At 41.1% G+C, this 276012-nt stretch overlaps 4 protein-coding genes and 1 long non-coding RNA gene across 11 annotated transcripts; 2 read left to right on the top strand and 3 right to left on the bottom strand.

The window, feature by feature from the left end:
• Window positions 1-9536: 9536 nt before the first annotated feature.
• INAVA (innate immunity activator) lies at window positions 9537-30655 on the bottom strand. Its single transcript, XM_034667658.1, has 11 exons — window positions 30495-30655; window positions 24037-24185; window positions 23147-23271; window positions 22494-22610; window positions 21552-21774; window positions 16541-16594; window positions 15481-15691; window positions 15086-15259; window positions 13361-13452; window positions 12741-13090; window positions 9537-11432 (listed from the first exon to the last, which is right to left on the bottom strand). The coding sequence occupies exons 1-11, from the start codon at window positions 30653-30655 to the stop codon at window positions 11337-11339; spliced, it is 1752 nt and encodes a 583-aa protein (XP_034523549.1). The 3' UTR covers window positions 9537-11336.
• Window positions 30656-48166: 17511 nt separating this feature from the next.
• Window positions 48167-49443, bottom strand: GPR25 (G protein-coupled receptor 25). The gene has a single exon (XM_034667001.1). The coding sequence runs from the start codon at window positions 49320-49322 to the stop codon at window positions 48216-48218; it is 1107 nt and encodes a 368-aa protein (XP_034522892.1). The 5' UTR covers window positions 49323-49443; the 3' UTR covers window positions 48167-48215.
• A 10906-nt stretch (window positions 49444-60349) lies between these two features.
• LOC105235520 lies at window positions 60350-65155 on the top strand. The gene is made up of 3 exons (XR_004627335.1): window positions 60350-60489; window positions 60582-60691; window positions 65124-65155. It is a non-coding gene; the product is annotated as an uncharacterized LOC105235520 (long non-coding RNA).
• CAMSAP2 (calmodulin regulated spectrin associated protein family member 2) lies at window positions 61169-172291 on the bottom strand. Of its 6 annotated transcripts, XM_034667000.1 has the most exons (19): window positions 171786-172291; window positions 151423-151682; window positions 112014-112175; window positions 100319-100402; window positions 90160-90192; window positions 86979-87120; window positions 86545-86684; window positions 79310-79403; window positions 77605-77698; window positions 74438-74517; window positions 74084-74153; window positions 71689-73673; window positions 71480-71589; window positions 69015-69151; window positions 68399-68619; window positions 67319-67418; window positions 66467-66582; window positions 64649-64767; window positions 61169-64080 (listed from the first exon to the last, which is right to left on the bottom strand). In XM_034667000.1, exons 1-19 carry the CDS (start codon window positions 171922-171924, stop codon window positions 63775-63777), a joined length of 4392 nt encoding a protein of 1463 aa, XP_034522891.1. In that variant the 5' UTR covers window positions 171925-172291; the 3' UTR covers window positions 61169-63774. The 6 variants fall into 6 exon arrangements, with proteins under 6 accessions (XP_034522891.1, XP_019650079.1, XP_019650081.1 ...); XM_019794520.2 differs by having other exon boundaries at window positions 71480-73673; XM_019794521.2 differs by having other exon boundaries at window positions 63775-64080; window positions 67319-67391; window positions 71480-73673; window positions 171786-171924.
• A 59265-nt stretch (window positions 172292-231556) lies between these two features.
• Window positions 231557-254840, top strand: DDX59 (DEAD-box helicase 59). 2 transcript variants are annotated; one of them, XM_034666998.1, is made up of 8 exons: window positions 231557-231736; window positions 232633-233559; window positions 234708-234875; window positions 238213-238302; window positions 244016-244267; window positions 245372-245524; window positions 246004-246132; window positions 251659-254840. In XM_034666998.1, the coding sequence occupies exons 2-8, from the start codon at window positions 232753-232755 to the stop codon at window positions 251920-251922; spliced, it is 1863 nt and encodes a 620-aa protein (XP_034522889.1). In that variant the 5' UTR covers window positions 231557-231736; window positions 232633-232752; the 3' UTR covers window positions 251923-254840. The 2 variants fall into 2 exon arrangements, with proteins under 2 accessions (XP_034522889.1, XP_002914657.1); XM_002914611.4 differs by lacking the exon at window positions 231557-231736 and adding an exon at window positions 231766-231954 and having other exon boundaries at window positions 232637-233559.
• Window positions 254841-276012: the final 21172 nt, after the last annotated feature.

Raw genomic sequence — 276012 nt, 5'->3', positions numbered from 1 at the left:
GGGCCTCACTGGCTATGTGAAATCTGGCCTTTAGGATAAGAACAATGGAGAGTCAGTGCAAAGTCTGAAAAGGAATAATATGATGGTATGTGCATTTAAGAAATAATTCTCTGACAACAGTGCAGAAAATGGTGTGATGAGAGCATGGTCAGGAACAGGGCGATCAGCAGGTGGCTGTTGCAATAACGCGGGCAAGGGATTGATGGTGGACCTAGCAGCATAGCTACGGTGGGGCCGGGGCAGAGTGGATGGACTCTCATCCCATTCAGGATGAGAATGGACAGACCTGGGACTGAACTGGATGTGGAAAGCGAGGGGGAGGAAAGATGGAAGAATAATTCTTGGATATCTGGCTGGAATGGCTGAAGTAGACTAAGCTTGGGGACACCATTGCTGAGGTCAGCAATACGCATTGCTGAATGAACAGAATTAAAGCTAGGCCACAAGTAAAGGTACAGGAGCACAATCTGTGGGTGGGGGTAGGGTTGACTGGGTCCCTATTTTACAAACGCTCTCAATGACCTCCAACTTCAGTCAACTCAAGTGAAACTAGGGGAGTGGGCCTTATGCCTCCGGCACGCTATCCATGAGACCTTGAACTTTGAGGGCAGTTCCCTGGGTGGGGGAGTATTCCTCTGTGGCCCCAGCCAGGCCCTCTGTAATCGATACTCAGCCGTCCTCCTCCCCTGAGGACACTCCCCGTCTGGGCACCCCACACACGGTGGAGGGCAAGGGTTACCATTGTGAGGCTCTGTATGTTGGCAAACCATCCTCCCCGGAAATGCTTCTGCAAGTCCTTCAGGATGACCTCTGTCTTCTGTTTCATACCTCCAATCCAAAAACAACAATTAAGGGGCAGGGCCTTACCAGGGAGAAAGGAACACACCCTCCCTCACTTCCCCTCCAAACCTCAGAGATCAACAGGGTTCAACAGGTGGAGTAATGTTTGCCCAGCCGAATGGGGGAGGGTTCCCTAGTGCCAGGCTGATGGGTGGAGGGGGACTGTAGTTGGGGAGGTGGTCTGGTCCACTGGTCCTGCTGTTCCTGTACCCAAGCCACTGTGTGGACTGTCCTCACCCCTCACCCCTACAGCTGAGCAAAACAGGAAGTACATTTTATTGGATCATAAAAAGCCAAGGCTTCTGAAACTCCCATGAGGGCATACTTGCAAATTCCTCCAGCACCTCTCTGTAAGTGTGCATGGCTGTCTGTATCTCTGTTTTTTCTGGGGTGGAGAAGGTCTAGACCAAAGATTCCCAAGTCTGTTCCCTGAGAAAGGACGCTCATTTTCTCAGTCACATACCCAGGAGTAGTGATGGGATCTCACAGGTGGCTGCAAACCCCGCACCCCCGTTTTTCCAAGGATCTTCTAGAATCTTTTACAACAGGGCATTGCATCAGCAATGGGTTTGAAGTTCATTTAGATGAAGCCCGTTTACTCCAGTGCCCCCGCAGGAGAGAACTGCCCTCCGGTGTGCCCGACACAAGGTAGGCACTCAGGGACCGGAGCTGGTTTGCACCTGCCACTCAGTGGGTCCCCACAGCTACAGCCACACGACAGCCCAGGCTCGTGTCACTTACTTCTATGAAGCACAAGGATTTTGAACAAGTAATGCAATGCCTCCGAGGCCCCTGTGCTGATCTCATTGTTGGCGTTCATGCAGAACAGGCCCAAGATGCCAATGAGCTTCCCACTCAGCGAGAACTCCATCATGTGCTGCGGGGAGGGGAAACTGTTACCTCTCCACCATCCCGAAAGAAGCTTCTCCCTGCCGTGACCATCGTCCCCCTCCAGCCTCCCCTTTCTTCCCACATCACTAAGTTATGTGCTGGTGTGCGGCCCCTCACCCCACCAACTCCACACTCTGTCCTGGAGTGGGGGAACCTTCCCAATCGACACCGAGGAAAATGGGGCAGCCAGACACGTCTGATATGTTAGCCAGTGGAAAGCTACGGGCCCAACCCAGCTCTCCAGGCCAAGGTCTCCCGCCAAGACTGAGAGGTGTCCGGACAATTAGAGTTTACTAGCTAAGGGCAATATCCCATAGAAGCAGAAAAGGTACTCATGCTAAACAAACAAGTAAATAAGGAGCTCTGGTTGAGCCTCAGGCTCAGTCAGGTGCCCGGTGTTCGGTGTTCGGAGAGGCAGGGCCCATGGGTCAGCCTTCCCTCCCACCCCAGGCACTCACCGACAGCTCAGGGAAATTGCAAATAAACCTCAGCATCCGGGCAGTGGTGCCCAAGGCCCGGGTCTGTTCGTGCACTTTCTCCGACAGTGTTAACCAAGGCAAGATGATCTGGAAAGGCAGCATAGGGACACCACCCATGCCTTCTGTGGGAACACTGCCCTCATCCCTCCTTGCTTTGAATCTACCTCCCTAGCTGCCAAAAAGACGAACAGGTGCTCGCTTCGGCAGCTCATGTGCCAAAAAGAAAAAAAGATAATCATTGTCAGGGGGTTGGGTGGGCAGAGGGGTCGACTACAGAGTCATGCAGGGACTTGAGGGGCTGGTAGAACTGCTCTGTAGCTTGACTGTAATCGTGTAGATAGGACTGCGTTTGTCAAAAACCACAGAACTAGGCACTAGGAAGGGTGTATTATAATGTATGTAAATCATGCCTTAATAAAAATATGAAAAAAACAAAGGCAAGAAAAAGAGAGAGAGGAGCCCTTGGCAAAACTAAATCGACCTTAAATATTTTTTCAAAATTAACCCTCCTTCTGATCCCACTGTGCAAAGTCAAATATGAAATAAATGATGTATTATGCGATCATATAATTTTTGTAGGAAAAATTATGTCTAAAATAGCCACACGTGATTTTTTTTGTTTCAGAATTACCTCAAAGTAGCAAATATAATCTAAATGCTGTTGCATATAAAAATCTTATTTTTATCATTTTAGTTTCATTTATTAAGATAAATCGATAGATTAAATTTTGGAAACAATATCAAGTGTGCCCTTGGGGAGCATCATTTATTTTTGGATAATGAGGACCCCAGTAGTGGATTTCCTGGGGACCCCACCCTGATGGAGAACCAAAGCTCTGAGTCTTTGTTCCCCATAAACTCAAATTATAATAGTGTGCTTACTAATCCATTTACAGGGAAGGTGCCTGTAAGGCACAGAAATGCTTCTCAACAAACATACCAGAAATGATGCAGTCCATAAAAACCATGTCACTAATCCCAATATGGATATGTTTCCTCTCTAGATATGGCCCTCATCAAAAATTTTTTAAGATATCCAATTGATCCTGTCACCATACTGGTAATCACACATAATGTTTTATCCAAAAATGTCTTATCCTGATTAATTACCAACTTGTTGGTGAAAGTTGTTTTCGAGTGACTTGGCTTAAACAAATTCAATTCAAATTCATCCCAAAGAGAAGACAGTGTATCATAACTAAGAATATTTGAAAGGCTCTAAAGACAGAGAGAGGGCGATGCAGGAAGTGGTCTCCAAGTCATTGTGACGCTCACAGAGGTTTGAGAACCGATGGCCTCTGGGCTAGAAACACCCCCAGACCATCTTAATATTTCCTGTCTTTCCTCCCAGAAGACCAGATTTAATAGAGGGCTCCAGTTTGACTGATTTCCACAGCCACTTACCTCCAGGAACTTCTGCAGGATGGGCATGTTGGGGTCCATGTCCTCCATTACAAGAGCTTGTAACATGTCATCTAAGGCTTGCATCGTCTGACAAGTGAGTAAGCGTGGAGTGTAGGAGGACCGACAGCCACCGTGCCAGCTTGGCTCCCTGGGGCACTCCCCCACGTGCCCCATGTTCCTCAGGAGGAAGTAACATGGGGGCCAGTTCAGCTCTGCCGCCACACTCCGATCTTCCCAAGTGCTGACCTTTCTTGATATCACTGAAGACTGGACCAGGGCCACCCCAAATTGTAGGCCAAATAGTAAAATGTAGGCATCAGGCAGTTCTCCCCAACAAATACAGTCCCCATGAGATTCTCAGCATTAGGGATTCATTCTGTTAGATTAAGGAAAGTTCTATTTTTTAAAATTGAAAATTCTTGAGATTTGGCAGCCCACTGGTCAGTTATTCCATAAAATCTATGGGTTTTATCATCATATTGTCTCATCTTAAGACTGAGTCTGCCACGGAACTGGAGAAACGAGAGCCTTTGTGAGAGAGGACCTAGTGTGGGAGACAGGTGAGGATGGGCAGAGAGGTTACTCCTGGGCAGCATGACGACCCTGGGGCTCTGAGCTCCTGAAGGAGGGGTCAGAGAGGTGGGGAGGGGGGCCCAGGAGCTAAGAGGACAGAGGAAGCCTCTGAAGACAAATCCTCTCCCGTGGAGACCTCCACCAGGAGGCGATGGGGGGGGGATTACCTGGAGGTAGAGACTAGCACTCTCCTTCCAGTCTGGACTGGGCATGATGAGTGGCAGAGAGAATGTGCTAGAGATGCAGGCATTTACCAGGTCCAGTTTCTGGGATATGTGGAAGGGTGGATTCACCTGGCTGGGGTGAGAAGGGAGGAATGACAAGAGAGCTCTGGAGGGTATTAGTGACAAGCTGGGTTAGGCTTCTAGGACCCTATGGTAAAACCTCGGCTGTCTTTTCTGAGTGCGGACCTGAGCCCCCAAACACTCTTCAATGGCCTCCTTGCCAGGGAAGGAGGTCCCTGGCTTCTTGGGAAGCCTTCCCTACCCCGGATGTCCTAATAGGCTTCTAATAATGAAACTGGGGGTACCTCCACCACCCCTGGATGCTGGTAGATGAGGTGGCAATCATGGGGCCCTGCCTCCCACAGCCCAAAACTCTAGTCCCCAAACCTTGCCCTTCCTCCCAACCCAAATGTTCTCTGCATCAGAGACCCAGGGGCTCAGAGGAGGTAACAGCAAGGAAGGAACCTCAGGGCCACGATGCAGAGCATGGCTTGCTGCCACACATTGCTGACCAAGACCTCGGTGGATTCTTCAAGGATTAATATCTAGAAGGGCCAGGAAGAAACAAGAATTTCCCTCAGAGAGAGGTGCCAGCTCTTGGCTCTGGGACTTGGTCGTCCTCATCCCTGGATGACCAACTCCCAGAAGAGCTGGGAGATCTTTCTCACCTCAATTTTCTTGGCCAGAATGGTTTTGGGAAAGTAATCATTCATATTGCCATTTGCCTGGGCGTGAACAGCACTGCACAAGGTGTCCACAGCCCTCAGGAACTTCAGCTTGTCCGACTGAGACTAGGAAAGAACACAGAAACTCCCCGCCTGTGAGCCAGGCCTCAGCCCTTAACTCCTCCTACAGGCGGGACCGGCACCTGTACCCCCCAGACCCCACCCACCACAGTCAGCCCAGACCTCAGAGCAGCTGGGATGGGTTAGGGTTAGGGTTAGCCAGGATAGATATAGCTTGCTTGATTTCCTTAACACAGTTCCCCATCTCCTGTTCTGGCCCCCTCAGAACCCTCTGGGGACAGGGGAGCTAAGGGTTCATAAGGAAGATTCTTTTGCACAGAGCCTGTCTGCTGACTCAACCTAAGATTGTCCAGGTCAGAAGGCAAAAATGGGCTGAATTTGGGGCACCGAGGTGGCTCAGTCATCTAAGCGTCTGACTCTTGATTTCGGCTTAGATCTCAGGGTTCTGAGATAAAGCCCTGTGTGGGGCTCCGTGCTGGGCATGGAGCCTGCTTAAGATTCTCTCTCTTCCTCTTCCTCTGCCCTTCCACACCTTCTTTTTCTCTCTCTCTCCCTCTCAAAAAGAAAAAAAAAAAAGACTGAATTTCAGGTAATGTGTGAAGCCAGGCCTAGTATTCAAATCCCAAGGAAGTGCGAGTCCTCATTTATTTCTACTTTCCTCCTCAGCTCTCAAAACGGTTCAGAAGATTTCCTTACCTCTTGTCCTTGTTCTAGAAATTCCAAAATGAACTCGCAGGCATCTCTTTCTGACTGGCGCAATCCTGCAAAGGGATGTAGTTGGGAGGAGTTGGGCTGATTCTGTCAGATGGAATAGGAAAGCAGGGCCATTCTATCCCTACGCTCTGCCAAGTAGGCTCAGAAACCATCAGAGCCTGGGTGGGTGTCCCAGCTCCAAGAACCAAATTCTCCAGGCCAATGACCTAGTGTGGATCTCTGAAGCTTAAGACTGAGAGAGGCAATCATGGGGAGTGGAGAGGTTCTCAGGTAAGAGTTCTTTTGCATCATGCATAGCCAGGGATGGAAAGGCAATTGTAAAGAGAGAGATCTTTAAGTCACCACCAGTGGCCACACATTATTGGAGCTGTCCTAGACAGGCTTTGAAATCCTGAATGTGAATGAACTTGAAACCTCAAATCAGCCTTGGAAGCTTCCTTGTCAGTGGGGCTGGTAGAGGCCTCTGGGAAAGCCTCCCGAGTCGGGACCCAGGTGCAGACGCAGAGGCTGGGGAGTAATGCTAAGAACAGAGCCTGTCCACCCCAAGGAGTGTCAAGAGGGGATGAATCAAGAGGTTGGAGACGGTAGCAATGCAGGGGCCAGAAGCAACCAGACCTGCATTCAGGCCACTCTGGGGGTGGGGCACAGCAGTGAAACACCCATCTGCCTGAGTTCAAAGCTCGGCTCTTCCAGTTTATTGGCCTTGTGAGCTTTAGCCAAGTAAACTCTCTCAACTTTTGCTTCCTCATCTATACAATGGTGAAGGTGATCGTATTTATTATTGTTGTGATAATTCAATGAAGGAAGGTATGTCAGGAGCAATCTTGAGCAGATTAAATGTCCCCCAGCTTCAGTTCTGTCATCTTAACATGGGGATGATAATCACGGTATGTATGATTGTAATGAGGCTTGAATTCATTCATTCATGTAAAAAATTAGGATAATCCCTGGCACAGAGCAGGAGATCAGTAAATTCATTCTTAGGCATACATTTAATTGAGCACCTTTTACGTAAAAGGCTCTCTGCTAAGCCGAGCTTACAGACGTAGAGCTTCCGTACCAAGCGGTTCCTTCACAGAAACTACTGTTCCTGTGGTTCTCAAGGTATTCTTTTTGCATTTGTTCATATAGGTTTGTATATACACAGGAGATCAGAGAAAATCTCGTTCATTAAATTTGAGTAGTCTTCAAGGGCCACTCCTTCGAGGACCAAACCACACAGATATGGAGGGAAAGAGCATTCTAGGCCAAAGGAACAGCAAATGCAAAGGCCCAGAGGCAGGATCATGCTGGCACGGTCACAGAATAGCAAGGAGTGTGTGCCTGGAGCGGGAGGAGCAGAGAGAATGGCAGGAGACAAAGTAGAGCAGTAATGGGATGGGTCATGAGGGCCTCGCAAGGCCCACGGCAAGGACTACTGTAAGGACTCCGGCTTTTGCTCTGAATGGGGGCAGCGAGTAGGCTTCGAGTAAAAGAGTGGCATAGTCTGACTTTTGTTTAACAAGATCACTCTGGCTGTTCAGCTGAGAATAGATAGGTGTGGAAATGGAACATGGCAGGGGGTAGGGGAGTCGGCTTCCCTGAACCACTGTGAGCTGGGTGAGGTTTAATTCAAAGCCCCAGTGTCCTCTCCCTGCCCAGCTCCAGGCCGCTCATGGAGGCAGGTCTGCCAATGGGCAAGTATGCAGAGCCTAGAGCCGCGAAGGGGGCAACCAGAAGGGGGCTGACTCGTGTCCACGAGGTGCCATCTCAAGCCAGGGCTGGGCAATCACCACCCCCTCTGAGACTGCAGTGAGTTGAAACACAGCCCGGGCCAGGGCCAGCTGCTCACCCATTAAGTTAGGATTCCAAGAGACTTGGCCAGTCGATTGCGAGAAAGTTACTCTGTTGGATTTTTGCTTGTTAGGAGATGGATTCATCTGCAGACGTGGGGCAGCCGCCTGCCACTGGAGATGCGGACAGGAGGCAGGGCGCGTGTCACGTGCTCCTTCCCGGGGAAGCAGCTTCTCCACCGAGAGGTGCAGCTGCAGGAGGCAGGCCATTTATGAGAAAAGGAATTGGCTGAGCGATGCCAGTGCCTGGCCCCACCATCGGCTTCCCTTTCCCTCCCCCTGGGAAGAAAGGGGACCCTTGGAAGGGCCCTGATTCATCCTGACTTGCCTACGACTCTTCCATTCAGGCCTCTCCCTGTATGGGCAAATTTCATATCTGGGGGTGGTCTCCCAGAGGCCTCATGACTACTGTCTAAAACACAGAATCAGGCACCAGCCGTGTCCCTCCCTCTGTCTCTGGGCCAAATTGCCTCTGGGAGTCTTGCTGCTAAAATCCTAAAGCTCCCTTGTACCAGAGGCTTCTGTCCCCGTTCTCCAATTCCTAATCCCATTCTGCCCTGTGGTAGGGGAGCTAAGAGCCCCTAAATGTCTGCCCCTCCCAGACACTGCCCGGGGACACCTGCTTGTGGACCAGGAGACCATTGCCTGGCACCTTGCCTATGGGTCCCCAAACTCGCGTATCCCATTGCTGGCTGTTCTGAGACGAGCCTCATTGGAAGGCCCTGCCCCCTGCTTTCTTTTGTCTCCCCATGTGTTAGCTGGTCCCCGCCAGTCCTGTTGCCGGGAGTTTCTTCCTCTGATAGGCGGTCCCCTCGGCACTCCCAGCACCCAGTCAGCTTCCCTGGGCCTAAGGCATCCAGCTGTTTACGATACAGGATCAAGCACCCCATTATCAGCAGTTCAGTGCAGTTGAAGACGCTCACATCCACCATCAGGGTGCTCTGTCCTCCAGAGACCCCTGGAGTCACCTTCCCTTCCCCCACCCACCTCCACCTGGAATGGAGCACCCCCCATCAGGCCTAAGAAAGCCAAGCCCCTAAAGCCCACAGATTCCCACTGATCCCAGGGCTCAGCACCCAGGGCCAGCCTGGAGTCGCCCCTACCCGCAGCCACCTGCCTTTTGTCTGCTGTGGAGAGGGACAGGCAGGCAGGGACTATTTTACCTGACACACCAGGCACCACAGATCCGGGGCTCACGCTGCTCCTGGGCTTTGTGGCTCCAGGGGGCGCTACGCTCCCAGGTCCTGTAGCGGCCCCTGCAGGGCAGGGGTGGAGGTGGTCCAAGTGGAGCTTTCCTCCACCCCTCTCCACCCTGTGGTCCTCAGGTAGAAGGAGGGGCCATTGGCAATCCTGCCCAGATATGGGGGGCGAGAGCTTGTAGGGAACGCCAGGAAACTCCCCAGTTGTCCAGCTTTGAAGGGGTTGCTTCTCGTGGGAACCTCCACTCTGGGCAGTCCAGAGCTCCTAGAACAGCTTCAAGGAGACTCTTCGTCCCCCACATCACTGACCACGGCCCAGGCTGGCTCGCAGGAGGCCTTCAGACCTCCTGTGGGCTGCCACAAAGTCCCCTGCCATTGAGAAGGTGATTCCCAGAGCCTGTGCCCTCAAGCCCTGGAGACCCAGGGAGCTTTGCCAGGGATTGGTCCTCATTCCATCCTGTCAGGGAGGCAAAGAACGCGAGAGCCTCCCTCTACCACCCCAGCCCTCCCACCGCTCCCTGGAAACCTGGATGGACCAGCTGGGGACCAGGAAACTCTGCCACTCCAGGCAGGAATCCGGGGCAAAACCTCTGCTCAGAAACTTGCCACAAAAGAACCTTCGTCGTCAGCTGGACCAATCACAAAGAACGGACTTTATTGACATATTTGGCACTAAAACCCACACACTTCCAGCCCCGCCGCCAAGTACCAGGCATCATACAGGACCAATAAGTTAACATAAAGGACGCTCATGTGTGGGGGTGCTTAGATGTCTCCGGGCTCAGCTAGGAAGCTCTGGGCTCCTGGGAGGACACGGGGAGGGGAGATGGCTGTATACCAGTGAAAGGGGCTTCGAGACAAAATGATAGAGAACAGAATCCAAAGTAGGACATTCGAACGTAAGGGGACCAGCGTCCACCCAAGAAGTGGGGGAGCTGCAGGATGGGGTCAGAGCACAGTGACAGAAATCCAGGTGCTTGCCCTCAGGCTCTCCTCTCCTCCCCCAGATTCCTCTGACGGGCCACCTAAATTCCTCCCTCAGCAACCTTGTGCAGTCGGCCACACTGCCTTCTGTCCAGTGGGGAGAACTGTGTTCCTTTGGGGTCAGACATCAAAGTTCTTGGAGGTGTAAGCTATATTTGTAGTTTCTGTCCAATCCAGGGCACTCAGAGGGGAAAGGGCTCTGCATGGGCAGAATCAGAACTCTGCTCTCCCTAACCCCATCTCGCCTCCGTTCTGTGTTTTCTCCTCAGAGCAGGAGCTCTGAGGGCAAAGAAGCCCAAGGACGAGAACCCAGGGACTATGGGATGGTCTTCGCACAGGCCGTTTCCAGGCCTACTCGAGTCTTAGCATATGGGACAATTAACGAACACCCTTAAGAGTGAGTATTCCCATATTTGTAAAAATAAGGACGTGCCCTCTTTCAAGGAAATCCAGTGTCAGGGCAGAAGAACAGCTGGGTGGGCGCGGCGGGGCAATGACCCCCACCCCCTCCTGTGAGAACATGCCACACACATGGTACCCTTCCAAAAATATCTGGAAGGCATTGCTTTTTAGGACTGTAATGAAAAAGGGATAGAAGGAAGGGTGGGGTTGCAAGTCATTATGATGCCCAGAGAAGGTGGTCAAAGTATGAGCTGTCCTCCCCCAAACACCACCACAGGCCAGCCGCCAGCCCGGTCCTCCTAATGCTACAAGCTGGCAAAGCCTCCAGTTCAAGGCTCAGAGGTCTGAGGAGATGTGGGAGCCCACAGGGGCACAGAGAGCATATGGTGAGTGACTAGGGCCCCTCGGGGGGGGAGGTTATGGGGTGAGGAAAAGAGCGGGGTCCATCTAGGAAGACGATACTCCATCAGGACATATGATCTTTACCACCTCATGTGTGCATCACAGAGCACGTTATGAAGGGGAAGAAGGTTCTCCCCCTGCCCAGACACCCTACAGTACCCAGAGAGCTGGGAAACTGCGGGGCGGGAGAGGCACACTAGTATGCCTCCAGCTGCAGTGAGACAGGCGCTGTTCTCTGCGGACATTCTCGGAGCCAGAGGGTAGAGTCTGGGAGGAATCCCAGCGCGGCCCCCTCCGCCTCACGCGTCCCATCGCTTGCAGGAGGAGACAAATCCTGCCAGTCAGACAGGCAAGGCCTCAAGTCCAGTAGACCGAGCTCTGGGGAATAAAGCATCATCATATTATAGGGATCTTGAGGACAAATCACAAATATAAATCCTAAGGCCAGGGTTTCTGAAAAAAAAAAAAAAAATTAAAAAAAAAGGCTCAGCCCCGGCTCATCGACCTGCGATGGGGGTAAAGGAGCTGAAGAAGGCACTCAAGGGTGGGAGGGCTCGGCTCCAGCCCTGCTGTCCAACAGTCTTTTCTGGCATTTTCTGGCAGCCGGGCCGAGGCATTTGAGCCACGCGGTGACAGCTGGCCTTGGTTACACCTGGCTGAGGATCTCGCCATTCTCAGGCACAAAGACTTGCACGGGGGCCCCTTCGGGTGATCTCCGGGGCACATACACTGTGGCCACCTGCTAGGGTCAGGAAGAAAGGAGAGATCTGTGAGCAAACCAGGTAGAAATGTCCGGACAGCAAATGCAGGCACACCATTCCTGTCCCTTAAGGACGCTGACTGGCAGCAACATGGGCCCAGCCACTCCACCCCTGCCCCAGTCCCAGGACGTTCTATGTCCCCCAGTGATCACCCTTATCTATTTTCCACTCCAGCTTTCTTTGGGGTGTGACAAGCACCCTGACCTCCTCCTCCCCGCCTTTCCTGGGCTCCCTTCTTGTCACCCTCCCTGTCGGGCAGGTTGGGATGGGCTGGGCCTGGGCTGAGGACAGGTCCAAGCTGGCAGGAAGGGAAAAGCAAAAGCACGTCAGCTGGAGGGTGCGGCCTGGGACCAGGGCCAGGCTGCTGCCCAGCCAGGATGCCAGCTGCAGCCCAGAGACCTGGTGGGTGGGGGAGGGACGTGCAGCTGGGCCTACTAGGAATCGTGGGTCTCAGAGAAGCACCCTGTTGGTAACTTCTGCAACACACCCCCTGCAGAGCCCTCCGTACCAGGGAGAAAGACAGGACTCCTGTGTTACCGCCACTTCCGGAATGAAAAAACTTGGGCCATTGAATCCAGAGTGGACACCCTTACCTCACGTCAGAGTGCTCTATCTTACCAATCTGGTCCCTGACCAATAGTAATACGACTTACTAGCACTTACTATACACGATTCTGATCATTTCACACGTAATAACTCACTTAAAGGTCATGGCCCGCTGAGAGAGACAGCTGGCCAATCATTATCAATTCCGAGTAGCAGGGCTGAGATTTGAACCCCCTAGCCTAACTTCGGAGTCTGTGCCCTTAACCATCAGCCACCCTGCTTCTCAGCCCAGAGGCGTGGACGGCTGTCCAGAGGAAGTTGACCCACAGGCACTCACAGGTCCTGGCTTTCGCAAACACGTTTTCAGACTCCCTTTGTCCTGAGCCTTCAGGTCAGGAAATCGGGGGGGGGGGTTAATTCGGATTGGATTTCCGATTATGAATAGAGGTTTATCTGCTTTGCGGATCATCTATGGAGCCCTTAAGGAAAAAAGTCTCCGCTCTCTGCCAGGATCACCTCCACCCGCGTATGTGGGTATGTGCTCTTGAGCCAGAGGCAACATTAGGAGGGGCCCCAGGGGAGTCCCGAGGGCCTTCCAAAGGCCCCAGGGGAGTGGCTCTGCGGCGGTCCCGAGCTGGGGATGGCGGCGGCCACCACCCTGTCGGCATACCGCGGCTCTGCTCCGGGGCCCGCTAGAATTGCAGCCCGTCCCCTATTAAGGGCCCGGGACCCCGGAGCCGTACCTGTGTCCGGGCCCCCGGGGCTCGCCCAAAGCCCTCTCTCCCCGGAGGCAGGCTGCGGACGCGGAAGGCCCCCTGGCGGTCCAGCGAGTGCGGGCGGCCGCTCCGGAGGCGCGCGCGCTCGTGCCACGACTTGAGCTCCTCGGACACGGCCGCCTTGCTGAGCGCGCGGCCCGCGGGGCTGTCTTTCAGCGACGGCGTGCGCACCACGCGGCCGCGGGCCGCCACCGGGCGCTGCCAGCGCAGCAGCGCCGCGTCGTCCTCGTAGGCGCGGCCCAGGGCGGCGCGGCACAGCTCCCACTCGGCCGGCGGTGGCANTTCGGCCTTCGGGACCCGCCCGGAAGGAATCCGTCCTGAGGGAGGAAGGGGAGGCGCACTGAGTGTGGGGGGGCCTCCCTGAGGCTGGGAGTCTGGGAGGCCAAGGCTCTTCCCTTGGGCCTGGGGTGGGGGTGGAGGTTGGGGGGGTGAAGATAAACCGGTGAGGCCGCCGCTCGCTCTGTCTCCGCAGAGGAGGCATGGCTCACAGGCCTGGGTCTTGGGTCAGACCTCCCCCCAAATAAACACCCAGACACCCTCCCGGCCCTCATGAGCCATGCACCATATCCCTCCTGCTGCATTCACACTTCTGCGGTTTGCGGCAAGGATGCCCCTGCGATGTTCCCTATCTTCAGCTACGTGAGGGACCCTGTGTCCCGCGGCATGACAGCCGCAGAATCTGTTCGGGTAGCCATTGTCGGATATCTAAGCTGCACCTGTAAAGCTGTGTGTGGCGCAGACCTTGTCAAGGAAGTAGATGGCGGGTCATCCACAAGCCAAGGAGAGAAGCCTTAGAAGAAACCAACCCTACCCTGATCTTGGACTTCCAGCCTCCGGAACTGTGGGACAGTGAAATTCTGTCATTTAAGCGACCCACTCTGGGGTATTTTGCACCACCAAACTAATACAGGGGAGCCGCCTGTAGGTTGGCCCTTCAGAAGGGCAGCCGCCCAGGACTCACAGGGGCTGAAATTCCGCCTTCGAGGGTTAATATGCCCTGTGGTGGGGCTGTGTCTGCCCAGAGGGGGGCGCCTTTTACTGATCTGCACAAAGGCACTGTTTGTCACCTAGCCCTGGAAGTACATTAAATATAAGATTCATTGCTTGACTGGAGAGCAGTTGTCCCGAGCTGCGCCCCCCACCCCGGCCCGTCCAGCGCTGCCTGACAAGCACATGTAAAGGCACAGAAGAACCCAGCAATCGTGCCCAGGGCTTTCGTGTGGTGCAGCCAACACTGCGGGGCCTAGCTCTGTCACTGAGACTATCACCAAGAAAATTGGGAAAACGCTTGGAAAACAACATGCAATTGATTCTCATTATTTGCGGATTCTGTCTTTGCAAAATCTCCCACAGGGAAAATGTATTTGTAACCTCAAATTAACACTCACGACACTTGTGGTCATTTGCGGACGTGCACAGAATGGTGAAAACTGTGAGATGCCCACTAGGCACGTTCTCAGCTGAGACAGAACAAGGCAGTGCTCTGACTTCTCGTTTCGGCTTTCATACAATAAATGAGTATCCTCTCCACGGTCGATTTAGTGTCCCGTGTTTTGTATTTTTGTGCTTTCTCTTGGTGACATCCCTGTTTAAAACGGCCCCAAAGCATAGCGCTGCAGTCTGGTGTTCTTAACTGCAGAAAGGCTATGGGTGTATCTTCTGCAGAATATACATATGAGATGAGCTTTATTCCAGCATGACCTAGAGTGCTATCGGCCAGGAATTCAGTGTTAATGAGTCAATAATGTATATTAAGGTGTCTTTAAACAGAAACACACATTAAACAAGGATATGTATTGATCAGTTGACAAAAGTGTTGTGCCCCGAAGCTCTCAGGAGCCTAACCCGATATTTTCCCTGGGAGCAATGGTTCAGTATTGCTAATTTAGCGTTTGCAGTGACTTTATGGGACATAAAACTACCGCAAATAATGAGAATCGACTGCACATCAGTTGAGAAAGTGAACCACCCATTGCCAGTGACCGATAATAAAACAATCGTAGGCAATTGCCGAAGTATCTACCAAGTTCCATATTCTCTTGCCATCAGAGAATATGGCTAAGGGGAGAAAACATGAATTGTGTTGTGCAGAAAACAGCTTGCTTCACGAATGACGTGCCTCTGGTTTTGCTGACTGTGTGTGGCACGGCCTCTACTGAGAGGTGCCCCAAGAAGGGATCCCATGGAGAAGCCACAGCGCCAGCCATGTGTCACCCACAGTCCCACCTATATCCTAGAAGCCACCACCCTCCAAATGCAAGCTGTCCCTAGTGGGTGCCCCCTCCCCCTGCATCTACAGGGTGACCTCTTACCTCAGAGATTGCGACGGGCCCCTCCTCCCCTGTATCTCTGGGGTGGCGGGGGCGCTGGTGCGGCCGTGCCACTGGCCAGCAATACTGCGGACGGGAGCCACGTGGTAGGAGGCAGGCTCCAGCAGCCACAGGTTGGACGTACTGGGCCCATCCTGTGGCGTGGTGGCTGGGCTGCTGCAAAAGGATTAGAGACAGGTCAGGGGCAAGAATGCCTCCATTGAGGGGCTCGAGTTGTGCAGAGGAAGGGGCATACTGGAAGGGGACCCCAAAACTCACACCTCCCACCATCACAGTTAAGGAGAGGGGCAGTCTCCCGTGCCTTACCCTGTTGTACTCCTGCCCTACCCAAGCACAACTCCCACCTACTCCCCACCCGCCTTTCTCCCCATCCTGACCTGGACTCGCTATTGGGTTCAGAAGACTTTCTGGGCTTCTCGTAGGGGTGGTCCAGGCTGGTCTCCTTCCAGGGGCTGTTCTGGATTGGGGCCCGCTCCAGGCCCGCAGTCTCAGGTCCTGCTGGCTGCAAGCCCTCGAGGCTCTGGGGTGGGAGAGGCCGGGAAGGTGGAGCTGGGGACTCCGGGGGAGGTTTTAACACTTGGGATTCCTCTGCAGGGGCAAAAGAACCTGGTGAAGGTGGGGGCTGGAAAACTGGCCCAGGAACCTCCGTGGCCCGTGCCTTGCTCTCCCTCCTGTGGCTGCTTGTCTGGCTGCTCCAGGCTGTGACTCCAGGCCCAGACACTCGAAGATGTTTTCTTCTCCTTTGGGACTTCTCTCTCACAGCTGTTTCACACCTGCCTCCTTCAAGAAGCCTCTCCAGATTGACTCTCCTTAGCTCACATTATTCCACCTTCTAACCTTTGCTCCTACTACCGTGTCTGCAGCTAACTTCCTGCTTACTGATTTTTCTTGTTCATGCCGTGCCCATGTGTGCTATTCCCTTATTGACCTGGGCACTCCCCTAGGCAGGACTGCGTGATCCTCTGGGTCCACCTTGATCCCCAGCATCCTTAGGGTTTATAAACAGGGTTTTTTAATCTGTTGACTGTGTTTCCTTCCCTAGTGCTACCCTCTAGTCAAAAAGGGCAATGATTGTGGCCAGATGGCTCTTAGGGTCTGACAGATGCATGTTGAAATAATGTCCCAGGGCAAAGGCATGGACATCCCAGATCTTATAGGCTCTGCTAGAATTCACTTTTTCCTTCCCTGTCAAAATGATTGAACTTCTAGAATGGGAAAGGGTCAGCGCATCCCCATCCTCAGAAGAACATGCGCAGGGGCACATAGAAATTAGCATCAAGCAGGAGTGGAGACCCTGAGCCCAGCCTGGCACCCCTGCCTTCACTAGTTCACTAAGTCTCCACTCTCCACTTGAAGTCCTCACTAGTGAACTCTGCCAAAGCCCCCCGTCTTCCAGAAGCCCAGCCCTGACAAAAGTCCCTAAACTACCCCTCTCACCTTCCTCCAGGAGCAGCCCATCTGATAGAGAGCTGTCATCTGAGGCACTGAGCTCTGGGAAAGTCAAAGGGGAGAGAAGGAGGTGAGGAAATTAACCTACAGATCTGGGTTAACCAGCAGTATTGACCCCACCCCTTCCTGATAACATCCCTTATCAGGAAATACCAACTGTATACTAAATACTATATTGGATATGAATTTATGACTTGGAAGCAGAAAAAAAAAATCGGGAGTTAGGAGTGAGAAGACAGGAAACCTGATTTTAATCCTGGCTCTGCCATTATCTATGCAACCTTGAATAAGCAATTTCAATGCTCTGGGCCTCAGTTTCCCCATCTGTCAAAAAAGCCAGGGCTTCCACTGGCAGGGTTTCCTGGCGGTGGAAGGGAAAGGCAAAGTGTCATTTTGGAAGGCCCTTGGGATGAAAATTATTTTCCTAACTTTTCCAGTCTTCTGAGATCATAAGTACAATTCAAGGACCCCAAATCTGAGAAATCCTGCATTACCAGCCCCAAGAGCAGTGCACAGTGGGAATCTGAGCTGTGGGATCAATTCACATTGGTCTGGCTGGATATAGAAGGTTCTTCAATTGGTGATATGGCAGGTCACTTGAAGGAAATGAGAGTATGACATTTCTGCATGGCCTAGCAGCAGCTGCGACCCAAGAAATCCAAGGGAACTTCTATTTCCCACTGCCCTTGAACAAACTGAAACTTCAGACCTTGAGAATACTCTTAAAGTGACCTGGATGGAATTCACAAAGTGTTTTCAACTATGTTTGATAATGATCATGAGGGGACATTAGCAATAGCTAGAATTTCTATTGTGCCAATACTTTTCTGAGTACTTCATATATATTAATTCAGGTGATGGTCACAACCACCATGTAAGGTAAATACTATTATCATCATGTAACAGCTAAAAAAAAAAACCGAGGCTAGAAGGAATTGAGGAACATGGTTTAGGTCAATCCACCAAAACATGACTGAGTCAGAATTCATACCCAGACAGTCTGACCAAGTCTGGCTCATCACCACTACCATTTATCGGCCCTCCTATTAGTGGCATCTAATGCATAAGTCATTATCCAGAAAGTTCTAAGAAAAGTAAACAATTCCAGCCATCTTGAAATCCTTTATAACCGGGATTAGCAAACTGGGGGTCCTTGGGCCAAATCCAGTGAACTGTTTTTATAAATAAAGTTTTACTGAAACACAGATACAGATTTGTTCAGTGATATCTGGCTGCTTTCGAGCCACAAGGGCAGAGTTGAGAGGCTGTGACAGAGCCCATGAAGCCCATACAATATTTACTCTCTGAGCCCTTACAGAAGTTTGTCAGCCTTTGCTCCACAACTTAAATGAAATAAAAACTCTACCCAGAGTAGTTCTTATACCCTGTAGGGCATACTGCCCAAGGAGCTGGGCCCACTCCAAGTGGCGAGCTATTTCATGCTGTGCTTGGCTCCTACTAGCCTTCGCTTTGGGGTTCAAATGAGGAGACACCCTTTCATTGAGTTCTGGTTCTCTGCCTCTGATCTTTTACAAAACCCTAGAGAATAGAGAGTTTTGTTTTTCACAGATGTCAAGTTGAAGAAATTGTGGGACTGGTACTATCATGGCCCAGCAACGCAGCTGGGGTTAGAGTCATGCACTTCGGTTTGACTATATGGTCTGGGAAGAAAGACGTCACGTCCGATCATCCCTAATCTTCACAAAAACAAGCAGATCATTGGCCACAAAAAGTGCACTGCGAAGAGGGTAATCTGGAGACCCACTGCCTTTGGAGAGGTAAGGCATGGGTGGGGCACATCTGTCTGCCACCAAACACGAGCCGCTCCTGAGGGCTGCTCCCTGTCGCAGCCACACTACTCCGACCCAGCCCTGGATCAACCCTGCCCTGCCCTCAGTCTAGCAGTGGCCACGGGACTCCCCAGGTGGGGAGGTAACTATAGAGATCATACCCACAAACTGAGCATTCTCAAAGGCTGCACTGTTTAACAGGTCGCCACTAGCTACCTGGGGTTATGTTAATTAAAATGAAATAAAATTAAAAATTCAGGTCCTCGATCACACCAGGCACATTTCAAATGCTCAGGAGCCCTTCTAGCAGCTACCATATTGGACAGATATAGAACATGAAATTCTAGTAGACAGCATTGCTTAAGGCACGTGTGGTCAGTCAACAAACGCACTCTGAGCACCTACTACAATCAGAGGTGTGTGTTGCGGGGAATTTCTCCTCAAGTTCACTATGGTAAATTAGTTTAACACCTGACTGCTCCTTGCCACCTGCAGGGTATAGCTAATTACTCCCACCTGGCATAATTAGTAATTATCCTAAATCAAATAAGCCTTGTGTGGAGACCCAGGGGGCGGGGGCTTTTTCTTTTTTTCTTTTCTTTTCTTTTCTTTTCTTTTCTTTTCTTTTCTTTTCTTTTCTTTTCTTTTCTTTTCTTTTCTTTTCTTTTTTCTTTTCTTTTCTTTTCTTTTTTCTTTTCTTTTCTTTTCTTTCTTTTTTCTTTTCTTTCTTTTCTTTTCTTTTCTTTTTTTCTTTTCCTTTCTTTCTTTCTTCCTTCCTTCCTTTCCTTTCCTTTTNCTTTTCTTTTCTTTTCTTTTCTTTTCTTTTCTTTTCTTTTCTTTTTTTTCTTTTCTTTTCTTTTTTTCTTTTCTTTCTTTTCTTTTTTTCTTTTCCTTTCTTTCTTTCTTCCTTCCTTCCTTTCCTTTCCTTTCCTTTCCTTTTCTTTTCTTTTCTTTCTTCCTCTTTCTCCTTTCCTTCCCTTTCCCTTTCCTTTTTTGTCTTTTCTTTCTTTCTCTTTTTGTTGTTGTTTATTCGTTTGCTTTTTCTTTTTAATTCAAAACACCTTTCAGCTACTAGTTATTAATCCCTTTCTACTTCCTCCTTCCGGAGAGAGCACGGCTGGGCGGGGAGCCACAGAGCAGGAATTACGGGCTAGAGCCACTGCCTCCTGTGCGCCCAAGGGAGGACATCAGAGCCCAGAACCTCAGGCCCACAGTCAAGGTCGGGTTTGAAGGGGGAGAGCGTGGGGACTATCTCTGGTCTGGAGGGTGAAAGGCAGCTGCTCTGCCCCGTTTCTTCTCTACAGCTCTGTCTTCACCTGAGCTGAGGGCCCCGAGAAGGTTTCAGAACCTCCTGTCTCCCATGGAGGGTTAACCNACCTGAGCTGAGGGCCCCGAGAAGGTTTCAGAACCTCCTGTCTCCCACGGAGGGTTAACCAAAGCCCCAGGCAGGTCCTGACCTACTCACAGCCCCCCACAAGAAGCGTCACTGGTAGCAATGGCAGCAGCAGAGTGACACTGCCCCCCCACCCCAACATCTGCAGGCTGGTGAGCAGAGAGCCTGCTGAGCAGTACCAGCTGGAGGGGGCACGGGGTGGGGGGGCGAGACAAACCGGGTCAGGGGCACTTCTCCCTCTCCTGCCGGCTCTCCACCAGCGCAAGCAAGTGAGCCCTCAGAGACTTTCATGCCCAAGCCCATAGCTTCCTTCCAAGGGGGCAGTGGAGGGGGGGAACTGTCAAGTCGTGGGGAGCCTGTCAGAGTGGAGGGAGGATGGAGAACATCTATTCCATCTCAGTCTTGCAGACCAGGAGTACTGTCTTGCTCCCAAGCCAGGCCAGAGCCAGGCAACCCAAAGAAGTCTGGCCATCTGAGCCTGGGTCAGGTGCACTGTGTCCTGTGTTTACTGGGTCAGCTGTCACATGGAGGCCTCTCCTCCCTCATTCTCTGCTTCTGCTGGAGGTGACCAGGGACCTGTCTGGTTATGCCCTTTCTCCCCTACATTAGAGACGGCGTGTGGCAGTGGGGACTCCCACGATCTGTGTTGAGAGCAACCCCTTGTCCAAGGCATGGGCCACTGGCCATGGGAGACTCTAAATACAAGCGTCCCCAACCAGGGGAGGAGAGCAGCCTCAGGGAAAACCAACCCACGGTGCAGGGGTAGGAGCCTGACGGTGGGAGGAGTAAATAATTCTCCCAAGCCCAGATCAAGGCCTTGGCATCCAGTTCTGCCCCAGGCCACCGCTCCCCACCCCACCCCAGTTCTCTCCCCTGCAGCAGGGGGGGTCTGGGCCCCATGAGAGGCCTGGGGTCGGGGCAAGCCGTGGGCATGATGCCCTGAGAACTGGCAGGGAGGGCTGCAAGTCGACCTAACAAGCTGGGTTTGGGTCCGGGGAGAACAGGAGCCACATCGAAGGGCTCGGAACCACTTGTTGGAAGGTAACTGGAACTAGATACACGGATGTCCAATAATGGGGACACCTTCCCAGGTACCCCACAGCCCCAAGTCTCTGGGCCATGGGGCTCAGGGACTAGACCAGAGGCCCAATAAGAGTGGAGAACAGAAGTGGAGGACTCCTGGTGACCAGGGTGGCTCTAGATACTGAAGCGATGGTGGCATGTGGCATTCGTGGTGCTGGATTTCACCCTAAACACCCCACAAGCAGCTATGCGCCTCTGAAGTGATTCGGAGAGCAGCCATAGTAGCAGCAGCAGGCCTCTGAGCTGCCTGACACAGGCCCGGGGCAGCACATCAGCTCAGAGCCCAAGGCTCACAGAAGCCTCACGCTTCCTGACCACACCCGCCAGCCCCTGGGGCCTGGAGGGCAGGAGGGCAGCCCTGGCTACTGCCGCTGAGCAGACCCTAGGAATAAGCTCGGAGTCAGCCTGGGGAGCACCCTTCTGCCCAGGAGGCCTTCTTGAGGGCAGTGGATTTTGAGGAGGATGAGGAAGGAATTGGATGCTTTCTAAGGAGACGGGGGAGAGGGTCTCAGGGGATGGAGGAGCCCTTTGCCAGGGCGTGTTGGGGCTGCAGAGGGCCAGGATGGGGTAGAGGTGGACCGAAGAGGCAGGTGTCCTAGCTAAAGCTTAATTTGGAACATTAAACACAGTGCTGGGCACAAAGGCAAATGCAGCGGCCCCAAGCCACGTCACCTGCCATCCCACGTAAGCTCGCGCATGGCCCAGGGCAGGACTCTATGTGCGGCTGGCTCACCTCGGCCCAGAGGCAGGGCAGCGGCGGAAGGGGGCCCACTGGTGCGCCGCTGCTCACCCAGGCAGCGCTCCAGCTCCCTCAGCTTCTTCTCCTCCTGCAGCATGGCATGCTTGCGCTGCCGCCGGGCCTGTCTGCTGAGGTTCTCCTCCCGGCACAGGCGTCGGGCTGCCTCCGCGATCTGCAGCTGCAGGGCCAGCTCCCGCTCCAGGCTGCTCAGGGGGTCCTAGGGAGGGGGGAGAGGCAGGGGGCTCACTAGGGGACACAGAGAGGGGCCCTGAACCCACGCCCTGGATCCTGACCCTAAGCCCAGGAAGCAGACAGCTGTGACCCTGGCCATGGGCCAGAGGGTGAGGTGGTGGGAGGTGCCCAAGAGCAATCTTGTCGGCCTGAGAAGCAGGCAGGGGGATCCACCCACCAGCCTGCCCCCTGAGCCAGGCCGAGTGGGAACCAAAGGGGGACACTTTCCCTCCTGACCCCAGGGGTTGGTCAGGCAAGCCCAGGGGAAACTTGCCACCTTTCACACCATGGGGAAGGCATTCTAGGGCCCAAGCCACCCCCACTGCCTGCCTGCCTGCCATGATGAGAAGAAGGACAACCCTAGGAGCCTGAATCAGCTATTGAAACAGGCCATTGCCTCTCTGGGCTGGTGGCTGAGCTCTTAACTGATCTGCCTACTGGCGACCAAACCTAGTGTCCTCTCGAGTTCCCAGCTCTCCTGGTTCCTGGGGTGGCACCTTCCCCACGGCCATTTGGGCTACAGGTTAGTGGGAGCCCCTCATCACCATGGAGCCAAGCACGCTGACTGGGTGTGACGGGGTGGAGTGGAGACGGCCACAGCCCGGGTGAGGGCACGGTGCTCAGGAGCTGCCCCACCAGCTGGTGAGGCCCTGGCTCGGTGATCAACACTTGAAGGGGGAGACACGGCCTGTTCGAGTCCCTCACCTCTCTGTGCAAGGCCCGCTCGTCCAGTTTGTAAGCTGCTCCAATCCTGCGGCGGACCTTAGGGGCCTTTTCCCCTGGTTTGAGGGGATACTCAGCTGGCAAGATACCCGTCAGCTCCTGCGGTGGAAACAAAGTCAGCCAGGCCCCTCTCTACCTGCCCAGCCCTCGGCCAAGCAGAAATGGCCAAGCCCCCGGGCTCTGCACTGCCTGTGTCTGCCCTTCCCCCGAGGCCCCTGCCCACTCCCCACCCCACCCCATCCCCCGGGGTGCTCTCCCCGGCCTCTTCAGGGCACCCCCTACCTTCCCTCCTCTTTTCCTTCAAACTTCAGATCTCACCTGCTTCAGAGATCTACTCTGGCCCTGGTTACAGTCCCACACACACCTCTGTCTACTCCCTCTCCAGCCCCTCTGTCCTTCGCTCCCTGTGCCTGGGGCCCCACTGGGCTGACGCCTTCTCTCCCTGAGGCGTCCCGTGTCCAGGTCAAATGCTGCACACACAGGGACTCCAGGCACCACACCCCCATCTGGTTTCCAGAATTCTCTCACAAACGGGGTTCCCTTCCCTCAGCTCCAACATCCCAACATTGGCTCTAGGGCTCCTCAGATTAACCCCAAGTTGGCCGGGGGGCCGGGGGGCCGGCCGAGGTTCTCACCGCCTCCCTGAGGCAGAGTCTCTTCAGCTCCTCCAGGCGCGCCTCGAGCCGCTCCTCCAAGGCCCTCTGCTGTTTGCGCACCGCGTGGGTCAGCTCCTTCACGGGGGACACGGGGCTGTCGGGGCCTAGGGGGCGGCAGGGCATGGCTCAGGGAAGCTGAGGTGGGAAGACCCTCTCAGACACTTGTTAACTATCCCCGGGGTTGGGGGGGGGAATGTGCTCACATGTGCGCGAACACACACACACACACGCGTGTGCACACATAGCCTCATCCCTGCCCACACATTACAGGTCAGCTGCTGCGGCCTGCGTCATAACCACAAACACCACATCTCCTGGCTGTCCGAGGTGGCAACAAGGCAGCTCCCGGGGAAGGGCCGCACCCCGCACCCCTGCCCTGGGCGATGCGCGGTGACGGGAGGGCTGCTGGTCAGAGTCGCTCTTTCCCTCCCCACGCTCCGCCCCTACAATTCCCTTCTGCCTCTGCTTCCTCCTCCTCCTCCTCCTCTCTCCCTCTCTCTCCTTCTGTCTCTTATTCACATTCGTGCTGCTTCTTTCTTCTCGGCTGTCAGATGAGACCAGACTAGGCCCACAGACTCAGGCCAACCAAGATAGGACCTTTCTAGTAGCCAGATAAAATTTTTCCACTTCTTAGTGATCACGGGGGCCAGAGTTGCAGAGACCTGATCCAGATAGGATCAGACCTCCAGGCCAGACCATCCAGGAAAACTGCAGCCCCTCGGGTATCTAGCCCCCAGCAGAGGCCTCTCCCACCCCTCCCACCTTCCCCGACTCATCTTCCAGCCACTCAGCCTGGCCAGTCCTGGGGCCTGGGGCCTCGGAGAGTCAGGGCTAGGGGCCCACAGGGCGGGATTCCCCAAACCACTCACCAGACTGCAGGATGATGCCGCTGTCGGTGTCGCTGACCTCATCCTTACTCTCCATGGTGGATTTCTGGGAGGAGGGGGAACAGCGTAGGAAGGGGTAACACCGTTCCCAACCTGAGCCGGGATGTGGCGGTGGCCTGCAGGTTCCCCAGCTTTTGAGAGAATAATAAAACCAGCTGTAGGTGAAACCCCTTGGTTCCACACAGAGCTTAAGGAAGGATCTGATGTTTCAGGGCAGGGGGAGAAGTGAGGGCCAGGTTTCTGGGACAGTCTGGGGTGGGGGAGGTTCTCAGTGCTGGGGGTGCTGCAGAGAAGGCTCAGTGGGCCTCACCAGCAAACCTGTTCTCGGGGGGGGGGTGGTCTCTGGGCCCACCCTAGCCTCCTGCTGCCTCCTTCTGAGTGGCCACAGGGACCACTGAGAATGGGGAGAAGGGTGAGGAAAAGAGCAAGAAAGACGAGGAAAAGAAAAAAAAATGGTAAGAAAAATGGGTGGGAGGACAAACCAAGGAGGAAAGGAAAGCAGAAGGGGGAGATGTCTTCTTGGGGCACAGCTGTCCCTATGGGGCTATCCTCAGCTCGAGAACCCAGGAGGCATGAAGCCTGTCCCGCTGTCCCAGTGGGTGACAGACAGCACTTCAAGAAGTGGGTGGAGGGGCGCCTGGGTGGCACAGCGGTTAAGCGTCTGCCTTCGGCTCAGGGCGTGATCCTGGCGTCATGGGATGGAGCCCCACATCAGGCTCCTCCGCTATGAGCCTGCTTCTTCTTCTCCCACTCCCCCTGCTTGTGTTCCCTCTCTTCACTGGCTGTCTCTATCTCTGTTGAATAAATAAATAAAATCTTTAAAAAAAAAGAAGTGGGTGGGGACTGGGTATTCAGCCAAGCCCCTGCTCCAGGGTCCTCAAAGCCCGTGCTGCCCTGCCTTCTGGACCAGGGTATTCATCCAAAGGCAGGTGCCAGAGAGCTGTCCCAGAGCCTTGAAATATTTCCCAAGCCACTATGTCTAGGAGGCCCAGTGTGTGTGTGTGTGTGTGTGTGTGTGTGTGTGTCAGGGTCACGGGCAGGGTGGGACTTGTGACTAGAGCGGCAGCTGCCTGAGGACAAGGAGGAGCTGAGACCACCCACTCCTCTGGCTCCCTGGGGCTTGAGAGCACTCGGGTGGTACAGGTTGAATCACAGTGTGTGTCCACCCGGCTGGGCACCAGTGGCCAAAACAACACCTGATGCTCGTCCCCTCGCTCCTCGCCGAGCTCACACCTCTGCTCAGGGTCCCAGCTGACCAGGGCCTGGCAACTGTGGGCTGGAGCAGGGGTGGGGAGGGGCGGGCGGAGCCCAGGCAGGCGGTCTGGAAGGAGAGCCCAGCCACCTCCTCACTGAGTCAGCCCATTGAGCAACAGTCCAAAAGTCCTTCTGAGTTTCTGTCTGGAGCTTATCCTGCCTCCCCACGGCACAGGGCCACAGGGTGGAGGCGGTGGGCTCCGCCCCTCCACCCTCAGCCAACGGCTAGGAAGGCAGGCCTTGGGAAAGCTGAGCACAGAGCAAGGCAAGGAGAGGGAGAGAGGACTGCTGACGGCCCGGTCCCCAGGAGGACGTCTGCCTCTTGAGACTGGAAGAGCCGGAATGATGGAGCACGTTTATAGACCTCCATAAACCACACAGCCCATCGAAGTACCATGAGCAACAATAAAAACATAGCCCTGGAAACAATATGTACCTGCACTTTGGAATTTCAAATCTCCAGGAAAGTCTAGAGAATGGACAATAGGATTTAAAAAAAGAAAGAAAGAAGAAAAGTTTATGTGGGGCCTTTGCAAACATTCCAAAGAGAGAGACTGGCCCATGTTCTGGAAACCCAGAACAGGGCACTTAGTGGGAGAGCTACCCGTGCATGGCCCATCTCTCCCGAACCCTCATCCCTCTGGAGATGAGAGCTGGCCCGAGGGGCAGGCAGCTCACCCAACCCCCACCCGCCACAGGTACCCTCTAGCCCTCCCCAGCAGCCAGGGGCAGGTCCCTGCTAGAGCTAGGAAGCAAGGCCCTATCAGCCAGCACCGTGAACGCATTTTGCTTTGGATAAGGAAGCAGGTAATGTGCGAGTGAAGCCATTAATTAGTCACACTTGCTAATTAATTATTAACCACGAAGGCGTTGCCTTGGGAAGTTGTGATAACTCAGCCCCGCTTCCCTCCTTGACTGTTGCCGGGCATGGGGTCACTGGAACAGAGGGGTGGGTGTGAGAGGAGAGCCCCCGACACACCCCCTCTCCTCCAACGTTCACTGCCAGGGTCAAGGGGTTGGCCCTGGCATTCACAGTGGCCCCAATCTCATACTGGGCACACTCCGGGCTAACTCAAGGTTCCAAGTAGAGCAAAGAGCACAGGACCTAAAGTTGGGAGGGTCAAGTCTTAGTTCAGCCACTGCCCATGCTGTCCTGAGAGAGTTACCTGGCCTGGCTGGGCCTTCTTCCCTCATAGGCACAGACAAGACAGTGTCTAGGGAAAGCCCTTTCCGGCTCCCTGCTCTGGACCCCTGTGGACAATGTCGGGGTGGGCAGGAACTCCTCCACAGGGCCGTGTAGCCGTCGCCCTCCTCACCGTGGGGACCCTGCCCAGCTCCCACCTTCACCAGCAGGATAGAAGTGTCTGGAGCCTGAAGTGTCAGGCATTGCTTTCAGATAAAGGCGGTTCCGGGGCCCATGCCCAACCCCTTCCCAACGCAGGAATCCCTCCCTGCCCTCTAGCCCCCTGCGGCAAGCCCCAGTCCTGGTCCTAGGAAGCAGTCCACCTGACTGAACAAGGCCCCTGGGAAAAGGCAGAGGAGGAAAGAAGGAGCGAAGAGGGAGGAAGGGGAACACCAGCGCAGTGTCCCTCAGGCTGAGCCACTGAGGACCCTCCCCCATCACAAATGTGCCCCCAAAGCCACTCCTGGGCCTCTCCCTTTCTCCGGTAGAGACTAAGGCCTGGGAACTACAGCAAAACTATGGCACGGGGCTCCTCATCTGGGCCCACCAGTACCCCCCGATCATCCCGTGCCCGAGACACAAGGAGGAAGGGGGTGTTGGTGACGGCTACTGCAGCCCCCCCCCCCCCCCACCGCCAGCCTGCCCCTCAGCCCCAAAGAACTGCTCCACCCTGCCCTGCCCTCACCTGCTTCTGGGGTTTAGTCCAGGATTCCAGAAACACCCCCGGTTCCCAGGTCAGGGGGCTGAGGGGTGTCGCATGCCACCTCAGGGTGTCCCAGGCCACTGGCCAGCCCCCCTGTGCTCTCTCTCTGACCTAGCTCCAGCTCTCCACTCACTGCCTGCTGCCGACAGCCGCCCCTCCCTCTGGTCCCGCCTGCTGGCCTGCCTGCCTTTCCTCCTAGGCTGCCTGGCGGGCCAGGGGAACCAGGTTACTTGTTATGACTTGAGTCAGAGGGGAGGAGCAGGTGAGCAAGTCCTTCCCTGAACTAATCCTGCTGTGGCTGTTGCCAGCAGGCAGCTCCTGGGCCTCTGTACTTCCGGGGGGGGGGGCGCATGTGTGTGCGGTGAGTAGGGAGAAAGGGGCTCCTCATGGAGGAACCCCGGAGGAAGGCAACAGGGGTCACGTCTTCGTGGCCTCGAGGGACAATAATGCAACGTGGCGAGCTGTTAGGTGCACAATTGCCCTCCTGACCCTCGGTTTCCCATTCCAGAAATCAAGGCTTGCAAGACCCCAGAAGTAGGGTGAAAGTCCGCTGTCCATGGGGATACCAGCAGGAAATTGACAAAGTGACAAGAATAGGTCATTGCTCTTTCCATACACTGAAATGCAAACCAAGGCCTGAGTTTTGTCTCTCCCAAATCAGGCTTAAGAAAGCTTCAGGCAAGGCAGTAATTAGGGAACTCCCTATGGGAAGGCTCTAGGGTCCTAAAGAAAGCAAGGGTGGTGTTCTCTTTCCATCCTAGACATTTCGCCCCAGGGTCACCAAGGCCTACCTATTACTTACATCCATCCCTCAATAGGGTCCCTGGAGGACTATGCTGAACCCCAGTCCTGGACCCTGCTCCACAGGAGAGCCACTGTGACCCCAGCATCTAAGCCCGCTCCCCAAACATGAGGGGCAAGCCTCCAGGTCTCCCACCACATTGATCCTCAAGCAAACCAAAAACGGTTCAGAACTCAGCACATTTCATTGGGAGAGGCAAGGGCTAAGGCCACCTGTTGTTATGCCACAGACAACACAGAGACATACTGAAGATTAAGGACTACACCCCTCAACATTTCAGCCCACCACCCCCTTTCTCCCACTCTCCGATACTCCCACTGTGCCCCTCAACCCTGGGGTTTCGGCACCTCAACATCTCTCTGGATTGCTTCCCTCCTCCAGCCCCATACCTCCATCCCCACCTCCAAACCCCATCCCCTTCCCCATTCCTCAGGGCTGGGATGGTGGAAGAAGTCTGCTCCACCAAAAATCTCCTGTGGGGCTGAGCTGTGTCGCTGAAGTCCCATCCCAGTCCCTACACAGACCCCGCTCACCTTCACATTCCTGTACACACCCTCTTTCCAAACAGTGCTAGCCCCAGAGTCCTCCGGGCTGACCACCTCCTTCTCTCCCCAAGCTGAGACTGAGGGGCCCCAACAGGGGGCGACCCCTCCTGTGATGTGGAGCCAGCTTTCAGTCTGGTCTCCCAAAGAGCCTGCAGCCCTTCCCTCCCCCTAGTCCTCCCCATCCCCCAATAGGCTTGTCACATTCTTTCAATGACAAGCACAGAGAGATTGACTCAGTGTAACTGGTCCCCTTCCTCCACCTTGCCCATCCCCCAGCTCCAGGTGGGGGTTGATGGAAGTTTCTAGAACCAGCTGACAGCATGTATTTTAATGCACAAAATGAAATTAAGAGAATCATTAAGAGAACCAATTATATTGAAATACAGTTCTAAAAACAGAAAAGCATGGTAATATATATGCCTCTTTATTAACATTAAACAGGATCCAGCAGTGGGCAATTTCATAGAAGTGATGAATGTGAACAATACTTCAACACAGTTATGACGACCGCAATGTGATGTAAAACTGAATTTTATTAAGGGCAAAGTCACAGGTACTGCCTATGGTTTCTTGCCTTTGTAACTGAAGGCAATGCTAAATTTTTGTTAAAGGTTGGTGTGAAATAGAAATATTTTTTTTTCCCATCTAAGTTCACAAATCCTCTGAATTCTATCCATAGATGCTTTGGTGCTCAGGACCCAGTTAAGAACCCCACCATCAGGTAACCCCCCCCCCATCTCTGAGCACAGAGGAGAGAAACACAGATAATCCATTCACTGCATTGAGTCCCTGGAATTCTCAAAAACCCCTCATTCCCTCAAATTCACATGCAGCATTTCCTGACCAGCAGAAGATGAGGTTTGGGATGGGGATAGCAAACCAACTCTCCCAAGAACCGCAGATCCAATGGGACAGATCTCACTGTCTGCCATGCCTGTCAATTCAAAATACCAAAAGGGAGGTGGGTACCCCAGAAACTGGCTGGGAACTTTGGGGTTCAGTGCCTCCCTCCCAGCCAGCCTAGGGGGCTGGGGGACTGATGAATGCCCTGCCCCAAACCCCAGAAGCATCAACACCAAGACCACGACTTGGTGGTGGAGGAAGTGGTTTCCTTGAACAGAGTTAGAGTACTTGGAATCTGACTGTTGAAAGGAGAAAAACTGTATCTGTTTCGGGTTTTCACTTCCCAAGGACAAACCCCGAATCAGGAAACTTCCACACTCTGTAGCCATCTACTTCAACATTTTTTAAAAGTCCATTCCTTAAGTTTCTTCTAATACATGAGATTGGAAGTTGTTTAAAGCAAGGGCCCCATCCTACCATCCTGACATTGCCACCAGCACCCAGCCGAGTCCGGTCTCAGGCACTCCTAAAATCCCACTTAATGAATTAACAAAGGAATGGTCAGCCGCCGGAGTCAACAGAGCAGAAAGAAGCCAAGTAGCCCGGGACCCTCTAGGCGAAGGCGGGTGGGAGAAGGCTCCTGAACTGTTTCCTTTCTTCGCTCTTCTCTCTTCCCACTGGGAAAGGTGTTCGCCTCCAGCAGGCGCTGGTGGAGTGGGCTAGACAGAAGAACTCCACTCCAGCCTGGAATGCGCCCTGAAATCAGACCTCTAGGCTCTCCTTTAAAAAGCCCCTTTGTCCGGTCCACCCTGCTCCCCTCCCCCACCGCGCCCTCCGCATCCAGGCGGCCCCAGACTTTGCTCCTTTTGTTTGGCTGCTTTCTGGCTTCCCGGAACCTGGCCAGGGGATCCACAGGCATGGGGAAGGTCGAAGGAGAGGGGTTGAGGAGTCGGAAATGTGCACTTTGGGTAGGAACTTGAAATTCCCACCCCTTTTGTAAATTACTCCATTCCTTGTAGGGCCAGCTCCGCTAAGGCCGAAGACCATGGGTTCAGGAGCTTGAACCCCCCAGTTCACCCGCGCTGCGTCCCCCTAAGTTTTCCCCCTTACCTGTCCCATGGAGCTCTGGCGCCGCCCGCCTGTCCCCGCGCCCCCCGTTCCTGCCTCGCAGCTTCAGGACCTGTTTGTCCAGGCCATCTCCTCTCTCCCCGCGTCTCCCCCCGGCCTTCCCTCCCGGGAGGTATTTCATTTAACTTCGGCATTTGCAGCATCCCAAATGTTAAAGATCCCAAGACATCTGTCCCCTGGGGCATACCAAGGTCCAAAGGAAAGAGGGGAAAGACGCAAGAAGGGATTCGAGATTCCGAGCCAGGAGTCGGGGCGGGGCCCCGTGTCGGGGTGGTAGGATGCCAGCAGGAATGAGTATCCTTGGGAGACCCCCGTCCGAGGGGGCGAGCTGCCCCCTTCTCCCGCTTTGGGACGCGGGCGTGGCGGGACACCCCCGGCGCTGCCAGTTTCCGCCGCCCGGGCGGGAGGAGGCTCCGCTCTCCGGCCGAGGGCCGCTTTTCATCCGCGCGCTCCCGCCTGGCCGGGGGCCGTTTCCATTCCTGGAGACCCTGGGGTGAAAGAATGAGCGAAGCCGGAAAGAGGGCGCCGCGCCCCTCCCTCGCAGGCCCCTTCCCCTCCTTCTCCCTCGCTGTGCACCGCAGCCGCGCGCTGGCGCACCCGGCATTGCCTCCCCCTCCTCCGGCCCCAGCCTAGTCCTCCTCCTGGGCTCCGGCTGGTGGAACTCGGGCCGGGCAAGGAGAGGAGCCCACTCCTGGTGAGCGCCTCCTACTGTTAGCGCTAGCCTCGTGCGCCTCCAGCCCTCCATTCATTCACTCACTCTTCCCGCTTTCGGCTGCGCACGGAACTTAATGACAACCTACTAGTGCTCAGCACGGCGGATCACAGTTCCCATTCTTCCCCGGATGATTCCCCAGTTGAGGCGAGTAGCAATAGTATCGATGAAGTAAGGGCTAGAACCCAGGGCCGAGAGACAGAGAGAGAGAAGAGGAGAGGAGTCTGGGCCAGACGGAGGGTGGCAAAGCGGGAGAAGGCAGTGCCAAGGGCATTTGGGAGATGTAAGGAGCATCTTGAGGCAGCAATGACGCGATATCCAAAAGCATAATGGCAAAGAAGCGCAGTAGGTTCTGGGAGCTGCAGGGAACTTAGGGTGTAGGATGAGGAAGAGGGAAAAGAAAAAGTGGCAGGCAGAGGCTCATCAGGAAACAGGGTAGCTTTGTACGGTTGTCCAGGTTGTGTACCATACTAAGAGGGAAGATTCACCCGTGTTCTGCCCACCAAACTGTGTGCCTTGGTCATGCCTAGAGGTGGTGACTTTCTCTCATTTATACAAAGGCACTGTCTGAGCTAAGTTGACTGAAGAGCTGTGTGGGCTAGCTAAGATTTAAGATTTTTATCCTGAAACTGAAGAGAGGCTACTTGTATTAGTCAAGGTTCTCCAGAGAAGCAGAATCAACAGGATATACGTGTGTGTGTGTGTGTGTGTGTGTGTGTGTAAGAGAGAGAGAGAGATGGAAAAAGAAAGATTTATTTTAAGGACTTGTTTCACGCTATTGGAAATGCTGACAAGTCCAAAATCTGCAGGGTGGCCTGACATGCTGAAGACCCAGAGAAGATTATGGTTCGAGTCCAAAGGCACTCTGCTTACAGAATTCCTTCATCAGAGGAGGTCAGTCTTTTTTTCTCTTAAGACCTTCAACTGTTTGGGTGAGGCCCACCCATTTTACTCTGCGTCTCCTGTTCGTTTAAATGTTAATCTCATTTAAAAATACGTTCACAGAGGGGTGCCAGGCTGGCTCCTTTGGTAGAGTGTGTGACTTTTGATCTCAGGCTTATGGGTTTGAGCTCCATGTTGAGTGGAGAGACCGCTTAAAAATAAAATCTTTAAAATAAAAATAAAAATACCTTCGTAGAAACATCTAGAATAATGTTTGTCCAAATATATGGGTACCACAGGCCTAGCCAAGTTGACAGATAAAATTATCCATCACACTACTGAAAATTGTCAATCCAGAACCTAGGCAGACTCACTTTTAGTTCACTTTGAGGAATGAGCAAATGGAGTGGGGAGAGTTTAGAAACAGAGCTGTTTGGAGGTGGACCTTGCTTGACTTCACAGTTGACTGACTAAAGACATGGCAGATAGGAAGGGGGACGAGTCAAGGGGTTCCCAGCTTCAGCATAGATGTGTTCACCTGAGGACATTGAAGTGATGTCCAGTGAGCAGCCTGGTGGGGGATGGGGAAGGGCTCTAAAGCACAAGGAAGGTTGGAGAAAGGGGCTTGGGAGCCACTACAGAGCTGCAGCTCTGGGAGTGGGTGAAATCACCCAGGAAGGGTGTGTAAAATGAGAAAAAGGACAGGGAGTGGGGGGGAGGTGGTGGAATTCTGGGAACATTTAAGGGGTAGACAGAAGGTAAAGTGCCTTTGCAGGTAAGCATTATTATATTACTCATGCAATGGGACAGTTTGTTGAAACATTGATTTGCATTCTTTCTCCCTTCCCATTCACCCCTCCCTCTTCTCTGGAAGGAAAGCAGAAGCTTCCTGAAGGCCTTAGCCCTAAGCCTCCTGAGACAATGTCGGGGTCCTGAGGTTCAAGGGCAGAGGTGTGGCTTTTGGAGGCCAGGAAAAAGAGATGTGATGACCTGGGAATGTGAAGGAAAGTGGTGCGTGTCCTGAGCAGCCAGGACCCTGAACACTATTCATGCAGTGCTCTGGGGAGGTAGTGAGACCTCAGCATGGCTGCGAGAGGGGATGCCCAAACCCAAGTTTCTAGCCTCGACATATCCGCATACCACCCATGTCCAGGAAGCAGGAGCCCAGGCTACAAGAGACCCCTGCAGGCTAGAGCAGCTAGATGCCAGCTCTTACCCTGCTCTCTGGAGCTCCCCTAAACCTTCAGGATTCTGCTTGAGAAAATAGCAGTTTTGGACATTCCAGCAGGCCCAGAACAGAATCAAATTGATTTTGTGGACCTGGCCTTGGCGTGTGTGTGGTGGGGGGGTGGACAAAAGGGCATGGTGGAGACTATGGCAAATTCCAACACTGAGGCTCTATCTCGGGGCAGCCATCACTGCAAATGTCACAAGAAAAGGGCTTCTATTTTAAAAACAAAAGCTAGAAATCCAAATATTTATATGAAATCTTCTGCTTTGTACACACTTGATTCTTTTATTAAAAAATTCAAAAGGAGTCGAGCAAAATGTGTCTGCGCTCCTTAGGCTGTAGCTTGAGTTGCTGCCACATGGCTCTGAGCACAGAGCCTGGGACTGGTTTGAGCAGGGTCTAAAGAAGCCAGGGCTGGGGAAGTAGGTGTTCTGGAAGCAGAAACCAGAGCCCTCACGGGGAACCAACTAGCTCATACTATGGAAGGAGGGGGAGGGGTGCTCACTGGGAGAAGCCACCAAGCACCCAACAGGTTTCTGTCCTTCTCACTTCGGCGGGAGAGGGCCACAGTTCTTCTCCATCAGATGGTTAGTCCTGGGAAGTGGTGGAGGGGTCTTGGGAAAAACTTTCTGAGTTCTTGCTGGAGAGGAGAAGGGGGAACAAGCTGCGAACCCCATAGCTTAGCTTCTGAAAGCCTCGTGGTGGCTAGGCAGCTGCAGATCTATGCTGGGAACAGCCCTCCCCCACATACTGCAGGGGGGGTGCCCCAGAACTCTCCCTGCCCATGGGAGCTGCCCTGGTCCTGCTGACTCAGGTGTCCTCAGGCCCTTGGGCCTAACAGAGATGAGGCTCGCTCACCTTGTCCTCCCTCCCCTCTCCCCTTCCTCTATGGGCTGGGTGAAGAGAAAGAGTGGATTCTCAGTGGCCCAGACAGTGCCCTGTCGATGCCCTCAGCAAGAAGCTTTTTGGAAACCCCAGAATGACTCGGAGCCCGAGGCTCTGTTTCCTCTCCTGACCGCATCCTGCAGCTCGCAGCTGGGGGCAGGGACAGGAGGGGCACTGCCTGTTGGCATCTGCCTGTGTGGGCCAGAACCCTCTGGACGGGGCGCAGGCTGGCTGCAGGCAGGTGAGTAGCTATGGGAAACGCATACGACCACCTTAGGGGGTCAGGCCAGGGGGTTTTACTCAGCTGCCTCAAGGGAAGAACATGTGGGGCCAAGACACTGAGTTTCGAGAGCTGCTTGGAATGCAGGGTGGACCCATCATCGGGGGGAGAGGCCTCCTGAGTTGCAGGAGATGGAAAAGGACCCCACTGCCCCAGGACACACCAGCATCCTGCAGGCCAGCAATTCTCAGCTGGTTTCTGAATGCCACCAGATCCTCCCCACCTTGTTTAGAGTCCTGCCCCTTACCCTCCCCACCTTCTCTGTCTTCCCTTTCATTTTTCCTTTGCCTTCTCTCGTTCTTCCTGCCCCTTCCTCTCCACCTCTTCCATCCTAGCCACCAGGGTTCCCATAGGATTCCAGGGGCCACAGGACTGTGTCTGAGCACCTCCAGTACAGAGCATTGGCCTCTGAGACGCCATCCTCCCCTCTTCCCCTACTGCTCAAGCCTTAGTTGTAGCTTGCTCTCCCTAGTGGGACCACCAGGGGGCGAGAGTTGATCGCTTGGATCTGATGTTCTGGTCCTTCATCCCTGTGCCCTGGAGGAAAAAAAGTCCTGAGAGTGAAAGTGACGGAGGGTGGAGTGGAGTTGTCCTAGGGTCTAATCTAGCCCGAGACTTCCTTGCTTCCTATAGCCCAGCTGGTGGAAGACGTGGACCTCTCCTCCCCCGAGGGCTGAACTGCCCCCTCCTTCCCTGCAAGCCCCAAGCCGCCAGTCTACCTTCCCTGGCTCTGGGATCACTGCCCAGCATACCCTCAGGCTCTGGTCTCCAGCCATTCTCTCTTCTGTTTCTAGAGACCCAGAGAATTTGAAACTTTAAAAAAAAATTTTTTTAAGTGTATTTATTTATTTACTTATTTGAGAGAGAGAACGAGAGAGCAAGCCGGAGGGGGGGTTAGGGACAGAGGGAGAGGGAGAAGCAGACGCCCTGCCAGGGAGAGAGTCCAACACTGGGCTTGATCCCAGGACCCTGGGATCGTGGCCTGAGCTGAAGGCAGATGCTTAACTGACTGAACCACCCAGGTGCCCTGAGAATTTGAAAATTTAAGAAAAGAGTGAATTATGTTAAAATCAATACAACTGCAAAGATAAAAAGCTAAATACCAGAGCAGAGAAAGCAGTGATTTTGGGGGGGCTTTCAAATATGGCAGAGACCAGCACTCCGACAGATAGGACAGATAGGACCTCTGCTCCCAGCTCTCTTCACCCCCCCTTCCAGTGCCCACAAAACCCATATCTGCTTGAAGTCAGATGGCATGTCTTAAGACTTTGTCAGCCTGGTCTCCGTTGCATTTCTTCCCTGGCAGGGTTATGTGTGGTGGAGAAGTCCCAGGCCCCTGGGAGCAGACCCCTGGCCCCCAGGTTCCTGTCTGAGAAACACCTCAGGTCACGAGTTTGAGCAGCTGGCAGGGGAGGTAGAGGGAAAGGTGGAGGGTGAGGGTGGGGGTGTCTGCTGCTCTGATCAGGGTTGGATTCTTAGAAATTCCATAACTGGTTGCTTTTCTCAAAGGCCTGGAGATAGAGGTGCCCCCCAAAGTAGCATCTGACCTCCTTGGGGCCTTTTCCTCATTTTACCTGATAGGTGGTTATTGACCAGCTCAGGGACATAATTTAGGAGAGACGTAAAAAGTATGTGTTTTGGACTCAAATTAGCCTCGGTTTCTTCATCTGTAAAATGGGGATGGCCGACCCACTGGTTGGCTGTGGGGAGGATCATGAAATCATGTAGGTAAGAGTTTTTAGCATTATGTAATTGTCGAGGAATCTGTCCACCCAAAGCGGGGCTGCCGCTCACGGCCCCGAGATCAAGAGCCACACGCGCCATGGGCTAAGCCAGCCAGGCACTTGGGAAAGGTAGTGATTTTTAAATTTTTTTAATTTTATTTATTTATTTTTAAAGATTTTATTTATTTATTTGCCAGAAAGAGAGAGAGAGAGAGAGCACAAGCAGGGGGAGCAGCAGGCAGAGAGAGAAGTAGGCTTTCCTCCGAGCAGGGAACCCGATGCGGGGCTCGATCCTAGGACCCTGGATTCATGACCTGAGCCGGAGGCAGATGCTTAACTGACTGAGCCACACAGGCATCCTGGTAGTGACTTTTTTTTTAAAAGATGTTTTTTTCCATATTCCTAATCTTAAAAGAAAAATAAGTTCTTCTTCCTCACACCCAACTCGAAAGAAAGAAAGAAAGAAAGAAAGAAAGAAAGAAAGAAAGAAAGAAAGAAAGAAACTTCTGCAAGATAATTACGTCTTCAGTGGCCCAAACCTGTTTACTGGTGACCAAGTTTCACTTCCTGTGGTTTAGCAGCTCGAGGCTTCAAAATGCCACCCTCCTCCTGTGACCAGCCCCGGGTCTGGGGCCTTGGCATGGATTAACTAGAAACAAATTCATACCTCACACTTCTGTCTCCTCTTAAAATACTCAATGTGATGAGAAAGGAAGAGAAAGGAGAATGGTTTACCTTGAGGTATGATGCTCTTTGAAATCAATTGAAATGGTCCATAAACCCAGCTCTGTGTGACCTCTTCACACCTCCCACCCCAAAGCTCTTGTCCCAACCCCTCTGTGACTGGTCAGTGCTTTTCCATCCATTTGTTCATAAATTCATGCACTAAAGTGTTCTAGGTGCTTTGATAGCTCTGTGGGGGGTGAGAGAGGGGACTTAGTGGCTGGAGTCAGTTCTGTGGAATGGCTGAAAGGCACCATGCAAGGTCTGATGGGGGATCTTGAGACAAAGTTTAGCTGAGTGTTCGTGATGGGCAAAAGCCCCCTAAGAAACCAGGAAGGAGAAGCCACTCAGATTGCCCAAGAAACTTCAAATATGTCTTGGATGCTGGAAAGTGGGTGATGTCTACTTTCTATCCTTGCCCACTGCTAAGAGCTGGGATTCCAGCAGGCACAGCTAAGAAATTGAAAAGCAATCTCTATACACCCAAATACCAACTGTGATTACTTCTGGGGAGGGGGCTGGCCTAGGGACTGGGGGACGAAGAGGAGTTGAACTTTATCATTTCTGTGTGGACTTTTTGCTGTGAAAATATATTCTTTATTGCTATGTAATTTCTGCAATTTAAAATTAACAGTTTAATAGTTTAAAACTTTGTATTATGAATGCTTTCCAACATAAATAAAAGGAGAGAGTCCAGTATAATGAACTCTCATTTATCCATCACCTAGACTTAGTAATTTATCAACATTTCCCTATATTTCCTTAGTTTATCTTTTCTTTAGCAAAATATTTTAAAGGAAGTCCCAGACATGGCGGCACACAACTTCTAAATGTTTCAGAGAGCATCTCTGAAAAAAACACTGGACACTTTTTTACAGAATCATATGATCATTATCACAATAGCCCCTTAATATCACCTAATACCAAGTCACGGTCAAAGTTCCCCAATTGTCCCGACACTGTCTTTTAAAGTTGGTCTGTGTTTATCTGGATTCAAGTAAGGTCTACACATGGAATTTGGCTCTTTTTTCTTGTGTGGGTCCCCTCCCCTCATCCCGATTTTTTTTTTAATCATGTCAGTGACTTGTTGCAATCAGGTCAGTTGTCTCATGAAATGACCTACATTCTGTTTTATCTGCTTGCCTCCTTGCGTTGTCACTGAACTTGCTCCTGACCGCCATGTTTGTCACCTTGTGTTTCCTCCCCTCTCACTGGGAACCAGTCCCTGGGGTCCTACGTGAGCATCTTTAATGGCCCAGCTCTCGCCTCGTGGCTTCGGCATCCACCAGTGATCGTTGCCTGAATCAGTTATTGTCTTCAAGGTTGCAAAAAGTGATTTTCTGTTTCTGTTTAAAATAATTTCTTCTTAAAAAGCAGTAAACTTCATACGGTGTGGGCATTCGCCTTCTTATTGACCTACCTTCCAAATCCAGGTTATCATATAGGAAAACCCCCCAAAGATGTCCCTGTTGATTTATTATATTTTAAAATAACTTCCCTGTTCATGCAGCCTGCCGGGGGCGGGGGCAGGCTCTGCTCAGGAGTCGTTCAAGACTTCAACCGCTGAGAGTTCCCAGACCCTGTACGTGTGGGTCTCTCTTGGTGCCGGACCACAGAGAAGCAGGTTCTTAAGTGTCAAAAAGCATTTATTAAGTGGGCTGAGAAATGAGTTTTACTTTCTGACTTGATGTTACATGTTTGTCTGGCTTTGTTTGTGGTAATGGAGGCATGGTTGAGCTGTTGCCTTGGTGTGTGTGCGGCTTGTTTTGCCATGATTGTTTGATTTTTAATTGATGGATATATGCTTCCAGCCTTTTGGTGGGTGCCTTTTATTAAATATTTAAGATATTATTTATGTATGTATGTATTTATTTATTAAGATTTTATTTATTTATTTAACACAGAGAGAGAGAGACAGCGAGAGAGGGAACACAAGCAGGGGGAGTGGGAGAGGAAGAAGCAGGCTTCCAGCAGAGGAGCCTGATGTGGGGCTCGATCCCAGAATGCCGGGATCACGCCCTGAGCCGAAGGCAGACGCTTAACGACTGAGCCACCCAGGCGCCCCTTAAAATATTTTTTAAAGCAATACATGTGATCAGTCTCTGGAGAACAGGCTGGGCATGTACTCATGGGACTGTGGACCAGAGCGGTCCCCTCATTGCACCCCCACCCAGGGCTGGGCCCTTGTCTGCAGCAGCCTGACCATCCCCTGCTGGACACGGCATGTCAGCAGAGCTGCTGCTGTGTGGAAGGCTGCCGGTCCCACTCATGTCAGGGAATGCTCCGGGCTCTGCAGGCCAGTCCCTGCCCTGAAAGACCGAACGACCAGGGTCTACTCGCAGGCTTTCACACAAGGGACACTGTGATCAACCAAGTCTCTGGAAATCAATGATATACAAAAGTGACGTATTCACGTAGTACAGAGTTCTTTGTATAATTTTGAGTTTTAAGAAAGAGGAAAAGAAAAATCATACTTTACCCAAAATTAAAGGTCTGCACGACTTTTATTTCTTTTATGCCCGTAAGCCCACACTTTCCTTCTTTTGTGTGTGTGGGATGGAGACTTAAGTCGTCAGCAGTGGTTCTTCAGGGGAACTGGGAATCTTTTTAATTTCTGTAGCTCCACAGCCTTGTTGACTAACCGACACATAGCAAACGCAAAATAGAAATGTGTTGAATCAATGAATTTGAGAAGAGAAATCCAAAGCCGTGGTATAATTCAATCCCACCTAACAAATAACCCCCAATGATTATAGCGAACATCGAATGCTATCTGTTTCACATAGTTCTAAGCACTTCATATAGTAGCACATTTAATGTTTTCACAGGCCCACTGAGATAAGAAGCATTCTTCCCATTTTACAAATAAGGATTTTGAAGCAGAAAGGGCTGAATACCTTACCTGGGTAACAAAGAAGTGAGATGCAGAGCTGGCACTTGAACCCAGGCTGTGGCCCCAGCTTAGGCATTAAGGTCCTGTGTTAGGTTGTTTCTCACAGTTGGTCCATTAGGGTCTAAAATAATAATAAATAATTACTGATGTGCACGTCATTACATTTGTGTGCTGTGCTGCTTTTCAAAGGGCTTCCAGAACGCATGGCTTAGGTGTCCACAGCTCCGGTGCTTGAGGTGAGAGGGGGGACAGGCCATCGGAGGTGATAGAATCACACAGGGCAATGGAGAAGAAGAGCCTACGGGAGGGGGAGCAGGTGGCAGGGAGTTTTGTTCAGTGTGGAACATTCAAAACCAGTCCTGAGCGAGATGGGAAGGATGCTCGCTGCAAAAGCTCCCGAACAACGTGAATGTCTAATAGGGAGGATCGGTCAGCTACACCGCGGTTTATCCACAGGGAGAGGGAAACGTTCAAAAGTGACCATTATGACTTCTATATAGTGGCACAGAAAAATGTTATAGTATATTCTGAGGGAAAAAAGAACAGAGCATCCCATGACCAGCCATGTAAAATATGGCCACGGTAGAGAAGGGTTGGAGAGAGAATGTGCCAACGTGAAAATTACTGCAATTAGGATGGAGGGGCTGGAGTTATTTAACTCTTAATATGACATTTTTCTCTCTTTATGGAATTAAAATTTAAAAATGAAACCCGAGAAGATTTGGAACAATAGGTTATTTAAAAAAAAAAAAAGATAACACCCAAGACTTTGCTTAAAAAGACAGAAAGAATTCAGCGAGCCTTGTGTCCTCTACTGTGCTGTGACTGGATCCAGTGTGGGGACAACACAAGGCTTGTTTTAGGGTGGTTGGGAGCTGAGGCAAAGAGACATATTGGATTGGAGAGGAGATGAAAGCATGCACATGTGAAGACAGTCATTTTCAGAGCAGGGTGTGCGAGATTAATCACCCTGTGTCTAGCACATCTCCCTGGGGCAAACCACAGCCTCCCCCCAGACACCAGCAGCCGTTGTCTCAGATCTGTACTTCAGGCTTTGCTGCCCACCGAAGCCAAGCCCCTCTGCTTTCACTGCCTAACTTGCCAGTTAGGACTACCCAGCAATGGGGGGGGGGTGCGTGTGTGTACTGTTTCTCCCCATTTTGATCCCCTACCTCAACACACCTGCAAAGAGCCCCATTCATCCTCTCATTCTGATGCCCAAGCTCTCCTTAGTGAGGGGACCCTGATTATATTAGTCTGGGTTCTCCAAAGAAACAGAACCAATAGAAGAAAGAAATATATCTATTATATAGATGGAGAGATAGAGAGATAGATTATATAGATTATTTTATGGATTATAATATGTGTGTGGGTATACACATATCTAAATCCATCCATCTCTCTATCTGAAGATATTTGTTATAAGAAATTAGCCCACACCATTACAGAGGCTGAAAAGTCCCAAGATCGGCAGTTGGCAAGCTGGAGACCCAGGAGAGAGTCGATGATGTAAATTCCAATCCCAGTCTGAGTCCAAAGGAAGAAGACTGATGTCACAGCTCAGACACTCAGGCAGAGAGTGGATTCCCTCCTACACAGCCTTTTTGTTGTGTTCAGGCCTTTGATGGATTGGATGAGCCCCCTGCCTCCCACCTCCCCCTCCCCCCACCAGCCACATTTGGGAGTGCAATCTTCTTTACTCAGTCTATTGGTTCACATATTAATCTCAGGCATGCCTATCGACATACTCAGAATAACATTTGACCAAATGTCTGGGCACTTTGTGACCCCCAGTCAAGTTGACACATAAAATTAGCCATCATTTAACCATTGATTTTTGAAAACAGGAGCAGGGTAATTCTATGCAGTAATGGTGGTCTTGACCTCAGTGTGCCATTTGGTTTAGTCCTGATGAGTAATAAACGGGGTAAGGCAGGTGCTAGTAAAGTAGTGGAAGATGGAAGATGACTTGAGCTGTGGGCCAGGGTGCATGGGATTTAAATTCTGCCATGTGTGTGTGAGCCTGGCAAGGCAACAGAGCTCTTGGTATTTCAGCTCCTTCATCTGTAAAATGGGGATAATAATACAAGTTCTTTAGGGAAGATATTTGCACAAGTTACATAAACTCTCCAAGACTCAACTCTTAAATCTCTAGAACAGGGACAATAAATTCTATACCCCATAAAATTGTTGTTGAGGATTAATAAGATAATACATATAAAACCTTTAGCTCAGTGCCTTTCATATAGTATGTGCTCAATAAATATTAGCTATCATTTTAACATCTACTTCAGAGGGATGTTGTAATCACCTATTATATCTAAAAAGTCTTTGAAATAATATAATAAGATGGAAATCTTGTGTTCTTTTAAAGTTGGGCAGATACCAAATTGACAAATATTTTTAAAAATAATAATTCCTGGTGGTGTTTGTTAAGGGTGTTCTCCAACAATTTGGCACAATGTACCCAAAGTCTTAAACTGTTTATAATCTTTGATGAATACTTTTCACTTCTAGGAATTTGCCCTAAAAAATGAATTAGAATTGGTTACAAAAATCTTTGTACAAGGATGTTCATCATACAATTATTTGTAAGGGTGAAAAATTGAAACAAGATTAGGGACTTGGGGGTGCCTGGCTGGCTCAGTTGGAAGAGCGTGCAATTCTTGATCTCAGGGTCATGAGTTCACATCCCATGTTGGGTGTAGAGATTACTTTAAAAAATAAATAAGCTTAAAAAAAAGATTAAGGGCTTGGTTACATAAATGAAATTATATTTCATATAATGATATAATGTAACCTTAAAAACATGTTTTAGAAAAATATCTAATGATGTGATAAAATATGGCATATTGCTAAGTGAAGAAAGCAGGCTACAAAATAACGTATATGGGCCGCCTGGCGGCTCAATTGATAGAGCACGTGACTCCTGATCTTGGGTCATGAGTTCAAGCCCCATGTTGAGTGTAGAGCCTACTTAATTAAAAAAGAAAAAAAAAAAAGCGAGTGCCAAAATAATGTATACCGTATACATTCAACATACAGTTACTGAGGACCAATTTTGTGCCAGGCACTGGTTATACACTTGAGAACACAACAAACTCAGTCTATGGTCTCATGTAGATTATCCCCAACTTAGTTGAAAGAGAAATGTACTCGTGTGTATTATTACATACATAGAAAAATATTCTAAGGTATCTTTTCATGGTGGAATGATAGGTGTGTTTCTTCGTTCCCTTTGTATTTTCCTGTAATTTCCACTTTATATTAATAAAGAACTGATGTTACTTTAATAACAAGAAGAAAACTCTTAAAAATGTTTTTAATTTTTTTTTTGAGTAGAGTTGACACACTAATGGGACATTCGTTTCAGGTGTACAACATAGTGATTTAACAACCACGTTACACTGTGCCCACCACAAGCGTAGCTGCCATCTGTCACCACACAACACAAGTACAATATCATCGACTAGCTTCCCGGTGCTGTACGTTTTATTCACGTGACTTATTCGCTTATTCGTTCCTAATCGGAAGCCTGGATCGCCCACTCCCCTTCACCCGTTTTGCCCATCCCCCTTTCCCTCAGGCAACCACCAGTTTGTTCTCTGTATTTTGAGTCTGAGTCTGCTTTTTGTCTGTTTATGCATTTATCTTATTTTTTTAGATTCCACATATAAGTGAGATTTTACGGTAGGTGTCTTGGAAATTCTTAAAATTTTTAAGAGCAAGCCTGGGTCAGGGAGTCGCCGAGCGTGAGCTGGGCTCAGAATGGAGAGAGCGCCTGTTTAGCCTGTGGTGCCCATGAGACACCATATTTGGGTGTCACACGGGAAGGGGTAGGAGGCGAAGAGAGGGCAGGAGGCTTCCACAAAGGTTTGCGCTGCAACGTTTGCTTCTCTGTGACCTTGATACTTGTCAGTTTCGGCGACAGTAAAAAGAAGCTTATCATTCCGCTTGCTGCAGGGTCATGAGAATTGATGAAATCATGGTGTGTGCTTTTCAAACATTTGTGGCGTGTGACACAGACTTAAGTGGTGTTATTATGACCTTAAACAAGTGACTTCCTATCTCTGACCCTCAGTGTCCTCTTCTTAGAATGGACACATGGTTTCGAGCTCTAAAGCACTGTGATGTAATGTGAGTCTCAGACAGTGTCTACTTTCACGGAAGTTGTCATTCCACACCCAGCGCCCACTGCTTGAATTTGGTGAGAATGAAGAGGAAGGGCGACTGCACATCTTTGCTTCCTCTTTTCCTCTCACTTTCCAAGCATTCCCCGGTAGGCTGGCTATGGGTCTTCCTATAATTTGCCGCATTCGCCTGAGGCTGGGGGGCTCGGTGCAGGGCAGGGGGTGGTAAGAAGCTTCCTGCGGGTCGCTCAGCCCCGGTAAGGGAGGGATTTAGACTTGAGAAGGTCGACCACATGAGAAGCCCTCACAAGTGTCCAGAGTCCTCACTTTACCCCCGGAGTGACACGGGGGCTGAGTCATATCACCAAGTGTAGCTTTGCCAGCTCTGCCATTCTTCTGAACTCCTCAGATCACTCATCACCCTGGGGGGGGCCCTGGGTTCCCACACTGTGCCCTGAGAAAGAACCCTGGGGGTCAAGGGAGGTGAGGGAAAAAAGCCCAGAATTAGTCACAAGAATAAAGTCAGAATCACACATGGCAAATGTGCCCAGCCTTTGACCAGGTGCTGATCTTTTTTTTTTTTAATCTGTTTTTTTAATTTGAGTATAGCTGATGCTGACCTTTTAAAAACCCAGAGGAGCCCCACCCTTCTCGCCTCCACAGCGAGGGCGAGGGTGAGGGCAGGAGAGGGGGTGGTGAGGGGGATGGGTACAGGCAGCCTGGCCTGGACGGAGATAATCCCAAGGCGGGGCTCCTGTGGTTTGTTTGTCTAAAACACCACGGCTTACAAAGTGCTTTCAAGAACATGATTTCCTTTGATCTACCAGGCAGCCCAAGCAGACCTAATCATCTCATCCTTCAGATGAAGAAAGCGAGGCTCACGCAACAGAGAGACACCCCAGGACAGGCAGCTAGTTGTGGCTGCAGGAGGCAGGACCCAGGCCCATTAGCCCCAGCGCTTTGGCAGTTTCACAGCCCTTTGGTAACTGCCCTTAAAAAAAAAAAAGTTACACAAATTCCGAGAATAAAGAGATGGAGGGGGGATGGGATCTATAATTCCCTTACTCTAACACAGTCACTGCTCACATTTATTGAATTTCCTCTAGACTGTCTTCTGTGCCCTTTTATCAAACATACACAAAATGTCATATCCTTCCTACTGCTCTTCACAATATATCATATTATGATGATCTTTCCTTTGACAGGTAGTTCATGAGTGCCTACTGCATGCCAGGCAGTGTCCTAGGCACTGAATTAAGCAAACAAACCCTTCACCTATGGAGCCCATATCTGATGGGAGAGACGAACAATGAACAAAGAAGTAAGACAGATGGCATTTCCCTCATTAGCATCAAGAGAAAAGAACCATACCTGTGATGCTTAACACTTGTGCTAGAGAAAGAAAAGAGCGCGAGATGGTTTTTATCCATAGGACGCCGCGGCATGGAATGTTTTGCTTTACCAAAACCCATCTAACAATTATTGAGCTTGAAGTGAGTGGGTGTTTAACACGTGCAATTTTGTTACCTTCTTTTCTTTTATCATCGACATTTTCCAATCTCTCCTTTAAGCATTGTCTTAAAATTTGCATAACAACAGCCCATTATATTAATGAGGACATTACACCACCAGACATTCAAGTTGTTCCCTTTCAGGCTAAGTCTTTAAGAATGTTTTAGAACTTTGGGCATCAAATTTTTCTTATTTAGTATTATTGTCTTAGAAGAGAGTGGCACACATGGGGGTCACGGGGAATGAACATGTTGGAGGGATGGGATATGAATATTTTTTAAAGCTCTAGCTATGGATTGACGAATTGCTTTCTAAAAGATTCTGCCCTTTAACACTCCTGCCAGCAAGATATGCGGGAGTGCTCTTTAACCAGAGATTTCCTGAACCTGTGCCTCGTCTTCCTCAGTTGAACACACCTGGAAGTTTACTGGTCCTCTTTCACTCTTGGGTGAGTATAAAAGAAACTTTCCAAGGGACACAAGGAAGACTAATTGAGTGACCTACTCAAACAAAGGTAGGGAAGTTTCCATCACGTCATCACATCAGCCGGAGTTCTGCAGCGGGCGGGAAATGCTGAGTTTCAGTAAGTACTCCAGGAGGGCTATGAAAGCCCGCCCGGGCACAGAGAAGCATTCTTCCGCTCTGTCTTCAGGGAGCTCCGTTAGTCAGTAAGTCAGGAGAAGTAAATGGGTGGGAGTAGAGGGGAAGCCTCAGTCAGAAGTGCCCAGTCTGTAAGCTGAGGTTTCGCCACATCCCAACCCACGTGAGAGCTAGCTCCCCAATCTTGCATGCCCGCCATACGACACAGAATAATTTTTCTTTTTTTTTTTTAAAGATTTATTTATTAAGTCATCTCTACACCCAACATGGGGCTCGAACCCACGACCCCGAGAACAAGAGTCACATGCTCCTTGACTGAGCCAGCCAGGCACCCCAATGAAGAATAATTTCTTGCCTCCGAGAGCAATGGTGAGGGTAGAAGAGCCATAATAGACTTGAGCTCTTAAATCGTAAGCATGTCTGAAATTTGTCCTACTGGCACCAGGGACCCCACAGGCTGCAAGTCTTGCCTCTCTCTGGGTGGGTGGGAGGAATGTGCTTAACCTTTCTTAACAGCCTCACCTACCAGGGCAGCTGACAGGTGGGGTCACGGTGGGCTGTGACATTCAGTCCACTCTAATCCAGCAGCCCCAAATGCTAAAGACAAATGCAGTGGTGTTAGGTAGGGGGTTACACAGCTTCAGAATGAATGCCCAGGATTCAGACCCAACATAGCACTGAAGTGCAGATCTCAGGGGTTGCTGCCGCCAAAGCCTGCAACTTTATGATGGGCCTGGTGGAGATCTGGCTGGGAGGTGGTTCTCAAGGAGAATTACATTCCTTTCCCTGCAAGGACTGACATTCCTTTAAGCCAAATCCTCTTAAATCAAAAGTATAAACACCGAATTCCCAAACCCTCCAGAAACCTCAAAGGGTAAGTCACAGAGTCAGAAAATGGATAGATGGTCTCAAAAAGGATAGGAAAAAATGCCCAGTACATATTCAAAAAATCACAGTGACTCATTTCCTCTTTGAAGTGACACCTGACTGGCAGATGCCCTTACATCTTTTTTCTCTGTAATCTTCAAAATGTGAAACGTTCTTAAAAATAATAAAAGCAAAGGATTTGCTGCCTTTCTGTAGGATCACTGCACCTGCAATGGTGTAGCTGTCTAGGTCCCTGACATCACACTAAATCCTGATCATTGAGGTTAACCTCAACTACTGGGTTGAATTTTGTCTGACCCAGTATTGGATTTTCCTCCTGACACTCATTTCACTCCCACTGCTCAAGTAAAGAAAGACATGATTGTCAAGCTCAGGCTAGCAGCAGTTTTTATTGAGAAAGGTGAACTGACAGATGATTCTGGTGTCCCTGAGTGATAAAGAATCCGAACGCCTAGTGAAAGGTTTCAGAATCTTCTGTCCAGAGGAAAGGGCCAATATAATTTCCAGGGTGAGTCGGTCCACTTCATGGGAATGGGGAGAAGATACAAAGTAGGGTAGGCCTAGCACTTTCCGGGAAATTATCAGAGGGAATAAACAGGGCAGCGCACCCTGGGGCTGGTTCCTATGGCTTTGGTGAGCTTTGAAAATGCAACTCTGAGCTGATAGTGACTAATGATACAGCATAGACAGCTACAAAGATGACTAAATATAAAAGGGCTGTCAGTTCCCATATTCTATAGAATTTTTTGGAGAGTGAGGGGGCAGAGGGTCTGACTTCGAGAAGGTATTTCTCAGAAGACAGTGGCTACTGTAGGGGTTCAGAGAAAGCACAGCCGGAGACAACAGTAGCTTTTGGGGGGCCTGAGTTTGGTATTCGGGCCAGAGCTATTCCCAATGGGGCAGAGAAGGAAATCACTTCCCTTTCTTCTACTTGGCGAAACTGTGGGTGTCCAGACTGCTGTCTGCTCCATCTCATACGACCTTTATTGCACTGGAGAAAATTAGCCCCCCTGCCCACTGGGCTGAGTGAACAGCTGTTCTCAGCAGGCTGGTTTGGGGGCGGGAGTTCCAAAAGCGCTGAGGTTCCGAGAAAGCTAATGAAGGAGGGAGTCCAGACAGCGCCGGCCGAGCAGGCTGCGGGCAGCAGAGAAGGCATATGTGGGGAGTCTCCCCCACGCCGCCCCCCCGGGCCTCCCTCCCCCGCCGGCTCGCGGGCCGCCACCTCCGCGGGGCCCGGGGACAGCTACAGCAGGGCCGGGCCAGCGTTCGCCGTTCGGGCTCTCTCCGAGCTGCCCGGCGGGCTCCGGAACACGGAGCTGTCGTCCCTGGAGAGCGAGGACGCCGAGCTGCCCCTGCGCCCGGGGCGATCAGAGCGCCCGCAGACCTCGCGCCAGGCGCGGGCGCGGAACGAGCGGTCCAGCAGCAGGTAGATGAGCGGGTTGGCGCAGCTGTTGACGAAGGCCAGGCAGGTGGCGATGCTGAGGCCCCAGCGCAGCGCCAGCAGCAGGCCGCAGGGCAGCGGCAGCGCCCCCAGACGCGCCAGGTGGAAGACGGCCCGCAGGACGCCGAAGGGCAGCCAGGAGCCCACGAACGCGCCCTCGACGGCGAAGATGATGCGCAGCGAGTTCCTGCGGGCCCGGCCCGGCCGCGGCGGCCGGCGCAGGCGGCGCGAGATGAGGCAGTAGCAGACCAGGCTGACGCCCAGAGGCAGCACGCAGGTGAGCAGCAGCAGCAGCAGGCTCAGTACCTGGAAGGCGTCGGAGGGCTCCTCGCCGCACTGGCTGCCCCGGCCGCCGGGGAGGGGCTGCAGCCGCCGGTAGGCCAGGGACGGCAGGCCGGCCAGGAGCGCCGCCGCCCACACGCCGCAGCAGGCGGCCAACGCGCAGCGCGGGGTGCGCAGCAGCCGCGCCTCGAGCAGCTTCACCACGGCCAGGTAGCGGTCCACGCTCAGGCCCGCCAGCAGCAGCGCGCCTGCGCAGCGCGTGCCGGCCAGCGCGAAGCCGCTGAGCTTGCAGAGGCCCTCGCCGAAGGGCCAGCGGCCGCCGCGCGCCGCCGCCACCGCCCACAGCGGCAGCGTGAGCACGAGGCCCAGGTCGGCGGCGGCCAGGTGCAGCACGAAGGTGTCCACGAGCCGCCGCGGGCCGCGCCGCCCCGCCAGCAGCCACACCACGAAGGAGTTGCCCAGCAGGCCCACCACGAAGGCCGCCAGGTACAGCACGGGCACGTAGGCGTAGCCGTAGGGCAGGTTCCGGACCGGGCATGGCTCCAGCTCCTCCAGGTCGCCGGACCCCGAGTAGTCCCAGGACGCCGTCCGCGGGCTGGGGATCCAGGGCTCGGTGGGGGGACGCATGGCCGGGGCCGTGAGGCCTGTGCGGGACGCTGCCTGGGTGCGGGCAGCGGGAGCTCTGAGCGAGGGGTGGGGGGGTTGCTCTTCACGGCCGGTGCCCAGCACCTCCCTTCCTGCCACCCAGACCGAGGGAAATGGGTGGGCAGGAAGGTGAGGGAGGAGGGGGTGGTGTGGGAGGGGCAGGCTCCTGGGGTAGAGGCCTATGTTTTGGGGCTGGTCCCAGGGAAGGGCTGGGACCCGGCCGGCCGAGGAGGCTTCGAGGGTTCTTTGAGGAAAGGTCCTTACGGCTGGGAGACCTGCCCTGCCTCCCACTGGGAGCCGTCTGACGTCAGGTTGCAAGAGGTGGCGGGTGCCCGAGAGCCCCCGTCTGTTTGCATCCCTCACTTGGCTCCTGCCCAGGCTCCGCGCTGTTGTTTTCTCTAGTTTTATTAGAGGTGAGGGGCTAGAACCCCGGCTGAGGGTTTTATTGGGGGGGGGGCGGGGAGGGTTGTCTCAGCCTGCAGCGGGTTCACCTGTTCTCTAGAAAAAAGGGTTTCTGTTGTGGGGTGCACAACGGGGTCGGGGTGAATAGGGGAGCCCGCACTTGGGGGCCTACCTCCTAATCAGGAATTGGCCACCAGAGCTCTCCAGCTGTCAGCTTCCGGAAGCACCAGGCTAAATGTCCTAACTCAAAGAGTGGCTTTTCTGACCGAATCAGGTCCTCTTGGAGCCACATGGGAAGGTTTTAAGCTAAAGAGGAAGACGTATCCAGACAGAAAAGGAGAAGCGCCTGGGATTTAATCCCAGCTCTTCTCATCTGGTCCAATATACCTATTAAGTCAAACACAGATGTAAACTCAGGGCAGAAGATGACTCAAGATGGTACCTAATTTAGCAGCAGTTTAGTTGTTTTTAATGAGGAGTCAGAAGTTTAGTGGAGGGTGAGATCCCTTACTGACTGAGTCAGGGGAGGATTCATGAAAGGATGGGAACGAGGCCTGACCTTGCAGGGGGTCGTGGCCCCTGAGAGGATGGGTGAAAGAAAGCTTGCCCTTCCTCCAGTGGTACCCTTTCTTCTGGTATTTGGTAGGTTGCCTTTTCATTTTGTTGATGGTTTCCTTTGCTGTGCAAAAGCCTTTTATTTTGGTGCTCCGTTTCTACAGCAAGGATTCTGGGCGACTCCAGTTAGGTCCAGATCCTTTTTTTTTTTTTAATTTTATATATTGAAGTATTGACATACAATATTAGTTTCAGGTGTATAACATAGGGATTTGATAATTCTATATATTACATAGTGCTTACCACCGTAAGTATAGTTAACGTCTGCATGGTACCATGCACCATGGTTACAGTATTATTGACTATATTCCCTAGGCTGTACTTTTCATTCCTGAATTTGTTTTATAACTGGAAGTTTGTACTTCTTAATCCCCTACACCTGTTTTTCCCGCCCTCCAACTCTCCTCCTCTCTGGCAACCACCAGTTCTCTGTCTATTTTTGTTGCTTATTCATTTTGGTGTTTTTAGATTATATATATGAGTGAAATCAAATGACATTTGCTTTTCTCTGAAAATTTCGCTTGGCAGGATCTTGGTCCTTTTTTATGGCTGATTAATATTCCATTATGTATATTATATGGATATAATATATATAATTAGGGCATATATAGAATCGAGAGAGAGCACATATATGCACATTTCCTTTGTCTATCAGTGAGCACAGGTTGCTTCCATATCTTGGCTATTGTAAACAATTCTGTAATGAACATAGGGGTGCAGATTTTTTTTTAATTAATGTTTTCATTTTCTTTGGGTAGATACCCCAAATGTATGGTATTTCTGTTTTTATTGAGGAACCTCCATGCTGTTTTCCACAATGGTTGCACCTATTTCTCTTCCCGCTAACGATGCACAGAGGTTCCCTTCCCACCACATCCTCGCCAACACTTGTTATTTCTTGTCTTTTTGATACTAGCCGTTCTCACTGGTGTGAGGTGATCCCTCCTGGTGGTTTTGATTTTGCAATTCCTTGATGATGAGTGATGCTGAGCATCTTTTCATGTGTCTGTTGGCCATCTGTATGTCTTCTTTGGAAAAATGTCTACTCAGGTCCTCTGCCCATTCTCTAAATTGGATTATTTGTGGTTTTTTGGTGTTGAGCTAAGTTCTTTGTGTATTTTGGATATTAACTCCTTATGGGATGTGTCATTTGCAAATATCTTCCGCCGTTCAGTAGGTCGCCTTTTCACTTTGTTGATGGTTTCCTTTGCTGTGCAAAGCTCTTTATTTGGGTGTGGTCCTGATGGTTAATTTTTGCTTTTGTTCTGGGTCCGAATTCTTAGCAGACATCCCTCCCAGGAGATACTGTGTTGGGACCAATGTTTCTGTGTGTGTGCCCGCCCAGAGCCCACCACGCTGTCACCAGGAATGAGTGACTGACCCGTTGGGCACTCTGGTGTTGAGAACTTGAGGCGGATTATCAGTTTTGATTGAGTTCCCTTAACAATGAGCTCCTTCATGGGGCAGGCAGTGTTTCCGGCATTGTGAGAGAGAGGCCATTCTTGACCCTAGAGGCTCGCTGTTGGGGCAGGGGGACAGACACAGATGCAGCATACACGACGGCCAGCGTGCCAGAAGTCAAACTGATGAAGGCGAAAGTCCTCTGGAGGTTAGAGGAAAGAGCAGTTACTTCTTATGGGAAGAGTACATCAGAGAAGACCTTCCAGGAGATGACCATTGAGTGCATGTCCAGGGAGGAGCTGGAGGCTGAATTAGAGCAGCAGGACGTGGGCCCAGTGTGACCAGAGCCCAGGGTGGGAAGCAGGTGGCAGGAGAGGAAGCAGGAAAGGTAGCAGGGAGCAGATCCCAGCACGATCTTGATTTCATTCTGTAGCTGGTGGAGAGCACTGAACATTTGTCAGAGGGCGTGACCTCTATCAGTTTTGAAAAGGTCACTGGCAGAACTGTGGCTTTGGCAGGGTAGAGGCTCAGGCCAAGGAGACCCAGAGTAGGCTGTTGTAATTATTTGTGGGGGGATTGGGGGCATCTGAAATAGATTCCTGGCAGTGGGGACAGAAGGGTGAGGATCAAGAGATCATTGTAACATTGTGGGTCTCAGCAGAGAGGAGTCGATGATGGGCCTAGGGTGGCTGTGTTTGGGAACTCTATGAATGCCGTCCCAGTCACTGGGCTCAGCGAGCACAGACAGGCCTGTGCATGTAGGTGTTCTGTTTCCTGTTGGTTCGAGGTCGAGTGATGAAATAATGTATGATCCAAACTGGGGTACTTCTGAGAGCGAGAGGATCTATGGTAATTAGCTTGGGCCATAAACGAGGACTGTTCTGGGCAAACTGCGTCATAAGGTCACTCTAGCTTGAGGTCCCTGTGGTCCATGGGCATCCCCAGGGAGTGGGAAAGCTTAAGGAGAGTTGGGCATGCCCATGTCCTGGCCATTCTTGTCAAGATTGTTTCCCCCCGGCCAATTACAAGAGGCGGACAGGCACGCCGGAGGAGAGGCCGGGTAATGAATGGTTTCTGGCCCGTCTGTCCATGGGCATCCCAGCCCTCAGGCTTGAGTTTCCTCTGAAGACCCACCCAGACGGTGGGAACCTGTGGGGGCTACTGGAGATTCAGAGCAGTTTTTCTCATGTCTGATGAGTGACACACAATCCTGGGGTGGGGGGTAGGGGGTTGCAGCCTCCTTCCCTAGAAGGCTAGCAGGGGCAGTGCTTGCTTGCCAGAGCCCGGGGGGCGATCGGGGACAGGCCCGATGCCTCTGGACTTCACTTCCCCTCGGGCACACGTCAGTCTGGGGCACGGAGCACATGAGTGATTGTGAAAGCTAGAGGTGAACAGCCAGGAAACCGCCAGGTGAAAAAGAAGAATGGGGCAAGGGACCGAGAGGGAAGCCTAGGGAGGGCGTTGAGGGAGAAAGAGAAGTAGGTTGTTTACTAAAAACACAGAGATTCTTGCTTCCTGGGGCTGTGGTCTCATACCAAGGGAAGCGTGTGGCCCAGAGCACATGGCGGATTCTCTGTGCCACAGCCGAGCCCCGTGGGCCTTTGTGAACCTGTCTGGATGGGAGGAAGCCTCAGAGGCCAGAGCTGTATAGATTCTATCCAACCTTCCGTGACCAAGGAAGGCCCACTCTACGATTCTGCTCCCTCTCCTCCTCGGGGGGGGGATTCACCCCAGGATTAGAACCACGTCAACTACTAGAACACTCATCCTGCTTCCCGAGAATCTTGGCACCCTCTGACAGGTGCCAACAGAGCAGAGCAGAGGTGGTCTTCCCGCTTTCCCCATCTCGCCCCCAAGAGCCTTCTCTGACCCCGATATCCTCTCTCTGGACCAACTTTGTTATTTGGGTCAGCCTTGCCCTGCCCATAGAGCTTCTCTCTGTCCCTCACCATGACTGGCACAAGCCTGAGAACAGAGGAGACACTTAATAAATAAATATCTAATGTTTAGGAATGGGTTTATTTTATTCCTGTCCCTTTATGAGCTATATATGTAAGCTCTTACAGCTTCTTCCCCCAGTTTTAAGTTTCCTGTACACATGATCTTAACATTTTAGGAAAAATTTTGAACATTATATTTGGTTTTTTCATCATAAAGGCCATATAAGCAGATCGTAGACTATAGAATAAGGTATGTCCACCCAGTCCCGGCGCTGCGGCACGGCCATATGTAGCATTTCGGTGAATTTCTTTCCAACCGGAGGACAGAATCTATTTGTAATCCCATTATTCTTGGATTTTCTGTTTTTTTCACATTCCATTTCAGAGGTTCTCTACGTATTTTTTTTTAACACAACAGTTTCAGAGTCTTTAGTAATTAAAATGTACAGTTTCATAGTCTGTCTCAATGCCATTAAATCCACATTTTTCTGTGTTGCCTAATACTTACATTTCTAATGTTTCTAATAATTTGATTTTGAACATTTCAGATTTCTCCAGTATTTTTTTGCCGTTATAGAAATTTGTAACAAATAACTGCACTTATGAACTTTTTCTTTCACGCTCTTCTTATAAATGCCCTTGTGAAGGTCAAGGGCTATGAAAGTGGCTCGATACAGATGCTTATAATGACTAGTGTCTGGCATCATGAGAGTTTTTGGGTTCAATGCAATCTTGTCAGAAATATTCATCAGTAAGATATATTTTTTCCACTTTAATAGGTAATGAGGTCAAAATGGTTCCTCATTTTAATGTACATTTTTTTGAATATAAGATTGAAAGTCTTCGTACTTAATTCTTCTTACGTGAATGTCTAATCATGTCCTTCATACATTTATCTACTGTATTTTTTTATATGTCCCATACAATTCAAGTATTCTTCCAGACTTTCTTCTTGGTTCTTTCCCTTTATTTTTAGTTTCATATTTTCATATAGTCAAGTTTATCGGTCTTAGCAATTCCAGAGTTTAGAGTGTTACTTTTTCTTTAATGATCTAAAAACATTTAACTGTATTATTGTTAAAAAATAATTTTCTAGCGTCTTTTTTAATCCACCCAAAGTGTAATTTTTTTTTTTTTTAGATTTCTATCCAACTTTCCCAACACTATTAGGTTAAAAATATATTTTTTTAAAAACCCCGTTCTCCCTGTACAGATGTCGAGTTTATTAAATACGTATCTTGTATGTGATTGTGCCTGCTTGTGGTCAGTGAACGAACAGAATTTTAGTCAGATTATTAATGGCAGGAGTCTGGCTTCTGATTCAGCTTTATAGCTTGACAGCGGTGTGATCTTGGGCTCCAGTGTCCACATCTTAAAATGGGTGTGATTGTATCTACCTGATTGGGTGTTGTGAAGATCGTATTAGCCTCAGTGCAGTGAAGGCCCTGTCCCCGAGTGGGGGGTGAGCAGGCATCCAGTAGACACCCTCCCTTCTCTACGGGCTCTGCGCCTGCACCCCCAGCGCTCCTGGCCAGGGCTGCATCGTGGAGGACTGCTCCTTTCCACCTGTCTTGCCGCCGGACTCCCCTGCTTGCGCCGCCCCTCCTCCCCTCCAGGATATGAGGCTTTCTCTGCACATATTGAGTGATCGGTAAATGGTTTTGGAATTGCAGTGGGAATCCAGAAAGAGATTATCCCCATCTGGGGGGTTTTCAAGTCTTGGACAACCTGAGTTCACTGGACCTGGTGTCACAGATAGTGAATTTCACAGGGTGACAAGGCTGCAGACAAACTGCTGACAAGCACACAGGTGGCATTCCACCAGTTCAGTTGCAGTCGACAGGGAGGTTAGCAGTAATGGAGACCTGAGTGGGAGGAAAACCTCACAGAACCATGTGTCCTTGTGTGTCCACACCCCTTCTGGATAAGTACTGAATTGGGAATGGGGAGTCTTCTGTTTTATTCACTATTACTGACTGGTTGCCAAGATGAGGTTTCCTGTAGACCACAACCCCTGAGCCCCAGAGGGGACCCTCTGTGTGGGTGGGTGGGTCGGTAGGCAGGGAGCCGTAGATTAAGGAAGGTAACGACAGTTCTTGCCCCCTGCCCTGCAGCCTCACCACCTAGGGGATGGCACACACAAGGGAAGGGGCCCCACCCTGGATGCCAGAGGCCTCGCAGAATGTTTCAGATGTTCGATCATTTCCGAAACTTTCGGGTGCTAAATGTGGGGTGGCTGGGAAAGGACAGCACCTGAGTTAGCCACGAGCCTTTGGGCTTCAGCCCACACTGCTGAGGGCTGAGTCAGTGCGAAAGCCCATGGCCCGCAGCTGTGTGATTGTCTTGGGATGTACCCCAGACTTGGTTGTTGGCCTGTAGGAGGCCTGGGGGAGGAGTTAGGATGGAAGTGGAGGGTGAGGGCAAGAGTGTGGCTTTCAAGGAAAGTAAGGCTCCCATCTGTCCTCCATTGCAGGTTTCCACTGCTCAGAGGTTCTTTTCGAGGCCAGAACCAACCCATCAGAAACTTAAAAGGCAGTAGGGAAGTCCCTCGATATAAAAATGGCCCCAGAATTTGTTTGGAAAGGAAGTAACATTTTTCTCTTTGTAATTATTCTGCCCACAGAAGCTTCTAAACTAGGACTTGCAATTACTTTTCAGTGATCTTACAGAAAGTTGGTTATGGGAAAGTTAGTGCGAATTTTCAGTAATTTGCAGCAGGAATTCGGCAGTGTTCCCTGTGGGTTGATGGGGACCCCCCCCACACGCGCTGCCGCGATTCTGGCACAGATCAGTGAAACCAGTTTCGAAGGTCACCTTCAATTCAGACTGACTGTATAAACAGCCCCTTGCTACCACGGGGCAAGCCTTTGCTGAGGCAACATTACGGACACAGCGCTTCCTCTCAAGCAGCTCACACATTATTGGAGAGAATGAGCCGTGATGTACAAATATCTGGCGTGAGGCCGATTGTGATATCCTGCGTTCTAGCAAGGTCAAAGCAGGTCAGCCTCTCTGAAGAAGAGGTCTGTGTTACAGGAAGGAGGCACGTGAAGGACAGGAGTAAGCGGTCCCAGGCACCAGAAGGTTACAGATCACCACAACACCACAGCCCTATCCTCTCTGCAACCGAAAACAAAAACAATGAACTGTAAAATAAATTTAAGAAAGTCCTTATAGTTTGATTTTTTTCATGATTACTGTGATGAGTTATTTTGAAACGTCAAATTTTCCTGAGCTTTGGTATGCCTGCTGGATATTCGGCTATCAGATGGTCCGATGTTGCTGAAAAACCAAGTTGCGGCAACCCTGTGAGGGCTTTAAATGCTGAGCTCAGGAGTCTGAGTTTTCCACGGCCATGATAAGGCCCCGGGGAGTTTTTGACCAGTGGGGGGGACACGGCGAATGCAGTGCTTAAGGAAAATCAAGTACCAACGGGCAGTGCTGTTTGTGGGGGAGAAGTGGAATTAGGGAAGCACGAGTTGGAAGCTCTGGCAGTTTGAGCAGGGGCTGGTGGCGCCTGGGCACGAGGCTGGCGGCAGTAAGGATGAGGGACAGCTGGAAAGCGTGAACACGGACAGGATCTGGTGGTCGTGCAGGTAGAAGGAGGTGCCCTCCATGTTGGAAAGAGGAAGGATAAGAGAAGACCGTGAAGGTTCCAGCCGTGGTAGCTAGGTTTATACCAGGAAGGAGTTGCTTTTACTAGGAGGTTGACACTTGGTTTTTAAACTGGTTGAGTTGGGAAAAATCTTAAAAAAAAGAAAAAGAAAAAGAAAGAAAAGAAAGAGGGATGCCTGGGTGGCTCAGTCAGTTAAGTGTCTGCTTTCAGCTCAGGTCATGATTCCAGGGTCCTGGGATGGAGTCGGGCTCCTTGCTCAGCGGGGAGTCTGCTTCTCCCTCTCCCTCTGCCTGCTGCTCCCCCTGCTCATGCTCTCTGTCAAATAAATAAAAATTTTAAGAAAAAAGAAAAAAACAGGTTGCATTGGGAACAGTGGACCTTCCAGGTGAGAGGCCGAGACGGCAGTCAGGCGCGGGAGTGGGGGACGCAGGGGGCTTTTGGGCTGGAGATGGAGGCTCTGTGCAGAGGGCCCACTCAGAGCTGGTATTGAAGGCTGCCTTAGAAGGGAGGCAGAGGTTGAGCAGGGCATGAAGAACTGAGCCTTGGGACTGGCCCAGGATTTGGGGGTGGGGGGCCCACGAGGAGCTAGAAGAGAAGGTGGGGGAATCGGACCACCACTGCACCACCGTCACTGATGGTCTGAATTTTCAAGCTGCACCTGGGCCCCAGGGGGATGGTCTGTGTAAAGCACAGGGAGTCAGACCAGGTAACTCAATGTGGGGCTTATATTCTTAGCGCAAAAATATCTACAGTAGGAATCAGTGGTGGCCTAGCAGAACATGAAGTTTTGGGTGTGACTTCGAATCTGGACTAAGCAGTCCTCCTTACACTTATTCATTTGACAGATCATTTTTGAATACCTACTGTATTTAGGTACCGAATGTCAGGAGAAAGAATCCAAGCATGACCTGCCTAATAAGCACAGATGTATCCGTGGTCCTCCCACGTGTTCCACGGCAGCCCTCTGATGAGACTGCAAACTTGGCTTTTCTCTACGTGGTACGAAAGGGAAGAGGACAGTGTACAGTCAGCTAGCTTTGTCAGATGTCGACGATCCTGTAAAGTAGACCTTTGACGCTCTCTCACCAGAACGATGTCTCTGCAATTCCAAACTCAAGTCTGAAGAAAACTAGGATGGGCCCCTTATTGGCTGACGATGTAACACAGTCTTACGTTCTTTATAAAGTCAGTTTGGGTAAGCGTGAGCACGCTTAACAACCTCTTAGCTGTTCATCAGGGGTCATGTGCCCCGTGCTTCGGGCCCACATCTCTGTTAGAGAGTAGAGTTTATCAGATGCTTGTAAAGGTCTAACCGCATCCGCCTCAAGACGGGGGGGCTCCTTGATAAAAGAGCCCCCGAGTCTTTGTGACCTAGTCTCTTGCACCTAATTACTGTTTCCTGGGTAAATGTGATCAACCCGTTAGCAGAATTCATTTCTTTCTACCACATCTGTACTTTCTCCATTCCTCTTCTCTTAGGACTCTAGATGTTTACAAGTATGGGGACCCACGAGTCTGATCTTAGCCATTGTTGTGTTGATGCTGGTTACAATTATCAGGCAAGAGAACAAAATCCACTTCAACGACAAGTTCTCAGTTGTCCATCGATGGTGAGTGTGTTACCAACTAGTACAATGACCAGACCTCAGGCAGTTTTATTCCACAACAGCCACAGCAGTGGAAGACGTGCACTGTGAGGCACAGCGAAGGGGACGTGGAGTCAGGTTTTGACTCTGGCCGCGATGCTGCCGCGTACTAGCTTCGTGCCTTGGCCGCGGCTGACCCGTGAGGCTTAATCATCCCCATCTGTGAAACGGAGGTCTCCGTATCTCTTCGCAGACAGAAAGAAAAGAAGTACTTTGATAGCATAAAGCAGTTTATTAAAGTGAAGGGTTTCTACTACTTGAGGGTTGACAGCCACAGTTCCTTTCGCACATAAACGTGCAAACCGTGAAGTATGAATGACTGGGTGGGGCCGGGAATCACGGCAGCTGAATTGCGAACTAGCGGCGCTGCCCACACGCGCGCTGTCCTGCATGTCTTCTTGCCCTGGCGTGCTGCTAACGCCGACAGGTGCTACTGAAGGAACAAGTCGGCCACCTAGAACAACAGACAGAGGTCGAGCAGAAGGAGACATCCGTATTTTAAGTACCACGGTGGCTGTGCCTACCATGTTAAAAGAACAAAAGCCTGAGCGGGTCTTAAAACTTTTTTTTTTTTTTTTTTAACTTGTTTGCTTTTATCTTCTCCAATGGGAAGTGAAAGAACTCGTTTTTTTTCTTTTTCTGACCTAACTAGAAGCCACTGTGGATAGAGGTAACTTGAGTTAGACACCACAGTGACATTAAACACATGCACAGACTACTTCTCGCTGTCTGCGCATCTGGACTTGGAATACCGAGGTGCTAGAAGGCCTGTACCCCCAGATGCCAAAAGGAGATGCCCGAAACTAGATTCTAGATAGCCTTATGTGAAGAGCGGCTGGGAAGTACCAACCCAGACAAATGATACAGAATTGTTTCTTTTAAAAGCAAAACTGCCATTTAAGGAGATACAGATCTCTATATATTTCTTAAAGATTTTATTTAGAGTGAGCTCATGAGCAGGGGGAGTGGCAGAGGGACAAGCAGACTCCACGCTGAGCGCAGAGCCTGACACCAGGCTCGGTCTCATGACCCTGAGATCAGAACCTGACTCGAAACCAAGAGTCGGATGTTTAACCGATTGAGCCACCCAGGTGCCCTAGATAAGATCTATATTTTAAGCATCGATAACACTTCTGAGGGATAAGCAAACTTCACACTCATTTTCTAGATGTGTTTTTCCAATGCCTGATTCCTAGGTCAGAGTATTACATTTCTTTCGCTGGATGTTATTCTTTATTATTTCTCCGTGTGCAAGCTTACAAAATAAAAATGTTCCTATTCACTACAGAACATTTTCCTCTGCCTAGTTTTGTTTTTTTTTTTATTTAAGATTTTATTTGTCAGACAGCAACACAGCATAAGCGGGGAAAAGCAGGCTCCCTGATAAGCAAGGAGTTGATGCAGGACCCTGGGACCATGACCCGAGCCAAAGGCAGACACTTAGCTGACTGAGCCACCCAGAAAGCATCCCTCCCCCTGCCTACTTGAGAACTACCAAGTAGCCAGATCAGGGAACACACTCTCAAATGGTGAGTGGGCTCTAGGGTACCATGGTTTGTGTAGACTTCTCTAATGCTGCATGAGTCTTACGGTGAAATATTTTTATCTCTGAAAATTACAGCACTATAAAATACCATGAAGTACAGCTCTGCTCGAAGCTGGGGTACCCCATCAGAGGATTTAAAGGTAGAGAACCACCCTTATATTTAGCAACAGCAGGTACTTCTTCAGGTATGTAATTGTGTATGAAGATTTTGCTGTTTTGTTATTAGATCTTAACTGCTCTGGACTGAATGAATATAATCTGCAAAATCAAAGTGAAACAGTAAATCAAGAACTGTTTTGGCTACTGTAGATCAGTACGTTCATTCGCCAATTTCAAAGGTATAAAGTGTTAATTCTGGCACCTTTTAATCATTCACCAAAAGAAAGGGATTTAACATGGACAGAATGAATGTATCATGAGCACAAACACTTATACACCACTATGTAGACAGTCTGAGCTAAGCATAGAAAGTTAAGGCAATGTTAAGAAGTCTAAGTCAGTATTCAGATGATGTCTACTACTATCAAAAGTTGCCTCTTGTGAATATTCAAACTGTTATATTTAAACACAGGTTAAGAGGCAGGAAAACTGTATGATGAGTTCACCCAAGTTCAAGTATTAGGGAAAAAACACACTTAATTCAAGAAACAGAAAAGGAGTCATTTGGTGCCATGCTTTTATTCAAATGAAAGGGGAAAAACTACACTGTACCAGGAAATAGCAAATATGACAGTATTTTACAGCACAGCATCTTTAAAAAACCTGTAAGCAATGCTCTAGAGTGGACAGTAAGCACATCATACACTGGACATTGCCCAACAGTGTCCATGAAACCATAATTAAAAAGCTGAATTTGGCTTTAAACAGCCAAATAAAAACTGTAACAGTCATTCTAAAACAAAACTGAAAAGTCAAGAGGAATTAAAAGCTTTCCAAAGCTGCGTCAAATAGAATTTGACAGGCTGCACTGGAAACCACGACAAGTGATCGGCAAACTTAACTGAATCATCATCATAATTTGACCTCTAACGATGAAAGCACCAGTGTGTTTCAATAAGGTTGATGGAGATCTCCAGACTTTATGAAATGCCATAATTTTCATTTGTAGAATTTTTAAAACATAATTTTTTTAAAAAGCTGCACCATAATAAAAAAAATCTGCAGACTTAATGAAATATATCCATATTCCTTCTATATTGATAAAATATACTGAGGAATGAACTTTCGTGGCAATGTTCACATTCTACCTTTAGACATTATGGACATTCATTGTTGGACACACACAAATTTAAGAAAGGGTGGTCTTAGCTTTAAATAGTTCCTCCACTGACTGGCATCCAATTTAAAAAAAATTAATGGCCAAGTAATATCACAAAGAAGGCTGATTCGATAAGGGAAATTTGATTGAAAAGAACAAATTTAGTAATGTAAAGTGCTTATTCTCCTTTTGACTATTTACCATATTTTGATTAGATTTACTATTTTTTTAAAGGCTTAATCTAAACATGTATCTGACAGTCATTTCCTTCTGTGATAGAAACTGTTGTCTGAAAGGTAAAATGTGCAAGTCCCCATTCTTAATATTCATATATTATATACACAATATGTATACACTTAAAATATAAGAGTCACATATCCTGGTCTCTTACATGCAAACAGCAGATCACAAATAGTTTTGAGCTACACATATATCTTGCACAGGTATTGGAAAAAAAATCTGTGAAATTTTTTTTTACAGTTTTAACAAATATACATAAATATAAGAACATAAATTACAGTAAAATATTGACAGCATTTGAGAAAATGTTGATAACCCAGATGCACTGATGCCTAAAGGCCTTATAATAATAGAAAAGTACAGTTCAGGGACATCTCATTCCTATTCTCTTTTAAAATAAGTAAATACATCATATGAGATATTAGTTATTTCTCTAAACAACTCAGTTAGAGAAATGTATATATTTTAGTCTCTACTTCCCACAAAAGAAAACCAACCCCGCATCTCATTTATGAAACAATACTGTCTCTCCCCTCTACGTTTACACAGTTGTCACAACACTGAAACATAACAGGGTCACATAATCATTCAAGTCTTTTCCTGAGAATGAAGTTTTTCCCCAACTAACCCTCTGGTATACACTGTTAAAGGAACAAAGATCATGTAGAGAAGATTTCAAGTGTGTACTTTAATCTAAGCTGTTCCACTTGAAAAGGATAAAAAAAGAAAAACTCAATATAAGTAAAATAATGTGAAGCTATTTTAAAATTAAAATGTAGCCCTTTGTACATGTTTAAAAATTCTAAATATAACTTTTATATCAGTTATAAATATAATGTAAAGACCTCTTGAGACCATGTGGCAGGAAGTCTTACATCTTCAGACTGAAAGACCACTCTCAAAGTGTCCTTCACTCCTGCCAGCTTATAAAGTGACTTACTTTAAAAGAGATAGAAAGCCTTTTTTGTTAAAAGAACAATCTAAATTACTCTGAGTTGGCCAGAAGTGGTGTAAAAACAGCACTGATTTAATCAGCAACTTCTTATATTCTTGGTTAAGCTCATGTGGTTTAAAGCGAACCTACTAGCAGCTCTTTACAATACCTCCTCTTATTTAATAGAGAAATGTTAATACTTGAGTGAATAATAAATACAGAATTGTAAATACTTAGAATAATTCTTGCAAATGCTCTAATACCATTAAAACATGAGGGTTATTGTAAAACTAAACACTAGTGTTTCTCTTAGCATCATAAGAAAGGTGCAAGTTACCTCTGAAGGCGCATTTCCTACACTCGTGGTCTTCACATGAAACAAAATACAAAGGTATCTCAGAATAAACCCCCAGGAGAGAAAAACAGCAAAATAAACCATCTGAAGACAACCATGTACATTAAAAAGTTAAAAAAAAAAAAAAGAACAAATAAAACACCTAATTTGTAATCTTAGCTGTATTTCAACCATAAGTCCAACTAGTGTCCATGAGAATTCAGTGCTTCAATGTGTCTAAGATCAAGCAGGTGAACCCGACGACAAAAATCTCCATTTGCAAATCAGAATGTTTCCTTCATCACTTGGACTTACCACCTAGGTGAGAATCTTCTGCACTCCAAAATACTGTGGCTTACATTCCAGTTGTTCATGACAACAGAGCTTAATGTTCAGTTTCAATTAATAAAAGTCTTGTTGGCAATTAGAAAGATTTTCTATAGGCAGGAAAGATGAAGTGCAAATTTACCACGAATGTTCTGAAGCAAGTATTTCCCAACTCCTATGCTTTAGTGGGTAGAAGTTTTTTGGGTGTTACTGGTCTCTTGGTCTGCCATAAATGACTATGAATGGTAATCGCATCAACACTGGCAGATAAAGTTTTAGCAGGTATGTGGCTAAACTGTTTCCTGTCAGAATTATATTTGTAAAGTCCCTCAATCATTTTTTTAGTGATAGATTTAGGGCCTATCCCAGTCAATTTATTAATTTCTTCAGTTTCTGGGCAGTAAGTATACAAAGACCTGAATTGGCAGCCTGAATCCCGGAACAAGATTAAAAAGTTGTTGGCATCTGACTTCTCCATTTCCTTCAGAATAAAAAACAAAAAACAAAAAACAATAAAAACTCTTAAACATTTCACTGTATAAAATTTACATAATAGGTGTAAACCAATCTTGGTCAAATATTATGACATGATTTCAAATATAAATTCTGAAGAACCAAAATAAAATGTGTATTGTGAAAGTATGCTTTAATTAACAATGTATGCGACACTTCACTTCTGAGGTTTTGTTGGCTCTGTGTGGATATTATCATCGTGCAGGATGAAATATCTGCTAAATCTGGATGTTAGTCAACCAACCATTAACAAACCAGGCACTGATTTTCAACTTTGCAATACAGCCTCATTTTAAAAAAGGAAAATTACGTTATAAACAAGTAGCTCTGGGCAAGAAAAGAACCTATAATTTTATATTATTATCTAAGTCTATCTTAGTCTTAAGTCCGTAGTCTTCTAAAACCCTATTTGAAAGTTTATATATTGTTGAATTCCTAGGAGGAGATGCAGGGTATTTTCTCTTGAATTGGTAGCAGAGAAGACCCCTACAATTTTAGAATGTTGTCAAATTTAATTTTCATGCAAACATGCTTACCTCCAGTATTTTTTTCTTCTGACCTTCATTTACTTTTCCAGCCAAACAGCAATGAGCTAAAGCATTTTGTATTATGTGCTTATTGGATTTTGCACTGGGTTCTTTGTAGAGCTTTGGTCCTGTGGTAAGAATTTAGCAGCAAAATAAAAATACCATTCCTAAGTCAGAAATACTACTATGTTTAAATGATATAATTGTTCCTATATTGAGGAAAAAGTCAAAATCTGCACAGGGATACATCTTAAGGGTGTTCCCACGGATGCTCAGAGACAGTAGTGCTGGAAATCAGACGGTGTCATAATTGCCACACTGTCTGCTTCACCTTCTTTCTCAAGTCTGCTAAGGTTACTGGTGAACTTAAAGCAGAATGGGCCCATGAGTAATTATAGCTTTTAAAAAGACAAGAAAAAGCTTCATCTATTTCTTCATCCACATATCTGAGTTTTTTTAACCATTTGTTTTCTCCTTTAACCAGTTCTACTCCTCGGTCTGCAAAGCACCGGAAGCACCTTCCGCCATTTTGCTGGAACACTCCTACTGTGAAGGTAGACAGTACAGACTCTACTTTGTACTAACCGAACGCCGTCCTGGAAGGACTGCAAGGACTGTCCTTACCCTCCATAGTGAGCTGAGAAACCAGTTTTCTGGGGGGAAAACTGGCCCTGATTGGCAGCATTTACCTCTTTCTGTGATCTAAATCACTCCCACTGTGGCTAGTAGTGAGCTACCAATGGCTCTGCAATTTGCATAATTCCTGGAAGTTTAACAGTTTCAAGAGCCCTAGGGTCGGAGCTGGTCTAGCACACCGCTGCGACTCTGGAGCTCTAGGTTTGAGACAGTGCCTGGCACAGATGCTTGTTAAGTGAACTTATATGGAGAAGCAGAGGGAAAAACAAGGAAATACCATCCAGTCCCCAGCATTAAAGGCTATCCAACTGGCTACAGGCGGAGTAAAGTACACATGGGAAGTTAGCAAGTTCTAAACTCCTCAGGCCTCCGTAGGTCACATGAGGTCGGAGGCAGTCTCCACTGCCCCCTGCTCCCACCTACATGCTCTCCTGTGCCCCCCCCCACTTTAGATCCCAGTGGCTGCTCACATCCCTTCTCATTTTCTCTCCTGCTTCATTTCTTTACAAGTGTCTTACATTCTATTCTGCAATTTGCTTTTATTTCAGTAATGCCCACCCAGACAAAGGCTGGAAGAGGATCTGATGTGAGGCTGGATGCCTTCCCAGATCCAATGCAGTCCTCTTATCTTTGTTGTTGTTTTTTTTAGTAGGCTCTGTGCCCAACGTGGGGGTCAAACCACCCCTAGATTGAGTTGCACGCTCCACTAATAGAGCCTGCCAGGTGTCCCCCCCCCCCGCCCAGCTTAATACATTTTAAAGAAGCACAACTCTAGATACCTGAAATCCCAATGTTAGAGGGGCCTTTGTGGATTCTAGCCTTTTCTCAGTACTCAGGACCTATGTATTCCTGACAGAACCTCTCTAAAACTTCTTCAGACCCAAACCACAACACAGGTATGGTCAGCATCTTAAAGAAAGTAGCAGAGGGATGGGGTGTTAAGTGGTACTGCTACTTTTGTTTAGAAATTGATCTCAATTCATCTGGGACAAGTCAACTACCTCCCTAAGTGCAACCGTATCACTGAAACTGCCCTCCCTGAAAGGGACCATCTGCACTCCGTGTTCTTGATCAGACCTCCCCCGTGTCTAGACTGAGAGAAGAGCCCATGAAACTTTCGTTAGGATAGCCTGTATTTGTTCTCATGACTGTGTTAAATTAAAATGTCTCTCTAAAAATACAGACCCTGACCTGTGTATTCTGTTCCAGAAGCCACCGAAGAAGTTGTTGATGCATTTTCCCAGTCCTTCTCCCCGTTTCGACTGCCACAACGACTTGGAGACAAGAAGCCTTCTACAGACTCGGATCTAAATGGTAAATAAAACATTTTTTATGTCTCAAACAGAAGAATATTTGGGGGTCAGAAGGGGTACATGTGAAAGTACCAACCAAAACAGAGCTAGAAGCTTAAAAATCAGAAGATGGTGTAACTGCCTTATTCAAGTTAAACATCCAAGTGCCTCGACGCAACAGGCACTCCATACGTCCTTGCTCACTGAGAGGATGAATGTTTTTCCACATGAAAACTGGCAATTACTGCAACAGGATGGTGATACAAAGATCAGAACTCAAAACTCATGCCTGTCACTACAAACATTCTCTTTCTATATGGGTGTTATAGTGTGATGTAATGAAATAGGACTTTCAGTTTCTAATCTACACAGAGACAGTACAAAAGGGATCTTTCCCAAGTTAGCCTACTTGGGAATTATTCTAGGGGGGGAAAAGTAGAGAGGCTGACACTTATATAACCAATGTGCTATTTGTGCACACTATGATTTTACCACAACTGTATCAGCAATTACTGTTAATGTTTTATAGTTTATGAAAAGTATCTTATCAATGTCAGGAACCCTAAAATCCTAAAAGATAAAAAACTAAATATGAATAGCCTCTTTATACGTAAATTTCTTTTAACAGAAACACAAACAGTCCCAGTTAGCAAAACTATAAAAATTTGTGTTATGATTCATTCATTATAAAATACAACATAATTGTTGGAAACATTCTTTTCTGTGAAAAATGTTCACATTATGGATTTACCTTGGTGTCCTCTTGCCTGAATGCACACTCTCGTTATCACCTGTGTTCAGTGATGCCAAAGAAAGGCTAGAGACTGAAAAAACACGATAAATTCGTGATCCTGAATAAAAACAAAATTAGAAATTTAAAAGGAGCAACTAGAAAAGAGTCTGTTCATTAGATAACACCAGCATATGAAAACTGAGCTTCCGTGTTTTTTTTTTTTTACTTTTAATCTAAACACATAATATGCTTGCATGCATATATGCACAATTTATTTAAAATTAGCAGTGTAACTACTTTTAAGAAATAATAAAACTAACTGCTGTTAGGATTTATTCCAAAAGGAAAGTGATAATATGAGACATTGATATTGTAACTGTAAGAAAAAAGTTAACAAAAAGAATAAAATATACTTAGGAATATCTGATTCCTACATGGGAAATTAATTTACTAATTAATTTAGCCAGTACTAGGTATCAAAAAATTTTGTTGGCTAGAAAAGGCAGAGTTCTCTTTAAACAGTCAATGTTATGTTGTTATTTTTCCTCAATTTTGGAGTAACTATAGGAATTTTCTAAAATCTTCCATGGGGTTTAGTTTTAATAAAATTTATATTTTTTAAAAAAGTGAGTATGTGTGAATTTTAGGATACATTCTCTCAACTCCAAAAATTATAGATCTGGACGTTTGGCCATTTCTTGTCTTAAAGGAAGGACTCATGAACTCTTGCTTTTATATTCCTTATTTGACCAATATGTTTATGTATTTCCATGCACACAATGTTTACCCTTAAATGGATAAGTATGGAAAGGGTATGAACAATTCAGAGCGATTACATCTGAGGGCAGAGCTCCCTGCTAGGTTAGTATATATACTGGCTGTGTTAGCCCTCACACGGCTCTACTAATATATGCATGCACACATAACACACTTAAAAAAAAAAAAACGACATTTGCTCATTTTGGTTTTCCAAATTAGGAGCATGCATCATCTCAAATCGTGTACCCAATTTAGCATACCAAAGCACAGTCCAGTTAGTACGACAAACCAGGCTGGTGTTTTTTTTATGAACAGACTCTTCATAATAAGCTGTGTTACCTGGAGGACCTTTTATTGGTGTTTTGGGAGACTCGATATGATCTCTGTGAATAGATTTTGGGCGCTGTTTTTTTTGTTTTGCTATTTGAGGACGGGGTTTAATTACTGTATCCATGTCTTCCATTAGTTTCAGTTGTTTTCGCCTCATATACTCCTGTCTGATAAATTCTCTGCGTGCTCTCTCATCTTCCTTCTTCTGACGCTCTTCCTCAGTTTTACGCCTAAGAAACCAAATGGTTGCATTTCTTATTCTGCACACTAAAGAAACCAGACACTGGGGAGTATGGCTTTGATCAAAGAGAGAGAATTATTACATTTCAGTACCTTGGGAAAAAATGGTTTGACTGCTTTTAAAAAATACGTGTGTAAAAACCAGTGAAGTTATTTAAAATTAATGTTTCTGAAGAACGTTACTTTAAAATGCCTTTAAAATGTACAAGCGACCAATACTTTGGGAAAGTTAACTTGTAGAATGCACCAGAAATCAGCATTAATTCAGTTGTCTCCATACACGTTGCAAACGTCTGAACAAGCTGTTAAGCACCCCTGAGAAAGCACAGCCCGGCCGCGCACCCCCGGCGCTCAGATCCGGGGCCGGCCCAGCTGTAGCCTTTACCTCGTTTCCTCTTTCTTATGTTCCATCTCTGCTTCCAGCTGCTGTTTCCGAAGCTGAGTCTCTTTCTCCCTCCGCAGTCGCTTCTCCAGCAAAGCTGCCCGTTTCATTGCCATATCATTTTCTGCTTTTTGATCATCCTAAGCATGGATTTCATTGAAAAACGTGAAATGTTGTGGGCACCAATACTCTCATTTTCAATTGTGGTCACATTTATAACTGAAAATATGAACTATCTAGTCATCCTTATTCCAACCCCACCATATGTGGACACGTGTCATTCCAGAAATTATGAAGGAAGAAATGAATCAGGGACGCCTAGGCCTGGGTGGCTCCGTTGGTTAAGCGTCTGTCTGCCTTTGGCTCAGGTCACTCAGCAGGGAGTCTGCTGTTCCCTCTGACCCTCCCCCCTCTTGTGCTCTCTCTCTCAAATCTTTTTTTTAAAAAAGTGAATTAAAGTGGTAACAGTTCTATCAACTGCCAAAGGGCACTTAAACTTAATATGTTTTCAAAACCTAGGAAAGAACAACCATAAAAAGGAAAAAAAGAAGGGCAGAGGTTTTTTGGACCTTAATAAATAGCTTAAAAGTAAGGAGTTTTCCCTCAATTTTAAAATTGCATTCACACTAGGGCATCTGGCTGACTCAGTCAGAAGAGCGTGCAACTCTTGATCTTGGTGTCGTGAGTCTGAGCCCCACATTGGGTGTGGAGATTACTTAAGTATTTTTTAAAATTGCATTAAAATTGTATTTAAAATACATGCTCAATAAAGAAAACTCAAGTAAAAGTACCCCAAAATTAGCTACATGGTTATATCCCATAAACGAAACCACTGCTGCATGACAGAGTGGACACGAGGGCGTAGATGTGCCACCTGTTTCGCCCTGAAGGCTTCTCTCCCTTCCATTCTCCTTTCTTTGCAAGAAACCGAGGTAGTCGGGGTCTCTAAAATTAGTAAACTGTATCTATTCATGTCTACAGTAGCATTCTATTAAAAATTAGTCATTTTACATGGTTAAGAGACAAAACATGACTCACATTCAAATTTCTAAACTTTAAAAGGGGCTAAAGGACAATCACCCTGAGATCAACTTTAAAAAAAATTACAAATTTCCAGTATTGTGACCAAAAGTAAAACTATCGACTGTAATCACTTCAATATTCCTGGGTTCTTATTCCAGTAGGACTGTGGTCTCAATTTAAAATCTTCAATTATAAACTGATGCTGTTGAGTATTGTCTTTTTCCTCTGTGTTCCAAATTGTGGAGCTAGACAGGATTAGAGATGATCTTACTTTAGTTCCTTAATTTAAAAAAGAAACATGAGTAACACACCCACATGTTTCTGATTATTAGAAAAATATTCTTTCCTAAAGGTAATTTGGAAAATACAGGAAAACATAAAGATGAATAAAATGGATAATTAGAAAAACTTTTAATTAAGCTTTTCTTGTTTTTCTAATATCTATGATAAATTTTAAGATCTTGACCATCAAGGGGCGCCTGGGTGGCACAGCGGTTAAGTGTCTGCCTTTGGCTCAGGGCGTGATCCCGGTGTTGTGGGATCGAGCCCCACATCAGGCTCCTCCGCTGTGGGCCTGCTTCTTCCTCTCCCACTCCCCCTGCTTTTGTTCCCTCTCTCACTGGCTGTCTCTATCTCTGTCAAATAAATAAATAAAATCTTTAAAAAAAAAAAAAGATCTTGACCATCAAGAGGTGATATTGCTCAATATTTATGTTGGCTGGCTATAGTACATTGTATCTAATACCAAGACTGAGATTAGGAATCATATGTTAGACCTTTATCCAGTGCTTTTAAAGGAGCTATTTGTATGTTATTTTTAAATGTTTCACCTTGCAAGATTATGTCTGGTCTATTTTTTTGAAAGTTTTTTTAAAGACTTTATTTGTCAGAGAGAGCACAAGCAGGGGGAGTGGCAGGCAGAGGGAGAAGGAGGCTCCATGCCGAGCAGGGAGCCCGATGCGGGACTCAATCCCAGGACCCCGAAATCATGACCTGAGCCGAAGGCAGACACTTAACCAACTGAGCCACCCAGGCATCCCTTAAAAAAATTTTTAACAAAACATTAAGGAAAAATGTTGAAAATTTAAAAAAATCTAAAATATACTTACACACGATGTCAAATTATGTGCTTTTTACAAACTGACAGTCAACTCTTTGAAGAGATCCAAACAGCTCAACGTTTTTTAAAAGGCTTTTATGAAAGCAAGCAAGAGAGGCAGAGGAGCAAAACAGCGCATCTAAACATGTACCGTGACCTTGGTGAAGGAAAGATTTGTTCAGTGTGCTTGGACGTTACTACAGTCCACCAAGGGGAGCCCCGAAATGTATTTCAGGGTTAGCGGCAGGCTCATAACAAAAGGGACTACTACTGAAAGAGGCGTGCACATTAACTAAAACCAAACCCATCTAATGATGATGCCCAAAATGACGAAGACTGGTATTACCTTAAAAAAGAATCCACAGCACACTTTCTGGTCATCATCAAATTGTTCCTTATCACTTTCTCCGTCGTATTTTTCAACAGCTACATCAGCCTTTTCAGGTGGTTTCAGATCTGAGAGCGAAACTTCAATCAGATTAACATTTTTAGGAGCAGCGGGTGGGAAAACAGGTTTAGGAGGAGGCTCTGCGGGCGGGTTCAGCTGGTCCTCACTTGGTGTCAGTCGGACGGTCTCTGTGATGGGCTGGGACAGGACCTCAGAAACTGTTGACTCAAGAGGCTTGATCTCCTTTTCTTCTGGGTTCTGTACATGCTGCCCTTGGGATTCCAGTTCCTCCTTTTTAATTTCTTCCTTAGGTTTGGATTCCTTTAACTGAGGCTCTCCATCATCCCCAAAACACACAAATGACCTAGTCTGAATAGGAACTTGACTTGGTGAAAACCTCCGTAACCGAGGAAGACTATCCACAGACCGAGGCGGCGTCAGCGTTCGAGTCAGAGGCGTTATTTTTAATTCATTTGGCCTAGGAGTCCTTTGATTTTTAACAGAAAAAGATGTGCTCTTCCTGTTGGAAGACTGCGGGGACGGATGGGTAGGACGGGGGGCATCTGACGAGAAGGGTGCAATGGCTGACGACAGGCCTGCCTGCCTGGAAGGTTTAAAGTCGCGGATCTGTTTTTGTGGAGAGGGCTGCGGAGGTGAGATCACCCAGGACTGTTGCTCCCTCATCTGCATTAACATCTCCTGCTGAAGTGACAAGCGCTGCATTTCTTGTTGTAGAAAATGGAGAGAGGAATTTAACTTTTCAATGGACTTTGTATATTCTAAGATCTCTCCCTCATTTAAAGTCTCCTCTGAGGGGCTCGCCAGGTTCCACTGCTTCTCTGGGTCAACGGGTGTGGTTGGAGACTTCAGCCATTTGGCCTGAGGATTCTCCATGCTTTCCTTCAGATCCGCCAGAGACTTACTCCTCTGTCCATTAGCCTTTTGTGAATCCTTTTCTTTTGCTCGATCAGTATACACTTTCTCGTCTTCTGCACCGGCTGCTTCCTCTCGAAGAGGGGAAATGCCATCCCCTCTCTTTTTCACCACAGTAAGAAATGCTGTCCTTCCCATCTTCTGCCTCTGCTTAGTGAAAGCGGCCTCCATCTTCTTCTTCTGGGCTTCTATAGCGCGCCTCTTTTCTTCCAGTTTCATCCTAAGATGCACCATTTCAGAGGCCAACAGCTGGGTAGTGTCCCGGCCTTGTGGAAGGCCTGCTTCTTCTGGGATTTGTCCCCAGGCAACCACGTGCGGAATATTAAGTTCAGAGCCCTCTGGGGTAGTTTTCTGAGAACTGCTCCCGCTACTTTTCCCATCAGTATGATTCAGTTTCCTGAATTTCTGTTCAGCAAAGCTGGTCATTTTCACCCCAGAACTAGAAGACGCACTGCTGCCTGGTTGAGACTTGGTACTTACAGTACTCGGACAAGGGCTCAAAGCTTCTCTGGGGTTGCTGGTTCGAATATCATAATCCTGAAGAAATTTCGATGCATCGTCCATGTCAGAGTCTAGGCTTACAGTATAATCTCTCAAAGAAGAATCTTCATCCATAGTTTCAGGGATATCTTCTGAAGGAACATGAATTCCAGTGTCTACTTCAGTATTGTCAGTTATGGGACTCAAGGCACCTTTTGTATCAGTTATGTTATCAGGACTAGACTGATTCAGCTTGATGTTTGAATTTAGGATACTCATTTCCTGGTTATGAAGAAAGAAGCCGTTAGCAATGTGGTCTGGCTGAGATGTATGGGGAGATTTTTCAGTGTCATGAATTATTTGTAATGCTTCCTCAATGCTTGGTGTCTCGATCTGATTGCCAAACTCATCTAGAAGTACTCTATTTTGTAAAGCTCCATTTGGAAGCTTATAATGAATATTCTCGTTGGAATTTAGTTCATTTGTATTAAGGGGCATGTAAGATTTGAGGCCACTGTGAGAGTCTATATTAAGTTCTTCTTCAATGCTTTCTGCTTCCTCTTCTCCATTTACTGGCTTAAAGGACAAATTTTTCCTAATATTTTTAGATACACGATTATTGTTCAGAGTAAGTCCTTCATTACTAATAGAACGAGTGATTCCTCGGTTTGGAGTGGATCTGTGTACAGTATTTTCTTTATCAAAAGAAATATCAAACGAAACTCCATGCACTGATGATCTAAAAAAAAAACATTTAAAGAGAAAATCAAAAACCTTAAATGCGCCCAGAAAAGAAATGATTTGATACCCTTTAACAATTATTTAAAATTATACTTCCTTTCTTTTCCCATTTCTCATAATCCTGTTGTGCTCAAGTTAAGCGTAGGGCTACTAGACTACCTTTAACTTTAGCCCCTTTGAACTCTCAGCCATCTGCCTACATTGCCCTTTTCAAAGTGAGGTACTAACTGCAATTTGGCTATCAACAAAATAGAGAATCAGCATTTCTTTCTCTCTTTTTTTTTTAATTACTAAAGTATAGTTGATCATGTTATATTAGTTGCAGCTGTACAATATAGCGATTCAATAAATAGCATTTATTCTCACATTTATAATGTGAATATACTAAAAATAATTCCCTTTGTTTACCTTTTCTCTTTGGGCCATGTCCCTATGAAACCATCAACATAGGACATAGATGAAGACCTTCTAATTCCTCCTTCAAATGTGAAAAAGAAAAAGTCATTGAAAGTATGTAAAAAATTTTAACTTACAGCTTAGCAGATTTCACATATTTCAGGGTTAAGAGCACTAAAAAGTAAGTAGGTATATATGGAGAAATAAAGATCATTTTATTAAGAAAAGCAAGCACAGAGAAACAGATCAACATTTTAGTGTATATATAACACTTTTCCAAAAAAAAAAAAAAAAAGACTGGCCATTTTTATATACATTTATTCTCAATCATTTCCCAGTTAACCTAGGTTTTTTCAAAAATATTACCTGAAGCTGAAGAATGAGCTTGGGGGCGTGAATGTCTAGAAGGCAAATGATGAGTGTGTGTAAATGCAGCTCCTTCCCCACTGCAACGTAAAATAAATGTAAAATGTTTTAATATGTTTTAGTTCTTTAATATAAACTTTACACAGAATGGCTGAAATTAGAAACATTATCACCTCTGACTCTCCACCCTAAATTAAAAAAAAAAAAAAAGGAAACACAATATATTGTTTAAACCAAAAATGGCTGTTAAGTATATATATGTCTATGTATTTTATGTCTTTTAGTCAAAGAGAAATATTTTCATACACACCTCAAAATCCTTGTGAGATAAGATATGGAATATTTTCATTTTACAAATAGAAATACTGAGAAATAGGTAAGTTAAAGTCATCAGCTGGAAATACTTAATCTCTAGAAACTACAGGTATAATAAACCCTTGTAAAAGATCCTGGCAGCCTCCCTGCTCACAGACCTGTGTCTATACATCTCTAACAGTTACATCAAAATTAATATTAATATATTGAGCTGCACCTTGAAGACCTCAATGCCTATAAAGATATGAAGCTTTCCTATTTCTTAATTCCACCTCATTCGAATTAATGCAGGGGATTAGGTAGTCTATTTCTCAAATTATCATGCCATTTGGGCCGAATTTAATTTTACTTCAAGTTTCAAGTCTGTTGTAGCCTACCTTATAGTCAAGTGCAGACGTTACACGTCCCCACCCCCAATCTGCTGAGAATAAACTGGGGAACAGGATGTATGTAATGACTTCTGTAGTCCCCCTTCAAATCACATTATCTTTTGGCTATTATAAACTGAGAACATGAACAAGTCGATCAAAAAATTCAAATGAGGGGCGCCTGGGTGGCACAGCGGTTAAGCGTCTGCCTTCGGCTCAGGGCGTGATCCCGGCGTTATGGGATCGAGCCCCACATCAGGCTCCTCTGCTATGAGCCTGCTTCTTCCTCTCCCACTCCGCTGCTCGTGTACCCTCTCTCGCTGGCTGTCTCTATCTCTGTCAAATAAATAAATAAAATCTTTAAAAAAAAAAAATTCAAATGAAACAATATTGTATTCTTACTATTTAATGAAAGCTTCATCAGTGAGCTCTTCTGAAGGCAACAATACTTGAAGAACTTGTATGACCTTGTTGTCTCCAAAGCAAATGCTTATCTGCTTCCGTGTGCCTTTCCGCCTAAACTGCCCATCATATTCTCTCTCAGAGGACTATCAGGGAATACTCACCTGCCCCGTCATGTTTGTTTCTGTTATCCCCCCTCTAAAATCACTGCCCCTGTTTGTATGCTCCCTTACATCTATGATAGGAGGCTAATCCTGAAGATACAAAGGTAGCAATTAAAATATATTCACTCTCTTCTTCTCCAGATAATGGCTAAAGTATTTTAAATTCCTATTAATTGCTCACTTTCACATTTGCATAGAAAATTCCGATCTAACTGCTGAGCCGGTTAGTAGTCCAGTGTGTGGATTAGCTGCTACAGATGTTTTTTGCTCCGCCTGTCTTCTTCCTTTGTTTTCCCCTCATAACTTCATTATTTAGGGGCACTCACATTTGTACATGTGACTGCATTTTTCTCAGGAAGAGTGGAAACTTTTTACTCCTTCCTGAAAAGTTCTACAATGGGAGAATTCCAGTGGACCACCTGGAGACTTACAGAAATGAGAGGATTAGTCGGATCCTAGAATGACAGCTATACAGTGTCTCTTCAAGGAAAATAATTTAGACATCCATCTGCTAGGAAAAATGAGTAAGGGCAGCCACTGAGATATCTGAGAAACATAGAGGAGTCTTCCAGAGGGCCTTAAGACATTTTCCAGGGTCAGAAATGTGAAGAGTCTCCAAATAAGGTTCCTAGAAATAATAGCTATGGGCTAATCTAGCATTGAAGCAGAAAGTTTCAGAGATTTTAAAGATTTAATAGTACAAGAGTCATAACCTAGAATACTGAATGTTTTCTGAATTTTCAAGGAACGAAATGTCACTATGTAATCAACCCAGGAAAGCACCAAGAAAATTAATACGTAGAAAAAAGTGTCCCATGGGAAAAAATATAGAGAAGCTCCTAGATCAGCCATATCCTAACTGAGCCTCTTTTTGTAAAATCTCAGGCATATTACAGAATAGAAAACTTAATGGGTGTAGTAAGATAATCCATAACAGTAAACCAGAGGGTAAGGGAAGGAAAATGCTTTCTTAATCTGTAGGAAGTATTTTACAGACATCAGCCAGTTCAGAGGTAAGAAGCCCTATGAAGGCAGTAAGAGTGCCATAAGGGCTCTGTCAAGGTTCCAGTTTCACACCCATTAGCACCCACTTGAGAGAGAAAACTTCTTAAATGTGTGAAGTGGGTGACAGCTCAGTACAAGTTCATAGTTTTATATTCAGCCAAGAATTCATAAAGTACTCTCAATTGCTTGTTCATCATTTTTAAAATGTATTTTTAATGGATCTGCTTGGATTTCTAAACCACTGCAAAATACAATTTTAAACTTAAAAAAAAAATTAGGGAGTCCAAAGTCAATATAAATTTTAGGTTCTAATAAATACACCTAAAAAAATATAGGATCTACTGAAAACATTTTTAAACAAACTAATGTGTCTATCATATGTTTGGGCAGAAGTCAGGATTATCCCGATATTAAATTTTTCTTTGCTTTCAATTCAGTTCCTGATATTAAGAACTAAAGCATCAGACATAAAGATTCAGTATTACAAGAAACATTCTATTGTGATCTTTGCTTAGTTACACTAACCAACAAACAAACAGCAGGGGAAACTACCTCAAAGATTAAAGAAAAAAAAAAGATTAAAAACCCAAACAGAAACTTAAAATTCCCCCCACCTCGAGGCCTATCACTTAGAAGTTCTCAATGATAAACAAGTTCTACAGCACAAGTTTGGTTTTAAGCTCAGAATGTATTCTCCCACTTTTGAGTGTGATTCATTAAAGCCTGTTTATGAAACATTCCTTTCTGTGTAAATTCAATTACAGTTAAGTTAAAACAAGCTGTGTAACACATACCGTAAGCTAGTTAAAACTTTAGTTCAAAGTCCAACTGAAATTTAAAAAACTAATGGAATTTTATTTTGATTTCATTAGCAAATGGTTTACAGTGAAAATGGGGTCATTCTGGACTCTACCTTGAAGTGAAGTCAGAACTACACGAACTGTCCAAGATGTTTGTTTTGGCCGCATTCAACACAGAAATTGAAGGCATATCGTTCACAGGTTCAGCTACAATAAAAGATAAAAGCCTCAAAATTATGTATTTAGCATATTTCCACCACTATTTCAAGAATTTCCATTTTCCTTTATTGTAGCATAATGAAAATTTTCTTCTTAATTTTCAAGGGTAAAATTTAAAACTCTTCTTGAAGTTCTGGCTTAAAAAATTCACTTGATTAAGGCTAACTGGGGGGAAGGAAGGGAGAAGGCCTAACATAAAATAAATCCAGATATTTAAAAAGAAATCCAAGTGTCTAATTTTACTAAAGCTTTCACAGAACTTCAGTTACATACGGTAATTTTTGTTTATGAAATAGTTGGTATTTTGGTAATCAATTAAGACAGAATTTCACTGGTCAATAATTAACCCCCCACCCCAGAATTTATATTTTTGTAAATGACTCTGGGGAAGACTCTATTTACGTTTTGCCTTTGAGATCTAATGTAATAGCTGTTGAATATTTTGAATAGCGGGCAAAAAAAATCACAGAACACAATGTAAGTGAAAATTCTATATTAATTGTAAAAAACTGTACAAATATTGGTTATGATAATTACTGAAGACACCTGACTTTATTACAGGGCCTTATGGAAGGATCTTAACTTCTTTGTAGGTATTCTTTGATACATAATGTTCAGTAATCAGAATCTGCCCTAAGCAGCTTCGAGATGGAACAGATGAAATACTCTTTACTGCACAATTCCCAGAACTTTGCCTCAGATGCAGTGGGCACACTGGAAGCAGGCTCATTCTACTCACTACAGTGACATGCCTTTCCCTTGACTACACATTTTTTCCTCCTTCCTGATCTTTTTAATTTTTCTGAGAGGGAGGAGATAGAGAAGAAATAAGGGTAATGGTGAGAAAAATACCAAAATGTGGAGGCAAGGAAAGCAGCTAAGTAGCTGGGATGCACAATAATTGTGTTTTGTGTTTAGCAAGACAGCCACTGGCAGCAGAAGGAACTGGTCCCGTAGTTATGCTGGAAGAGAAGCTCTTTAGTGGAGCTAAACTTACAATTTAGAATCCTTTTTCCCCAATAGAAATAAATCTCTGGTTTCATAATGGGAGCCAAAGGAAAATCTGTTTTAGAGAAAATGCAGGAAGATTTTTTGTTCTTTATTTCTAGGGGTCTTTACAGTAACCCCTTTATTTTGTATTAGTTTTCTTATTATGTGCAATCAATAGAACATGATATGTAATAATCATTAAAACATATGGGGCTTAAAAATATGTATATAAACCTTCTTATGGTTGGTTTAGAGGTAAATTCAAGTTGTAGATTAAAGCCAAGCCATCATTTAAGTGGATTCTGGGTAACAATAAAAAAAACTCAGCATCTAACGGGGAATAAAAGCTAGAGATGGGGGGTAAAAGATGCAAAGAGAAGAAAGTAGGCTAAGAGTTGAAGCTAGAAATTCCACAACATAAGGCTTCAAATTCAGAGCTGTTCTCTCCTACATCATCTGTCTCACAGAGAATTTAGCAGCTTTAAATACTAAAATATTCAGAATTTATCAAGGCTAATAGCTGTTTTATAACAATAATAGGATTCCCTTGAACATAATAACCAGGGGAGGTTCGATAAACTCTCCATTTTGTTTCCAGGAACCTACTACCTCCTTGTGGACGAACGACACGAGGCTGCACGAACGAGGGCTTCACAACTTCGAACCACCAGAAGAGCTCTGCCATGAACACCAAATAATTACTCTGTGTAAGAGAGTTAAGGAAAGGAGAAAAATCAGGTAAGACTTGACCAGAAAGTAATGATAGATACAATTTTACTCTGTTTTACCTATTAAAATAGAGGTTTAAGTCGTATTCCTTCATCACTGGACTGTATCTACTCTAGGCTATTAAATCTGGGATAGAATATTAATGCTTCTAGGTAACATTTATAACAGCTATTCAAAACCTCTTTGCTGCTTTTCTCTGTATTTCCAGAACAGTAGTCCAATTTATGTGACAGATGTGGGTACCTCTGGCTGTAGAAGTCTGAGATAATATATAAGGCACTCTTTGTCCAAAGTCAATACAAACAACTTAAACAGCCTTTGACACTCTGAAGAGTGGCTTAAAAAAAAAAAAAAAAAAAAAAAGTCTTTCCAGATCCCTAGAAATTTCTCCAAAACTTAATCAGGTATCTCTGTGCTTGATGATGCTACACTCAACAGTAATCCAGGCACTAAATAACAAAAAGACTCTACGCTGTTATGGCTAATTACTAATAATTTTGAAATGTGCACACAGAAACATTATATAATTTATTGTATCAACCTAACTTTGAAAAGTTATTAGTAAGTTAACAATGTCATTTGCCTTTTATGATTTATATTTGAAAATGTGAATAATTTTTAAAACAGCTTAAAATTATAAGGAAAGACTGAGGGTCCTCAAAAGCACATTTCTACTATAAGCTTATATTTTAGGATGCATACATCATAAAAGCTATAAACATGAAGAATTACTTTAATTGCAGGCATCTGGTAAGTTTAAAAATTAGCACTATACAAAATCTATTTTATAATTACTTAAAATAATATATGCCTTTGAATTTGGCATTAATAAAATTATCAAATTAATATTCAATGAGTGAGGTCTTATTTCATATTAAATTTTAGGTTTCAAAATTATCATTGGAAATATGGGTGTTTTCCAATGCCACGCCTTCCTCCTATCTGTTTTGTTTTGTTTTGTTTTTAAGATTTATTTATTTTAGAGCAAGCCATAAGTGGGGGAAGGGCAGAGGGAAAGAACCTCAAGCAGACTCCCTGCTGAGGGAGGAGCCTGTCCAGTGGCTCCATCTCACAACCCTGAGATCATGACCTGAGACAAAATCAAGAGCTGGATGCTAAAACGATGGAGCCACCCAGGCGCCCCACTCCTACCTGTTAATTATGAATAATCCTCAAAGCTTTATATACTCCCATTTAGAGTTCATCTACTCTGTTTTCTCATATTTAAGCTGGTGACTTTCAAATATTCATCTTTTACCGGATAGGTCCAGAAGGCTATTGTGTATGTAGAAAGTGAGAGAAAGAGAAAAGTCAAGAGTAACTCAGGGTTTTGTCTTTAGCAACTGACAGTACCATTTAATGAAATGGAAAAGATTGGGATAAATAGGCAGTGGAAGGAATCCTGAGTTAAGCTTTGAGATATTCATTAGACATTTAAGTGGACTTGTCAGGTAGGTTTGAATGTAGGAGTCTGGAATGTTATAGAAGATAAGGCATAATGGTGAACAGAATTTGGTAGGTTTCCTACTTTCAGCATTTGCTTTTAACTGTAAACTCCCAGAATATTCCAGCATTTATAGACAATACATATATTTTAAGCAGTCGTTATAATTTGTGATTTTTTTTTTTAGAAAGGAAATGAGCATGCTCACAATCCCAAAGGCTGTGTGTTGGATCCTATCCCCGCTTACCCTCAGAAACTTTACATTCTTAATTGTGTTTCTTTCTCTTATATACTCTTCCCTTCAACTGAATCCTTCCTACTTAGCTTTTATTTATTTGCTTACTTATTTATTAAAGATTTCATTTATTTATTTGACAGAGAGAGACAGCAAGCAAGAGAGGGAACACAGGCAGGGGGAGTGGGAGAGGAAGAAGCAGGCGGCTCAATCCCAGGACTCTGGGATCACATCCTGAGCCGAAGGCAGACGCTTAACAACTGAGCCTCCCAGGCGCCCCCTACTTAGCTTTTAAACGGCTCAAATCTCCCATATGAAAAACAGAACGAAACCTTCACTCAGTAATTCACCATTCTCCAGTTTCTTCCCACTCCCATCTTCTTACCTCTGCATAAACTTCTCTAAGGTAGGCCTATGCTAACAATCTCCTCTCAGCCTTCTGGCTTCCTGATCCACTCCAGTCTGGCATCCAGGCACATCATTCCTCCAAAACAGCACTTGCTCAAGTCACCAAGGACTTACATTTATTGCTAAATCAAACAGATTTTTCAGTCTTCATCTTACTTGAGCTCTCAGCAGCATTTGATACTCCTGATGTTTCCCCTCATTGAAAACTGCCGTCCATGCCCATCAGCTACCAAGTGACTCCCAAATGTATTGACTGTACTTACATATGCAGTGGCCTAGAGAGCGTTTTCTCTTGGATATTTCAAAGGCACCTCAAATGTCCAAAATTGAACTAGTGATCTTCCCCACAAATCCGACCTTATTCCAGTTTTACATCACTGAATGGCAGGCATCACTATCCCAGTGTGCACACCAGAAACCTAAGAAGTATCCTTGATGCCTCTTACTTTCTCCCTCCCCCTATCCAGTTCATCACCAAAGCCTGCAAATTTTGCATCCTAAGTATTTCTGGAATCCACCCACTTCTTTCCATCTTTATTATAATTACTCTGATTCAAACTGTTTCCATTTCTTGTTTAGAACACAATAGCTTTTTATTTGACTATTATAGGCCAAACAAACTTTTCAAAATGCAACACCCCTCCCCCCACTTCCACTGCATTTGGGAAACTGATTGTGTCCCTTTTTAATTTCTCCAGTTCATTCAATACCACATTCTCCAGAGTTCCTCATTTTACCCATCAGACTAGTAAGTCTAGAAGGACAAAGCTGGTGCTCATCATTATATCTTCAGGTTTTTTTTAAATTATTAAGATTTTATTTATTAGAGAGAGAGAGAGAGAGAGAGCACACAAGCAGGGGCAGCAATAGGCAGAGGGAGAAGCAAGCTGCCCACTGAGCAAGGAGCCCAATGCAGGACTCAATCCCAGGACCCTGGGATCGTGACCTGAGCCAAAGGCAGACACTTAACAGACTGAGCCACCCAGGCATCCCATATGTCTTCAGTTTTTAAAACAGTGCCTGGTACATAATAGATGGCCAATACATACTTATTGAATGAATGTATAAATGAATGAAAAAATGTGTAACAAAAAAGATCAGTAGGCAAAATACCAAACTGCTGACAGGGCAGGGAATGTTTCTGGTAATATGATCATCATGATTTATGATTTTTCTTTATACTTCTCTCCATAGGATATTTTCGAAAGTCAAAGTATAAAATTTTATTTAAAGTATTGGTCCTAGGTTCCACTCTACTAGGATAGTTAACTGAAAGCTGTCTATATCTTTTGGAAAAACAGTAACACTCAACTAAAGGGCTCAACTAAATTATCAATTGATACCTTAATATTTTAAGGACCCTGTTGTTTGATATCAGTAAACATCAGAGAAATGCAAATCACAACCACAATGAGATATCACCTCACACCTGTTAGAATGGCTATCATCAAAAATATAAGAGAAACAAGTGTTGCCGAGGATGTGGAGAAAAGAGGACCCTTGTACGTTGTTGGTGGGACCCTTGTACGTTGTTGGTACAGCCACTATGGAAAACAGTATTTTTAATTTAAATTCCTCAAAAAATTAAAAACAGAACTACCACATGGATCTAGCAATTCCACTTTTGAGTATTTATATGAAGAAACTGAAAACAGGATTGAGACAAATCTGCATTCCTGTGTCTACTGCAGCATTATTCACAATAGCCAAGATACACATGGAAACAGCCCAAATATCTGTCAATAGATGAATGGACAGACAAGATGTGGTGCACATATACAGTGGAATATTATTCAGCCAGGAGAAAGAAGGAAATCCTGCCATCTGCAACAACACTAATGGACCCTGAGGGCATTATGCTAAGTAAAATAAGTCAGAGAAAGACAAATTCTGTATGATTTCACTTATGTGTGGAATCTAAAAAAGCTGAACTCATAGAAACAGAGGATAGAGTGGTATTTACCAGGGACTGAGAGGCTGAGGAAATGGGGAGATTTTGGTCAAGGGGTAAAAACTTCCAGTTATAAGTAAATAACTGGGAATCTAATGATTATAGTTAACAAGATACTGTATTGTATACTCAAAAGTTGCTGAAAGAGTAGATCACCACAAAAAAGAAATGGTAAATATGTGATATGACAGAGATCTCAGCTAATCCCTGGTGGTAATCATTTTGCACACTTTAAACTTATACAACGTTGTATGTCAATTATATCCAATAAAGCTGGAAAAAAATAATTTGGTAAGATACTATGTTTGGCCACAAGATGTCAGCATAGTAAGAGAGAGTTTTCCCAAGTAACCAAAGCTTACAAAGATCATTTCTTTCTGAATTTATGATGATGAAACAGCAATAAATCTGTTACTAGATTCCAGGCATTATACCAAATAAATTTCATTTAAAAGCTTTCTTTCCTTTTAGTTAAGACAGTCATGCAACTATATATTAACATTCTTGAACAATATAAATACAGAAGAATACAGATATACAGAACATGGAATATAAAGTATGCTTTAACTACTCTCCCCCAAATCCTAATACCTAACACTCAGAAGAAACCACTGTTAACAAGTTTTGTGTTTATCCTTCTAATCAACCTTTTTCTATGCACAGATGTACATACAAATAGAAAAAAATTGTTTTTAATATATAAATTACATCATGCTATAATGTTTGCTACCTACTTTCTTCACTTAATAACATCTTGGAGAGCTTTCCGGATCAGTAAAAAATACCTACACCTTCTTCTTCTAAACAGCTCTACTATATTACAAAACATTTCTACTGTGTCCCTCCTGAGATGAATTGTTTCCAACTATTAGTCTTAAAATATTCAGTGGAAGTCAAAGTCGTGGTTCTAGTAATTTAGTAAATAATATAGAAAGTGACCAATGCCTTTTCTGTAGACACCTGGTTTCTTTTCTTAATTCCCTTTACTTCACCTATCTTTCTACCCACCTCCCCTCTGGCAACCTACTAGTTTGTTCTCTGTATTTAAGAGCCTGGGTTTTTTTTGTGTGTTTTTTTGGTCTCTTTGTTCATTCCATTTGTTTTGTTTCTTAAATTCCACATATGAGTTAAATCATATGGTATTTGTCTTTCTCTGACTGATTTCACTTGGCACTATACCCTCTAGGTCTATCCATGTTGTTACAAATGGCAAGATCTCATTCTTTTTTATGGCTGAGTAATATTTGTGTGTGTGTATATATACACACACACACACACACACACACACACAAAATCTTATCCATTCATCTGTGGATGGACACTTGGCTTGCTTCCATATCTCGGCTATTGTAAATAATACTACAATAAACGTAGGGGTGCATTTATCTTTTCGAATTAGTGTTTTCATTTTCTTTGGGTAAATACCCAGTAGTGGAATTACTGAATTCTATCTTTAATTTTTTTGAGGACCCTCTATACTGTTTTCCACAGTGGATGCTGCACCAGTTTGCATTTCCACCAACAGTGCAAGAGGGTTCCTTTTTTTCGCCACATCCTCACCGACATTTGTTACTTCTTTTCTTTTTGATTCTAGCCATTTTGACAGATGTGTCTGTCAGTTATCTATTTTAAATATGCCTGATTTAAGAAAATGTCTTTATATCTAGATCATGCCCAGACTAAGTAGATTCAAACATCGGGGCTATATATTATTTATTGCAATTCCAAGGTAAGCAACTTAAATAAATGTACTCAATCTTATGTCTCAACGCATTTAATGAAATGAATTCCTTGAGATGACAGAGGTAGTATTTAAATTTTTTAACAGGCAAGTGCCAAAAAAGGCATGAACAAGATATATATGGAAATAGTTATTTCCTATCTTCCATTTTGATAAAAATGGCAAGGTAGAAGCCTTCAAAATACATCAGTGTTTTTCTTCTGATGTGTCACATAGTGGGGAGTGGGCCCATTTTGGGTCAATAGGAATAGCGGCTTATTTTGGAAAGGCCTTTACCTTTGGCTCTGTCTTCTACCTGTGGTGATCCAGAAATGGGTGAAGGAAAAAGAGATCAGAGAGTAAAAATGTCGAGAACCACAAGACACTAGTGTCATGGTAAGAAGGGTCCATTAGCAGTTTCTATTAAAGTTGACACTGGAACTGTGAGTAGAAGGATACAAAGTTGTTTCTCTCAGCCAGACTTAAAAAAAAAAATCTATTATAAGATTACCTATTCTTAAAACCCTAAAGCAGAACTGGTAAACTTTAAGCAGGTCTGTAAGAGATATAAAGGAACTTTGTAGCTATGAGCTGCTGGGAATACTGAGGTATGAGGTCACATCACAAAATTCGGGAACAAGCGGCTGCTTTTTAACTTGCAGCTCAGAAGCAGTTACTCGTGACATGTCTCTCTTCACCACTACAAGGTAAGATCCACCAAAGCAGGAGCTTGGTTTTGTTCACTTAGTTATCCCAACCACCCCGAACAAGACTAGATGCTCAGTAACTACTTCTTGAAAGAATGCAGTAAGCAGTGGCCGACAGCTCACAGGCAGTGTGTGATACTCTGAAGCAAGGGGACAAATTCCTGAAATTGAATTCCTTTTTTAAAGGTTCATTTCCAGACTATTTTAACATTTTCCTTCCCCCTTTCTTTCCCTAGGTTTTGTCTCAAGTCCTGGGACCTTAGGATTCCTTCTTCCCACATTCCATGGTCCTGCTGAATGCTGGAAGTGACCAGATCTTCCTTTATTTTCCCAGCATATTATAATAACATCTAAGATTCAGAAACATGTAGTGGCTTATTCTCTATTTTGCTAATTTTAGGATAACAGGTCAGTTTTGTACCACAACTTTTAAATTTAGCTTTGTATTATAAAAGAAACCTGTACCTAACAGTGTATTAAAACCTAAAATATGCAGAAAAATAAAACTTTTTTCTAATGCTCTTTTGACTGACATTACAGGTAATTTGTAAGCTTACAGTGACTATGCCATTTATATACCTAGCTTTATTTTTTTTTTCAAAAAACTGAAAGCAAAACAAAACGAAAACACCAAGAATTATTTAATTTACCTTTATGGATGAAGCAGCATACAGCATATCTTCCAGGGTGAAGTGGCAACACTGGTTCAAATATTCTTGGCAAAATTCTTGAATCAGCTGCAGATTATACAGGCTATCAGCCAAAGACATGGTTTCTTTCAAACAAATATCTTCAAATAGGAAAAGAGCAAGGTGATAACTAGGTTAATTTGATAATATACATTTCATATGCATTTTATAATTAGTGGCTTAGTACAAATACACAATTACATGGACTCTGTTTTACACACAAATACAAATATAGGAGCTGCTACACAGAAAGACTTAGCACTACTTTACTCAACTATCTTCCTCAGGATTATACGTAAAAAAAAAAAAAAATTTTTTTTTTAAGCCTTCGTTACTTATTAAGTACTGTCGTCTCAATACTTGTCACCAAGTATACCTGTCGCTGGAACACTTACCCTCTAATCTGACAACACCAGGGCAGTAAAAATGAATAAGAGCAGCTAACGCACAGCCATCTGTGCCATCTTTCAACAAATTTTCTACCAATGGAATGCAAGGCAGTTGCTTGAGCAATGTTTGCTCCTTCCTATAACGAGCCTACAAAAAAAAAAAAAAAAGAGAGAGAGAGATGAAAATAAATAAATACTAAACAACATACAGGGATAAACCAGCACTGTCGATTCTAATGTACCAGTAATATATGCCAAGAGAAATGAGAACTATTCAGCAACATCCTTCTTTTCTAAATAACACCAGACATTACTTTACACCAAAGTAAAATACACAGCAACAGCATTATCGTTTCAAAGTACTTAACATAAAATTATATTGCCAATTTACATGAAATGACATTTAGGCTAAATATTTAAATATAAAAGCATCACAAATGGATTCTGAACACTTTGTATCCAAGTCATCAGTTCTGTTCTTTTGCAGATAATAAAATTCATTTATTTTTTTATTTTTTTTATTTATTTTTTTTTAAGATTTTATTTTTATTTATTTGACAGAGATAGAGACAGCCAGAGAGAGAGGGAACACAAGCAGAGGGAGTGGGAGAGGAAGAAGCAGGCTCACAGCAGAGGAGCCCGATGTGGGGCTCGATCCCATAACGCCGGGATCACGCCCTGAGCCGAAGGCAGACGCTTAACCGCTGTGCCACCCAGGCGCCCCTAAAATTCATTTATTTTAATGTTGGACTTAATTTAGACCACAAGTTCTCATGTGTGAAGAGTAAGAGTACTACTTGATCAAAAAGAATTATAAGAGTTCTCAAAATTGGGGAGCAGGTTTATAAGAATACAATACTATTCTTACAGGAAATTTGGCAGTAAGAAACATCTCTTTGAGGAACTAGAATATCACCAAACCATTTGCATGTTAAAATAACGTAAATAAAATGTAACAACTTTGAAACTAAAAAAACCAACCCAACTGAGGTTTCATCCACTAATAACAGAGCAAATATAAGGATTTCTGCTCCCCCTCAGAAAAACAAAAGAAATCTTCGTTTTTTAAAGTCTGCTTGGTGTGACCCGATACAAATTTATAAGACAGTTCTCTAAAAATAAGACATGCTCTTAAGTCAGATTACCTGGGCTCAAATCCTGGTTCTGCCACTTACTAGCTCTATGATCTTGGACAAATAACTTAAACTCTCATTTCTCAGTTTCCCCATCTGTAAAATGGGGATAATAATAGTACCTACTTGATAGGACCACAAGGATTAAGTAAGGCGACGCCCATAAAGTGCTAAGCACGCTGCTGGGCACACAGCAAGCAATAACTAAAGGTTGGTCTGTTATTAGCTGTTAGCTCTCCTAAAGCCAAGAAAATAATGCTGAAGACATAATGAAAATGCGTACTGAAGTATTTTATTAAAAATTTTGTGATTATATTGGTTACTGATATTTAAAGTTTTTTTAAAGTAATCAAAACTAATTTTTCTTCTAACTCCATCTGAACTGGTTATCTATATTTTATAATTAAAATGTAATTATGAAATAAAATACTTCTGTGGGAATAAAAACAGAAAATAATTTAATGAAAGAGAACATTTACTATGTGGTGGTGAAATTCAACTTCCTTTAAATGATATCCCTCAGAAAAGTATATGCATTAATGAAGAAAGAAATATTTATTCCTATTTCTCTCTGGCTACCCAGGAACAAGATTCATGCAACATTTTTTCCTCTTGAAGATACTCAGCTTGTTCTTTTTAATCAGTGCACATTAGACATCTGTATTTAATGATACGTTCCAAACTCGAGTACCTATATTCAGAAAAAATTACGTTCATGCACTATATAAATTCTTTGATTACTGATTTTAATATCCTTAGAAGCCCTCCTCACTTTGCTGCTAGTAGAGTTTAAAATTCAACCATGAAAAAAGAGCAGAGAAGAGGTAAAGGGAAGGGTGAGAAAGAAGAAATCAACCAGTAGCATCTTCTAGCCTTAAGTTACCCTTCTCCCATTTGGTAAGCTACAGTTCTAGATCCTTACACTCCTTTCTCTGGCCAGCTAGAAACAAAATAATCTCCCTCTTAGAAATCCTCTACATTGGCTGGCTGGGCTCATTCCCGAACTTCCCAGATCTCTAGGAATAGCCTGTTCTGAGCCTATAATCTGAACTGCACTGAGCTGAGCGCCCAGGGTCATGGCACAAAGAACTGAACTGTGATTTGTCCTACTGCTCTCTGCCCAGTAGCACTTCTATACAAGGCGCACGCGCACATGCGCGCGCACACACACACGCACACACACAGACCCTTATGAGGCTTTAGCAATAAATATAGATGGTTTAGAATAGACTATCGGGGATTAATGAGCGGCATGCTAAAACATTTTCCTGAAGATTATATCCTAAAAGATGTATCAGGTAAATCAACTTTTAATCCTGAAGTCATGTACAACTCCCATTTGCAGTTCATGAAAGTTGTCACCTTTTATACTTGATCTTATTATATGGTTTTATAAACTTGCTGTATGGAAACATTCCCTGTTCTTTCTACAAACTGAGAAATCTGGTATTTAAAAGGGGCATCATATTTTCTATCTTCCAAAACTATGGTGTATTTCTAAATTATATATTTATTTCTGAGGGTATAAAATACTTAAGTGGTCTAACCACCCAGATTTAATCCTTAAAGAACAACCCTTCAGGTCAAATCAGAACCAAATATAGGTTAGGTCCAATACCGGGATGGCCACTAAGAAAATGTCATTTTTTTATCACACAAAAAGTATACTCTACAACTCAGGAAATGATTCCTTAAAAAAGATTTAAAAATACAAGTAATTTACATATGCAAATCATATGTACTTTTCCTAAAGTTATTAGAACTAATAAGAATCTCTATCCATACCTGTTTTTAACCTAGTTACTGACAGTCTGTAAATATCAACAGGACCAACAAAAGAATGCTTATGCTTTAAACTATTTTTAAAGCTTCTAATCCAAATTTTGGCTAGATTATTTTTATCTTTTTATTTTATATTATGATCAAATACCTTAAAACCCAATCTCAGTGCAGCAACTAACAGAATTATATGAAATGACTATACCAGCAAAACATAAATACCAATCTACAATTACAGTTCTGGAGAGCAAATTGAAGTAGCTGGGCAAACTTACTGGAACCAGTTTCCAAAACCATTTGGAAGGAGACTTCAGAGGAAGCAGCGGGGAAAAAAGGGAAAGCAAAAGGTAAAGGGAAAATTCATCAGAATGATTTGCAATTAACAAGTGACAGTAAAGCTCCTGATAGTGGACTTCCAAGTTTATAGTTCTCATATTTTTTAATGTTAATTAATATTTTCAAATAAATAGGTTCCTAATGATAAAGACCTCCACCTTCTCCTCCCCTCATCTCCTCTCCCAACACAATTCATTTTTCAGATGCTCAGGATATTCTGTATACTTTGGCAGTGAAGAATTTTATTTCCAAGTTCTAGAATCACACATCATATTAAAAAATAAATCTGTATCACAAAAGGGAAGTAGAAAAATTCCAGGGCTGGATCTGCAGTCATTATAATGCTTAGACATTAATAAACCAAGTCTGATATGGCAGTGTTTCTTTCCAAAGAGAAAAGAAAGACTGTATCAATAAGTGTACGAATAAAGCAAACAGCATTGTAGATTTGAACAACATAATCATTTCCTTCAACTATATGAAGAATTTCTTTCACTTAATGAGGTATTTGGTAATTCTTACTAAGATTCTTACAGAGTCTCTAAAGCATGTAGCTTCTTACATAAAGAGAATATAAGTGTTATTAATTCTACTATCTAGAGGTATCCCAAAGACAATAACTTTACTTCTTTAAAATGATGAATAAACTAATAATTTCAGTTAATACGAATTAATAATTTGTGATTATCTTTGTATTTCCTAGCACTATTTCTAACAGCCCGGAATGAACGAACCAAACTAAATGGCATCTGAGTTAAAATTCATACTCAACTTTTATGTAGAAAGTTGATTCTACAGGGGTGCCTGACTGGCTCAGTAGGTAGAGTGTGTAACTCTTGTTCTTGTGGTTGTGAGTTCAAGCCCCAGGTTGGGTGTAGAGATTACTTAAAAATAAAATCTTTCTTAAAAAAGTTTTTCTTACACAAAATTAACTAAAAATAAGATTATTTGGAAAATAATATAAATAAGGTATTTCCAAGAACTTCAAGAATCAGAAAAATACCAACTTTCCATAAAGAGATAACATGTCCAATAAGTTTTCCTTACTGCATCAGGAAGAATAACCTTCATAATTTTGTTGCATGTATTTTGATCTCTCATTTAACCAGAAGTTTTGGGCAGCTGCAGTTATGATAACCATAGAAAGTACAAGAACAGGAGCAAGGGAAGCCACTGAGAATGTGTCAGGATCCCAATGTATAACAGAAATTTCAAAAACAGGGGTTTTCTTGTTTTTGAGACTAGAAAAATTCATTATACACAAACTGATAACAAGAAATTTATTGTGAACTATTTAAACAGGAGATATGCAAAGGAGTCTCTAATGGTTCTCTATATCTATACCTCTACATATCTTGTAAAATATTCAATAGGACTTTTTACTAATTCAGATGCTCTGGCCTTCCTCCCACCTCTCCACTGACCTATTTTAGTGATAGCAATCCTATTTGACGAAAAAGGAAAACGATATAGATTGCCTAGCTGAAGGAAATAGGACTAAAAGAAGTAAATATACTAAAAGAACAAATACATTTCTATGCTATTCATGCTGACAAACTCATGCTTCCATAAGCTCAAATATATAGCAAAAGCTCCGTGCTGAAGGATACCTGTATTCCTGAAGAGAACAGCAACTGCCCTCTCCTTTAAAGTTTCAGAGAACAACTAGGCAAACTGCAACCTCAAATCCTGTTTTAAGATGTAATTATGAGACCAAAATGTTTTTACAAGGCCACGATAACTGGTGGAAATTTTTTTATTAAGTCTTTACTGATGACAAAGACCAACCTGGGCAGTTCAGATTTTCTGGAATAATTCTAATTTCTAGTATTGCTTTCTACTGTCTTCATCATACATGTCTGACTCATCCTAAATTTTGGTTAGTTGTTTTAGGTCTTGCCATTAATACTCCCCAAACAGTTCTATGTCTTCCTCTGGGTATCCACAATCACTCTGGGATTTGGGATAATTCCTGAACTTCTTCTAGGTGCTCTCAAGACACTCTGGGAGGATGCTGGTTTGACCTGGCGTTTACTGAAGACCTCATGAAGTTAGAATTCTTTAAGGAGTTAATCATAGTGTGACCTGTCACTTCATAACCCGTTAGACTTAAGAATCTCTTAACTGCTGTAGGTCCTGAATTGCTGATAGGAATGTAAAATGGTATGAACTCCTTTGAAGAAGATTTTGGCACTAGCTACTGAAACTGCATAGGCATTTACCCTCCAATCTAGCAATCCAATTTCTATGGAATTTACCCTGAAAATTCAAGAATACAAAAGGATATTATTCTTTGTAGCATTATTTGTAATTGCAAGATAGTGGAAATTACTTAAATGCCCATAGGAAAGTGGTCGAAGAAACTATGGTATATACACAACAGAGTACTATGCTGCTACGAAAAAGAACGAGGAAGATACCTAGGGACTATGTGGAGTTATTTCCAGTATATACAAAAACAAAAACTGTGAAAGATTAACTATATTTTGTTAAAGGAGAAAAAACAAACATAAGTGTGTGTGTGTGTGTATATATATATGCTTACTTCTGTAAAAACAAAAACAAGAAGGATAAACCAACTAGTTACCTACAAGGGTTGGTGGGGAGTGAAGGACAGGAAAGAGGTACAAGAGATAAGGGGAGGGACTCATTCCTCTCTGAGTATAACTTTTGCGTAGTTTTGACTTTTGGAATTATATTAATGTTTTACATATTCAAAAAATGAAATTAAATCAATAAGGATGGAGCAAAAAAGCACACAAAAACTAAATGAAAACAGAAACCAATAAAATCAAATTCATTTCAAAGGAATAAGAGAACTACAGTGAAATGGTGGTGGGGGACCCAAGTAATTTTAGAACACAGCACTTTGACCACATATTATCAACCTGAAGAAAAAGGAATTATATTGTATCTATAGGAGATGATGGACGTTAACTAAACTTACTGTGGTAATCATTTCATGGTATGTGTTAAGTCAAATAATTATGCTGTACAACTTAAACTTATTCGGTTCTGTATGTCAACTATATCTCAATAAAACTAGAAAACATAAAAGCATTAAAAGGGTAGAACAAAAAAAATTAAAAAGAAAAAGGAACTGCAAACAAATCTTAAACTCCTTAGGTTTCTTTTTCATATTGGTATACACATAGCAACTCTGAAACTATTTTATAGTATTGTAGGATTGGGCAAATAAGTACAGTTACAACCCCTGAACAATACAGGCTTCAACTGCGCAGGTCATTTACATGTAGGTTGTTTTTTTTTTTTAAATATAAATACAGATAAATATAGGGTTTTTTTTGATAAATACTCTTGGAAACATATTTTCTCTTCCTTATGATTTTCTTAATACCATTTTCTCTAGCTTTACTGTAAGAATACAGTATAAAATACATATAACATACAAAATATGTGTTAATTTACTATTTATGTTATTGGTAAGGCTTCCAGTCAACAGTAAGTTATTAGTAGTTAAGTTTCTGGGGAGTCGAAAGTTATAACCAGATTTCCAGCTGCATGGGTGGTTAGCACCCAAATCACCACATTGTTCAAGGGTCAACTGTAAATATCAGTGTCCTCTCAAATTACTTATTTTTTTTAAAGATTTTATTTATTTATTCGACAGAGATAGAGACAGCCAGCGAGAGAGGGAACACAAGTAGGGGGAGTGGGAGAGGAAGAAGCAGGCTCACAGCGGAAGAGCCTGACGTGGGGCTCGATCCCATAACGCCGGGATCACGCCCTGAGCCGAAGGCAGACGCTTAACCGCTGTGCCACCCAGGCGCCCCTCAAATTACTTATTATAAAAGTAAAAATAATAACCATAAAGTTAAGAAACCAGACAATATCTTAACCAACTGATCAAAATTAACATCACCTAGTTGGGGCAAATGGATATCATGTGCCTCTGGATATAATACTGTGAGAAGGACACAATTCTAGTCTTAAAAGCACAACCTTAATTTAATTGTAAGGAAATAGCAGAAAAAAACAAATTAAGGGATGAAAATGACCTGTATTCTTTAAAAATGTCAAGGTCATGAGCAAAAAAGAAAAGCTAAGGAACTATTCCAGTTTAAAGAAGACTAGAGATACAAAACTAAATATATCACATGATCTTGGATTGGATCTTGTACTGAAAAAAAATATTACAATGTACAATTGAGTACAACTGGGACAAGTGACAAAGCTGAAATACAGGCTATAAGACTGATCAAAGTATTATGCTGACATTAAGTCACCTGTACTTTGGTTATATAAACAAACAGCTGTGTTCTTAGGAAACACATATTTAAGTATTAAGGGGTAAAGGGATATGATGTATGCAACCCTCTTTCAAATGTTTCAGAAACATTTACATACATATGTGTGTGTGTGATATATATATATCACACACACACATATATACATATCTGTGTATATACATACATACACACACAAACAGAAAGTAAATGTGGCAAAATGTTAAATTGATGAATCTGGGTAAGGAGCATATAGGGCTCTCTTTCTATCTTGAAATTTTTTTTATAAGTCTAAAATATTTCAAAATAAATATTCTTAAAAAGCCTTATTAAGTCTATACCAATCCAAATCCTTGTAGAGTCTGTGTCCAAATGCATAAGATCTATAGAGCTGTTACAGAAATCTAATTTTTACAGCCCTCTTAAGCAAAGATGAAAATCATAGTACTAGGACATCTAATATTTAAGTCTCTCCAGGGCAAGTCATCTTTATAAAATATTGCTTGGAGAAAAAAAAATCATGGCACCATCTCTGAACTTTAAAAATGTTTAAAATGCCAAGTTCCTCATACTAAATGAGTTGATAATACAAAAGAGGCATATTCCGGATTGGGAAGTTACTTTACCAGTAAGGGTGAGTAAATGACTACGGAAGAGAAAAGGTATATTGGCAATAGGTATAAAGAAAGAAATGAATCAGCACTGACCACAAAAGTCCACAGAAGAATAAACTGTAATTACAGAACAGAATCTTAGGGGTAGAATTCCTTTAAAATGATCTAATTTAGGCAGGTCAAGTCTTCACACTTATTTGAAATAATGGTATGAAAAAAGAAATCAGGTAAATCTAAGAGTCAATGCAAATGATGTATCTGAAAATGATGTCCTGTATTAGAACATTAAATGTTTCTCACATATATATGAAACCGACAATCAATGACAAAATTATAAGTTACAAATCAATGTTTCTCAAAGCATGTTACAAATAACACTAATTCTACAGGATGTTAGTAGATGTCATTCACAAAAGAGGTCAAAGATTAAATATGTTTGAGGAACAGCTAGACAGGTTTCTTAACTGGGCCTTCAGTGTGCTAAAATGCGCTGTAACATTTTTAAAGGGGCACAAACAAGGCAGCATTTCCCGAATGTAATTTGACTTCAGAATCTTTCTTTTGGGACACCTGGTTGGCTCAGTTGGTAGAGCGTGCAACTCTTGATCTCGGGGTCATGAGTTCAAGTCCCACACTGGGCACAGAACTTACTTAAAAATAAACAAAACTGGATTCAATAAATACTTTTAAAAAATTGACGTTATTAAAAAAAAGAATCTTTCAAATAACATCTCAGGTACTGTTTGAAGAAACAGAATTTAAAACACAAAGTTGGTCATAGTTTTTAATTGCTAAGGAACTTTGGCAAAAATGGAAATTCGCTGAGGTAATCAAGCTAAGATGTATAAGCATTCACCTACTGTCTTCACTGGGAAAAGTGTAGTCTGTTTTGAAACTATACCTTTAAATGAAAAGCAATTAGAGCTCAGTTAATATCCTTTATCCAAAGGTAATTCCTTCATCCAATTCCCAACCCTCTGTAAAATATCTCACCAGTATTTCTATTTTAAAAGTGGCAAATATTACACTGGATAGACATTTATCTTTAATATTGTAAGAAACAAACTTTACTCTATATAGTTACTACTGTAAATTTAAGAATACCAACACATGAATTTGCAGTTATTTCAAAAACTATCCACTTACTAATGCCCAAATATGTCTTTTACTTGTAACTTCATGTCTCCACTCATGCAATCCCCTATGACCTAGTGCCCTACTTTGCAAATACCATAAAACCTACTAAGGCCCTGCTCAAGTTCCACATCGTCTAGAAAACCTTCTTAGATATTTCACTCCCACAGTTATCATAAATCTTCAAGATATATATATACACATTATGTATAATATATATATTATATATACACATTATGTATAAAATATATATATACACACGAAAGTTTATAATAACCAACTACTTACTATTTTCGCTAACTTTTTGCTTTGAATCCCTTACTTTTATCAATATATTAAGAAAGGAAAATTTGAGAATCATTTTAGTCATAGAATTTAGAAGCCATTTAATTCAACTTTTAAATTTTTACATATAAAGAAAATGAGGCCCAGAGAGGTCAAGTGCCTTGGTAAAGGTCATGAAGCTAGTTAATGGCAGAACTATTTTGACTTTAAGTCCACATTCATTTTACCATAGCACTTTCTACAAATTCCTTAAAAGAATGAATGTTGGACTCAATGTCATTGGCTATAAACTTTAGAGATCTTTTAAGTAGGGTTGCCAGATTTAGCAAATAAAAATATGCAACTTACACCAAAAATTTTTTGGTGTTTCTCTGAAATTCACATTTAACTGGACATCCTACTTTACAATAAAAAGGAATATTAGAAGGAAAAAGAGCAACTTGAAAAAAATCCTGAGAAAATAACATTAGTAAACTGCTTAATCAAAACATTTTCCTAGGACATGGTACTACTTAAAATGTCTTCCTTTTAGGACACCAATCAATTCAACAAACAGAAATACATCATCAGATCTAATAAATCTGAAGAAATACCTTTGGAATTCTAATTTTGGTCCAGCACTAACAATATACAGTGCAAGTAATGACCTATCAGATAAAGGGCTAGTATCCAAAACCTATAAAGAACTTGTAAAACTCAACATCCAAAAAACAAATAATCCAATCAAGAAATGGGCAGAAGACATGAACAGACATTTCTCCAAAGAAGACATACAAATGGCCAAAAGACACATGAAAAAGTGCTCAACATCACTCAGCAGCCGGGAAATAGAACTCAAAACCACAATGAGATACCACCTCACACCAGTCAGAATGGCTAAAATTAACAAGTCAGGAAACAACAGATGTTGGTGAGGATGTGGAGAAAGGGAAACCCTCCCACACTGTCAGTGGGAATGCAAGCTGGTATAGCCACTCTGGAAAACAGTATGGAGGTTCCTCAAAAAGTTGAAAATAGAGCTACCCTATGACCCAGAAATTGCACTGCTGGGTATTTACCCCAAAGATAGAAATGTAGTGATCTGAAGGGGCACCTGCACCCCAATGTTTATAGCAATGTCCACAACAGCCATACTGTGGAAAGAGCCCAGATGTCCATTGACAGATGAATGGATAAAGATGTGGTGTATATATATACAATGGAATATTATGCAGCCATCAAAAATCGAAATCTCGTCATTTGCAATGATGTGGATGGAACTAGAGGGTATCATGCTAAGTGAAATAGTCAATCAGAGAAAGACAATTATCATATGATCTTACTGATATGCGGAATTTAAGAAATAAGACAGAGGATCATAGGGGAAGAGAGGAAAAATTGAAACAAGATGAAACCAGAGAGGGAGAAAAACCATAAGAGACTCTCAATCATAGGAAACAAACTGAGGATTGCTTGGAGAAGAGGGGGTGGGGGATGGGGTGACTGGGTGATGGACACTGGGGAGAGCATGTGTTGTGGTGAGCGCTGGGCATTGTGTAAGACTGATGAATCACAGCCCTGTACCCCTGAAACAAATAATATGTTATATGTTTTTAAAAAAATGAACAGGAATAAACCTGCAGACCAAAAAAAAAAAAAAAAGAAGAAGAAGAAGAAATTACATGGACAATTACGCAGTATTTTTGGTAATGAGGAAATGTTATTAGCTCACTAAATTAAAGTCTGAAGAGGTTAAAAAAAAAAAAAAAGAAATACAGTCAAGTATCCCTCAACATATGCATATATTTTATACCAAGAAGATGGCTGTAAAAAGAAGTTTCATTAAATAGATTTTATTGGACATCTAAGTTGAGAATAGGTGGGCCAGTACAAAAGGTATCATCCAAACCATGGGTTCCGTCTATAGCTGGATAAATCACAGACAACAAGGCTGGCATCTGGGTCACCAGGCCAGCAAGCTTGAGCAGGTGGGAGGCATGGCAACTTCTTGCCATTTACATAGTAATAAGAAAGAACAAGTCATTCTACCTCTCATCCCTAAAAGGAAAAAAGGATCAAGAATTTTGCTTTTATGGGAATAAAAATCAAGAATGAAGTGATTAAATTTCCAGCCAAACCAATCAGTTCGAATGCCAAAAATCTCATTGTTAGGTAATAGATTTCTTTCCCTAGTTTATGCTGTCACAGAGTGGTTCTTCATAATGATGACACCTGCACTTTGCAGCAAGACTATGTAAAATTAACATAGTCTATGAAATTTTCACAAAGATTCTAACAATTGGAAAAAATTCATTTGAAAATAAAAATATGTATTGTGCTAAAATAAAAATATTAATCCAAATATTTAAAAATGAGTCACATTCATTTCTTCCTTTAGTCAATGATTCACTCAACAAATACTGGTTGTGAGTTAATATGTGCAACTGCATGAGACTAAGTGCTACTGAAACACTGAAGTGGTATATAATACAAATAGTGCCCAGATTCTATATATATAGCTTTTCTTAAAGGTCACTTACTCTGTTTGGAATATAAATGGCATTTTTTATTCCATAAAATTATGTTTATTGTCAGCAAATAAAATTCACATTTAGTTCATGATATGTATGCAATACTACAGAATTTAATCATTATATTAAATAAACAAGATTTCTATGGAAAAAGGCCATCAGTGTTATAACTTAGGATGATACCGTTTTAGCTTATTCCTGATTAGAGCCAGGAGCAAAAGTGGGAGCAAAGGTTTCAACTCCTACAGGATGAGAAAGAGAAAAGAAGGGAAATTAATAGGAAAGGACTGGGGGAAGGAGGGAAGAGACAGGGACAGAAGCTGGTGGAAGTCAGGGAAATGGAACGTGATCTGGGGTGACGGGAAAAAAAAAGATTTCCACTCTGATGTACCTAATTTAGGGGAAAGATGTCAACAAAGTTAGGATAAAAAATCAAGTATGGACAGTATTTTCAGCAGCTAGTCAGTAAGCTAATGAGGGAAATCACTGTGATCCCAAAATAACAAATTAAGACAAAATTTCAGGTGGTCTCCCACAAGTTTTCTACTGAAGTTGATAATATACAAAACACCTTTCCCTTTCCTTCCTTTTTTCCTCTTTCTCTTCTTACAGAGGTATCAGTGCCCAGGTGACCAAAATGAACAGAAAAACTGTATAATAATAAAGAAACTTTAACCCAACTGGAAACTAAGATCTCTGAATACTTATCATTTCTTTCACCTCAATTCAAATGCTATAGAACATGTTTAAAGAGCTTGCACTATGATACATTTTTAAAAACGTGATATACTATAGTGCAGGAAATACACTTCTGGTCTTAGTATATAACAAAAACACAAATTTTCAAAGAAGAAAATCTAAAAGCCCCAAGAATTTTTAAAGAATGAATCTATATTAATGTTTCTTCCTTCTTCATAGAATAACCATATGTACAACTTACAATTCCTGGAATATATTTTAAAGGCTGGTCATACTACAAGTCATTGTAAGGCTGATACACTGAAAATGTTTGTTTGTTGTTTCATACATTTTACCAAAGGCAAAGCCATTATTTTCGCCAAAAGTATTCTAGAAATTGAGTTCTAATCATCAACAGTTTTTCCTAAACACCTTCATCCAATTAACCTTCATTTTGTACTTCTACTTACTTGGCATCTATGACATGCTTTCTAGGACACAGTTAACACCACCAAAAAATAATTTAATGAACATATCTATTAATTAATGTATGTACTTCCCAAACAATACATACATATGAACCTACATAGTCTATTCATAAAGGCACTTTTTTTTCTTTGAAATATATACCTTTTGACCTCCTGGAGCTTCAACTGTGTGATGTTCTTTCAATTTCTGTTCTTGTTCCATAATGTCTTTCAAATGTTCGTTTACCTTAAAATATAAAAACATTAATTTGAATTTATATTCAAATATGACAATAAAATAACATGCACCATAAAATGCCTGTGGTCAGATCTTTGATGTCAAATATCAGTACCACTCAAATAAGAAAATTTCACTTTCCCAACCAGAAAAAATGTATTTTACAGGTGTTTTATTTGATATTCTAAAATTAATTAAAAAATTTGTTGAATACTTACTATAGTATGTCAGGAGCTGGTTAGAGTTCTAGAGAAAAAAGGTACTCAATTTCCAATTTTAATACTTAGGAAACAAACTATTTTAATTTTTTTAAATTTTATTTATTTATTTGAGAGAGAGAGAGAATGTGAGAGAGCACAAGCAAGGTGAGCAACAGAAGGAGAGGGAGAAGCAGGATCCCCGCTGAGCAGGGAGGCCGATGTAGGGCTTGATCCCAGGACCCTCAGATCATGACCTAATCCGAAGGCAGATGATTAACCAACTGAGCCACCCAGGCACCCCAACAAACTTTTAATAAAAATTTTATTATCTATTTTAGGACTCGTAAATAGAAATTATTTTCCTTAAAATTAATGCTTTCATTATCAATAGAAAACACTTTAGTTTTTTTTTTTTTTTTTAAAGATTTTATTTATTTGACACAGGGAGTGACAGCCAGTGAGAGAGGGAACACAAGCAGGAGGTGTGGGAAAGGAAGAAGCAGGCTCCCAGCGGAGCAGGGAGATTGATGCGGGGGCTCGATTCCAGGATTCTGGGATCATGCCCTGAGCCAAAGGCAGATGCTTAACGACTGAGCCACCCAGGTGCCCCCACTTTAGGTGTTTTTTTTTTAATGGCATGAAGCATTTTTTATTTTATTATTTCAATTCCAGTATAGCTAACATACAATGCTGTGTTAGTTTCAGGTGTCCAATATAGTGAATTAACAATTCTGTGTAAGACTCAGTGCTCATCAAGATACTCGCTTCATCCCCTTCACCTATTTCAACTATCCCCCCAAACCTTCTCCCCTTTGATAATCATCTGTTTGTTCTCTATAGTTAAGAGTCTGTTTCTTGGTTTGTGTCCTTTTTTCCTTTGTTTATTCTGTTTCTTAAATTCCACATAAGTGAAATCATACGGTATTTGCCTTTCTCTGACTTATTTCACCTAGCATTATCCTCTTTAGATCCATTCACGCTGTTGCAAAGGGCAAGATTTCCTTCTTTTTTAATGGCTAAATAATATTCCAGAGTGTGTGTGTGTGTGTGTGTGTGTGTGTGTGTGTGTGTACACCATATAACAGAGAACACTTTAAATCAAGTTCTTTTTTTTTTTTTAAGATTTTATTTATTTATTTGACAGAGATAGAGACAGCCAGCGAGAGAGGGAACACAAGCAGGGGGAGTGGGAGAGGAAGAAGCAGGCTCATAACGGAGGAGCCTGATGTGGGGCTCGATCCCACAACGCTGGGATCACGCCCTGAGCGGAAGGCAGATGCTTAACCGCTATGCCACCCAGGTGCCCCTAAATCAAGTTCTTAATCATAGACATGTCCCTGAATCATGAGTGGGTTTTATCGTGGTGATAAGGCCACAGCTAAAATAGATGAAAAAATTCTCCCCATGAGAACTTTCTTAGAAGGTCTAATTTATCTATTAGATTATTCAAACACGCATAATCCAAAAAGGTTAATAAACAGTCTACGTAGTACATAAAATATTTCTTAAGAATAGTTTAAAAAATTCTGGATTTTGAGCTAATTATTTTAAGGTCACTAGTAATGAAAAATAAATGCTCAGATTGTTTAATTATGGCACTCTGGAAAACATTAAGCCATTATCAACCACCATAACCCTAAATTAAACCCATAATTTTCTGATCTCTTCTATTGCCTAAAATTCAGTTCAGTGGCTAAAAACAAATGGAGACTTTTAATTTATGATAAATTTTTTTTAAAGATTTTATTCATTTATTCATGAGAGACAGAGAGAGAGGCAGAGGGAGCAGGCTCCCTGATCAATCCCAGGACCCTGGGATCATGACCTGAGCTGACGGCAGACGCTTAACTGACTGAGCCACCCAGGCACCCAATTTATGATAAATGTAATTAACAATAATCACTAAGAGTCTTCTCTATTCATGATATTTCTAACGGGTTATAAGGGATTTAAACAACAGATTTATTTTGGTATGTGAATCTGAAGCACACTAAGATTTCCTAGTTAATCTCTTAGATCATCAATTTGGTTGTACAATATACTCTAAGAGACAGTAGAATTAGAAAAGACCTGGGTCTGAATCAAAACCTGCACTTACAAGCTATGACCTTAATAATTTTTTGATGCCTCTCAGCCTCAGGTGCGAGTTTGAATAAAAGCTACTTCATAAAGAGGTTTGGGGTATTATGGCTCTAAAATGGTCTCCACTGATCCTCTTGAGTGTGGGCAGGACCTAATTTGCTTCTAACCAACAGAATACAACTAAGGTGATGGGATATCACATCAATGATCATGTTACATAACGTTCTAATTTCCCTCTTGCTTGATGAAGCAAGCTGCCATGCTGTGAGCTGCCCTACTGAGAGGCCCACACGGCAGGGAACTGCCAGCCTTGTCTCCATCCCAGATACAGTAAGAAAAACTGAGGCCCTCAGTCCAACTGCCTGCACTGAACCCTGCCAACAACCACATGAACTTGGAAGGGGATCCTCCTGCAGTTACACTTCCAGATAACACTGCAGGCCTGGCCCACACCTTGTCTGCAGCCTTGTCACGGACTCCGAGATAGAGGATGTAGCTAAGCAGTGCCTGGTTTTATAACCCACAGAAACTGGTTAATGCTGAAATAACAATAGATAAGTAATTAAATAAGTAGCTGAGGTAATATAGAGAATAAAAGAGATAATGTATAAAAGGTACCAAGTAAAGTACATGATACACAGCACATACACCATAGATAGGACTACAGTCTTTGCTTATAAACAATATATCCCCAAAGCAATACCAGATAACTGAATGTCTGTAAGGGCTTTAACAAACCCTAATAAAATACTGTAAGTTGACGTAATGGTATCAACCATCCTAAATACCAAAATCGTGATTATAAGAAAATTTTACATGTTGATAATTCATAAACTATCCTAATAAGGAGAATAAGAGAAAACTTCGTGACATGTTGGAGATGTGACAAGACATGCCATGCTATTAACCTACTTGGGTACCCAACACAGAGAAATGAAGTAATTAGCTTAGTGACTCTCAAACCAGTTCCCAAATGCTGTCTACTAAGTTCTACCACTGAAGCTGAATCATGATATTTTTTGTGCAACTCAAAGATAAAAGTTAAAGGAAGGTACACAGAGCTCATGATGACTTTGAGGTAGATCACCACCTGAACCAGTGTTGAGGACTAGTGAGCTAGAGAATATAACAAATAGTTAGCTTTAGCAATATGAATTAGGTAAAAATAAATTTGCTAAAATGATGTATTTAAAATACTAATTTAAAAATATACACTAGCTTTTAAATTTTTTTTCATTTTAAAATATAAAATAGTAGGGCTCCTAGTGGGCTCAGTCAGTAGAGCACATGACTCTTGATCTCAGGGTTGTGAGTTCCAGCCCCAGGGCGGGTGTACAATATTACTTAAAAAAAAAATTAATTAATTAAAATAAAAAATTAAAATACAAAATAGTAATGTGTGTCCTTGCTTTAATGTAAGTCTAAAGTTAGTCAATATTTTACTTTCCTCCCGAACAATACAAAAACCTTACAAACGCTTTAAATCAAATAGCTTTCTTCCATCTCCATGTTATTTCACCTAGAATTATAGTTCTTTCTTCTTATGGGTCTCAAAATTAGACACTATGATCTTTTGTAATACTTGTTTACATTTACTCATATGTCTGATTTTGCTTTTTATCATTCCTTCCTACAACCCACCTCTTTCTTTAAGGTTCAATTTCCTTCTTACTGCAGTACCACCTTTTTAGTAGTTCTTTCTGCAACGGAAGTGATGTACTGCCTTTCTTTGAACAAATCTTGATTTCACCTTTAATCTTGAATAAAAGGTCTAGAACCCTAGGTTCATTGTTATTTTTCTTCAACACTTTGTAGATTTTGCTGCACTGTCTTCTGGTTGCGAACATTACTGTTAAAAAGTCTACTGTAGTCTAACTGCCATTCTTTTAAGAGACTTTTATTTTTGGAGTTCTGCAGAATTATTACTATACATATGTCAGTGTGGATTTATTTTAATTTATCCTGGTTGGAACTCACTGTGCTTCCTGAATTTGAAAGTTTTTATCTTTGCTGTAGAAAATTTTTTATCTTGGGGCACCTGGGTGGCTCAGTTAGTTAAGCATCTGCCTTTGGCTCGGGTCATGATCTCAGGGTCCTGAGATAGAGCCCCGCATCTGCTTCTCCCTCTCTCTCTGCCCCTCCCCTCCCCCTGCTCTTGCTCTCTCTCTTTCTCTAACAAATAAATAAAATCTTAAAAAAAAAGAAAAAGAGGGGCGCCTGGGTAGCGCAGTCGTTACGCGTCTGCCTTCGGCTCAGGGCGTGATCCCGGCTTCCGGGATCGAGTCCCACATCAGGCTCCTCTGCTATGAGCCTGCTTCTTCCTCTCCCACTCCCCTGCTGTGTTTCCTCTCTCGCTGGCTGTCTATCTCTGTCACATAAATAAATAAAATCTTTAAAAAAAAAAAAAAAAAAGAAAAAGAAAAAATGTTGTATCTCTTCAAACATATTCTCTCTCCCCCACTTCTCTCTGAAAATCTCTTTTTGGAATTCCAATTAGGCCTGCAGACCTATCTATGAACCTTGATTTCATATATTCCATCTCACCTCTCAGGGCTTCATTCTGGGTAATTTTCTCTGTTAACTAATTCCCTCTTTAGGTCAAATCTTCCATTTTAGACTTTTGTGATTTTCAATGACTAAAATTTTGCATTTCTAAAGTTACATTTGGTTCTTTTTCCATTATGCCCTCCATGGTGTTTTTTTTTTTTTTTTTTTAATTTTAGTTAACATACAGTGCAATATTGGTTTCAGGAGTAGAATTCAGTGATTCAGCACATACAGCACCCAGTGCTCATCACAACAGGTGCCCTCTTTAATACTCATCACCTATCTAGTCCATCCCCCACCTCCCTCCCTCCCACAGTGCCTTATTCTTTCCTACAGCTGTTATTCCATGTTATATTTTCGGTCATTTAAACATATATTTTTGTAGTCTTTCTCAGACCGTTCTACTTTCTCAAGCTCTCATTTGTTAGTTTACTAACTCTTCTACGTGCTAGCCCACATCTTCGCATGTTTCATAATTTTTGATTGTCAGCACTTCCCGCATCTGCAGCCAAGGTTCTCCCTCCCCCACCGCCTGAAAGACTCATGGCTTTGGATATGGAAGTGAACTTTCAGAGTATTTTTAAATTTGCTTCTCTGACAGGTGTCAGAAAGATATCACTGGCCTGGTACTAGTATTCTGTTAATGTGTTGCTTTCTCCCTTTTTTCCTTGCTCATCAGTGGGTGCTCATGTTCCTACAAGGTCAGTCAAGGAGGCCTCTTTCCCAGACCTAGACAGAGACTCACAATCAGCCTAACAATCACAAGAGCCTCATTCTTCCTGCTAGAAGGTGGTTTAGGTACAGGCATGAGAACCAATCTTCGTCAATGGGACCTCCTGGTGGGAGGACCAGCTGAAGGAAAGTTTTCCTTGTGAACAGAAGAGTCCAGAAGACCCTCTCATCTTTGCTAGACATTATTATAATTACATATGATCCCTGGAATCATTATACACTGCTGCCATTATACAACCATGAATAGAAATATCATATACAGTTAAGAATAACAGAAAAGATGGAAAGCTCCTGCATCCTTGTTGACACTGTTGAGCCCCTAAATTAACTAACCTTGGATATGCCCTACCTCCAGACATGCTGCTATGTGAGATAATAAATCCTTTAAGCTACTTATAGTTGGGTCTTCTGGCACTTAAAAGCACAGCTGACGCCTCCCTTTTACTGAGGGTACAGCTTTTAATGTGTCTTAGCTTGGTTGGTCTAAACAGGTTCCAGTTCCAACTCCCCACAGCAGGCAAAACTAAGGTGTTATCTTGTGTCCAAGTGACTTTAAAACTCCAGTCTAGGCTTGGTAGCCCACTGAGAAGACCAGCAAAACTTTCAGTCCCCACTTTGTTTCTGCACCTGAGAACATCCTTTTCTTTAAGACACAGTTGTGTAATATAAACTTTTCTAATTACATTTTATCAAACATGTCTAGGTGTTTATAACCAGGAGAGCTTAGTCTTAATCCGACATGTTGCCAAAATCACAAATATTTTCTGTCTTGGTGATATATATGTTATAAGGCAGTTTTATAACTTATGTGCATCTTGAAGCATTTTGGTCAATTTACCAGTTGTGTGGGGGGAGGGTTAGGCAGAGAGGGGGGACAGGACTAAAACCAGTTTTCTAACTGGAAAAATTTATCTTATTCTGTTGCTTTGGGGGGTTTGTGTGTGTGTGTGTGTGTGTGTGTGTGTGTGTGTGTGTGTTTTCTTTCTTTTCTTTCTCTTCTTTCTTTCTTTCCTTCCTTCCTTCCTTTTTTTTTTTTTTTTAAGTTAAAAAAAATACTTTCAGGGACGCCTGGGTTGCTTAGTCAGTTAAGCATCTGCCTTCAGCTGAGGTCATGATTCCAGGGTCCTGGGATTGAGTCCCGCATTGGGCTCCTTGCTCAGTGTGGAGTCTGCTTCTCCCTCTGCCTGCTGCTCCCCCTGCCTGTTCTCTCTCTGACAAATAAATAAATAAAATCTTAAAAAAAAAATTTTAATTAAAAAAAATTAATTAAAAAGAAATACTCTCTAATCATTATCATGTAGTTGTAATTAATCTATCAGTTTGGAAATATCTTCATGATGTTTTAAAAAGTTTTTATCTAACTCTGTTCAAAAAGCAGACTGGTCACATATTAACATTTTAAACCACTATTCATTCATTTATTTATTCACACATTCAAACAGCTACTTACTGAATGCTAGTTATATGTATCAGGAGACTAGAGATACAATGATATATAAATCCAGAATGGTCCCTATACTCACAGAACCAAAAACAGGGGCAAAAGACAAAAAGCAAAAAAAAAAAAAAGCAATTCATTAAAACAGCTGTAAATAAAGATGTGAGAAGAAAAGAACAGGGACAGGGGGACCTATTTTAGGAAGGCTGGATGTATCAGAGACGTAACTTAAGCTGTGACCTAAGGATAAAAAGCTGGCCATGATAAAAATAGAAAAAACAGCATTCCAGACAAGAATAAACAATATAAGCAAAGGCCCTGTGGTCAGGGAAAATTCAGTATGTTTGAGGAAATGAAAAAACAGTATGGCTGAAACATGTTGAAAGGAGGGGTTACAAGATGAAACTGGAAAGAGAGGTAGGGCCAAATAATGTAGGGTTCATATGTTCATAACGTCTGTGTACCCCTGCATGATTTAGTCATTTAGTACAATCTTGTCTTCTGTGGTTTTACTTGTTTTTAAGTTCAAATTCATTTTTAGCCAATAATACTGAAGTTAGCCATGTTATTCCCATTTTTCTATGATAGGTTTTTTATACCTATGGGTGTATTATCCAGAAAAAATGGCAACTTAGGTTAGGTGAACCAAAATAAGAGCCAAAAGAAGCAAATACATACTAAATCTGAGAGGCAAGAGTGAAGTGAAGTCATGATGAGAGAATAAATAATGAAGCTGGAATTGGTAGACTGGAGCAAGAAAAAAATACACTGGGAGGTTCAGGTTGAATCAAATGGTTTCAACCTTTATCTAAAAACTGAATAGGGTGGATATGGCTGCATAAAGGTGCTAAGCATTCCCATTTAAGTGATTTCTTCATCCTTCTAGAGAATCCAAAAGTTCTAACAGGCCTAGCTTAATTCTGTAACTTTACCTACCTCTTTGATTTATTAAACATCCTCTCTCTGCCAAGCACTGCACTAGTCTAGGCACCAAGACTAAAAAAAGATGGGCACTGACCTGTCCTCACATAGATTATTATAGTTTGTTTAAGCGATTAAGCAAAGTAATTACAAACTCTCAAAAGTGCTATGATGTAAAGAAATGAAATGTTATAGCAGAAAATAAGACATGACAGGTGCCTACTTCAAATACGGTTGTGAGGAAAAAGTACGAAGTAAACTGAGAAATGATGGAATGGAAGCCACACAAAACCTTGAGAGATGAGCTGCCCAGGGAACAGGGGACATCAAGAGCAGAGGCCCGGGGTGAGGCATACAGCTGGAATGAAGTGAGAGCAGTGAGAAAGGAGAGCAGGGGCCACGGGCCGAGGATGGAGAAGTACACAGGGCCAGATTAGATGGTACTCTGTAGGCCATGGCACATTCTGCATTTTCAGTGTAAACTGAAGCCCCTATGAGTTTTTAACAAAGGAATGACACGATGCAAGTTACAATATAAGAAGATACTCTTTACAGAGTTCTGGTTCTGGTAATAGTGGAATAGCATATATTACAGTAAGCTTGCCAGAACCGCAATTATAAATCGGACAAAATATAAAAAGCAACTGTTGAAGGTACTGGAGAACAACCAAAAGCAGGCAGAAATGGGAAAGGACATGACCTTTGAAAGAAAGGAACATGTGAGGGCAATCTATGTCTCTACGGCTTTCTCCTCAATCCACACAATGCGAAGTGGCCTGAACTCAAGCAGAAAACGAGTCTTGTTGGAATGAGGAACTGAGGGAGAAATCTGAGACTGAGAATGGCTAGACTTTGAGGAAGAGTACCCTGGGAAAGAAGGAATCACTACGAGGGAGACCCCAGCTCCATGTATAAACTGCACTCAAACCCTTGGCTGAGCCCTGAGCTATGCAGCGCGGAAAAGACTCCAAGGAGCACAGAGGGGAACAAGCGCCAGCGCGCTGAAGAAGCCGCCTGCTGCAGAGGACACGGTGTGGCGCTTGAGCCCTACCAACACGGCCGGTTCTCCGCTGAAACTTCAGAAGGGTCACACATGATTTACAAGTAAAGACTGAATTTAAGATGAGTATAGAGAAGTATTACTGGACTTGTCAAAATGGAAGCCAGAGGTTCTGTGTATGGAGGAGCGGGATTGTACCTGGATGGGGAAGTGTTGTTTATCAGGATGGGAAATACTACAGTAAGTCTATATTCTTATGAGAATGAGCCAGTAGGGAGGGAGAACTGGATGATGCAGGAGAGTGAGGGAAAAACACCGCGGTCCACACACCAGAAGCACTAGCACCACCTGAGCTTCTTAGAAATGCAGGCTCTCCACCAACACCCCAGACCCATCAAGTCAGATCCTGCATTTTAACACGTTCCCAGGTGACTCATTCACACGTGAAAGCCTGATAAGAACTGAAACAGAGGATCAATGACCACGACAAAGGAAGAAAGAGTTCCAGCGCAGTAAGTAAAGAGAAACTGCCCTTTGATAGGATGTGGGAGGGGGGGACTTTCTCCACCTTACCAGCAGGAAAGAAAGCAAGCTAAGGAGCACTGAAAGGTTTACAGATTTGGTGGCAAGAAGAGAAAATTCCCACCTGATGGCTCCCCATCTCTGGTCTCAAAAAAGGATGAGACAATGTCCTCAACTGACAGTAACAAGGGATGGGTTATGGAAAGTCTGAGGACTAGAGAAGAAAGGATGAAATCGTCTTGAAACGTGGGAAAGTGAACTTCTTAGGGACACACTTCTTGGCCTGGCAGTAAGCACTGAAGGTCCACTTGAAGTTTGTACTTATAAATTTAAAATGAAACAGGCTTCCTTGTGTAAATTTCTCTAGCGATATTTATCTCTATAGGTGCACCCTAGAGAGAAGGTGGGTAACTGTGCTCAACCAGGGTTTTATCAGATAAATCACAGGGAGGGATAGGAGGCAGAATAACTGACAGTACTTGCAAGAATCTAGTTCAAAAAAGAAAAACATCAACTGAGCCTATAAGAATTAACAGGCTCAATGGTTTGGAACTCATGATGAAGCTGAACACTGTTAATAGTAGGGGGTATTAGAGTAAGTGAAGGAATTATTTAAGAATGAGATACTTGCAATAGGATACGAAGGTTATATCCTGATGATGAATAGGTCTAGGATGTGACCATAATTCTCCATAGCTAAGGAGGAGTGCAGAAAAAGATGGCTAAAGATGAAGAAAAAAAAAAGGAACTCCAGGGGCAGAGTATTAAATGGGCCTTCTACGTTGATATTGATAATGATGATAAATGAAGTTTTTACATTTATAGCTTCTTGTTAGGCAAGCATTCAAGAAAGGATACCTGAAGATATAACTTTGTTAGATCTGCTCAGGTCTTGCTCATGGATAATGTTTCACTTTCTCTGGAGTAACAGTTGCAAATGAATGCAAATCAAGAAGAATTAACTACTCAGTCTGGCAAAGCGAGTGATAAATTGCAATTTAAGCATCTTCAGAGCACAAATAACTAATCACAGTTCCATAAAAATTTCCAAGAGGAATCTACAATTGATACAATCTTATGCAACTTAGTCAAGCAAATCTAAGACTCATATAATGGGAAACAGGACAAAATTACTTCGTTCTTGGATTCAAAAAAAATTTACTCAACACTCACAGTGTGTAATATCCTACTCCGAATGCTGGGAATTTTATAATTATCTGTTATGAACTAAATCATTATTAAATGTCATTACAGATATTGCAGAATATATAGAAATCTATTTTAATCATTTTAACAGAATTTTTTTCTTAGCCAAAAGGTAATGGGAAATTTTAAGTAACTTAAACAACTTTAGCTTTCATTTTGATTTAAAACAAAAACAGTAATGGAGTGTGCCTTAGTCTGTTCAGGCTCCTGTAACAGCAATAACCACAGAATAGGTGGCTTATAAACAACTGAAATTTTTTTTTATTTTTTATTTAAATTCAATTTAGTTAATATATAGTGCATTATTAGTTTCAGGGATAGAATTCAGTGATTCATCCATTGCATATAACACCCAGTGCTCATTACATCAAATGAGCACCTTAATGTCCCTCACCCAGTTACCCCATCCCCCCACCCAACTCCCCTATGGCAACCCTCAGTTGGTTTCCCATAGTCAAGAGTCTCTTATGGTTTGTCTCCTTCTGTTTTTATCTTATTTTTCCTTCCCTTTCCCTATGTTCATCTATTTTGTTTCTTAAATTCCACATATGAATGAAATCATATGATAATTCTCTTTCTCTGACTTATTTTGTTTAGCATAATATCCTCTAGTTCCATCCAGAAATTTATTTCTCATAGCTCTGGATGCAGGACATTCCAAGATCAAGGGACCAGCAGATCTGGTGTCTGGTGAGGGCCTGCTTCCTGGCCATCTCCTTGCTGTGACATCACATGGCAGAAGGAGCAAGGGAGCTCTCTGGGGCCTCTTTTATAAGGGAATTAATCCCATTATAACCTAATCACCTCCCAGAGGCCTCACTTCCTAATATTATCACTTGGGGGTTAAGATTTCGACATAAGGATTATGGGCAGAAAAAACCTGCAATCTGTAGCAGAGTAGCCATGCATAATAGAGGATTTCACTTTTTCTGGTTATAAGACTCATTTTTACTCAAGTGAGTATATTCCTACCTTATTAATCCAGTACATGACAGCATCCTCAATATCATAGGGCAGATCCGTGGCTTGAAAAAAAGCTGAATACTGTTGAGCACACGCAATTACTTTCTCTATACTGACCATTTCTACGGTGTAAGCCATCATTAGGGTATCTATCATGGCCAAATGAGCACTCTGCAAATAGAAAACAAGAACACAGAGTTTAAAAATTACACTTAAAAACTGTTTATATATTTTAAAATATTAATAACTCCTAACAAACAGTAACAGAACTAAAGAGTACAGAAGACAAGCCTTAATAAGAAAGCAGAAATGAGAGAGGAGCTAACTGAACCAAACTAATTTATTGTTGAAATAATTATTGAGGATCTTTAAGATACTCATTATTTTCTACTCAGTGAATGTTCCTTTTCCTGTTTTTCCTATTTTTAATAATGTTGAAATCATTTACTCAGCAATACAATTTACAAACTTCAAAATGCTATGTCTGGTGTGCTGATTATTAATGGTACTAGTCAATTTCTGATCTTTGACTATGCTCTTGCCTAAGGCTTCACATCCACGTAGAAGTTTATGGATTCTACTTCTAAAATACCTCTCAAATCTACTGATTGCCACAGTTCCAGCGCAGACCGCCCACATTTCTCACACTTGAAGGAGACAAGAACTCTATAACTGATTCTCCTGGCTTCAGCTTCCTCATCCCGTTCACCCAGCAGCCCAAGACTTCCAATCTTTCCTTTGCCTTTTTTGTTGATGTTTCACATGTTTGCTTGTTTTTAAACACAAAAGTGTTGTTCTATAGTGATTCTTAAAAGTTCCAAACATTACAAAGTACATAAAGTAGAAACTACCTCTCTCCTAGTCCTCCTCCCCTAGCAATGGGTACAGTCTGATATGTATTCTTACAAAAAAATTTAATGCACACCAAACAGTAAACATTCACATTGTTTACTATTCTCTGGCATTACAAATAATGCTACAACATTATATTTCTCCAGAGATAATTCTTTACTGTGGGCGTACTGGGCCCAAGAACAACCACATTTTAAGTTTCCATAAATAACCATTAATCTGCTTCCCAGAAAGTTTGTGGCAACCTTTATCTCCTGCCGAGAATGTTATCACTGTGTCTGTCTCCCCACATTTTTTGCCAGCATTTGATATCTTTCACTTTTTATCATATGTATCTGTCTGAAAGGTTACAAAAAAACCCCACTCTTGTTTGACTTTGCATTTTTCTGAATGAGAATGACCATCTTTTTACATGTTAAACAAGGAATTTGTATTTTTTTCCTTGGAAAACTGCTGCTGATATCTTTTGCCTACTTTTCTCTTTGGGATGTTCATCTTTCTTTATTTCTTGATTTGTTAGAGCTTTTGCTATATTAGGAACATTAGCTCTGTGTTATTCTGATAGCAAAACACTTTCCTAGTTTGCCTTTGGATTTTAAACTTTGTTTAGAGTACGGTAAGCTATAGGGACATTCTAAACATATTCTTGGTAATATCTGTCAATCTCAGCGTTCTCCTTTATAGCTTCAGAATTTGCCCCATGTTTACAAAAGGCTCTCCCATCCCAAGAACATGGAAATATTGTCGTCTATTTTTTTCTATTACTTTAAATCTATCTAGAATTTGTTTTTGAAGACATTATAAACTAGAGACTAGTCATTTTTCCAAATCAGAGATTTCACCATATCATTCTCTCATGAAGTCTACCTCATTTACTTTATAAAAGTCTAAACTCCTTAAGAGAGGTGAAGTTCTTTAACAGTTGGTCCCTATCAGTCTAGCCTAATAACTTACCATTTCTTTCCCCCAATCACACTTCTTTCAAAACAGCCACAGAAGACTGCTGTTCCTCAAATCTGTCACCAATTTTCAGGTTTCCATGCCCTTCCTGTTGTCATCTTCCTTACAATATAGACTAAGTCCTGACATTGGCCTGATTGTCACCTTCACTGTAAAGGTTCTTTTCCAAGTTTTAAGGAGGAAAGCTCTTAGAAATCAGTATTTAAGAGAATTAAACAATTTTAGCCTAACTCTTGAACAAAAATGTGGGAAAACATTTCAAGAGCTATAAAACCATTCATGCACTCTTTATCAAGATTCTTTCTCTCGGCAATTTATTCTACAGATATAATTTGAAAGGAAATAATAACTATGTGAATGAAAGTGACCATTATAATATTACACATAACAAAAAGGAAGGAAACAATGTTACAAACATAATGAGTAATTTATGGTACCTTAAACTACTTAACAGTAGGAGAAAATATGCACAATACAATATTGAGTGGAAAAAACAACACTGCACACAATGTTCAAGACACATACCCATATATATGCACACATATATGTATACACATACATGTATGGATATACACATAGAACATATATAAAACAGGAAAAGCTGCAAAAAAAAAACCTTAGAAACTACCTTGTTATAGTATGCAAAAAAATGCATATAAAATCTATCATTTACTTCAAAAATTAAGATAGTAAACACTAAGTATAACTAATTAGTAATATATTTTCAAAACAAAAACATTCTCAATTCACTGATCACTTCTACAAATTCAAAAACAAATTTTAAAAAATTCCACTTCTGTCCTTACAGTTATTTCTATATGATATTCAGCCACTTTTAAACTAAAAACTTTCAAAATACGTAAGTAAATAAAGACTTTCAAATTTTAGTGTTTTTTTTTTTTACCCTTTAACTTTACAATATGAGATAGAGGTAAATTAAAAATTATGCGAAACAGGGGCGCCTGGGTGGGTCAGTCGTTAAGCGTCTGCCTTTAGCTCAGGGCATGATCCTGGCATTCTGGGATCGAGCCCCACATCAGGCTCCTACGCTGGGAGCCTGCTTCTTCCTCTCCCACTCCCCCTGCTTGTGTTCCCTCTCTCGCTGGCTGTCTCTCTGTCAAATAAATTAAAAAAATCTAAAAAAAAAAAAATTATGTGAAACAAAGAAAGGGAAAAGCTACAAATAAAAAACTTAATACATAATGTAAATAAAGCTGCAGTTAAAGCTACAAATAGAAAAGTATATACACAATGAATCTAGAAAAGATCAATAGTAAAAAAAAACCTCTAAGCTACAATCAGTATAATTTATCTCTCTAAATAAAATATACATATGTAATTTCTTACCTAAAACATTGAGATCAGAATAACGATGACAGCTAACACAGAGTACTATGTGCCATATAATGTTTTCAGCATTTGTATTACCCTCATTTAATACAACCCTGTGAGAGGGTCTATTATTATACTTCTTTTACAGATGAGAAAGCTGTGTAACCTGTTCGAGGTTACTCAGCAAGGAGGTAGTGATGTTGGGATTCAAACCTAGAAGTTTGGCTCTAGAGCCCATACCACCTAACACCAATACTGCAGACTCATCCCGATACCCCACTCTTTTTTTTTTCTTTTTAAATTTTTCATTTTTTAATAATAATTTTTTATTATGTTATGTTAGTCACCATACATTATATCCTTAGTTTTTGATGTAAAGTTCCATGATTCATTATTTGCATATAACACCCAGTGCACCACGCAATACACGCCCTCCTTAATACCCATCACTGGCCTATCCCAATCCCCCACCCCCCTCCCCTCTGACGCCCTCAGTTTGTTTCCCAGAGTCCACAGTCTCTCATGGTTCATTCCCCCTTCTGTTTACCTCCCCTTCATTCTTCCCTTCCTTCTCCTACTGATCTTCCTGCTATTTCTTATGTTCCATAAATGAGTGAAACCATATGATAATTGACTTTCTCTGGCTTGACTTATTTCACTTAGCATAATCTCCTCCAGTCCCATCCATGTTGCTGCAAATACCCCACTCTTTTGAGTCTGCATATGGTAGGAAGAGGCAAGGCAGCACTGGCAGAAGCAGCAGTTGTACATCGAGACCGCCAGGGGGCACAGCAGAATGGGCCATCTAAGAGCAGCAGTATAAAGACTGCTTACAGAATAAAAAGCAGTTCCAATTAAAAAGGAAAGGATACAGAATCCTAATGAACTTACTTAACAGAGCTTAAAGTATCATACAAAGGCCAATAAATAGTAGGTTCTATATCTGTGTTACAAAAGTTATCTTTTTGTTACTTCCAATCAGTGGAGTCTAGATAAAATAAGTTACATTTATGTATTAGAAATAAAGTTAAAGCTATGACATAAAGAAGTGTTTAATTAAGTCTCATAAATCAGTAAGACAGAAGTTCTAGTATTGCATGCCTCTTATTACTCTCCTATCAGATTTAGACACAGAACTTAAAAAAATATTCCTAAAAAGAACCCAGGTCCTTCCTGGCCTACTGTGGTATAGCGGCTCTAGCACCTACCACATCCAAGCAGTCCTAGAGGGATACAGGAGGGATCCAAGACTTAACAAATCAATCATGAGCATGAAGTATTTTAATTATTCTGCTAAAATGATATGCACAGCATGTACATATCAGACTGTGGTTTGTCAAATTCCAATTCAGGAAATTATACCTTGCATATTATTTATTTTCAAAACAGATTTACTGTATGTTTCATTTATCTTTAGTTTACATGGAGATAAAAGTAAAATAGCACTAAACCCACTGAAATACCACTACACACCCATTAGGAAGGCTATAATTAAAAAGTCACATAATAACAACTGTTGGCAAGAATGTGGAGAAATCAGAACCCTTATACCCTGCTAGTGAAAATGTAAAATGATGCAGCTGCTGCGCAGAACAGTTTGGCAGTTCTGCAAAAAATGAAACAAAGAGTTACCATTTGGTCCTACAATTCTACTTTTAGGTATATATATATATATATATATATATCCAAGAGAAATAAAACCATATATCCACACAAAATCTGTTCACAAATATTCATAATAGCCAAAAAGGTAGAAACAACCCAAATGTCCATCAACTGATGAATGGATAAACAAAATATAGATAATCCATACAATGGAATACAATTCAGCAATAAAATAAAGAGTGTTATATACAACACAGAAGAACCTTGAAAACAATATGCTAAGTAAGGATGCCAATCCCACACAGACACAAAAACACATATTATTCCATTTATATGAAATGTCCAAAATGGGCAATATAAATAGATTGAAAGTAGAAAAGCAGTTGCTTAGGGTTGGGGGTGGGAGATAGGGAGATAGGATGGTAATGGTAAAGGTGTAGGGTCTCTTTTCAGTGTGATAAAATTGGTAGTGGAGATGCCTGTACAATTCTGAATATACTAAAAACCATTACATTGTACACTTCAAATGCGTGGATTATATGGTATGCCAACTATATCGCAAGCTGTTACTCAAAGAAATCAGATTAATTTGTGATGCTCTCCTCCTACTTTTCCAGTATAAATACCTCATATATCACCATTTCTGGTTCTAAATAAGCCATTATCCATACGTTTGTGAAGTATCTTTATAAATACTTCAAGGTGAAGGGTGATTTCTTTTTCTAGATAGTGGGGTATTTTAAGTAATATCTAAGAAAGATCATAAATGATGATCTTTAAAAATAGTTTAAAAATAAACTATTTTTTATCCAGATTAGTTGGAAGCCATAAGAAATTGGAAATAAAAATCCGTGAAAGGAAAACAAAATTTAGCATACTTATTTTTCTTTCTACCATCAATATATAGATATCTCCTGCTTAAAGGTATGCAGAATGCAAACTTACGGAAATAAGTGTTATTTTCAACAATATCTAAAATACCCACTGTCTAGAAAAGTAAATCACCCTTCTCCCTGAAGTAGCTAGAATCTTAGAGATTTCTATAGTTGGTATGAAAACGAAATTTTCCAGAAAAAAATAGACACTTCTAATCATCTCTGTCTTCTGGTGTAAGGAAATCTCAGCACATCAAAAATCCAGCCTATTAAAAGTGGGTTGACCCAAGGAGCAGAGCATTGGCCTTAGAAACAAAGTCAGGAGTACACATTGACCAACAAAGATTTTAGTTGTAACCTACAGGAGAATTAGGGCACTGCAGTTCATGACCTACTGATGTTGTACCCAACCTGTATTAAACAGAGGACCAAAGAGCATACTGTTGCTCTGCTATCACCAGATAATGTGAAAATGGCAATACTGACAAGGGAGGTGATGGCCATGGGATTCAAAACATCCCTCTCCTGAGATTCAATATTAATTCTGCCTAAATTTAACAAATAAAACACACCACAAAACAGTTGAGAGTTCTCTTTAATCTGTTTCTATAAGGGTTGCATGGGCATCTGGTTTATATCCTGTCATTTACATCTGGTAAATCTGACAATCATACTACCCAATGGAGAACTATTTTCAAGATAATGTTGAATCAAACTGATACTAAGCTTTATTGCAAAAGGAATATATACAAAAAATAGTACAGCTCAAATGTCTATTAAGAGCTCCTGACCAATGAAAGATACTATGTCTCCTGAGCAATTCCACCAACTTTATCTGAAATATGTCTAACCTCTAATGACAAGTGTATTGAAACGAGGATCTACTGGGTAGACACATATAGGAACAGCATAACAGTAACCAAATACATATGGTAAACAAAGAAAATAGTCTATCACAGTGGTTCTAAATCTAGCTGATCATAAAAATAACAAAATCCCTAGCCCCAAACCTTAGAGATGGTGATTCTTTAGATCCCCAGAGACAGGCCCAAGAATAGCATCCTAACAGGAATCTTGCCTCCAATAGTCTCCACAGCCACAAGAAATTAACCTTCTACAGCACATCTCTAATCACAACATTCTACATAGAGCAAAAACCTTCCGTGACTTCCCAGGGCCTACCAAACAAGCCCAAAATAATTTAATGAAGTTCTTCATGATCTTAAAATAATCACTCTTTCAGGTCACATCTTCCACTACTTCTTATTTAAACCCTATGGTCTAGTAGTGTAGATTAAGAGCAAGGACTATTTAAGTGGAGAGCCTAGGTTCAACCTTGACTATGCCATCTACTATGTGGTTTTGAGCAAAGTCCTCAATTTCTCTGTGCTTCAATATCCTCATCTGTAAAATGGGATGACAATAATAGTACAAAGCATTTTGTGCTCTAAAAATAACATGGTTTATGTCCAGAATAGGGTTGGTGTGAACCCCTCAAAAACTATGCCACTTTGTAACCAGGAGGTAATCTGGACTGTCCAAGCAGACAGCTCAACCTGGCTGGAAGCTGCCACAGCAAGCACTGGAAAATGAACAAAAACCACTGTGAAAATGCTGCCGGCACTCTAACTAGAGCATGGCTGGTGGATGCTGAGATACTGCTGATGGAGGTGGATCTCAGCCAGCAGAGCCATATTAAGATGGGCACAGGAGGCAGTGCAACTGTCCCTAGCCAAGAGCTGCGTGAGGATGGGGACGCACCTCTCTGGGAAGGAGTCCTGGGGGCAGACACTTATTTTAAGATTCAAATATGGAAAAACTCTATGATTCCAGTTTTGAATTATAGGTAATCAGTAAGAACTCATGATTATATACATGTATTTTTCCTAGCCCTAACTTGACCAAAGGGCTTAGAAGCAATAACTACTAAAGTAGCAATAAATACATCTGTGCCCAGATCTTGGTATCTAAATAACATTTCCTCCATTAAAATAAAACCAAGGCTCCTTAGAAAATGCCTGAATCCAAGCCAGAGACAGAAAAAGTATAAAGTGAGCCTGGAATATACAGTTGTGTCAGAAAGAAAACAGTATTCAAAGACTGATGGAGCGGGACACCTGGGTGGCTCAGTCGTTAAGGGTCTGCCTTTGGCTCAGGGCGTGATCCCAGGGTCCTGGGATTGAGCCCCGCATCTGGCTCCCTGCTCTGCTGGGAGCCTGCTTCTTCTTCCCCTACTCCCCCTGCTTGTGTTCCCTCTCTCGCTGGCTGTCTCTCTGTCAAATAAATTTAAAAAAAATTAAAAAAAAAAAAAAGACTGATGGAGAGATGTCAAAAAGTTATAGAAGCCAGTTTGCATGGGGCTCCCTCTGGCCAAATATGGGCCCAACTGAATATAAAAAAGATTAATGACAATAACGAGTTATATTACAAGGAATTAAAAACAAAAAGAATCCATAAGTCCATGGTGATAGTCATTATGGGGGAAAGAAAGAGAAAGCTTTTCTTTATAGAACAATGCCAAATAAGAAATGTAAAAGGAATGAGAGCATTTTAAAAATCACCATATTCCAACCACCAATGCTGTAATTAATTCAGCACAGATCATCAACAGATGCTGAAACCACTAGGTGGAGCATTAATGGGAAACAATATGCAATCAATGTCAAAGTATCACTCCATACAATGCTTCCTAATTACAAAGGAAAATATGGTCAAACTTAGTATATCACCAATAATGGGACCAACTGCCATGATACGCCTCCTGATGAAATTCAATGGAAAGTATACAACATCACCTATGCAGCATTTGTGCCAAAAATTTTTAATCTGAATCTAATTAGGAGGAATCAACCAGACAAGAGGGGGTTAGGGTAGAGTCTACAAGCTAAGTTGTTTGCATTCTTCAGAAATGTCAATGTCATGAAATAATAATGAACTAAGGTAGGGGGAGGCAACTGTTCTAGACTTAAAGACAACAAAAACACATTGGTTAACAAAAAGTAGTAAATGACCTTTGATTGTTTCCTGGTTTGAGAAAGGAAAAGAAAAAAACTATAGAACATTTTAGGTACAATAATTGCAGAAATATAAATATGGACTACATGTTAGATAATATTATTGTAACAACATTTAATTTCTTGGTGTGATCATGGTACTGTAGTTATGCAGAAAAATGTTCATGTTTTCATAAGATTCTGAAGTGATTGTGTGTGTGTGCACGTGTGTGCGCCAGCAAAGAGACTGGGGCCGGGGGGGGGGCAGGGAAAGGGAGGAGAGAAAAGCAAATATGGCAGAATGTTAGTGTCAAATATTTTTTAACTTTTTAGGAGAAAAAGTCAGAATAATAATTTAGAAACAAACAAAGCTCATATTTATTTTCCACAGAAATCGGTAAGTACATTTTATACAACATTCTTATATATGCTATACCTAAGTCAGCTAAGGTCTAGAAATGAATTTACAGATCTTGTATTGATATTCCTATCCCAAAAATTATGTTACAGAGCAAACTCTGAGGGATGGCTGGCTAAAACTGGAGCTGCTAATACATCCATAGAATAAGTTGTTTCTGTTTACCTTTTTGATTCCTATGTTGTTGGTGGCTTTCTTCCCAAGCCCTACCTCATAAGGAACGTACTTCGAATGTTTATTTGTTCAGTAAAGAAGTGATTAGATGGCTACTGAAAAATACACAGCCTTAATGTAGTTCTAATTAAGCAACACTTGCCAGTCCTGTTGCTACAATCAGATACAGCACCTGAGAAAGTTTCAATAAACCAAAAAGGGAAAAAAAGATAAGAAAAAAACCTTTAAGAATGAAATGCCTTCAATTAGGGTTTCAAAGCAAATATAAGCCACTTTACTGATACCATAAACACGGAAAGCAAGATACAAGTGTTTTTAAGTCAGAATACTGTCCTGGCATCAGTAACATTCAAATGAAGCAACCTTCCAAGTATTTCTTAAGAAATTTTAGGATGGGGACGCCTGGGTGGCTCAGTCTGTTAAGTGTCTGCCTTCAGCTAGGTCAGGATCCCAGGGTCCTGGGATCAGAGTCCCACAGAGGCTCCTTGCTCAGCAGGGAGCCTGCTTCTCAATCTGCCTGCCACTCCCCCTGCTTATGCATGCTCTCTCTCCCTCTGATAGACAGACAGACAGATAGGAAGAAGAAATTTTAGGATCAAGTGAAATCATATTCCTTTGTTATCATTTTGCTTTATCATATACAAGTAATTTTTTTGTGAGAACTTCTAAGATTTTCTCTCTCAACAACCTTCAAATACATAATACAATTTTTTAAAATATTTTATTTATTTATTCGACAGAGATAGAGACAGCCAGCGAGAGAGGGAACACAAGCAGGAGGAGTGGGAGAGGAAGAAGCAGGCTCATAGCAGAGGAGCCTGATGTGGGGCTCGATCCCATAACGCCGGGATCACGCCCTGAGCCGAAGGCAGACGCTTAACCTCTGTGCCACCCAGGCGCCCCTATAATACAATTTTTTTTAACTATAGTTGACCTATAATATCAAATTAGTATGTTAGCTACAAGTCATATATGGCCTTTATTATGTTGAGGTATGTTCCTTCTATGCCCACTTTGTCCAGAGTTTTAAACATGAATGGATGTTTAATTTTCTCAAATGCTTTTTCTGTATCTATTGAAATAATCATGATTTTTATCCTTCATTTTGTTAATGTGATGTATCACATTGGTTGATTTGCATTTACTGAGCCATCCGTGCTTCCCTGGAATAAATCCCACTTGGTCAAGGTGAATGATCCTTTTAATGTATTTTTAAATTCATTTTGCCAACATTTGGTTGAGAATTTTAACATCTATGTTTAACCAGGGATACTGGTCTGTAATTCTCCTTTTTAGCAGGGTGTTCGTCTGATTTTGGTGCTAGAGTAATGCTGGCCTCATAAAATGAATTTGGAAACATTTCTTTCACTTCCATTTTTTTGGAATAGTTTGAGAAGAATAGGCATTCACTCTTCTTTAAATGTTTGATAGAATTCACCTGTAAAGCCATCTCATCCTGGACTTTTGTTTGTTATAAGTAACCATTTTTTATACAACAATACATAGTTAAATATATTATTTTTAAAATTTATATACTAATAACTCTTAAAAACCTCTAGGAATAAAAGTTGGGCAATAAAAACCCATCGTAATTACTAAAGTTTACTGATCTCTTATTATAGGTCAAATACTACATTAGATGCTTCACAAGCACTATTCTATTTAATCCTCACAATCATAGAAGGTGGACAATATTTTCATTCCTTACTACCAATAAGAAACTGCAGCTTAGAGTTTCAGAACTAGTCCAACGTCAAACAGCTAATTGTTGCAAACCCCCATCTGTCCTACTCTACAAAGTAACTCAATCACTGCAATTCTGCTCATTGGCAATGAAGCATTCACCAAAAGACACTGAAATCATTTCTGCTCCAAACTGTAGCATTCCCTTTTAATCTCGAACATCGACTCTTCATAAACACGTCTGTAATTAAACTTTTTATTTTGAGATAACCATAGGTTCACATGCAATTATAAGAAACACAGAGATTCCATGTATCCTTTACCAAAGTTTCTCCCAATGGTAACATCTTGCAAGCCCATAGCACAATATCAGAGTCAGGATACTGACACTGATAAAATGAAACTATAGAACTTTCCATCACTAGAATCTCTCTCCACTACCCTTTGCTAGCCACATATATTTCCCTCCTGCCCTTCCCTCACCTTAAACCCTAGCAACCACCAATCTGCTCTACATTTCTATAATTTTGTCATTTAAAGAATGTTACACAAATGGAATCATACAGTATGAAACTTTTTGGGTGACTTTTTAAACTCGGCATAAATCTATGGAGATTCAGGTAAACTGTTGTATGTAGCAATAGTTTTGTTACTTTTTTACTGCTGAGTAGTATTTCAATAAACCTCTTAAAACACTGATTATGATAATGTAAATACATTATAAATGTAAATACATCAGCTTGAACTATATGTTAAACATGTAACACAAACTATCTCACTTATACTTGTAGAAGACTGCAAAAATATATTAAACTGAAGTACTAAATTATTTAATATAATGGGTGGCTGAATTTTCCCAATTTAATTTACCTTTCTTATGAATATTTGAAGTTCTAACTAAAGTTCTCACTCTTAAAAAGAAGCCGGGTTATATGGCACTGTTAAAATAAAAAAAAAAAAGTGGGGTGCCTGGCTGGCTCAGTCACTAGAATGTTCAACTTCCCTGATCTCAGGTTCATGAGTTCAAGTCCCACGTTAGGCATGGAGCCTACTTAAAAATTAAAATAAATAGGGGCGCCTGGGTGGCTCAGTTGTTAAAACATCTGCCTTTGGCCCAGGGCGCGATCCCAGAGCCCTGGGATCGAGTCCCACATCAGGCTCCTCTGCTGGGAGCCTGCTTCTTCCTCTCCCACTCCCTCTGCTTGTGTTCCTTCCCTTACTGGCTGCCTCTCTCTGTCAAATAAATAAATAAAATCTTTAATAAAAAAAAAAGAAAAAGAAAAATTAAAATAAATAAGTAATACTGTAGTAATCACCACATCCTCTTCAGAGCAGTGTGAGTGATCTTTTTAAAACACAAATCAGATCACATCACCTCTATATTTTAAAGAACCTTCCGGAGCACCTAGGTGGCTCATTTGGTTAAGTGTCTACCTTCGGCTTGGGTCACGGTTCCAGGGTCCAGGGATGGAGTCCCCGAGTTGGGCTCCCCGCTCAGTGGGGAGTCTGCTTCTCTCTCTCCCTCTTGCCCCTCCCCCATTTGTGCTCTCTCTTTCTCTCAAATAAATAAAATCTTGTAAAAAAAAAATAAAAAATAAACTTTCAATGATTTCCCATAGCACGTGGAATAAAAATCTAATCACAATTCATTAGATCCAACACAATTGCTTCCTGACTACCTCTCAGATCTCATTTGAGCCATGATTTTTTTTCTGACAAGCCTATTCTGGCCTAGGAATTCTGCACTTGCTGGCTCTTCTGGACTACATAGCTCTGCCATCCAATCTTTTCATGCCTAATTCATTTGTTTCTTTTTTCTTCTGATTCCAGTCAAAATATCATCTCCTCAAAGAGATCTTCCCTAAAGATTCTGCCTGCCTCCCAATTAAATTATTCTTTATCAAATCATCCTGCTTTATTTTCTTCATGGCAGTTAGCACTACCTGACGTTATCTAATTCACTCATATTTCTGCTTCTCCTACTCTCCCTCCTACCCTCTGCTTCTCCTACCTCTGCTACTCCAGAATGAATACTTGATGTAAACAGGGGCCTTGTCTAGTTTACAAAGGGCCTAACACACAGCAGTGTTGAATGAAGGACTACATTTTCATCCCCAAAGAAACCTGTATCTTGTTCTAAACCATTCTGTCTCATCCTGCTTGTACCTGGCATTGATCCTTGATCTTGCTTTGTCTCCCACTAATAGCTTTATCTTTATCTTCTCAAGCCTTGTATTTAATATTACTCTAACATTTGGTTCCCTTCCTCAATGATAACTCATATTCACCTCCTGGATCATGTCTCTTCTGACCAGTTTCCTTTAGACAACCCACCTAATTCAGTCAGCTCCCAGCACTCTATTCCAAGATGGATCCTCCAGGTCTAGAGCTCCAGAGCATGGAGGGAACACAAAGCACCGATTAAGTGTGTAGGCTCTGGAGTCAAGCTGCCTGGGGAAAATCTTCACTCCACCAACTCTGTAACTCAGAATAGTGCACTTAACACCTCTGAGCTCCATTTTCTTCATTTACAAAATAGGAGATAATAGCACTACCAACCTCAAAAGAATTGTTAGAGTTGAAATGGGTTAATATAAAGGGCACAGAGCAGTATCCATACCTAATAATGTATAAATATTATCTCTCGTTCTCTAAAATACAATTACTTCTGACTATGAAGGAGTAAATGGTACCAGACTTGCCCCCCTGCCACAAACAACTCAAAAACTGGACAATATATATATAAAACAACTATTCTCAGACACTGGACTACAGACAACAAAGGGCTGTGATCCCTGAGTGAAAGGAAATAATGAGAGCTCTACAATCATTTCACCTTTATGCCTAAAAGCACTTTCTGAAACACTGAACAGAAAAAGGAAATCCACCCTCCCCATGGTGGTCTCACTGAGTTGAAGAGACAAAACTGCAGTTTGGGAGACAGAGGGGTCAAGCTGCTAAAACTTATGGGGAAGAATACCAGAGAGGAGGAAGCTACACAGAGAAATCTGTATGGGGGTCCCATTTGCTTGAATACTGACCTGCACATGAGCAAGGTAAGATTCTACAAGGCTAGACAAAAATCATCTACCAGGGAAAAAACAACTACAAAGGAGATATAAATAGAATAATTCCCACAGTTCACTTGGGCTTGGAATCATCCAAATTGCAACCAGCAAGAATAGAGAGACCACACTGAATATCCAGGGTTTCATAAGGGACCCTGGATGGTAACATTTGAGTAGTAGGTTTAAAACAGCCCTAGAATGAGGCTACTCTACACCCGTACTAACAAAGCTCCAAAACAAGTCCCAAAAGAATCCATGCTGATTTGCAAGTAACTGCCTAGAAAAACAAAGTTAAAAATTTTTTTTATCTTAAAATAATTATAGGTTCACAAGAAGCTTACCAAAATTCAAAACTATAAAGGAGAGGGAAAATCAGACACTCATAAATGTGATAATTACAATATCTACCACTAAATAAGAAAAACTACTAGACATACCAGTAGTAATCATCTCATAATTCAGAGTCAGACAGACATGACAAAGATAATAGAATTACCAAAGACTTTAGAATATCATAAAACATGAACATATAGAGGAAAGAAAGTTATAAAAAACAAATGGAATCTTTATAGCTTAAAATGTATGAGAAATTAGAGATTCATTGGATGAACTTAACAGCAACAGAAGCACTGAAGTAAACTTGAAGACAGCCAAGAGAAACTATCCAAACTAAAGCACCAAAAGAAAATAAAGCATAAAACAACGACAAAAAAGAACAGAGCCTTAGCGACCTATGGGACAAGAGCAAGCAGTTAGGTGGTCAGGGGACAGATAGATATATTCAAAGAAATAAGGGCTGAAATTCTTCCAATTTTGGTAAAAGCTACAAACTCACAAATTCAAGTAGTTCAAAAAAATCCCAAACAGAAAAGCTCACTAAGGCACATCATAACCAGACTGTACAACAATGAAGAAAGAAATCTTAAAAGTAACTAATGATAATGACACAGTACATACAGAGGAACACTAGTAAGAATAACATCTGACTTTTCGAGAAACAAGGTGAACCAGGAGACAGAATGCTATCTTTACTGTTCCGAAAGAAAAAGTTGTCAACCCAAAATTCTATAACTAGCTAACATATCCTTCAAAAATGGAGGAAGAATAAAGACATCTTTAGATAAGTAAGGAAACACTGAGAAAAGCTGACATCAGCAGATAGATACTACAAAAAAATGTTAAAGGAAGCTCTTCAAGGTGAAGGAAGAGAATAAGAAACAGAAACTAAAATCTCATCAAAGAAATGAAGAGCACCAAAAAAGTTTATATATGTACAAATATGAAAGACTTTGCTTCTCTCGTTTTTTAAAACTCTTTCAAAAAAAAAAAAGATTCTGGGGTATATAAAACATGTTCAAGTACAAAGGACAAAAGGGAGAAATAATGGTGATGTTTACAAGACCCATGAACTGGTAAGTATAAAATACACACTGGGTTTTGAAGACTTAATACAAAAATAAGAATAAAAATACTCGGGGCGCCTGGGTGGCACAGCGGTTAAGCGTCTGCCTTCGGCTCAGGGCATGATCCCGGAGTTATGGGATCGAGTCCCACATCAGGCTCCTCGGCTGGGAGCCTGCTTCTTCCTCTCCCACTCCCCCTGCTTGTGTTCCCTCTCTCGCTGGCTGTCTCTATCTCTGTCAAATAAATAAATAAAATCTTTAAAAAAAAAAAAAAAAAAGAATAAAAATACTCATTAATAATTTTTAAATAGAATAACTGTTGAAATAACATTTTCATATGTTGGGTTAAACAAAATATATTCTTAAAATCAATTTCCCTTGTTTTTATTATTTATTTTTTTTTACTGCAGCTACTAGGCAGCTTAAAATTACATGTGTGGCTCACATTATATTTCTACTGTACACTACTGGTCTAAGTCTAAACTAACACAAGTACCAGAAAGAGAAGAAACAGAAAAGTACAGGAGAAATATTTTAAAAGACAGTAGCCAAAAAAAGATTTTTCTAAAATTAATGAAAGATACCAATCCACAAAACCAAACTTTTCAGTGAACCCTTGGCAGAATATATATAAAGAAAACCACACATAGGCATCTCATAGTCAGATCTCTGAAAAGAGAGAGAGAAAATCTTAAGGTAAAAAAATGCAAAAAGAAAAATGGACTGAATTAAAGAGAGAAATAGAGAAGTCCACAATTATTTGGAGCTTTCAATACTCCTTTTTCAAGAATTATGAGAGCAAGAGAACAAAAAGTCAGAAGGGATACAGAAGACCTGAAAAGCATTATTATTAAGCAAAATGACCTGATATTGATTTATAGGACACTACAGCCAAGAAGAGCACAATACACATACCTTTCAAGTGCACATGAATGCTCATCCGGATAGATCAAATTGCTGGACCAAAAACAGTCTCAGGAAATTTGAAAGGGCTGAAATCATACAAAGTATGCTCTCTAACCACAAGAAACATAAATTAGAAATCAATAACAAAAAAAGATATCTACAAATTAAAGAAGATGCTTCTAAATAATCAATGAGTAAAGAAGAAATCACAAGAGAATTAAGAAAGTATTTTGAACTGAACAGTAATGAAACACCATTCACTTGTGTTCAGCACGATGTCAAAATCTGCAGAACTGAGAGGGCAATTCATGACTTTTAGTGTTTATATTAGAAAAGTAGGATAGTTTAAAATCAATTACATAAGAGTCCATTCTTAAGTTAGAAAAAGGAGCAAATTAAATCAAAATAAGAAGGTAAGAAAAAAAAATAAGGAAGGAAGGAAATAAAGGTAAGAGCAAAAATCAGCAATATAGAAAACAACCAAAACAATACTAAAAAATAATAAAATGAGAAGCTGGTACTTGGAAAAGAGTAACAGAATTGATAAACCTCCACCCAAATTAATAATGTCAGGAAAGAACAAGGGGACATCACTACAGGTTCTATAGATATTAAAAGGATAAATAGGGAACATTATGAACAACCTAGTGCCGATAAATCTGACTTATTTATTTATTTTTAAGGATTTTATTTATTTATTTGACACAGAAAGAGCACAAGCAGGGGGAGCGGGAGAGGGAGAAACAGGCTCCCCAGTGAGCAGGAAGCCCAATGTGGGGCTCTATCCCAGGACCCTGGGATCATGACCTGAGCCAAAGGCAGAAGCTTAATTGACTGAGCCACCCAAGTGCCTCAAACTTGACAAATTCAGATGAAATAAACAAATTCCTTGAAAGACTACAAAACAACCTAAATTAAGACAAGAAACAAAACATCTTTATAGCTGTAAATCAATTTTTAAAAACAAATCTGTAATTTAAAAACAAAGAAAGCATGTAACCCTGATGGCTTCACTGGTGAGTTCTATATCCAACATTTAAGGAAGAAATGATACCAAACTTAGACAAAGTTTTCAGAAAATAGAAAAGGAAGGAACACTTTGTAACTCATTATATAAAGTCAGTATTACCTTCATACTGAAATCAAAGAAATTAGAAGGAAAGGAAAAACATCTTTCATGAATGTGGCTGCAAATATCCTTGAGAAAATATTAGCAAGATAAATCCATCAACACATAAAATAATACATCATGGCCAAATGAGTTTAATTCCAGTAATTTAAGATGAGTTTAATATTTGAAAATCAATGTAATTCATATATGAACAAGTAAGGAAAGCCATATGATCATCTCAAAAGACCCACCCCCCAAAAAGCATGTGACAATATACAACACCTACTCATGATTTGAAACATATACATTCATACAATTCTTAGCAAACTAGGAATAAAAGGGAACTTTTAAACTTAATAAAGGGAATATTCAAAATCCTACAGATAACATCATACTCAATGAGAACCAAATCTGTTCCCCATAAGATCAGAAACAGGCGAGGATGTTTGATCTCACCATGTTTGTTTAACATTTTTGGAAGTCTTAGTGCAATAACGGAAGGGGAGAAAAGACACACTAGAAAGGAAAAAGTAAAACTGTTTATTCACAAGCAACATGATTGTGTATGTAGAGATCTGGACATATCCACAAAAAACCTACTAAGGAATATGCATTTAGCAAGGTTACAAGATACAAAATCAATGTTCAAAATTCAATTGCATTTCTCCATATGAGCAATGAACTGGAAATTTAAAACCAATTCCATTTAAAATCAAAATAAAAAATCTGAAACAGAGTAAAATTTAATAAAATATGTATGAGACTCATATACTAAAAACTAAAACACTATTGAAATAAATTAAAGAAAAGCTAAGTAAATGGGAACAGACACCATGTTTACACTGGAAAACCCAATATCACTAAAATATCAATTCTTCCCAAAATGATCTAGATTCAACACAATTCCAATCTCAATCCCAGCAAGCTTTTTTTGTAGAAATTGGCAAGTGGTTCTAAAATGTATACGTAAACACGAAGAACCTAAAATGCCTAAAACAATTTTGATAAAGAACAAATCTGAATGACTTACACTACCAAATTTTAAGACTTACTATGAAACTACAATAATGAAGTAGTACTTTGTGGTACTGGTCTAATAAACATATAAATCACAGAGAAAGACAATTATCATATGATTTCTCTCATCTATGGAACATAAGAACTAGGAAGATCGGTAGGGGAAGAAAGGGATAAAGAAAGGGGGGTAATCAGAAGGGGGAATGAAGCATGAGAGACTATGGACTCTGAGAAACAAACTGAGGGCTTCAGAGGAGAGAGGGGTGGGGGAATGGGATAGACTGGTGATGGGTAGTAAGGAGGGCACGTATTGCAGGGTGCACTGGGTGTTACACGCAACTAATGAATCATCGAACTTTACATCAGAAACCAGGATGTACTGTATGGTGACTAACATAATATAATAAAAAAAATTTTTTTTAAAACATAAATCAAGGGCACAGACACACATATCAAAATAAGTCGGTACAGAAAGAATAGACTTCACCCACTAGATATCCTTGTTTAAAATAATAATAATAAAATAAGCCTTGACTCTTTCCTCTCATTATACAAAAATAAATAAAAGTAAATACAAAATGAATCATAGACCTAAATGTAAAAGCTAAAACTGTGAACATTTAGGAGGAAAAAAAGAGAACAAATTCTTCACAACCACAATGTAGGTAAAGATTTTTTAGGGCCTAAGAAGTGCCAACTATCAAAGAAAAAAATTAATTGGCCTCCATCAAAATTTAAAATTGCTTGAAAGACACCATTAAGAAAATGAAAAGGGAGGGGCGCCTGGGTGGCACAGCGGTTAAGCGTCTGTCTTGGGCTCAGGGCGTGATCCCGGCGTTATGGGATCGAGCCCCACATCGGGCTCCTCCACTATGAGCCTGCTTCTTCCTCTCATTCCCCCTGCTTGCGTTCCCTCTCTCGCTGGCTGTCTCTATCTCTGTCAAATAAATAAATAAAAAATCTTTAAAAAAAAAAAAAAGAAAATGAAAAGGGAAACCACAGACTAGGAGAAAATATTTGCAATATATATATTTGACAAAGGCCTTGTAGTCAGAATATACACAGAACTCTTACAGTAATAAAATAAAAAACCCAATAAGGACATGAGAAAAAGACTTAAACAGACACTTCACCAAAGATGTATGAATGACATACATCAGTGATCACTGATAATGACATCAATAAGTATAGGAGAAAAACACTAAGTTACATTATCAGGGAAATACAAATTAAAATCACAAGGAGATATTAATTCACACTAGAATGGCTAAAATTAAAAAGATTGATGATACCAAAACTGTTGGCAAGGATATGGAGCAATCAGAACTTTCATACATTGCTAGTGGCAAAATAAAAAGTACAACCATCACTTTGGGAAGCTGCTTGACAGCTACTTAAAAGTTAAATACACTTACACAAATACGGCCCTCCAATTCAACTTCCAGGTATTTACCCAAGAGAAATGAAAATGTCCTCACAAAAATGTACACAAATGTTCATTCATAGTTGCTTTATTTATAATAGACCAAAACCTGGAAACATCAATGTCCAACAAGAACAGGTGAATGAATAAACACATTGTGGTATTCATACAATGGAATAATACAAAACAATAAAAAGGGAAAAACTACACATAACAATATGTATGAATCTCAAAAATATGAGCAAAGGAATCCAATTCAAAAAGAGTTCATGTAGGGCACCTGGGTGGCTTAGTTGCTTAAGCATCCAACTCTTGGTTTCGGCTCAGGTCACGATCTCAAGGTCCTGGGATCAAGCCCCTTATCAGGCTCCACGCTGGGTGTAGAACATGCTTAAGATTCTCTCTTCCCCTCTGCCTCTGCCCCTCCCCCCTCCACTTGGAGCACATGTGCTCTCCCTCTCTCTCTCAAAAAAATAATAAATAAATACAGTTCATGCATTATGCTTTCATCTACATGAAATTCTAGCACAGGCAAAACTAATCTATAGTGACAGAAAGGAGATTAATGGATGCCTAGAGTGGGATGAGGGGCTGACAGTAAAGAGATACAAGGGAATTTTGGGGGGTGATAAAAGCATTTTATATCTTAACTGGACTAGTACTTACATGAATACATACATTTGTCAAAACTCAAAACTATTTACTTCAAATAGATATATTTTATTATCTTTAAATTAGCCTCAACAAAGTTGATTTTTAAAAAGAAAGATCTGGCCTTAGGAAGTCATTCAGACTTCACTGAGTTTCATCCTCCTCTGTTAAATGTGGATAATACCTTACCTATTTCTCACCTCACAAGGCATCCATCACATAAGGTGTACATCAGAGTATTCTAAAACGTTCTACTGATATAAAGGTTACAGTGTTTTTATACTTAAGGTATTATACAGTGTATGACAATGGGATTAACCTACAGAATTGTCTATTTGTTAAAGATAATCTTCAAACTTCATTGTCATCATTTATTTTTATGCTTTCCCAAACAAATGTTATATCGATTAATATTTTAAGGAACAATAATTAGGAGATTTCTATAGTATCACCTTCATGTGCCTGGTCCATTAAGAAAGGAGTTGCCAATGAGCCATCAAAGACATGTATGCAGGAAAAAAACAATAACCACCAAGAAAATAAAACCAGGTTTTTATGAAAAAAAAAATAGACTATTACATCCAACAAATCAAGATTTAAGTACAGACATATATATTTTCCAAATGTCCTAACCATAGTGACCTGGGCAAGATTTATTTTTATGATAGTTTATATATGGCAGCTCAGGCTTGTCCACCACCACTCAACATAATTGCTGCTACTTTATGCCAACAATGTAAAATGACAGCTATGTTCTTTCATTTGCTAACCAGTATGACATCCCTAGTATATTTTAACCAGTCACATATGGGGTACTTCAAAGTATGTTTGTACTTTACAGCTTTCCAGATTTGAAAGTTTCCCAAGCATATGTGATGCTGAGTCAAAAATTGCTTCAAATCTCAAAATCTAAAACAAGCTACGTAAAATACACTGAAATATGCTTTATCATATAAAAATAAGCATCAGTAAAGGCTCCCCTTAACAATGAAAAAATCGCCTGAAAAGAAGTTTGTCAGCAGATTTCTTTCAGCTGGGTGTGTATGAAAAATGCTCCTGACAGTACTCACTTTACCAGAAAAAAAAAAGAAACATAAGGTTGCGACACAATCATAGCTGTTCTCTAACTTGGCTCTACCACCCAGTCGGGCTTCATTTCCCAACACTATCAATGAGAAAGAAAAAGGAAGGTCATGATGCCTCCCTTAAAAGTAGCTACTCATCCTAGGTTTGTAGAATATACGAGACAATTTAAAACTGAATAACAACAGGGAAAGTTTCACAACATTTGAACACAGCTATGGCAGAAACTCAAACAGCACAGTAAGAAGTACGAATACCTTTTCTCCAACCTACCAAGTATCTGGAGGGACCCACTTCCTTCTAGACGAATGCCTGTTGGCAAGCAGTGCCCAGATTAACACACCACAGTGTGGAACTAAAAGATCACACTTTCCCTAAGACGGCCACATGGCCTCTACACATAGACACTGACCAGAGCCCACAAAGCTGCAGCTATCAGAAAAAATAAAGAGCTGAAGATCTAGGAGGTACCTCACCAGCTAACTGGCAGGGAAATGTATGCACACTTGAAAAAAGTTCAAATTTATGAACCAGTGTGCTTTAAATGGACGCTCATCAGCAATGAAGCAATTATTTTCCTTGCCCCCCAAAATAACCTGTTGACATAACTCTCAAGAAATGCTCCTACCTACAATAAACTGTCAAAGATTCACTCTGTGAACTCTAAGGTGAAAAAAAAATGTAAAGACATCAGGACTGTCAAATTTTTTTATCCCCTCGGCTGGCAACACCTTACTAGCACTGACTTTTCAAACAGACAAGTACTGCCACATAAAATGCCACCTCTATAATTTTGGTAGACCATGATATATATAAATCCATTAAAACATTTATTTACTAATGAATCATTAACTATTGGCATTATTAAACCTAAATTCTAATTTAGATCACTAAAAATTCATTAAATGCTATTAATTAAAATGCTATTTAACAAAAGAAAGACTGAAAAAATTAGTATTCCTTGCATTTTCAGGCCTTTTCCAGTAATATTATAATTACATGGAAGCTACTGCTATGGCATAAACTCTATTAAAGACGGAAAGAAAAAGCTTATTTTACTTATTTATTTTTTGAAGTTTTTGAGAGAGAGAGAGAGAGTGTGTGTGTGTATGCGCATGAGCCGGGGTTGGGGGGACAGAGGGAGAGAGACGAAGTTAAGCAGGCTCCACTCTCAGTGCAGAGCCCAATGCAGGGCTCGATTTCACAACCCTGAGATCATACCTGAGCAGAAATCAAGAGTTGGACACTTAACCTGCTGAGCCACCCAGGCGCCCAAGGAAAAGCTTATTTTAGACAAGTGGTACCAAGGCACGGTATTACAATTAATTAAAATGTCACAATATCCAAAGAATTTCTAAACCTGTATACCTCAAAATTTTATATTAAAAGAAAAGATACTTTTAGTTTTTATTTTAAAACTACTTTAGAAAAATCTATGGGAGCCCCCTAAATATATCATGATGTTCTGTATTTATTAAACAGACTCTTAAGATATTTTCCGTATCTGAGATACAAGACCAAAAAAATTATTAACTAGCAAACTGGCAGAAAAATTAAGAAAACAGATATCATATAGATCAAAAAGACTCTGGTACTACTCAGAGTTGTTCAATTCTTTATCCTACACTTCTGACTGTTCTCCACAGTCAGAAGCATTACTAAAATATTTGTGCTTCTATTCATGGCCTCCTCTTTTTATTCTAAAACATCCCCCCCATGGCATCTCAATCCCATGGCTTCGACTAACTATTACTACTCAGGTGATTCCCAAATCTCTATCTTCAGCCCACACTTCATTGGGCATCTCTTCTTAGTGGATGGTGGGAAGGCATCTGAAACTTAAAGCTGTCCCCAACTAAATTACGTACTCACTCTACCATGGCCATTTGCCGCACTTCAATTCCCTCCTCTCCTCTCTTCCCTATCTCATAAAGGTCACTACAATATATACTCAGCTTGCTTAGTCTAGGTAACATAGCCTCATTATTTCTATATTTTTACAATGTAACTCTGATCATGTCATTGTTTTGCTTAAAAACCCTTTGGTACAAAAAGGTCCAAAACATCCATCAACAAAGGATTAGGCAAATAAATTTTGTGGTATTTTCATGCCTCAGGGTATTGCGAAGCCTTCAGAAATGATTGTATGTATCTATATTCATTAATATGGAAAGATGGTTATGAAGCCTTAAAAACTAGCAACATAGTTTGCCATGGCTCCTCCAGCCCTAGCTCTACGTCAGGATTCTGCTTTATTTCCAAATTTGCTAACAAGTAAATTCCTCCCATGATTTGTTCAGATTTCTGAGGTAAAGAAGCTGACTGGCATCATTCATCATTTTGTGCAGGGCAACTGAGCAGAAGCCATAGATCATTTGCTACTCTCTAAATTTTATCTACTCTTACAAAAAATGGCACTGGCCAAATGCAATAAAACTCTGAATCAACTTTTATAACTGAAATATTTCTAGGTCAATCCAATGCAATTACATAATGAAAGAATATGAGCAAAAATCTAAAATCTATTGGATTTAGTTTCTAAAATACATCCTTAGTATTAATAGGCATGTTTCACTTCAAGAAAACAAACTGGTAAAAATTCAGGTGTAAATATGAAACAAATTGTTAATTTTTTTTTTAAATTTCAGCTTTACTGAAGTATAATTGACATATAAAAGTATAAGAAGTTTAAGAGTACATCAAGGTGATTAGATATACCTATATTAATTGTTATATTTTAACACCACAGCTGAACATAAAAAGCAAAGGGGAGTCAGCAAGTGAGCTAACAGAAACCAAAAGTCTATATACTCTATTCCCCATGATTATTTGAAAGCAGAGACACTTATTATGTTAAAATGAAAAAGTAGAAAGCTAACAACTTAATCACTTAATCAGATTCTATTATAAATTCCATGAGTTCAGGAGCCTCCTCCAGAACAGCTAATACTGGAAGCTTAGTAAGTATGTACTTTAGGAATAATGACAGCTCACTCTACTCAAATCTGTAGGAAAACAAAATCAAAACCAAATATTCGCTACTCTCTTGTAATCATAAATTACTTCCCTTTCAAAATACACTTAATTCTCAATTTAAATATTCACTAACATCTCTTAATCCTTCACCAATTCAGAATCTTCTCTGGGCCAGATGCTGGAAATATGACAAACATGATCATCATGGCCCCGTCTTTGTGAAACTGATTCTGTAATAAAGAGCACACTTTCCGTTAGCCTTGCTTAGGAGGAACAACTATAAAGTAGTTGACATTTTTTTCCCTATTAAGAATTTGATTTGAGGACATTTACCTTGACACACACACACACACACACACCCACACACACACTAAAATGTATAATCCACCTTTTCCAAAAAATGACTTCTAAAAGTTTCCAAAAACAGGCTCTAACAGGTAAAGCTGTTTGGTACTTGTAGTATATCAGCACCATCTTTCTTCACTTATCAGAGAAACAAAAGTCTCAATAATGGAGATAAAACTGAACATGGTAATCACTTCAAAATATATACATATATCAAATCATTATGATGTACACCTAAAATATGTGTGTGTGTATCAGTTATATCTCAATAAAAACAAAACACTAAAAGAAAAAGTGGAGACTGGGATGCCTGGGTGGCTCAGTCGGTTAAGCGTTTGCCTTCGGCTCAGGTCATGATCTCAAAGTCCTGGGATCAAGCCCCAAGTTGGGCTCCCTGTTCAGAGGGGAGTCTGCTTCTCCGCCTGCTCATGCTCTCTCCTTTTCTGTCTCTCTCTCAAAATATAAAAATAAAATTTTTTTTTAAAAGTGGAGATATTATAGGGGCGCCTGGGTGGCACAGCGGTTAAGCGTCTGCCTTCACGCTCAGGGCATGATCCCAGCGTTCTGGGATCGAGCCCCACATCAGGCTCCTCTGCTGTGAGCCTGCTTCTTCCTCTCCCACTACCCCTGCTTGTGTTCCCTCTCTCGCTGGCTGTCTCTATCTCTATCGAATAAATAAAAAAAAAAAAAGGTGGAGATATTATATTATTAGATAAGATGTCTCACCATGTGTCTTCCAACTAACTTTAAGTGTGTTTTTGAAGAGGCTTCATCATATAGACAAAATTGAAAATCTGAATCCTTTTAATCACAAAGTTTTGGCTTAAGGAAAAGGAAATACTCTCTTCTGAGCAAACCCATCCTTCCCCTTACGCTATACCCGAGAAAGAAATAGTGGTAAGAAACAGACTCCAAAACACTGACTGGGCCCCCACGTTTTGCAGGGATGGTGTATTTAAATATTAAGGTCAGCACCAAGTCATGCGTGGCCTCTTGTCTGTCATCTGTCCATGTGGCTGCAGTGTTCATGAGCCCAGGACCTGCTCCCTCAAGAGAAAAGGCCACTCATCCTTCTCTTATTCTCTCTTTCCTATGACCAGTAAGACACTAAGAGGATCTATGAGAAATGCAAGTTCTTTCTCTCTCCTTTAAAGGTTTTCCAAGTAACGGGGCTATAAAGCAGCACCTACCTGGACCTGGTCTTCTCCTCACTCCAGCTCCTCCTTTCCCCACCTTTAGTTCTCACTGTCCGTCCCTCCTTCTGCTTCTAACCCAACTTCTCCCATTCTTCCCACCACTGACCAGTTCTCTATTTTCTCCTCCCCTCCCTGCATGCTCACCCAGGATTCTCCCTTCTACTCTCAACTGAAACAGGCAGGATAGCCATTGACCCTACTAGAATAGTTAAGTCCCACGTCTGGCTGTTACAGGAACATAAAGGACATCTTATTACTACTTGGTTCTAGGCCAATGTAATGGAGGACAAAAAGAGCCCTTTTACTTGGTTCAGCGTAGCTTACCAAAATTCTGCACTGGGGGCTAAGAACCAAACCTGAGCTGACGCTAAAATGATTTGTCTTGCTTTCCTTTTTTCTGCTTTTTCTTTCAAGTATTTCTCATAAACCAACCTGAGGTCTTAGTCAAAGAACAAGACAATCATTTCTGAGCTCCCTGAGCAAATACTGTGATAAGAGCACCCAACTTCTTGCATTTTTAACACCCAAAACAACTAATTTTTTCAAAAAAGTTTGGCAGAACTTTTTGATATTAGGAAGAAGCTTTTGAATGTCCTTACCTAATAATTTACTGTTTCATCATGCAAGGAATACTGATCTTATATTAATATATAGCACTTTGTACTTACTGAAGTTATCACACATATGTTGTCCAGTCTTTTCTCAAATTATTTTGTCTTACTATGACGTTACTATTACTAAAACACTGACGCCCTAAGAAGGGAAGCTTCTCTGCTACACTATAATTACTATAATGGCTTTTAATGATTATCTACCCACCTTCTTTTCCTAAGTGCTTTCCTTCAGGCCATGAACTTCAAACGCTGATGACGCTCAAATTTAAATCTCTACATAGGACTTCTGAACTTCAGACTCATATATTCAACTACCTGACAGCCAGAAGGCATTGATAACCCAACAGGTCTGAAATATAATTCCTGATTCTTCAGCTGCCTCACCCCGCCCCACTTCCCCCCACCTCACCTTCTACATCCACTATCTACAAAGCAACCTGAAAGCATTTACTTTTTAAGAAGTAAACCAAATCAAACTCCTTGCCCTACTTAAAATCCTCCAATGATTTCCATGCACAGAATAAAATTCAAACTTCTTATCATGGTCTACAGGGCTCTACCTGCTTTGGCTACAATCTTTATCTCTATCTACTCTATCAATCTTGTTCATGGCTAACCTCAGTGGCCTTCAGTTCCTGAAACGTACCAAACTCACTCCTACATCAAGGCCGCTAACCTTACTGTTCCTTTTGCCTGGAATGTTCTTTTCCCAGATTTCACATGCTTGTCCTTCTAGTGTTTGGGTCTCAGTTCAAATGTCAGCTCTCTAGACAGGACTTCCCTAACCACCTCCTATGAAAATAGCACGTTCCACTTCCTCTAGCCCCTTCTTTCTGATTTATCTTCTTCACAGCATTTGCCACTGTCTGAAATTGTTATGATCTGTTTAGCTTTTTACTGTTTGTCTTTGCTACTAAAATATTACTTCTATGAAAGCAAAGACTTGGTCTATCTTCTCATTACTGCATCCCATTGCCCAGGCCCAAAAAAATTTTCAACAAATATTTACTGAAAGAAATCAGTATTTCATATTGTACAAATTATATAACTTTATGGTAAATAAATGTAACCCTAAAACTTTAATTCCTGAAAATGTTCCCTCCAGGAAATTGTTAGGAATCTTATCATCCAGACATGAAGTTTATTTATTTTGTGGATGACCCACCAATTCAGGGCCTTTGAGTTTGTTCTGTCAGCTATGCTCTTTCCCCCTTATTTTTGCCTAACTGGCTCCTCCTCATGTACATCTCTGCTCAAATACGCTCTGTGTAAGGATGCCCCTAACCATTCTAACTAAAGAGAATAGCACACAATCGCCTCAGATCACTCGATCCCATTATCCTGCTTTTACTTTCTTCATAGTCCTTACCATTCTCTAAAGTTACCTTTTTTAAATTTGTTTACTTATCAACAAAGTAAAATGTATAAATTCAGGAAAACAATAATCGGCATTCTTACATGCCAGCAAGTTTATTAAAAGAACTTCCTGAAAAGAAAGATGGACCCCTGGGACAGCTTTGTAACATATCTCACTTTGTAACAGCTCACCGTAACCCCCTTTTCAACCACAGAACACTACAGGTTCACAAGGAATCCGAATGACAAAGATTTTTTTCTTTTTGTTATAGAAGCTCATTTATCCAGGTGTATGAACATAAGCAAGTATCCAAATGGAGCACTTTTTAAAATCTTTGTTTTAATGACCATCTGTTTTCTTTCTTTAAATCATATCACTGACGTGAGCTAAAAACAATTTATTAAACTGCTATAATCTACCAAGCTGCAAAAATGGGTTGGTATCATAGGGTTGAGGTGGGAGATCAATCTGTTCAACACAGACTGGGGGTATAGATGGCTACAGACAACTGCTATGACCACCCACTGCTCCACAGCAATGGACTGCAATTGTGCAAATTAGAAAAATTTACATTTCTGCATCAAACCTACCAAAACATCTCAATCTTTGTGCTCTAATTATATATGTGCGTATATATAATTATATAGCAATAATTATGTATCCTATATAAATACAAACCACCTTTACTGTACCACCTACTGAAGAAGTTTAGTAATCTATAATGAATAGTTATCTTTTTTGCTGTTTTAAAAAAGATGAAAAGCCCTAGTTAATAGATGTTTAATTCATCTTCAGTAAACAACAAAAATTACTGCTGGCAGGTCTATAATATCAGACAACTTCTTAAGTATCTTAGTTTTTGCTACTTTGAATGAGCTATGAAGATTACAAACAAAAAGAATATAAAACTTTCATTATTCCAAAGTGAGTTATCAAAACATTAACTGGAAAAGATATATGCCCTCCCATGTTCACTACAGCATCAATATTGTAAATATTACAATAACCAAAATAGGTAAACAACCCAAGTGTCCATCAATGGATAAAAAAAGTGTGAAATGTGAAAACACACAGACACACATGCAGAATATTATTCAACCATAAAAGAAGAATGAAATCTTGCCAACTCTGACAACGTGGATGAACTCTGAGGGCATATGCTAAGTGAAATCAGTCAGAGAAGGACCAATATCATACAATCTCACTCATATGTGACACCTAAAAAGTAACAATAACAAAAAAACAAGCTCGGAGATACAGATAACAAATAGGTAGTTGCCAGAGGTGGAGGGTGGGGAGTAGGTGAAATGGGTGAAGGGGTTCAAAAGGTATAAACTTACATGACTTAAATAAGTCATGGGGATGTAATACGCAGCATGGTGACTAGAGTTAATAGTACTGCACTGTAAATTTAAAAGTTCTAAGAGTAAATCTCAAAAGCCCTCATCACAAGAAAAAGTATGTAAATACGTATGGTGACACATGTTAACTAGACTTACTGTGGTTATTTCACAATACATACAAATACAAACCATTATGTAATATGTCAATTATACCTCACTAACAAAAAAACATTTGAAAAAGTTATATATTTTATAGACAAAGTTTGAAGCAATTTTTTTCCATCATCATTAGATGCTAACTCTGAAAAGCCAAACCAAAAAAAAAAAAAAAAAAGAGGAATTGCACGTGAAACTGTAGTGTATTCCAGTCAAATAAAATGATTAAAATTTTTTGAATTGGGAAATAAGACAGCTATCAAAGTGTCATTTCAGGAAAATTCATCTGACAGCAGTACACCACAGAAATTAGATAAAATAAATCTTAAGGAGGCAAGTCCACATACAAACTCTATTCCTACAGTTCTTTTCATTAAAACAGATAGAAGCTATTGGTAATTGCATATTAAAATACAATTTTAAGAAAAACATGGGTGTGTACTTAGTTTTCAATACCAACACCATCATTTACTGCTCTTCTCTAGAAAATAAAGCAATTTAACTAAATTGGTTTTTAATGTGGGCTTATAACCCACTTCATGGGTCATATATGAAGTCAATTCAGTTAGTCATAACTAATATTTTTCTAACTAGAATAGAACAAAAATCAAGTTAAAATGATAAATACTTTCGTTTCTATAATATATGTGTACTAAGTAAACCAGGTGTGGTAAATACATTTGCAGTATGTACTTCCGTGAGTCACAGTCAAAAGAATTTCAGAACTCCAGACCAAACGATTGCCAGGGTCTTTCAGCTGTTAAACTTTACAGCTAAAATGTGTGGGGGGGGGGGGGGGGGGGGCAGAATCAATGGATGGCTTTTTCTTTATTTAATGTTTAGCTACAGTTCTTTTAATAGCAAGCAAAAGAATATAAATGCCGAATTAACTATGCTAACTTAAACAAATATTGGGGCTTATTGGGAGGGCACTAGAGTGGTTTACAGCATCTATGGAAGAGCTGAACCACTAAGCTCAGGAAGGACAGAAACTGAGCAGCGCCAGCTCCCTCGGCCTCGGAGTTCACAGACTTCCACCTAGGGTACCACCTTGGTAAGATGGGGTGGCTCCAACCACCTGCTATCACTGTGCTGTGATTCTCTCTCCATTGGGTTTTCAGATTCTCAGTAAACAGTCCAATTAGCCCACCATGCATCAGGTATCTCAACCCTTGGATAAATCAGCAATGGCCAGCAGCACGGTAAGATGCATACACATGGTCTCTGGGTAAATAAGAAACTGTCCACCATCTCAATTTGTCTAAAATATCTCATCTTTCTGGCCAGAAAGTAACACTTCATTTACTGAGCCCTTACTGTACGAGACACAATACTTGGTTCGATATGATAAATATATACGATGAATATGTACACTAAAACATTACGTTGTACACCATAAATATATGCAATTTTTGGCAATAAAGCTAGAAAAAAGATACAGGAGAACCTAGATTTTATATAAGAACAAAACTTAAACATACACTGAACATTATAATAAACATTTTTCATTTCACATGTATTCTTAGTTATTATAAGTCCTATTTTTTTTAAACCAAGATTTATCTTAAACCAGGGAAATTGTGAAAATGAAACCTAAAATATTTTTTAAATTAAAACACTATTTTGCAAAGTGAATCACTCTATTTCTTTAAATCTGTAACTTTATATGTTAGTGGTCACTAAATGAGCTGCATCCCTTACCTGAGAAAAGAGCACCTGCGATGGTTTGGATGTTTGTGCTCCCCCAGAATTCGTATGTTAGAATTCTAATGCCCAAGGCGATGGTATCAGGAGACAGGGCCTCTGGCAGATGATTAGGTCGTGAGGGCTATACCCTCATGAATGGGATTAATGCCCTTATAAAAGAGGCTCCAGAGAAATCCCTGCCCTTTCCACCATGTGAGGACACAATGAGAAACTGGTAGTCTACAACCCAGAAGGAGGCCTTCACCAGAACCCAACCATCCTGATCCTTGATCTTGGACTTTCTAGCTTCCAAAACTGTAAAAAATAAATTTATTTTTAAATTACTCAATCTGCGGTATTTTGTTACCTGAACAGTCTAAGACAGGACCCTCAGTCGGTGACCAAAACAATTCCCTCTTCTCCCTACTATTCTTATTCTTGGGATTCCCCTTCATTGCTGCACACTCTCCGTGTGACATCCTACTTCATGCTGACATTCTCTGTGGGTCTCCCCAGAATCAATGCAGATCATAATCCACAAGGACAGGAAAAAGGATGGCAGCGCAATGTATTTGTAGAATAAACACTGGGTTAGGAGTCAGGAAGACCTGGGAACCACCTCTGCTCTGTCACTAACTAGCAATTTGATCATGATCTATTCACTGCCTCTTTCTATACCTGTCAGAAGAAACTAAATAAGTATCTTATTAAATAAATCTATCCAGGGACGCCTGGGTGGCACAGCGGTTAAGCATCTGCCTTCAGCTCAGGGCGTGATCCCAGTGTTGTGGGATCGAGCCCCACATCAGGCTCCTCTGCTATGAGCCTGCTTCTTCCTCTCCCTCTCCCCCTGCTTGTGTTCCCTCTCTCGCTGGCTGTCTCTATCTCCGTCAAATAAATAAATAAAATCTTAAAAAATCAATCAATCTATCCATAAGGTTTCCTCACTTGTCAAAAGGAAATGATAACAACTACCCTATTTATCTTTTCTGGGTGTTTAAAAAAAAAAGTGTAAATGCATCGTAAACGATTAAGCACCATAGAAACAGTATTTTCTTAACTGAGGTATAATTGACATATTAGTTTCAGGTGCATAACATAATGACAATATTGTGAAATGGTCACAGTAAGTTTAGTTAACACTTGTTACAATACACAGTTACAGAATTTTTTTCTTGTGAGGAGAACTTTTAAGATTTACTATCTTAGGAAGTTTCAAATATGGATTGTAGTATTATTAACTGTAGTTACCACGTTTTACATTACATCCCCATGACTTACTTATAACTCTAAGTTCGTGCCTTTTGACCCTCTTCAACCCTTTGGCCCATACCTACCTGCTGCGTCCGGCAACCACCAATCTGTCCTCTGTATCTTTATATGCTTGGTTTTTTTGTTGTTGTTGGGTTTTTTTGTTTGTTTTTAGATTCCACATACAATCTCACTTTTTTCCTATTTGTTTGCTTAGCTAGATTTTTTGAAAAGCCATCTGGCGTAAATGGGCTAAGCATGGCTTTGGAGGCAGCAGATACAAGTTTAAATCCTAGCATCGTGTTTCATCACCTGTTTGGCCTTGGGCAAATTGATGCACCTTTTGGGGATGTCAGTTTCCTCACCTATATACAACAGGAACACTACGACCTCTCTCATACATTGCATTAAAAACTAACATTTGTCAAGTATGCTCAATTCTGCTCATACCTCATTTCATCCCCACAAGTCTAGACAAGTCTCCACACTGCAACTCTTTGATCCCATATAACCCCTAACGTCCTCCAAGAGCATCTTCAGGGCAAAGATCATCTACTTCATCACGAATGCCTCACCTAGTGTACAAAGTAGAACTAAGTTTATTATATCAAGGAATTCCCATCCATCTTTGTGATAAATATATAAGAATAACATAAACTAAAAAACAGGATATTCTAACAAAATGAGTATTTCATTTCTCTGTACACAGAGAGACCCACTTTCACTTATATACAACCCTTTTTTTCCAAAAGGAACTAAGAAGAAAAGAGAAACTTAGGATAAGACAGAGTCACCTTTATCTTTCTCATCAAAAATAAGAGATTTAAGAATATCAGTTCAAGATTTTTAAACTATAATGCTGACCCTTTACTTATTTTGGGTTTTAGTTTAAGATTTTACTTATTTATTTGACAGAGAGAGACAGCCAGTGAGAGAGGGAACACAAGCAGGAGGAGTGGGAGAGGAAGAAGCAGGCTCCTAGCAGAGAAGCCTGATGTGGGGCTTGATCCCAGAACGCCGGGATCACGCCCTGAGCCAAAAGCACACGCTTAATGAATGCGCCACCCAGGTGCCCCTGGGTTTTAGTTTTTTATCATTATTAAATAAGAATATCAGGGTTCACAAGCACCAGGAGCAACAGAGAATGGGGAAGCTAACATCTAGACCCTGAGCCTCCCAGAAGAACAGAGTGAAACCAAGAAGCTATTTTTTTCCCCAGCTTCTAGTAGTTAACCACCTATTAATCAGAGTTGGCATAAGGGATAAAATCTTTTTGCCAGTCCTATTCTAGCTTCATTTCCCAGCTCTGATGAGTCAAAAATCACCTCAATTCTATCTCAAAAATGCTTCTCCCAAACGAACTCTCTTCTGCATGTCAACGGCCTCTGCTTCAGGTCCCTGGCTATTTTAACAGCCTCCTAAGTGCCATCTCTTTCACAATACCACCCAACTGACTTTCTGTAACACAAGCCTGATGGTATCCTCTCTAGTTTAAAACCCTATGCTAGATGGCTATCTATCATTTCAGGATAAAGTACACACTTGGCATGACATAAAAGGTCATTCATGCCCTGTTCCCATCTAACTCTCTGGTCTCATTTCTCATTGCTCCCTAACACATACTTAATTCTAAAGCTACAACCAAACTCCTTGTTTTTCCCTAAGCATATCACGATGCTCTCACACTCCCTTTTAACATCCTGTTATACTTTCATATACACTACCTTATAACATGTCCGTCTTTGCCTCCCTGGTATATTCCTTCAAAACTCAGCATAAGAGTAGGACTAAGTTTGGTGCCTCTGTACACCTAAAAGACATGTATTATAATTTGGTTTTTCTTCTATAATCCCCAGTAGAAAGCAAGACCCTGAAGGGCAGAAACTCTTTAATCACAGCAGAAAATACACAATACAAAGCAGAAGTTCTATAAACTAAATAAGTTAAAAAAAAAAAAAGCCTGACTGAGTTCAGTTTTATTATAAATATAAAAAGGCTTCTGTGAGATCATCTGGCAAAATAAACACCAGTCATCAAGTTATATTCCTATGAGAAAGTAAACCTGGAGTTCTAAATAAATTATTACAAATATAATAAACATGGTTGTAAAATATCAAAAGATAACATGAATTGATAACTAAGGTGTATATGTTACCTAGAAATAATGGAATCCAAATTAGGTACATGATTAATAGGATAGAGAAAATTGAGATCGAGCACCATGGGTAAAAACCCTCTACAGACAAGTGCTGCTTGTAACTCTGCAAGGCATTATTATACAAGGGTGACCAGAAATTAATATCTCAACTACTATTGCAATGCTTACATTTATATAATTCTCTTCCTCTAACACGCAATTTTTAATCTTCTTAAATAGGGGGAAAATTTTTTAAGTAAGATGATGGCACCGTGGAAATCCCTAAGAATAGCTGCCAAACAAGACCAATATATTGGAGAAGGTCAGCAAGGAAGACAAAGAAAAAAGGAACAGCACAATGTTCTTGAGATCAGCTTCTCTGTTGTCAACACCTTTCATATATCCAGCAAAAATAATGGTAACAAGGGAATTACCTTGTACATTATTAAAATCAAGAAACTCACATCCACCCAGACAGACTCTGTCATAACTCTGCTCATCATCTATTAACAAACAAGTCAAAGGCTACAGTTACTCGTAGCACACGGAATTAACGTGACCTTCAAGACAGGAACTATGGGTAAATTGCTCTGAAAAGAAGTGCGGACAAATTACCAAGATTTCAAACCACCAGGCAGATTTTCTGGTAGCATGCCATTTCTCTTCCTTCTACCTCTCCACTTCCCATTTTCCTATTACCTATTCTTGGTATCCTATTCCAATTACCTTCCTATTACTCAAAGACAAAAAAAAAAAAATGTGGTGGTTAAGAACATGGGATTTTTTTTTTTAAAGATTTTATTTTTAAGTAATCTCTACACCCAACCTGGGGCTCTCAAACTTACAACCCTGAGATCAAATGTGATAAAATGAAGTAACACTTCTTTACATATAGGGAACATCCTTCTTGAGAGTAAAAAAACATTTTCATCATCTATGTTTTAACCACAGCTTTACTGGCCCTCCATTATAACAAAGCAGTTTACTGGCCAGTAGCACAAATGTACAACTTTTTAGCTTATATTTTCTGAATATCCGAAAACATCCATAAGCAATACTGACACTTCATGAGAGAACATTTTATGCCTTAGTTATCAAATGACCTAACAGCCCACTTTAATTTCCATTAAACAAACAGGATATTCAATCTTTTTTTGGTAGTCATTAAAAGAAAGCACATCAAAATAAATTTTTTGTTTATATAATAATGATTGTCCCAAAACAAGATTTGATTTAAAAATGTTATTTTGCAATCATATGAAAATCAATCTATTTCAAACCACACATACTATACACACACACACACTTAAATAACTGACTTTTACAAATATCAACTCTTATTTCCCATATATGCAAACATGGATGGAAAGCTGATTCACAACCAAGAGTTTAATTCGTAACTAGACTACAGTTTAGACAGCTGAGTAAACATGACTTTGAATATTTAAGTGCATAAATTTGCTTCAGATAATAGCACTGTAAATTAGAAAGTAACAATTCTAGCACATTCAGATTCTAATTTTAGTTTTGCTAATTTGTAACACTTCTACCTTAGGCAAATCACTTAACCTCTCTAAATAATTATCACATACATAAAATGACTCTGGATCAGATCAAATTTCCCATACATTCTTGATCATAAAAATCACCCAGAACACCTGTTGAAAAATACATATCTAAACTCCTCTTCTAAAGGTACTAATGTCACAGTTCTGACAAGAGGACTGGAGAATCTATTCAAAGTTTCCAGGTACTCATGTTCCCCAAGTTCCTCAACACTGGAAAGTTTTATACATACTGGTTTCTGATTTCTAAAGTTCTTTCTGGATATAAAATTCTATGAATTTAAGATTTTATGACACTGATCAAATCTCCCAGCCTATCCTGGTGATACTGAATGTAATACACATGCAAATTCATTTCGCTATGCAAGAAAGTTCGAAATCTTCTCTGTACACTTAAGCTATTTTTTTCAGTATCTGACTCCATTTGCTACAAGTCCCTTAATTTTCACATCATCCTAGACACCAGTATTGTTGTCACAAATAATTTGATAGATAACGTGATTTGGGCTACAGCATACTTTCAGTTGAAAGATGTTCCCCTGTGATTTTAATGTATACAACTCTTCCTCTGGTAACTACTCAGTCATACACTTAATGCTGACTGAAGCACACATTAAGTTTAGTTCTTGGAACAGTATGCATTTCAGCACCATAACTGTGTATTATCTGCATTTATCTTTTACTCACATATTTGTAATATTAAATAGGCAGACCATAACTACAATCCCTTCTCACAATCCTACAGATAATGTACTTAATGAAGCTTAATACATTATAATTACTAATTGTCTTTAAAGCACAGTGTCTAAAATATTTTCCCATTGATATAAATACAGAAGAAAATATTTTAAAGGCTATACTCTCAAAACATGCCTGTAAAAGCACTGTGATAAAAAAAAAAGCATATGTTCTCCAACATGTGTTCTCAATTAAAAAAAACAAACAAAAAACAGGCATTCCTCCCAATCCCCACCCACCCCAAAATTAATAAAATCTGCTTAGTCAAACTTGCCTTATACTTATGTTGATACTTTTGTTATCACCATGTGACTTTCCCAAAAGGAATAAAGATCCCAAAAGTACTAAGACAATTTAGAGATAAAAGCAGGGGGTAGGACTGGAAATCAATATATTCAGTGCAACTAAACACACTATTTTTCATTTTACTTCCCAAAAAGCAAGACGATAAAGAAAAGTGAAGCTTACTACTCTTATTAACTCTAAAACCAAACAAAACAGTTTAAGGAACAAAGTTTTTAAGGACTCTGATAAATATTCTCACATAGGTTTAGAAAAATTGTAATATAATATTACAATGTCACCAATCAAAATTTCACAGCAATTGAGCAGCTTTAAATCAAATTGTGACAAAAGCTGAAAGTATACACTTAAAACACAGGTCAATAAATGTGACACTGCAAAGGGTCAAGATGACGTAGTCAAACATGAAGTGTTCTAAACACCCAAAGAAAGAAGTCAGAACCAGACAAAGAGCAATTCTGTATCACCTAAATCACAGTCTTTAAATACCATTTCCTACAATCGAATTTAAACGTGTTCACCGCTATCACCAAGATCAAATACAGTGTGAAAGAAACTCGACAGTAATGTAACTAGCAGTCTTCCAAACTCCTCATTTTTAAATTAATTCTACAAGTATCTTCATGTTTTATCTTTACATGCACCAAACTGCACTAGGAAAATAATCCAGAAAATGTTGTTGTTTTCTTATTAAAGAGGACCTAAAATAGGTAAAAATAGGTTACCCAACAGATCTAACTGTATCTGAAAGAGCAGCTACTCAGCAAACATAGATTCACAGAGTCATTGATGTGCTTTATAAGGATCTACTTGGCCTTGAAATAATGGAAGTGGAAATAATCATAGCAGGAGCATCCAATCAAGTGCAGCGATTGGAGAGAGGTTGAACGTGAGATACTGCTAGGACACCTAAGTAGAATTCTGCTCACCCCTGGTGCTGGCAAAGTATTCACAATATATGATACGTTTCCAACACAGACATACAAAAATCAGAGGGTAATCATAAGGTGAATCTAAAGCCATCAATGAAAGCTGAAAATCTCATATCTGATAATAAACATTCTCAGTTATCCTTAATAATTCTATTATAAATCTATAAATTCATTAACTAAATTTTTCTTGAGACATTATTCTCTATTTCTCATAACAAAATAGTTGTGTTTTTTTTTTTGAAGAAGGAAAACAGGCAGAAAGTAGGTCATCACATCATTCAGTACTAGATTTGGTAAACTAATTTTTGTTCTTCCTTCTTCAACTTCATAATTTCATATATTTCTAAATATATTCTTCTACATATATCTCTCCCCTTCTACAACTGGTCTGATGTAAGAGCACGATTTAATCAAATGTACAAATCTGTTTTTCCTTCTAATACCATTCTTGATGATGCTCAGCATTTTGTGAACTCCAGCTAAAGTAGTACAGCAGACTGAAGCAGCATACAATGAACCTAAACTTTGGATCTGTCTCCAGAGACTAGCATGACAAAGCTCCCGCATGCTTGTCACAGGCCAGCTCAGAGCCCTTCATTCACAAGAATAATTTATAGTTATTAAATAAACTAAAATATATGATATGCAGAAATTTACCAAGAGGTCAGTCAAGCATGTAAACGAACACTTAAAAATCTCATCTCTTGGGGCGCCTGGGTGGCACAGCGGTTAAGCGTCTGCCTTCAGCTCAGGGTGTGATCCTGGCGTTATGGGATCGAGCCCCACATCAGGCTCCTCTGCTGTGAGCCTGCTTCTTCCTCTCCCACTCCCCCTGCTTGTGTTCCCTCTCTCGCTGGCTGTCTCTATCTCTGTCGAATAAATAAATAAAAAAAAAAAATCTTTAAAAAAAAAAAATCTCACCTCTTTCCTAATGAGAATAAAATCAAGGGTATACTTTCTATCTCCTCTAGATAGTCTCTATGATAGAAAAAATAAGTTTTTAAATTAAATAAAAATCACTTGAAAGTAGCTAGAAACAATGTAAAGGTTTCTCCTGGGTATTAGAATGGCATCAAACATTCCAAAATAGTTTATTAAAATCTTCCTTCATGTGGAAATGAAGTTTATAAGAAAATGATAGTCTTTAAACTCTAGGCAGAGATGACAATCCAATTTCAAAACATATTTCACTCCATTTTATAATACAATTCACACTCAAAGGTATGCACTTCAAACAAAGTAATCTTGGATAAATAAAGACTCACCATCTGTATGGGTTTCTTGTGGAGATCTCGTTCAGTTACCAGTTTTTCTTGGTCGGTAACATAAAGACCTTTCTGTGCTAAAGCCTGGATTACAGCATCATGGCCCAAAAGGGGTTTCGCAGCATCACTCTTGAGAATGAGACTCCCAGCACGACAGTATAGTTCAGCCGATAGAAGCAAATTAACAACAGGTGGTTTGATGTGTTCCTGATCATACTGATCAGTGTAAAATGGTTCTCGAAGTTCCTCCGGCACATTTTCTAAAAAGATTAAGGGGAAAAAAATTCTTAGGATATGTTTATAAAAGAAGCACAATTTATTTAATAATTATTATGTCACAGAAGAGTCCTTTTAAAAATAATAACCCTTTGGTATTAGAGCTTGGCAGATAATGTGGAATAAAGGAGATAGAAATTTCCTTTATAGAAGATACTGTCCCAAGTATATTCTAAGAAGGGACTACAAAGCAAACACAGAAAAGTTTTCTAAGTCCAGTGACTCTCAGGAAAGTATTCCCACATACATACTCAAATCCACAGAATGTGCTAAAAGACTCCTAAAAACTAATTTCAGTGAATCCCCTCACATTCAAACAGCCAACCAGGAAATGCACTGTAACAGCTACTGCAGGGGAATGCGAGCCACTGCCAACTGACGGCATAAAATCATTTGCCCAAAGTTGTACAGCAAAGCACTTGCAAAACAGAAACTGCTTAACTCTTCTGTCCTCTGTCTCAGGGTCTCCGGTCTCTCGCCCCTCTTGCTTAGCCTGCTGAAGCTATTTAGGGGCAGTTACAGCTACAGTTTAGGGGAGGACTACTGTTAAAAATCCCTTAACCTCATAAATCACTGTTACCTCCGCCTTATCACTCACCATCCTACATCAAGAAGCCCTCCTGGACACCCACCTGACACACTGCATGGAGACACAGAAAGGAGGGTTTACAAATGGGACATGAGAAAGAAACCAAATTCTTCTCAGTTTCTTTTCTGCTAGCCATTTCCCTTGAAGAACGCAAGCTTCCTTCTCCCAATGACCACTTCTAAATCAACCTTAGGAGCTGCTTTTGTATCAGATGGCAGCCAGATTACCCAAAAAGCACAACAAACAAAAAACTTCTGTTTTACAAGTTTTCTTGTCTTTTCTACCTTGTATCTATTCCTCTTCCTCCCTTCTCTTTACCTGGGGTCTGTGCTCTTAATCAAAGCCAAGATAAGAAAGAGGTTTTTCTTCCAAAAGGAAAGGCAGGCATCTACATTAGAAGTAACATGGAGCTATAATCATAGAACCTGATAGCTCGGGTCTGACACCTAGCCAGGCCCTTGCCTTTCTTCTCTTTGAAAAGTGAGGTTTCACAGCCAGACATCCCCAGTCACTGATTTTAGGAGGCTTCTGAATAGGCAGCTGTAATATCAGCGCAAAATAAGCCACAGTACTAATCAAAATGAGCATTTTTAAAATGTATTCACAAAATATTAATATACTCCTTAGCAATTTCCACCCTAAAGTTTTTGAAGAGCTTTTATTATTTAGAAAAATATTTTCATCGGGGTGCCTGGTTGGCTCAGTGGGTTATAAGTATCTGACTCTTGGTTTCGGCTCAGGTAATGATCTCATGGGTCATGAGATTGAGCCCCACACTCAGTGGGGAGTCTGCTGGAAGAGTCTCTCCCTCTGCCCCTCCTCCCACACATGTGCATACACGCGCCCTCTCTTTCTCTCTCTCTCTAAAATAAATAAATCTTTAAAAAATATTTTTTAATCAAACAATATTATAGTAATGATTGCATGTTCATTTTATATACCATCATAGTTCTGGAGAAATTCAAGGAATTAGAAATAATCCCTATCTTCAAGGAGCCAATAATCTACAAAAAGACTAGACAGAGAAATAAAATTAAGCAATTCAGAAACAACAAATGATTGGGCACGAAACAAAAGAAATTAAGTGCGAAATGAATAATTACGTGCTTAAAGGTCAAAGCAAGAAGCATCATAGTGGGCTGAGATGACTTCCTCTTTAATAGGCAGAATTCATTTAGCTAAAAAAAAAAAAAAAAAAAAAAAAAAAAAATATAGAGTATCTAAAGAGAAGTGGAGAGCCAGGGAGAGAAAGAGAGGAAGAGAAGATGTGAAGAAACACGAAACTGAACAATTTGGGTGGAGAAAAGGGTTCATGTAGGATAAGAGTGAGCAGTAAAGCTGAAATGGGAGGTTGGGGATAAAACAAAAGTAGTATCTCTTTTAAATATGAAGGCGTTATACAATAACTAGCAAGGAATTGCTTACTGTTTAAAAGAAGAAGAGTGACACATTAAGAATGATGTTGGGGGGGGGACAACTGGGTGGCTCAATTGGTTAAGCACCTGACTTCTGCTCAGGTCATGACCTCAGGGTCCTGGGATGGAGCCCCCACGTCAGGCTCCCTGCTCAGTGGGGAGTCTGCTTGTCCCTATGCTCCTCCCCCTGCTCATACACTCACTTTCTCTAATAAATAAAATCTTAAAAAAAAAATGATGTTTGGGGACAATTAATATGGTCTTCAGTACTGACAGTGGTAAAAATCAGACACAGATTATAAAGATAAGGAAATGAAATTGGAAAACAGTAGTGAAAACCAAGTCGATACAAACACAAAAGGACCAGGAGGGAGGGGGTGAAGATGGCAAAGACCATTAGGCCTGGGTTACCTGGGAAACACTGGTAACATTAATAGAAAAAAGAAAATCAGAGGAAACACTAATTCTGGAAGCAAGATCATAAACTCAGTTTTAGATATGCTGATTTGAAATGACAGCAAAAATATCCAAAAAGCAGGTGGGGATATAGGACTCTGGAAAGAAGGTCAAGAGTAGATATATCAATTTGGGATTCTGGTGACATCTAAAAATATCATTCTCATTTAATAATTGAAAACACTTTTCTTCCTTCATAGCTACCTTAACCAGTAGTGAGCCAGGCTTAAACTTAACAGCTGCCTCAGCATGATATATAAGCACAGGTATAAACTACAGAATATGGTATTGGTAAATCAAATTTAGTATCATAGGAACTTATATAGAAGTTATTTAGTACAACAACTCTAAAAGAGAAATTATTTGATTTTAAGATTATTGTAAAATGAAGGCCTAATGGATTTTTATTTCCTGTAATAATAAAAAAATGACTAATATAGGTGACTTGGTATCTGAACATTAGCTATGCAAGGAAAAGTGACTGCTAATTATCAGGATTACAAACTTCTCTACCATACCTGTACATCCACCTAACATTTGTTTACTGCTTTTATATCCATTCTCACACTGATCTTTGTAACAACTAGGTCAAAGTGGCAAATCAGATAAAACGCAAATATATATTAGGAATATACTAATACATACTAAGGACCTTTATGTGCCAAGACACTGTCCTAAACATGCCTTCTGTCATTCAATATTAACAATTCTCTTGTCCCCATCTTAAAGAAAGGAACCCAAGAAAGATTATCTTGCCAAGGGCACATAGCTGATAAATGCAGAGGCCTAGCTCCAAAACACCTAGCTAAATAGCTTAAAAAGTAACAATGGTTTGCCAAGATCACTAGGCTAGAAGGTGGAAGACCTGCAGCTGTGGGACTATTTCCATTTTCTTACGGCATACCCACAAACCTAAGTTAGGAAAGTGCAAGTTTTAAAAAGATCCTAAAGCAAGGAAAAGGGAAAGAATCCATAACAAGCCAAAGAATGTTTCACAAATATGACCAAAAAAAAAAAAAAGGCCTAAAACAGATTTTCCCACCCCCTAAAAGAATGCAAAACTGCATATTGAGTACTATAAAGTAGGGCACTTTCAAAAACAAGTCTTAAGCACTAACCATGCTTCATTTTGCCAACTATCCAAAACTACTTTAAGTTTGAAATCATATCACGCTGTGAAACAAATGAACTGAAACAGCATTTTAGAAAACAGACAAAATCAAAGATAAGAGGTTTCACCCTCTCCCTCACCTCCAGAACACAAAAGTTAAGAAATTAATGCGTAAGGAATGGATGAGTGGAACACCACTCCTAGAATTGTAAAGGATAAGAGACAAGTTTTTCTTGTGTACCAGGACTTAAGCAGAACCTACCTTAGTCACGTTATTATAAATCCTGACTAGATCTAAGTTTTGAAATTAACAATCACCTGAAATGCTTGAAGTACAAGTAAAGGGAGTAGACAGTGAATTGCTCAAGGCAATTTTCTATAAAGATGGGTTAGTTACTAGTTGCATACATATACCAGCAAATGATACAGATTTCTTTAAAACAATAAAGGGTAGAGAGGTAAGAGGGGAATGCATTTCAGAAATATCACCACGCTCAGTCATGGGAACATTACCTTATTTTCCAAACCTAAAAAAATTTTCTCCAAAACAATTACTGAGAGAGCACTAGTGAGTTTCAAAAACTCCAACTGAAAATAAGACACAGAACTTGAAATTAACAAAGACCTGAAAATAGTCAATAACACACACAAAAAAACCAACAGTACCAGTATCAGAAAAAGTTATAATGAGACATTTTTTTCCTACAAAAATGGAAAAATTTTTAAAAGCCCACTGTTGACAAAGATGTACCCTTACACATGACCAAAGGGCAAGGCCCATGCCTGTCTTATTCAAGAGGATACAAATCCCCAGCTCCTAACTTAATGCCTAGTACATGGTAAGCACTCAATACGTATCTGATAAATGAATGAAAATGTTATTAAAAAAAAATATGCTAGTCATTAGCCTTGTCCTGAAAGGACACTAGTAAACCTTCCCTCAACTCCCAGATTCTGTGCTAGTCATAATTTACTCCTTGTACCTGTCTTTAAAAACTTTAGAGTTATCTCCCCAGGCCACTCTTTACTTCTGCAAAGAAATAAAACCTTCAAAACCAAACCTCTTTTCAGTTAACCTACAATCACTACCATTAGAAGGCAGCATGATATAGTTGGAAAAATTAGGGCTTTTTGAAAGTACGGGCTTTGGATTTAAAAAGAGTTCTGTCTGAATTTTACCAGTTACTTGCTACAGGATTTTGTGTGCAGTAATTAATTTCTCCGAGTTCAAGCTTCTCCATAGCCTGCAGATGTGCCTCAGCCTCCTCTTCCTCCTCCTTCTCCTCTCCCTCCCCCCTCCTCCAGTGGCCCACTATGTTCCAAACATCCAAGTCTTTCTGCTGCTACAGCATGCCTAGTTTGTGCCTTTTGGTCTGTGCACTAACTCTTCCTTCTGCTTCTAAAGTTCCCCCCTCTAACCTTCACATGGATAGCTCATTCCATTCAGATCTCAGCTAAATGTCACCTCCTCAGATATACCTTCCCTATTAAAATAGTCGTCCTATTTTAGTCCTCTATATAACAGTTACTACTATCCTATAATATGTATGTTTATTTCTGCCTCTTCCCACTACAATGTAACCTCAAAGAGAGCAGGATACTTCTCTGTCCTGTGTCACTAGCACCTAAAACGGTGCCTGGAACACAGCAGGCACTCAAAATGTTTACTAAAACAACGTAAAGTACCTAAACATAGAGCTTTGCCTTCAAATGAGATGCCAATTAAAAGTGAACTCCCTGGGGTGCCTGGGTGGTTCAGTTGGTTGGGCATCTGCCTTTGGCTCAGGTCATGATCCCAGGGTCCTGCGATCCAGCCCCTGCTTCTCCCTCTCCCTCTGCCTGCCGCTCCCCCTGCCTGTGCTCTTTCTCTCTCTCACTCTCTGTCATATAAATAAATAAAATCTTAAAAAAAAAAAAAAGTGAACTCCCTCTACCCTTTCACTTACCAAATGATGTGTTAAGTGCTGTTCGGCATTCCTGAGCTTAAATTACCTCCTCCACTGCTCCCACTACCCTGTGAGACTAAAGCACCTCTTCTGAGTCCCAGATCCTTATAAGCCAGCTAGCCTACTCAACTCTTCACTTGGATGTCACAAAGAAACCCCAAATTCAAAATGGGTGCCAAGTTTCTCACTGACAAGGGGAGTTACAAATATAGGAAGGAACTAGAAATGAACTAGAAAGACTAGAATGAACTCTGTGGTGTTGGACTAAAATGCAAATTGTCAGTACGAACACATTGTGTTTTATATCTGTCTATATACAGAGAAAGAAATAGATGTACTTTATGTTATGTATGCACGTGTTTCCTAGCTCTGTCTGCGAACCCCCAGCAGCAATAAGCCTGACATCTATATCTTGGTTTCTCACTAAAAGGAAAGAAACGGCGGTTTCCAGAGCTGGAAAAGACAAAGTACAATATGAGCGAAGAGTGTATTTGTATGTATTTGGCGGGGGTGTGTGTGTGTGTGTGTGTGTGTGTGTGCATGTGTGCCAAAAAGAAAGAAAATGCCAACAAATAATGGGGCCACGTTAGAAAGATACAGGATCTAGATGAAAGGAGATACCACTGGCCAATTCTGGGACAATATGAACATCAAAATACATAATGATAATAAAGGATTATAAACCACTGAATAAAACAAGAATCAATGAGTCCATCCTGATATAAATAAAAAAATAAGCAAAAGAGAAGAAAAACCTCTTTCTTGTTATAGAACACCAATTAATAAATGGGAAAAAGTAATAGTAATAATCAATAGTAATAACTGACTTAGGCAAGAATCATTATTGTATGTTAAAATGGTGGATAGAAGTTTGATAAACAGTATATTTCAATTTATCTCCCCATAAATTATTAATTAAAAATGGAATAATAATTTTATGGTGCAGAAACGTGGCAGATACCGCTTTAACCAAGGGATCAAAGTTAATATCACCAATACCAAAACAAACATTATGTGTCTCCTGATATGATTTACTGAGGATACAGCATCTCTTCTGTGGTAGTTCTGCCAGATTTGCATAACTTTAATCATGATGATACTTTAGACAAATCCAAATTGACATTCTATAAAATAACTGGTCTACTGTATTTATAAGACAAAAAATTTAATAAAAGAAAAAATCAACACTGCAGGCTCATACCTTATGGGGTATTGAGAAGAGGAATTTCTACTTTTTTCCTCTCCCTCTGCCCCAGCCACCTCCCTAGCATCATTATATATTAGGGAGGATGTCAAGTTGTTCAATATTAGGAAGAACAGAGGGTAAGGAAATTCCCTCTGGCTAAACAGCTCTCCTCTGGGGCTGCCTAGATGTTACTGGTTCGTCTCTAGGTGCCTCCCAGGCACTCTTGCCCACCTCCCCTGTGCAATGCAGGGATGGAGCTGTATAAGGGGGCAACAGGGTGTATCTGTTGATGGAAAGACAGGTGGCGATGGTAGCAGTGACGTGAAGGGGTGCAAGGTGGGTCAGCCAAGGAAGGGAAGTGAGAGAAGGAAAAAGGACAAGAAAAAAGAAAGCCAAAGAAAAGAGCAAGAGGAGGAGTGGGTTGGGAAATGGTCTCCAGTGTCTAGATCTCCATCAGTCCTTGTCTAGGAGCAGGTAGGTCTCTGTGCACTTTGTTTCACTTCATAGTGTCTGGGTGTTCTTGTTGGGACACTGCCGTGCTAGCACCCATGCCAGGATCTCCTCATCATCCCAGTCATTCAGACCAAAAGCAGAGGGGGCAGCTGCTATGTAAGGGCCCACACTCCAGAGCTGGGTATTAACACAAGAGGGGAAGCAGCCCAGTCAGCTCCTGCAGAAAACTGGCTGCTTGTACCACAAGGTAAAGGAAGTTTGGCAAGGGCTAAAGCAATGCCCAGGGAAGGAGCCAGAGGCCCAGCTCAGCTCGCAGCTCAGGGTGCTCAATCTTTAAAAGTGTCAATATCATGAAAGACAAAGACAGACCAAAGAACTACTCCAGGTTAAAGGAGAGTAAAGAGATAAGTCAACTAGCTGCAATGCGTTGATCCCGGACTGGATCTTGGAATGGGGGGAAGAAAAAAAAAAATCAATAATGACATTAAGACAATCAGCAAATTTGAATTTGGACTGTGGATTAGATAATATCGTATCAAAGTTAAGTTTCCTGATTTTTATAATTTTACTGAGATTATATATAAGAAACTAATCCTTCATTTTAGGGGACAGACTGAACTATTTAGGCGTAGAGAACACAAGGTCTCTCATGCATTCTCAAATAGTTCAGAAAATATGTATATATGTATGAATACATATGCGTTTATGTGGGAGGGTGGGAAAGAGGGAAAATGATAAATGGGACAAAATGTTAAAAACTGGTAAATCTGGCTAAAGGGTACTGGGGAGTTCTTTGTACCATTCTTACATGTTTGAAATTAAATTGAAAAAGTTATGAAACCTAAAAATGCCCCAAATCAGTCTTTTCCCCCAAACCTGATCATCTTCCAGTATTCCCCACATCAATGAATGACACCACCATCCATCTAGTTGCACAAGCCAAAAACCTAGGAGTCATCCTTAATGCCTCCCTCTCCCTCAACACCCAGATAAAATCCATCCCCTTCTCACAGTCTCAACTCACATCTCCCAGGTCCAGCCTATCGGTGCTTCTCATGGGAATTACTTCATTTACTCCCAATCATCTTCACACAACCACTCCTTTCCCTGTTTCAAACCATTCTCTACTATAGCCAGAATTTGCTTATTTCCCATAATCAGATTTGATCATGTCACACATCACCATGAAACCCTAGGGTTTTCAATGACTTTCAGCACCATTAAGGATTAAAATCCTCGGGGCGCCTAGGTGGCTCAGTTGGTTAAGCATCTGCCTTGTCTCAGGTCATGATCCCGGGGTCCAGGGATCAAGCTCCATATTGGGCTCCCTGCTCAACAGGGAGTCTGCTTCTCCCTCTCTCTCCTCCCCTCCCTCTGCTTGTGCTCTCTAATAAATAAATAATATGTTAAAAAAAAAAAAGGAATTAAAATCCTCCCTCTGACCTTGGAAGAAACGATCCTGTCCCTACCCACCACCTTGTATTAGACATCCCTGCTAGTCACATTCAGTTCCTAACAATCACACACCCCTCCAATACAGAACCTTTGCCTTTGTATATTCTGGTCACTATTCAGAATGTTCTTTCTCACCATTCTTTACCCTTTCAGTTTCTTGGGGGCCAGTGATCCACTCAGTTTGGTACAATTCCCCTCCCCAATGAAGGGAACAACACAGCATTTGGCCTTCTTTCCCTGTACCTCAGTGCAATATTTTTTTACTTTCTAGTCTATTCAATTATAAAAGAATAAGTTTGTGGTTTGTAAAACATAGGTGAAAGTACAGATAAGTACTAGTAAACAAGAAGTTTGTTAAATACAGAATTCAAAGAATGTGTTAAATAAAGGTAAGGGGTTAGTAATGTGTACGCTAAATTTAAAGGGATGAAAAACACCCCAAAAGATACCTAATATTCATGAGGTATCTAGGCACTTAATAATATTCATGATATAATCATGAAATATATAAGACACTAAATATTCATTATATATTGTATATGCATGAGACTAAACAAAAAAAGAGGCAATGAACAGTAAATATACATGAATACTTAATATCCCTGAGTTCTTAATTTGGCCACCCACTGGTGATACCCATTCCAGCCTATTTGTCCTCTGACCAAGTAACACAAAACCCATGGCTATTCATCAGGCTTATTGGTAAGCTACAGCCGTGGCAGGCATTCTTGTTCCCTGTGTCTCTCTGATACAGCAAGTGTGTATCACTGGCCTATGTGTCACTATGGGCCTCCTTGTTCAAACTTCAACTCTTCCTTGTGACCACACCATCATCATTAGGGAAGGCTGATGCAGCAAAAAGAGATGGACATACAACTCTGTCCACTGCAGGATTCAGGGAGCATGGTTCTTTCCCCCTACTTGCGCTCTAGCTTCAGTGTTTTAACTTACCTCATCTCTTTCTCTTTGCTTCTCACTGTAAATTGATTTAACAAACCATACTATTTAAGCACTTTAATTTGGTCTGTGAGCCCTTCTTTTCTGTCACCTCTGAAGTAGTTTGCCTGGTAGTATACTTGGAGGCTACCATTCATTAAGGTAATTTCCCACATAAGGTAACCATATACTTAACAAAGAGAAGTTTCTTTTTAAAGGAGCTTTCCAGCTAATAAATGAAATCATGACAGAGAGCTAACTAGACATTAAGGGCCTCCTGGTAGAAATATGCACCACCTGTGAAGTATGCCAATAAATAAATAAACAAACAAATGTTAACCTACATAATACTCTAGATCTCACTGCCAATTTATAAGAAGCCTGTTAAACGATACCACAGAGATCCAGACTGCAGGAAATTTTAAAGGATTTTAAAGGACAAATACTCTGGTTCCTCCAGTAAATAAATGAAAGCAAGACAAAATGACATGGAGGAGGAGCCTATAGACTTAAAAAAAAAAAAAAACTTAGACATATCAATTACAAAATATGACCCTTATTTGGATACTGACTGGAACAAATGAACTGTAAAACAAAAAAATAAAAGCAAAGATTTATGAGACAATCAGAGAAATCCTTATACTGATAATACAGAGTGCTGTGACAGTGTCGTGATGATGGCAGTACCATGGTTATGTTTTAAAAGAGAATTCCTGACTTTTCGAGATATATACTAATATATTTATAAATGAAATGATACAATGTCTGGGATTTGCTTCATATGATCAGTGTGGCCAGAAAAAAAAAAAAAACGGTGTAATTGATAAATCAAGATTGGCTATGAGTTGATGGTCATGGAGGTTGGGTGAAGAGTACATGAAAGTTTATTGTCACTGCATGTATTTGGTATTTTCTAAAATCAAATGGCTTTGTTTGTTTAAAGAGAAAGAAAAAAGAGAAGAGTACAGAACTCCATTCAGTGATTAGGAAAGAGCTCCAAATACTGTGATACGTGGATATGAGGCCTGGAACTACTACAGCCATTTGCTTCCATGACAGAAGACAGTGGAAGAATGAAACTCACACATGAAGAAGGGCATAGCTAAGAGAATCACAAAGAAATGGAACTGAATCCTTGATCAAATCAGATCAAAAGCTCATCCTACCTCAGAACTTTTTCAGTTATGTAAGCCAATAAATTCTCTGTAAGCCAATTTGAGATGAATTTTCTGCTACTACAAGTGAAGACACTCTGACATGATCTCCCATTAACAGCCAAGTCATAAATAATTTCATCATTGCTAAATCCGATAGAATGAGACTTCCTGCTTAATCTGTCTTAGCTGTACCTTATTCTCCTCCATCTCATGTTCTCTTCCCTATGCTTGAGATTCCACACTCGTCTGCCCTCTTTCGTCCTGTCTACTCTCTGTCCAGCTCCTTTGCTAGCTCTCCTGTCTTGGGTCCCTTTCTCTCTTCCATACTTTCCCTCAAAGTGACTGGCAGTTACTCACTTTTTTTTTATAGCCATCTGTGTCGCATCCCAGAGGTCTTCTAAATTCCACATATGAATTTTCAAGGGCCTGATGCACACACCACCATTTTAGATATTCCTCAAATCCAACGCTGTTCTCTCACACATATACACACAACCTCTCTTCCATTGTTCCCTTTCTCAGCAAACAGAGGCAATCAACACTCCCCCACAATCTCATCTTTGCTTCTACTTGTCCAATCAATCACCAAGTCTTATCTTTTACATTGATCCACTTCCTTTCATATCCACTGCTACCATCCAAATTCAAGGTGTCATCATCTCTCACCCGGACTATGGCATCCTAATTATTTCCCTCTTTGTAACCCTTGGTCTCCCTCCAATACATTTTCTACTTCCAAGAGATCCTTTTTCTTTAACGTGGTAAAATACACATAACGTAAATTAATCTTTTTAATTTTTTTTTTTTAAGAGTGAGAGAGAGAGAGTGGGGTGGGAAGGCAGAGGAAGAGGGAGAGAGAGAATCTTAGGCTTAATCTCATGACCCTGAGCCGAAACCAAGAGTAGGAAGCTTAACCAACTGAGCCACCCAGCCTCCCCCGCTTCTTGTAACCATTTTTAATGTACTCCAAGAGATCTTTTAAAAAAACAGACCTCCAATGATGTCACCTAGCTTAAAACAAACTGAGTAGCTCTAGGTCCAGATGGGAAGGAGACTTTTCATTAGATTTATCTTTTGAGTTTTCAATCTGTGCCTGTCCCACCTATTCAAAAAATATTTTTGTGTCAAAAAGTAAATTTTCAAGATCTTATAATCATAATTTCTAGCACCTATGTAAAAAAAAATGGAGGTGGCTAAAAAAAAAGAATATTTCTGCTCTTTTAAAATGTTACATTACATAAAGTTCTACAAAACTATGAATTAGAGAAAAATTAACAAGGTCAGCAACCCCTTTATTTGAATGTCATCAAAAAAGAGAAGGGAAGACAAGAAGACGGCTAAAAAAGAGAATCTTGAGAGTAGCAGAAAGTGCCAGCGGAAAAAAATGAAACCATCTACTGTTGACTGTCAAATAAACCAGGTGGTTAGGAGTGCCAACTCCAGCCCCCATGCAGTCAAAAAATCTGCGTATAGGGGCGCCTGGGTGGCACAGCGGTTAAGCATCTGCCTTTGGCTCAGGGCGTGATCCCAGCGTTGTGGGATCGAGCCCCACATCAGGCTCCTCCGCTATGAGCCTGCTTCTTCCTCTCCCACTCCCCCTGCTTGTGTTCCCTCTCTCCCTGGCTGTCTCTATCTGTGTCAAATAAATAAATAAAATCTTTAAAAAAAAAAAATCTGCATATAACTTCTGACTCCCCAAAAACTGACTACTAATAGCCTGTCAACCAGGAGCCTTACTAATAACACAGTTGATAACACATTTTGCATGTTATATTTATTGTATACTGTATTCTCACAATATCTAACTTTTCTTTTTTTTTTTAGTATTTCCAGGTTACACAGTTCATCTACAAGTTTTTTCAAATGATCAAAAACCTCAAAAAAATTTTCCAATGTAATTCTTGAAAAACAAAATACATGTATACATGGATCCATGCAGTTCAAATCCATGTTGTTCAAGGTTCAACTGTACTTTGAAACTTACATTTGCTGAGGACAAATGTCTTTTAAAATATTTCAAAAGTTTCATCAAATGTCTTTTATCCCAAAGGCCTAAAGTACTTAGAATCTGCATGCAATTCCTATTTTAGAGACAGAAAATGGTGTGAAGGAGAGAGTACATTCAAAATGACTTTTTAAGATCACACACATACATTCCCAGGAGCCTATGTTTGTGAAATATGGAGCAGGGAGATGAATGCATATTTCCATTTACTGAAATTCCATCTCTTTATCTTAAGAAAATAGGACAGAGATACTTCATAAACCTTACTAGCATAACACAGCAGAGTACAGCTGTAAGGATTACAGAAAGAGCTCAGTGGCCTCTCTATTGCTATATGCTTAGTCTCTGTTTTGTCTAGTTTGTAGTGAAAAATATTTTTAATAAAAAGAAGTCTTTGAAATTATTATAAGAAATATAATCCCATTCTACAATGGGAAACAGAATATCTAAAGGTAGCCTAAGTGTGAGACTGATAAACTCTAACACTTTGCAATTTATTTTTCTTCTAAAGAACTCAAAGAAGTGCACGAATGTTTATTTTCATGACTATTCAGCAAGTAGGGGAACAAAGAGTACTTCAGGAAAATGCCCCAGAAAAAAAACAAAAGGAGCAAGTAGTAGAAGAACTGGAAAGATACTACCGGACAGGCCTTTAAAATATTACGTTGATGAAGAGTCAATGTTTAAGAAGAAAAGGAAAAACTATGCAAGGCCTAGGATGCAAAGTGCTAAATGTCATAAATGAAAACAACTGTTATCTCAGCTAAAGCACTAAGCTTGTCACTATTAATAAATGTGTAATATTTAAGTATTATTATTTGTAACTTACCTATAGAAAAGGTCCATAACCTAGTCTACATGGAAAACTAGATTCACTGGGGGTGGGAGGAGACTCTGAAATGACACACCAGTGCTAAATATATTTTCTAACCCTGTACTAATTTATCAAATATAAGAAAAATAAAGCATACTTTTAAATTCTGCAAAAATAAATTTAAGACTTATATCTGAAAGGTTTTCATGCGTTCTTTATGTCTTCACTTCCAGTACTATACCATAAAATTGCAACGAACTACAGAAAGCATATAATATAAAGGTTAAATTTTAGTATCATAAAGGAGTAGACTCCAGTTGGAGTTCTACCACTTAGAAGCTGGATGACAAAGGAAAGTTATTTAACCCCTCTGTTTCCTCATTAACAAAAAGGGCAAACCACCTAATTTCCTAAATTCTTATCCTCTATTTGAATACTTCTGAAATCAGGATGTCTCACAATTAACTTGGACTTTAATGTACAAAACCCCTTTTTAAATTGCAGGTGTATCTTATAATCTTTATAGCAATGGTTCTCATTTTGCTCCCCAGGAGACACAGGCAAGGTCTGGAGACATTTTTGGTTGTCACAGCTGGAGTGGAAGTGAGGGTGGAGAATACTACCATCAACTAGTGAGTGGAGGCCAGGGATGCTGCTAAAAATCCGAAATGCACAGGATGACCCTCCACAAGAAAGAATTAGCCAGCCAATAGTTCTGTGGCTGGGAAACCTTGATTTAGAGTTATAATGGAAGAAATAAAATGGATTGTTCTTGGAATTAAAAAAATAATATAAAATATTCAAAACTGTACTTAGCAAAAGTATGTGTTCAATAAATTTGTCATAGCGGTTTTTTTTTTTTAATCCAATGTGCTTAGAATAATTTATCTACAAAATAAATGCCAAACGCCTTAACCGGCTCTTTGAACAATTTACCTTTCAAGCTGGATCTCCCCCTATTTCATTACATAAACCTCCTCTAACCTTACTGGTCTATGTTGTTCCACTAACACTACCTTGGTTTCAAAACTCCATGCCTGCACACAAACTATCTCCCCCGCCTACAATGCCTACTTTCCATTCAGCCTGACTCCCTTCAGGGTCATCGACCACCTCCACTTCAGAGGTCTTCCTTCACAGTTCACTGAGGCTGAGACTGTCCTCTCTCCGCCCCCCTGCTACTGCTCCCTCCCTCTGCATGTCACTGTTCCAGTTACATGGCCCTTATAGATTTCCTGAACTTTACTATAGTCATACATGTATCACATCTCCCTTACTAGAGCATGAACTCCTTTAAAAGAATGGCATCGTTTAAAAACCTGTAGGGGTGCCTGGCTGGCTCAGCCTGTAGAGCATGTAACTCTTGATCCTGGGATTGAGAGTCTGACCCCCATGTTGGTTGGAGAGATTCCTTTAAAAAAATAAAATCTTTGGGGGCGCCTGGGTGGCACAGCGGTTAAGCGTCTGCCTTCGGCTCAGGGCGTGATCCCGGCGTTCTGGGATCGAGCCCTACGTCAGGCTCCTCTGCTATGAGCCTGCTTCTTCCTCTCCCACTCCCCCTGCTTGTGTTCCCTCTCTCGCTGGCTGTCTCTATCTCTGTCGAATAAACAAATAAAAATCTTTAAAAAAATAAATAAATAAAATAAAATAAAATCTTTGAAAAAATTAAAATAAAATAAAAACCCATAGCATTTGACACTGTGAATAAGAACACCCTCTTGAAATTTTTCCTTCCAGGGCCTCAGTATTATTACACTTTCTTAATTCCCTTCCTAAGTCTCTAACTGCTTTAATTGTCTCCTTCCCCCAGTGCTTCCCCCAAAACACTGTAAGTGTTCACTACCCTAAATTCTGTCACCCTCAAATCTATTCCAATTTCAGTTGCATTTTATGTACAGAAGACCCTGAAATTATTATTTCTAGCCTCGACTTCCCAATCATATTCCACACCTACATTTTTAGCTATCAACTTCACTGAACTTCTCAGATTAGATATTTGGCCAATACATCATGTCCAAGGCTTCCAAAACAAAGCTGACTTCCCATTACAACGTGCTGCTTTCTCTATCTCTGCCAATAGCATAGCAGTTCATCCTCTCAGTAACTAAATCTCAAAAGCTCAGGTAACCTCATCCTCCTTAAAACCTCAGATGACCTCATCCTTTTATATATTACCTTTTTATTTCAACCATTTCCCATGTACCCCAAATGCAGTCATTTAGAAATACTAGGGATTATAACTCTGCAACATTTTTTCTGTCTGTTGCCTCTTTTCCATTAATTTCACTTCTACCCATATAGTACAGTGGTTAAGAGAACAGACTGAAGTCAGATTTCACAAGTTCAGATCCCAGCTCCATAAACTGAGTGGCTTTGGATGAGTTCCTAAACCTCTGAGCTTCATTTTCCTCTCAGTAAAATTGGAATAATAGTTTCCACCTCTTAAGGCTGCCATGAGAATTAAAATGATATGACATGCAAAGTGCTTGATACACAGCAAGTACTTAATAAATAATAGCAGCTTTATTATCATTTCCACTCTACGATAAGCTTTCTTGATATCTTTCTTGCCTGAACTCCTGCAATAACTTCCCAAACTCGCCTCTCTATTAGTCTTTCTTACCCACAATGCTACCCATTGTCATCACAACCTTCTCACATGCCTAAGTCAGGGCTAACGTAGGATTTTGACACAAAATGTGTTCAGACAAAGAAATGTAACAAGGTGTATTTATAATAGTAAATGATTTTATATTACTTAACTAAATGGTATGAAGAGGAGAATGATTTTTTAAAAAGAGAATAGTCGATAAAGTTGAAATGATATACTAACACTAGGAAGTGGGCCTTAAATTCCATGTTAAGAACTCCAAATTCAAGAATTTCATAAAGAGGTTTTGTACCCACCATTTTCCCTAAAAGATTTAAAGGAGAACACTGAAAGCAAACTCAGCAATATCATTGCTTAAATGGGTTAAGCTGTTCAAATACAGTAGAGACAGCATAGCTTAACTTCCTCTTTTGCAATTTGCTTAAAGTAGTGAGCATCTGTTTATTAAAATTCATCTAAACAAACTTATTCTTCATTTGATCAAAACTGTATCTGCATTCTTCTACAAAATAAACCGTTAAGATTTGGGCTATTTGGAATATTTTTAGTGTAATGAGAAGAACAAGACTCAAAGCTTCCGATGTAAGACTTTGAATAAAGTAAATACTCCATCTGCTTTCTAGGTATTGCAATACTAGTGATTTATTTTGTATGGTTCAGTAACTTCATTCTACACCCATCATTGATTTCTAGCTGTCATTTTATTTACTTATTTTAAGATTTATTTATTTAAGAGAAAGAGAAAGAGCAAACGCACTGCACGCAGAGGGAGGAACAGAGGGCAAGGGAGACAAGCAGACTGCCTGCTGAGCAGGGAGCTCGAGGTGCAGGGCTTGATCTCAGAACCCTGAGATCATGACCTGAGCTGAAATCAGGAATCAAAAGCCCAACCGAATGAGCCACCCAGGTGCCCCCACTAAAATCACTCCTTTAACGATGATATATAGGGTCTTCAGGTATTGATTTAGTTTTTCTCTATGAGAAACTTTCTAACTCCTGATATATTAAAAAGTAGTAAATTTTACAATTGTATGTGTTGAAAAAGTCATTTAAAGTGACAGAGAGATGGGGCACCTGGTGGCTCAGTCGATTGGGCTTCCAGCTCCAGATTTCAGGGTCCTGGGATCCAGCCTTTCATGAAACCCTGCACTCAGCAGGGAGTCTGCTTGGGATTCTCTCTCCTCTCCCTCTGCCCCTCCCCCCATTGCAGGCGCTCTGACTCTCTCAAATACATAAATAAATCTTTATTTTTTTATAAAGTGATTTTAGTAAATCACAACTTAAAGTTGGGTTAATTTTTTGAATGATTAACTCAATTAGGTAATACCTTTGAAATACGTTTTCTATTAACATTTGCTGAAGTGTCCGCAGCAAATTAAGAACATTTACATCAAAAGAAATGAAACTTTACTTTTTCTCTATTCACTCCATATAAATGTGGAGTGAAAAGAACCTTTGAAAGGTTGTTGATTAAATAATAAAATGTACAAACATAACATTCTCGATAACGTATTAAGTTCTATTACTAAGTTACCCTCTTAAGGTCTTCTAAGTTTGGTTCTCATTGCATTTGATCTTTTTATTCATTCCAACTGTTGCCAAGGCGAATGTAATCAAGTACCAACAATATTCATCTAAACCATCCGAGAGGGTGTCAAGATCTGCCCACTCTTCAAAGAAAATAAATAAATAAGACTTCTAACATGTACTATGTGCACATTTTTCACACTATGCAGACTGGTGCAAAGAGCATAGTCTTCAGAGTCATAAAGACCTCAGCTGGCATGCAGAATCCATCACTTGTCAGATGTTTCATCTTAAACAAATTAAAAGCTCTGAACCTGTTCCCTCGCCTGCAAAATGAGAACAGTATCCACCTCGAGGGTTGCTGTAGGAATAAATGAAGCAACGTATTTAAAGTACTGAGTTTATAACAGGTATGCCTTGCCTCCACCGATGCCATACCCTTAGGAGTCAGTCAAGTGAAAACACTTACCTCTGCCCTTACTAAAAGTGTGATAGTAGTTAGTTAACCTCTCTGTGCACTGGGGAAAATGGGGAACAAACTACATCACAAAGTTGCTGTGAATTCCTAATCTACAATATAATGCAATGCATCTAGCACAGTGCCCGGCACACAACAGATTCCACTGATCTTAGATTCCTTTCACTTTCTTTCTTCAAGTGTGTTCAATATGTGTTCCTCAAGTGGTCCAGAATCTAGCAAACTTGCCTCACACATATCCAGAAAGTAGGCCATTTTCTGGTTAGTAGCCTTTGTGAATCAAGGGCAACATTGTGACATCTTGTACTATTAAGCATCCTCTCAGGTTCAGAAGAAAATATTTTTGTTGTTCCCTCTTCCTTCCATTTTGTAAGCATTGCTTTTCCACATAGGTCATTACGTAAATTTCCCTCTATCTTTTCAAAATACTTAAATAGCTTTCATTTCTCCTCCAAATGGAGATTAGCTTCAGTATGCTGCTTATGTTAAAACCAAAATACATCTATTACTCTCACTGCTGATATCAGTGGTGCCAGAAAATAAAAATACACTGACACTTTGTTTCCTCCTGTTACTCCACACGTTTCGTTCCAAATAAATCTTTAAAATGTAAATTATTTCAAAATGACTTTTAATTATCCTTACTCCTGATGCTAGTTTTAAAACCTTAACATCTTTCTACTTCAGTATCAAAATATGAGAATTTAAATAAAACAAAAGTTGTCATAAACACAAAATCATGTTAAGATTTTCCTCAAACTAACTCAATTTTCCAAACCTGAGATTCATTTGCTAGTTAACTAACATGCGCAGCTCTGACAACATTCAGCTACTGGATAATGTTTAAGAAGAATGAATTAAACCATTAACTCCCACATTTTCAGTCTTTAAAGTGGAAATAAGCCATTCTCCTCCCACAAAAACAAACAAACAAAACCCTTACATTTAACATGTGGAGAAAAGTCTGCAAATACTAAGAAACTTTTATAAAAATATTTTACACACTTAAAACTTATTAACTAGGGCACAAAAATCTTACAAAATGATTCTTAGAGTTATCAAACAAAATCTCCTTACCCCAGCATCTTCCTATGAAAAGCTCTCTAATTTTTTTCCGAGCTCTACAACATGGGCTCCTAAAGCAACAGCTAAGGAATTACAACAGGAGGCCCTTTTCCTGTTATTTTGCAAAGACTGGGTAACAGAGAGAATGTTTAATTGCTACTGCACTGTACAATCTGTGTCAACAGCACAAGCCCTCAAAAAAAAAAAAACTATTTAAAAAAAATCTCATAGTAGGCACTATTTCTCTTAATTTATGAAGCCAAAATACGTTTCGCAAAAGGAATACGTCTCACTGATAATAGGAAATGAAAATGGCATCCCACAATCAGCAAGCTAAATATTGGTTTTAAATAACTGCTTTAATAGAGCCTGGAATGTGTACGGAAGGATGATACAGGCTTTAAGAATGACAACAAAAATTAACACAGGCCACCTTACATTCTAGGGAGCCTGAACAGCAGCCATCATTACAAATGTCAAAATCAATACACTACTATGTGCCATCCACCTTCTGCCAATAATAAAGAAACCAACTCAAATTTCTTGGTGGTGTAGTCACAATTATGACTGAGGGGGAAATGTATGCAACACAACGAGGAAAATACCACAAAATAAAACCACCCTATGTAAAAACATGATAAAATAGCTTACTGAAAACACGTTTGCTATCCAATAAAAGAAATCTGGGTAAATCCCACCTGACCAAGGGCACCTGATTTAAGACCAAAGCTGCTTTATTTCTCCTTTCTTGTCTTCCCAGTCCCCCATCCTCTCCCTGAACCTGTGCGAGAAGACACTCACCGAGGGGGATCCGATGATCTCAAACAAAAAACCGGCATGTGTACATCCTAAGGAGGAAGAGGGAAGGGAAGACACCACTTACCTGTTCCAAAGGCTTTGGCCACCAGCCAGGCCAGATTGCAGGCGATTTTGGCCCTGGAGAAATCATAGTGGTCAAAGGGCTTGATGGCTGGAACAATGAATGTCTTTCTCATCTCCCTGGGGTCTGCAGCATCCCCCATCTTTCACGGCGGCTCCTCGGGATGTCCGGACTCTAACCTTCACATGGTGTGGCCTCGCCGCCGCGGGGGTCGGGAGGGGAGGAGGGAAGAGCTCAAACCATCCGGGCCGGGGCGAGGCCCGCCCGGGCGGCGACGAGGGAGGAGAAGCTCAGCTGTCCGCGCCGCGAGCCTGCCGCCTCCCGCGGGAGCCGCCGCCGCTCCTCCCGGGCATAGGAATGTGACGGCGCAGCGTCCGTCCGTCCGTCCGTCAGCCCGCCCGACCCGCGCCGGCGCCCCGCCGAGCCACCCGCCCCGCGAGCGCGCGTGTGAGCGAGGCCGCCTCCCCTTTGTCTCCGTTTAGTCACACGGGCTTGGGGGGAGGGGGGAGGCTAGAAGGGCCCGGAATTTTAAGGGGGGGGGAGGCTTTAACAATCACGTTGTGGAAAATGTCCCCGCCATCGCGGTGCCCGCTCGCCCCCGCCTCCCGCTTCCCTTCCCTCGGAGCGGGGAGACCCCCACAGGCCCCGACGGGTGAAGGGACGAGCCGGGCGCGCGGGACGGGGACGCCCCCCGCCCCCCAGCGCAGCCCGGTCGGGGGCCCGCCGGAGACGGAGCGGAGGAAAACGTCAAAATCACTGCGGCTCCCAGGCCGCCGGCGGCCCGGCCCCTCCTCTGCGCTCCCCTCCCGTCGCCGTCTCCTCCTTCTCCGGCCGCCGTCGCTGCCGCCGCCTCTCCGGCCTTCCTCCCTGCGGACGGCGAAGGCGGCGGCCCGCGAGAGGCCGTAAATCCCACGCTCTCAGTCCTGCCCTTATCAGGTCTGCCCTTGTATTTTTCCCCCCTTCTGCCGCGCGGCTCGGTCTCTCCCCGTCAGCCGCCGCCGCCGCTGCGGTTTTCCGGCTGCCGCACTGGATGGAGTGAGCAGATGCGGGTACTGAGCATGCGCCCCGGCGCCGCTCCGGCCTGCGCCCCCGCCCCGCTTCCCTCCGGCCGCCGAAATCGCGGCCGCCCGCCGGGCCCTCTGAGCATGCCCAGCCTCGCTCCCCGCCCGCGCCCGGGCTCCGGTGCGGCTGTTTTTTAATCATCACTTGGGAGTGCACGCCTAAGTGGACATCCTCCTCGTTCCTGGCGTTTGGCTGCTGCTGCTTACACTGCTGAAAGAGGAAAGGGAAGGGAGGGAGGGGAAGAGAAGGGCCTAGCAATAGCTCTCGTATTTCAGCTACACAGCGGTTAAGCAGAGAGAACTGATATTTATTAAAATGCTTGCTGTGGGACACACACTTCGCTGCGAGGCTGATGTGCATAAAGCCTATTTAGAACTCGAAGTAGCTGACGGGTTAGGTGTTACCGCTGATTGACCACGAAAGTAGATGAATTTAGTTGATGGAGTTGATTGAGTCACACACACATGGGGGCTTAACCAGGACTGAGAACCTGTTATTAATGTCATTACATCAAGAAACTTTTCTTGACTCAATGCTCTCCATTTAAGCGTTCTCACTAAGTGAGGGAGCGCATCCACCAATGCCTCCCCGTTTCCTCCAAATAAAACATAAATTCTTTCACACAGCAAACTGCCAATTACCATGATCTGGTATCTACAAACCTGTATGGCTTTATTTTATCACAGTCGCTCTCCATTTTCCCTAAAGGGCATGTTTTCTACAAGATCTCTAAGTTCTTCCTAAGTATGGTACCTATGTCCACCTGGCTTACTCCTACTTTATAGTAATCACTTCCTCCAAGAAGCCTTCCCAGACAGCTCCTGACACACCGTCAGTGCTGTAGCATAGGTTCCTCTACTGTTCCCAGAGCACCCTATTCTTACTTCTGTCATAGCATTTGCCACACTGTATCATCTGTCTTTCCTACTGGTGACAAGGTCTATCTCCAGCACCTGTTTACTGCTCAGCCTATAGTAGATGCTCAATTAACTTTTAAGGACCAAGAATGGATGTCATTGTAGTTAACACTTAAGGTGATGTAACTCACTAATTCCTCACAATTTCTTATTTAAAGCATCTAATTTTAATTATTGAAAGATCATGTGTTATCTTCATTTTTCAGATGAGAAAACAAAAGCTCAGAAAAATTTTTAAATTACCTTATATCACACAACTAATAAACTGGCAGATCCAAGATTTGAACCTAGGATGGTCTCACTTCAAAGCCCATGTTTGAACTACATGGGCCTCCCAGATATTACCTGCCCTTAAGATAGAAGCAAGACATATGAAGTGTGAGGGGAAGGGCATTGGACCCTAGCTCCACCAGCAAGCAGGCCCTTTTGATCCTGTTGAATCCCAGCAATTACCCCACCCTGAACTTACCAGGGCACTACAGATGTAAGTCTTGCTAACGGTGTGGCCTAGGAAAAGAATGTGAGTGAGAAGAATACACCACAAGGTGGTTAATGTCATTTTTCAATAATTTAATGAATATTAAGAAAGTATTCCTCAGAGGCAAGGCCCTTTGCTAGGTCATAGGGAATAATAAAATTAACATATGAATAATAGTTTACAAAGCACATTCATATGACTACCTAATTTTCATATCCATTCTGTGAAATAGGCATTATTATCTAGCAATTCTCGATGCAGGACTGAGGGTCATAGAAATTAAGATGCATGGCCAAGATTTCATGGTGGGTTAATATCGAGGTCTGCCTTCACAAACAAGGACAAGTCTTCTGGCTCCACTCCTCAGGCAGCTTTCCCTGTGCCCATTCCTTCCCTAGATTATGGAGGCTGTCATGTTCATAAATAAATACAATACAACGTAAAAGAGGTAAGTGCTATAAGAGTTAAAAGGTGCAGAGAGAACATCTAGGTGGAGGGATCAGGAAGATTTCTTCAGGACTTCTGTTAAACCCAGTGTACTCAAATTCACCTTCAACTGAGTTCTAGAGCAACAAGTCAAATGAAGAGAAACCTATAGCCTGGAAGGTTGAAGAGAGAGACTGAAACATTTCGCCCATCGTTAAGATAGTCTGCAAGCCAATACAAGATTCTCAAAGCCAGAAACCATGCCTAACTGACTTTATGTTGCATGTGTGTCCTAGCACAGTGCTTTGACCACAATGGATGCTGGGTAAATGCTTGTTGAATTTTATTGAAAACCATTTCAACCTAAATAAACATGATGAGGAAGAGAAGAAAACAAAGACAGTTGCTCTGACTTGTCCTTTGATTCAGTAGTGATGCATTTAGTAGCAATGGCATTACTATGACCCCAGTTGGGGAGGCGTGTGTTTAGGAATGGGGAAAAAAATGCCTGCACAAAGAGCAGCTTTTACTTTCAGGGAGGCTGTGAAACTTGGGGTCATAGTAGGAGGCTATTATTAACAGAGAAACACCCTGAGTACAAAGAAGAAGTATTCATTTTCAGGGAGACAGACACTCTAATAGGGTGTTCTTTGTGACACCTTCAGAATGATCTCTTTTTAAAATGATTCTCTGTAGAATACCACTGTCAAAAAGAAACGCTCTCCACTACCTTCTTAAGATATCTGACTTCACTAAAAACAAAAACAAAATCCAGTGATTCTCTGGGCCAGCTTATCCAACTACACAGCTATTTCTCTATTTTTTTTTATCTCCAGGCAGAGACTCACTATCCATCAGGCAACAGTTACACAATTCCTACATATATAATTCTCCTTCTCTGTATTTCCTTTCTCCTGGAAAATCTACAATGTAAGCCAGACTTCCTTCTTTGTGGGTGTCCTCCGTTTCTCTGTCTTTGGATAGATTCATAAATATATTCATTCATTCATTAGCTAATATTGATTGAGCACCTGGGTGCCCAGGATGCAACGTTGAACAAGACAGCTGAGGAAGCAAATTTTTAATGAGAGAACTTAGGGATCCGAGGGCCTGAGCAGCCTAGTTCTTCATTGTCATGTCTCTCTCTCCGTAGGCTAGAAGCCTTGTTATTTCACCTATAGAAATCTTCAGTGTGTCCCCTCAAAAACAGAGAAACAAAGAAACCATTGAGCCCTGCAGAGTTATTTTTTTAATTGAATGCATGTTTACATATACTATCATCCACTTTCAAAGGTTACACTAATAGTAGCGAACTCTTACTGAGCACTTTGTATGTATCAGGCCCTGTTTTACATGTATTCAATCCTTACCACAACCCCTCAACCCCATATCTTCATTTGGCAAATGGAGAAACTGAGGCACAGAGGATTTAAGTAAATGGTGAAGACCTTGTGTTATTTTGAAACTCAAGGAACTAGAATAAGTAAACTTTGAATCAACCAGGTTAAGGATGACCAAGGGGCGGGGGGAGGCTTAGCTGGTGACAATAAGATGTTTGGTTGGCTGAAGCTTCGCAGCATCTGATTAATCAATACGACATAGAAGAGTCTGGGCTACATATCCAACAAAATATCAGCTCTAGACACAGTTGCGGCTTTCATCTGAATAGCTAACAGAATTTTATAAGGATTACCTCATCAACCTTCACAATAATTCTGCAAGGCCTGTGTGGTAGGAGGCCAAAAATGTAGCTGGAGCAATTAAAACACAGGGAGGACACATGATTTCCCAAATCATACTGTGAATCAGTCTAAACTGAAAAGTGAAACCTGGCTCTCATGTTCCCAGGTACAGCATTATGTTTTCCCAGATCCCAAAGACATTTCCTTTATTTATTCCCTATTCAATCCAAGGTCTGGTTTGAGGTCAAACCCTGGTTTGGGAGTAAAGACCCTGGGTTCCATTACTGTTTTGCCACACGATTTGAGGGAACATATGTCACTGCTCTCTGGTTTCCACTGCTATAAAACAAAGGGGTGGAATTGGGCAACTTCTAAGATACTTCCAACACCAACAGTCCTCAACGGGAGGCTGACATCTCTATACTTTTTATGAGATTGTAACTAAAGGCTAAATCAGTCAGATGCTTAGTGTTCAGGATTTAAATCTTTTGAGCAGGAGTTACTTTTTTATTTCCAGAAAACCTTATGATGGGATTGTGCGGAAAGGCTAGGGGAGGTTACAGCTCAGGAAATGGAATCCTCCCGTGAAGGCAGGAATCAAATCAAAACTGGGATGAAAGAAGGGGATGGATGTAGTTTTTTGTTGGTAAGTATAGGAGTCCTGCCACTTAAGTCATCCAGATGTAGAGTTTTAGAGTGTCACCTAATCACCAGGAAAACTTCGTTCTTTTTATCAACTTCCTGAGGGAAAAAACCTGATGTCTATCAGCAGAGGAAAGGACCAATCCAACAAATTACGCTTCACAGAAGGATCACATAGGCATCAACTGGAGGATCTCAAAGACATCATGTGGCCGAGGGAAAAGGAGAAGGATGCAGAGCGTATGTTTCAGTATGGTGTTCAAAAGTCATTATATTCATGGCATATCCCTAGGTATTCCTCGAAAGATGCACAAGAAATTGGAGGAGCAGTCAAGAGACCTAATTTTCTCCTTTTACGCATTTGGTAGCTTTTGATTCATAAGCATCTTTACTTATTCAACATATAAATTAATATATACACTTTAACTAACTTCTTCACTCCTTTCGGCAGTGTGATTTCTGCACCTGCCGCACTCCTGAAACTCTTCTCACAAAAGTCCTGGGGGGCACCTGGGTGGCTCAGTCGTTAAGCATCTGCCTTTGTCTCAGGGCGTGATCCCGGAGTTCTGGGATCTAGCCCCACATCAGGCTCCTCCGCTATGAGCCTGCTTCTTCCTCTCCCACTCCCCCTGCTTGTGTTCCCTCTCTCGCTGGCTCTCTCTCTCTCTCTGTCAAATAAATAAATAAATAAAATCTTTAAAAAAAAAAAAGTCCTTAATGAGCTCCTTGTTTTGACTCTTCTGCTCTTGCGTCTTTGGCCTCTGGAGCATGTGGCACTTATGAGTGCCCCTTTGTTCTAAAACTACCTTTTCTCTTTTGGCTTCCATGGCCCTCCTGGAAACACCTGGTCTTTCTCACTTTTTGAATCCCTTCTTTGCTGCCCTTCAACCTCCTTTGTTTGCTCACCCACCCAGTAGAGCAGCTACTCAAAACTCAGTCCCTGGTCCCCTCCTACCTCGATACTCCAGCTCCCGGCATTACAACAGTGTCTTTATGGTTTCAATTCTCACCCCTATCCAGGTGATTCCCTCATCTATATCTCAGCTTCTGACTCCTGACTCTGACTCCTCTCCTGTTGGCCATTTCCACCCAGATACAGCTCTAGGACCTCACATTCAGTAATCAAAACCAAACTCCTCACACTGTCCTCTCACTGGGCTTCTAGTCACAGTCTCCCAAATTCTACAAATGACACAATTCCATGCTTAAATGTGTCATCCTGGAGCGCTCATATCTCTCACTTCCGTTTACTCGTCTCCATTCCCATGAATTTCTCGTTTCCTCTCTTTCCCTCCCACTCGGTTTCTGTTTCTCTCTTTAGTTTTTTGGTTTTTTTTTTTTAATTGAAGCATAGTTGACACACAATGTTACATTAGTTTCAGGTATATCACATAGTGATTCAATAAGTCTATTAGTTATGCTATGCTTACTACCGTATAGCTACCGTCTGTCACTATAGGTCGCTATTACAATAGCGATGACTTGATTCCCTATACTGTACCTTTCATCCTTGTGACTTATTCATTCCATGACTGGAAGCCTGTACCTCCCACTCCCCTTCTCCCATTTTGTCCATCCCCCCACCCCACTCTCCCCTGGCAACCATTAGTTTGTTCTCTAGCTTCTCTTTTTGAACCCACAGACTAACACAATAATCTTCCTAAACCTGAATTTTGGTGATTCAACAATAGTCACAGTCATAACTTTAATGATTTCAGACTGTATGTCCAAGACTGTACTAGACTTTTTACATACTGGATCTTATTTAATTATAAAGTAGCATGTAACATAGGAATTAATCTCATTTTATGGATGGAAAAAGGAAGCTCAGAGGGATTAAGAGAATTTCTCAAGCTTTCATGGGAAGAATAGAGTTGACACTCAAACTCATGGCTCCTCATTTCAAGTTCAAGAGTTTTTCCATCCCCACTCACCTGCTTAGTGATGATGCCTTGCTTCCTAGATATAGTCTAAACATTTGCCTTGACTTTGAAGATCTTCTGCAAAATGGCCTATTCATATTCCCCCAGTACTCTCCTATTCACATCAAGCCAAATTACTCTCAAGATTGTCAACATATTTAATCCTTCACAAGATTTATTGGTTTGGGTAATTTTATTAACTGTCCTCCATAATGCCCTCCACCAGACCAGCATAAGCCATTGAAATGTCATCTTACAATAAACCTCAGATGCCACCTGTGCCTCCCCACTGCCCCCTTCCTCCAGGTTTCCCTGATCTATTTGTGCCCTTGTATGGTATGTTTTGTCTTGAATTATAGTTTTTTCTGTGCACCATAAGAGAAGAGGCAATCTTATTTTGCTTTATAATCTCCTTCAGTGCCTAATATATAATAGACCACATAAAGTATTTGTTGAACAGTTGAAAGAATCAGTGAATTAACTGGCAACAATAACCAAAAAAAAAAAACAAACCATATTAAAACACATTCTAGGGCCTTGAAACAGATCAATATAATTTAGCTTATATGGGAATTAAAAATGAAGTGTTGGTCTCCTTAATACTATAGTGATTCCCAGTGGTTCCTGAATACTACTAGTCTATTATGGTTTATTAGAAATTATACATAGAAAATGTAGTGATTTTTTCATAAAACCAATTTTTTTTCTCTTAAGGATTATTTTTTTATTATAAGGTTATTGCCTTCTTGCTTTTTTTTCTGTTAAAATGTCCTTTCTCTTATGAAATAATAGTTATCATTGATGATGGTTGAGCTGTTATGTATCCTCACTGGTAAAATAAAAAGCTGATAACCCTATGTTCTTTACTCTCCAGTTTATTTATTTATGCATTCATTTGGGAAACTTGGTTGCTTTGTGAAATCCCAAAGTCTGGAGGCCACTGCTCTAATCAACTGAACGAAGTAAGTTAGTCTAGATTAGCTTCTTAAACAAAACTGGCTCCAAATAGCATTCAAAAAAGCCAAAATCTGTTGTTTTTGTGTATCACATTTGCTATGGAAACAGTTATTATTGTAATTTCAAATATGTTGGTATTTGAAAAGTCATGGCATATGGGCTAAGTTGTTGGGGTTTGTTTGGTTGGTTTTTTGGGTTTTTTTTTTTTTTTGGTCACTAAATGTATAAATCAAATCTTCCTTTAAAGCTCTAGTTAGGAGCTATGCTTAAACTTTTGTGAGCCTCTTTCTAAATAGACTTGGAATCGTCAGTGTACATAGGAAATGATCATTCCTTTCATTATGACCTACAAACAGCTGGAAAAAATACACTACTCGTTTCTGATGTTTGATCTTTTCAGTCAGGATACTAGGAGAATTTTGAATATATAATTTTGATTAATCGAAACAAAATATGGTGGCTTTCTTCTCCTGATTAGTTTCCTCATCTGTTCCCCATCTTCCTCCTAACTTTCTAGATCAGAGAAATGTAACTTCCTGTTTAGTTTCTTATGTTGTTAATTTAAAGGTTCTGGATAAAACTCGAAGAGGAAAGATTACAGCTTGACGTTGGAAATTAGAAAAGGCAAAATCTTGTGGCATCCAAAATGATATTCTTTATGGAACTTAGATAAATCAGAACATTATTTTTGCCATAAGAAACACTTTACTTTTAGGTGACTCAAAATGAAAGCTGGAATTGGAAAGGAAAGAAAAGCAACAAATGGCCTAGTGAGTGAAAAATGTGCTGAGATAGTCCTCCACAATTCCAAAATAAAAGAGGTTTCTTTAAAAATAGAAACAATACTCTGGCTCTTTTACTAATCCACTTAAAATCTGCTTAAACCTATTTCTTACTGTCTTTTAAAACATTTTTTGTTATATTACATTAGTAGACACAACTCAGAATTCAAATAAAACAGGATATTTTATTTTTTGTAACCAAAACTGGAAATGCTAGGAACCACCTGGATGTGTGCAAATAGAAACGATTATCTCCCCATCAAGTCTCGTTAGGTTTATGTTAGTAATCACATAGAAGGGTTCAAGCAAGTACATCATTTAAGTTTTTATTTCACTGGATATAAATTTTATTATTTATCTTCCATGGGCCACTTAGCTAGTTCGGTTAACTTTTTAGAGTGGGAGTGGGAAATGGGAGCAAAGATGTGGTGGCGGGGATCGGAAGGATGTGTTAGTAACCACAGCCTGTTCCCAAATCCTGGCCCGCACTTTTTTTTTAAGTATGTTATTTTCTTTTTCATTAAAAAGCAGGAAAATACTATAGATAACTTAAGGAAACCTACATCAAAACAAAAAAACGGGGCGCCTGGGTGGCTCAGTTGGTTAAGCATTTGCCTTCTGCTCAGGTCGTGATCCCAGGGTCCTGCCATGGATGGGGCGCCCTGATCAATGGAGAGTCTGTTACTCCTTCTCCCTCTGCCCCTTCCCCCTGCTCATGCCCCCTCTCCCTCTCAAATAAAACCTTTTTTAAAAAAAATTAGAAAACATTCTTTTAATTGCAATTGAGTTCGTTTGTTATACTTAAAACTCAATTTTTTTCATGTGATAAAACTAATCCACATTCATTTATTTTAAAAATACAAAAAAGCAAATGAAAAAATAGACACCGGGGCACCTGAGTGGCTCAGTTGGTTAAGGGTCTACTTTCGGGTCAGGTCATGATCCCAGGGTGCTGCTCAGCGGGGAGCCTGCTTCTCCCTCTCCCTCCATCCCCTCCCCCCACCTCACCCCCGTCCGTGCTTTCTCTCTCTTGCTCTGCTCTCCTCCTCTCTCAAATAAATAAAATCTTAAAAAAAAAAATAAACACCTATAATTTCACCACCCAGAGATATGCTTTATATATCCTTTCATTCATTTTGTACCAAAAGGAGCTTATATTGTACACCCCATTTATGACTTGTTTTACATAATACTATTATTAATATCCCTTGATATTAATAAATATTCATCTAAAACATCAACTTAATGCATAATAGAATTTCATCGTATGGATGTGTTTTTTTAATTTTAACCAAGCCCCCCTATTATAGAATATTTTTGCTATTTCTATATTTTTTATTTTTATTAATACTGCTGTCAAAACATATATCTTTGCCTACTTTACTGATTATGCTTAGATATGGATAAATTCTTTTCTTTATTTTTTCTTTGTGTTTTTTTTTTGTTTTGTTGTTTTTTTTTTAGTGAGGGCGAGAAAGAGAGAGCACAAGTGGAGTGAGGGGCAGAGGGAGAAAGAATCTTTTTTTTTTTTAAGATTTTATTTATTTATTTGACAGAGAGAGACAGCGAGAGAGGGAACACAAGCAAGGGGAGTGGGAGAGGGAGAAGCAGGCTTCCCACTGAGCAGGGAGCCTGATGTGGGGCTGGATCCCAGGACGCTGGGATCATGACCTGAGCCAAAGGCAGACGCTTAACGGCTGAGCCACGCAGGCGCCCGAGAGAGAGAATCCTAACAGGTTCCTCACTCAGCACAGAGCCCGACTCAGGGCTCCATCTTACGATCCTGAGATCATGACCTAAGCTGATACCAAGAGTCCGATGCTTAACCTGCACCACCCAGGTGCCCCAGAGCTGGGTAAATACTTACCTGTGAATTGCCAAGTCATTTTTGTCAGTCTTTTTGTATATATGTGACACTGCCCTTCAGAAAAGTTGTACCCATTTTTATTCATACTAGCAACGTTGAAAGTATACATTGTTGTTTACTTTTTATTTCTTTAATGACTAATGATGTTAAACTTTCTGTCATAATTTTATGTGCTTGTTTTTCTCTTATGAGACGAATTTCCCATTTATTTTTGGGCTATTCATCTTCTCATTGATTTGTGAGTGATACACACTAAATATATGAATTCTTTATGTATCCAACACAGTCATTTTTCCAAGCTATCATTTTTCTTTTAATGTTAATTATAGCATTTTTTGAATGTACTTGTTTTTTCCCTACTGAATTCTGTCAATCTTTTCATTTCTAGGTTCTGCCTTAGATGTTAAACTTTAAAAAGCTATTCCTCCAAGACCACTCGACCAACAGGTTATTTAATGTATACATGAAGTAACACATAAATTGTCACAGGCATAATGTTGTTGTTGTTTTAAATCAGCTCTACACCCAACATAGGGCTCAAACCCATGACCCTGAGATCAAAAGTCACATGCTCCACGGACTGAGCCAGCCAGGCGCCCATGTCACAGGCATTTTGTCTGCAGAGATACTGACCTTCCACTGTTTTGATCTCAAGAACATTTTTACTGTATGTACTAACACAAGCATTTTAATCAGAATTATACCAACAATGTTGATTGTGAAGACAGTGTTTCCAGAGAGAATGTCATTACGCTAATTTCATTCTTTGATCAACTTTCTCTACTCTGTAGTTAAATTATTCCTGGTTTTGCTTTGTTTTGTTTTTTCATTTTCTTTCGCTGTTCTACTGAGATTATTTTCACTGGAATTGGTTCTCTTCCATGTAAATTTAGAACCAAGATTTTATTTTTTTATGACTCTTTTGTTCATATCAAGTTCTAACAGCAACCTGCTACTGTAAGTTTTCTTTTGTGGCCATTATTTTTAACAGGTTCAATTCCCTGAGTCACATTTTTATACTTCCAGTTTTGTTAAAAAGATGTGATTCTCCAAGCAGCTTTTTGTTTATTACAACTTTGACTGTATACAGTCCAGCCCATTGTCTGTGTGTGTGTGTGTTATTTCTACTAGTAATTTTCACTATGAATCAAATGAAAGAATGATAGAGTCACAAGTGCTGTAAATACAGTGGCTACCATACCACACCATACCACACAAGAGAGCAGAGAGTAGGACCCCTTTGCAGCCCAGAAAGAGTAGGTGATACGGTCATTTAAACTATGTTTACAAATTCTTTGAGTTTCCATCCAAAAGATAGACCTTGATTCCCCTTCCCTTGGGAAAAGGGACTCAATTCTAAAGAATAAGAAAAAAAGCGCAAAGGACAGGTCCATAACCTAGTCACTGGAGACAAGTTCATAAAAGGCATTGTGACTTTCTGCTTATTCTCTCTTAGATCTCTACTTCTGGGGAAATCCTGCCTCCATGTTGTAAGGACACTCAAGCAGCTTATGAGAAGGTCCACTTGGTGAACAGCGGAAGCTGCCTGCTAGCAGTCATGTGAGTGAGCCATGTTGGAAGCTGATCCTCCAGTCCCTGGCTGGCCATCAGAAGAAGCCAATAGCTTCCTGGGAGGCTGATTCATAGTGACTCCTAGACCTCTCCTAGACTCCTGACCCTTAGAAGCCGTGTGAGTTAGTTTTGGGTTAATCCATTACGCAGCAGTAGTAAAGAGGATATGACAATGCATTGAGGGAATGGTCACAAAAGACTTCCTGGAGAGGGTAACTGGGCAGTGATTTGCTCTCCCCAATGACATTATAGCAAATGTTCCTTTCTGCATTGCTTCTCCAACCCCCTCAACACACTCTCTCCTTTCAACCTCACATCTCTACCCTCCTGTCCTTATCCTCTTCCCCTCTCTATCCTCTCACTCTCTCTCCTTCTCTCTCTCTCTCTCTACTTCTCTCTTCCCAATCAGAGAGTAATGGGAAGGGTTGTATAAACCACTCTGGATCTTTGGTGAGAAAAAAACAGCTTTGATGGTTACATATTACCCCCTCTAAGAAATATTCATTTCCATGATGCAGACTTATATGTGATAAACAGATACTCCCATCCTCCTAAAACGTATACTCATTTCGTGCCCATTGTGGAGGGGAACCACGGGATTTCAAGTGAACTGTTTAGGAAGTAGCTATTTTATTTATAGCTTAGGGAATATTTAAAATCAACTACAATATAAAAACAGTGATTCTAAGTAGTCTAATAGATACTTGTTTTTTTTATTAGTAAACAGAACCAAGAGAATGGATCCACAGTTCTAAATGTCTTTTGCCAAGAAGCAAATTTGCTGACAAAGACAGGTTGAACAGCTGAAAACACAGGAGTAAAGCCTATTTGCCTCACTTTTCAGAAAGTTTGCATTTTGAGATTTTGGTAAAATTGCTTACAGAATTGTCCATTCTACTTAGAACTCTTTTGGCCTCAGTTCTTCACTAAGTGGGCCTCTCCATGGGTTGCTTGAGTGCCCTCACAAAGTGGCAGCGGAATTCACCTGGAGGATTCTCTCTCCAAGAAAGAGCAATAATTATAAAAGACAGGATGTAGTTTATAGTTTAAGTAATAATCAGATTTTCAATTTGTTTATTTACTCCTGTCACTCACACAAACAAAGCATTTTAATTGCCTCTTACTTTTTGTGGGGGGAGTGGAGGTAGGGGTGGAGGTTTGTTTCTTTTAGTAACTGGAATCATGATGTATGCATTGTTCTTTGATATGCTTGTTGGAGACATCCCCAGCTCAACACACTCCTTTTATCCACTACATAATATTCCACAGAATTAGTGTCACCATCTTGATAGACATTTGGGTTACTTCATTTGCTGTTATAATTATGCCCACTTTTTTACACAAATTTGAGAGCAGGGGCTGAAATCTGAGGGGGAGGGTCTCAGTTTGAGTCCCTGCCTAAAAAAAGGCACCTCTTTTTTTAAGTAACTCTCTTGGCAAATACTCTCTGGGATCCATCAGCTATAACATGTTTTGTGTCTTGATTTCTTTCTTTTGATAAACTGGTTTCTACCAGACACTTCCAACTGAACATCTAAATGGATAGTATATTATTTTGTGGAATAATTGTATGTGATAAAGCAATAAATACTCAAAATATAATGACCTCATGATAACATGACTCTACACAGAACTATCTCCTCTAAAACATAATAAACTAATCACAGTAAATGTTTGAACTAATGCTTAGTCTATAAATTGCATAGCAGGTTAACACCCATCCCCAAACAAAATTCCAATACTATAAAAGAGTGCCACTGCCTTAAATTTAAATCTAAAGAAGATTAGAAGCAGCATTCAGTTTAGAAAAACCATTTCTACTCAGTGTTGCTCCGGTTGAAGAAATGTTAAAATAACAATTGTAATTCAAAGGACTGTACTGTGCCGCTTTAGACATTCCGAAGGGACTAGAGAAAGTGCTGAGTAAAACAATGAAAGGGACAGTACTGCCTGGAAGAAAGATGGGCCAAGTGATCTCTGAGGCTTTGTTCAATCTTTGAGTTCTGTGACACTTCTGTGGTTAGGCACAGTTTCGTAGAACACACAAAAAATTATTTTGCTGTCACCTTTTTAAAAAAATACGTTAATTTTAGAAAACATTATGCGGTTTTCACTACAAGGTGTTTTTTAACTGATTCAGTAGGATTCCAGATCCTTTTTCTTAGAGAACCTTCTCTAAAAGAAAACACATTACCACACTTTTTTCAAGCGAATGCCTTAGCTCTTTCTAGAGTCCAAATTCTAGAACTAAAACTACACCATGTAACAAATACTTGCCAAAGAGTATGACTGGTTTTTGATCAAAGATCTTACTGAAACACCCATTCATCTCATTGCATGCATCCCAAACATCTTAAAATAAAAGGTGAGAACATAATTCATGAAGGAAGAAAATCGGTTTCTCCATAACATGTGTGGTTTGTTTTACTTGGCGTGTGTTGTTTTCAGAATTTGTAAAAAACAAACAAAACCAACCGACCAAACACCCTAATCCCTGGACACAAAGTTGTATGATGAATAAAGCGCTTCAGCCGAGTTATAAAGGGAGGTTTAAATGATAAGTGCCAGGCGGGACAGCGCCCTCACTGCAGCACGACTCTGTGAACAAAGAAGCATTTATGAGTCTTGTCAGTCACTTAATGCTCCAGTCTGTCACCAGCTAAACATAAGGTTCCTAGAGCTGTTACTGAAGTCTCTCCGGCTCATATATCTCATTAGGTAATAATGTGCATTGACAGTTCAACAAAACTAAGACACTTCAAACTCAGCGTATCACACAACCAATTTGATTTTTGCTTGTTGGTCTTCTTTAACTATCTCCTGCCTAGAAAAGTCAAACAAGCATTAAAAACCACAGTTTATGGGGCACTTGGGTGGCTCAGTCGGTTAACCGTCTGCCTTTCGGCTCAGGTCATGATCTCCGGGTCCTGGGATCGAGCCCTGCATCCTGGAGATGCTTAAGAGGGAGTCTGCTTCTCTCTCTCCACAACCCCACACCTGCCCTTCACCACTGCTCATTCTCTCTCTCTCTCAAATAAATAAATAAATAAATAAAATCTACCCCCCCAAAACCCTCACAGTTTACTATTTAAATTTGATATAATTCACTTTAAATTAAAAAAAAAAAAAGAGAAAAGAAAGGAAATCACAGTAATTGCAGCAGAGCTGTGTGTAGGCCGGTTCTTCCTTTGTGGGCTGCAATCTTATTTTAGGGCCTAATTAGAGAAGATTCTTCTTCGATACTTTCTCTACGTGATTTTAAGGAATGTGTGACAGAGAACGTTCTGCTGGAAAAGCAGACATAAAAATAGTGTAAGAATGGATTCATACAACAGTTCCCCGCTCCCCGTTTTTATATGCCTCATATCACCTGTCTATTAAAATACCAGAAGCAGAAGCCGCATGCCCCATTTTAAAAGGTTTTAAACCCAAGAGGAAGATCTCAGAGGCATAACAAGTTAACTGATTATGTCACTTGGTCGCCATCATTTTTTGTGTTCCTTCCCCGGGTAACATCCCTGTGGGGCTCTCTCACACCCCGCACTGCCACCCACCCCCTGGGTTCCAGCCACCTGCGGCCCCAGGTGATATGAGGCCCTGAAGTGAAGTGGCGGAGCATCCCCAGGAGGCAGGGCTCCATCCCAGGACCCGGAGATGATGACCTGACAACCCACAAAGGGTATGGGACACCACATCAAGGTGTCCTCAGGGGAAGGGCTCTGCTTCCAGCTCTGCACTGAACCACAGGCCAACTTACTTAACTGGGACTCAGTTTCCCCGTTTTGAAATAAGGGTGTAGAAGATGACATTAGTAACTGTATAATTCCACGGCCTGAGGGAAATTAAATCACATCTGGCATCTTAATCTGCCTTTCCAAGTAGTTTCTAGAATTACAGAAAGAATTATCCACTCTATTACTTTTCAACTTACTCTCTTTATTGCTGGTCCTGGGCATAATTCTTTTAAATTCTTTTCCTTTTGCCTCTGATTCCTACCTCCTCCTGTTCCCTCAGCAGAGTCCTCTCTCTCTATCCCCATTATCCATCCCAGCCTGTTTGAATTTCCTCCATCATTATTCCCTCGTTTTCATTAAATACTGCTCTGTCTTCACTTTTACCCTAGTGAAGCAACTTCGGAAAGCACTGCTTGATTTTATGTTATTTCATTTTTTTAATGATGTATTTACCTGAGAGAGAGCGTGAGAGAGCACGTGCACAGGAGTAGGAGGGACAGAGGGAAAGGGAAAAAGAGAATCTCAAGCAGATCCCATGCTGAGCGGGGAGCCCCACGTGGGGCACCATCTCATGACCCTGAGTTCGAGACCTGAGCTCATACCAAGTCGGGTGCGTAACCACCTGCACCACCCAGGTGCCCCGACGATGTTGCTGGTTTTTGGGTTTTTTTTTTTTTTTTGGAGATTATATTTATACTCAACTAACGAATCACTGAACACTACATCAAAAACGAATGATCTGCTGTATGTTGGCTAATTGAACATAATCAAAAAATAAATAAAGATTTTATATATTTATTTGAGAGAGAGAGCGCGCGCATGAGCCTGGGGGATGGGTAGAGGGAAAGAGAAAAGCAGACTCTGTACTGAGCAGGGAGCCTGACCCAGGGCTTATCCCAGGACCCTGCGATCAAGATCCGAGCTGAAGGCGGACGCTTAACCGCCGAAACTACCCAGGTGTCCTCTGACAGTGGTTTTATAAGAAGAACTTTAACCTTTGAATCAATGTAGTTAAAAGTTAAAATCTATTCAGGCTCTCTATTTCTCTTGAGACAGTTTTGATGAGTAAAATTTTTCTGGGAAAATTTTCCATTTCATGTATGTTTTCAAACTTGTACATACTCCCTCAGAGCGTTTTCTCCATTTCAGTCTCTGCTTTATCTGCGGTTTTGTCTCCTTTCTTGTTCCCAATGCACTTCTTTGTGCTTTTTCTCTTATTTACCTGATCAGTTTTGCCAGAAGAATGACTATCTGGGGGCACCTGGGTGGCACAGCGGTTAAGCATCTGCCTTCGGCTCAGGGCGTGATCCCGGCGTTATGGGATCGAGCCCCACATCAGGCTCCTCCGCTATGAGCCTGCTTCTTCGTCTCCCACTCCCCCTGCTTGTGTTCCCTCTCTCTCTGGCTGTCTCTCTCTGTCGAATAAATAAATAATATCTTTAAAAAAAAAAAGAAGAATGACTATTTGGTTAATCCTTTTTAAAAACCAACTTCTGTTTTTATTAATCTATTCTCTGTCTTTTATGTTGTTAATCCTCGCTCTTTATTTCCTTCTTTCTACTTTCTTTGGGTTTACACTGTTGTTCTCTTCATTTATTGATTCCAGCTCACTAACTTGCACTTTTTTCTTTTTTTAATTTTTATTTCTTTTAGTAATTTTTAAGAAGATTTTATTTATTTATTTGAGAGAGAGAGAGAGAGAAAGAGGGAGCAGGGGGGGAGGGTCAGAGGGGAAGGGAGAAGCCGACTCCCTGCTGGGCAGGGAGCCTGATGCGACCCTGGGATCATGACCTGGGCCAAAGGCAGAAGCCTAATGGACTGAGCCACCCAGGCACCCTTCTTTCTTCTTTTTTAATGTGACATTTAAGACTATAAACTTTCTTCTAAAAACCCCTCAGTCGTTGGCCCACCAATTTTTATGTGTAAAAATTCATTGCTTTCCAGTTATAAGAATTGTCTGTCAATTGACATTGGAATTATTTAAGAGTGTGTTTTTATTAAGAAACATTTTAAACATGCAACGAACAATGACACCCAAAATCTATCAAAATTCTGCCCAATTTGTAGGTGTGTGTTTTTAAATTTCCAAATGTCTGAGACTTCTACTGTCCTTTTTTGTTAGTTTTGTTAATGATATGTACTTAACTGCATTATTTTAAGAGAGTATGTCCTATGTATGATGTTGATTATTTGATATTTGTTCAGATTTTTATTGTGGCCTCCTATGCGATGTATTTTACATACACTCCATGTATACTTGCCAAGAATGAAATTTATCTAGTTATTGTAGAGACCAACTTTAGGCAACAGGCTCAAGCAATGGAAACTTGATCAGGCAGGAGGGCCCACAGGGATCACCAAGCTGAATGCAAACAGGCTCCGTAAGCAGCTCACCTCGGAATAACCATAGGCCCTAACTGACCAGTTACAACCAGGCACAGTTCCTAAGATTACCGAAAAAGAGAAAATTCCGTACGTCCCAATACTCCCTCACTCCGCCCTATAGCTGGGATCCCTCACCACCCCCTCGTCCAGACACTCTCTCCTTTGCTGTGCTGCCTATAGCGATCTATTCAATGAACTTCTATCTCTTTTGTTCTGCCTTGGGTGAATTCTTTCACCATCTACATTACAGCCTCCACCTGATTGCGATGCCCCACAATTCTTTGTTGCAAGGTTATTTATACATCCATTTGATTAATCATTAAGTTTGTTACGTGTGTTTTTCAAATATCTGTATTTTCTCTAAATTTTCTGTTTAAATACCAATTAGGGAGAGAGGAATATTAAAATTTCCCCCCGTTTGTTGATTTCTCAGTTTCTCCTTGTAGTTTGGATAATTGTGCTTTGTATAATCTGAGATGATGATATTAGGTGCACACAAGCATAGAGTTATTATAGCTTTCTGGAAAATTGTTACTTTTTATCGTTGGATAATTATCCTCCTTGTCCTTAATAATGCTTTTTGGCTTGATTGTGGAACTTTCTCTTTGCTAGCTTTACCTGGCATATCTTTTCCCATCTTACCTTTTCAAACTTTTGGTGTCCTTATATTTTAAGTTTCTTGCTTATTGATAAGAAACAAATAGGTTATCCTTGAGGTTCATTCCCTCCCCATATTTGGTAGCTCAATGTGAAGATAGCTCAGTGAAATAGCTCAGTGGAAGGACAGGCTGATACCAGCATCTCAGGAATACCAGCTTCCCTTCCTAATACACCCATTTCTTCCAGAAGCTCTCAGGGGGCGCCTGGGTGGCTCAATAGGTTGGGTGTCTGCCTCTGGCTCAGGTCGTGATCTTGGAGTCCTGGGATAGAGCCGATGTCAAGCTCCCTGTTCAGCGGGGACTCTGCTTCTCCCTCTCTCTGCCCTTCCCTGCCCCATTCTCTCTCTCTCTCTCAAATGAATAAAATCTTTTTAAAACTTTCCCAGGACGCCTGGCTGGCTCAGTCAGTAGAGCATGCGACTCTTGATCTGGGGATTGAGTTTGAGCCCCACGTTGGATACAGAGATTACTTTAAAAAAAATTTTTTTTAATGAAAAAGAAGTTCCCATTGTTATATAGTCCACCAGCTGTTCCTTGTCTCTCCTTCCAGCTTCCCTGGAAACATGTAGAATGATAAAGAGGGAGTCCCTCCCTTTGGATTTTTTTAAGGGACACTTTTACAATGTCCCCACTTACGCACAACTCCCTGTGGGATAATGAAGGATAGGAAGATCATGCACCATCCACCACTCTCCGCCTCTGAGTCTCCGCAAGGAACAGTGCTTTAATTTTTCATCACGTGAAGCTGCTAGTGGTATAATTAGTCTGCTCTGGCTGCCATAATAAAACACTATTGACCGGTCTAAACAACAAAACTATATTTTTTCACAGATTTGGAGGCTAGAATTCCATGATCAAAACTCCAGTTGATTCAGTGTCTCATGAGAACCCCCTCCCTGGCTTGCAGACAGCAGCTTTCTTGCTGTCCCGTCACTTGGCCCTTCCCTGGTGTGTGCACACAAGCACACAAACAGGTACAAAGAGAGAGAGAGAGAGTAAACTCTCTGGTGTCTCTTCTTATAAGGATACTAATCCTATCACATCAGGGCCCCACCTTTATAACTTCATCTAACCTTATTCTTTCTACCAGAGGTTGGACTTCAACGTGTGAATTTTGGAGGGACACACCATTTTGTTTACAACATGATGTATGTCTCCATGTCACCTTATAAGCCGTATCAAGTTGATTTCTGAAGTCTCATTTGACAATCTGTATCTTCTAATTGAGCAGTTTATTTCCATTTCCATTTAGATTAATTTCTACCATCTTATTTTGTGCCTCCTATATACTCTGCTTTATCTATGTCTTTTCCTCCTCCTTTTACGTTTTATTTTGAATTGGTTGAGGTTATACAATTTCCTTTCCCCCTCTCTCCTGTTTTGAGACCTACATCTCTTTCTTTTATTTTAGTGGTTAGAGTTAAAATTTCAACATACATACTTTACATAACAAAGTCTAAGGGTTACCCGTGTTTTTACAATCCTCCTGAACGTAGGCACCTTAGAATCTATTAGCCATGATTGTTCTTTTCCATTTGACAAGTTAATGCTGTCCAAGACTTCATTTGCACATTGTTTTATTCTCCCAAATTAGTTATTATTCTTATTATTGCTGTTGATTACAAAATAGTATTTGTGTAGACTTAACCACTGTTTACCAATGTCTTCGCTCACCATTCCTTTTTTTGCATTGCAGATCCTCTTTCTGGGATTATTTGCCTTTGGTCGGAAGGACATCACTTAATAATAGATTTTTCAGTGAACCTCTTGGATTGATAAATTCCATCTATTTTTGTTTGGAAAAGAAATTCTTGATTTCATCCTTATACTCCAACAGTAGTTACCTGGAAAGAGAATTTCAGGTTCATTGTTCTTTGCAGCAGCTTGAAAATACTGTTCCCCTCCATGGAGGTTTCTACTGCTGGTGAGATGTTTGCTGTTAGTCTAATTGTCATTCTTCCGTATAATTTCCTTTTTCCTTTGATTACTTTTCTATGATAGGGTATGCTGCAATTACACTATTGTGTGTCTCTATGGATTTTTATTTAACCTTCTTAGTACTCCTTTGTGATGTCCAAGTCTGAAGATTCATGGCTTTCAGTATTTGGTAGTGACAGTTGTCAGCCATTATCTCCTAAAGTTATAGACAATTTGAACAGTTTCTTTATGCTTTTCTCCTAGGTTGTCATGTATATCTTGCAGGGGGCTGCTGGTAAATGCATGTATGTGTATAAAACAGTGAGAACACTCATTTGTTTTCCTCTGGTATAAAAGCTTTAATACTTGGCACCTGAGCACCAGGTCCATAATTTCTGATGTCTGTGATAGGCAGGTTACCATGGTGCTGTCTGCTTTACCCTCCCTGTAAGCAGTGATATCCATGAAGTCATGGTTTTGATGTGCTAGTGTTATTTTCCTATAGCACACATCATTCATCCTAGCACGTGATCATTAAAATGAAATAATCCATCCATATGACAGATAATTAAAATAACCTAATATCTTCTGCATGCACTTGGGAAATCTTGGCTTAACTGAAACACAACACCATTTGGAAGAGTGGCCACTGAGGGGGGCCTATGGGTAACAGGGGCTACAGAACATATTTAAACAAAAGAGGAATATAATCAGATGTTGCTTCCAGAAAGATCATGTTAGACATAAATATTAGAGAATGGAGTATTAAGTATTGACTCTGAAAGCAAGAAGATACTTGTATTGGCACAGGAAAAATGAGGAGCTCTTGTATTAGCTCTGACTGTTGTTAGTCTGAGCAGGGTCCAAAGTGTTCAGGGCCAATTTAGGGCTTTTGCTAAATCTAAGTAAATATTCCAATCCCTCATCCAATTTAGGGGTTCCTCTCTTGCTCTCAGCTCAGGCCAGACCCATGGTTTGGGAACCGCCAGTGGGTGAAGGACTGGTCTGTTCTTCCTCACCACCACTGCTCTTGGCTTCTGTAGGATTGGAGACAGTGGTGCAGAAGGGATTAGAGGAAAAGAAGCAAAGGCTGTTTCTCACATCTAATGTTTGTAGTTCTGTTTTGGCTATTTTATGCATGGCAGGCATCCAATGCTGGCCCTTTCACAGAGCACATTAGTGAGGTCTTCGGAACTCCCACTGGATATCCTGACACAGCACTGTGGCCCAGCCTGTATCAGCTCCATCCTCTGGTATATCATCCACAGCCTCTCTGGTGGGATCTTCTGACCCAGGCAGACAGTTCTCTTAGATGAGATTCTTTCAAGGAAATCCTTCCCCAAATACTTGTCATGGTATCCACTTGGTCCATAGGAAACATTGCAAATCCTTACTCTAGAATGAATGACCACTCCCCAGAACAGCAGAACGCTGTCACTGCTGCCTTTTCTCTTTGTCCTGACTCCAGCTAGGCTCTCCACTCTATGACTTTTCCAGGGGAGATTTAGGCACCAGTCACTACTTTCATCTTGTATGACCTAACTTCCTATGTTCCATTATGGTAGCAAAACTTGCAACAGGAAAATCAGATACCAATCTTCCCTCTTGTAGGGGATCCCTTCTTTTGGTTTGGAGGTAGGAGGGGAAGCATGTTAAAAACTCTCCAGTCACATGGATTCTCTTACTACTAAGAGTCTCATTAAAGAATCTCTTCTTCTATCAAGGTTGGAAATAGGGGGATGGTATTGATTATTACAGATCAGATTGGTTGCCTATTAGTCCTCCACAGATGTGTCTAGTATGTCTCTTAAATATAGGTACGCTCATCACCCACTGTCCACAGCTTTGAGGCTTTGGTTGAAATTTTGAGACAAAATCTCATTCCAGATCTTGTGAGATGGGAGAAAGGTCACCCAAGGAAGAGGAAGGCGTGAGGAAAGAGAGCACAGTTACAATTTCAGCATTACGGTTTGTCTAGGACTCTCCTGGCCTGCCTATGAGCCTCAGCAAACTACTTTAAATACTAACGTTGGCTTGTTGGCTTGTTTGAGCTGTGGTTGCCCGAACTTAACTCTAGCTAGTGCTTGTAGCAGTTTAATGATTGCAGTTTTATCTCTTTGCACCATTGGTAGCATATTTCCAGCCCCATGGAGTCAATCTACATCTTTCCTGCTCTGCATTAGGGATCATTGTGATGCTTCATTTCCTGTCAGTTACTATCTAATATTCTTCCAAAATGAGCTTAGATAAATATTCATGCGCCTCAATTTGGGTGTTGTTTTCTAAAGTTGTGTTCCTTACAGCAAATCCATTTTAAGTAAATAATGCCTGTCTACTCTCTCCAAAATGAACATTTAGTGTATTCCTCTTTGCTATGTGCTCTCTACGCGGATTGTAGCACACACTTGAGATGCCATGTGGGGAAACTTGGGGTTTACTTTTTTTTTATTCTTTTTTTTTTTTAAGATTTTATTTATTTATTTCTTTGACAGAGAGAGAGACAGACAGCGAGAGAGGGAACACAAACAGGGGGAGTGAGAGAGGAAGAAGCAGGCTCATAGCAGAGGAGCCTGATGTGGGGCTCGATCCCATAACGCCAGGATCACGCCCTGAGCGGAAGGCAGACGCCTAACTGCTGTGCCACCCAGGCGCCCCAACTTTTTTTTTTAATTCTTTATTTGATGTTTTTGAACATTACAGCGGTAGCCCATGATTCTAATAACAAATGAAATAACATAGAACAAACATATATAAAAGATAAAGCTGGGGCGCCTGGGTGGCTCATTCTATAGAGCATACGGCCCTTGATCTTGGGGTTGTAAATTCGAGCCCTATGTTGGGTGTAGAGATTACTTAAAAAAATAAAATCTTAACAACAAAAATACCTCCAGTAAAGCTAATTATCCCCTCTGTTTCCACCTCTGCTCCCACTACTATTTATTCACTGCTGCTCCCCTGGGATAACCAACTCTAATATTTTGTTAACACACATACAAAAATATATTCAGATACACTGGGGTTTCTCTGTTATCATAGAGATATAACCAAACCCCATACAGTTAGAGATTTTAGAGTTTTAATACTGCATCAAAATTTTTTTAAGGACCCTCAGTCTGTGTATTCCAACTTACTTTTTTCATTTGACAGTGTAACACGGATTTCTCTGCAAGTTAGTGGATATATATCCACAACAATATTTTCTAATTTATGCACACTCTCTCTCATGCACACACACACTATTTTACACGGCAGAGTTTACTCCATATATACGAAGGTATGCTCATTTTGTTTAGACTTTCTATTTTATCTATTTATTTATTTACATTCTCTCTCTGTCTCTTCCCCTACTCCCCTATTCCTCTGCCCAACCCCCTTTCTCCTCCAGGGAACAATACGATGCATATTTTTCTGTGTTTTTCTCCAGACTCATATAACTATACACAGATACGTAGATTTAAAAATCACTTTTTGCTTTACAAAAATGAGAGTATATTATATATATTTATGTTTTATATATATATATATATATATATATATATATATATATATATATATACTGCTTTCCTATCTTAATTTTCTCATGCAGTCCTTACCAAAATCTCTTTCTGTTGAATGGCAGAATGCTAATGTGTTCGTCTTTATGGCTGCATAGTATTTCACAGTGTGAATGCATGTTATACACCTGCCCAGTCCTCTCTCAATGGACACTCACTTTGTTTCAGTATTTGGCACTATGGATGCTGCTGCAGTGAACATCATTGTACCTATACCCTGGGGACTTTTATTTCCAGGAAATAGATTTCCAAAAGGATTACAGGGTTGAAGACATGTATGTAGTTTTCATTTTAATCAATATTGCCAGATTCCTTTCCAAAAGACTACATTTCCACCAGAAGTGTATGAGAGTAATTCTTTCTCCCAGTCCCAACCAGAAATAGTTACTATCACTCCTTTTAACTTTTGACAATCTATTGACTAAAGAGAGCGTTTTATTGTTGTTTTAATTTGCATTTCTCTGACTCCTAGTGAGTGTGAGCATCTTTGCATATGTTTTTTGGCATTTTGTATTTGCTCTTCTATGAACACACTCTGCCCATTTAGGGTGTGTGTGTATGTGTGTGTGCGTGTGCATGTGTGTGTTGGGGGGGATCCTTATCAATTTGTTATAGTTCTTTGTATATTATAGACATGAGCCCTGTTCTAGTCATAAGCACTGTGAGTATATTTTCCTACTCTGTCATTTATTTACTTGTTGGGTTTATATTTGCTATAGTTTGCCGTTCAAAAGGTTTTTATTTTTTATATTACCAAACGTATCTTTTTGAAAACCGGAATTTGATCTCCGATCTTAGTTGAGAAGATCTTTTACTCTAAGTTCATATGTTGTTGCCTGGCTATTTTCCTACAATTTTTATTGACTTATAATTTGTATAGTATGACACAGGGTATGTCTGTATTTTTTTCCCAGATGGATAACCAGTCACACCAGCACCAGATGGTAATAAACTATTCTCTTTCTCCAAATGGAAATGCCGCCTTTGTCTTGCATTAAATTCACACATGCCCTGAGGTCTATTTCTGGACTCTGATGTTCTACTGACTTGATTGTCTGGTCCCACACCAATGCCACAGAAATTTGATGGCAGTGGCCTTATGTTCGCATTCTGATAGCTCATGAAGCATGTTCTCTGTCACTCTTCTTTGTTTTTATATGTTTTTTTTTATGTTCTTGAGCTTTATTCTTCCGTATGAGCTCTGAGATATTTTGATCTAACATTCTCTCACACCCATTTAAAAAATCCAGTTGAATCCAAATTGGAATTGCACTGAATTTGTATCTTACTTTTGAGAGGGTGGCCATTTTAAAAATGTCTTCCCACTCCAAGAATGCGGTAAATCTTTCCTTTTGTTCAGATCTTGTTTTAAGTCCTTCAATAAGACTTTTATTTTTCTTCATTCAGGCCCTATGTCTTTTGAAAAAACAAATAGCTACATATCTCCATTTTTAGTGCTGTTTGAGATACTGAAAAAAATTCAGAAGTTATTTTATATTGAAATTTTAATTGAAATAGTTATGGGTTTGCATGCAATTATAAGAAATAATACAGAGATCTTGTGTGCCTTTTACCCAGATTCCCTGTAACATAGTTCAGAACTATAACAGTATCAAAACCAGGGCATTGATGTTGTACAATCCACCAATTGTATTCGGATTTCCCCAGTTTTACCTGTATTTATTTATTTGTGTCTGTGTGTTTTGTCATATATAACGTTATTATATATGTTAAGTTCACATATCTACTATCATAGTCCAGATACTCAATAAAACTGGGGGGGGGGGAAGATACTGAATAATTCTATCGCCACAAAGAGCCTTCATATTTCACTTTTATAACCACAGATATCCATCTACCCCCTTTTCCCTAACCTCCAGCAACCATTAAGCTGTTCTCTATTTCCGTAATATTGTCCTTTCAAAAATGAAATATACATGGAATTATATAGTATGTAACCTTTTGGAATTGGCTCTTTTCCCCTCAGCATAATTCCCTAGAGTTTTATCCAGGTTGTTTGCATGTATCAATAGTTCATTCCTATTTATTGCTGAGCAGTATTTTAGAAAGAGAGAGAGAAAACACAAGTGAGAGGGGCAGAGGGAGAGAGAATCTCAAGCAGACCGTGCTGAGCACGGAGCCCGATGCTGAGCTCAATCCCACGATCCTGAGATCATGACCTGAGCCAAAATCAAGAGTCCGTTGCCTGACCGACTGAGCCACCCAGGCACGCTGAGAGCAAAAGTTTTTAAAATTTTGATGAGCTCCATTTCATTCACTTTTCCTTTTATGGCTCATGTTTTTGGTGTTAAGCATAAGAACCCGGTCACCCCTAAATCCCAAAGACTTTTCCCAATATTTTTCAAAAATTTTTTAGTTTTAAAATTTACATGCAAGTTTGAAATCTATCTTAAGGTAACTTTTGCACCACGTATGATATTTAGGTCCAGATTATTTTTTCCCATTGTGTGTCTGTCTGTTCTGGCATCATTTATTGAAAAGGCTATTCTTCCTCCACTGAATTTATTTTGCATCTTTGTCAAAACTCACTTGAGCATATTTGCGTGAGTCCATTTCTGGGCTCTTTATTTTGGACCATTGAACTATATGTCTTTCCCTCCAATACCACACTCTCGTAGTTACTGTAGCTCTATTACAAGCCTTACTATCAGGCAGAGTGATTCCTCCCATTTTATTGCAAATAAGTTGTCAAGATTGTTTTAGCTATTCTAGGACCTGTTCCTTTCTCTAGAAATATTAGAATAAGCTTGTCTATGGTTGCAAAAGACTTGTTGGGATTTTGATAAGAATTGCATTAAATGGGCGCCAGGGTGGCTCAAGATTGGGCATCTGTCTTCGGCTCAGGTCATGATCCGGAGTCTGGGGAACAAGCTCTGCATCAGCTCCCTGCTCAGCAGAGAGCCTGCTTCTCCCTCTGCCCCTCACCCCGCTTGTGCTCTCTCTTTCTCTCTCACTCTCTCTCTCTCTCAAATAAAGAAATAAAATATTTTTTAAAAAAGGAATTGCATTAAAGTTATACATCAATCTGGGGAGAAGCAACATCTTTACAGTGTTTAGTCTCCCTGTCCATGAACACAGTATGCCGCTTCATTTGATTTATATTATCAGCATTTTATAATTTTCAAAATACTGACCATGTGCATATTTTGTTAAATATATAGCTAATGATCTCATTTTCTTCGGAGTGATTGCAAACGGTACTGTGTTTCAAACTTCATTTTCATGTTCACTGTTAGCACGTAGAAATGAGATTGGTTTTAGTGTATTGACCTTGTATCATACGATCCTGCTGAACTCCGCTGTAGGAGGTTTTTCATTTCTTTGTTTGTTTTTGGAGATTTCTTGGGATTTTCTGTATAGACGATCATGTTATCTGCAAACAGGGATAGTTTTATTTCTTCCTTTCCAGTTTGTATGTTTTTTTATTTTTTTCTTGTCCTCTAGCAGTGACTAGATTTGCCAGTACTATGTTGAATAATAGTGGTGAAAGTAGACATCCTTCCTATTCCCAGTCTTAAGGAGAAAGCATTTGGTCTTTCACCATTAAGTATCATTTTAATTATAGGATTTTGCAGATGTTCCTTATTAAGCTGAGACAATTCTCCTCTATTTCTATCTTGCTGAGAATTGGTTTTATTTTATTTTTCATCATGAATGGGTATTGGACTTGGGCAAATGTCTTTTCTTTATTAAATGATGTGATCATAATGATGATATGATTTTTCTTCTTTAGCCTGTTGATACAATGGATTACATTTATTAATTCTCAAATGTTGAACCAACCTTGCATACCTAAAATAAATCCCACTTGGTTATGGTATATAATTTTTTAAATAACATCTTGGATTCAATTTGCTAATATTTTGTTCAAATTTTTATCTCTAATACTGGCCTCATGACATGAGTTGGGAGGTATTCCTTCTGAAATTGTGTAAAACTGGTTAATTCCTTAAATATTTGATAAAAGTCTTCATTGGAGCCATCTGGGCCTGAGGATTTCTTTGGGGGGAAATTTTAAATTAAAACTTCAATTTTTAAATGGCTATAGAATGATTTATTTTGTCTATTCCATCCTGATTGGTCTTGGTATTTGGTGATTTTTAAGAAATTGGTCCATTTCTTTTAAATTGTCTAATTTATGGATACAAAGCTGTTTATGGTACTCCCTGCAGGATTTGTAGTGTCATCCTTGGTACTCTGGTTTATGTCATCTTTTTTTTAAGTCTTTGTCAGTCTTGCTAAAGATTATCAATAGTACTGATTTTTTTTTTTAAGAATCAGCTTTTTTTTCACTGATTTTTCTCTGTTTTCTGATTTTCAATTTCATTAACCTTTTTTTAAAGTAAGCTCTATGCCCAATGTAGGGCTTGAACTCTAGAACCCCGAGATCAAAGTCACATGCTCTACTGACTGAGCCAGTCAGACACCCTTGTTTGTTTTGTTTTTTAGCTTACCATCTACTTGGTTGAAAATTTATTTTGCTCTTCTTTTTTTTTAAGTTTCTTGAGGTAGGAACTTAAATGACTGATTTAAGACCTTTATTTGCTTCTACTGTTAAGTGTTTTTAGTGCTATAAATTTTCCTCTCAACACTGCTTTACCTGCATCCCACATATTTTGATATATGTGGGACATATTTTTACTGTCTTTCTATTATTTGTATTTTTTAAAATTTCGGTTGTGACTTCTTCTTTGACCGGTGGGTTTAGAATTATGTTGCCCTATTTCCCCATGTTTTCCTGTTGTTTTTCTGCTACTGACTTCAATTTGATTCTAATATGGTTTCAGTTATTCAAAGTTGGCTAAGGTTTGTTTTACAACCCAAGATATGGTCTATCTTGGTGAGTGTTCCATGGGTACTTGAAAACAAAATGTGTATTCTGCTATTATTGGGTGAAATATTCTATGTATTCAATTAGCTCCATTGGTTGATTATGTTTTTCAGATCTCCAATATCCTTGCTGCTTTTTTGTCTAGTACTTCTTTCAGGGGTTGAGAGGGAGAGTGTCCTTCTTTTTTTTTTTTTTTAAAGATTTTATTTATTTATTTGACAGAGATAGAGACAGCCAGTGAGAGAGGGAACACAAGCAGGGGGAGTGGGAGAGGAAGTAGCAGGCTCATAGCAGAGGAGCCTGATGTGGGGCTCGATCCCATAACGCCAGGATCACTCCCTGAGCCGAAGGCAGACGCTTAACCGCTGTGCCACCCAGGCGCCCCCGAGAGTGTCCTTCTTTTAAGTTCATTACTGGTTATTTTATGTAGTTGTTATTGTGGAAGAAATTTTTTCCTATTTCCATTTTCTGGCACTTATTGGTAATATTGAGCAAAACTACTGATTTTTTTTTAAGATTTTGTTTATTTATTTGAGAGAGTGCATGCATGCAAATCAAGTCAATAGCAAAACTTTACCTTGTCTTTTCCAACGTTTATGTTATTTTTCTCATTGAATAGCACCTCAAAAAAAACACTGAATGATACTTGGAACTGTGAACATCCCTGCTGCATTGTAATTGTAATCAACATGGTTTTAGTATTTAACAGTTTACAATAATATTTGCTAGTTTGGGATAGTCTTTGTTATGTAGTCAATTCTTTTGCAATTCTACCTTCTTTAAAGTTTTATTACCAAAAAAAAAAAAAATTTACCCTGAGTCACTTTTTTAAAAACATTATTTCATGGATTAAAGGATGAATGTCCTTTTTTTTTTTTTGAGGAATATAATGGTCTATGGATGTTTATTAAATCTAGTGCATTGATTTATTTCCTCTAATTTCCTTCCATATTTTTGTTTATTTTGTCTAATTCTGAAAAGGGGATGTTAAAATTTCTCAACATAATTGAATTTTTATGAGGTTTCCCTTGCACGTCCCTTAGTTTTTATTTTATCTAGGTGGTACCTTTAAAATATATTCACAGATTTTTTGACACTTCTAATTCCCTTATTTTTGAATGTGGACTGGATTTAGTTACTTGTTTCTAATAAACAGAATGATGCTATGTGACCTCTGAGGCTCCTCCTGGCTCTCTCTTGAGGATATACGGCTCTGGGGGAAGCCAGCCACAACATCATGAGGACACTCCACAGTCCTAGCGGAGCTGATGTGCAAAGGAGCTGATGCTTCTGCCCAATACCAAGCAACTTGCTGGCCAGGTGAGTGACCCAGTTTGGCTGCAGACCCTGCAGCCCCCGTTCAGCCTTCGGATAACTGACTGCAGCCCTGGCCTACGTCATCTTCAAGAGACTTCAGGCCAGAGCCTCCTAGCTAAGTCACTCTCGACCCACAAACACTGTGAGAGATAATAAATGCTTAGCGTTGTTTCAAGCCACTAAGTTTCAGGGTAATTTGTTACACAGTCATAGATAACTAATGCCGTGTGTATTAGCTCTACTCAGATTAATTTGTTATTTAATGCTCTTTCTCAAGTCTTTTCCTCAATTGGTGGTATGTCTATGATATCTTTTCTGAATCCTTGTGTAGTTACAAATGTCTTTCTACACTAAGAGGGAAGTGATAACTTGCCTGGGTCTAGAATTCTTGGATTTCTATACTTTTTTCTCAGTACTTTGTAGTTTTCTCCACTGTCTTTTTGCCTCCAAAGTTGAAGATAAATCACCTGCCTGTCTGATTCCTTTTCTTTATAATTTACCCATTTTCCCCCCGGAACCTTAAGATTTTCCCTTTCTCTTGAAGTTCAAGAATGTTACCAGTATATGCCTGACTATGTTTCTCATTGATTATGCCTGGAACTTGGAAAGCCTCTTGAATTTGCAGACACTGGTCTTTCTTTAACACAAAAATTTTTCAAAATATTTTCACAAAATATTTTCTTCTATTACTTCTCCTCCATCTCCTCCTTTTCCTCCACCTAGAACCAATCCTTTAGGGTCTATATTCCAAATCTGCTATCTTTTTTGATTGTCTGTTTATTATGATTTCTTTTTGTATTTTTGCCCTGTCATCTGAGATCTTTCTTCCACTGAATTTTCCATGAACTTGAGTCTCAAAAATGACTTTTATTTTATTAAAATTTTAGTATGAAAATCATGGTTTGGTTTGATTTATCTTCAGAGTGTCTCTTTTATGTTGCACAGAGACCTCCTTAGGGTTCTTATTAATTTTTTCTTGGTGTGCAATTGCTATCTGTCTCTGCCAACAGCTCTGGTTCACAAGGGAACTCAGTCTGATTGTGTGATTTGTGCTCTCTCTTTCTCATTGTAGCTTAAGTATCAGTGGCCCTCAGAGAGTAGAAGGGAAGTGGTCTCTGATGGTATGATGGTACAGTGGCAGACGTCCTCAGGAAGAAAGGAAACCCTTCTGCTCCCTGATCTCTTCAACTTCTCCTGGCCTCAGTTTGGTTCCTACCCAGGTCCTTGGGGTCAAGGAGAATATGCATACTTACACAGGGCAGAAATCAACCTGCTGGTGGGCCAACTATATCATGACACCATCAGGAGGTCCAAGTACTAGGAACCACCATTCTCAGGTCTTTGTATCAGGACTACCCTACTTTGACCCCCAGCTTCTGTCCTGCCCACAGTTGAGAAAGCATCACCTCAGGCCTCTGACTCCCATTTCCCAGGTCCCTCCTGCCTCCTGAGTGGGCTGGCAGATGGAGTTGGAATCTCCTTAGAGTTGGAAGTAGAGGGAATGTGAGAGACATTAAGTGCCATCTTCCCCTTGCATAAATTTGAAATTAATTACCTTTTCATATTTATCCAGATCGTCTTTCACGCTCAAGGATAGTGTGCAAATAAAGTCTTTGTGAGTCCTGTAAACATAAAAACATAGTTGGAACTAAAATCTCAGGGAACATTTTATATATTTCTTACAGAACTCAAACCTACCAACTGAATTTTGTTTCGACTCTCCGATGTGAATATGTGTATGTAGACATCAAGCATGAGAAATGTCAAACCTGGCATGAAATCTCAACAAATGGCAGAATCTATGGTTTTAGAATGGAATGGTTATTTGATCTCTATGCAAACCTCAGCATATTTCTTCTTCTTGTTTTTGTATCCTCTGGAAAGCTATAATTTGAATTTAAGAGCAGTAGTTAGGAGCAAAATGTTAATCAAAATCAGAAAACCATGTATTACGTGAGTGAGGCTCTATGTAAAACAGAACTCAGCGTCCATCTTTGAAGACTTGAAGCACTTTTTCCAACCCCAGCATTAGTCCTTCATACATCCCAAATTTCTTCTTGCAGACCTCAGGACTTCCCCCAGATTGCTTCTCTTCTTAGCCATGACCAGTCTAATTTTTCTTCCAGAAATCTTTTTTTCCCCAAGGTTGGCCTCAGAGGGGGCTACTCCAGTTACTTTTGAAGCAAGCACACAAGCCTTTTCATTTTAAGGGTTTTCACTGCTCCACACTGAGAAACAGGGGGTTACAAATAAACAAACAATGGAAAAGTTACAGAAGTTTAAGAATTTACCAAAAGTTATCTTAAATACGTGTCCCTAGGCCACAGTAAAATGTATCTGTGGCTAGTAGGCCTTACTCAGCGTCTCTCTCTGGTTGCCTACATTAGGAGTTGCAAGAACAAGCCCCAGGGACCTCCTTCTTCCATTTTACATCACTCTGTTATCGCTTTGGCCACAGCTCAGGAAGATCTTCCTTCCCCTGCCCACACCCTCAGCCCCTCTTTGTTTCCACCAGGCTGGGATGTTTCCGTAATCTTATTTGAGTAGAACTTCACGTGGGCCCTTGTAGTTCATCACATGCCTACAGACATTTGAAGTAGGCATTTATATCCCCAGTGAAGTTCTGTGTTTATAATCTTCACACAGGACATGTGCCTTCAAGTTATTCCTTAACAAGTACCACAGACTGAAGGAACTATGAAGCCATTTGTCCTTACCGCTCAGGAATAGTCAGACCCGCCTGTAATTCACAGCTCCAAATCTGAGTGGGATCATGTAAGTTTGAGTAGAGGTTGGAAAAAAATTGAAATGATTATTTAAAGGTCTGGAAAATAGGACTGTGTCAAGAAAGGTAGAGGGACCCCTGGGTGGTGCAGTCGGTTAAGCGTCTGCGTTTGGCTCAGGTCATGATCTCAGGGTTCTGGGATGGAGCTCCGCTTTGGGCTCCCAGCATAGCGGGGAGTCTGCTTCTCCCTCTCCCTCTGCTCCTCCCTTCTGCTCATGCTCTCTCTCTCTCTTCCAAATAAATAAATAACTAATCTTAAAAAAAAAAAAAAACCTTTCTCTCCCTCGGCCCCTCCCCCCTAAATAAATAAATGACCCTTGAAAAAAAAGAAAGGTTAAGTTTATCAATCTTGATATTATTAGCATTGTGCAATAATTGATTGGAGTGTAGTGTGTTTGTGTACGTGTGTGTGCATGCGTGCGTGCGTGCGTGCGTGTGGAAGCGTCCTGTGCATTGCAGGATATGTAGCAGCATGCTTGGTTTCTACCCATTACATACCAGTAGGTAGCAGTTCCCCTCCAGTTGTGACAACCAAAAAAGTCTGCAAACATTGCCAAACGTCCCCTAGGGGTAAAATCCCCTCCCCACCCTGTTGAAAATGACTGGGTTAAAGGAGTTAAAGTAGTCAGCATAAAGAAGAGCTTTTAATTACAGTGTCCAAATATATGAAGGGCTCCCACACTGATGACAGTCATCAGCAGCTTTTTGTTTCCAGAACAGAAGAATTTCAGCCCGAAGGATTTGGATAAAACATAGTTGATTAATTTCTTGTGAAGCTTGTTATGTACTGACATGGGTTACTAAAAAGGAATGGAATTCCCTCCTCTGCCAATCTTTAAGATGAGATAAAATCCCTTATTTCTAGGCTAATTCTGATGCAATCACTCCTTAGAGGAGATGTGCTGGAAGACTTTCAGCCTGTCTTCTTTCATCTGGCCTCCTGCGGGAGCCGCCATGTAACATGTAACGTGACTGAACACCGGCACCACCCTGTTGATCAAATGGGACTTTTCCAAAGAGACAAAATGAAGCGTGAGTGATGCTGATTACTTTGACATTATTAGAAATGATATAGGAATCCATAAAATTGCCCTTCAATATTTTCCTTTGAAGATATTTCTTAAGGGATTTGAAAGAAATGTGATTAGTTCTAGGTCACATTTGATATTATCTTGTTCTGAATTATTTATTTACTCTAAGTGGTAAGAAGTATTGTTGGTATTTTTTAAGAGCCACAGATGAGAATGTGAAGTCTGTGTAAAAGGAGAGTTGATTGCCTAGAAGAGAAGCTACTAGAAAGAGAAAGAAATTGCTTGATACCGTTAATAACTTATTTATACTTCCACCTCATTCCAGAAAGATTTAAGGCTGATTTCTAGATAATCACCAAATTTTTAAGCTCTTGAGTCCACAGTCATATTAGTATTTAATAATGTATGAGAAAGAATTCTTGAAGCCTGTAATCAAGCTAGTGCTTCAAATTCTGGAACTACAGTGTAGAACAACGATGCTTTGTGTCTATCTTTGTTATATGATAATAGCTCATTCATTTAAATATATGAACTAGTCAGATATCTTATTTGGTTTTTCAAAATTATTTTAATTCTTTGTTGTATAATTTTACATTTTGGAGACTTAGAAATAATCTCAAATGTATCAGTTAGGATTGTTTTTACTGCAAGTTACAGAAAACTCACTACAAACTAGTGTAAGGATAAAAATAAAGCAAAACAAAAATGGAGAAGAGAGTTTACTGGATCTTGTAGCTCAGAAGCCCCAGTGTAGAGGAGACTCCAAACATGGCTGGGTCCTGGGCTTAAAAAAAAAAAAAAAAAAAGAATGGTTTTACTGTCATACTCCATGTAGCAAGATGGCTGCAGAATCAAAGGACAGTCTACCCTTCAAGTGGCTGAAATGAAATCATGAGCCCATCCCTGAACCAGTCATTGTTGTCTAAGGAATGTGATATTCTAACTAGCTAAGCTAGTTAGGTCACAAGTCACCCCTGGATTCAAGAATGGAGGCACACCCACAGAACCACGTGGACTGAGAGGAAGAATGGAAGCCCAAATAAAATTGGAAGTATTATTGGAAGTAGAGGGAATGGATGTTAGGCAGCCAAGAACAAATGTCCATCACATATATATTACTCGCATTTGGGTATTTCACTAAAACTCTTAGTTTAGGACACATTATCATCGTGATGTATGGTGATAGCTTCTATTCAGAGTTACGGGAACATAGACTGTTAATAGTGTCCTACCATACATCCTCCCCTTCTTCCGGAGAAAGGGAGTTTTTATCCAAGTACATCATTACCCAGAATAAACACTACGTTTCCCAGCTCCCTTACGCTATGTGTAGCCATCTGGCAAAGCTCTAACCAATGAAATGTGAGTAGAAGTGATGTATACAATTTCCACGTCAAATCCTAAAAGGGAAAGTGGGCTGGGATACTCTTTTATATCAATATATACTTACTGCACACATGGATATTTATATTAATAATATATACAATATATTTTATTTATTATATGTTTTTAAATAAGATACTTTAGTATATATTATATTAAATATATTTTAATACACATAACCAACATTTCAAAGAGCAATAAATGTTTACACGGGGAAGACTTAAGACAATGGCTCTATAGCCATTTTTAAACAATTTGAGTATGTAGTCTCTCTTTTTAACCACTGAAATAACTTTTTAACCTCGATGGGGCATCACAGTATTTAATGCTTTGCCAAACTACTAGCTTCTCCTGCTCTAAGGTGCTGATGTTGCCCAAGAGGTGGGGATTCTCCCCCATTCTGCTTTCACATACGCTAGATTCCAGGTAAGAGTCACTGACTTAGCAGGGATGATAAAGCTGATCTTTAAGAATTATAGTGCTGTCACAGGAGATGGGCAGACTTGTTCTTCTGCAACAATAATAAAACTTAACAAAAACAAACTAAAAAAAACCCTTCACCACAAACCTCATCAAATACGGAATATGGGGGCGCCTGGGTGGCACAGCAGTTAAGTGTCTGCCTTCGGCTCAGGGCGTGATCCCGGCGTTATGGGATCGAGCCCCACATCAGGCTCCTCCGCTAGGAGCCTGCTTCTTCCTCTCCCACTCCCCCTGCTTGTGTTCCCTCTCTCGCTGGCTGTCTCTATCTCTGTCAAATAAATAAATAAATAAAATCTTTTAAAAAAACAAAACAAACAAACAAAACAAACAAATACGGAATATGGCTGAGATTTCCTATTTTTGGAGGTGTTTAAAGAGACAGTGGATGATTATTTATTAGAGATGCTGTCGAAGGGACTGATGCCTTTCCACCTCTAATTTGGATTTCAAGATTCACATTCATTTGAAAAGTGATCCTGGGGCATATGAAGCTGGGAGGCCAGAAGGCTCTCTTGTTACTTTGGAGTCAAAACTGTACAAAATGGCTTCATTGTTTGGTTTGAAATATTTGGTTTTTGAAACTCTCAGTCATTCATATTAAAACGTACTGAAAAAAAATCCCAAGGACAAGACAAACAGAAGAACAAATGTCACCATCTCAATCCAAGCTGCGCTGCTGTCCACCTCTACTAGCCTGTGATCTGGAATTGACTGTATAAAAAATTAAACGTCTAGAGGCCAGGGAAGTCAGTGAATTTGTGAAGTAGGTGATATTTGATTTTGGAGTTTTCCGTTTCTTTGCATTATTTCCCCTTTTCTGGGCACTTAAAAAAAATCATCATCTTTAAGATTTAAGTCTTTCACTGATGCCTGTCCTTGAGAAAATGAGCTCATGAACTCAGTTAAGTTTGAGAATCACTGACTGATAAGGTTTTATATGCTGACCTTTGGGAGTATTGTACTCAAGACAAGAAGGTTTAACTAAAAGGTACACCTTCCAAAAAACTTGTCAAAATAAACAAAAGGTACATCTCTTTAATGATAGGATTTACACCAACGAGTTAATGAGAGTAGGTGGGATTGTGATCTTGTTTTTGCCTTTAGTAGGGACGGCCATCCTGGCTGATCTTGCTTTTTTGCTTGTTTGTCTTTTACAATCAGTTTGTTTAAATCAAGAACCAAATAAAGGTTGCATATTACATTTAGCTTATATCTCTCTCTTTTTTTAAGTACCCAATGTGGGGCTTGAACTCACGACCCTGAGATCAAGACCTGAGCTAAGATCAAGAGTCAGATGCTTAACTGACTGAGCCACCCAGGCACCCCACTTATATTTCTCTTGTAAACTATGGGTTCCTCCTCTGTTTCTGTTGCTCTCCCTTTCTTTTCCTTGTCATTTTTCTGTTTTTCCAACATCTGAATTTTGCTAATTGCATCTCAGCAATGTTGTTTGAAAGACTCCTGTCTCTTATATTTTCTGTAAATTGAAACATCTTGAGGCTTAGTCAGATTTAGGTTCCACTTGTTGGCTTGAGTGCTTTGTGAGTGGTTTTATTGTTTCATCAGGTGGCACAAAATATTTGATTGTCTCTTTCTTTGATGCTAAGATTGATCAATGGATTCAGGCAAAGCCAGGAAATCATGCATATCAAGTTCTCTCTCAGTTTTTCACCTAATGCTTTTTAAGAGCCATTGATGATCTTTGCTTACGTCCATTATTTCAATTAGAGGTCCCCACACGGTGATATTCTAATTCTATTATGCCTGCTCCATATGTTAACTAGAATATCTCTATAAAGGGAAACTTCAACAACTAATGGTTGCATTCACGTATGGTTTGTACAGGAAAGACAGACAATTGTTTGATGCTTTAGGTTTTAGAATTGTAAGTTGGTTCCTAAAAGAAAAATACTATTTCTTTCTACTCTCAACAAGGCCAAATGTGTGGGGGAAAATTCTGTCACTAACTACCCAGAGTTAGCACAGAAAGGTTAGGGGCTCAGCCCCACAAGACTGCCCCCAACCTCACATGCTAGTTTCAAATTTCAGGTACTACCACCAGCTAAACGCCAAGACTCAACTTCATTGCTCACTTGCATGTACCTACCAACCTTTGTCCCACATTTTTCCTTAAAGCTCTTCTTTCGCCCTTATCTCTTAACTCAGGCAAAGGACCCTATGGGCATAACATCCAATTACCAAAACCGAAACTATCTCCCAAGCAGTAAGGTCAGCCAGGAGGAAGGGCTCTAGTGGCCCAGACCTCCCAGACTAGTTTGATCTAACCCCCAACTCGCACCTGTGCAGATGGACCATGGAGTGACCTCTGGAATGACCCACAATTTCCTTTAACTTATTATAGTATTAAAATCCCCACCCAAGGAGGAGCACAACCCTCATTTACGTAACATACAATGTACGTAATAGGCACGTTTCCTTGGGGCTCAGGTGTGACCTTATGCCTGCCTCTACCTCGGATGACAAGGCTCCCCTATTTAAATATTCATCCTAACCCCAGATAAAAGGAAGCCCTCTATCTCTGTTTGGAGAGTCACAGCTTTGGAAGTTATTCCCTGTGATCTCCTTATTTGCTGCAGTTTCCTTTGCACGACAACTCACCAGGTGTCGTTGCCATCTGTGACTCACCAAGGAGCGAACTCACATTCCTTTGGTTACAGCACCTGTGTTTCTGAACAACTGGGTGCAAATCAGGGGTTCCCACAACCTCCAATTAGGTTTGATAGTTTGCCATCATGGCTCCCAGACCTCAGGGAAGCCTTCACTTTTACTGTTTTACTATAAAGGATACAACTGAGGAACAGCTAAGGGGAAGAGATGCATAGCTACGGCAAGGTGTGGGGAGGGAAGTGGACCACCTTCCCGGCATTCTGGTGTGTTCACCAACCCAGGAGCGCTCTGAACCTTGTTGTTTAGGTCTTTAATGGTGGCTTCCTTCTGTGAGCAGACTTGATTAAATGGCCACTGATGATTAAGTCCATCTCCTGCCTCTCTCTCATCCCCAGAGGCCAGAGGTGGTGCTGAAAGTTCCCACCCTCTAATCAAGTGGTTGGTTCCCCTGACAACCAGTCCTCCTAAATCCCATAGGTAGGGTTTGTCAAAGCCACGTCATGAACATCGATTTAGGTGTGGTTGAAATGGGCTTGTTATAAATAGCAAAAGATACTTCTCTTGCTCCTATTGCTCAGGAAATTTCTAGAATTTTAGGAGCTCTGTCCCAGGAACCTGGTGCAGAGACCAAATACCTATTTCTTTTTTTTTTAAGATTTTATTTATTTATGAAAGAGAGAGAGACAGAGCACGTGCACAAGCGGGGTGGTTGCAGAGGAAGAGAGACAAGCAGACTCCCCACTAAGCGGGGAGCCCCACGAGGGGCTTGATCCCAGGACCCTGAGATCACGACCCGAGCCAAAGTCGGACACTTAACCAACTGAGCCATCCAGGTGCCTCCAAATACATATTTCTTATTATATCACGGTTCTCTAGCATCTTCCAAAGGTGACTCATGGGGTTTTTTTTCTTGTCTTTTTTTTCTATCATCATGAAATCTATCTACCAATAAGATGAACATAAGTAAGGCTAGGTGAAATTATTATTAATACAACATTTTTTTCAACTTTTACATTGTAAAAGGAAATCAATTCCACATCCTCTTGGGTAACACAGTTAAGATATGGTGTCTTAGTCCAATCCGGCTGCTATAACATAATACCACAGCCTGGGTAGATTATGAACGACAGAAATTTATTTCCTACAGTTCTGGGGACTAGAAGTCCAAGGTTATCCTCACGCCAGCAGATTCAGGGTCTGGTGAGGGTCTCCTTCATAGGTTTGCCCTCTCTCTGTATTCTTATATGCTGAAAGGGGCAAGGGATCTCGGTAGAGTCTCTTTTGTAAGAATGTTAATCCCACTCATGAGGACTTTACCCTCATGTCCCAAGCATCTTGTAAAGGCCTCACGTCCTAATACTATCACACTGGGTATTAGGTTGTCAACACGTGAATTTTAAGAGGACACAGACATTCAGATCATGGCATATGGATGTGGTTTTTTTTAAAGTAATTGAAAGGTAAGCTAAATACTGATTTTTTTAAACAATGAGATGAAAAATTAAAATTAAGAAATTATAGATCTACAAATTGTTAGTTGCCTACGTAGAAAGCAAGTGAGGTAAAGATGCCCCAGCCCTATTCATAGCAAAAACAAACAAACAAACAAACAAACAAACAAAAACCCCTTTTTTTAGTAAAATTTTATTTGACCCAAGAAATGTAGCATCTTCACATTTCTCAAAATCTAATCCTAATTCAGACATATTTGTATATTCAGAATAATCCAAACACACTACTTATCTAAATCTATTACCTTCCAGAGAAATAGGCTATCCAGGCTTGCAGTCCAAGCTTTTGTATGATTCAACCTTATAAAAAGCATAGAAACTCTAGGTGCAGGGACAAAAAGTGATTAAGATGAAGACTATCAGGACCCAGGCATTCCCTTGGTTGTTCTCTTACCCTCCCCCAAATCTGCAAACAGCACCTGCTAGCAGCTTTTGCTACTCTGAAAGCCAGCAGTTATCTTGAGCTGGAAATAAATTTCAATCATTTAGCTGATAACTTGCGAGAGGATTAAGTCCTCGTAAGTCATTCAAACACGTATTTTTGTTGTGCCAAGTACTACAAAGGTTCTGGTGATGCCAAAGTAGAAATCTGGGGTCTCTACCCTCAAGGAATTCCAGTAGAGTGGTGAGGCAGACAGGACACAGGGAGACAGTCTTCCTAAAGAGCCCTGATAAGGCCTGAGTGTGATTCTTTTTCCTCCAAAATAATTATTACATAATAACCCTGAGTGAAGGGGTGTATCTTGCATTCGGCTGTATTAACACATCCCTGACACTTCTCTACTCGCTTGTCTTTTCCTCTGCTTAAGCCTTGTCTCCAAGAGATGCAAACACTGACATCCTTGGCTCTTGACATCATGTAAGCCTGGCCGAAGCTCATACTCTGACAGCGTTTCCAGTGCAGTTATGGGAATGGCCTGCCATATAAAGGCCTTTCACGTTTCCGCCTTGGAATTCAGGTTAAGTCACAATTGGTCGATTAATATTGAAAAGATTTAAACATTTGTGTATGTGGTCACTGAAAACCAGCATTGGTTTCCAATTTCTTTTTTTTTTTTTAATTTTTCTTTCTTTGGCTCCAGACCCTGTGTTTAAATGAAATCAACCCTTGGTATAAAATTAAGGCTGCCACCCCCATTCCCAATTTCCAGACACATCTGTAGAACTCCTGCTGTTTTTTGGGTTTTTTTAGAACATTGACTGCAACATAACCAAGACATAAGCAAAAATCTTAAACTTGGAATTTTTTGCAAGGGGCTTATATTCATGCTCTTCAAGAACATACATCATCTTGCTTCGTGTAATAATAATAATAATAATAGTAATAATAATGTCTTGTAATTCATAATGCTTTTCACTTTTGGAAAGACTTCTCAATGAATTGCTTCAGATTTTGTGGTCTGTGTCCTCTCCAGTTTTAACGTAGTCATTTCTAATTTCATGGTCTATGTCTGGGAGCCATTTGATATTATAATATATTCTTTTTTTCTGCTTAAGCAGTATTGCCCTTCAGCTGAGTAGTATCTTCTCAGCAAGTATGAATTGACAGTTATTTTCCTTAAGCCCAGTTATCATCAAATACTGATTGATCCACCTGCTTGCAACAAAGTAATTAATCAACCTATTAACATATGCTAGAATAGAGAGAAAATCCCTAATACTTTCAAAATACTTTTATACAATCTCTCAGACTGTTTACAATCTATTTAAACACATCTATTTAATTCTCACAGTATATTATTATACTACCAAACTGAAGTTTTTAAAAAATTTGCCACATTCATTGTTGTTGATATTTTTCACTGTTAAGGGATTATAACCGAATGATAACTGGTCATGGGGTGAAGGAAGGAACAAGAATGCAATCTGCTAAAGTGGCTTAAAGTATTAAACTCAATTTGCAAAATCACATTGAATGTATTACCATCCAAATTAAGACTTTATAGTGCAGAAGTTTCTTGCAATGCAGCAAACAATGAAAAGTCAAAAATGGAAAGGCATCCAGCCTGAAATGAATCACCACACAAAGGGAGAAAAATAGAAACACCCACAGATTCCATTATTTGAAGGGAAAAAAAAAAAACTTACTTCCTCTATTTTACAGTGGAGAACAGTAAAAAGATGAGGGAAATGGCATGGGATAATGGAGCAGTTTTCTTCTAGGGACAATTACTTAAGAATGAATGGTCTTTAACCCATGAACCTCTATACCTAATTCTAAGAAATTACCTTGTTGAGATTTAAACCATTTAAACCAATACAACCAGAAACCCTTGTTCATTGCAGAAGATAGATGAACAAAACATAAACCCACCATCCAGAAATAGATACTGTTAACACTTTTAAAAGCTTTATTGCGACTCACATACCATGTGATTCACCCATGTCAAGTGCACAATTCAATGTCTTTTAGTATACTTACTGAGTTTTCCAACCACCACTACAATATAATTTTAAGGGGGCACCTGGCTGGCTCACTTGGTAGGGCATGGGACTCTTAATCTCAGGATCGTGAGTTTAAGCCCCATGTTGGGCGTGAAGCCTACTTAAAAAAAAAAATCACAATATAATTTTAGAACATTTCTTCACTCCAAAGAACCTCATTAGCCGTCACTTCTCATTTTCTTTACCACACATCCCCCCCTACTCAGCCCTAGGCAGCCGTTAATCTGCTTTTCCGTCTCTCTAGATTTGCTTATTCTGAACATTTCATATAAATGGAATTGCACTTTGTGACTGACCTTTTTGTCTTAGCTTAATGTTTTCAAGATCCAAGTTGTAGCATATATCAATACTTGAATTACTTATTGCCAAATAATATTCCATTGTATGGATATACCATCCTTTGTTTATCCATGTATAAGGGACATTGGGTCGTTTTCACTTTCTGTCATGAATAATGCTGCTATGAATATCATATCAAACAAGTTTTTGTTTGAACACCTGTTTTCAATTATCCTGGAATCTGGAGTGGAATTTCTGGATCATATGGTAACTCTGTGTTTAACATTTTCAGGAACAGCCAGGCTGTTTTCCAAAGTGACTGTGCACCACCTACAGTCCCATCAGCAATGCATGAAGGTTCCAATTTCCCTGCATCCTTGTCAACACTTGTTATTGTCTGTTTTTTTTTTCTTAATAGCCATCCCAATTAGTGTGAAGGTCTCACTGAAGCTTTGATTTGCATTTCCCTAATAATTAATGATGTTGAACATCTTTTCATGTGTTTATTGGCTATTTGTATATCTTCTATGGAGAAAGGTCTATTCAAATCCTTTGCCTTTTTAAAAAATATGTTATTTTTCTTTTTATTGTTGAGTTTTAAGTCTTCTTTATATATTCTGGATGTAAATGTCTTATTAGATATATGCATCACAAATCATTTCTTCCATTCTGTGGGCTGTCTTTTCACTTTCTTGATGGCATCATTTCTAGCACAAAGTTTTAAATTTATCTATTTTTTTCTTTTGTCTCTTGTGGTTTTGTGTCATATCCAAGAAGGTTTTGCCTAACTCAGTGTCACAAAGATTACTCCCATGTTTTCTTCTAAGAGTTGTAAATTTCTAACTTTTAGATTTGTGTCTATCCATTTTGAGTTAATTCTTGTGTATGGTGTGAAGTAGGGATCCAATTTCATTCTTTTGCGTGTAGATTCTGGTTGTCTCAGCACCATTTGTTAGAAATGACTATTCTTTCCCCTATTGAACTGTCTTGGCACCCTTCTTGAAAATCAAGTGACCATAAATGTAAGGATCTCTTTCTCGACTTTCAATTCTTTTCCACCGATCTGTATGTCTATCTTTATGCAACTGTTATTAATATTTACCATGAATCCTTCCTCGTCTTTTTTCCCTCTCTGTATATTTATTCATACGTTGTCTTTTTCAAAACAATCAGATCATACCAAGTAAATAACTTTTAACCTGTTTTTTTTTTCCTTAAGGGATCATTACTATCCTCCCATGTCACTGAATATTCAACATGATTTTCAGTGGTTGCATTATTTTCCATTGTATACATTTACCACAGATAGTTGAATGAATTCTTTTTTGTTGACTATTTAGATTGAGGCCAGAATAACATTATTTTCAAATAATGTAATAAACACATCCCAAATACACTTACATTTGTATCAGTAATTACTTTAAAACAAAAAACCTAGAATGGGAATTGGTAGACTACAACTCAGCTGGTCTTACTTGGCCTGTCCACTAGACTTCCTTAAATTCATGGCCCCAAATCTCAATTGGGTGCTTAGTCTTGCTTGACAATCCTATCGTATTTCTTGGGATGTTTTCTTTCCCACTCTTTAGAAAGACTATGTCACACCATCTGCCTTTTGAAATCTCCTAAATTATGGTCATAAAAAATTAAAAAATAAAGCAGACAACTCAAACTACAATCATAAGCACTCTGACTACAGCCTACCTTCGTATATACCCATGTGAGTTACCTCCTAATTCTGTGGATCCAGTGTCCTTGTGTGTGTCCTTCTCCTTCTGTTCTGGATCCCATGTAGTTTTTCCATCTTCAAGGACTTTGCTCTGGCAATCATTCCCTCTCTCACATATATCATCAATTGCCCCTTTCTAATGGTTTATTTCCACACAAAATCAATACGCCATAATACCTCCTACAAGAGAAAAAAATTACCTTGACCCCATCTGTCTCTTCATTCTTAGTCCAGTTTCTCTGATCCTCTTCTTAACAAAACTTCATGAGCTAACTAACCTTAATAACTGACTTAACTTGTTTCCTCATGTTTTCTCCATAGTCCATTTCCCCTCAAGGCTCCTTTTGTCCAGGTCAGTAACAACTTTCCTGCTGCCCGACATAATGGTCCCTTCTCTGTTCTTGTCTTGAATCTCCGAGCGTTATGGACACACTCTCTTTTTTGTGAAATGCTTTCTTCTTTTGGCTTCTAGGTCAAAACAATCTCTGCATTTTCTTTTTCTCATGAAGTTTAACCTCAAACCTCTTGCAGGGTATTTTCCTGCTCAGCTTTTAAATGGTGGCGTGCCAGAGGTCTCTGTCCTACGGTCCTTCTCTCAACATACACATGCTCCCTAGTGACCATTTCCAGTCCTGTGGCTTTAAACTTCATTTATAATCTTGCAAGAGGAGGAACTAGAAAGCTAGGGAAGGGGAGGAATATTGTCTTTCTACTGTACTCCAATTTATACCTTTAACTTTTTTTTTTTTTTAAAGATTTTATTTTATTTGACAGAGATAGAGACAGCCAGCGAGAGAGGGAACACAAGCAAGGGGAGTGGGAGAGCAAGAAGCAGGCTCATAGCGGAGGAGCCCTGATGTGGGGCTCGATCCCGTAATGCTGGGATCACGCCCTGAGCTGAAGGCAGACACTTAACCGCTGTGCCACCCGGGCGCCCCTATACCTTTAACTTTTATATAATGACTATTACATATTCAGACAAATAAAAATTTGAATAAAGACATGACAGAGAAATTAATTTCTCTCTTGTTTAAGTCACAGTTAATTAGGGTCTTCTTTATTAGCAGCCAAGTTTGATTTTGACTGAATTTATAGGGCAGAATAGGGGTAATTACTAATTTTAGGGTTTGGGGAAGGCAGGAAGGAGGGGATCCAAAGTCCCAGAGGAGGAATCAACCTTTGGTAGGAGGAGGACCCCATCGTCTTTTGGCACAGAGTAAAGGAGTTAAGAATCAGTGTAGATACAGGAAGGCTATGTGTTTGATAAGATTCTGAAGCAATTCCTGGGGTGTCTGGGTGGCTCAGTCAGTTGAGCAACTGACTCTTGATTTTGCCTCAGGTCATGATCTTGCGGTTGTGGGATCCAGCTGCTTGTTGGGCTCCCCACTTGGCAGGGAGTTTCCTTGAGATTCTCAGATTCTCTCTTTCTCTCTTCCTTCACCCCTCCCCACTGTACTCTTTCTCTCTCTCAAATAAATAAATAAATCTTTAAAAAAAAAAAAGAATCTGAAGCAGTTTTTAATGTGGTGTCTTCATGTTATCTATGAAATAGAAGAGAAGGTTCTCTACTCACAGGGAGTGAATGAGACAATGGAAGTTGGGTGACCCTTGAGGCCTAGAGGGAGGGATGGTTTAAAATAATTGTTGGTGGGGCACCTGGCTGGCTCAGTCGGTGGAGTGATTCTTGATCTCGGGTTTGTTAGTTTCGAGCCTCACTTTGGGTGTAGAGATTACTTAAAAATAAAATCTTTTAAAAAATAAAGTAATTGTTGTTATGAGTGGAAGAGAGAAAATCAATAGACTTCTTGAGGGCCCACTGTAGCTGGTGACCATAAATTCATAGGGTGGAGTGCTGCAGGGATGAGCTGTGACTTTCTTTGGTCATATATAGGTTCTGCCAGTAAATAGTTGTTTGATCTCAGGCAAGTTAGATCAGCTTTGTACCTCAAAGTTAGTAATTCAAAAGTGGTAATTCATTCATTCATTCATTCATTCATTCAATAAATATGTATTGTTTGCTATGTGTCACCCATAGTTCTTGGGGTTAGGAATAGAGCAAAAGGCAAGAAAACGCCTCTTCCATCATGGAGCTCATGAGAGCTGTACCTCCCTTTAAGGTTGCTGTAAGGATTACACGAGATTCTAATTTTATCAATTTTAAGAAGTACACTTCCCCCACACACACATTTTAAATCTCTGAAACTGAGATATATCTTATGAATAATCAACAGGATGTTTTTCTTTCTTAGTATTACATAAAATAATGGTGCCTCTTATAATCAATGGAGTTCCAGATTCATTGAAATATGATCAGACTTGTAAATGCTTAATAAAGTGTCTGGAAGGCTATACGTTGCATCCAGTTCTCCACTATTAAAATTGCTACAATAGCAGAGAACTAGAAACAACCCAAATATTTATCAACAGGAAACTAGAGCTATCATGCAAGCGCCCAATGGAATAAGGGAAAAAAATAAAGAATATTTCTATGTACTGCTATGAAGTGATCTCCAGGATATGTTGCTAAGCAAAAAAGAGTAGAGAAAAGTGTCTATTTATAGCTTCTCTTTATCTAAAAGGCAGATGCATTTATTTGTGCACATATATAAAATATTTGCTTATATTTTCAAAACTGTAGACAACAGTTTTTTTAATTTTAAAAGTAACCTATAATAAATTAATTAATTAATTAATTTTAAAAAGTAACCTGTGAGGAAGGCAGGAATAGGGCAGAAGAACCCAAGATAAAAGCTAACCTTTTCAGAATATCCACTATTTTTTAGATTTGATTTCAAACCATGTAAATGTATTATATAAGTACAAAACAGTACTGAATCAAAATGGAAGAGAAAAGCAAATCCTAAAAACCAAAAGCAAAATGAAACAAATGAGCCCACCTGTTCACTGATTTCATGTCTTAACCATACAGAACGGAATTATTTTACACGGCTTTGAAGCACAATAATTTGATTATACATACCTAGTGGAATAGATGTGAAATTTTTTTAAAACTTGAAAGACATTTTAAACTGTTTTCAGTAGTCATATGGTCAGTAATAATTTTGGTTGTTATTCTGAAACTATTTTATATGTAACAAATAAATAATTACCTTAATATTCTTAGAAACCAAGATTTTCAGTATAAAAACAGTACCAGTATAAAATCAAAGAAGTAAATAAAAATCTTGTAATTCTAAATTTGAATTGAATGAACTCATGATCTTTTTCTCCTAAAGAGGAAGGAAGGAAGGAAGGAAGGGAGGAAGGAAGAAAGAAAGAAAGTAAGTAAGTCTTGGTTCTGTCCACTAAAAAGGTTTAGAAGACAATAATCAAGTTAGTAGCAATTAGCATTCCTAATGCCTAGACTGTGACCTTTATCTATTTTTATTTTTTAAAGATTTTATTTATTTATTTTAAAGATAGAGAAAACAGGATGGGGGGCGGGGACAGAAGAAGGAGAAGCAGACTCCATGCCGAGGTCAGAGCTTGATGTGGGGCTCCATCCCACCACCCTGAGATCATGACCTGAGCCAGAGTCAAGAATCTAACATTTAACCAACTGAGCCACCCGGGTGCCCCTAGATTGTGGCCTTTAAATACCATTTTCCATTAAAGAGAACCCAGGGAACCAGACTTCTGGCAGAAATAGCTTCGTGCTCTGGGGCAAAAATACGCAGGATGAGCCTGGACAAGGCTCCGTCATACCAGAAAGCAAGGAAACAAAGACTACTGGGACTGATTGTGTCTGAAGGACCCAGAAGCCAGTTTGAAGAGGTTCTCATGTCAAAGACAGCACAATTTCAGCTTCAGAAAGAAAAATTAGTGACATGAATTGAAATGTGTCAAATATGTTAAAATCTTTGAGTTCCTAGAAATTTAAAAAAAAAACCCTTCATAAAGTCATCTTTGGAGGATGCTAGGGAGCCAACTTCTCAGACTTTTGGTTATAAAGCAACACTATTAATCAGCACATTTCATGCCTTGACAGGAGTGTGTGTAATTCTGGTACATTTCTGATCTCAGTGAAACAGCTCAGGCTTATCGTAGGCATGCTGAAATTAACCCTTATGATACAGAATCTAAATTGGATAAGATGGAAATAGAAGACAGAGATGGCAGAAATGTTGGGAGAAAATAGAGAAATTAACAGACTATCGGTCCCTGTGTGCTTGAGAAATGATCAGGGTGGAAGAAGCTGGACAAGTAAAGCTAAAAGGAAAGGAGGCTGTCGCCAGATTTTAAAATGTATGTATCTGAATTGGTGCTCTCAATTTGTCCACTGCTGAGAAATGTAGAGTTGCCTTGGAAAAACTTAAGATGCTCTTCTCCTTCTCGTTGAGAATTTAGTGACCCAGCAACGTGCCTAGTCTTGAAAAGGAGAATCCAGTACATTTTTTCCTCTATGGAAAATCAATGCTTTTTAGCAGCAGGCTTCTAATCATTCTGCTGGTCATACCTCTCAGATGGCATCTTCAGAGTGTGATGGCATTACAATGTTGAACCTAGTAAAACCTGTATGTTCTTCCCTTTGCTAAGGTTTACAAAATTAGACTTTATAAACCCGTCTATTTTTCTTAACCACCCAATGACATCGTTGTGAGTTTAAGTTCTAGGATGAACGTAGAATTGCAAAATAGACCTACTCTTAGCAGGGCAACCCCTAAGTTGGCATCCCGCCAGCTTCACTGTCAAGAATTCTGTACTTCTGTGAATGTATGTGTACCAGGAGTTTGGCAGAAAGAATAGTGTTGATCACTGAGGCCATATACTCCATGACGGGTTTGAGATTAGTAGGAAGATATTTCTAAAATGATAAGTAATAAAATATCATGCTATTGTATTAAGTTCATCTAGAAAAGCTTTTATCTTCAAGATATGTTTTGTGATTAGTATAAAGCTACATAGTATGTATTGAACTTGAGGGTCCACTATGACTTCTCTCTCACCCTCCATGTCCAATCAATCAGGAAGACCTATTAACTCTACTTTCTACAAATCTCTTGATTCTATCCACTTCTCGGCATCTCCACTGCCACTACCTTAGCTCAGCCTACCATCTTTTCTAGCTTGAATTACTGCCTTAGCCTTCTGATCTCAGCCTTACCCTCCTACAATTTTTTCTCCATATTATAGCATCCCCTACAATCTTTTCTCCACATTGCAGCATAAATGAGAAACAAACCTTTGTTGTTATATGCCACTGAGTTGGGGGTCATTTGATACTGCAGCATAATCTAACCTAATCAGATTGACGCCGGACTCCTTTTCATTCCTTGGATGTACCATACTCTTACTTTGGGCCTTTTGCTTCTCTTCCCTTTCCTGTTTTAATAGTTCCAATTCCTCTTCAGCCTTCAGATCTCACTCGAGGAGAGATTGCTTCTGGGAAGTTTCCCCTGGTCCTCCAAGTTCGTGTTATGTCCCCATCCTATTCCTATACCTTCCTAGGACATCCTGTACTTTCCCTGTCATAGCCCTTACTACCTTGGAATTGTCTCCCCTTCTCTACTGTAAGCTTGGGTGAGAACAGAGACTATGTCTTTCTTGTTCATCATATTGCCAGGCCTGCCACATGGTAGATGCCACAAATGTGTTGAATGATTAAATAATCCAATTTTTAGAATTTGAAGGTGTCGTCACATGACTTATCAGGAACAGATACCGAAGGCAGAAAGTGGTAGGGTCTGAGCTGTGGTCTGATCCACGGTGATGCTACGAGTGAAAAAAAGATCAATGGCAACCAGGCGCGATATGGACCTGTGCTTGACTCTCCTCACCTTGACCTAAACTTGGACAGGTTTTCCAAGCCTCACATGTTAAAAGAGTAAGGAGTAGCTATAAACTAATAGGTGTGAGACTGAAGATTCCTGGGATGAAAGAATGGTAGGCATTATTATTTCTATACGTGTCTCAACAGCACCTTGAGAATAACATACAGGTCAGATCACATTTTTGCAGCATTTCCTGTTCTAAGACACAGCTTAAGGCAAACTCTCAGAATGGTTATGCAGGATGTATGCATTCCACAACTCTTGTCTAATTGAGTCACCCTGGATATTTTCCTGTCCCTCCCTGCCATAAAGCATAATGCATAACAGGAATGTGTTAGTAATGCCATCTGTGATTTCCATGTGAACTGCTATAGGGAAGGTTTTCTGCAGTCCCACGATGAAAAGACCATCATAAAACCATGTTGGTGAAGACTTTTTGTGAAGAAAACAGAACCAGCAGTTTAGATTAATCAGACTGTGCACCAGGAGACCTAAGAGAAAATCTGAATCTGAGCTGTTTAGTAAAGAATAGACATGTGAGACCTGCGTTGTTCTGAGGTTTGACTTATAAACCCTGAAAGACAAATGACTTGATGTTAAATATTAGGCTTCATCCAGCAGGCCTAACTCACATGCGGAAATGAGTTGTAACTCACTAGACTGTGCATGAAGAATGAAGCATTCCACATGTAAAGATTGATTGGTTTTCTGAAAGTAGCAATAAGAATACACAAAGGCACATGGCAAAGGGCCAAAGCTTCTATGAGAAACTGATGAAAGATGGGCAGGGTTATGCAACACATATTAGCTGGAATTACTTCTGAGATTTCCAAGGAATTGGGAAGTGCTGGAAACATTAGAAATGGTGGTTAGAGTGACATGGTTTTAGACCTAACATTAAAAACTTGGGAGTATAGGGGCACCTGGGTGGCTCAGTCGGTTAAGTGTTTGACTCTTGATTTCAGCTCAGGTCATGATCTCAGCCCTGTGGAGGGCTCCACGCTCGATGGGGAGTCTGCTTGAGATTATCCCTTGCTCTCTGCATTACCCTCCTAAAATATAGGTGAAAACATCTTTAAAACAAAACAAACAAACCAACTTAGGAGTGTAGGGGCACCTGACTGGCTCAGTCAGTAAAGCATACAACTCTTGATCTCAGGGTCTGGAATTTGAGCCCCATGTTGGGTGTAGAGATTACTTAAAAAAAACAAACTTGGGAGTGTAGTCTAGTGGATTCAGTTGACAAACCTAGGCTTAAATTCCTGCTGTTCCACTACTACTTGTGTGACCTTGAGCAAGTTGCTTAATTCTTCTATTTCCTCATTAGTACAATGGGGATGAAGTACCTACTTTTTAAGATTGTACTGAGAATTAAATATGATAATGTTTGTAAAATGCTTTACATAATGCCTGGTCTTACAGTCTAATTAAATGGTAACTATAATCAAGCACACATTTCCAATGAAGAACTGGGCTGCCTATCAGTAGGAAGCTGACTGCCTTTTAAAGTATTCAATGAGGAGCACCTGGGTGGCACAGTCGGTTAGGTGACCGACTCTAGGTTTCAGCTCAGGTTATGATCTTGGGATTATGAGATGGGGTGCTGCATTGGACTCCGCAGTGAGTGTGGGGTCTGCCTAAGACAATCTCTCTCTCCCTCTGCCCCTCCCTGCTACATGCTCTCTCCCTTTCTCTTTCTCAAATAAATAAATAAATCTTTTAAAAAAACAAATAAATGTATTCAATAAGTCAGGTGGTTGAGTAGCAGGGTGCTATAAAGCCATTCCTCCTGTCTGGGCGTGGAGGGCGTCAGGGGTCGTGGTTGTACTCTGGTGAATGCATTCAAATTTAAGATTCTATGACATGTTAGTGCTGAAGTTGCTTTACAAATATTGACTCTAAAATAAAACAGCCCCAAAATACACACAGCTAAAATTGCAGAAGCTACAGGGGAAAATAGATAGATCCACCAGTGTAATGGAAGACTGATTGATCTCTTTTATCTATTAATGGATGAAAGGCCTACTGATTGACAAATGTGAACATGAACTTTAGTAAAGATGTAGAAAATCTGAATTACACCTAAGCTTGGTTTATTTGATATATATCACTGCACCTATCTATTTATTAGAAATAAACATTCTTCTCTGTCTTAGAACATTTGTAAACATTGACCATGGACACATAGCACATAGCAAGTCTCAAGTTCCTTTGAAGAACTGATGTCATATTTATTCTCTGGCCACAATCTAATAAATGTATATTTAAAAAATATACATATAAATATATTTTGAATTGAAAATACTTTAATTCATACTTTAAAGAAGAAATAATAATGGAAAATTTAAAATATTGGGGCACCTGGGTGGCTCAGTCAGTTAAGTGTCTGCCTTCAGTTCAAGTCATGATCCTGAAGTCCCAGGATCAAGCCCCACATCAGATCACCTGCTCAGTGGGGAGCCTGCTTCTCCCACTGCTCTTCACCCTGCTCTGGCTCTTGCTCTCTCAAATAAATAAATAAAATCTTAAAAAGAAAAGAAAAAAGAAAATTTAAAATACCAGAACTGGATAAAAATACCATAGATCAAAACAGTGGGATGCAGAAAAAGTAGTAATTTGAGGAAAACTTATAGCCTTAATTTCTATATTACAAAAATAGAAAGGTTAAAAATACACTAAACTCATTAATTGAGAGAGATTATTAAAAGAACAACAGGATAATCTGAGGAGGATAGAAAAGAGAGGAAGGTGGGAGGGAAAGAGAGAAAAGAACAGAAATCAGTAAAACAAAAAACAAACAATAGAGAGGATGACCAACAAGGTCAAAAGTTGATTCTTTAAAAAAACACTATACAGTAAGATGATCTTTCTGGTGAAATTGATTAAGGAAAAAAATGAGAGAGGGGCACCTGGGTAGCTTAGTTGGTTAAGCATCTGCCTTTGGCTCAGGTCATGATCCCAGGGTCCTGGGATCGAGCCCCACTTCCAGCTCCCTGTTCAGTGGAGGTCTGCTTCTCCCTCTCCCTCTGTGCTCTCTCTCTTTCTCTCTCTCAAGTAAATAAATAAAAGCTTTTTAAATAATAAAAAAAAATGTAAGGTCAAAGGAATGAAAGAGAGGCATAATTACATACTAAACACATATTTTTAAAAGATAAAATAAAATGACAAACTTTGTGAAAGTAAATATAAAAACAGTTGAAAAGGGCATTGAAAAATATAACTTAACAAAACTGATTAAAGATCTCCCTGAGAAATGCTGTCTGGTCCTATGACTGCTAAAGACAGTAAATCTAAAGGTAACAATCTTTCCACGTACACAAAATAAACTCCAGGCCCAGATAATTTATAGGGAGTTCTGTCAAACTTTCAGCAGATTATTTCAGTCTTTAAAAAAAACCTTTTGTGTTTTATTACCAAACACGGGGTTCCAACTCATGACCCAGAGACCAAGAGTCGGGTGTTCTACTGGGTGAGCCAGCCAGAAGCCCCTGAATTATTTCAGTCTTATATAAATGATTCCAGAGAATGGACGGGGGAGTAAATATTCCCCAGATGAGTGTTTGATGACTGTATATCCATGGAAAGTAGGACAACGGAAAATTATAGGTCAATTTCACCGATAGGCATAAATTTTAAAATCCTAAACAAAATGTTAACACAAAATGTCAGGTATATAAAAGATAATGTATCATAGCCAAATGAGGTTTATCTCAGGAATGCAAAGATGTTAAAATCTGAAAAACCTATAATTTTTCATACCGATAGATCAGGGAAGAAGAAAAATTCTTAAAGTGTGCTTGAGATACCTTCAACCCACATCATCCTTAATGAGGAATCATGTGAATTAAAGGCATTTGTTTATTTATTTTTAAAGGCTTTTGACTTTAGGAACTAGACACCAATGTCCATTAACGTCACATTTATTCAACAGCATAATGGAGTTCTAGCCAGCACAGTAAGGTAAGAGAAAGAAAGGAAAAGAAAAACAAAACTATCATTACTTAAGATTACTTATTTCTAGAAAGTGAAACTAAAAATTATTAGAATGTGAAGAGCATTTAGCAAGGTGACTTATAAAATTTGTAAAAATGTAATTATATAAATTCATTAAAAATATATAAATTTCATTTTATAAACCAACAAACAATTCAAGAACATGTTATTTTTTTTTAAGATTTTATTTATTTATTTTATAGAGAGAGAGTGCATGGGAGTAGGGGGAAGGGCAAGGAGGGAGGGAGAGAGAAAATCCTCAAGTATACTCCGGGCTGAGCACAGAGCCTAACGTGGGGCTCGGATCTCATGACCCTGACTGAGATCATGACCTGAGCAGAAATCAAGAGTCAGACGCTTAGCCAACTGAACCACCCAGGGGTCCCTATTTGTTTATCTATCTATCTAGGTATCTAGTCATTGGTTGATTAATTTAAAGAGGTTCCACACTCAACGTGGATCCCGATGCAGGGCTTAAACCCACAACCCTGAGCTCAATACCTGAGCTCAAGACCTGAGCTGAGATCAAAAGTCAGACGCTTTGGGGCACCTGGGTGGCTCAGTCCTTAAGCATCTGCCTTGGGCTCAGGGCGTGATCCCCGGGTCCTGGGATTGAGCCCTGCATCGGGCTCCTCTGCTGGGAGCCTGCTTCTCTCTCTCCCACTACCCCTGCTTGTGTTCCCTCTCTAGCTGGCTGTCTCTCTCTCTGTCAAATGAATAAATGAAATCTTAAAAAAAAAAAAAAAGTCAGACACTTAGCCAACTGAAGCACCTAGGTGCCCTCAAAAACATGTTTCTAAAAGGAGACCACTTACATAATAATATAAAGTAATAAATTCAGGAATGTATCTGACAAAAAACAGGCAAGCATCTTTGGAGAAAATTAGAAATTTCTATGGAAATCATTAAGGAAAACCTAACTAACTAGAGAGATCTAGGGAGATATATCGTAAAATTGTCAATTCTCCCCTCAAGTTGATCTATACAAAATGCATTTCCAATCATAATCACATCAGGACTTTGTGGAAACTGACAAGTTGATTCTAAAATGTATATGGAAGAACAGAGGACCAAAAATAGCCAACACACTTTGGAAAAAAACTTGCTCAAACGGATAGCAAAACTTATCAAGTCAAAGTAATTAAGTAAGACAGAATGGTATTAGCACAGGGATAGACAGCTTGGAAGAGAATAGTGAGTCTGGAAACAGACTTGTATGTCATGGAACCTTGATTTATGATCAGAAATGCAGATCACTGGAGAAAGGATTCTAGTCAATACATGGTATTTGGAACATTGGCTGACCATTTGGAAAATAAAGAAATGGATTCCTATTTTGTACCAAACAAAAACGAATTCTGTATGGACTAATGACTTAAATGTGAAAGCCAAAACTTTTAGTTTCCCCCCCAATTCTAGGAAATACCTTTCTGACTTTAGGCTAGACAAAGATTTTTTTCTAAGCTTTTTTTTTTTTTTTTTTTTTTTTTAAGAGCAGTTTGAAGTTCCCAGCAAAATTGAGAGGACACTACAGAGGTCTTCCATAAACCGGCTTGCCCATTCATCCATAGCCTTTCCTATTATCTACATCCCCCGCCGGAGTGGTATGCTTGCTACTACTGATGGATCTCCATTGGTACATCATTTTCACCCAAAATCAATAGTTATTTAGGGTTCCCTCCTGGTGTTGTATATTCTATGGGTTTGGACAAATGTATAATGACATGTATCCATCATTATAGTATCGTACAGAATACCTTCACTGCCTGAAAACTCATCCGTGCTTCACATATTCATCCCTCCCCTCCCCCGCCCCGTACCGCTTGGCAGGGCCAGGATTTTTTTAGATGCCAAAGTTGTAAACGACAGAAGAAACTATTTTCACATTCAACTACATTAAACTTATGAACTTTTATTCATGAAAGGCTCCATAAAGAAAGTGAAAAGATCTGGGACTGGATCCTGGATTGGGGGAAAATTGCTCTGAAGAACGTTATTGGAACAACTGGCCAAATTTCAATATGGACTACATATTAGATATAAGTATTATATCAATGTTAAACTACCTAAATTTGAAAACGGTACCTAAAAGGATATTTTTGTTTACAGGGATACATGCTGCAACTTATTCTCAAAGAGATGAGCAAAAATGATGTATATATTGTCTGTTTTATACACAAATACAGGAAACTGTGAACTGATATGAAGGGTATGTATACAGGAATTCACTGTATTAGTCCTGAAGCTTTTCTGTCAGTTTGATTTTTTTTCCAAAAGAGAGTAAAAAAAAATTTTAATACTTGAAAAAACACATGCTATAAACAGGGAGAAAATATTTGCAACACGTACAACTGACAAAAGATTGGTATCAATAATGTATTTCTAAGAAAACCCCTTAGAAGAAGAGAAACAGGAATGGACAATCAGCATATGAAATTTGCTCAACCTGAGGGTACTGAGATTTATTTTCAGTAGACTAGCAAAAATTAAGAAATCTGACAACAAGGTTTGGAAAGAATGTGGAGTAACAGGAAAGGGCTGATGAATGCTGCTGGCAGCACAGGCTGGTACCATCACTTTGAAAACATTACAGCATTAGCTTTCATTTTTTTAAAAAGGTTTTTAAAAGATTTATTTATTTATTTGAGAGAGAGAGCACCGTGAGCATGGCAAGGAGGGGCAGAGGGAGAGGGAGAGAGAGAATCTCGAGCACCGAGCCTGACGTGGGACGCAATCCCACAACCCTGAGATCACAACCTGAGCTGAAATTGAGAGTCAGATGCTTAACCAACTGAGCCACTCTGGGGCCCCCAGCATTATCTTTAAAAGCTGAACACCCCATACTCTCTCACCTAGTAGTGCTGTTCCTGAGTTCAAATGAGACTCATCCCTAGGAGGTGTGCACAGAATGTTCCTACCAGCCTTGTAATTATCAGGGCAGATTTGTTTTTTGTGGGGCATGAGATTATATAATTGGAGAAAAATCAGAACAAATTACAAATGTGCCAAAACCCAGTGAAGTACCATACTATGTTTTAAATTGGTTTACACACTTCGATACTTTTTCCTTTTTTTTTCTTTGTATTCTTTGATCCCCTCTTCATATGACAATGATTTCTGTAATGTTGTTTATATAGAGAGAGTAAAAAAACAAAGTCTTTCTTTTAGCATGGTTTATTCAGCTTTTTAAAATTATTTATCTTTGGGATGTGAAAAAAAAAAGTCTGGACAGAATCACCGTAGTTCTGTTCTAGGTTTTTGACCTACAAACTCAGGGATTCTGATAAGTTTTACTTCGTATAATTCCCATCAATAAAGAAAAAATGTAAAGCGCATTTATAATCATATAATCATGGATACATTCCTAATGGGAGAGAACTTCATTTGACTAAGCACTGGTCAGAACTCGATCCTCTGCTTACAGTTTTACAGATCTAATACATTTTTACAGACCAGCTTCTAGCTTCCTACATTTCAAACTATGTGTGTCTCCCAATATGTGTATACTTCTGGCTTTGGATGCTATAGAACACATTCAGATCCTGATATGACATTTGTCCCTATACCTTCCTACTCTAGGATGGAAAGCAATAGCTAATAATAACAGACTGCAAACCCATAAACGACTTCCCACTGAACTCAAGTAAATGTATCTGCAACTCAACCCAGTTTGGCTCAATCCCCAAATGGCTGCTGCTATCTATCACCCACCCAACTTGAGAAGTGTTGAAGGAGGGGAAGCTGGAGTGTAAAGAGAAAGTGGTCCTAATCCATTGTGGCTTCAATATCCTTCTTTCGAAGATTTTACAAAAACATATGACCATGTGAACACGTTGACAAGGCTCCTTTTTCAAGGCTATGGAAGGGAGCCATGGGACTGAGGGGCTCTGAAGCTCAAGTTTCATTAGCTTCATGGTAAATTTCCTCTAATAAGTACAAAATACTGGAGACAACTCAAGTGTCCACAGGAAAATGGATAAATAACTATACAAAAACAGTCTTACCAACACACAGTATTATAGCAGTAAAAATAAATGTTCTGCTGCTTACTTACACTTAACTTGGTTGAATCAAAGAAACGAATGCCAAATGATAAAAGTGGATCCTACAAGGCTAGATATATATTATTTTTATAATACAATATGACAATTTTTATTAGGATCCCATAGTTGGATACTATGATAAAACTACTAAAAATGGCAAGGAGAGAGAAGAATTCAGGATTGTGGTGTCGCAGAGGCAAGAATCCTAGAGATGAAGGGATATATGCTTATAATAAGAACTTGGTGGAGTCACAGACTTTCGCATTATTAGTATGCTTTAAAATTTAACGTATTTGTTCAAAATATTATTTTGCATGCATCAAATATTAGACTGGAAATATTTTTAAGTAGTTAAAACTGAAAATATTTAAGTCGTCAACCTCTGCTTCAGGGATCTCTCCCTGCTTTCTCCCCATCCCTTCTCAACTATCAGCTGCTTGGGGCACGTGGCTCCAGAGTCGAGCAAAACAGAGAAACGGAAATCCATAGGGACCAAGAGTCGTGACTTTGTGTTATCTTCTTTTTGGTGTTGGGTGGGGTGTGGTAGTATGGAAATATTATCCAGTATATCAAATGCACCGGATTAAATTTATTCCGTTTAATTTCAGTGTTTTTCTGCGAGCTAAAAGCAGAATGGGTTTTCAGGCCTCTGAGGCTTCTGCCCCTCCCTTTTACACTCAGACTTCCCACTTTCTAAATGTACCAGGCTCCCGCGGCACCAGCTTCAGTCTTTCCGGGCGTCAGACTGTTTTTCACCAGTCCCGGCCCACTCGATTACGTAAATTCTTCCAAGAGGATCCCCAAACCTGCCCCGCCCTGCAGAACCTGGCCCGCTCCAACCAGGCTCCGAAATTTACCAGCTGCCAGGAGCCGGGAAGAGGGCGTGGAAAGACGCGGAACTTCCCAGGCCCCGCCCCCTCGTTCTTCCCGCCCCCGCCAGCTCCCAGCCAAGCTCCGCCTCCCGCGGTACCCCGCCTTCCCCGTCTCGCTAAGGCGCGCCGCGATCTTTTCCCAAAACCCGAAGTGGATTCTGCGCTCCGCACGCCCTCCGAACCGTAGTGTGACCAAGCGAATCCAGGCCTGTCGGCAGGAAGCTCGGCCCAGCACCTGGAGGGGGAAGCCGGCCCCCTGCGGGAGCGGACGCGGNCGGGAGCGCGCGACGGGAGGAGTCGCGGGCCGCCCAGCAGGAGCCGGTTCCGTTTCGCCGTTTGAGGACCTTGAGTTCCAGGCTCTTCCTGCTGGCCTAGAGCCGTCCGTCCCCCAACCTCCTTGACGTTCCCTGAGTAATCCCGGAGAGTACTAGGATCGTAATTCTAGATCTTCGGTTGCGTTTCTTGTTGGAATTTTTCTGGAAAAATTGAATCTGGTAATTTAGCCCAAGAATTCTTTTTGAGAAAAATGCTTATTAGTATATTTAATAGTCCCCCAAAAAGCCTTTCACAATCCACAGTCATTTTGCAAAAGCATTTTTGGTGGAAATGGGCATAGCAGTGGTAGAGAGCTTGCGCTCTAGAGCCCAAGATTGCCCGGGTTCTAATACAGTAATGGTGTGAGTTTGGACAAGCCACTTAATCTAGCTGGCCAAGGCTCCTCTTGTGAAAAATCATGTATATGTATGCCTGTGCGGGGGTGGTACTATATACAAGCTTGTGAAGATGAGGTTCACGTGTGAAGCACTAAGCACTGTGCTTGGAACAGAGAGCAATACATAAGTGTTACTCATTACATCAAAATAGCATTTTTCTCTGTGCTTTCTGGTTTTGATTTTAAAGATCCCAGTTGTGAAGTATCGATACCTCCTGTTTTCTTTTGTGAAAACGTAATAGGATTTAGTCCAGAATTTCTATAATATTGGTATTTCAAAGGGCAAGTAGTCAGTAAACAGAAGCAGGCTGTATGCACAAAGCTACGTGAAGTGGTGTGCGCAGTTTCACCACTCCCATGTATAAGGAAAAGGACTCTTTTTTTTTTTCCACCAGAGGAAATTTGTGAATGAAAGAAAAGCTTGCTATAAGTAGTGTCATGATGCCTTCTTTGATTCCTTTCAGGCAAAGCCCAGGGACACCAGGCTGACTCCAGGATAACCATATGGTGCTTCCTATGTGAACTTTATTGAGGGCGAAATAAATCTCATTATATAATTTCCTCAACAGAATACTGGAGGATGTTTGTTCCAAGATCTCTAAAAATCAAGAGGAATGCTAATGATGATGGCAAAAGTTGTGCAGCTAAGAAAATTAAACCAGATGCAGGAGACCCTCAGCTGGATGAAGGCAGAGGTGATGCGGCCCATGCGTTAGCTACAGAAGAAGCCGCGCGATCAGACAGGCACAGCCCGGAACCACGCCCTTTCCCCGGTACAGCTGGCCAGTTGGCTGAGGTTGGTTTGGTTGGACCTGAGCAGGATGCAAAGGATAGCGATCTTTCTGAAGAGCCTGTTAAGTCATTTTCCAAAACACAGCGCTGGGCAGAACCTGGGGAACCTGTCTGTGTTGTTTGTGGTCGTTACGGAGAGTACATCTGTGATAAGACGGATGAAGATGTGTGTAGTTTGGAATGTAAAGCAAAACATCTTCTGCAAGTAAAGGAAAAGGAAGAAAGATTAAAACTCAGTGATCCGCAGAAAGTGGATTCAGGGCCAGAGCCTCCACTTAATGCTTTTTATGTCTATAAAGAGCACCCCTTTATTTTGAACCTTCAGGAAGACCAAATTGAAAATCTTAAACGGCAGCTAGGAATTGTAGTTCAAGGGCAAGATGTCACCAGACCCATTATTGACTTTGAGCACTGTGGTTTCCCTGAGGCCTTGAATCACAACTTGAAGAAATCAGGCTATGAAGTTCCAACCCCCATCCAAATGCAGATGATCCCTGTGGGACTTCTGGGAAGAGACATTCTGGCCAGTGCCGATACTGGCTCAGGAAAAACGGCTGCTTTTCTTCTTCCTGTTATCACCCGAGCTTTATGTGAGGTAAGAGTTCGCACGCGTTACTCTCAGAAACAAGTCAGGTGTATACCACGTTTCATTCTTAACTATGTTAAAACCACAAACTGAAACTATAACTTCAGTCATTAGCGCTCCTGGTGATTTTGCTTCTGATAGTAGTTTGTATGAAAAACAATTTTAGGGAATTTTTCTTTCATCGGATTGAACCAAAGATCTTTTCATTGAAGGTCTTAAAAATCGCTTTCCTTACAAAATATTTTCTTTCAACACATTTTCTATTCGAGAAATAAACTTTTGCTTTGGAGGGAAAAAAAAAAAATCCTGCTGACTGGATGACCTGCAATTTTTGTGTCAATTTAGCCTCCTTGGATTTTGTGTTTTGAAAAAACTGATTTATACCAAAGTTGGAATGTTATTTAAAAATACAAAATACACACTTAAATGTGATTCATGGTTCATCTTAAGATAATGCTACCTTACTTTACTTGTTAGTGTATAGTGTGCAAGGCACCCCCACACGTAATTAATTTAACTGACATATTTGCTAAGTACTAGTGAGTCTCTGAGGTCTGAAGTAGGGCAGGAAGGGAAACCAGTGTCAAACGTAGGCGAAGAGACGAGAGGTAAAGGAGGAAAATTTGGAAAACTAAAGAACTGTAGAAGATAATGTGAGGAAAAAATTAAAGAAAGCATCAGATGTTCAAAATATAAGTAAAACTCACTGGATGTCCAAAATAGAGCTATAGGGCAGGAAATAGGACTTTTATAACAGTAAGTTCTTTGGACAAAGAAGTGAATCTACAGGAGAGGTGGGGGGTTGGGGGGCATTATCAAGGGTGGAATACCAGGCTTTAACCAGATCTTCACGGTTTTCTCTTCAGAGGAGTGTGATTAGAGATTGCAGGGTCTGTTTGACCTTCAGTTTTCCCACCCTGGTTATTGCGGGCGCTTTTCCCTGGCCCCAGTTTTGACCTTTCACTGTATATCTGTTATATAAGGAAGGGTTCAATTTACGGTGGTTTTGGAGAGAAAGTCTGCCGTGAGCAGTAGGCAGGAGGGTTCACATCCAGTTGGGCTGATGGGAACACTCCCAGAATCACTTTGAAGATTTAGTCCATATCTGCAGGAATTAATTGCTGGCACTTTTAGACTTGTTTTTCACATCTTTGCAGAGCAAAACTCCATCTGCCCTCATTCTTACACCAACAAGAGAGTTAGCCATTCAGATAGAGAGCCAAGCTAAAGAATTGATGAGTGGTCTGCCACGCATGAAAACCGTGCTTCTGGTAGGGGGCTTACCCTTACCCCCACAGCTTTATCGTTTGCGACAACATGTGAAGGTAAGCACCAATTTGATAAAATGCCTTTGAAAAGTATTATAAGCAGTATGGGAGCTAGGGTTTTTTTGGTGGTGGTGTTTTGTTTTTGCCCTTGAGGAACATGGACGAGTGATTTTAGGTTAGCCTTTATTTAATTTTGTTTTTGTTTTTATAGGTTGACCTTTAAACTCTTGCCAAGTAAGTCATAATTTTTTTAAAGGTTGTTTTATATCGGAAAGGAACACAGTTTATTGAGTGCCTGTCATATGCCAAGTACTGTTGGATGTTCTCAACGTGCATTATCTCTTTTAATCATCACATTTGCTCTTGAGGGTGGGTGGGCATATCCCATCTTTCACAGTTGAGAAGTTGAATCTCAGAAAGATGGCATTTTTCTAAGGATCCATAACTAATATACTTTACAGTGTGATTCCTACAAATGAGAACATTATCCCATGTAACCACAATACAGTTACAGGATCAGGAAATTAACATTGATACGCTGGAATGCTTCAGGAGTTAACATTGCTGTCATTGACTCTTCAGAGCCCATTCATGTTTTACTAATCGTCCCGTCAACTTTTCTTTTTAATAGCACAAGAATCCAGTTCAGAACCACATTTTACATGTAGCTGTCCTGTCTCTTTCATCTCCTTCAGCTTAGAACAGTTCTTCAGTCTTTGCTTTTTTTTCCATGATCTTGATACTTTCAAGGATTATAAACTGCTTACTTTGAAGAAGGTCCCTCAATTGGTTAGATTCAAGTTACGTATCTTTGAAAGGAATATCATGGAAGGGATGTTTTGTTCTTTTCATTGCATCCTTTTAGATGATATGCATTTTGTTTGTTCTTTTACTAGTGATATATCTGTAAAGTAACTGTAAAGTTTATTTTTTCCCTTTGTATTTAGTTAAGTATTTTGAGTAGTTTCATACTGTAAATTTCTTGTGCTTTACCAAATTTCCAATGTATTCTTTTATATATATATATATCAATATGACTCATGATTACCTATTATATTTAAAGGATTATAATCTGTTATCGCTGTTATTTGTTTTCGTTCTCTAGTTGTCCCCAGTTTGAGCAGTGGAAGCACTGTGAAACTGGTTTCTGTGTCCTTTTTTATATCCGCATCATTCTTGAAACACTTTGTTTCATTCTATCTGAGGAAGACATTCATGCTTACATTGTTCTTTCCTTGGCTCAACCCTGGAATCATGAGCCCATAATTCCTTTTGGTAGAGGATGGTACTTAGAAACCAAGATCTGGGCTCTTGGTTGGGCTCATTGCTGTTGCTCTCTGCTGTTAAGTTATCATTGCTTCTAGAACTTCTGAGTAATAGAAGGAGAGAATATTCCATAAGTGTGTATTTCCACATCTACATTTGTCATAGACCATGAGTTCATGTCGATACTTCCAACTCTAATTCAACACAGCAAGATTCATTTTGGCATTTTATACCTGCTACCTCTTATCTTTTATGTATTTATTTACTTGCTCAACCATCTTATATGTAACCATTTGCCCATTCTCATCTCTGTTCCCTGCCCCACAGTGATGCCTTCCTGCCTAGACTCCACCCTGCACCCTTTTTACCCCCTTAGACCGCAACCCCCTGTGCAGGGTCACCTTTCTCCGGAGGCCCCCTCATCAGCCTACTGCCTCTCCCATTCCCCATGCCAGGCCGTGTCTTTCACAGACGCCCTCTGAGAAAAAATAACTGAAAAATCTGTTCAACAAAGTGATCTTTCAATAGCCAGGGCAAAATAGAGACCTTTTCAGATAAACAAAACTGAGAGAGTTTATTACCAGTAGATTTATCTAAAAGCACACTAAACTAAGGTATTCTGCATATAGAGAAGATGATTCTGGGGTGCCTGGGTGGCTCAGTCATTAAGCGTCTGCCTTTGGCTCAGGTCATGGTCCCAGTGTTCTGGGATCAAGCCCCACATCAGGCTCCTCCGCTATGAGCCTGCTTCTTCCTCTCCCACTCCCCCTGCTTGTGTTCCCTCTCTCGCTGGCTGTCTCTATCTCTGTCAAATAAATAAATAAAATCTTAAAAAAAAAAAAAAGATGATTCTGGAAAGGAAGGCGTGGTACCAAAGAAAGAATGGAGAACAAAGAAAATAGTAAGCGTGTGGGTAAATGTAAACAAACATTGACTAAATAAAAAGTGATGATGAAAAATCTGTGGGTTTAAAAAAAATGGAAGTAAAATACTGGCCAACTGTAGCATGTAAGTGCAGGTAAGTTGTTGTGATTGGTGTTAAATTGTTTGCCCTTGATTGTTCAAAAAAAAAGATAAGTATGTTTACTTACTTTAGACTTTATTAAGTTTATATATGTTTATTAAAATTCAAGAGAATTCCCATACTAAAAGAGTGGGGGAAAGAGGGGGAAAAATGGAATAGGAACAGAAGGGATGAACTCAGTTCACAATAATTAAAACAGATTTAAATCTTTACAGTATTTATGAAGAAACTACGCGGAACTCTGTATTTCTGTAGGTAAAAATCCTTACAACCCTGAAACTTTATCATTCTCCGTGATCCCTCACCATTGTATTGGTGTGTCCTTGGAAAGTGGAATACAATTGAATTTATTAGATCATTTGTAACTCTACTATACTTTACACCAGGCACTGTCTCATTTAATCCTCACAGTAATTATTATCATTTCCATTTTATGAATGTGAGAACAGAGACTCACACCATGATTAAGTGCTAGAGCTAAGATCCCTACTGAAGTTTGACTAAACAGGCCCTGCTTTTAACCACTGCTTCAACTAATATATTATAAAAGTGTTAAGAGCCTTAAGCAACTTTAGAAATCATTGAGTCCAACCTTTCAATTTAAAAGCAAAACAGCAGAGGCCCAAAGAGGTTGAGGGATTTGCAGTTGTTGACAGAGCCAAATAGCGGCCGGCCTGCCTGCAAGGCCCATCCTGGTCTGGCCTCTGCCTGGTTTCAAGCCTCATCCAAGGCTTTCTCGCCCCTCTTCACCCTGTGGAAGCGTCAGTGGCCTGCCAGCTTCAGAAGGTTCTAGGATGTTTTCCCTCCATCCTCTCCTCACCAGCTCCCACTGCTTCTTTAGATTTTAGCTTATATATTAGCTGGGACTGGATAGATGCCTCCATTCATTGCATACTATACTGACCTCATGAGCATTTATTTGTTTTATCTGTTCCTTTCTTTGTGTTATGAGATTCATGAGAGCAGAGACTATGTGTGACTTAATCATCATTGCATTCTGAGTACTCAACCCAGTGGTTGGCACGTATTAGCCACTCAGTAAGTATAGATAGAAAGAAGGAAGGAATATTATCTAATTTTTTTTTCCTTTTCTCTGTTCTTCAGGTTATCATAGCAACTCCTGGGCGACTTCTGGATATAATAAAACAGAGCTCTGTAGAACTCCGTGGTATGAAAATTGTAGTAGTAGATGAAGTAAGTAGTGTGGTTTAGAACGTAAGTCACGTGATTTTACATAGTCTATGAAGAGTGTATTATAGTTATGTAATCTCACCGTGTGTTCAGGCATTTTTCTCTCCCAAAAGAAAAAAAATTCAGGGAATTTTTTTTTTTTTAATTGCAGTAGTCATTCTTAAGCTGCTTTCTGTGTGGCACTGCAGCTAACCTATAGTGCGACTAAATTAAACCACATTAATAAATACAGTCAGCTGTCTTTTCCTCAGTGACAGAAAACACAAATCCAACACCTGTTATATTCTCAGTGATAAGTGTTTTAAACATTTGACACTGGCTATCATTTGTCTACAAAAATAAATGCGTCCGTGGCAAATAACTATTAAGAGGGATTTTGGAAGTAGCTAATGCTTTGTTGGATGACCTTTTGTATTTTTTTCTATGTGGACATAGGTGTCTGTGGTTGCGATTTTCAGTGTGACATAGAGCATATAGGCATTTTTATAGTTTCAGTTTGCTTAGTAAGGTGGAATAAGTATGTTATTATCTGATGATATTCCACCATGTGAACAGGCATGAGGACAGAAAGCCATGTGTCCGCCCAGACTAGGCACAGGCCGGTTCTGCCTGCCGTGCATCGCACGCCCACATTCACACATATGCCACCAGCCGTGACAGAGCAGGGGCTCAGCAGTGATCAGAAATGTGGGGTCCAGGGACTGACCAGTGATGGCAATGGGGCCTGCCTTCTGTGGGTACCAGAGGATGTGGAAAGAACACATAAGTAAGATCCGTGAGACTGGGATTTGAGCCTTTACTCCACCCACTGTGGGACGCTGGGCAAGTCATTTAATCTTCCGGAGTTGTGGCAAGGATGGAGTAATGATTGTGAACGTGTCTCATAGACTGAACAGTCCTATATAAATGTAATGTTATTCAGTCCTTTATCATTTTTTTGTTTTTTTTTCTTATGTATTTACTTTGTGTGTGTGTGTGAGAGAGAGAGCATTTAAATTCTACTCCATTAACAAATTTCAGTTCTACAATACAGTATCAACTATGGTAACCGTGTTATGATTTCAGACCTTATCTATTCTGTAACTGAAAGTTTTTACCCTTTAACCCCAGACCTCTTCCTCTTTTACCCACTCTGCAGCCCCTGGCAGTAATTTTTCTCCTAATTTCTATGAATTTGACTTTTATTTTCTTACTTTTAACTTTTTTAGATTCCACATACAAGTGATACCATATAGTATTTGTCCTTTTCTGTCTAGCTTACTTCACTGAGTATAATGTCTTCCAGGTCCATCCACCTTACTAAAAATGAAGGAATTTTAAGTCTGAATATTTATACACCTCATTTTCTTTATCTGTTCATCTGCTGATGGACACTTGGGTTGTTTCCATACCTTGGCTATTATGAACTATTTTTCAGTCCTTTAAAAAGGACTGCCAAGTCAGCGTTTTCCTGGTGTGCCTTTTGTTTCAGCTGATTTATTGCATCTGATTATCATCAGACTTACTTCCACCCTGCAGGTACGGGTGGGCTTCCCGTTGTTGATAAGCCCATGTGTTCTGAAGTTCTCACCATGCTGTGAGCCTGAAAAATGACCCTCATACAGATTTTAAAGTTAGGTTCCCTTCCTGCTTGCCCCTCTCCACAGCATTCTCACTTTGGCCAATGAACGAACTTTCACAGGGCACCTCAGTGCTGTGCTCGGAATACAGAAGGAGTAGTCATTCAGCAAACCTGTTCTGAGTACTTGCTCTGTGCAGCCTCTGTCCCAGCTCCTCAGCATTTAAGGAAATGAGCTGGTAAACAACGTAATTGGTCATGTGCTGAAACTGACGTTGGCACAGAAGTGCTGTACAGATTGACCAACTCTGGGTCATTTGGGGTGGCATCACAAAGAAATTTTAAATATTATTCCAGCCTACAAAGTGCTGAAATCTTACTGGAGAAAAAGACATAACACTTGAAATAAAGGCAAGAACATTATTATCTATACTGAAATACAAAAGTGCTGAAAGGTGTGATGCAGGCCAGGGAGTGGCAAACTCTTTCTGTAAAGGACCACATAGTAAATTTTTGAGGCTTTGGGGACCACATGGTCTCTGTTGCAACTGCTCAGTACAACCATAGATAGTAGGTAAATAATTGGGTGTGACTGTTTTCCCATGAAGCTCTATTTACAAAAACACATGAAGGTCTGTGTTTGTCCCAAGAGCCTTAGTTTGCTGACTCCTGATATAAGCTGTTAGTAAAGTAATGGGACTGTGTATGATATGCTAATTGTTCAGGACAATTAAGGTAAGAAGGAGAAATGAGAGAATGCGTGAATTGGCACCGTAAAAAATGGCTTCTCCACTGTAATGGGATGTGACCTGGTCGTCCACAGATGGAAAAGGATTTAGAAAACTAGAAAACGTATCAAGTATTCCAGGCGAAGAAGCTAACAAGCAGAGCCAGAAAGGCCAAGCAGAAGCACAGAGAGACCAGCCAGCTTGAAGCATTCTTCCTGAGAAGTAGTAGGAAGTGCAGTTGGGTAGTTAGGGTGGGGTCAAATTATAGAGGCCTTGGAAGGAAGGCAGAGGATTTTGGACTTGATGTGGGAAACAAAGAGGCTTTCTAAATTATTGAGTTGGGGTGTCACATGTGGAAAGTGGTGGTTTAGCAAGGTTATTCTGTTGCTCCGTGCAAGAGAATTTAAAGATGAAAGAAGCTGTGGGACAGAATGGCTGGCAACCCAGACAAGAGGTGAGCAGGGTCAGGGACGGGGCGGAGGCAGTGGGAGGCATGAGTACATCTGAGAATCGCTGTAAATCATTCATGAATCTTCTGATGACTGAGTATGAGAGAAGATGAAGAAGAAGGTGGTGGAGGGGACTTTATAGATTCTGGTTGTGCCTTTGATATTAAGTAAAGGACAAGTGGGTATGGGTTGGGGTTTGACAATAATATTTAAGTTTGGTTTTAGAAATGTCGGATTTCTTGTGAATGGTGGATGAAGGGGAGATATTGTATGGATACGAGAAATGGGCATTAACATCCATGAGCCACACTGGTTTCTCCAAGGGAGGAAAGTTAGAGAGGGACAGGGACTGGGGCTAAATGTCTGCTTGTGGAGTTTGAAGATGAGTCTGTAAACAGAGAAGTAGTCTGAGAGACCAGGAAGGAACAGAGAACAAGTAATACCCCTGAAAAGAGAGGCCACTGTTTCGAGAGGAGGGTGAAGATACCGGAATGGTCAGTCATGGAGACTAAGGTAATTCCTTTAGAATTAGAAAAATCTGCTCGGTCACTCTTCTGTGTCTTCCGCATATCTGTCCTTTAGCCTAGAATTTTCTCCCATCCCATCTACCTGCTTTTCCTTCTTTATGTGTCCATGGCTCTGAAACCTTCCGTCAGCCCCCCAGATAGACTTCAGGCTTTCTTCCCTCTCTGCTCTGTCGACCTGTGTGGAGACTGTATCATTTCTCTTGTATTATGTTCCCTGCTGTATCCCCGCAGTGAAGCACAGTATTGGTCTAAGTTTCCCTGGTGGTAAGAATCACCCAGTGTGCTGAGTGAATGTAATAGAAGACCAGATCTCTTACTTGGATATTCCGATTCAGTAGCCCTGAGTTGGAGTCCAGGAATATTTAAAAACTCCTTCTAGGTGATTCTTGTCTTTAGGGAGATTTGGGACCCACTGACTAGCAAGCTGCCTGACAGATAGTGCTTTCTCAGTGCTTAGAATTAATGAAGGCTTGTTTGTTCATCAGATGCATTTTTAGGGCTTTTTATGTGCTAGACACTGTCCTTGGTTTTGAGGATACGGTGGAAAGTGAGATAAGCCATGACAAATGTTGGTACACAGGTCGTGTGATACAGACAACTGAGGAGTTAGGTTAGTGTCAGAGGAGAGCTCACTGAGTGACCTTTCTGCTGAGACCTGAACAAGAAGGAGCCAGCCAAGCGAAGATCCATCTGGAGTACAGACTGCTTCAGACAGAAGAGCCAACGTGCAGGAGCTAATGTGGGAGCGAGCATTGGGTAGCTGGGGACAGAAAGAAGGCTGGTGTAGCAGGGTGGGGCCTGACATGGAGGAGTGGTAGGCGATGATGAATACCGTAGGACTTCAGGCTGTGCTTAGCAGTTGGGTTTTATTCTATGTGTGATGGGAAATTACTGGAGGGGTTAAGCAGAGGAGTAACAGAGATGTTTTATGTTCTAGAAGATTCTGGATGCCTGGGGTGGATGGCTTCTGGTGTGGGGGTGACAGGATGAGGAGGAGTCTCAACTGTGAGCTGGAGAGAAGCAGCTGGATTTGGGGCTTGTTCGTGTAAACATTTTAGATGCAGGGAAGCTTGGGTGAGAAGAGAAACTGGGCAGATTTATTTCTGATGGCCTGTCTGTTTTCTGAACCAGGAGAAGCAAGGCCACCTCCTGAGGTGAGGGGGGCTTTAGTGGGATTATTGAGGAAAAAGCAGGGGTGTTTGCAAGACAGACTACCGTGTGCATGCGCACATGCTCTGTGTCCCATGGTAAATTGAAACATTGAGACTTACCATGCTGTGGGCGTGTTCCCGAGTGTTTTATGTATTTTATCTCATTAATCCTCATAACAGCCCTATGGGGTAGTTCCTATTATCATTCTCATTTGTAAAAGGAAAAACTGAGGCGTACAGCCATTCATTAGCATGCTTAATTTGAGGTCATAGGTAGAGCCAGGATCAAACCTAGGTCATCATGACTAGATTTTTTAAATGTCATAGAATGAATAATATTAAAACTAGTGTTCAATCTTCCACGTTAGTGGACACTTAAAAATACAATGCTTTAGGGGTGCCTGGCTGGCTCTGTCAGTAGAGCTTCGGACTCTGGATCTCAGAGCCATGAGTTCAAGCCCCACATTGGGCATGGAGCCTACTTAAACAAAAAACAAAACAAAAAAAACAACAAAAATACAATGCTTTAGTGTAAATACTCTTATTTTTCAAAATTATAGACACCTGGATTGTATTTAAAAATCAAGATAGCCTTTATCTTTCATTATTTTAAAGCAACACTAACTTAAAATTTTTTCTTCTGTTTGCTTAGTAATACATAAATTGTTTTTTAAAACTAGCAATGCAGAAGTATATACAGAAGCGAAAGCCCTCAATATTAAATTTTTTTAATTTAATATTTTATTATAAATATATATGTCCATGGTAGAAAAAAAAGCCCCAAGCTTTGCAAAAAGCTGTAAAATGAAAAATTAAATTGCATTCCCTCCCACAGCCTGCAAGCCTTTTCCCCAGAGTTAGCAATTAAGTTTCTTGAGTGTATATACAAATGGTATCACATTATATATAGTGTTCTGTACTTTGCTTTTTTCCTCCTAGTAATGACTCCTTATCACTTAATAAAGGACTTTCCGCTCATAATTAATGATAGCATAAGGTTGCATTATGTGGATGGATCTACCGTATTGTATTTACCAAATCCCCTATTGATGGATATTTAGGGTTTATATATTTGTTGCCACTATTAATAATGCCATAAAAATCTTTGTATATCACTAAAGACATATAAAATATATAATTTTATATAAATATATTTTTTCCCAATTCTTTATCTTTTGACATTGTGGTATATTCTGTGTAAAAGTTTTTGATTTTTTAGGTTCTTAATCATATCCGTTTTTTCCTTGGGTGGCTCAGGGTTTTAATGTCAAGTAGGACTAACTTTAAAATGATTTCATTTTAGGTTGATACCATGTTAAAGATGGGCTTTCAACAGCAAGTGCTTGACATTTTGGAAAACGTTCCTAATGACTGTCAGACCATTTTAGCTTCAGCTACAATTCCAACTAGCATAGAGCAACTAGCGAGCCAGCTTCTGCGTAATCCTGTGAGAATCGTCACTGGGGAAAAGAACCTGCCCTGTTCCAGTGTGCGCCAGATTATTTTGTGGGTGGAAGAACCAGCCAAAAAGAAGAAATTATTTGAAATCTTAAATGTGAGTAGTAAAGCAGTCAACCCTGTTTTGTAGATTGTGTTTGCATCTTTCTTTCAAGGTTCTTAAGACAACGATTTTTAGATGCAGCTTTTGGGGAATTTACTATAGATATTTAATAATAAGTTGCTTTCCTTTGGGATTCTTTGGGGATCAAATAAATGCTGTGTCGATGCAGGGTTGCTTTTTATTTTCTGTGTCATGGAAAGACATTTAAGTATCAAGATTATTCCTAAATAATGTTTTTTTGTTTCAAAAATTTTTAGTAATTTTATGTATCAGATAAAGACAGGTTCTTTCTTGGCCATTCTGTCCTTGAGAAATAGAATTTTTTAGCAGTAACTTGTTTATTTTCTTTAAGATCTTATTTATTTATTTGTCAGAGAGAGAGAGCACAAGCAGGGGGAATGGTAGACAAAGGGAGAAGCAGGCTCCCTGCTGAGCAAAGAGCCCGATGTGGGGCTTGATCCCAGGACGCTAGAATCATGACCTGAGCCGAGGACAGATGCTTAACCGACTGAGCCACCCAGATGTCCCAGCAGTAACTTGTTTAAACACAAATTTATTAAGTGGGTGATAATGTGTCAGCACAGTTACTTAAAAATAAAGTATAAAGCTGGGTGGCTCAGTCAGTTAAGCATTTGACTCGATTTCAGATCAGGTTATGATCTCAGGGTTTTGAGATGGAGCCCCATGTTGGGCTCCTCTCTCGCTCAGGGTGAAGCCTGCTTAAGATTCTCTCTCTCCCTCTCTGTCTCCCCCAGCTCGTGCATGTGGTCTCTCTCTCTCTCTTAAAAAAATTAATTTAAAAAATGAAGTATTAAGTTAAATACAGTTTGTATTTATTTATGAACGGTATTTAAAATTTAAAATTGCACTCAAAGTTTTAAAATTATTTTTGCAATAATAATGAAATAATAGAGAAATGTAAGGGCAGTAGACTTTTATGCTTCTGTTCTGCATATTTTAAAGAAAACACTCTTTTTAACACTCATTTTTCCTCTACAAACCTATTGATAACTAGCTTATAATAATGCTTTCAGAAAAACTTCTCATTGTAATTTATGTTCTATGAATAATTTTAAATACATGTTTTTCATTTTTCAGGATAAGAAACTCTTCAAGCCTCCAGTGTTAGTATTTGTGGACTGCAAGCTGGGAGCAGATCTCTTGAGCGAGGCAGTGCAGAAAATCACAGGTCTAAAAAGCGTATCTATACATTCGGAGAAATCACAAACAGAAAGGAAAAATATACTGAAGGTTCGGCACTCAGCATTCTCCTTTCCAGGGACCCCATATTACCAGCTGGTTTTTAAAGCAGACGTTGTCTTACTGACTGCAAGCACTTCAGGCAGGCAGTGACTTGTGAGCTGGTTGTTCGTCTTGCTCAGGGAGCAATAAGCCTGTTACCTACGGGATTAATCTACTAAATAGATTCCTAATTCAGAATCCACCATTTCTGAAATCGGGTCAGTTTAGACTGGGGCAGAACAGGAATTCACCCTTGGAAAAGTTTGCCAGAGTATATTAATAGAAAAAAATTGATGCAGGGGATGGGGAGGGGCCGGGCAGAACTTAAACTACATACGTTTCTCAGGTATACCAAGACCGTTGCTTATTGAAAAGATAACAGCAACAACAATATTGAAGAAAGTTTTGAAAAAAGAAAAGATATCTGAATTATATAAAACCACATAAGATAAATTCTGAATAATGAATTGTGTTGCTTTGTGGGGAAGGGATTACTTGAAGGAGACTATGAAGTTGTGGTGAGCACAGGAGTCCTGGGACGAGGCCTAGACTTGATCAGTGTCAAGCTGGTTGTCAATTTCGATATGCCTTCAAGTATGGATGAGTACGTGCATCAGGTAAAGAGATTTTACATGTTTCCACCGTGAGTTTTCTTGGGCAAGGCATTGCCAATAGAATGGTAACCAAAAAGAAAAAGAAAGTTTTGTCATAGACATAAAAAAAGCTCTTACATCATTTTGTTTTTAAAACATGTATGTATGGGGCGCCTGACTGGCTCATTTGGTGGAGCACGTGACTCTTGATCTCAGGTTATGAGTTCGAACACCCTGTTGGGAGCAGAGATTACTTAAAAATAAAATCTTTAAAAATATGTATATATGGATATAAACTAAATTTTGTTTTAAAAAACTATATGTATGCCTAAAATGGGTTAAAAATTATTAGAAATAATAACCTAAAATGTTAGTTTAAAAAATATTTAAGTAGTTTCTTGGTTTATTTTTACTTCCTTTATATTTCTTATTCAGTAAGCATATTAAATGGTTTTTATAATCAGGAAAAAAAAAAGGCTTTGTTTTAAGTTAATATATCTAGCCAAAATAAAATTGATCCGTCTAAGTATTTGGTTTTTTTTAGGAATCTTGTCTTCATCTCTTCTTCATATCCTTATTTGTTCTAGACTTTCACCTATTAAAGTTTTGTTTCTTTATTTTGCTGCCAGAGATAACAGCAGCTCTTCTTTCCAGCAGAAATAGAGCTTTCTCTTAGCGTCACCTTATCTTTCTGACTGCTACCTGTCTTCCTTCTCCGGCATCACTTACAGACTCTTCAAGTAAAGGCTTTCTGTCATGTTCTTAGAATTACCTCTGAATGCCACATTTAGTTGGATCACCCACTGAATCGCTTTTAGTGCCTTGAATGCATTGTCGGTTGTATTTGTACTTAGCAATATAGCAGTGCCTCTCTTGCTTGGTGCCACTCCACGTACCTGTGCATCAAGGAATCGATTATCACTCAGGAGGGGATTGCTCCAATCGCTGAAGTTTACTTTCTTTCAAACTTTTAATGATTTTGGATGGTAATCTTTCTAAAATATTAAGATACTTTTTTATAATAATTTTTTATTATGTTATGTAAAATATTAAGATACTTAAGAAGTTTCTTTGCTTCTTAAATAGAATATGCTGATTATTTAACTTTTTCTTTCTATCCCACGGTCAACCCTGTGGGTCTCAGTTATTCACAGTGCACCCTGAGCAGTGGCCTCAGGGGATGTTGAAGTTTGTGGAGTTTCTACTCAGAATGGCCCCATATCCTGCTTTTCTAGTTCTGTAGCAGGGTATTGTTTGCTTGCTTGCTTCAGTAATTAAAGTATGAATATACGCAGTGAGAAATAATGCAAATAACAAAAGATATAAAATGAAAAATAAGTCTTTGTTTTATGGGTTTTTTTTTTAAGGTTTATGTATTCTAGGGAGAGAGAACACATGCACATGTGCATGCAGAGGGAGGGGCAGAGGGGGAGAGAGAATCTATAACAGATTCCCTGCTGAACGTGGAGCCCAACATGGGGCTCGATCTCACGACCCTGAGATCATGGCCTGAGCCAAAATTGAGTTGGATGCCACACTGACTGAGCCACCCAGGCACCCCAAAATGAAAAATAGGTCTTTGTAAGATAGCCCTCCTACCTTTGAGTAGTCATGACAGTTAATGGTACAGAATATATAAATGCCTATTTATGCACAAATACATGCATACCCTGTTACACTTACTACATAAATGGGACCATATTACACCAACTGTCTATGCCTTGCTTTCTTTATTAAACATTCATTAGGCATCTTTCCTTATTAGCATACATAATAGGTACCATTTTAAAAATATTAATGTATATGAAATGCTTACCATATATATAGCCAGGCACTGTTCTAAACTCTTTAAGTGTTTTTACTTGTTTAATTGGGCTTGATTTGTTTTCATTGCTGCATGGTAATCTATTGTATGGATTGTCATAATTTATTGAATAAATCCTTTATAGTTTGATGGAAATCAAATGTTTCCAATATTCTGTTATTAAATAATGCTGCATGGGGCACCTGGGTGGCTCAGTCAGTTAAGCATCTGACTCTTGATCTCAGCCCAGTTCTTGATCTCAGGGTCATGAGTTCAAGCCCCATGTTGGGCTCCACACTGGGCATGGAGCCTATTTATAAAAATAATAATAATGCTGCACTGAACATCCCCCTATATAGTTATGCCTTTCATGCAGTGTATTTGTAAGAGAAATGTGTAGGAGACCTGCTAGGTCGAAGGATATGTGTATTTTATTTTTTTATTTTATTTTATTTTATTTATATTTGGTTTTTTTAGGATACATGTATTTTTTTTAAGATTTATTTATTTGTTTATTTTAGATTTTGTTTATTTGAGAGAGGGAGAAAGGGACAGCATGAGTGGGGGGAGGAGCAGAGGGAGACAGACAAGCAGACTCCCCGCTGAGTGCAGAGCCCTACTGGGGGCTCACTCTCAGGACCCATGAGATCATGATCTGAGCTGAAACCAAGAGTCAGATGCTCACTTGACTGAGCCACCCAGGCACCTAGGATATGTGTATTTTAAATTATAGTAGGTATTCTTATGTGTCTGCTTTTAAAGATTTATTTATTTATTTTAGAGAGAGAGTGCATGCAGAGTGGGGGGAGAGGCAGAAGGAGAGGGAGAGAAGCAGACTCCCCACTGAGCATGGAGCTCGATGATGCGGGGCTCAATCTCAACCCTGAGACCACGAGTTGGACTCTTCACTGACATAGGCGCCCAGGTGCCCCTATGTGTCTGCTTTTAATTTAGGGGCAAGGAGCTTCTGCAAAATAATTTTGAATTTGTTAAATCTTTTAGAGTTTGTAGACTATTGCAGTTATTTTTTTAAAAAGCTTATGTCTCCGTATAAAATATCTCAGAATAAATTATGTCTCAGTTGATATAATTCATCACTTGAAAGTGTACAATTCAGTGGTTTTTAGTATATTCATATAGTTGTGCAGCTATTGCCAGTCAATTTTAGAACATTTTTATCACAAAAAGAAAACCCCATACCCATCGCATCAGCAATCACTCCCCATTCTTCATCTCTCTCTCACACACGTACACACACACACACTTTTAATCAACCACTACTCTACTTTCTGTCTTTATAGATTTATCTCTTCTAGAAATTTCATATAAATGGAATCATATGGCATGTAGTCTTCTCTGGCTTTTTTCACTGATCACAATGTTTTCAGGTTTCACTCATATGGTAGCATATATCAGTACATTTTGTATTGCTACATAATATTGCATTGAAAGGATATACCACCTTTCCTTGTTCATTAGTTGCTAGACATTTAGCATGTTTCTACTTTTTGTTTACTGTGAATAATGCCGCTGTGAGCATTCATGTACAATTTTTTTTTGTGTGGACATAGGTTTTCATTTCTTTTTTTTTTTTAATTCTGGTATAGTTAACATACAGTGTTGTATTAGTTTCAGGTGTGCAATATAGTGATTCAGTAATTCAGTGCATTACTCAGTACTCATCATGACAAATGTACTCTTAATTCCCTTCACTTATTTCACCCCTCCCCATAACCATCAGTTTGTTCTCTATAGTTAAAAGTCTATTTTTTGGTTTGTCTCTTTTTTAATTTGTTCATTTGTTTTGTTTCTTTAATTCCACATATGAGTGGAATCATATGGTATTTGTCTTTCTCTGACTGACTTATTTCAGTTTGCATTATACTGTCTAGAGTCAACCATGTTGTTATGAATGGCAAGATTCCATTCTTTTTTATGGCTAAGTAATACTCCTCTACACACACACCACACACACACACACACACACACACACACACACACACCATGTCTTCTTCATCCATTCATCTATGGATGGACACTCATAATTTGGCTATTGTAAATAATGCTGCAATAAACATAGGAGTGCATATCTCTTTTCAAATTAGTGTTTTCCTGTTCTTTTGAGTAAATACCCAGTAGTGAAATTACTAGATCATATGGTAATTCTATTTTTAATTTTTTGAGGAAACTCCATGCTGTTTTCCACAGAGGCTTGTACCAGTTTGCATTCCAACTAACAGAGCACAAGGGTTCCTTTTTCTGCACATCTTTGCCAACATTTGTTTATTTTCATTTCTGTTGGGCATACACCTAGGAATGGAATTGCTGGGTCATAATTCTGTGTGTAACATTTTGAGGAACTGATAGACCCTTTTCCAATGTGGCTTCACGATTTTACATTCTCACCAGTGATATATGAGGGTTCCAGTTTCTCCAAATCTTTACCAACACCTATTTATCTTTCTAATTAAAGCCACCCTAGTGGGTGTGAAGTGATATCTCCTTGTGTTTTTTTTTTTTTAAGATTTTATTTTTATTTATTTTAGAGAGAGTACACAGGGGGTAGGTAGAGGGGAAGGGAGAGGGACAAGCCGACTCTGTGCTGGGTGCTGAGCCCAATGCAGGGCTCTGTCTCACAACCTTGAGATCGTGACCTGAGCCGAAATCAAGAGTCCGACACTTAACTGACTGAGCCACCCAGGCCCCCCCTCTTTGTGTTGTGATTTGCATTTTCCCTAATGACTAATGAGCATCATTTCATGTACATACAGGCCATTTGTGTATCTTCCTTGGAGAAGTGTCTGTTTAAATTATTTGCCCATTTTTAAATTGGGTTGTCCTTTTATTGTTGACTTGTAAAAGTTTTTTATATATTCTTAGAAAACCTTTACCAGATACATGGTTTGCAAATATTTTCTTCCAGTATGTGAGTACAGCTATATTTTGTATTAATTTTTAGTCTTATTGGAAAAATTCAGTAACATAATTAAATAAAACAACATTCCTTCCCTTACTTGTTCCCAGTCTCATTCCCTAGAGGGCCATGTTTTGTTTTGTTTTTTTTACAACATTAAAAATGTCCTATATATTGGCAACGACTAATTTAAATACTCTGAATCTAGACTTTAAGTTCTCCATTTCAATTAAGGAGCAGAAATTGCCCATGACTGTATATTTACCCCCTTCTTCTGAAGAGCTTCTCAGTATATTTGGAAACAAGTAAATTTTGTTTCTTATCATGTGTTTCCATCACCAATTTGTGTCCATTTAATTTTATCAAAATGCGAAATAACTACGCAAAAATGAATTTGCTTAAATCTCACATTTCAAAGGCACTGAGGTACTCTAAAGCAAATAGTCCTCTTGCTCTAAAAGCAGTAACTTTTGAAAAATTTTTACCTTAACCTACCCACAGTAAGAAGCATCTTCATGTCATTACCACCCCTACATACACACACACACCCACACACACAATACATAACTGAAACACAAGTTTCACAAACGATACTTGTATTATATGTGGTCACTTTGATATTTCTGTTTGAGCTATTTCATTAAAAATATGCCGGTGGCAGTCTACTAAATTGATTTCACAAAGTACATTGAGATGTACAATTCAAAAAGATGCTTTGTGAATGAATGTTAATCTTAGCAAAGCCTCTTTAAATGCTAATCTACGTTTTCTTTCAAGAGACATTAAGGTTTTATATGAACATTTTGAAAATGTCCTTTGCATTTCATTTCAGGTTGGAAGAGTGGGGAGATTAGGCCAACATGGAACAGCAATTACTTTCATCAATAACAATTCAAAAAGACTCTTCTGGGATATTGCAAAAAGAGTGAAGCCCACAGGATCCATTCTGCCCCCACAGTTACTAAATTCCCCCTATCTTCATGACCAGAAAAGAAAGGAACAACAGAAAGATAAACAGACACAGAATGATCTGGTTACAGGAGCTAATCTTATGGACATCATTAGAAAACATGATAAAAGTCATTCTCAAAAATGACTCGTGATACCACGGAACAATTTTTTATTGTGTATTATGAGTGAAATTTCTGTATAACCATATGGTTTGAGTAAATGCAACATGTACATGAAACAAAAAAATTTAACATAATTTAAATTTTTTAAATTGAATCTCATTTATACCACAGTATTGTATTTATTTCCCTTTTAATTCTAAGTAAAAAAATCAGAAAATGAATTGCTAAATAAAATAAGATTTTTTCTGTTTAGACAAAGCCTCGATTTTTCCTCAATAAATATTCCTGGAGCTGCTGTGAGAACCAGGAACCTGCACAGCAAGGAGTCGGACTCAGAATGGCGATGCTTTTGTTGAGTGTCCCCGCAGCGCTGCAAGCCCATCGGCGCTTGGATTATTGTTGAATAAATGAATGTTAGGAAGAAAGTAAATGATGGAAAGGGGAAGAAATGGTCGGTACTTCTTTTAAAAGATAAATATGAAATATCTATTTTATTCTTAGTTGTTTTCCTTCAGCTTGGTAAATATAAGTTTATGTTATATTTAATATGGTCTTATCAAAATAATGTCAAGTCATGTTAATGTTACTACTTAGAGTTTTATGTTAATTTCAGTTTGCTAATTCAACTGATAAATACTAGAAGAAAACAATAGATGTTTTGCTTTGATGCATCAATACTTTCATTTCTTTAAAAACTGCTGGTGTCCATTTACTTGCAGGATTTAGATAGTATGTTACATAAACATTGACACTTAAGCTTTATATCCAAAACATCCTCCCCAAAAGGCTGTGACAGAGATTTATATAACTAACTAGAGTCTGTGTAGATAGTTTTTTTTTTTTTTTAAGATTTTACTTATTCGTTTGAGGGAGAGCGGCACATAAGCAGGGGGAGAGGCAGAGGGAGAGGGAGAAGCAGACTCCCCACTGAGCTGGGAGCCCAACGTGGGGCTCCATCCCACGACCTGGAGATCATGACCTGAGCCAAAGGCAGAGGCTTAACCATCTGAGCCATCCAGGCACCCCATGTGTAGATAGTTTTTTAATGTTGTCTCCACCCAAAGGAAAGCATGGGGTCAGAAGTTCCCCAAAGAACATGAACCCTCAAGACTCTGGCTCTCTCCACCCTGTTTCTAAGTTTGCTGTCAAGTGAAAGTATGTTCAGTTTCAAGGATAAAAGGCAGCTATTAAGGTCCAGAGTGCTGTAGCAGAGGTACATTGAGAGTTGAAATCAAAGCGTTATCACGATCCTCAACATATAAAAGAGGCCTTAAAAGTGTTCGTAATACTCACTAGAGAAAGGGCACTTTTCCATTAGACTCAAACTTGTGTATAAATAAAAGCAGTATAGTTATAAGAGAGATTTGCAAATCAACATATTTAGAAGACTGCGTATTTTTAAAAATCTTTACTGAATTGTTTTTGAAAGATTTTATTTATTTGTCAGAGCACAAGCAGGGGGAATGGCAGGCAGAGGGAGAAGCAGGCTCCCCACTGAGCAAGGATCCTGATACGGGATTCGATCCCAGGACCCTGGTATCATGACCTGAGCCAAAGGCAGACGCTTAACCGACTGAGCCACCCAGGTGTCCCTTTATTGAACTTTTTAAACCATCACCAATGGGCACTACCATTTGTTTTAAGTAACCTCCATGCCAAACATGGGGCTTGACCTCACAACCCCAAGATCAAGAGTTGTGTGCTCTGCCAACTGAGCCAGCCAGGCACCCTAAAAGACTATATTTAATCAAAAATAAATAGTATTGGGCAATAATGTAACCTCACTGGTCAGCTTAATTTGCTGGCTGTCTGGCTTCTGTTCCCACCACGACCCGTGTCCTTCATTTGCCTTCTTACAACCCGAAGTTCTGCCAGCTCTCATTTTGAACTTCGCTATTGCATTGGCCATTACTGACCACCCTCTTTGAAATTCTCTCTTCCTTAAGGCAGCAGGTGACTGAAACGGTGGGGGAGCGAGCCACAAACTCACAAGCTCATCATGAGGATTAAATCAGAATTTTTTTTAAAAAGCCTAAGTTTGTTTTTGGCTTCCCCTCATCTTCACAAAGAACATTGCCATGTATTTAAACTCTGGCTCACACTGATTAATTTACTTTTATAAATCAAAGTTGGATCGATGAGCTGTCATATTTCCCGATAAAAGTATACTTTTTTTTTTTTGGCAGGCTGAATGTTACTCAGCTCGCCCCCTTCTATGGAATTAATATCAACACACCTCTTATGCCATGTTACATTTTCTGCTCACCACAGTCTACACAAAGCTTGCTCCATAAATGTAGGTAGGCCTGATGCGAGAGGTGACGTGTCATTCAAGGTGACTTTCCTGGCAGCCAAAAGTAAACTGACTCCGGACAGATAGGACTCCTTTGTTGTCTCCCAGGCACACTTAGAGTGACCCCAGAGGCTGTAGGGCCACAGTATGAAAACCAACCAATGGTAATTAAGTAAACACAGTTCCCTTGTTCTGCGAAGTTAGTGTGAAGATGATGTTAATTTGACAGGATTGCACATAAAGTGAATATAAGACAAATGTTTACTTTTTAAAGGCGTTTACAAATACTAATTCATAAAACGTTTACAAACAATTTTTTAAAAATTTAAATTTCAGCTTTCTGAAGAATTTACGTGTCATCCTTACTTTTCTCATTTCATCTCATAAAGATAAAAACTTAATAAAACTGTTTGCAGGTAACTTGGTTCTAGTTACAGCTCCACAGCTTTTTTTTTTTTTAAATTAGGGGAAATTCATTACTATCTCTAATCTTTAGCTTTGCTCGTTTGTAAGATGAGAGGGTTTGCTTTAAACTTCTCTGAGGTCTTCTAAAATCTATATTTTCTGTGCTTCAGACTTTTATTTTTTTTTAAGCTTTTATTTATTTATTTGTCAGAGAGCATAAGCAGAGGGAGGGGCAGAGGGAGAAGCAGGCTCCCCAGCTGAACAAGGAGCCTGATGCGAGGCTCCATCCCAGGACCCCGGGATCATGACCTGAGCCAAAGGCAGATGTTCAACCAACTGAGCCACCCAGGTGTCCTAACTTTTCTTTTTTATTAAATAATCTCCACACCTGATGTGGGGCTTGAACCCACAACCCCAAGATCAAGAGTCGCATGCTTCACTGACTGAGCCAGCCAGATGCCCCTGTACTTCGTACTTAAATCTAATGTACATCGATCTCTCTCTCCATGTCTGGAATAAGCTTCACAATAATACAGGGTGGGGACTCTGGATGAAACAAAGTTGGCTGAGAGCTGATCATTATTGAAGCCAGCCGATGATGGGTACGTGGGAGTTCATTACTGTTTGGCTTATGTTTGATGTGTTGGAAATATTCTATAATTAAAACATATACATATATACACATACAAATATATACAGGTCTTGTATTCATATAAAATTCTAATCCTATCCTTTGACTTGTGCCCTAGTTGCATATCTTCAACTTTCCACCTAACCTTGGCTCAAATTCGGCCTGTCTAGAGCCAAATTCATCAGCTTCCTGACAAAAAAGTCAGATTCCCCCTCCCGACTTCCCCGCTGCCTGTGGTGCTACCATGTCCAAGTCATGCTCAGAATCGTGGTGTCATCATTGACTCACCTCACTCCCCAGTCTCTGTTTCTGCTTAGTCACCAAGTCCTACCTGTTTTTCTTTCAAAATGCACACGTTTATGCTGCCACAGAAGGCCAGGGCTCCTTCACCCAAAATCTAAATTTTCCTAGCGCCGCTGCACTGGCCATTCTAATTCCAGGCCCCCCGCCACCCAGCGTTCCTCCAATCCAGAGCACAAGCATATTTTTAGAGTTTCAGAAACCTTCGGCAGTTTCCTGTTGACAGCAGCATCAAATCTGAGCTTTTCTGGCTGGTGTCCTTCATCTGAGTCCACTCGACAGCTTTCTTCCCGCTGTTCCCAAGCCCGGACCATCTGCTGCGGCCTTCTCTGCGCACTAGAACAGTACGGAACACCGCTGCTGAAAGATTAAGCAGTTCCTCAGCACTTCACGAATACATTCACAGTATGACAGTGAGGGGCTGGCAACCTGAACTGTGATGTCACCCCTTGAGCTCTCAATCACCCAGCACAGCTCAAGGGAAGCAAAGCATCTGCTAACAGAGGGACATTTTTTAATTAGGGAGGAAATATCGTGTTTTTTCCTCTATTTTGAATCCTGGTGATATTTTCATTGGAATTCCAGAGGACTTTAAGTGCTTGGAATCAGGTAATAATAGTAAAGTGAATTGTGAAAATTAGGGCAGCATTTTATTTTTTATTTTTTTTTAAGGATTTTATTTATCTATTTGTCAGAGAAAGAGCACACACAAGCAGGGGGAGCAGCAGGCAGAGGGAGAAGCTGACTCCCCATTGAGCAGAGGGCCCGATGTGGGACTTGATGCCAGGACCCTGGGATCATGACCTGAGCCGAAGGCAGACACTTAGCCAACTGAGCCCCCCAGGGGCCCTAGGGCAGCATTTTAGAACAGACAGCTGCTCTGATATAGGTGTTAGACGACTGGGTGCATTTCATTAAATGTCATGCTTTAGAGAAAGGAAATTAGGACTTATTTATTTTAAAAGATTATTTATTAGAAAGAGAGAGTGCGTGCACATGCAACAGGGGGGAGGGGCAGAGGGAGAGAGGGAATTCGAAGTAGACTCCCTGCTAAGTGTCCCCCCACGTGGGGCTCCATCCCAAGACCCTGAGATCATGACCTGAGCCGAAACCAAGAGTCGGACGCTTAACCGACAGAGCCTACCCAGATGCCCCCAGGACGTTTTTAAACAATTGTTATGATTTTTAAGACATTTCACACAGAACAATTTATGACTTCTATGAATGCAAAAATATGGCAGAAAATTCCTAATCAAAGTAGCATTTTATGTAAAATGTACACAGGCACAGGAAGTATCTTTGGAACAATATTAGGAAAGCAGATGTGACAGCCCACCAGGAAGAGAGAGCTGGGACTATATCTTTTTAAAATAGAGTGCAGAGGGGGCGCCTGGGGGGCTCAGTCGTTAAACTTCTGCTCTTGGCTCAGGGCGTGATCCCAGGGTCCTGGGATCAAGCCCCACATTGGGGCTCCCCACCTTGCTGGGAGCCTGCTTCTTCCTCTCCCACTCCCCCTGCTTGTGTTCCCTCTCTAGCTGGCTGTCTCTCTCTCTCTGTCAAATGGATGAATAAAATCTTTAAAAAAAAAAGTAGAATGCAGGGGCACCTGGGTGGCTCAGTCAGTTAGGCGTCTGCCTTCGGCTCCGGTCCTGATACAGGGTCCTGGGATCCAGTCCCGCTCCCTGCTCAGCAGGGACCCTGCTTCTCCCTCTCCCTCTCCCTCTGCCTGCTGCTCTGCCTACTTGTGCTTTCTCTCTCTCTCTGTCAAATAAATAAATAAAAACCTTTTTTTAAAAAATTTTAAAAATAGACTGCAGATTTCATATTTATTTATAAGTAAATGACTATTCAATTCCCTTTAAATTCTTTTGGATTTGGGGCTGATAGGGAAGTGTGGACTTTGTGTGTATGTGTTTTATAAATAATACATTTCAGTTTTATTTTATGAGGAAAGATATCATTGTGTTTAAGAAATTAAATAGTTCGTATACTTAAACTCTCAGTAATAGATCTGCAGTAGTGCACATAGAAGTAGAATTCCTTTCAAACTGCTAGCTAATTAAATAATTTAGCTTAATGCTGTTGGAGATGGAGAAGTGTTACTGAGTGGGGATGCATTTTGGACTTTTTCTTAAAGGGAAGAGATCATTGTAAACGATTCAAGGAAAATTTATATTAGCTTTAAAGAAATGCCCAGACTAAAGGTATCCTGGGCACATCAGTCCAGGAACTGAGGGATCCATCCAGACCAAAGGTAAAGGAGAGATAACTTGACTTTTTCTACCATCTTCTCTTGAGTTCAGTGTGTACTGGGCATGATAGTGGGATCTGATTGCTTTGTATATTTACTTTTTAAAAAATCTGGAGAGGGGCGCCTGGGTGGCACAGCAGTTAAGCGTCTGCCTTCGGCTCAGGGCATGATCCCCGCGTTATGGGATCGAGCCCCACATCAGGCTCCTCTGCTATGAGCCTGCTTCTTCCTCTCCCACTCCCCCAGCTTGTGTTCCCTCTCTCGCTGTCTCTATCTCTGTCAAATAAATGAATAAAATCTTTAAAAAAAAAAATCTGGAGAATGGGATTCTCAGGATTTCAATTTTTTTTATATGTGATTGAAGCTTCTGTAGCTTTTCTTGATTAATTTTTGATTGTGGTTTCATTCTTGTATACATAGTATTTATTCTCAAAGAAGTTATTAATCTTTCTGTTTTGCAAAACCACTGCTTTTTCCAGTTTTATTAAAAAACTGAAGGCCTAGGCAGCCTTTGTGAGACTAATGAACTCAATCGATTTATGTTTTTAAAAAAATGCAAACACAAAATCAGATACCTACTTATGATAATCATTTTTTCCAATACCAAAATATGGACACAATCTTATGGAAGATTTTTTTTCCTAATGTATAAATGCATTTATATGGTCAGTCTTGGACAGGTTTAAAATCAATCATATTACTTACACATTTACTAAATTGCCAGAAATTCAAGCCATATTATTGCTGCATAGCACCCTGTTAATAGACAACAATGGTGACATTTTATGATATTCTAGACCTTACCATCCTTCATGCCGAGGATTAACATATGCACATATGCTCAGGTCTTTTACAAAGAGTCAAGCTTCTTTAAAGATCTGAAAGCTTCAGACCAACAGCTTTGAAAGCAGAGAACTTGTCTCTGAGATTTGTGTGAGCCTTATTATCTGTTTTTCTAATCTTAAGAAAATGTTGGTAACTGGAGGATGTTAATTGATTGAATTCCTTTTCTTTTCCATTCTCTTTTTTAGCCTTTACAAAAACCAACCAGGATGCACAAATAAAAGCAAATTCATAAGGCTGCTGGGCAGCGTAACTACATGAATGGTGTCCCCTTGAGTTGTGCAAGGAGGGCGATGTGAGTTCTAGAGTGTTTAGGACAACTGGTGAAGTGAATGCTGGGTGAGCAGTTAACCACTCATCATTTGGCATGTTTGGCAGCAATGCCCTGGCTAGAAACTAGGGCAGCTGTAATTTCGCCTCCTCATGGCTTCTCTGAGCTCCTTGGTTACAGTGCTGTATAAGCTTACCATTTAGTATTCACAGTGCATCCCAGCATGCTGAACACAGCACAGAACACTGGTGATTCCCTGCAGCTGGTGGTGGGTGTGGGTGTGTATGGAAGGGCAGACATTAGGAGAACAAGTTAATCATGATTTTATGAGCATCAGGGCTTGGCTTTGGACTCATTATGTTTCTTTCTTTTTTCTCTTTCTTTCTTTTTAAAGATTTTTATTTATTTATTTGACAGAGAGAGTGAGAGAGCACAAGCAGGTGTAACGGGGAACAGTAGAGGGAGAGGAAGAAGCAGGCTCCCTGCTGAGCAGGGAACCTGATGGGGGGCCGATCCCAGGACCCTTTAATCATGACCTGAGCTGAAGGCAGACGCTTAACGGCTGAGCTACCCAGGCGCCCCTGGACTCATTATGTTTCTATGTCATGAGAGAGAGCAGAATCCCCAAAAGTAAATACGAAGACAGTGTTTTCTTGGTTGAAAGAGCAAGATAGTAGCCACTGTCAAATTTTATGCTATGATGGAGAAACACTATTTCCTACCCTATTGCATTTAAAATAAACACAGTAGGGGCACCTGGGTGACTCAGTCAGTTGAGCGTCTAACTCTTGATTTCTGCTTGGGTGGTATCTCGGGGTTGTGGGGTTGAGCCCCACATGGAGCTCTGCAGTCAGTGGGGAGTCTGGTTGGGGTTCTTTCCCTCTGTGCCTCTGGCACCCCCCCCATGCGCTCTTTCTTAAATAAATAAGTAAACCTTTAAAAATAATTAAATAAAAATAAATAAACTAAAAAGAAAAATGATAATTACAAAAATGGATCTGTGAATTTAATAAAATAGTTAATAGTTACAAAAATGGATCTGTGAATTTAATAAAATAGTTAATAGTGACCAATAATCATCAATTTTAAGTATTTAGGTGGCCAGTTTCTAAGCTTTTAAAAAGAGGAGATGAAACCAAGGATACAATTACTTTTTGAATGCTGTAGTCAGTGAAAGCAGAGGTGAGTGAGTGAAGACATAATCAAAGGTCAAGGCAGGTAAGAAACAAATCAAAAAAGCATTATCAATATTCTTTCTTATTGGTTTTTCTTACTAACACTAGTAGAGAGGGAAAAACAAACATACAAACCTAGATGGAGCTGTGGACTGCAGGAGATTGAGGGGGTATAACTCTCTTAAATAGACTCTGGTCCTCATCCACAATGTAAAGCTACTGAACGTGCTAATGATTAAATTACTTCTAAGGTAATAGAATTCGTTTCTAACTAGATCAGTAGGCACTGTTTCTCTGAGGAATAAAGTGGAACTATTGTAGATTAAAGTTATTTAGTGATCCTTTAAGGAACAAATAACCACACAAACTTTTAAACTGTTTAACAGAGACAATGAACGACTAAGGCTACTCTAGCATTTCCCGGGGATCAGGCAGTATTCTCACTACTTCTGATGATTAGCTCACTCAATCCTCATAAGGGCCTGATGAAGTAAGTACTTTAAAAAAAAAAAGATTTTACTTATTTGAGAGAGAGAGAGAGAAAGTAGGAGCAGAGAGGAGGGGCAGAGGGAGAGGGAGAAGCAGCCTCCTCCCTGAGCAGAGAGCCCAGCATGGAGCTCGATCCCAGAACCCTGGGATCTTGCCCTGAGCTGAAGGCAGATGCCCAACCGACTGAGCCACCCAGGTGCCCACTTTTTTTTTTTTTTTAATAGGCTCCATGCCCAGCATGGAGTCCAGGGCAGGGCTCGAACTCACAACCCTGAGATCAAGACCAGAGCCCAGAGCAAGAGTTGGATACTTAATCGACGGAGCCACTGAGGCACCCCAGTACTATTTTTTAAATCAACATGTTAAGATGTTCAGAGGGGTTACCTAAAATGCCCAAGGTAAGTGGGGGAGCCAGGACTCAAGCCCAGGCAGCCAGGATCCAGCATTTCTGTGTAGAACCAACACCCCCGTGCTGAGTTGTTTAGTTTTGTTTTTAAAGATTTTATTTATTTATTTGACACAGAGTGAGAGAGACAGAGAGACAGAGAGCACAAGCAGGGGGAATGGCAGGCAGGGGAGAAGCAGGCTCCCTGATGAGCAAGGAAGTCAATATACGACTTGATCCCAGCACCCTGGGATCATGACCTGAGCCAAAGGCAGCCACTTAACCGACCGAGCCACCCAGGCCCCCCTGTGCTGAGTTTTGGTACAGATAGAATGACAGCCAAGTTCCTCCTCTATGCCCTGGGAATTCCCATTTCTTCTCAAAGCAGGGACCATAACCTCTATTTAGAAAAGAAGCATTTGGAGACAAAGAGACCACCTCGTTGACAGATTCTTGTTTCCCTCCCAGTTCCCCCAGAAAGGGAAATTGTGAATATCCGTGGCCTGTTGGAGGACTAGGACCAGAGTCCAAGCCTTTTGATTTCTTCCATGACATCATTTCGCAGGCTTAATTAGTCCCCAGAGGCCCTAGAACAGTGCTGTGCTATATTCTCAGTGAATGCCTAGACAAGTATATATATAGCCTATGACTTAAAAGAAAACATATACAATCTATTAATATATTATTAAAACATAAAATAACTCAATAAAAACACTATAAATAATGTATAGTATTTCCACTCCTTTTTAAAAAATTATGGATCTTAAAAGGAAAGCTGAATTCTATCTATAATATTTGGCAATTTATAGAGAGCATATGTAAAATTGAATAACTGTCATGAAATAAATCAGATAGAAAAATAATACTTTAATATTCATACTGTGCTTTATAGTTTCAAAATTCTTCCATATATGTTAATTCTTATTAATTTAAAACAAATTGTATTTTTGTATTTTATATATTTATATATATATATATATATATTTTTTTTTTAGGGAGAGAGGGGTGAAGGAGGGGCAGAGGGAGAGGGAGAGAGAGAGAGAATCTTAAGCAGGCTCCACGCCCAGTGCAGAGCCAACTTGGGGCTCAATCTCATGACCCTGAGATCATGACCTGAACTGAAATTTAGAGTCGGATGCTTAACTGACTGCACAACGCAGGGGCCTGTATTATATTTTAATGTATATTCTGGGTTGATTTTTTTTTTCCTCCTAAAATATCAGGAAAATAGTAGTGGAAACTTCATCTGGGTTCCCTAGTTCTCTTTACTTGTGTGATTCAGAAACCTATGAAAATTAAATTCTCTGTTATGGTAGATTAGACTGCTATTCAGCAAATAGCCATTTCCCTCCCCCTCCGTCTCTTGGGGTGGGGGATACAACTTTCTGCCCTACTGGCTCTAGGCTTGGCTCTGCGACTTGCTTTGATCAATGGAACGAGAACAGACTGGACAAGAACAGAGGTTTTAAATGAGCTTGCTGGATTTTGGCTTGCCCTCTTGTGATCCTGCCCTTGACCATGAGAGACAACGCAGCTAGCCACTGCCCCTGCAACCTGTTCCCAGAAAGAGAGGCACAGAGACTAGACCTGAGTCTCACCAGTAGCCTGAAATAGAGCCACCCCAACAGCATACAGATCTGTGAGCAGGAAGGCGAAGAGTTTTTTAAGCCCCTGAAATTTTGGAGGTGTTCGTTATGCCACATTATTGCCATAAAAACCTGAAATCTGTGGAAACCTTTATGGTGGTAGAAAAACGAGGTCCCATTTACTAACGACCTACTTATCTGCCAACTGTTTCATATTCACGGACCGTGTGATTATTTTTTTTTTAAAGATTTATTTATTTGAGCGAAAGAGCATGCGCAAGTAGGAGGGGCAGACGGAGAGGGAGAGAGAACCCTAAGGAGGCTCGGACTGAGCGGGGAGCCGGACACGGGGCTGGATCCCCCAACACTGAGATCATGACCTGAGCTGAAACCAAGAGTCGGACCCAGGCACCCTGACCGACCATGCAATTCTTTCAACAACTCCACCTGGTGGGAACTATTATTATCCCATTTTATAGATGAGGAAACGGAGCAGAAAGGGGTTAAGTAACTTCTCCAAGATCCCACAGCTAGTATATAGTAAGGCATGGATTGAAGCCCAGCTCTAGATGATTACGAAACCTGTGCCCTTTGTTCACTACTGCCTCACATGCTATTACATGTTTTTTTTTAAGGTTTTATTTATTTTTTTTATTTTTTTATTTTTATTTTTTTTTAAAGATTTTATTTATTTATTTGACAGAGACAGAGACAGCCAGCGAGAGAGGGAACACAAGCAGGGGGAGTGGGAGAGGAAGAAGCAGGCCCACAGCAGAGGAGCCTGACGTTGGGGCTCGATCCCATAACGCCGGGATCACGCCCTGAGCCGAAGGCAGACGCCCAACCGCTGCGCCACCCAGGCGCCCCTAAGGTTTTATTTATTTGTTTGAGAGAGAGTGAGAGCGCGAAAGAGATCACAGAGGGAGAGGGAGAAGCGGACTCACCACCAAGCAGGGAGCCTGACCAGGAGCTCGATCCCAGGACCCTGGGATCATGACCTGAGCCGAAGGCAGCCGCCTGACTGAGCCACCCATGTGCCCCTATTCATGGTTTTTAAAATTGCAGGCTCAGAACAAGAATTTTAAAAATGGCTCATGACATAGTGGAACAAGCTAGAATTCAAACAGCAGCAGCTGCATCTGAGGAGATAAACTGTTTGTTCATGGATGTTATTAAAAACCAAACATCTGGAAGGATTGTTTCCAAGATTCTAAAATGTGAAGCTAAAGATTTATGCTATTCTATAACTATTGTGACAAACTGTACATAATTGTCTTGAAAGTTATTTATTTTTTTAATTCATCCAGAGAGATCTTGGGCCAGAGCCTGTTCCAGCATTGACGCCTCTGGATGCCATGGTTGACAAAGTCTATGACATGTAGTTCCTGCCCCAAAAAGACAAGCAACTTTATTGGGAAGCCTGGAAGTGGGCTGTGGTTATTGTGTTGTTCTTCAGTCTCTTCCTGTTTATTTGTTTATTTATTTGTCAGAGAGAGACAGAAAGGAGAGAGCACAGGTCAAACAAGAAGCCCGATGTAGGAACTAGATCCCAGTACCCTGGGATCATGATCTGAGTCAAAAGCAGACGCTTCACCGACTGAGCCACCCAGGCGCCCCTGTTCCTGTTTATTTTTGGTGGAGAAGTGGAAGGCAGGTGGAAGCCATAGCTTATCAGAGACGCTGGCCGCATGGGCCCTTTATTTTATTTTCCCTTAGCTGCCACCCTTCTTATTCTCTTTACAGCCAGTGAAAGACGCCGGGTTACACTCTCCACTGCCCAGTCCTCTGGTGAGAGTAACAGAAGGAGGGGACGCCAGGTGGCAGGGACCCTGGCTTTCCAAGAGCTGTGACCATTTCCCCACACGCCGTCTTATACCCTGGCCGGTACATGGGAAGCAAAGGTCACCTTGCAGTGCCACTTCGGACCCCTCTCTGCCTGCAGAGGCTCCTGCTTTCCTGCTGTTGCCCGACTGCCCAACCCCCAAGCCCCTTGCTCATCAGCACCTGTGCCCATCATTCCGGCTTCCTTGTGGTTAAAAGTTGCTCTAGCTCCCATCAGAAGGACTCTAATGAGTTAATTCATACTGTGATTTCAGGAAAATGGCTTTTTTTTCCTGTTTTTTTCTCCCCAAAGGAACAATTAAACATATTTGGATAAACTGTAAATAATGGGATCTCAGGGACCGAGAAACATGCAAAGACAGTATCTGTATTGAATGCTATGTGCCAGGGAAACCTATTTACTCATTCGATCCTTATAACAACCTACTCTGGGCGTCCCTATTATTATCACGTCCATTTTACACATGAAAAAACTGAGGCACATAGGAGTTAATTATGGTGCCCAGATCTAAGCAGCTTTTGAACTTCACTCCCAACATGTACTATGAAAGAAGCAAGGGGCACTTGGGTGGCTCAGCCGGTTAAGCGTCCGACTCTTAGTTTGGGCTCAGGTCATGATCTCAGCGTCATGGGATTGAGCCACCAGTAGGGCTCTGTGCTCAGTGGGGAGTCTGCTTGAGATTCTCTCTCTCTCTCTGCCCTTCATCCCGCTTGCATGTGCTCTCTCTCTCTCTCAAATAAATAAATGAATAAATAAATAAATAAATAAATAAATCTTTAATCAGAAAGGAAAGAAGGAAGGATGGAAGGAAGAAAAAGAAAGAAAGGTAAGAGATACCGCTAGTGCGAGTGCTTCATGGTAGCCCATGGACCATATCCTTTAGATGATGCTTACGCCATTCTGAAGACTGGCCAGTTTCTTGAGAACAAAGCTTACGTGATGGATACTGCTTAATGCTTAGTCCTTGTTGAGGACAGCACAGACATACAGACCTCTAATAAAGGCAAGGAACTCTAGCTCTAGCAGGTAACTGAGAGATAGATAGGTTCTCAAACCCCATCAGTTTACCAACGAGGAAACAGAATCCAACAGGTTTAACAGATTTGGTTGGGCCTCCGGGCGTCTCCCGACAACCTATTCAGTGATCTTAAAGTGTCAGCCATTCACCTCCTCTTTCCCACCTTTCTTCATATAACCCATTCCCAAATTGCTTGATCCTCAACCTCAAGGTGTGTGGCACATCGATGGCCTGGTTTCTTCCCCCGTGTCAACCTGGCTCCTCATTATCTCACACTTAAATGACACAGTGACCTTACCTGGCCCACCTGCCTCAGCCATCCACCCGGCTCCTGTCCGCAGCTCACAATCACACACACTTGCCTGCTCATCTTCCTCGAAGCCTGGCTCTGATCTCTACACAAGCCTGGGGCACAAAGGCCTGGATTCGAATTCCAGGTTTGCCATTCTGTCACCAAACAGACTCAGCCATTGTGATTGAACACAAAACGGGGGAGGGGGCGGTGAGACCAGGCCTGAGTGACAGCTCAGCCCCGGAAACTGAGTGGAGCAAAGCATCAGCCCAGAGCGCCCGGGTCAATGGCAAATTCCAACCCCCGAGGAATAACTAGCCAACATTAAAGCTGGCATTTCTGCCCTCCCTCTGAGTGCATTCAGGGGTGGGGGAAGAGGGAGGGCTGTGGAGGAGCTGGGAGGGACAGTGAAGAGAGAGGGAAGCCCCACATCCACTGTCTATTTAATTTCTCAATGAAAACCTCTCCCCTCCCTAGAGATGGAAGGAGAAATGAAAGTGTGGCCAGCGCTGAGGGTTATAGCAGGGCAGGGAGACCGGAATTAAGAGAAAACTCTGCCAAAGGTGAAAAGTGGCCCCCCCTTCCCCTTTACAACTCCAAGGTGCAGAGTGGGGAGAGGTAGGGAGCACAGCTCAGATGGTCCAGGACCAGGTACCCCACATTCAGACCATATCACCCTCTCCCCTAGAAAAGCAGGGCCTCTGCTGCCAGTGTGGCATTCTAATTACCCCGTGCTAGGTACCTTTTAACACAAAGGGAGAATTGAGTGCATCGTGTGCTCAGGTAAGAAGGTAAATTTACAGATGGACTTGTGATGAAGGAGTATCAGTTGCTACATTCCAGGAATGGACCAGATTACTAAAGATTCAAACAGTTTAGGGAAATGGGCAGAAACGAGGCTAATGAAATTCAGTCTCGCAAAGCTGGAAGATCATGCATTAAAGTAGAATCCATAATATATTGAAATGAAGCCTTAATGGGTAGAATTGCTGACGAAAATGAGGAAAGAGTCCTAGGGCTGGATAATAAGATCATCATGAGTCTAGTTATAAACAGGGGATTTCCTCATAGAGCAGAGGAAGCAATGGTTCCTCTATGTAAATGAATTTCTCATAGCTCATTTAGAATCCTGGGTGCAATCCTGGGCTTGTAGCTGTGCCAAAACTGAACGTTGTGTTAAAAAGAAAAAAAAAGAAAAAAAGGCCAGGTTGGGGGGGCAAGGGAAACAATGGTAAAGGTTGATGTGGAGCTCAGGAATGTGCCATAATATTTTTAAAAGGAATGTTTCACCCCTTTCCTGAACTGAGTGCAAAAAGAATCTTTAAACTTTGGCTCAGGGCTTAGGGGGTGCCTGGCTGGCTCAGCTGGTGGAACATGCGACTCTTGATCTCAGGTCGTGAGTTTGAGCCCCACGTTGGGCATAGAGTTTACCCAATAAAAAAATAAAAATAAAAAAAATAAACTTTGGCTCAGATGTCTGGAGTTTTGGATAGGCATCCCCACAATTCTTCTCATGCTTTGTCCTCACTCTTTAGCTGACTTGGTACTTTGCAGTGTATTTCTGAGATAAGGATTCTAAATTTATTGCAGGGAGAAAGCAGGGGTTTTGAGCTGAGAAAAAGGAAATGGAATAATTTTGAAGTGAGCATGATTTGAGCACAGTCAAGAAAACATGAGTGCAGAGTGGGCTGCAACTTCGTGAAACCAGAAAGAGCCTCTAACCACAGACCTATCGTCAGCAGGGGTCAACGACGTCCCTGGTAGATAAAAAGAGAGAGGCCATGAAGCATGTGGCCAGAGAGATGGGGAGCCATGGCATCCTGTCCCTTTTCATCTGGTTAGAATGCAATTGTCTAACGATTGAATAAATAAAATTTGAACCCACATCCTAAAGCCCTGCTCTCTCATAACTATATGCAATGAGAGAAAGAGAGGTCACTTAGAAGTGCCCTGTCCAATATGGCAGCTGTTGGGCACTTAAATGTGGCTGGTCCTATAAGTGGGAAATACACACTGGATGTCAGAAAAGGACTTAATTTTGTTAATAATTTTTATGTGGATTGTGTATTTGAGTGATATTTCTGATATGTTGGGTTAAATAAAATATATTATTAAAATGAATTACCCTTTTTACTTTCTTAATATGGCTACTAGAGAATTTAAAATTCACATGTAGCTTATATTATATTGGACAGCCTGCTTTAGATTTTCAAATAGTGCCACGGATTTCTAGGGTAGCTGTTTGCATTCCCCTGTTTAGATTTCTGGAGGGGGGTACCAAGCTAATAAATGAGGAGTCTGTTTTCATCTTCTTTTCTCCAGAATATAATCTCAAAGTGCTCAGGCCAAACTTATCAGTTAGAGTGGATGTTTGGGGCTGATGAAAGCCTCGTGGTACAGAAATTTAATTAATAATTAATAATATCTAAGAAATGCAGCTGGGGAGAAATAAAGGACACAGTGAATAAGACTAATTATTTGGGTATAATTTCATGTGAATTAAGCTCATAAAGTCCATCTAAAATCCTCACCATGGCCTGTGAAACACTGTTCCTCATAGAAGACAGCAAAATGTCATCATTTACGCATCTTCGTACGCTAGAGGAAACTGAGAAAATGTTAATCCAAGTAGAACACTAACCTCTCTGTTGTGCTCCAGATCGTTGTGTTGGGGGAAAAAAAAACCACCCATGTAGAACTCTTTCTGTTGGTGGATTTCTTTTTTTCCTGAGTGAGTCAGAGAACAGACTGTGGTCTATACTAAAAAAAAATTAAAAATTAAAAAAAAATAAGCCTTATGCAAACGGGTAAAGGCATGTGGATGGGTGTGGAATTATTCATGAAGCTACAAAGCTGGAGAGACTCTCCCTTTCCTCCCCTCTGGAAAGACTGAGGATGTATATACGGTTCTTGTAAACCAGGGGGCTGCTTACTTGGCAGGTGATCTTTTAAAACTGCAACCATGAGAAGCAATCACTTCACACAATCTTTTTTATGCTTTTTTTTTTTAAATGAGAAAACTGATTTATATGAACACACAAACTGGAGAGTGATTATAAAAACAATTGAATGCATATCATTCTAGACCATTCTAGGCATTCTGGACAGCACTAGCATTGAAATTTAACCAATAAAAGAAATTAAACCAATATTTTGGGGTTAATATGGACAGCTGAATGATTTCTACACATTCAATATCCTTGCCAAGACCATCAAATCTCTTTTTATACTTGTTGAAAGGTAAGTTAGTCTTGTTTTTCATTCCCTTTGGGAAAGCAGCTACAGTTTTGGGGGAGCAAGAATGTCCTGTGCCCTGTTTGGGAAGCAGGAATTCTTGTCCCTCTCATGTTCTTTGTAGCTGGACTAAGAACCAAATTGATATGAGACAGATTAACAGGAGAAAATTGAATTTAATAGCATACTACGGAGAAGCTACATTGCCATGGAAATTCCAAGGGCAGTCAAGCTAAATGAAGTCTCTATGTCACCTTGAGTCAAGGAAAAGGGGCTAAGGGTCTGTGGTTTCGAAGGAAAGGAATGTGGGACACCTGGGTGACTCAGTTGGTTAAGCAGCTGCCTTTGGCTCAGGTCATGATCTCAGGGTCCTGGGATCAAGCCCACATCGCATCGGGCTCTCTGCTCAGCAGGTAGTTTCCTTCCTCCTCTCACTCTCCTCTCCCCCTGTGCTCTCTCCCTCTCTCAAATAAATAAATAAAATCTTAAAAAAAAAAAAAAAAGAAAGAAAGGAATGCAATTCACAGGGTAATAAGGAGAAGAGCCTAGGTTTGGTAATTAGATGTTTGCCCTGACATATGATGGGTTACTCAGACAAGATTTATCTCTGGTAATAACCCTCATTCTGGAAAGACCTTCCCCTCCCCCCTCATTTAGATTTTTCTGTGTAGTTAAGGGAAGGGCAAAAGTTTCTATTGAACCAGTAAGGTCTTGATCACCTTCAACTCAAAATAATCCTCATGTAGGGGGGCCTGGGTGGCTCAGTTGGTTAAGCTTCTGACTTTCGATTTCCACTCAGGTCATGATCTTGGGGCCTTGAGATCGAGCCTCCCCCCACTCTCTGGCAGGGACTCTGCTTGAAATTCTCTATCCTCTCCCTCTGCCCCTCCCCCCTCAAATAAATAGATAAATCTTTTAAAAAAATCCGCATGCCAAAGTGGGACATTCTGGGAGGCTGATCCTGAACCCCTTCAAATTCTACCTGGAAGAATCAGCAACATTTTCAACACAGTGTTAACAATGACCTTGGGCCGTGTTGGCAAAGCACCATGGGAAGAAGACACTGGACCAAAGATCAAAATTGGCCTTTTTTTATTTAAAAAAAAATTTTTTTTAAAGACTTTTATTTATTTATTTATTTGACAGAGAGAAAGAGCTCAAGCAGGGGTAGCAGCAGAGGCAGAGGGAGAAGCAAACTCCCCACTGAGCAGAGAGCCGGACACAGGGCTTGATCCCAGGACCCTGGGATCATGACCTGAGCCAAAGGCAGACGCTTAACCAACTGAGTCACCCAGGCACCCCAAAATTGGCCTTTTAAAAAAAATTGTTCCTCCTAAGTGAACCCTAGAGCTTCCTTTATATAAAAATTGGTTACCCGTAGGCTTTGGGGCTGACAATGGTTTTTAAATCTTACTAATCTTCTCTGGAATGAAACCAGCATGATTCAAAGAGAAAAGAAAGGCTGGAACATTTGCTAATCCCTGAGTTCTTTTCTTTATATTAAAAAAGGATTACTTGTTTAATGTAATTGTTTCTTTTTAAATTACTGGTAGTATTGCTAAATGTATTTAGAATGTGTCACTGAATGATCGCAACTGAATTCATACAGATTTCATCAACAGACCATATCAAAAAGTACAAGCATATTATATATATAGTTCCTACTTCCGAGGCTCTTGGTCTAACGTGTATTAGAATTTAGAAAGAAAATACAAAATATGACATTTTAAACTATCTTTATGTTTAACTCTTCATGCTTATCATAAAGTCATAGAAATTTGAGAACCAGAAAGAATCTTTGTAAAGACAGCAGTACAGAGTAGTGGTGTGGCATACAGGCAATGGTGCCCGATTTCCTGAGTCCCGAGCCTGGCTCTGGGACTTAACAAGTGTATAATATCAGACATGGGATTTAACCTCCTGCAAACTCAGTTTCCCCTTATCTATAAAATAGTGATAGTCACAGTAATAGTACCTACTTTATAGGGTTATGGAGATGAAATGAGATAATGTATGTATCTTGCCCAAAGAAGGGACTCAGTAATTGCTAGCTATGATTATTTAATGCAGTCATTGTGTTTCACAGGTGAGAAAACTGCAGCAAAGAGACTTGTCTGGTTCTATCATGAACTTGTGACGGAGCCACAGCTGGAATTCAAGGGCTGTCCTTTTTCCACTTTCTTCAACATCCATTTTGTCCTCTGGACTTTGAAATTATTAATTTTGGGGCTCCTGGATGGCTCAGTCGGTTAAGCGTGACTTCGGCTCAGGTCCTGAACTCCAGGTCCTGGGATCAAGACCCACTTCTCCCTCTGCCCCTCCCTACCGCACACTCTCTCTCTCTCTTTCTCTTTCTCTCTCAAGTAAATAAATATTTAAAAAAATAAAATAAAATAAATTTTAAAGTCTTTTTGCCCTTCTTTGTTATGGACCCCAAATGCAACTAAATGCAAACACCTACAAAGCAGGAAAATACAGCCCACATTTTAATGATTAAAAAGTTATGAAATTGACTAAATTGTAATAGATTTGTATCCCAAGAGACCGTTCATTAGTACGAGTTCATCATTTTTCTTGAAATCTTAATCTAGTAGGTTTTAAATTTGCTTGATTTCTGAATTCTTTCTACATGTTTTCTTTCAGTTTGTCTCCCTCTGGTGGATCTTAAAAAAAATACTTGCTTTTATTTTCAGAGTAACTACTGGATTGTGCTGAAGGTTAAGAACCGCAGTCCAAAGAGAGTGAGGGAGTCTGGGACTTTTCCGTGGACACAGCTATGATGTCCGCAGCTCACTTGCTCTTTCTTTCATTTTCTTTCTATCTTTCTTTCTCTTTCTTTTTTTCTTCTTTTTCTTTTTTGGAGTAGGGGGAGAGATCACTAGTGAGCAAGGGGGAAGGGAAGGGGGGCAGAGAGAGAGAATCTGAAGCAGGTTCCACATTCAGCGGGGGACAGACCTGTAGCACTATTCCTGTGTTTACTGGAAACCTGATTATTTGGGGCGTTAACAGCCCCTCCTTCTTTCTTGGTTTTAATGAGTCTTAACTTCTCAGTATTTTCATTAGGGTGCCATCTTGTGTTCTCTTTCTCGCTTCTACCCCTTCCAGCTGCCCTGTCCAATGGCCCTGACTGACGCAGTCCCTTCCACATGAATTCGACGTGCTTCATACCCCTCTATGTCTGCTATGCCCCTTCCTAGGGGAACATTGACATGAAGAGGGATGGAAAGGTAGAAAAAGAGCCAGAGGACAAGAAGAGGTGTGGAGGTGGGGCTATCTTTTTTTTTTTACAGATCAGAGAGGTGTTGAAGATGGAAGGAAGACGGGATATTTGATGTAAAGAGGCCCCTGGTGGTGGAGAAAATGAATCCAGGGTCCAGGTATGGGGCAGGAAGGACACCAAGTTCTCTTAAGTCAGAGCTAAGCAAGGGCTCAAAGGAAGGAAAGTTTGCAACAGGCAACGAATGAGATCGGAAACTTAGAAAAAATATTATCCTGGGGCGCGTGGGTGGCTCAGTTGTTAGGCGTCTGCCTTTGGCTCAGGGCGTGATCCCAGGATCCTGGGATCAAGTCCCACATCGGGCTCCCTGCTTCTCTGGGAGCCTGCTTCTTCCTCTCCCACTCCCCCTGCTTGTGTTCCGTCTCTCGCTGGCTGTCTCTCTCTCTGTCAAATAAATAAAAAAAATCTTAAAAAAGAAAAAGAAAAAATATTATCCATAGAATTATCTTCGATGACTAAAGATGTAATTGGTTCTGATTTAGTTCACAGTTGTGCAGAACCTATGTTCCATGCAATGTGCTTGGAACTTTCATATACATGGTCTATTTTAATTCTCCTAAATATTTGACAATTAACTGCATATAGTTGAAACATACCAATTTAAATTTATATACAGTAATGTGTCACATTTATCAAATCGTTTCACATGCATTACCTAATTTGATTTTTCTAGCAATCGTTGATATACATCTCCTCATTTTATAGGTAAAGAAGCCAAAGTTCAAACAGGGGTAAAATAATTTGAGTGACAGCTGGTTTTATGACTTTAGTCTCCCAAAAGAACTATTATTTTAGTGAGTCAAATTTGAAAACAGGTTTGAAAACATAAGGCATTTTTAAGGGCTGCTGTTTTGGCAGTGACAAAGCATTCTGCCTGAACTGGAGAACAGGGCTCTGACACAGGCAGATGCCTTCGGGCTTTAGAAAGTGCCTTATGCCCTAAGTCAGGCAGATGCTAGCCACTGACCCAGAAAACTGAGTCTTGAAGTGGAATGAGGTTCATTCATGTTGCTCACCCTATGAACCTTATGCTGGCAGAATCTGCATTTTCTAGATTCCTCTTTCTTTTTCTTTCTTTCTTTCTTTCTTTCTTTCTTTCTTTCTTTCTTTCTTTCTTTCTTTCTTTCTTTTAGATTTTACCTTTAAGTAATCTCTATATCCAATGTGGGCCTCAAACTCACAACCTGAGGCCAAGGGTCACATGCTCCTCTGACTGAGCCAGGCAGGCACCCCTAGCTTCCCTTTTTTCATCTTCTTTCAAAAAGCCTACAAAATCTGAAGTTCTAAAAAAAATTAATCAAACTGGAGCAGAATTGAGATTACTACTGCTCCCTCTTGGAGATAGGTTTTCATTGCTCTTTTGATTTTTACGAGCACAGTGAGTCCATTACAAAATGACTCACTATTTCATCTTGCGGTTATTTCTAGGGATTAATTCATAATCCTCATCCTTCATAAAATAAGATGTGTCATTATTATAACAGAGAGCTTCTAAAATGCATGATTTCAGTTTCTCATCACTAGCCTTGAATAGGGCTTTTCAGTGTTTTGGAGAGTTATATTAGGCTATGCAATTTAGTAGCTTACATTTATTGAGAATTAAAGCTCTGCCAGGCTCTATGCTAAGCACTTTGCATACATTATCTAATTTAATCCTCACTAGAACGCTTTAGGGTAGGTAGGTTTTCATCTGCAATTTCCATATGAGGGACCCGAGGCAACCAGAAGTTAAGTGACTTTCTCTTCTGGCCAGTCGTGGACAGGATTTGGAGAAGTATATCTCGGTGTACTGAATAAAAGATCCAAATTCCTCTTGTGTAACCTGGAGATGGCTCACAGGTGGCCCTTGATTCTGTGGGGTATCATTCCTGTGGTTGGAATTAAATTGGGAATTTCTAAAATCATCAAGAAGAGGGAAATGTGCTTAATGTTAGGTGAAGGCCCTCTGACGGTTTAGGGCTGGGCATTTGGGGAGGCAAAAGTGAGACAGACAAGGTCCTGCTCCATTTTGGGCTCACCATCTTGGGGGGTGGATTATGGTGGTTTATAGGCTATGCATTGTCTGGTCCTATTTAACTCATAACTTTAACCTTAATGGACACTTAATAGTGGTATGGTTTTTGTTTTAGATTTATTTACTTATTTTAGAGAGAGAGCATGAGTGGGAGAAGGGGCAGAGGGAGATGGAGAGGGTGGGAGAGAAGCAGATGCCCTGCTGAGCATAGGGCCCGACCAGGCTCCATCTCATATCCCTGAGATGGTGACCTAAGCCGAAATCAAGATTCAGATGCTTGACTGACTGAGCCACCCAGGCACCCTGGCACTTAATAGTTTTAATATGATTTATTTATTTCTCATTTTTAACCACTTATTTATTTTTTTTAAAGATTTTATTTATTTGTTTGACAGAGAGAGAGACAGCCAGCGAGAGAGGAAACACAAGCAGAGGGAGTAGGAGAGGAAGAAGCAGGCTCCCAGTGGAGAAGCCTGATGTGGGGATCGATTTCAGGACTCTGGGATCACGCCCTGAGCCGAACGCAGACGCTTAACAACTGACCCACCCAGGCGCCCCATCATTTTTAACCACTTAAAGCATTCTCTCAGGGTTGGGCATTGAGAATTTTTCCAGTTTGGGGCTAATATGGATAGACAATTTTCCTGCATATTTTCTGGTTTCTACTGAAATATTTTCTTAGAATAAATTTTTGTAGTATAGTTACTAGGTCAAAGAGTATGAATATCTTTATGGTTCTGCCAACACATTATCATGTTACTTTCTAGAAGGATTTGTGATTTGCACAACAAATATTTATTAAGCATCTACTATTTATCAAGCTTTATATTAAGCATTAGGGATACAATGTGCACAGATACGGTTCCTGCCTTCAAGAAGCATACCAATTTCTTGGGGCGCCTGGGTGGCACAGCGGTTAAGCGTCTGCCTTCGGCTCAGGGCGTGATCCCAGCGTTATGGGATCGCCCCACATCAGGCTCCTCTGCTATGAGCCTGCTTCTTTCTCTCCCACTCCCCCTGCTTGTGTTTCCTCTCTCGCTGGCTGTCTCTATCTCTGTCAAATAAATAAATAAAATCTTTAAAAAAAAAAATAAGCATACCAATTTCTGTCACTAGAAATGTTAACTTCCAATTTTTTTTTAAGATTTTATTTTTGGGGTGTCTGGGTGTCTCAGTTGGTTAAGCGTTTGACTCATGATTTTTGACCCAGGTCATGATTGTGAGATGGAGGGTTGTGAGATCGAGCCCCAAGTTGGGCTCTGTGCTGGGCATGCTAAACATTCTCTCTCTCCAACTGCCTCTCCCCACTGCCAAAAGTTTTTTTAAATAAGGTTTTTATTATTTTTTTTTAAGATTTCATTTATTTGAGAGAGACAAGAGAGAGCACAAGCAGGGGCAGGGGCAGAAGGAGAAGCAGACCCCCACTGAGCAGAGAGCCTGCCCTGGGGCTCCATCCCAGGACCCTGTGATCATGACCTGAGCCAAAGACAGATGCTTAAGTGAGTCAGCCTCCCAGGCGCCCCTAGATTTTATTATTTTTTAAAGTAATCTCTATAACCAACTAGCCAACGTGGGGCTCAAACTCATGACCCCGAGATGCGAGTTGCATGCTGTACCAACTTTGCCAGCCAGATACCCCTATACATTTAATTTTGTTGCAAAATCACCAGCACCGAAATGTCAAAAAATTTTTATTCTACTTATTTATGTTTTTTAAACTTTCATTAAATGATTGGGTATTTACGTTCTATTTTTATATAAATTATTTCTGTGTGTAGGTTGATTCTTTTTGTGTGAAATACCATC

The sequence above is a fragment of the Ailuropoda melanoleuca genome, chromosome 8 (assembly GCF_002007445.2).
Source record: "Ailuropoda melanoleuca isolate Jingjing chromosome 8, ASM200744v2, whole genome shotgun sequence".
NCBI lineage: Eukaryota > Metazoa > Chordata > Mammalia > Carnivora > Ursidae > Ailuropoda > Ailuropoda melanoleuca.
Note: the sequence above shows the minus strand (reverse complement) of the source record. Positions and strands in the feature narration are given on the sequence as shown.

Coding starts and splice junctions, on each gene's coding strand:
- GPR25 (XM_034667001.1), bottom strand. CDS start 49,322: ATGCGTCCCCCCACCGAGCCCTGGATCCCCAGCCCGCGGACGGCGTCC.
- CAMSAP2 (XM_019794520.2), bottom strand. CDS start 171,924: ATGGGGGATGCTGCAGACCCCAGGGAGATGAGAAAGACATTCATTGTT. Junction 90,193..100,318: donor AAGCTCCAGGAGGTCAAAAG/GTATATATTTCA, acceptor CTTCCTCTGAAG/TCTCCTTCCAAATGGTTTTG. Junction 79,404..86,544: donor ATGCTGCTTCATCCATAAAG/GTAAATTAAATA, acceptor TCTCTTACACAG/AGTAATTATTTGGTGTTCAT.
- DDX59 (XM_034666998.1), top strand. CDS start 232,753: ATGTTTGTTCCAAGATCTCTAAAAATCAAGAGGAATGCTAATGATGAT. Junction 238,303..244,015: donor AAATTGTAGTAGTAGATGAA/GTAAGTAGTGTG, acceptor ATTTCATTTTAG/GTTGATACCATGTTAAAGAT. Junction 246,133..251,658: donor TGGATGAGTACGTGCATCAG/GTAAAGAGATTT, acceptor ATTTCATTTCAG/GTTGGAAGAGTGGGGAGATT.